General features: G+C 41.9%; 10 protein-coding genes across 20 annotated transcripts in view; 4 read left to right on the top strand and 6 right to left on the bottom strand.

Moving 5' to 3' along the window:
• Window positions 1-24,210: 24,210 nt before the first annotated feature.
• LOC310855068 (uncharacterized protein) lies at window positions 24,211-28,432 on the bottom strand (the record flags this gene model as incomplete). Its single annotated transcript, XM_083759935.1, has 5 exons — window positions 24,211-24,535; window positions 24,934-25,129; window positions 26,034-26,067; window positions 26,836-27,179; window positions 28,205-28,432. The coding sequence occupies 5 exons, from the start codon at window positions 28,430-28,432 to the stop codon at window positions 24,222-24,224; spliced, it is 1,116 nt and encodes a 371-aa protein (XP_083616061.1). The 3' UTR covers window positions 24,211-24,221.
• Window positions 28,433-31,532: 3,100 nt separating this feature from the next.
• On the bottom strand, window positions 31,533-156,857 carry LOC310874532 (ryanodine receptor 1-like). 5 transcript variants are annotated; one of them, XM_083787381.1, is made up of 108 exons: window positions 156,710-156,857; window positions 149,160-149,279; window positions 148,278-148,376; window positions 147,865-147,885; window positions 147,692-147,766; window positions 146,679-146,757; window positions 145,914-146,026; window positions 144,853-144,952; window positions 144,097-144,193; window positions 143,937-144,011; window positions 143,415-143,571; window positions 142,105-142,272; window positions 140,527-140,648; window positions 139,084-139,270; window positions 138,483-138,618; window positions 136,697-136,792; window positions 135,834-135,952; window positions 135,143-135,276; window positions 132,001-132,242; window positions 131,272-131,464; window positions 130,107-130,323; window positions 129,058-129,162; window positions 128,469-128,572; window positions 128,099-128,182; window positions 122,092-122,251; window positions 120,991-121,138; window positions 113,326-113,531; window positions 112,621-112,795; window positions 111,853-112,061; window positions 111,018-111,376; window positions 110,618-110,741; window positions 110,177-110,337; window positions 109,722-109,884; window positions 109,115-109,201; window positions 108,606-108,832; window positions 108,078-108,522; window positions 107,387-107,698; window positions 106,938-107,246; window positions 106,344-106,544; window positions 104,110-104,221; window positions 103,520-103,663; window positions 102,039-102,312; window positions 100,741-100,855; window positions 99,267-99,399; window positions 99,032-99,126; window positions 98,745-98,880; window positions 98,354-98,540; window positions 97,243-97,354; window positions 96,638-96,758; window positions 95,976-96,145; window positions 95,121-95,341; window positions 94,817-94,907; window positions 94,384-94,524; window positions 93,863-94,026; window positions 93,228-93,306; window positions 92,509-92,598; window positions 92,267-92,413; window positions 91,583-91,660; window positions 91,393-91,468; window positions 90,849-90,972; window positions 89,597-89,712; window positions 86,557-86,624; window positions 86,318-86,439; window positions 86,084-86,133; window positions 85,837-85,897; window positions 85,590-85,716; window positions 82,979-83,090; window positions 82,631-82,712; window positions 82,033-82,163; window positions 81,084-81,404; window positions 79,645-79,885; window positions 78,801-78,888; window positions 78,516-78,608; window positions 77,373-77,387; window positions 72,219-72,389; window positions 71,818-71,877; window positions 71,297-71,431; window positions 69,827-69,939; window positions 66,815-66,911; window positions 64,126-64,235; window positions 63,867-63,918; window positions 63,404-63,499; window positions 59,735-59,834; window positions 58,800-58,879; window positions 58,556-58,632; window positions 58,347-58,420; window positions 56,971-56,982; window positions 55,261-55,341; window positions 54,910-54,998; window positions 54,617-54,745; window positions 53,788-53,892; window positions 47,386-47,467; window positions 45,824-47,133; window positions 45,505-45,587; window positions 45,203-45,356; window positions 45,010-45,096; window positions 43,676-43,957; window positions 42,891-43,021; window positions 41,499-41,541; window positions 40,261-40,397; window positions 39,920-39,980; window positions 38,801-38,947; window positions 36,917-37,051; window positions 36,429-36,585; window positions 34,910-34,974; window positions 34,405-34,505; window positions 32,900-32,951; window positions 31,533-32,476 (listed from the first exon to the last, which is right to left on the bottom strand). In XM_083787381.1, exons 1-108 carry the CDS (start codon window positions 156,758-156,760, stop codon window positions 32,381-32,383), a joined length of 15,321 nt encoding a protein of 5,106 aa, XP_083643507.1. In that variant the 5' UTR covers window positions 156,761-156,857; the 3' UTR covers window positions 31,533-32,380. The 5 variants fall into 5 exon arrangements, with proteins under 5 accessions (XP_083643507.1, XP_083643508.1, XP_083643511.1 ...); XM_083787382.1 differs by lacking the exon at window positions 56,971-56,982; XM_083787385.1 differs by lacking the exon at window positions 56,971-56,982 and having other exon boundaries at window positions 63,422-63,499.
• On the top strand, window positions 132,926-134,831 carry LOC310874561 (otoraplin-like). The gene is made up of 4 exons (XM_083787419.1): window positions 132,926-133,144; window positions 133,327-133,466; window positions 133,760-133,870; window positions 134,005-134,831. Exons 1-4 carry the CDS (start codon window positions 133,030-133,032, stop codon window positions 134,026-134,028), a joined length of 390 nt encoding a protein of 129 aa, XP_083643545.1. The 5' UTR covers window positions 132,926-133,029; the 3' UTR covers window positions 134,029-134,831.
• Window positions 156,858-158,694: 1,837 nt separating the features above from the next.
• On the top strand, window positions 158,695-159,214 carry LOC310857330 (ATP synthase F(0) complex subunit C2, mitochondrial-like; the record flags this gene model as incomplete). Its single annotated transcript, XM_083762952.1, has 1 exon — window positions 158,695-159,214. The coding sequence occupies exon 1, from the start codon at window positions 158,729-158,731 to the stop codon at window positions 159,212-159,214; it is 486 nt and encodes a 161-aa protein (XP_083619078.1). The 5' UTR covers window positions 158,695-158,728.
• Window positions 159,215-160,158: 944 nt separating this feature from the next.
• On the bottom strand, window positions 160,159-161,463 carry LOC310864973 (26S proteasome regulatory subunit 7-like; the record flags this gene model as incomplete). Its single annotated transcript, XM_083773886.1, has 1 exon — window positions 160,159-161,463. One exon carries the CDS (start codon window positions 161,461-161,463, stop codon window positions 160,159-160,161), a length of 1,305 nt encoding a protein of 434 aa, XP_083630012.1.
• A 4,892-nt stretch (window positions 161,464-166,355) lies between these two features.
• nfrkb (nuclear factor related to kappaB binding protein) lies at window positions 166,356-185,626 on the top strand. Of its 3 annotated transcripts, none has more exons than XM_083780235.1 (29): window positions 166,356-166,462; window positions 167,128-167,277; window positions 168,222-168,423; window positions 168,667-168,794; window positions 169,300-169,471; window positions 170,153-170,257; window positions 170,585-170,658; window positions 171,089-171,173; window positions 171,287-171,464; window positions 171,866-171,977; window positions 172,602-172,728; window positions 173,589-173,666; window positions 174,154-174,230; window positions 174,685-174,731; window positions 174,955-175,018; window positions 175,556-175,730; window positions 175,977-176,083; window positions 176,477-176,600; window positions 176,881-176,960; window positions 177,456-177,658; window positions 179,925-180,180; window positions 181,159-181,338; window positions 181,443-181,669; window positions 181,797-181,899; window positions 182,415-182,619; window positions 183,348-183,586; window positions 184,411-184,517; window positions 184,701-184,836; window positions 185,349-185,626. In XM_083780235.1, exons 2-29 carry the CDS (start codon window positions 167,152-167,154, stop codon window positions 185,481-185,483), a joined length of 3,852 nt encoding a protein of 1,283 aa, XP_083636361.1. In that variant the 5' UTR covers window positions 166,356-166,462; window positions 167,128-167,151; the 3' UTR covers window positions 185,484-185,626. The 3 variants fall into 3 exon arrangements, with proteins under 3 accessions (XP_083636361.1, XP_083636360.1, XP_083636359.1); XM_083780234.1 differs by having other exon boundaries at window positions 171,272-171,464; window positions 174,958-175,018; XM_083780233.1 differs by having other exon boundaries at window positions 171,272-171,464.
• A 1,252-nt stretch (window positions 185,627-186,878) lies between these two features.
• Window positions 186,879-189,567, bottom strand: LOC310869494 (transmembrane protein 45B-like). The gene is made up of 5 exons (XM_083780260.1): window positions 189,368-189,567; window positions 189,028-189,237; window positions 188,300-188,484; window positions 187,413-187,555; window positions 186,879-187,023 (listed from the first exon to the last, which is right to left on the bottom strand). The coding sequence occupies exons 1-5, from the start codon at window positions 189,558-189,560 to the stop codon at window positions 186,903-186,905; spliced, it is 852 nt and encodes a 283-aa protein (XP_083636386.1). The 5' UTR covers window positions 189,561-189,567; the 3' UTR covers window positions 186,879-186,902.
• A 21,302-nt stretch (window positions 189,568-210,869) lies between these two features.
• tmem45b (transmembrane protein 45B) lies at window positions 210,870-217,044 on the bottom strand. 2 transcript variants are annotated; one of them, XM_083780272.1, is made up of 6 exons: window positions 216,968-217,044; window positions 214,327-214,530; window positions 213,542-213,760; window positions 212,860-213,044; window positions 212,250-212,392; window positions 210,870-211,130 (listed from the first exon to the last, which is right to left on the bottom strand). In XM_083780272.1, exons 2-6 carry the CDS (start codon window positions 214,514-214,516, stop codon window positions 211,019-211,021), a joined length of 849 nt encoding a protein of 282 aa, XP_083636398.1. In that variant the 5' UTR covers window positions 214,517-214,530; window positions 216,968-217,044; the 3' UTR covers window positions 210,870-211,018. The 2 variants fall into 2 exon arrangements, with proteins under 2 accessions (XP_083636398.1, XP_083636399.1); XM_083780273.1 differs by having other exon boundaries at window positions 213,548-213,760.
• A 1,894-nt stretch (window positions 217,045-218,938) lies between these two features.
• Window positions 218,939-219,539, bottom strand: LOC310860594 (guanine nucleotide-binding protein G(I)/G(S)/G(O) subunit gamma-8-like; the record flags this gene model as incomplete). Its single annotated transcript, XM_083767604.1, has 2 exons — window positions 218,939-219,061; window positions 219,456-219,539. The coding sequence occupies 2 exons, from the start codon at window positions 219,537-219,539 to the stop codon at window positions 218,939-218,941; spliced, it is 207 nt and encodes a 68-aa protein (XP_083623730.1).
• Window positions 219,540-229,136: 9,597 nt separating this feature from the next.
• LOC310856755 (bromodomain-containing protein 8-like) overlaps window positions 229,137-236,838 on the top strand; it is a 12,351-nt gene continuing 4,649 nt past the window's right edge. Inside the window, exons 1-12 of one of the 4 annotated variants that reach the window (XM_083762229.1) lie at window positions 229,137-229,503; window positions 230,012-230,048; window positions 230,446-230,515; window positions 230,758-230,807; window positions 231,339-231,461; window positions 231,780-231,860; window positions 231,997-232,061; window positions 232,306-232,547; window positions 232,888-233,079; window positions 233,607-233,697; window positions 234,164-234,304; window positions 235,346-235,506. In XM_083762229.1, coding sequence (XP_083618355.1) covers window positions 229,485-229,503; window positions 230,012-230,048; window positions 230,446-230,515; window positions 230,758-230,807; window positions 231,339-231,461; window positions 231,780-231,860; window positions 231,997-232,061; window positions 232,306-232,547; window positions 232,888-233,079; window positions 233,607-233,697; window positions 234,164-234,304; window positions 235,346-235,506 — 1,272 coding nt within the window. In that variant the 5' untranslated portion in view covers window positions 229,137-229,484. Of the gene's footprint in view, window positions 229,504-230,011; window positions 230,109-230,445; window positions 230,516-230,757; window positions 230,808-231,338; window positions 231,462-231,779; window positions 231,861-231,996; window positions 232,062-232,305; window positions 232,548-232,887; window positions 233,080-233,606; window positions 233,698-234,163; window positions 234,305-235,345; window positions 235,507-236,838 lie in introns of all 4 variants that reach the window. The other 3 variants (XM_083762228.1, XM_083762227.1, XM_083762230.1) reach the window with 3 other exon arrangements.

Raw genomic sequence — 236,838 nt, 5'->3', positions numbered from 1 at the left:
CAAGTATTTGTTCCTCGGAGACTGTAATCACTATAGTTACAAAACTTTTAGGGATAATTCAACATTATCCCTAAAATTATTTAACCCTAAAATTTTATCGGTCGGCCTCATGGTGGCGCTATAACAGCCCACTTTACCTTTTGGCTTATAACTCTTGAACCGTAGGTCGTAAAATAAAAAATATTTTTTCCCTGGATTCCTTGGGTCATGACGCATCTCCCCATATAGGCCCATTTCCGCCATGATAGATTTTCCGCCATTTTGAATTTTGTCCAAAACACACTTTTTGCTTTTCCTCCTACAGATTTTGTCCAAATCTCACAGAAATCGGCACACGTGATCTCTGGACCCATCCAATTAAAACTGAACTGCAGAATTTTGAAAGTGCGTATCGTTCGGCCGTAATCCTCTTCCGAAGTTAGTAGGAGGGGCCTATATCACAAAAAATGCCATAAATCACGAACGGAATGTCCAATCCATCCCACATTTCAATCACATGTCCGGGGTGGTTCAATCAACCAAGTTCGAAAAGCAATTCCATTTTCATCCATAGGGGGCGCCGCAAATGCGAGAAATGTAACCGTTTGTCGCAAAAACATGAATTTTGGGGGTTAAATCCCCTCCGAATTACTTACGCATGATCTAAGGCGTGACTTGAAATTGTAATTGGCTGGCAATACTAGTGGGAGGGGCATATGTAAGCCACTGCGGCAACCACACTCACTCAATTTTTTAAAATTTGTGATGCCTTTGACAGATGTTTGTAGAAGTCGTTCAGTTATTGTTACATCATTTTGTAATTAACCTCTTAAGTCCTACATAATATATACACTTAGTCGCACAACAATGTTCAATTGTAAAAATGGCTGATCTACAAACTCACAACACAGCATTGTGAGGCTGTTTTTGAACATTTGTAAAGGATAATTTCACATGTTTCAAGTGATTAAAGGATGGATGGCTTTGCCGGCATTTAATGTGAATCACCACCAGCCCAGGTGAAATGTATGCATAGTTCTTGTGAGGCTGGAATCTATTTTACAGTATGGCTCTAGATGCGGAACATAGAAATGTTATGTCAGATTTTCACATTCAGAACCGTGTTAATCAGACCAGTGTGTGTCCATGTGGAAACCTCGTATGAATCTGATCTCAGGTCAGAATGGGTTAATCAGACCAGTGTGTGTCCATGTGGAAACCTCGTATGAATCTGATCTCAGGTCAGAATGGGTTAAATACTACTGAAGTTTCACTTGTAAGTTTGGGTAAGAAACTGTTTTTTTTTTGTTTTTTTTTATCAGCTTGCAGAGACTTTTTGTCTAATCACGTGGTCTGGTTCTTTATTTTCTTTAATTTATACGATAAAGCGTCCAGTACAGGAGTTATGTACAATTTGTCAATTTGCAGGTATTTAGAACAAAATTATAGACTCAAAATCTATACATGCTGCAAGTGCTCCGTCTTCCAATAAATAAGGTTTATCAAGTAGAAATACATGTTTGGTTATGGTGACATACATTTTGTGCGTTGTACATTTACATGACATTGGCAGTTATAAATAAAATTGATATAAATTAACATGTTTTGAGTACTGAGTTATTTCACCGAGCTGGTCAGTTCAGGTGAAGAAGTTTAAATGGTTTAATGTTTGAAATTATGTTAATTAATTTATTATTAGCCAAATTTGTTTGATACATATCAAGTAGTGTCTAATGGGGGTCTAATGGGGGCTCAACAAATGTGGATTTGGGAACAACTGCAGACTGCAGTACAGTATTAAGTTATTAACAGATCCCTGATTGATCTAAAACGAATCCACAAATCACCAACAACACAGCAATAAGGCATTAAAACGTTTCCTTTGGAAAGTCAGAAAGTGACGTGCAAAATAAAATCTGCCAATTTATACACACTATGTTACACGTATACCGACGGTAGGATACCGTGTCTTTTAGGGGCGTTTCTGTGGTCAAGATAGGGCTTTTTTTTGGTACTGTAGCCTACCTGTCAGTTCTACTGCTGGAGTCGGGTCTTCATGTAGGCTATAGCCTATGTGGTCTTCAATGTATAGCCTATGTGGCGTGAACACTAAATCCAGGCTAAAATCGCGAGATAGTCAGCAAGTCATTAATTACAGAAGTATTTCACATACCTTTGATTCAAAGGAACTAAAAGGTGATCATGATTCATGAAGCAGAGGGAAACACAAAAGTCAGTTGGCAGCGCCACAGCCCAGCGACACCCACGTTGTGGCCAGAAATGTCACTCCGTTTGTAAGCTAAAGGATCCCACATAATGTAGGTTTGTAATAATGTTGTTTTTTGATGAATTGAACAATGTGGACTTTTGATGAATTGAACAATGTGGACCCTCTAAAACAAGTGTAATGCTTAATTGGGTCGTCCACTCACAGTTAACAGTCTTTGTATTGAGTTTGTGCTTGAAATGTACTGTAATTCTACAAACTATTAATAAAATATTTAAATCAATCAATCAAACCAGAGCTAGACTACACCATGATATATTATTAGGAGTACAATAACTTGGCATTGTGAATAAAAAGGTATTAGCCACAGTGGGGTTGCAGTGTAATGTAATGCTGAAGGTTTAATCACAGGGCTGTCTGCTTTATGTATTATGATTAAACGTGCATTCTGGTATATTGTGAATCAATGATTGAGAAAAACATCAAAGGGGTTTGAACCCGTGAAGTTCTATAAAGTTGTATTAAGAAGTCGGGCGTCTAGACCGCTAGACCACTGAGGACGCTGCCAGGAAAGGGACTCATGTCTGTATTGACTATTTAAGCCGTGACGTAACCCGCTTCCGGGTCTTACTCAAGGAAGCTCCACGTCATACATTTTCTTTGTCGTGGACACTTTACAGTTTACATTAATAATAATTATACTCGAGTTGGAAGCATTAAGACACATTTTAACCCTCAATGGCTTCCTTTCTGAAAAATAACGTTATTGTAAAAAAATAAAAAGATTCACGCGTTCAGAATCATAATAATATGTAGCTATAGAAGCGGACGGGACCCGGATGTAACGTAGGAGGACTACAATAATATATGACTACAAGAAAAAAGACTCTCGGGCGTGGCCTCACGTCACACCCGGAAGGAAGTGACGCCAACCCCTCAAATACGGAAGAGACGCGTGGAGGGGGGTTTTGCTCAGTGTTGTTTTGATTTTGCCACGTCACCATGTCCGCCGTGGCGTCGTCGTGTCCGCAGCAAGCAGGTACGTTAAATGTTATTTAATACTTAACGTTGTTGTTGTTCAAACATCTGTGATCACTTTATGATAACTTTGTTGTGATGTTTATATATTATGTTCGTGCCACTCTGTAAAACCCTGTTCCAGTAGCCTAATGGTTACCGTCGGCGCCTAGTAGACAACGGCCAGGGCCCGGGTTCGAGTCCCCATCGAGGACTGAGAGTTTAGCTTCATTTCTTACCAAACTAACACAATTGTTTTAGCTTTTCTCGTCGAGGTCCATTATTCATTCAGTATTTGAGCCTAAAAATGGTGGTCCCGTGGCTCAGATACCGAATGAATAAAGGACCTCGACTTGATGCAAACAAATAGTTGTGTTTGTTAAGAAGAAAATAAACTCGGTCATCGACTGGGAAGTGAACCCGCCCGGTTGTTCACATACCATCGACGTTATCCATTCGGCTACTGGATCATGGTTTTATAATGTAGTTAGTAACATATATGAACACAACACAGTAGGAACAGAGCATTCTGGTTCACGACGGCAGCACGCTAGCTAGCTAACGAACTAGCGTGTTCGTTAGCAAGCTAGCGTGCTGCCGTCGTGTACGTGCACAATGATAGTCAACGGACCAGCGCGTTCATGTGTTTGGGGCCAGGCTGCAATACCTTCATTCGGCCACTATGTCCATTTGGCCTCAGGGTTTCCTCTGGGTGCCTTTTCTCTATTCATAATATACTCTATGCTCACAATGGTGGTCAGTGGCTCAAATGGGTCTGAGAGGCTAAATGGCCTCAAATGGTGGTCCGTGGCTGAATAAATAATCAGGTGAGGTGAACAGAGTAGTGTTTAGATGGTTCTGTTATGACTGCATGCTGTAGTGTTTAGATGGTTCTGTTATGACTGCATGTTGTAGTATTTAGATGGTTCTGTTATGACTTCTCCTCTGCATGTTGTAGTTGCGAACGCAGTGATTGCGAACGCACTGAGCCACTTAGTATGACAGCAAGGGCTGAATGTCTGTGTGTCACGCTGTTACACCACCCGCCCGCCACCAGAGGGCGCAGCTAGACAGCAAGGGCTGACGCAGCTAGACAGCAAGGGCTGAATGTCTGTGTGTCCCGCTGTTACACCACCCGCCGCTGCTTAACAACGACACTGTCTGTAACTTGCTCGCTGTTACACCACCCGCCGCTGCTTAACAACGACACTGTCTGTAACTTGCTGTACTAGGCCCAACATAAAAATAATACTGTCACAACGACACTGTCTGTAACTAGGCTATGTGTACTAGTGTGTGCATAATTATGGACTAACGTTAGCTAAGCAGTCACAGTCCTGTTTACTGCTGCTCAACAACGACACACCAGAGGGCGCAGCTAGACAGCAAGGGCTGAATGTCTGTGTGTCCCGCTGTTACACCACCCGCCGCTGCTTAACAACGACACTGAATGTCTGTGTCCCGCTGTTACACCACCCGCCGCTGCTTAACAACGACACTGTCTGTAACTTGCTCGCTGTTAACCATATATATATATATATTATGGGGTTAGCGGTGCTGAGCCTTCTCGTGGCGGCCCTGTTTTCACTAATTTCACAGTACCACACACTTCTCACTAATTCGTAATTTATTCTAATTGTTATTGCAATTTACGATCTGCGTTCGCTTCCCGCGTTCTCGCGTCTTACTTGTGTTTAGATGGTTCTGTTATGACTTCCCCTCTGCATGCTGTAGTGTTTAGATGGTTCTGTTATGACTTCTCCTCTGCATGCTGTAGTGTTTAGATGGTTCTGTTATGACTTCTCCTCTGCATGCTGTAGTGTTTAGATAGTTCTGTTATGACTTCCCCTCTGCATGCTGTAGTGATTAGATGGTTCTGTTATGACTTCTCCTCTGCATGCTGTAGTGTTTAGATGGTTCTGTTATGACTTCTCCTCTGCATGCTGTAGTGTTTAGATGGTTCTGTTATGACTTCTCCTCTGCATGCTGTAGTGTTTAGATGGTTCTGTTATGACTTCTCCTCTGCATGTTGTAGTGTTTAGATGGTTCTGTTATGACTTCTCTTCTGCATGCTGTAGTGTTTAGATGGTTCTGTTATGACTTCTCCTCTGCATGTTGTAGTGTTTAGATGGTTCTGTTATGACTTCTCCTCTGCATGTTGTAGTGTTTAGATGGTTCTGTTATGACTTATCCTCTGCATGCTGTAGTGTTTAGATGGTTCTGTTATGACTTCTCCTCTGCATGCTGTAGTGTTTAGATGGTTCTGTTATGACTTCTCCTCTGCATGCTGTAGTGTTTAGATGGTTCTGTTATGACTTCTCCTCTGCATGCTGTAGTGTTTAGATGGTTCTGTTATGACTGCATGTTGTAGTATTTAGATGGTTCTGTTATGACTTCTCCACTGCATGTCGTAGTATTTAGATGGTTCTGTTATGACTTCCCCTCTGCATGTTGTAGTGTTTAGATGGTTCTGTTATGACTTCTCCTCTGCATGCTGTAGTATTTAGATGGTTCTGTTATGACTTCCCCTCTGCATGCTGTAGTGTTTAGATGGTTCTGTTATGACTTCTCCTCTGCATGCTGTAGTATTTTGATGGTTCTGTTATGACTTCTCCTCTGCATGTTGTAGTATTTAGATGGTTCTGTTATGACTTCTCCTCTGCATGCTGTAGTGTTTAGATGGTTCTGTTATGACTTCTCCTCTGCATGCTGTAGTGTTTAGGTGGTTCTGCTATGACTTCTCCTCTGCATGTTGTAGTGTTTAGATGGTTCTGTTATGACTTCTCCTCTGCATGCTGTAGTGTTTAGATGGTTCTGTTATGACTTCTCCTCTGCATGCTGTAGTGTTTAGATGGTTCTGTTATGACTTCTCCTCTGCATGTTGTAGTGTTTAGATGGTTCTGTTATGACTTCTCCTCTGCATGTTGTAGTGTTTAGATGGTTCTGTTATGACTTCTCTTCTGCATGCTGTAGTGTTTAGATGGTTCTGTTATGACTTCTCCTCTGCATGTTGTAGTGTTTAGATGGTTCTGTTATGACTTCTCCTCTGCATGTTGTAGTGTTTAGATGGTTCTGTTATGACTTCTCCTCTGCATGTTGTAGTGTTTAGAATGGGGGTGGGCAACTTTGACGATGGAGACTATATTTCCACTATATTTCCACTCTCACTCCAGAGGGCCACGTTGCATATTGCTGTTGTAGCAAAAATAGCCGATGTACAAGCTCAAAACGGGTCACAGTGCAACACGTTTGGGGCTTATTGATCAGCTATTTTTTTCCCCCCAAGACGGTGGATTGTGGCCCATGCCTTCCTGCTGTTATTTGTCATGTTGGTGTTCTCTATATCTTTTCGTCCTGGGCATGACGTTAAACTGTTCCGTTCGAGAGGACCGGCGACCCTCGAATGTAAACAGCCACGAAAGGAAACTATGTGTGTGTGAGGTGTTCTATCATTTCATTCCAGTACTACTACTTTGGGTAGTGGCTGGACGTTTGTGTAGATATTGAAAAGGAGGGGGCGAGCAGGCTACCTTGTGGTAGGCCGTTCTTTTGGGCTTTCCATTTACTCCTCTGGTCATTTAACTGGACATAGCGCCTGTTGTTGAGGAGGCTTTTCCCGACCATTGTGCGGTGTTGGACAGTGTCATAGGCAGCAGAGAGATCTCTGAATGCTGCTCCAGTTATTTGTTTTCCCTCAAACCCATCCTCCATGTGTTGGGTGAGGTTGAGCTCTGTCCAGCACAGGAGCGGCCAGGACGGAAACCAGCTTGGTCTTTAGTCAGCTTGGTGTCTGTGAGTGGTATGAGGCGTTGGAGTAGCAGCCTCTCTTGTAGGTGATGCAGAGGAGGGAAATGGGTCGGTAGCTCTTTGGGGGTGATGGGTCTTTGCCAGGTTTGGGGATTGCAACCACTTTGGCCTTTCTCCAGACAGAAGGGATGGTTTTCTGTGCCATGCATTTATTCAGTATCCCCACGAGCCAGGTCTTTGCGTTAGGTCCCAGGTGCTGTATCATTTCTGCCAGTATGTCATCAATCCCTGCTGCTTTTCCGGGTTTCAACTTTCCCATTGCAGTTTCGAGTTCTTCTAGGTCGAAGGGTTTGGTTTGAGGGCTGGCTGATTGAGGTTGGTCTGATACCACTGTGTGATGGTATTCTCCTGTGGGTCGGTGGCGGTGTTGGTCACAACTGGTGGCCAACAGTCGTAAACAACACCGCCACCGACCCACATAGAATACCATCGCACAGTGGTATCAGACCAACCACAATCAGCCAGTCCTCAAACCAAACCCTTCGACCTAGAAGAACTTGAAACTGCAATGGGAAAGTTGAAACCCGGAAAAGCAGCAGGGATTGATGACATGCTGGAAGAAATGATACAGCACCTGGGACCTAGCGCAAAGACCTGGCTTGTGGGGATGCTGAACACGTGCATGGCACAGAAAACCATCCCTTCTGTCTGGAGAAAGGCCAAAGTGGTTGCAATCCCTAAACCTGGCAAAGACCCATTATCCCAGAAGAGCTACCGACTCATTTCCTTCCTCTGCATCACCTACAAGCTCTATGAGAGGCACTAACATTTCTGAACAGACTGTATTTACATCAATATGTCTGGGTCCCCACATACTCACTCAGGGTTGACGTGTCACACCTGCAGTGATGGGAGGGGCACCAAAATGTGGTGTTTTGATTGGTTGATGGGGGCACTCCCTTAGTATAAAAGTGTATGTTTTGTGTACACATGACCTGATGAAGATCAAATAGATCGAAATGTTGTCAGTATTTCAATACAGAACGTTTTTTTTACACCTGTGATGTGCGGGCTCCATCCAATACCTACACCAGTTGTGATGCAATAGAGTTTGCTGTGACCGTTGTGAATTATGGGTGGTGTGGTCTTTGCCAAGACGGTGGATTGTGGCCCATGCCTTCCTGCTGTTATTTGTCATGTTGGTGTTCTCTATATCTTTTCGTCCTGGGCATGACGTTAAACTGTTCCGTTCGAGAGGACCGGCGACCCTCGAATGTAAACAGCCACGAAAGGAAACTATGTGTGTGTGAGGTGTTCTATCATTTCATTCCAGTACTACTACTTTGGGTAGTGGCTGGACGTTTGTGTAGATATTGAAAAGGAGGGGGCGAGCAGGCTACCTTGTGGTAGGCCGTTCTTTTGGGCTTTCCATTTACTCCTCTGGTCATTTAACTGGACATAGAAGCGCCTGTTGTTGAGGAGGCTATTCCCGACCATTGTGCGGTGTTGGACAGTGTCATAGGCAGCAGAGAGATCTCTGAATGCTGCTCCAGTTATTTGTTTTCCCTCAAACCCATCCTCCATGTGTTGGGTGAGGTTGAGCTCTGTCCAGCACAGGAGCGGCCAGGACGGAAACCAGCTTGGTCTTTAGTCAGCTTGGTGTCTGTGAGTGGTATGAGGCGTTGGAGTAGCAGCCTCTCTTGTAGGTGATGCAGAGGAGGGAAATGGGTCGGTAGCTCTTTGGGGGTGATGGGTCTTTGCCAGGTTTGGGGATTGCAACCACTTTGGCCTTTCTCCACACAGAAGGGATGGTTTTCTGTGCCATGCATTTATTCAGTATCCCCACGAGCCAGGTCTTTGCGTTAGGTCCCAGGTGCTGTATCATTTCTGCCAGTATGTCATCAATCCCTGCTGCTTTTCCGGGTTTCAACTTTCCCATTGCAGTTTCGAGTTCTTCTAGGTCGAAGGGTTTGGTTTGAGGGCTGGCTGATTGAGGTTGGTCTGATACCACTGTGTGATGGTATTCTCCTGTGGGTCGGTGGCGGTGTTGGTCACAACTGGTGGCCAACAGTCGTAAACAACACCGCCACCGACCCACATAGAATACCATCGCACAGTGGTATCAGACCAACCACAATCAGCCAGTCCTCAAACCAAACCCTTCGACCTAGAAGAACTTGAAACTGCAATGGGAAAGTTGAAACCCGGAAAAGCAGCAGGGATTGATGACATGCTGGAAGAAATGATACAGCACCTGGGACCTAGCGCAAAGACCTGGCTTGTGGGGATGCTGAACACGTGCATGGCACAGAAAACCATCCCTTCTGTCTGGAGAAAGGCCAAAGTGGTTGCAATCCCTAAACCTGGCAAAGACCCATTATCCCAGAAGAGCTACCGACCCATTTCCTTCCTCTGCATCACCTACAAGCTCTATGAGAGGCACTAACATTTCTGAACAGACTGTATTTACATCAATATGTCTGGGTCCCCACATACTCACTCAGGGTTGACGTGTCACACCTGCAGTGATGGGAGGGGCACCAAAATGTGGTGTTTTGATTGGTTGATGGGGGCACTCCCTTAGTATAAAAGTGTATGTTTTGTGTACACATGACCTGATGAAGATCAAATAGATCGAAACGTTGTCAGTATTTCAATACAGAACGTTTTTTTTACACCTGTGATGTGCGGGCTCCATCCAATACCTACACCAGTTGTGATGCAACAGAGTTTGCTGTGACCGTTGTGAATTATGGGTGGTGTGGTCTTTGCCAAGACGGTGGATTGTGGCTCATGCCTTCCTGCTGTTATTTGTCATGTTGGTGTTCTCTATATCTTTTCGTCCTGGGCATGACGTTAAACTGTTCCGTTCGAGAGGACCGGCAACCCTCGAATGTAAACAGGAGTAGCAGCCTCTCTTGTAGGTGATGCAGAGGAGGGAAATGGGTCGGTAGCTCTTTGGGGATGATGGGTCTTTGCCAGGTTTGGGGATTGCAACCACTTTGGCCTTTCTCCAGACAGAAGGGATGGTTTTCTGTGCCATGCATGTATTCAGTATCCCCACGAGCCAGGTCTTTGCGTTAGGTCCCAGGTGCTGTATCATTTCTGCCAGTATGTCATCAATCCCTGCTGCTTTTCCGGGTTTCAACTTTCCCATTGCAGTTTCGAGTTCTTCTAGGTCGAAGGGTTTGGTTTGAGGGCTGGCTGATTGAGGTTGGTCTGATACCACTGTGCGATGGTATTCTCCTGTGGGTCGGTGGCGGTTTTTCGCGTCTCGGTTCCTCAGGTGCAAGCTGCATAGTTGGGTTTGTGTGTGTCTTTCTTTTTCTGTCTTTCTTTCTTAGGACGGAGATCAAGGTAGACGCCGTTGGAAGGCTCAACACAAGCCGATGCCCCTAGAGATACATCCCAAAGCTTCCCTCAGGGAGTTCAGCAAGCCAGCTAGCCAACAAGCCTGCCCAGTCAGCGAACGCAGCCAGTCAGCTCCGCCAGTCAGCCAGTGTAGAAAGTCAGGCTGCCAAGCCAGATCATATCAGCCCTTGCAGTCAGCCACTGCAGCCATACCAGCCTTGCTCAGTCAGCTCAGCCAGGCCTCTCTCGAGGCCTGGCTCTCTGTCTGCCTGGCCCGGTCTGCCCTGCCCTGCCTTGCAGCAACAGAACCAGCCTTTCTGGCAAGCCAGCCAGCTCAGAATGCGAGCTGAGCAAGCCAGTGCAGCAGCAAGCCCAGACTAGGTTACCGCAGCCTTACTGTGCAGCCACAGCCACTCAGCCAAGACCAGCAGGAGCTGGCCAGGCTCCAACCCTTGCAGCGCAGCCTTAGGCCGGATAGTCCCCCTGCCTGCACTTTGTTGCCTTCCTGGCCTGTCTGCCTGCCTAGGCGCCTCGGTCTTCCTGTCTGTCTGCCTTGGCCTGCCTGTCTGAAACTGGTTTAGACTAACTGCGTGCTTGCCAGCTGCGTTGGCTTGCTGAGCTCGTATTCTGAGCTGGCTGGCTTGCTAGCAAGGCTGGTTCTGTTGCTGCAAGGCAGGGCAGGGCAGACCGGGCCAGGCAGACAGAGAGCCAGGCCTCGAGAGAGGCCTGGCTGAGCTGACTGAGCAAGGCTGGTATGGCTGCAATGGCGGACTGCAAGGGCTGATATGCTCTGGCTTGTCAGCCTGACTTTCTACACTGGCTGACTGGCAGAGCTTGCTGGCTGCGTTGGCTGACTGGGCGGGCTTGCTGGCTAGCTGGCTTGCTGGGCTCCCTGAGGGAAGCTTTGGGATGGATCTCTAGGGGCATCGGCTTGTGTTGAGCCTTCCAACGGCGTCTACCTTGATCTTCATCCTAAGAAAGACAGACAGAAAAAGAAAGACACACACAAAGTCAACTATGCAGCTTCCACATGAGGAAGGCAGGCAGGAAGGCAGGCAGGCACGCAGGCAGGCACAAGCTGCCTGCGTGCTTGCTTCGCCCTCCAGTTGCTGCTCCAGTTATTTGTTTTCCCTCAAACCCATCCTCAATGTGTTGGGTGAGGTTGAGCTCTGTCCAGCACAGGACGGGACGGAAACCAGCTTGGTCTTTAGTCAGCTTGGTGTCTATGAGTGGTATGAGGCGTTGGAGTAGCAGCCTCTCTTGTAGGTGATGCAGAGGAGGGAAATGGGTCGGTAGCTCTTTGAGGATGATGGGTCTTTGCCAGGTTTGGGGATTGCAACCATTTTGGCCTTTCTCCAGACAGAAGGGATGGTTTTCTGTGCCATGCATGTGTTCAGCATCCCCACGAGCCAGGTCTTTGCGTTAGGTTCCAGGTGCTGTATAATTTCTGCCAGTATGTCATCAATCCCTGCTGCTTTTCCGGGTTTCAACTTTCCCATTGCAGTTTCGAGTTCTTCTAGGTCGAAGGGTTTGGTTTGAGGGCTGGCTGATTGTGGTTGGTCTGATACCACTGTGCGATGGTATTCTCCTGTGGGTCGGCGGCGGTGTTGGTTACGACTGTTGGCCACCAGTTGTGATGCAACAGAGTTCGCTGTGACCGTTGTGAATTATGGGTGGCTCCCTGAGGTCCTTGATCCCCATGGGGTCCAACAGTGGTCATTGAAGCGTGCACACACACATGCACACATGCACCTACACACGCACAGGCGCACATGCGTATGCACACCTGGACCTTTAAATTAACAACAACACAAAAACTAAGGCACTGGTGTCGGACTTCTGGTTTACCGGAACGGGGTTCAACTCCCTGCAGTGCCCTGCTCAATGTGTTGTATTTCATTCATTGGTCCATGGTCTCAGGTCATTGAGCGGCGCGCTATAGTGCGCGATTCTTCATCATTGTTGAGGATTTTTTAAAGGTGAAAATCAAGGAAAAGCAAAAGGCTATAGTCCATGGTCACGGACCGCATACTGGTCAAGGTCATTTATACTGGTGAATATCATTTACTAGTCTTATAAAGGTCATTTATACTGGTCACGGTCATTTACTAGTCTCATGAAGGTCATGTATACTGGTCACAGTCATATACTGGTCACGGTCATTTCTACTGGTGAAGGTCATTTATACTGGTCACGGTCATTTGTACTTGTCAAGGTCATTTATACTGGTCAAGGTAATTTACTAGTCTTATTGAAGGTAATTTATACTGCTCAAGGTCATTGATATTGGTCAAGGTCATTAAGTGGCACGCTATAGTGCACGATTCTTCATCATTGTTGAGGATTTGAAAAAAGGTTAAATCGCAGAAAAGCGAAAGGCTAAAGTCCATGGTCACGGAGGGCATACTATAGTATGTTGTTTTTCTTTTTTTGGTGGTGTGCGGGCTCCATCCAATAACTACACCAGTTGTGATGCAATAGAGTTTGCTGTGACCGTTGTGAATTATGGGTGGTGTGGTCTTTGCCAAGACGGTGGATTGTGGCCCATGCCTTCCTGCTGTTACATGTCATGTTGGTGTTCTCTATATCTTTTCGTCCTGGGCATGACGTTAAACTGTTCCGTTCGAGAGGACCGGCGACCCTCGAATGTAAACAGCCACGAAAGGAAACTATGTGTGTGTGAGGTGTTCTATCATTTCATTCCAGTACTACTACTTTGGGCTGGACGTTTGTGTAGATATTGAAAAGGAGGGGGCGAGCAGGCTACCTTGTGGTAGGCCGTTCTTTTGGGCTTTCCATTTACTCCTCTGGTCATTTAACTGGACATAGAAGCGCCTGTTGTTGAGGAGGCTTTTCCTGACCATTGTGCGGTGTTGGACAGTGTCGTAGGCAGCAGAGAGATCTCTGAATGCTGCTCCAGTTATTTGTTTTCCCTCAAACCCATCCTCAATGTGTTGGGTGAGGTTGAGCTCTGTCCAGCACAGGACGGGACGGAAACCAGCTTGGTCTTTAGTCAGCTTGGTGTCTATGAGTGGTATGAGGCGTTGGAGTAGCAGCCTCTCTTGTAGGTGATGCAGAGGAGGGAAATGGGTCGGTAGCTCTTTGGGGGTGATGGGTCTTTGCCAGGTTTGGGGATTGCAACCACTTTGGCCTTTCTCCAGACAGAAGGGATGGTTTTCTGTGCCATGCATTTATTCAGTATCCCCACGAGCCAGGTCTTTGCGTTAGGTCCCAGGTGCTGTATCATTTCTGCCAGTATGTCATCAATCCCTGCTGCTTTTCCGGGTTTCAACTTTCCCATTGCAGTTTCGAGTTCTTCTAGGTCGAAGGGTTTGGTTTGAGGGCTGGCTGATTGAGGTTGGTCTGATACCACTGTGTGATGGTATTCTCCTGTGGGTCGGTGGCGGTGTTGGTCACAACTGGTGGCCAACAGTCGTAACCAACACCGCCACCAACCCACATAGAATACCATCGCACAGTGGTATCAGACCAACCACAATCAGCCAGTCCTCAAACCAAACCCTTCGACCTAGAAGAACTTGAAACTGCAATGGGAAAGTTGAAACCCGGAAAAGCAGCAGGGATTGATGACATGCTGGAAGAAATGATACAGCACCTGGGACCTAGCGCAAAGACCTGGCTTGTGGGGATGCTGAACACGTGCATGGCACAGAAAACCATCCCTTCTGTCTGGAGAAAGGCCAAAGTGGTTGCAATCCCTAAACCTGGCAAAGACCCATTATCCCCGAAGAGCTACCGACCCATTTCCTTCCTCTGCATCACCTACAAGCTCTATGAGAGGCACTAACATTTCTGAACAGACTATATTTACATCAATATGTCTGGGTCCCCACATACTCACTCAGGGTTGACGTGTCACACCTGCAGTGGTGGGAGGGGCACCAAAATGTGGTGTTTTGATTGGTTGATGGGGGCACTCCCTTAGTATAAAAGTGTATGTTTTGTGTACACATGACCTGATGAAGATCAAATAGATCGAAATGTTGTCAGTATTTCAATACAGAACGTTTTTTTTACACCTGCAGAGCTACCAACCTGCACACATTTTGTGTACCAACCATGCAATTCTAGGCGTATAGACACCTAGAATTGCGTGGTTGGTACACAAAATGTGTGCAGGTTGGTAGCTCTGCACCTGTGATGTGCGGGCTCCATCCAATACCTACACCAGTTGTGATGCAACAGAGTTTGCTGTGACCGTTGTGAATTATGGGTGGTGTGGTCTTTGCCAAGACGGTGGATTGTGGCTCATGCCTTCCTGCTGTTATTTGTCATGTTGGTGTTCTCTATATCTTTTCGTCCTGGGCATGACGTTAAACTGTTCCATTCGAGAGGACCGGCAACCCTCGAATGTAAACAGGAGTAGCAGCCTCTCTTGTAGGTGATGCAGAGGAGGGAAATGGGTCGGTAGCTCTTTGGGGATGATGGGTCTTTGCCAGGTTTGGGGATTGCAACCACTTTGGCCTTTCTCCAGACAGAAGGGATGGTTTTCTGTGCCATGCATGTATTCAGTATCCCCACGAGCCAGGTCTTTGCGTTAGGTCCCAGGTGCTGTATCATTTCTGCCAGTATGTCATCAATCCCTGCTGCTTTTCCGGGTTTCAACTTTCCCATTGCAGTTTCGAGTTCTTCTAGGTCGAAGGGTTTGGTTTGAGGGCTGGCTGATTGAGGTTGGTCTGATACCACTGTGTGATGGTATTCTCCTGTGGGTCGGTGGCGGTGTTGGTCACAACTGGTGGCCAACAGTCGTAACCAACACCGCCACCGACCCACATAGAATACCATCGCACAGTGGTATCAGACCAACCACAATCAGCCAGTCCTCAAACCAAACCCTTCGACCTAGAAGAACTTGAAACTGCAATGGGAAAGTTGAAACCCGGAAAAGCAGCAGGGATTGATGACATGCTGGAAGAAATGATACAGCACCTGGGACCTAGCGCAAAGACCTGGCTTGTGGGGATGCTGAACACGTGCATGGCACAGAAAACCATCCCTTCTGTCTGGAGAAAGGCCAAAGTGGTTGCAATCCCTAAACCTGGCAAAGACCCATTATCCCCGAAGAGCTACCGACCCATTTCCTTCCTCTGCATCACCTACAAGCTCTATGAGAGGCACTAACATTTCTGAACAGACTATATTTACATCAATATGTCTGGGTCCCCACATACTCACTCAGGGTTGACGTGTCACACCTGCAGTGGTGGGAGGGGCACCAAAATGTGGTGTTTTGATTGGTTGATGGGGGCACTCCCTTAGTATAAAAGTGTATGTTTTGTGTACACATGACCTGATGAAGATCAAATAGATCGAAATGTTGTCAGTATTTCAATACAGAACGTTTTTTTTACACCTGCAGAGCTACCAACCTGCACACATTTTGTGTACCAACCATGCAATTCTAGGCGTATAGACACCTAGAATTGCGTGGTTGGTACACAAAATGTGTGCAGGTTGGTAGCTCTGCACCTGTGATGTGCGGGCTCCATCCAATACCTACACCAGTTGTGATGCAACAGAGTTTGCTGTGACCGTTGTGAATTATGGGTGGTGTGGTCTTTGCCAAGACGGTGGATTGTGGCTCATGCCTTCCTGCTGTTATTTGTCATGTTGGTGTTCTCTATATCTTTTCGTCCTGGGCATGACGTTAAACTGTTCCATTCGAGAGGACCGGCAACCCTCGAATGTAAACAGGAGTAGCAGCCTCTCTTGTAGGTGATGCAGAGGAGGGAAATGGGTCGGTAGCTCTTTGGGGATGATGGGTCTTTGCCAGGTTTGGGGATTGCAACCACTTTGGCCTTTCTCCAGACAGAAGGGATGGTTTTCTGTGCCATGCATGTATTCAGTATCCCCACGAGCCAGGTCTTTGCGTTAGGTCCCAGGTGCTGTATCATTTCTGCCAGTATGTCATCAATCCCTGCTGCTTTTCCGGGTTTCAACTTTCCCATTGCAGTTTCGAGTTCTTCTAGGTCGAAGGGTTTGGTTTGAGGGCTGGCTGATTGAGGTTGGTCTGATACCACTGTGTGATGGTATTCTCCTGTGGGTCGGTGGCGGTGTTGGTCACAACTGGTGGCCAACAGTCGTAACCAACACCGCCACCGACCCACATAGAATACCATCGCACAGTGGTATCAGACCAACCACAATCAGCCAGTCCTCAAACCAAACCCTTCGACCTAGAAGAACTTGAAACTGCAATGGGAAAGTTGAAACCCGGAAAAGCAGCAGGGATTGATGACATGCTGGAAGAAATGATACAGCACCTGGGACCTAGCGCAAAGACCTGGCTTGTGGGGATGCTGAACACGTGCATGGCACAGAAAACCATCCCTTCTGTCTGGAGAAAGGCCAAAGTGGTTGCAATCCCTAAACCTGGCAAAGACCCATTATCCCCGAAGAGCTACCGACCCATTTCCTTCCTCTGCATCACCTACAAGCTCTATGAGAGGCACTAACATTTCTGAACAGACTATATTTACATCAATATGTCTGGGTCCCCACATACTCACTCAGGGTTGACGTGTCACACCTGCAGTGGTGGGAGGGGCACCAAAATGTGGTGTTTTCATTGGTTGATGGGGGCACTCCCTTAGTATAAAAGTGTATGTTTTGTGTACACATGACCTGATGAAGATCAAATAGATCGAAATGTTGTCAGTATTTCAATACAGAACGTTTTTTTTACACCTGTGATGTGCGGGCTCCATCCAATACCTACACCAGTTGTGATGCAACAGAGTTTGCTGTGACCGTTGTGAATTATGGGTGGTGTGGTCTTTGCCAAGACGGTGGATTGTGGCTCATGCCTTCCTGCTGTTATTTGTCATGTTGGTGTTCTCTATATCTTTTCGTCCTGGGCATGACGTTAAACTGTTCCATTCGAGAGGACCGGCAACCCTCGAATGTAAACAGGAGTAGCAGCCTCTCTTGTAGGTGATGCAGAGGAGGGAAATGGGTCGGTAGCTCTTTGGGGATGATGGGTCTTTGCCAGGTTTGGGGATTGCAACCACTTTGGCCTTTCTCCAGACAGAAGGGATGGTTTTCTGTGCCATGCATGTATTCAGTATCCCCACGAGCCAGGTCTTTGCGTTAGGTCCCAGGTGCTGTATCATTTCTGCCAGTATGTCATCAATCCCTGCTGCTTTTCCGGGTTTCAACTTTCCCATTGCAGTTTCGAGTTCTTCTAGGTCGAAGGGTTTGGTTTGAGGGCTGGCTGATTGAGGTTGGTCTGATACCACTGTGCGATGGTATTCTCCTGTGGGTCGGTGGCGGTTTTTCGCGTCTCGGTTCCTCAGGTGCAAGCTGCATAGTTGGGTTTGTGTGTGTCTTTCTTTTTCTGTCTTTCTTTCTTAGGACGGAGATCAAGGTAGACGGCGTTGGAAGGCTCAACACAAGCCGATGCCCCTAGAGATCCATCCCAAAGCTTCCCTCAGGGAGTTCAGCAAGCCAGCTAGCCAGCAACCCTGCCCAGTCAGCGAACGCAGCCAGTCGGCTCCGCCAGTCAGCCAGTGTAGAAAGTCAGGCTGCCAAGCCAGAGCATATCAGCCGTTGCAGTCAGCCACTGCAGCCATACTAGCCTTGCTCAGTCAGCTCAGTCAGGCCTCTCTCGAGGCCTGGCTCTCTGTCTGCCTGGCCCAGTCTGCTCCGCCCTGCCTTGCAGCAACAGAACCAGCCTTTCTGGCAAGCCAGCCAGCTCAGAATGCGAGCTGAGCAAGCCAGAGGTTGGGTGAGGTTGAGCTCTGTCCAGCACAGGAGCGGCCGGGACGGAAACCAGCTTGGTCTTTAGTCAGCTTGGTGTCTATGAGTGGCATGAGGCGTTGGAGTAGCAGCCTCTCTTGTAGGTGATGCAGAGGAGGGAAATGGGTCGGTAGCTCTTTGGGGATGATGGGTCTTTGCCAGGTTTGGGGATTGCAACCACTTTGGCCTTTCTCCAGACAGAAGGGATGGTTTTCTGTGCCATGCATTTATTCAGTATCCCCACGAGCCAGGTCTTTGCGTTAGGTCCCAGGTGCTCAACTTTCCCATTGCAGTTTCGAGTTCTTCTAGGTCGAAGGGTTTGGTTTGAGGGCTGGCTGATTGTGGTTGGTCTGATACCACTGTGCGATGGTATTCTCCTGTGGGTCGGCGGCGGTGTTGGTTATGACTGTTGGCCACCAGTTGTGACGCAACAGAGTTCGCTGTGATCGTTGTGAATTATGGGTGGCTCCCTGAGGTCCTTGATCCCCATGGGGTCCAACAGTGGTCATTGAAGCGTGCACACACGCACACACACACACATGCACCTACACACGCACGGGCGCACATGTGCATGCACACGCTAACCAAATGTAACTCTGAGAGTGTAACACATGTAACCAAATGGACCCTTACAGCTCTAACTCTGAGAGTATATATGGTGGCCGACGGGCACGTACAGGTCTAGTGTAACCAAATGGACCATTTGGTCCATGTCTGTAAGTCTGAGAGTGTAACACATGTAACCAAATGGACCCTTACAGGTCTGTCATTCTGAGAGTGTAACACATGTAACCAAATAGACCCTTACAGGTCTTTAACTCTGAGAGTGTAACACATGTAACCAAATTGACCCTTACAGGTCCAACACTGGTTATCGAAGCATGTACACACGCACGCACGTGTAACCAAATGGATCCTTACAGATCCAACACTGTTTTTTGTTAATCATCGAATGAAATGTGGGAGGTCGGCAAAAGAGAAAGTTTAAAAAATCAAAGCAAAGGTAATTTGAAAATGTTATTTTTGTGCTTTTGTGTTTCTCTTCTTTATATATTACTTTACTGTTTGAAATGTAAAATTTACATTTCAACGAAAGGACCTGTAAAGGACAACACAAAACCTAAGGCACTGGTGTCGTACTTCTGGTTTGCCGGAACGGGGTTCAACTCCCTGCAGTGCCCTGCTCAATGTGTTGTATTTACATGGTTCATTGAACGGGGTTCAACTCCCTGCAGTGCCCTGCTCAATGTGTTGTATTTACATGGTTCATTGAACGGGGTTCAACTCCCTGCAGTGCCCTGCTCAATGTGTTGTATTTACATGGTTCATTGAACGGGGTTCAACTCCCTGCAGTGCCCTGCTCAATGTGTTGTATTTACATGGTTCATTGAACGGGGTTCAACTCCCTGCAGTGCCCTGCTCAATGTGTTGTATTTACATGGTTCATTGAACGGGGTTCAACTCCCTGCAGTGCCCTGCTCAATGTGTTGTATTTACATGGTTCATTGAACGGGGTTCAACTCCCTGCAGTGCCCTGCTCAATGTGTTGTATTTACATGGTTCATTGGTCCATGGTCTCAGAGGTCATTGAGCGGCGCGCTATAGTGCGCGATTCTTCATCATTGTTGAGGATTTTAAAAAAGGTGAAAATCGCGGAAAAGTGAAGGGCTATAGTCCATGGTGTCGGACTGCATACTGGTCAAGGTAATTTATACTGGTCAAGGTAATTTATACTGGTCAAGGTCATTTATACTGATCAAGGTCATTTATACTGGTGAAGGTCATTTATACTGATCAAGGTCATTTATACTGGTGAAGGTCATTTATACATGTCAAGGTCATTAATCCATGGTCTCGGAGGTCATACAATAGTATGTTGTTTTTTTTTCGATTTCGGAGGATTTGAAAAAAAAAAGGTGAAAATCGCGGAAAAGAGAAAGGCTATAGTCCATGGTCACGGACCGCATACTGGTCAAGGTCATTTATACTGGTCAAGGTAATTTATACTGGTCAAGGTCATATATTCTGGTGAAGGTCATATATACTGGTGAAGGTCATTTACTAATCTTATGAAGGTCATTTATACTGCTCAAGGTCAGTGATTGATTGATTGATTGTCGAATTACAGTACATTTCAAGCACAAACTCAATACTAAAAAGTTCCAGCATGTGTCTCCACAGTAAGCTGAATAACAAAGTGTGAATGTAGTTTCTAGGTGAAAGTGATTTTTAAATTTCCCCATTGACATGAATGGGAAAAGGCAAAAATTCACATTCAAGTATTTGTTCCTCTGAGACTGTAATCACTATAGTTACAAAACTTTTAGGGATAATTCAACATTATCCCTAAAATTATTTAACCCTAACATTTTATCGGTCGGCCTCATGGTGGCGCTATAACAGCCCACTTTACCTTTTGGCTTATAACTCTTGAACCGTAGGTCGTAAAATAAAAAATATTTTTTCCCTGGATTCCTTGGGTCATGACGCATCTCCCCATATAGGCCACGCCCATTTCCGCCATGATAGATTTTCCGCCATTTTGAATTTTGTCCAAAACACACTTTTTGCTTTTCCTCCTACAGATTTTGTCCAAATCTCACAGAAATCGGCACACGTGATCTCTGGACCCATCCAATTAAAACTGAACTGCGTATCGTTCGGCCGTAATCCTCTTCCGAAGTTAGTAGGAGGGGCCTATATCACAAAAAATGCCATAAATCACGAACGGAATGTCCAATCCATCCCACATTTCAATCACATGTCCGGGGTGGTTCAATCAACCAAGTTCTAAAAGCAATTCCATTTTCATCCATAGGGGGCGCCGCAAATGCGAGAAATGTAACCGTTTGTCGCAAAAACATGAATTTCGGGGGTTAAATCCCCTCCGAATTACTTACGCATGATCTAAGGGGTGACTTGAAATTGTAATTGGCTGGCAATACTAGTGGGAGGGGCATATGTAAGCCACTGCGGCAACCACACTCTGCAATTTTTTTAAATTGCGAATTTTCTAGTTATGTCATGTTTCAGGGCTAACATTTCGGTGTCCCGTACAAGAGTCGTCTCAGACTCCTGTACAAGACAAGACTAATGTCTTGACTAATTTTTTTCTTACACAAACATTTAATTTCCATTGACAATGAATGGAGAATTTTACATCATGTTGAGCAAATATAGTGTTTATTTAACATCATTATGATGTGTGGTATAAAGAGCGCACCTCACTTCACACGTGTGTGATATCCGCAACAAAACATTAAATGCCATTGACAATGAAGGGAAAACTTATACGTCATCTTGTCCCCACACGTCTCATATTTGCCATCAACAATAATGAAAGGAGAAATTCAGGTCAAATGTCCACAACACAAACATTAACTCCCATTGACAAGGGAAAATTTTGTCATCTTGTCCCCACACGTCTCATATTTGCCATAGACAATGAAAGGAGAAATTAGGTCAAATGTCTGCCAAATATGACGTAAATTCATGGCATTATTTTTTTAATTATTATCTTTTATTTGCTTTTGACATTTCATTTACATACAGTTGTAAAATGCAAGTTATAAATATATAAATACATTTCCTAACTGAACAATTACAAACCCTTCCCCGACCCTTCCTAGTACAAGAAAACTATCAAATGCATGATTTACTTTATGACCATGATTATCTGTGCTACAACATGAATAAAATAATAAACATGACAACAAAAAGAAAGACAAGCAGACAAATATAAAAAAAAAAAAACATCAACAATCTCTGTTATATGCTTCAATTAGCTCTCTCCAGTTCTTGTCCCATATTTGGTATGTAATCCATTGCCCGACCCCAGATCTTCTGAAAGTGTAATATTTTTCCTTTCACATTACATGATCTTTTTCAGGTGTGCAATAGGATAGAAGTTCTGCCCACCATTGTTTAGTCGGGGGAGGGGGTTCAGATTTCCAATGACAAAGAATACATTTTTTTGCAGCAGACATTGCTAACAGGGTAAATTTCTTCTCAAAGATGTCAGCATAGAGACATCACCCAAAATAGCTATTCGTGCGTCAGGAGTCAATTTTTCCAATAATTTTTGAACGTGTGGATTAGGTCTCCTTTAACATGTTGACATCGAAGACAATTGGGTGATGTCTCGTGGCTAAATTGATATAATCTGTGAGGTGTATAATAAATTCTGTGTAGTATATTAAATGTAATTAACCTATGGTTGGTATTTGTTAAAGTTGTTTGGGAGTTCTGGAGCAATGACTGCCATTCTTTCATGGTATATTTGTGTTCAATGTCTTTTTCCCATTTATTTTTTTGTTGTAGCATGCAACAGGCATTCTGATTGGCCAGTATGAGATGATTCATGATGATGTCCGATGATAAGAGCGCCCCTCACTTCACACGGGTGTGATTTTTATAATGTGATCAGCGTGTTCTCGTATCTTTTATACAAAAGCACATCTAGATGACTCGAGAATCAATCCCCTGCCACTGCAGGTGGGCTGGTGTCGGGTGATGCGTGTGCACACAATGCCAATGTTCTGACATCATGTCAGCCTGACACAGAACTTATAGGAATAAAGGGACACAGCCAGACCCGAGCTACAGAAATCTCCATATGAGCATAAAAGGGACACAGACAGATGGGTGGAACGGGTACTCTGACATGGGTGGAACGGGTACTCTGACATGGGTGGAACGGGTACTCTGACATGGGTACAACAGGTATTGCATAGCCAGGTTTGGCATGGATCTCCAACTTCCATCGTTACCCACTTGGTGCTCTACAGCCAGTGTTGGGCAATATTACTCTGTTACTTATTACATATTACTCCTTAAAAAAGTAAAAATTACTTATTACTTGGAATCAAGAGTAATATATTACATATTACGTTTGCAGTATTTTACAGTAATATTACAGTAATATATTACTAGTAACTAGTTACTGCCCAACACTGTCTACAGCCGGGCACCGGTCTAGTTATTCAGATAAATAGTGGACAAAAACAACTCTCCCCATCAGTCAGGGTAAAATAACTTCACCAAACACAATGGAACCTTGTCAGGAATAGGTTGATAAATGTTTTTACTGGAAGAATCAGTCAACTACCGTTATATACATTTTGACATGAGCACATTATAATCACATTTAATTTATACAGATGCATTTATAATACAATAGTAAACAGCACAATTCCAGCTCTATGCTATGCTTTCATGAAGGATTGCTTGCTTCATGGTTAAATACATTTTTGAGGAAAACCTATACAAAAAAAAAACTGGAAAAAACAAACAGGGATCTGATTCTGGCCATCATCACATTCTGCCCAAATCTAATAATATCATCTGACTTGTTCAAACCTAGATGGTTTGAACAAATTTAGTTAAGGATTAAGTGTCTTGCTCATGGACACATCACTGTGGCTGAAAATTCAACTTTTGACCTTTTGCTTCCCAGGCAGCCTTTCTACCCATTCAGCTATGGCCACCCAACTGTCTTCATATAGAGTAGACTCTAATACGAACACAATTGGTTGCATTCGCGGAGGGAAGCCGGGTAAGAAAGGTGATCTTTGTCACGGCGTTAGTGCCTGTCTGTGAAGGATAATGAACAGAGTTGCATGGTGCTAGCTAGGCCCTCCTGGTGGGGCTTCCTTACTGGCAGATGAGCCAGAGTAAAATAGCAGTGGCAACACACATGTGTAGGACTAGGGAGGGTCAATTACATTCATGATTTGTGGCATTTTGTGTAAAACATCAGACTGTCAGATACGTCTTGATCACTAGTACTACAGAGAGTTAATGTATATCGATTTGGGTGAGGTTTATCTGTAGTAGATGAAAAATTTACTAATATCTGTAGTAGGTTTAGCAAATCGGCCTCATGCTGGTGCAATGGTGCCAGGTCAGAAGTTCTGCCATGGCAGACGGAAAGACACACAGACACACAGACACATGGACGGACAGACAGACGGATGTACACGAGCGAAAACATGGTCTCTGACCGTATAGTAGGCCAGCATGGCAAACACAAAAAAGTATTGTTCAAGCAATTCTGGTAATAATACTTATTTTCAGACATATGGACAAAACTATACTTTCTTTTAAACATCCATTCACATCTGTAGCTGTCATAGTACACTTGTTAGAAAGAAAACCCACTACAATCAAAAACATCATAGTCCATGTCTGCCATCTCAAAGTCATAGTCGTGGAAGTGAGGCGAGGCGACCGCATGGCTTTCTGAATGGTGAGCTCCGTCTGAACCACAGAAGTTGGCATCTGTGGGTAGGTCAGAAGCTCTGGCCTCCATGTTTGCCCCAAGATAACCCACTGCGGAGGAGGCAGCGGCCCCTCCCATCAGCAGATACACGGCCCTCACCGCTTCAGCATTTTTGTCAGTTCCATGGCGCAGACAACCCTCTGAAGACACCCTGTTGTTCCGTGGAGATCCTCTGCCTGCAGTTGGGGTGGATTAAAATGTCATTAGGACAACTCAATGGGAGGTTGGATCATTCCCAAGTGAACTGTGTCAAGATGTTTAAGCTAATACAACACAACACAACACCATACAACACATGTTTAGTAAACATATGTTTGGTATGTTGATGTTCAAATGAAATCCTAAACTTGACATTTAATCACTTCTTAAACCCTGTTTCCCCTTCTACATCAAATCTCTTTGTCAAAAGTAGCCGATATAGATCGAGAGATCTGCTATTTTCACCAAATGTTCGCCTATTTTCACTGAATGTTTGCCAATTATAACATGTCCAGAATAGGGATGCTAAATTGTTTCCTTCCTATTCTGCAAATGCAAAGGCAGGCAACAGCACAGCAACTACATCTCAACTCACCTCTGGACTTCAGTGAGCCAACTCTACTTTGAGTTGGGCTCTGAGATGATGCCTCTTCATCGAACACAGGCAGAGGTTTGTCAGTGGTTTGTTTGGGGGCCATATCTGATACCTCATTTCCAGGGTTGAGAGTATTAATACATGGGGCCGATACCCGATGTCGTTGACATGTGCGTGGAGGCACTGAGACATTCGCCTGTAAGATAAAGGAAACACATTTCATTGAGACACTTCATCTCAGGATTAAGCATTTATTTACCATTTATTGCAATGCTATTGCATTTAGTTTGACGGTGTAGCTCTGCTCATGTGATATTACAGATTACCTGCGCAACATACACAATCTGAGATTATAACCCCCCCAGAGCAAAGACATGACATGAACAACATAGCAACTTTCAATTATATGCCATATACCACATATGATACATATCACATTTAGTACAACCTATAAATCACATATAAACACAGAATCACCCATTACAGAACTAAATGCCACAGGGAGGCCAGGGAGGTGAAATGAATTTGAACGCCAACATCTGAACAACTACTCTCTCAGCTAGCATGAGAGAACGCAATAGTGAGCGCCCGATGTACTGCACTTTGGGCAGCGGTGGCCTAAGGGTTAGAGGAGCGCCCTTGTTGCCGAAAGGTTGCCAGTTCGATTCCCCGGCCGGGCAGGAAGAATCTGGGTCGGGAAGTTATTGGTCACCTCATCACTCACCCAACACTGCTGAAGTGCCCTTGAGCAAGGCACTGGACCCCCAACTGGTCCAGTGGAGCTGCTTAGTGGCCAACAGTATAAGACTGGGGTTGTACTGGTCAGCTTTTAATGTGTGTGTGTGTCTGTCTGTGTGTTTCTATGTGCAGGGCGTTGCTGAAAATGAGCACTTGTGCTCAGCTACAGTACTACCCTGGGTAAATAAAGGAGGGGGGAAAAAAAGCTTCAAGCGAATGAGAAACAGACTGATTAGTAGGAATGGGGGGGGGGGGGGCAATTAGAAGTAGCCTCCTGACTTCTGTGGCTCCATAACCTATGCTGTGTTTATGTCAAACAGTAGAATATATCTACATGTTGAATATAGTGGGGCTGCACTCACCTCTTTTGCTTTCTTCAGTATGTTCACCCATTGACTAAACGGCAAGAAAAAACATCTGTTATCATTCTGTTAAAATCCTACAAGCATGCGTACATATCGACGATATCGTATCTATGTTTATTCATTCAAGCACGTTTATCAACCCGTTGTACAGTAGGTATTTATGTATAGGTTTAATTAACGGAACGCCTTTCTTTAAGAGACATGATACCAAAGACAAAACAATTAAGACAAGACAAGAGTCAGATTTGAACTCAGGTCCTCATGTTCACATGAAGGATCACATGGTCTACTCTACTCTATGCACTGACTAACTGGCTGAGTCACCAGGCACCAAGCAAAACTATTGAAATTGGGGTCATTAAAAGCTGACATAGGAGTCATTTTCTGACAGGGGTCATCAATATCTCTTGTAGTGACTTGTCCGTGGGAAAACTGTTTACACACCATCATAATGTTCCTATTTTGATCAACCAAATTACTGAATGTCAAGTTCTCCACGTTTTATTCAGAATAAATAATAATAATAATAATAATAATAATAATAATAATAATAATAATAATAATAATAATAATAATAACAATAATAATAATATGGAGTCCAACTAGTACTAGTCCATTTAAGGACCCCCTTAAATGGAACCAAATGGACCCGTAATTGAACACTCTCATAGTTCCAGACCTGTTATGATATGATCATTCAGGGCTAGCTCTTTATGTGTTTCTGGTAATATAAAGTTTGTATGAACTTGACAAAAATGTCCACCACAAGCCAGCATGACGATGACCCCTGCTTACTGACCTGCAGTCTTGGGGCGTGTCAGCCAGCAGTAGTAGGTACTTATCCTCGGGTAGGAGCAGGGCAAAACAGCAGTCTCGCTGTCCACCAGTGGGTAACTTGGGCAGGTCCAAGATCACCGAGCCTTCCACAATTGTTTCACAGCTGCTTAAGGCCACCAGTTGGTCAGGAAGGGATGACTCGTCGTGGCACACTAGCAGGCTACCATCAGCTGTCAGGAGGAGGAACCTCTTCTTCCACTGTTTGAATATGAACCCCCCTGGAGGACAGGAGGCAATTGGGGAGGAGCAGCGGATAGGCAATAAAGGAGAACATAAAGGAGAAAAGGTTTCAAAATTGGCCTCCCCCTAGTCAGCCTGATAAGGGAAAGGAACTGGTTGGAATATAACGTGTTCCTTCCTACCGGGGAAATTCCCCCTGGTTGGAATAACGTGTTCCTACCCTACCAGGGAAATTCCCCCGTGTCAGGTGATAAGAAGCGGCCTGGTCACTGAGTAATCATGCATTCAAGGAAGCATAAGCATAGTTTGGGGCTCTCCCCCGGTCAGCAGAGGGAGAGTAGCGGCCAGGATTACAGTTTAGGCAATTGGCACTGGGTGAAAAATGGGTTACAAAATCATGGAATAGGCTACATAAAAAGTTTCAAAATTTGGTAGGTTGCAAAAAAAGAGTTGTTTTGATAAATTGATAACATTACAGTATAGTCACGTCTGGTGGCAGAAGCCTATAGTAAAACAGTGGATTTGTGGCCATAAAGTTGATTCAATTCAATGTTCTTGACCAGCAGGGAATATGAGGGTTGAAAAGTGCCCCCAACCTCACTACCTCAGCCTCTGCCCCCGATCTGCCCTTGAGCAAGACATCTAAACTCCAATTGCTCTAGTACAGAAGATATTGGCTGTAATGAACATGCATTTAGCTATGAATGTGACGCAGCACTGTTAAAGAGCCACCAACGCTCCACCTGCATCCATTTTTATGTTCTCAGAGTTAACCACAAGAACCATATAGTGTCCCAAGATTCTGGCCATGAATAGCAGATCTACAAGCCCACAACACTGCTCACTTACTGTGGTACATTACGAGCTTGTAGAAGATTGGCTATTTTTGGTGAAGAGATTTCGAGGGAAGAATCGAGTGTGGGCCAAGGATAGACCCCTGGGGGACCCTGGTCAACGAAGCGTAGAATGCTTAAATTAACACAGGATTTAACTGTGCTGGAAACATACCCGGTCTAAATAAAGGTTAAAGTCAGGTCATGAAATTACCATATCATTGTTGTGCATAAACAATCATCACCCCCGAGCATGTTGTCAGAATGAAGCATCGCCATCACAGTGATTACTGCATGGGAACACATACAGTGCAGTGCCATTGGAAAGCATCTCCAGATTAAAGCATTGGGCATCCTCTCATTCTTGCTGCCACGGTGATTACAGAAAGTCAGATGATTGCAGAAGATCAAGAGTATCAGGGCCGACAGCGGCTCAGGAGGTAGAGCAGCTGTCTGGGAACCAGCTCCTCCTGGCATAGTGTTGATGTGTCCTTGAACAAGACAGCCCTGCTCCCCATAGAAGCAGGGAGGTGGGTAGCTTTGCATGGTTGCCTCTGCCGCCGTCGATGTGTGATAATATTGGAAAACACTTTGGATAAAGGAGCTATGTTTATATTTATTAAAGGATCCCCATTAAAGACAGCCTCTAGTCTTCCTGGGGTCCTGGACAAAGCAAATACAATACAGATATATAACTAAAAATACAAATTAAAAGCACAAATAAATAAAAATAAAAATAAAAATGAATACAAAAAGACAAATTAACATTATAAAATCAAATTCAACACCCCAACACTGTTACTTGGCAAGATATTCTCTTTTCTAGTGGATGACCAGATTACAGGGCAGATAGCAGGGCAGATAGCAAGTATACTAAATTAGACAGAACCAAATAATGAATAACTGATTTAATTGTGGAGGGAGTGATGAAAGCAGAACACTTAAGTCATACCGATTCCTCTTCCCATTTTGATGACAATATTGTTTATATGTTTAGACCAAGACAAAGAGCTATCAATAGTCCCAGAAGTTTTATGGTGTTGAGGATTCTTGCCCAACATGTGTCTTAGAATTAATACCAGCTATAGAAATGCAGACCATTTGCCATATCTCTCTCTGTCGGGTGGAAACAGTGTCCAAAACAGTTACTTCTCAGGATTCAAATGAAAAAACAGCAAAAGTATCAGATCCACAAGCTGAAAACGTTTCGAGCTTGTAGATCTGCTACTTTTGATACTTTCATGTGATGCAAGGATGATCAAGTAGGCCGGTCATTAATTTACGAAAAAACTAAAAAGATAGCAACGATACTATCTACCTACTATACAGTCACGACCCAAATGTATGCACCACGCACACACACACACACACACACACACACACACACACACACACACACACACACACACACACACACACACACACACACATACACACACACACACACACACACACACACACACTGTACCCTACCCACAGACCTGCAAAACAGGTAGGCTAATAATATGCTGTTGAACAGCTTACATCTGAATCCGAATATTGACAAGCAGATGTACAGTAGGCTCAATTACTGTATGTTTACTTACTCTGGTCTGGTCACAATTGCTGCATCCAATCTAGCTGTGCTGATTTACTGGCACCATTCTAGTTGCTGTTACTGTACCAGTGTTGATTTTGACAGCAAATGTAAGTCATCTGAAATGTTTTAGTGTTAGTCTAGTTTTAGTCGACTAAATATCATACGATATTTGGTCGACTTTAGCGGGCCTTGAGGGCATTGTAATGGCAAATTTTACACTTGGTTGCTTGCTGAATATAGCCGTTCTACAAGCTCACAACGCATTGTTAGCTTGTAGATCAGCTATTTTCAGTGAAAACCAAACATAAAATTACTTGTCTTAGTTCTACTGGATCTTTTCTCCACTAGTCCCTCCCTAACAGTTTTGTCTACTTTTTAGTTGTTGACGAAATTGTCATTGATTTTGTGTACTAGTCGACGAACATTTTTCGTCATCGTTTTAGTCTAAATGTCATAATTATACAAGACTGACAGTTGCGATATTGAAACATATTGTTAGAATAGAAACTCATATCGTTTTGCATTGTGATCATTGAATGAATTTAATTGAAGTAAATTTAATCAGTCAAATTCAACTCAAGGTATTGAAAACCATACCTACAGCTACAGTAGCTAGGTCCTAACAAAACTATATACTGTAAACAAGGAACATAAACTATAATTTAGGTGCCTATTCTTTTACAACTGGTACTGTACTGGCTAGAGAGCAATGAAGCAAGATAGCTCACCATACATCCGGAGAGTCCCAAGGTGTATCGTTGCGATGCTCATGCTAGCAGCCAGCCAGTCTCCACATGCAGCGGTGCCCCGAGATGAAACACCAGATGGATGAAAAGTAGAGTATGAGGCTGAATGTGTGTTTTAATACTTAAGATTAATCCCTGGTTAGAGGGGATGTTCCACAGAGCTGCATTTCAGCAGCTTGACGGCCTACTCTGAACGAGAGTGGATAGAGATATCATTTATCCAGTACCATCCATCAACCATTGCATAACCAACAGTAAGACACAGTTCACCTCAATTTCATGATATTATTGTAAGGTTTATTCTTGCACAAAATATAATGCACATTCATGGTGCTCCCAGACTTAAACCAGCACTGATGAACATTAAAGAACCAATAATTTAAACGAAATAAGCACACTTTGTAGTAAATACAAAGGCAAAATTACCTACTGTAATGTTTGTACATAACTACATCTACACTGAGTTGCAGGCACTTCAGGTTTGCATATGCTGTCTATGTCGTGCAATTAATACTTCATGGCATCACATACGGAAAGAAAACAATGTTTCTATCTTTAAAGATGGAGTGCCACCATTTTTTTCCACCCTAAAACATGATCATCAGGTATTATTACAATATAAGGGGGAAGAACTTTTTCCAAAAAGTGTACAGTAATTGTTAAAATCATGCTTTTATGTGGACACGCCCACCAGTTCATTAAGTATGCCTGGTTTGCCTGGTGGGTGGTGATGGGTGGTGATCCACCTGAACTGAAGCCGCACCCACAGCTGTAGTTGTATGATAAAGGGGGAGGGGCTGATAGTGTGGTGTCACTATATTACTGTTTACTTCATTGGCCCGTTTGACTGTCAAGGGTTCAGCCTCCAGGAAGAAACCCTAAATACAAAGTCAATACACAATTGCACATAAAAACAACTCCAGTCTGTCTAATTAAGTACTGTCACCTCATAGACACAAAAATTCAAAAATTGTGGCACTCCATCTTTAAGAGTATAGCTATGTGGAGGGGAAGTCACCACTCCGTCACTTTGCCATGTTTGTATTATATGTTTGTATAAGTCCAATGAGAATGTCTTAATAAAAAAGAAATAATACAGACACCACTGAAACATTCAAATCCGGTAGAGACAATTATTAATCTTAAGGCTGCAGTCTTGGGGCCCTAATTTCGTCGGTGCTAAACCCCTTATCCCTAAACCTCTTTGGCTTTTTTACTATTTTGAAAAACACTTGAATAGTTCAATTGAATAGTTCAAATAGCCGATCTACAAGCACACAACATGTTGATGTAGATAAGCTAGTTGAATTTAAAAAAAAAATGTTTTTCAAAATAGTAAAAAGAAAAAGGCAAAGAAGTTTAGGGATAAGTGGTTTAGCACTGACGAAAATATGGCCCCTTGATCTCATAAATAACAGCGTCTGTATACTGGTGAGCAAGAGCATGTCTTCAGTATAGCTGGCAGGACTCTAGGACTAGGACTTCGTTCAGTCTCTGAATTGTTTCTCAAATCTGATCTTTAGGACTGAAGGTCCACACTGTAATTTGCAAGTGATGGAATTGGATTGGTGTATTTATTTAGACATTGTCGACCTATCTGCATCGGTTGCTATGGTAACAACATAACAAAGGCATAGGTAATGCTTAACTTATTGTCTCTGTCGGGTGGAAATCTCATATTATATCTGTTATTTTGGACATACGAGCTTGCAGATCTGCTACTTTTGATGCTTTTGTGTGACGTTGTAGAATGATCAAGTAGTACAGCATTAATTTGCAAAACAACCCCACAAAAAGTTGGAATATGGGGACAGGAGGTTTCTACCCGACAGCAACGTTAGGCCCAAAACACACCAATGATTCGCCATGCAACTAGAGTAGTTGCAACTAAAGTAGTTGCATGCAGCATGTACTGTAGTTGCAAGCAACCACAGTGCTGGCCCGCCGTATAAGCAAACTACATGACCGCCTAGGGTCCCAGGAGTTGCTAGAGGCCCCCGAACATGTCCTCAAAGTCATGCATCCAACAAGCTTTGAACTGAGCAGATTGGATTTATACTGTTGTACGACGTTGTTACTCGCTAGAAATATTTTTGGTTTTGGGCGGTCAATGTAAACATTCAGTAGCTCAGATATCACGTTCCCTCCTCATGTCTCCGGGAGGGACGGCTAGGACAGCTGGTCTTCATATTGCTTCCTGAAACAGTCTCCAGCTGGGAAGAAATCCCAACATCTCTCCTGGTACATCTTCCACACATATGATTCCTACAGTATGATAGAGCAGGAAATCATGCATAAGGCGAAACATTTTATTTTCTAAAGCTGCTTGCAGATGGAAAGCAATCTTGAATCTTGAAGATGAGGGAACTGGAAGGGAAAATTCTACCTTAAACTAGTAATTATCTTTGCTCTTTAAAGGAACACTTTTGTATCTATCCGTCCTCACTAATGGTCACTAATGGTGATGTTGGTAATGTTTTGTCAGCCTGTCTCTAAAATCGCCTGGGTCTCCTAGGCTGGCCTGTTTGGGACAGGCTGTGGAGAGCTTGAAAATGTGCATGCCGATGACATCTTCAAACTACTTGCTAAACAATAGCAACCATATGGAGATATGGCTGAAAACATGTGAAGTGTTGCTTTAAATGTAAATCATCTGAGCTAGTACTGTAGTTAGTGTAACAGACTGACCTGGCCGGTGTGTTCTGTTTCATCTTTGTTGATTAGGTACATTAAGAAGAACCTGGAAAAGATACACAGGGTTAATACCATGCCAATTATTTATTACTATACGTAACCATATAGATTAGATCAGGGGTCGGCAACCTTTTTGACGTGAAGTTTTATTACCACATCAATATATATGTCTTTTTTATTTTTATTCCCATTTTCATAACCTTTTGCTTCTTCTTTTGAAATATTTTCTTTCACATCAGAACAGTCTAGCAGATTCATTATAGCAATAACCAACCTATCTCCAATCACCCTCCCCTGCCCCAATGTTGGCGCCAGCGTGCCTAAGGTTGCATATCCCTGGGGATTTGATTGTACTTAATTCACTAGTAATCACTACACATAGAAGTTATACTACTGTCTACTAACACTGTCTTCAGTCAGCAGAAAAGAGAAATAACCCGAGAGGGTGTAAAATAGCTGATTGTTTCCCAGTCTTATCCTCTCAGCACAGGAATGTGGAGGAGAGCGATGGAAGGCTCAGGGAGGTGGTGGTCTCAAGGTCCTTCCGCTCATATCTCTGATTAAACGGCTAGGTTGAATGCGTGATCTCAGTGGCAATTTTTCAATAATGACCGCTGCTATCAATAACAGGCCGGAAACAACACCTGAATCAACCAACTAACCCTTAGGGACGGGAACCCCAGTGTCTTGAAAGGTAAATTCAATCTTGCCCTAACCCCGACGACCTTGCAGGTTTACAGTATGCAAAGGCTAAACATGTCATTTAGATTCATATAGTGTTCATATAGTTTCAGATTATTGATATTCTACTGTTAGACTGATGATTCTTGGTTTACTACTTACTACTATGCATTTTATGTATTACCTTGTGTTGTTCTTGCTTACTTACTGTAAGTTGCTCTGGATTCAAAAGCGTCTGATAAATGCCTACGGTAAATTGTAAATCCTTGTTGACATTTTGTGTCTATTGATGAATGCCCAGAACTGTTACTTTTCGGGATTCAAATTCAAAACCAACAAAAGTAGTAGATCCACAAGCTGGATAGCCGAAACGTTGTTGACCTTGTTTATGGTCAATGTTGACCTTGACATTTACCTTTTCAACCTAAAAGGTATGCATCTCTTCTGTCTAGGGTAAAGGTATGCATCTCTCCTGTCTAGGGTAAAGGTATGCATCTCTCCTGTCTAGGGTAAAGGTATGCATCTCTCCTGTCTAGGGTAAAGGTATGCATCTCTCCTGTCTAGGGTAAAGGTATGCATCTCTCCTGTCTAGGGTAAAGGTATGCATCTCTCCTGTCTAGGGTAAAGGTATGCATCTCTCCTGTCTAGGGTAAAGGTATGCATCTCTCCTGTCTAGGGTAAAGGTATGCATCTCTCCTGTCTAGGGCAAAATGTCCCCCCCCCCCCCCCCCCACACACACACACACACACACCAGCCGTGCACTCTATGTATTCATGCGGACAGGGAAAGGAGAGAGTGAGAGAGATGTTATACTGACATGTAATTGGCCAGGTTGTGCTCATCCAGCGTATGGGTCTCGAAGCCATGTGGTGTGGTGTCAAAGTAGTCACTTCCAATCCCACATATGAAGCATTTCGTCTGCACATATGAACACATCATTAATTAAGAGGACTACGCATCATGTCATTCACATTTAGCTTACTGTAGTAGTTAAACCATTGGTTCTCAATGTCCAAATGGACCAACTCTCTGAGGTCCCAGTATAGTTCAGTTCAGAGATTCTCAACCTCTTTATTTTCGAGGACCCCCAGTTTGATATCCATTAGGCCAATGGCCCCATTTGATACCATGTGATACCCCAATTTACACTGTAAAATGGTCTGTGTTAATTCAACTCTGAGAGTGTACATTTGTGCAACACTGACTTACAGACCTATAAGGGTCCATTTGGACCCATAAGGGTCCATTTGGACCCTTGGTGGTCCACAGACCCAGTGTATTAACCTGTAAGACTGATAGAGAAATGTTATGTACGACTATACCTCCATGTCCTCCTTGACTTGCTCTTGTTGGTCTCTGAGTTCTCCAAAGGCATCAATGATCAGACCTTTAAACCACAACCGAACAGAGGTGTTTGAAGGATTCTGTGCACTGTATTATCATTGCTCTCTGGTGGGCTTCTAAGAAAGCAAGACATCTTTACTCTAAATTCACAGGCCCATAGGGCAAACTTATAGAACAAATGAGAAGGTTTCCTACCAACCTGTTTGCTTTGAAAAATCAACCTTGTTTAAAAACAAAGGTCAGAGTATATGACTTGTAACTAAGTAGCCTATACAGGGATTAAAGCAAAAAATATCATGACTGGAAATGTTATATGGCCAAGTGTGATTTGTGAAACAGTGTAAAAGGATCCTAAACACAATATGTAAAATGGTGATGTTTTAGTAATATTGGGACACACATAGCTGCATATAGGAGTGGCTAGCACCACTCAAAAATAGCTTATCTAGCTTGTAGATAGACTATTTTTGGTGCATGGACATGCTTCGGTAGAAGACATGCTGACTTTCATTTATTTATTCATGAAATCCAAATGACTGAAAACTTTAATCCATGAGTATATTATTATTATTATTAATATTTTATTACATAGTATATTGTAGTATTGCAGCAAGCAACACAGTTGAAGTCTGCTGACATATGTGTGACAGGCAGTAAATGTGTCCACGGCACAGACGACAGACACACCCACTCTGGAATCCCACGGTACTTTTTCCCCCTGCATATTTGTTAAACTACCACTACAGTTGAGTCCACACATGCAAGGTCATAGCAAAGAATGTCCCCGAGGGCAAGGCGTTAATTCCTAGAGGCCTGTCTGAAATGTGTCTGCGGGTCAATTGCGTAATACTTGTGAGAAACATGTGAGAAAACAAAGATTGCAGACAAGCACCCTGCCTACCAATGAAGCGCATATCTTCATCCTTATTACGGGAGATTAGCAGCACAGCTGTAATACGCCCGTTGGCCAAAAATATTGCTTTGCTAAAACTAAGAAATTGAAAGGCTGATACCTTAATTAGCTGAAAACCTTCACCTAAAATAAATCTCAATCGTTATGCATTATGTAGTGCAGTGGTTCTCAGACTTTTTTCATTTCAAGGATGCCCAATACACACAAATGGACCACCCAAGGAATTCTAACTAATATATGAGCCAATTAAAACATAATTTAGTCTTAGCCTTAAATAGATATACTTTGCACCTACCCCCGTTGCTGTATTTATGTATTGTACTCTGTTGTCCCTGTGTAATATGTAATGTGCTCTACTGTCTGCCTGTTTTAGTTTTTATGTTATTTTGTGGGGACTGCAGATCTAAATTAGCATCTTTGCTAAATCCGGTGTATTTACATTACATTGATATAAATTGTTCATTAATATCTAATTAAGCATCTAAATAAACAAATAAAGAGTTAAGTAAAATGACGGTCCCTGGACCCCACATTGAAAACCACCCGTGTGTAGTAGCCTACTGTGTGTGTGCATCATGTCTCACCCTGAATGATGGCCAGAAGGATGACAATGACAAAAAAGAAGAAGGTTATATCAAAGCCAACTCGGTAGAGTTCGTATTCATCGCCGGCAGGATCCCCAATCTCATCTCCTATGCCACCACCGGCTCGAACTCCAACGTACATGTGGAACAGGTAGCACTAGTAAAAATAACATGAAACAGAAGACATTAAGAACCTATGCCTTGCTAGAAAATCATGTCGATGCACAGCAAATTCCATAGCAAACCAGCCAGTAATGTTTGAGATATTTTGGTTGGGACTAACGATGGGCCGATAATTGTTATTATCGTTTATCATGATAAAAAACGCTCACAATAATCGCATCGCGGATATTTAAATGTATTGTGAAATTGTCCATCGCAATAATATCGTAAATCGCAATTATTTTGGTCAAATTATTTTGGTTTGTGACATGAACTTGTTTGTCATTTTTGGCAACTTTTTGGGCAATTTTCCTGGCACGACTCACGGTCATCATGTCGTCACACTTCATGTCCGGGACGTCTTCATCCTCGCTTTTGTCGTAAAACTTGCGGAAGAAGTTGAAGGCGATCACGGTGTACAGATAGACCACCACTGCCAGCAGACCCACCGTCATCATCAACTGGCAGCCAGACAGACAGGAGGAACAGTACAGTTACGTTGCATTAATTATTATGCAGAATGATTCCATGCATTTCCAGTTTAGAATTTCCAGAATTCCTCTGACTAAATTTGGCATCCAAGTACAAATAGCGATGTAGATGTAGAATAGATACTTATTATGATGCCAAATAATACTAAGAATATTGTAGATAGGTACAATAGTCTCATACAAATCAATTTACCACTTAAGCATTCTTTATTATACTCCATTGTATGTCTAGAAATGAGAAATTCTTTGAAGATTGTGTAACAATTCTGCCCAAAATAGGACGCCACATTGAAGGTTAACACTAAACCCAAGCATTGCTAAAACAGTGCAATGTTATTTAGAGCTTGTCATGTACATTTTAACTAACTGTATACCAATCAACCCCTACAGTAATAGAAGGGATGCACAATTCACCAGTATACTAGAAAGGAGAAGTACAGTCTACTGCTTTATTGGCTGTTAGATTAGGTAAATCATACTGTAGTTATAAACAGTGCCTAACAAATAACTATAAATAAAGTCACTCCTAAAACGTTTTATGAGTTTTCCCTGTCAAACATCTATGCCCAAAGAGGACAGGAACCAACCAGTTCAGTGCTACCTACTGCACACTCATTGTCTCATAACCTAATGAACAAATATGTTTATTGTCTTTTTCATAAATCAGAACCAAAAATGAATTGAAAAAAGTGTCTCTACAGTCTATTCACTGTGTCCATAGAAATTATACAATGAACGCAACCATACAGGAAAGGATAAGGAAGCTATATTAAAGGTATGGTTTCCTTTTGGCTTGGATCAAGACATAGTCAGAGATTTCCATTATCGATTGCTAAATTTGTGTATCTGTTTGTGTAAAACAGTCTTTGACACTTCCCCAAATCGTGTTTGGAGTTCCACGTTTAAGGCCTGTCAGTATATCGCCATCAGATATGGGAGAAGACCTTAAGAGGCGGCTGTTCCTAGCTACTGTGGAGTCAGTACTGCTGTATGGGGCCGAGACAATGAGAAATGGACCCTCACAGTACAACAGGAAAGAGCCATGGATGGTGTCTACACAAGAATGCTACGAATGGCACTAGGTGTCACATGGACGGACCGCATCAGAAATGTGGACCTCTATGGGGACCTACCATGGGTCACAAAGACAGAGAGAGAAGGATGAGGCAAAGCCAGGAGTGGAAAGAAGCGTACCACCTACGTAGACGTACTGCAGCGTGACAGCTTAGCTAACAACACTACATAGCTCAAGAACCTGATGTTAGATAGGAAATTGTGGAGGGCACTCCACAATTATCTAATATCTCCATAAATGTACAAATTCAAAGTATAAAGTGCTTAAGTTGCTAAACACTTAACAGTATACAGAATCGATAAAAGAAAACTACGACAACAAAAAGACAAGGTTTCTATATAAAATATTTGTTAACTTTTCCGATCTCTGCATGAAATGATAAAACAACTTTAGAATTGTTTGTGATGCTATGTACACGCAATTCTGCAATGCCATGACATTTTAGAGAACAGAATAGGGGCTAATAGTCTTACTCTTTCATTTCTCCATACTTATCCACACTTTCCTTTCCATACTTAGGAGGAACCCTATTCTGAATATTCAGTACAGTAGAAAATACTGGTTTCTAATACAGTAGAAACTGTTGACTTAATGAATAATTTTTTTGTTGTTGAAGGGTTGCATATGTGAACACATTGTTAGACCTGCGTTCCATTGTGGGTGACTGAGGAAAGGATGGTGCGAAGAGTCTTAACGCCCATGGCGATGTCAAGCAAATGACAGGCGTAGAAGAAATGGTTGTAGTGCCCGAGGATAGACATTATCATGTACCAGCACAGATACAGGAACGTCTGCGAAGACAAGAAAAAACAGTACAGTATATTGGTAGAAACAAGGTATTTCATACGTTAGTTATACAACATACAGTACATATAGAGCACAGATGTCACTGCCGTGACTCACTCATCCCTTGGTTCCAGGTAGTATTTTCTCTATGGAGAATAACATTGGGTTTCTTAAAATGTTATCATATAAGCATTGTGGTACAAAAATAAACGAAATGTCTCTGCGATAATTTCGGGGAGGTGTCTCTGTAACGTTTACGATAGTCAGTCAGTCATATATATTTTCATAAGAGTATTTTTCTAGCAAAATTTCTCACAGTCAGTTGATTCTTCATATCCGTATGAGTGAAACCGCCCAGATCATTTGTTTATTTTGGGAACACAGTTCTTATTTGATGCGATATAAGAAAGGTCTATGGAGGGGCACGGTGGCACGCTGTGGGCGTGTTCTCTCCTCCGTGTCATCAGTGCCCATAACCGAGGCGGGGTTGGCGAAAGGGCCTTTCTGTGTGGAGTTTGCATGTTCTCCCCATGTCCCCTAGGGTAGGTACCCTCACGAAAAACATGCAGTAATCCTGGTCTCTAAACTACCTCCCCCTGGCCACTGACTGGCCACTGCAGTTATTACTGCTGTTACCCATCTTTTCTCTCTCTTTCTCTCTCTCTGTTCCCCCTGACACAATATTATATTATATTATAACATACTTGATATTGTGATTTACAAATAATTTCAGTTTACCATGCTGTACGTTAGAGTTTATTGATGAAGATTTTGTTGTTATTGATCACTGTATACATTTTATTGTATAATAGTCATTCAGACAGCTTAATCGCTACAGAGACTAGCCAGCCACTCAATTATGTTATCCATTATTCCCATGTATACTGTAAGTATAACAGGTTATCAATACAAAATCACAGCACTTCATTTCGATTTGAGTACACAACTCTGTGGAAAACAGGCAGTTGTTTTCTTACGCCATCTGTGAACACAACACCAAATTTCCAGATCTGGTACTTGATGTCGATTGCTGTGATCCTGTAAAGACACAACAAAGAATCCCAGTCATCAAATGTTCTCTTCTTTTCCTGAAGGAGCCCTGTGACAAGCCACTTTGCCACTTTAATACATATCGTTGCTGTTAGAAACCTAGTACCTCCTTGTTTTGAAGTTTATTTTGTAAATCGCCCCTCTACGTGTTGTGAACTTGTAGATAAGCTATTTTCACTACTTTTAAACAGTTTTAAACAGACAAATAATAATACATTTAATTTGGACATACAAGGTTTCCACCCGACAGCTATGCCATATACTGTACCAGGCGAACATGGAGTTGTCTGGTTCCTCCTGCTTCTTCTCGTGTGACTGCTGGCTCACATCCAGGGAGGCCAGGTCCACTCCCAGGAGCTCTGCTATCCTCTCCCTACCGTAGATGTCACCATACTTATCCAGAACCTGACACACATTAGATTATGGCCATATCAATCTAGGTTGTGTGGAACTTATCCAATGTGCGTTTGTGTGCATGCGTGTATTTATAATAGAATATTTTAGAAAACACACACACACACACACACACACACACACACACACACACACACACACACACACACACACACACACACACACACACACACACACACACACACACACACACACACACACACACGTAAATGCATTTGTATTGTTGAGTCTTATGTCTCACACGTTCCTCTTGACAATACAACATAGATTCTCTGTGGGGTTCAGGTCAGGCCAGTTGGTTGGTCAGTTAAGCGCAGCAATACCATGGTATTACTGTGGTTCATGAGCTGTATGCCATAATCATCAAAATTAAAACAAATAAAGGTTCTAAAAACTTCACTTTAAGCACAATGAATATATGAAAGTTTCACTTTTTGAATTATATTAGGGAAGAAATTTTACTTTTACAAAATATTAAAAAAAATTGAGAAGGAGCTGTATATTATAGTATATAATGCACAAACTAAACTCATCTTCTATATAGCCCTAAATGACAAAATGTCTCAAGGGGGTTCACAAGTCAAATCAATGACATAGGGCATAGCAGTGGCTGCCATTTTCTGGTTCATGATGATTCATGACCATAACACATTTAATTCCGTGGGAAAGGCTGCTAAGCCAGCCTGACGGCCTGTTGTAGGTTCGACTCCCGATCCCGACAACGACAACCTTTGTCACGTGTCACCCCCACATCTCTCTCCCCATTTCCTGTCACCATACTGTGTGTGTGTACACTATCCAATAAAGGCAGATAAAGCCCAAAAATATATTTTTGGAAATCTCTATGGGAAAAATGAATGGGGTCTGGAACGATGGAACACCCTATAAGCAAGTGCAGCCACAAAGCAACATTTTACGATTTTACGATTGTAAATACATCAAAGATGCAATTATAATCCATCTATAATGGATAAAGCCTTGGCCTGGAAGAGAGGTCATCAGGTGGTCCCCAACCTTCTTCAAGTGTTTCAACCCTCCTCAACCACACAACACACAGATAGAAAAGCCAATTATTTTTCAAAACTATCTTACCTTCCGCTTGACAAACTTGTCCCAGTAGTTGTTTGGAAAAGAGCTGGTAAAAAAAAGAAAAGAAAAGTACATTTCAACTATATTTGTTTAAAAGTGTTTGCTTTGTGTGTGGACTAAATCGTGACAGCAAATATATGCTTGGCAAAGATAAATGTTTCAATGTTTACTGTTTCAACTGAATGTTCTTAGTCTATCAGGGATATATAACCATGCAACTGAAATGTCAAAAACGACACTAAATCACTTTGACTTGTATGTGCTGGGGTCCGCAATGGCCTTATTGGCCTTCACCATTGATTCTTGATCTTTTCTCGATCAGAGCTCACTTGAACATCTCAAAAGCATTCGCAGCGCAGTGTGCATTTTCAAAGCATGTTATGATCATTCAATTGATTGTGTTACAGCATGGATCAAGTTCCTACTTATTGGTATCACAAGGAAAACTAATGTTTTGAAGGTTTTAAAGAAAAATAATAATCAATCAATAGGCCTAATTGAAATCTTTGTGTTTTGCCAATTATTTGGGGGGGGGCACACTTGCAATACCTTCACAGCCCACAGGGTGAAAATCAATGGCCTACACTGTTAGTAGTTTTGGCCCTATCTTGCGTCAGGGGCACTTTATCCGTAATTTGGGGATTTCGCATTGTGTAAGAGGCGTGCCCCCGTACAATTAAGCAATATTACACGAGAGGGTGTGGGTTAACGTGATTATTGCCACGACAGGGATGCGGTCAGGAATGAGACGAAGTCGAGTTCCGCAAGCATCACTGAAGCATCATTCAAGCATCACCATTATCCATTACGAATTATGCACAGTGATATCTTACACTGGGGCCCATGGAAGAGGATGCGTTGCTGTCTTGAAATATATTTATATTTGATACAGAGACTTATTTTGTGGGTCCAGTAGCTCCTCTATCCTCCACTCCGACCAACACAGTCTCAATACAACAATAAACCAGTAAAGGGAAATCGGATTAATTATCATTGTAATCGCGCACAATGCGCCATGGCGTCGCACAAATCACTAGACACGCATTACGGGTGGTTTGAGGAGGCGCTTTCCGTTGTCCTCAACCTGTGTGCATTAGATAGCAATTATAGGGAAAGCGCATCAACATGCCTACAGACACACCTCCACCCGCAAATAAAGGTGTCGGCATAATATATAGTGGGTATAGCGGCCGCAAGATACCATTTATGCATAGTGGAAGCTCCTAAATGCATAATTCACGGATAATAGTTCATGCTTGCGGGTAATGCATGGCATACGTTAGAACCCTCAGTCTCAATAAATCCACAAAACCAAAATCCACAAAACACAGTGCCTCGATAGACTTCTCTTGATATACTGTAGAGGATGTCTTTCATAGTTTCATTGTTACTTACGGTGCGTTCAGGATCAGTCTGTCCCACTGGCCCTTGATGTCATCATCTTCAGGTTGCTCAGTAATGTACAGACCATCGAACTCCAACTTTCTGGCGAGTTCCTTCTCTCTCTTAAAGATCACCAGCGGAATCTGAGGAAAAACAATGCACTCAAACGAGTGTTCTTAAGACTTATGGAAGTATCATAAGTGCATTGTGTACACACTATGACCGTGTTCTGATCATCTAAATGTGATATAATACAATGTAAAAGTTAAAGTGAAGCATTAGCTTCTATACTTACACAAAAATGCAACAATGCATTACAAGTAAATACTTAACTACAGTTGCAGTTGCAAGGCATGTACAGTAAATATAGCATGACATCTTCAGGAACCTTGGCATCATTTTTGTTGATGCACCTCGACACACCTCGACACGCACATCAAGTCGGTGTCTGAGAGTGACATTAGTCTGAGAGGGTACAAATGGGTCCATTTGGTTCTATTTGTACACTCAGAGTTAAGGTGCATGGTTCTTGAAATGAAATAGTTTGGGACCCACAGATATTGTAATTTAATTGCACATCAGACGTAAAGTCCACTTGCCAGCTCTGACAGTGTGATAAAAAACGGATCCAGAAAGTCTCAATTGTGATGGAACCGATTCCAGTACCTCAATGTTGGATCCGGTTCCTCGGGTTAAGGATCCCAACCCTATGTGTACAGTAGGTTCAGTATATTTTTATTTTTACAGTGGACAGTGAGCCGTAAAAACATAACTAAAGCAACCTTATGTTATTCTACCTTGAGACAGTTGTAGCCAATGATACAGATGAAGGAGATGACGGTGTGCAGGATTGAGATGAAGGACATGGTGGGCTTCATGTAGCCAGTGCTCTCTTCCAAGTAGAAGTAAACCGGGCCCTCTTCCTCGTCGTCATCCTCTCCCTCGTCCATCCCGCCAGAGCCCTCAGCCTCCTCTCCCGAGCCCTCAAATAAACCGGAGCCTTCGAACATCCCGCTTCCCTCAAACATCCCGGAACCTTCCATGATCTCCTCCTCTCCCTCAGGCGGGCTGTCAGAAACCTGTTCAGAGCATATTGATGGGCAAATGAGACAGTGTCCCAGCCAGGACTATAGAACCTATGGGTACTGTATAATTATGCTTGGATGAACAACTAATACATACCCTGCATTAATGACCTAGGTCATTGATTCCCAAAGTGGGGTCCAGGAACGCCCACGGGTTCCCAGCGAAATTTGTTAATATAGTGTTACAAATCATATTAACCATAAGACATATTTTAATACGTTGGCTATTACAGCAGATACAAGCTCACAGCGCATCACAGCAGATCCATAGAAGTTTGTAGATCTGCAACTTTTGAATTTGAATCCTGAATAGTAACAGTTTTGGATGAGCCTGAGGTTTCCACTTTCACAATGCCTGCTTATTTTTCTAGGTGACAAAAAAAGGGCATTGTCACAATGCCTCAGTAACGGACACCGAGGGGACCGATACTACCACCGGACTACCACCTCCTCTTCTGCCAAACAAAACTGTAGATTAAACCTACTATTACCTAATACAAATACGTATTTTCTATATATCTATCGTGGGGATGTATTTTGTTAATGGCAGGCCTAATAATGTATTGCAATTAATGATGCGAAGCCCACAGGGCTATAGTTCAGGCAGACAACTCAAAGGAGCACCAATTGACGATCAGCTGATCAGTCACATGCTAACTCCATCTGATTGGGGCAGGCCATTTAAACCTCCCTGCTCACAGCTCATTATTCTTGCTGCTGCTCTTGTGATAAATATACCATACAGTTTCTCTATCTTGATTATTTCCAGTATCAGTCACTCACGCGACTGCCCCTGTCCCCCCTCTTCTTCTTTTCGTGTAATTTTCAGCAACTCTAGACAGAGATTTGTCTTCATAAAAAGCAGACAGTGTTAGACTAGATGCTTGTAACTTTCAGGGGGTGGGAGTGAATATTTTTTTTCTTTGTTTTTTCCTTTTTTTGTTACAAGTCCCCGGTGCCTCAATTATCATTGAAACATACCCTCATTCAGTACAATGTACTGTACAATAAACTAATTCAAATAACGTTCAAAAATAGTTCTTAACCTTGTAGAATAGCAGAACGAAGTTCAGGGCAAATGCGATGAACAGAGCCAGAAAACGGAGGTTGTAGAAGTTTCTTGAGAGGTAGTTCTAAAAAACAAACAAACAATACAAAATGTAATGTCTGTTAGTGAACATTGAGATTGTACTGATGTCACATGAGGGAGTGAGACCAGGAGGAAGAGAAACCACCCACCATTAATTTATTCCTCTGGACATCCAGTTCAGTCCAAATTTGAAATCCTTCATGCTTCTTTGGGTTCTTTTCTTTCTTGGGTGCCACTTTCTTTGGTGCTTCTTCATGTTCTTTGATCAGAGATTCTTTCTCGGATTTCTCTCCAGCTTCAACACTAAAGAAAACAACCTCGTTAGGCTAATGGGTCCAAACTAATTGACCATAATCACACAGTGGCAAACTTAAAATGAAGTCACAGCATACTCATTAAACTGCTGAATCGGATAGCAATCTCAAAACTATGAAAACAACCAGATTCTTACTCTGCCTTCTCTGGTTCTGGAGGTGGTTCCACTACGGCAGGAGGTTCAGGAGGTTTCTGGCTAGCATCAGCATCCTCTGGTTGCTGCAAACAAAGAACAGCATCCAGTTATTACATTCATACAGGACAATGAGGTAGAATGCACATGATGGGGAAATGCACATGATGGTGAAAACTATTCAATGGCAGTGAAGAGAAATCACAACTTCAGGTTTCTTTGAACACAGAAGCTGCAGATAGAGATGATTTGGCAAATATTTTGACATGCTCAAGACAACATAAAGTTCTACCAATGTTTCAACATCACTGCATGCCTGTACCTTTTTCCTCTTTGTTATGGGCGTTCCTTCTGGAGTGGGAGGCTCAATAGTCGCCTCTATTCCCATGTCTCCAAGACCACCTGGAGCATCAAACCCTGTTGCCCTGCCACCCTCCTTCTCTTGCAAGTCTTCCTCCTCCTCCTCTCCGTCAGTCTCACCAGTCTCTGTCACCCCTCCCGCCTCCTGCTCCTCCCCCGTCCTCGGCTCCCCCGGCAAGTCGCCGTGTACGTCGTCCTGCGTGGGGTCCGGCATGCTGGCCAAAATCTCTGTCATGGTGATGTTCTTGGCTCCCTCCACCAGGCCACCCCCAAACAGGGTCTGCCAGATGAGCATGAAGATTCCTTTGCACACGTTGTAGATGAAGTGGAGTATGCCCATCAGGATGGTCCAGAAGAATATGGACAAAGCCACCACGATCTCCTTGATGGTCATCTTCCTCACCCTGCGGTACTGCCTGCGCAGGTTGCGGAAAGTGAAGATGCCGAGGAAGCTCAGCATGCTGTTGATGAAGTCTGCGAAGGCCGAGCTTGATTCGGGCGGCAACTCCTCTCCGTTGCTTTCCTCGTCTCCTCCCCCACCTCCCGGCACTCCCTCCGTTCCACTTTCCACAGGCTCATCGTCTTCCTCCTCTTTCCCTTCTTCTTCTGCCTCAGAGATCTGCGAGGCGATGTTCATCTCGAAGATGGTGTCCTCGCAGAAGTTGACGAACATCTCCATCTTTTCCGACTCACCCCCTTCGTTGACCACGTCGAAGATGAACTGCCGTTTGGACTCTCGGACTTGGGGCATCTCCCACTGTTTGCGGTTCACCTCGGAGATCTCAAAGTAGATGCGCTCAATCTTCCTGCTGGCCCCCATTATCTCGATTCTTCCCAGGAAAGGGCGGAAGTAGTTCATCACATTCTCCGCCTGCGCAACAAAGGCCTGCAGCCTAGTGTCGTGGGGCACGTGCTCAGACAGGTTGGTGAGTAGCACCGCAATGTTGAAGCCGATGTCCTTGGCGGGCTCCTGGAAGCGGTTGGCAAACTCATCGTAGTTGATCATGTCGTTTTCATCTGCCTCTGAGCACGACAACAGAAACTGGATCTCAGAAGTAGAGTATTGTTTCTGACTGTCCATAGCCTTCTGGAAGTCCTTCTTGGAGATTAGTCCCCGAGGGTCTGTGACGTAGTCACGGAACGCATCAGACACCACAATGTCCTTCAGCTTAAGGAACATGTCAAAGAACTTTAGGATCATCTCCACGTTGCTAGAGGACTCCACCAACATGTCCACCATCTGACGGGCAATGGTACCGTTCACAATATTTCCTGTGCAACACACACAGAAAGTTTAGTACAGTACAGCGGTAGGTTGAAAAATCCCCCTCCACGCATTTACACTTCATCTGTATAACTACTGCAGATGATTCTTTGAATTAATATATTTCCACACAGTCTGTTTCGATTATTGCCAAATCAATATAACACAAAGCCTTGATTTATTTTCTTCTAAAAAGCTGTCCTAGGAATGAAGTAAATGTGCGACAAATAGTACATCAGCAGTATCAAATAATACTCTACCCTCCAACAGGGAAAGCAGCATGACAACCATATCTTTCTGAAGGTCAAGAAGCTCCTTCAGCAGACCAATTTGACTCGAGTCCTATAGCAAGTCAAAGAACACACGGGATATTACAATGATAATAGCTAGTCTTTTTTGGGAAAAGGGATGCACAGGGAACGTTTGGCATTGAAAACAGCTGTCAACACTTATCACACAGAGGGATTTTTGAAATCTGAGGAAATCAAATTTTGTATGAGGTGAAGGTTACATACAAAGGTTTTAAATAATTAAATCATGCTTGTGACTTACAGTATAGCCGACCTGAGAAGCCTGGTATTTGTGCATTTATTTAAAGGACAACTTCACACATTTGAAATCCATCTTCATATAATTGTTCCACTAATGCTTTTTAACAGTTTCCCAAACAGTCGAGTAAAAATTCAATTTTCTTTTCCTACATTTTCTTTTACATATTTACATTTTATTCAAAAGATTAAAAAAAAAAAAAAAGTAAAAAACTATGCATTTAAAAAACAACAAACAAGCAAATCAAATTCTTAATCTTAATTATAATAATTAAGTAGTGAAAATAGCTGATGCGCTTGTAGATCTTCTATTTTCACTAGTTTGGGTCCCGGGAAAACGTCTCTCTTTTGGGTCTCGACCTGAAATGGCAGGATTTCTGTGTCTTAGAGTAGCGATGTGGACAGTTCAGAGAACAGCCTACCATTGATGCCATCTATAGGATGGTTTGGTCATTTCAAACAACATTTTCAATGTATTTATTTGGAATGGCTGTAGTTTTTATTAGCTTGGAATCCCCATCTATGATGTCACTGGTAGGCATGTTTCTCCACTGTCCATCCCACAATTGAGACGCATAGTGAGTAGACGGCATCTTATAACAAGCATTAGTGATTACCAATTATATTATGAAGATATGGTTGAAAATAGGTGAAGTGTTCCTTAATAATTACAATATATTATCATGCTAGACGATTCAGACGTTTAACAACCATTCTTCACCCAGTAGGACTTATTTTATTTAACAAATGTAATTAAAAAAACATTATGTATTTTATAATACATAATTAGACCTTATAATCATATGTTATGTATTGTACTGTACATTGTGGTCCTCATGATGTATAGAATGGCATGGCAAGACTGGCATAGATGTTGCAATACAGTTGGCATTAAATACTGTACACTGTATCAGTACACACAATTACTATGACACTTTTCAATAGCAGTACTACAGTATATCAGTGCAATGTGAAGGCACTTTAATCATATTCACCAAAGGATGTGAATGATCGGTATTATTTTGTCTTGAATGCAGTTCAATGGAGTTTGAAGAAATAAAAACGACATCTAATCATTGCCCTCGAGATCAGACAAATCGATGCCGTCGGGCAGAAACCTCCACATTTAATTTGTTTTCGTAAATCAATGCCCTACTTCATCATACAAATGTTGCACAAAAGTAGTGAAAATAGATCTAAAAGCTCAAAACACCTTGCGATGTGAGGCATTGTGAGCTGGTAAATCAGCTATTTCCAATATTCTACAAAATAAATGTATAATAATAAAAAAGTAAAAGGTTTTGGACATACAAGGTTTCCACCCGACAGCAATGACATAATTTAATATTATTCTACACCTTAGAAGTGTTGCAAGGTGCATTGTATCCAACTGTAAATTGGAATTAGTCAGAATTAGTCTGAAAACACACACCACAAATGAAACGTCTTCAAGCATCTTCCCTCAGGTTACTTATTAATGATATGAAAGAGGGAGAGTCAACAACATCAGTCTTACAACTGTTAAATATGGGCACGCTGAATGAGTGTAACATTAAAACATATATTCCAACACTGGAGATTAAAGGTAAGGCAACAGATAAGCGACAACTTCTGATATTTGCATACTAGTCCATATCTAAACAACAATATCCGTTCCTTTTTCGGATAATTATATGGAAATTATTAAAAATGTGTTAAATTATGTGCAAAAATGCAATTGTACAGTGATGACATCACAAGTGGAGGAAGTAGCTATATTGTCAGTACTTTGAGTACAACATTTGCCTAAAAATGTACACTACACTGTACATTTATAGCGTTAGAAAACCAGATATACTGAATTTGCAATGCTCTGTAGGCCTTTCTCGACTGTAAAAGGTTACATTAAATGTATATGGAATGGATGATATAAGTATCCTTGTATTTGTTAATTTTGTTTATAGATGAATTTGCAGACTATTAAGCGATAATTAAGAGCCATTTGACACTGCAGTTATGATTGCGCTCAGGGCAGCGCTCTGCGGATTCGTCTTATAGGGAGTGTGAGAGTGAGTTTACCAGTGTGGACTGTTTCCACTTGTGACATCATAAAGTACTTTTCTTCCCACATTATTTGAATATCCAGATTTATTTTATTATCTGTTGCCCTGCCTTTAAAGAGCAGATCCTTTTCTCAGAAGATCTTGTAATCGCATGTATGCATAAGGAATTGGTTCATATGGTGATATGGTACTGTAACAGTGGTCAATGTAGGAATGTCCTGATATAACCTTTTATATGTGAAAAATGTTTTCTGTTGTTCACTGAACCCTATCCATACTGTATGTAAATATGTATAGATTTGTGATTGTTCAAGCATTCTCATTACAACTTAAAAAGGCAAATGAGTAACAAAACAAACTGAGAAAAGAATCTGAAGTTGAAGTACAGCCAGTAAACAGTAACACCATATCACGTCAATAGATAAATAAAATGAATACCTACTTTACCCTTCATTGACCATGTGAAAGACAGTTTAAATAAATATGTAAATATATATCATAAGATTTTGTGAACAGGTCAAAAATAAAACACTATTACATTTCAAAATATGTTTTATCTTCTTTCTTCCAGTATTGCATTCGTTTTCTTACATCATCTAATAATATTGTAATTCCATTTAATATACAACACACCAGAACATCACATTTTACTATTCAGAATAAAGGCTTACTTTAAAATACAGGGAGAATGTGGTAAGAGTGGTATTATTCAAATTATATTATAACTTAGGAGCAAAGAAGAAGAAGACGCAGGGACAACTGCTTCAACATGGTGATAACACCATGTTCAGTTTTCCTAATAATGTGGGACATAGTGTGTGATGTCCCTCATTATCACTTTTATAAATACAATTAGCCTACTTTTTCTGAGGACGTGTACTGTACTCAAATGTACTCAATTTGTTTATTCGTCTATTTTTAGTATTTTCATCTTACTATGCTACAATTACATTTTTACTCCAATACAGTACATTGGCAATCTAATCCAGTAAAAAAAATCCCATTGAAAAGAAAATAGTGCCCAAGTTATTAATGCCGTCAGCATAGACAGGGATCAATTTGCTTTGCAGATTGCAGATACAGTCTAGAGCCTACCTAGTCCAAACATTCGGTTTCCAGTCTGTGACGCAGTGCTATTGTTCCAAGCAAAATGTAACCTGGGAACCTGGGAAGTACTCCTTGGAATACTTTGTTTGGTAGGTAAATGTTTTATTTCAACTCGTAGCAACCGGTGAAACTAAGCTACTCAATTTGACATTCATGTGGGCGAACAACAATAACACTGCTGCACAAACCGGACACAGACTTTTTAGAGTAAGCAGGCTCTAGGCCGGATCACACTGGTTAATTCAGAATAGAAACCAGCCTTTCCAAAGGTACTGCCAGAAAGCCTGGTGACGTGGCAAGGTTACTGTCAGCGCGTTCAGCCTGGCCAGTCAGTATGTTACCAAGCTACCAAGGAAGATGACAGCAGCAGATGCAACAATCATCACCCATGGCCATATCTAAGATATACCGTACCGTATGGTCAGACTCATTGAAGGGAGGAGGATTTCTTGCGGGCTGACATGTTCCCTTTGTCTGCCATGAGGGAATGACATTTAAAATATTCTCAAATTTGCCCTCAAATTTGACATTTTCATCTGTACGACGGTACTATACAGAATAAAGTTAATTTAACAGCATTTACTTTTACTTTTGATACTTTGCCGGTTGAATTAATTATTTAGATACTAAAGCGGTAATTTCAGATAATTTAAGTTACTTTTTAAGGTCATTAAAGTTACTCAAGTAGTATTCTACTCCACCACTGTATTTGGTGAATTTAGTCCTATTTTATTTGTCCCATACACACCTATAGTGCTTGAATTCACAGATAATATTAGCTCCAAAGTCAGCCGAAAGGTTGAAATAATGAGTTCACGTTTACAGTGTTTATTAACAATTCTAAACAGGGTATGTCAAATTGCTAAAAGAAAAGAGAAAAAGAGCCATGTAGGTTCCACAGGGTAGTTGAGAGATTACGTACATTACATTCATTCAAATGAGATGTAATTCATGACATGTTGGCCACAGCCACACACACTTTCTCTAATCAGGAAATCACTATTATAAATCCTTATTATTTTTTTAATATAGTAAATCTGAAAAACTGTTTTTAAGTCTTCCATCCGACAGCGACGATTTGCTCAGGTCTCAGACTGGCACTTTTGGATCTATTTTGACATACCCTGTTTGGAATGTGTTAGCAGCTGGTTATCTGCAGGTACAGCTACTGTATATACCGTAAGGCAATGGTTCGCAAACCTTGTTTAATCGCTGGACCACTAGCATATTTAGAACAATCAAGGACCACCCCACTTCCCCACCACCGTAAGAGACATACTGTATATAGGCTATAGCGTAGGCCTAAAATCACCAAACCTACCCTAACCTATATAATACGCAATCCTTTTTAATTGGTGTACCACAGTAGTTGAAGGGGTACACTTACTGTACAAACCAGATAATAATTGTATGAATGTGCATGATGTCCGTGTGCACATGCTGAATATTGAGTGGGTAAATTATTGATTTCTCCACATTTCCATGACCTCATACTCATAGCACATACCGGTAACAAGAGGTGTTTATGCATCAAACGTGATTTCCTCAGTCATTCCAGACTACAAACTACTACTACTACAGTATTACTACTGTACATGGTCAAACGTGACTTGTTTGACACATGTCTCGTTTATGAGTTAATATTACGTTTACACAACACAACTGTTGCACATATCATTTTTAATGCAAAATCAATATTTTCTAAAAGATGCACAACATATCCTATAGAGTGGAGAAGTCACATGGTGGCCCCGGAAGCATTTTGTCCATTTTGTTTATACAGTGCAGTATGTAACATACAGATTTTAATATTTACTGGGATAAACATGGTTCCACACATTTGATCCATCCTGTAATTTAAGTGATACATAAATTGGAAAAACTAAGTATATCAGAAGTTAAAAATATTAAAAATATAATTATAATTTATATATTTTACTTAGCAGATACTGCCCTTATTTAATCGTTTCTATTGATTTGTAAATCCAGGACCAACTGAATGTGTAAAACCACATTGAAACCAGCCCATAATAAAATCTGTGAAAAATGAATTGTCAAAACACCTGTGAGCACAGGAAGAAACCATGTGTCTTAGCTCTATGCACAAACGTTTGCAACTGCAGGCTGGTGAGTATTTTGTGATCAGTGTGCGTGCATATTGGCAGCCACTAAGACAAAATGTTTGAGCATGTTCAATGGACTTATGGCTAGCAAAAATACACATGAAATTTCCTCATGCATGTGTAATAAAACATATATCTATTATTTACAGTATGGTGTGAATGCTGTATATATATTTAATTAACCAGATAAACCTTACAGTATATACACTTCATTGACCAGACTCCACCGGCCAATACTAGGCCCCCTCCGTTCCCTCCAAACACCCAAATCTCTGTATCTGCAAATTTCGGGCGAATGCTCTACATATTAAGGAAACACCAACATTAACACTTTCCTGTGGTCTCGCTTTACTCATTCCACAGAAGCAAATGCAGAATCTCCCACAAAAGTTCAGAAAAAGGCCTCACAAGTATGTTATGGCAAGGATTCTCAGATTATAAATTAGGGGTTCCCGCCCCTTGCTAAATAGCTTAAACAAAAAAAGGAAAATAATTAATATGGCCAACCTACAAGTTCACGACGCATCATGTTGTGAGCTGTTAATTGGCTATTTTTGTTATTTATGATTTATTTATTTGTTTTTGACAATTATGATAATGTTACCAGATAGAAACGGTTAAACTGCCACAATAATCGAAGAATGCAAATTAAATTAAGCATTTAAATCAAAGAAATTAAACATACATACTGTATACTGTACATGATTGGTTATTATAAATAACTAATAATCATTCAGTCATTAACTAAGGCATGTCATGATGATGTTTGTGTTTCCTTAATATTGTTCACAGCAGTCAGTCAGTTGACATTTGAGAAAGGGTGTGGTTTAATGAGCTCGTACCTGTGCCAGCTTCATCATCATGTGAGCAAAGACGTGGAGGAAGCCCACCACAGCGTCCCACAGCCTGCTGTGGGTCAGAGACTGCTGGTTCCCTGTGCACGGGCCCTGGGCACAAGTGTTACAATTTAGGCATTTATCAAATGCTCTGAATCCAGAGCGATTTAAAGTAAGCATTAGATTTACAATAAACACTATAGGAAGATAGATCAATAATGAGCTGACATCTGTATCTCTACTATCAAAATTACACATTATAGCCTTTTCATGCGCCTGCAAAGTTGTCAAGGCTAGTGCAAGTGCTGCAGCAAGTGCTACAGGCAAAAAGTAGAGTCTGAACAGGTGAGTTTTCAGACGGCGGATTAGAGCAGTGATTGTGCTCTAATCCATCCGACAGGACCCCCAGTTTGATTAGGCCAGTGGTTCTTCAAAATATTTCATATCAAGGACCTCAATAACTCAGAGAGTTTACAAAATGGACCCGTAACGGTCCATTTGGTTCCATTCCATTCCATTTTGCACTCTGAGTTACAGATCTGTATATAAGGGTCCATTTGGACCCTGAGGCACAATGCAGAGAACCACTGCATTGGGCCGTGGACCACCATTTTATTATTATTATTATTTTCTTCTTCTTCTGTACAAAGTCCTCAGCATTAATGTTACTCTGAGAGTATTCAGTAGTCGGGGCTATCAATCAATAAATACCATGCATATTATATTGCAGTGCAGACAGTGGTGCACCAGCTTTTGTGGCTCAACCAAAAAAATCCCAAATATATATTTTTTTATACATTTTTAAAATCAGATTTATTTTTCAAACTCAATTTACCTGAATGTACTCAGTCAGACTGTTAAAAATCTGTTTTGCCACCGTCATTGCTTTAGAGAAATTCTTCTTCCCTGGGTCATCGATGATGTCTTTGCCAGAGTAGTACCAGTAAAAATCACTGATGGACTCCTGTTGCACGCACAAAACAAGGAGCCGTATGAAAGTGACATGAGGTTGTGGCATATTTTACACTGCCAAAAGATGCACATAACATAATGCAAACTGGACTTTCATGCACATATATAAATGTACAGTGTGCCTACTGTAATAACCAGTGTCAGAGTTTACAGCACCTGTAATCGAAGCAGGTAGTCTACTGTGCAGATGATGACGTTGATGGTAGTGGTACAGGCAGTCTGTGTGCGAAGGTAGTTCTGAAAATCTACAATAGAGACCAATGTGAAGGGTTGCGAACAGTAAACATTTGATTACTGCACATTTTTCTAATGCGAACACTGAATAGCGACATTTGATCACATATGATTCCTGCATGCTTTTTAATTTCTACTGTAAGAGGCAACATTTGACTCCTGTACGCTTTCTACCTTGTAAAGCGACATTTGACTCATCTACAGTATGTTTTATACCATACCAAGCTCGGTTTGAAGCTCATTCCTCAGGTTGGAGGTGTGATTGACTCTCACCGTTATTGTGTCCCTCACAAAGCAGCTGCAGGAACCGGAAGAGGTCACACGTGAACTCATCGTCCGCCATGACCTTCTCACCTAAACGGAATGGAAAGGAAAACATCAAAGTACCTTGCCAAAACGACTGTACGGTCAAAATTAGAAGCATACACTGTGAAATCTTTAGTGTTAATTTAACCCTGAGAGTGTACAAATATAGCCAAATGGTGATTTGGTTAAATTCGTACAAATGGTAAATTAACACAGAATTTGACTGTGTGCATCCAACGATGGAACAGGCAATTGCAAGTTTAGGGTTCCTAAGTGTTGGCTTGCAGCAAGGTATAAAACACAATGCATTCTCACAACAGGCAAAACAGACTCAAAACAGAGAATACTAACAAGACATTTAAGACACATGAAACACTGAAACAGGGCAGCTCATCTATGTGTAAACTGTAAACGTACACATTTGCGGCAGGTTTATTTATTAATCATCAATAGAGTGAACATAATGGTAAACACACATCCATACTACATACCTGTACCTTTTATGACATCATTCATGGTTTTGCTCTGAATAAATAACAATTGTGTGCTGTTGCTATTCCTCTGTACTATGGTGTTAAGATGGTCCTCAGAGTGGAGTAGAAGTAAAAGTATTGAAAATTGGAAATACTCCACTAAAGTAAAAATACCTCTAAATTGTACTTACTGTAGTTACACGCTTCATACCATTCACTCCGATTTGAAACTTTGAATTTGCTCTGGATAATAAGAGCATTTGCTAAATGCCTAGAATAGATTGTCTTTGTAATTTGTAAATACAATTTGCAAAGAAAGTTGTTAATCAAGTAGAAACAGTACTGTATTAAAACAGACATAATACACCGATATCAACAAGTACAAATACAAGGGACAATACTACAAGACAGGAGGTGACAAAACAACAGTTATAACAGACACACGGACAAGCCATGCAGGCAGCACAGACCTCCACTCCTCTAGTGAGACACAATGAAGAGGCAGACGGGTTGGGGCAATGTCCAAGGAGGCATTCATTGGAAGTTAAAGAATGAGATTATGTGTGCTACACCCAAAGGAAATATGACAATGGATCCCTGGAATTGATTCTTCATTGATCCTTCATCAATTGTTGAGATGAGGTTATTATGGTGATATGAGCGGAGGACACAAATCACAATGCGTGATTGTGCAGCAAAACACACGTTGCCAACATACTGATGTTGGCAACCATGTTTAGTGATGATGAGAATGGATGGAGGACTGGAAATACGTTTAAAGTTATTTTAAATATGTTTGTCAGATGAATGAATGCAGAAATGTATCATTTGTCATAATAGAGTCAAAAGTTAGTGGTGTTGGCAGCTATCTTTAATATATTTTGTAACATTACAGTGGAACTACTTGCAGGTGCAGTAGTTTGTGAGTGCAAATTTTTAAATCATTAATAAACAGTGACACCTATGTTTTCCCCCTCCGATTACAGCTGACAACATACATGGGGCTGCCTTGAAGACTTTTTGTATATTTCAAATTGTCTATAAAATACATTATTTTTAACATGGACAGTGGCAACCAATCCCCTCTTGGTGGAATCTCAGCATAAGAAAAAAAGGAGATGAAATGACAGGGGGGACAGTGGAGAGAAAGAGGAAGAAAAAGAAGAGAAAGGTAAATAAACAGATGGACAGAAATGTAATTTACCCCGATCTTTGTCTGATGGCCATGATAGGAAAGACAAGGGAAGAGGAGGAGTAGGAGGAAGAGGAGGAGGAGGCAGTGATCGTGGGGAGGGGAGAGAGGGTGGTCAGTGTGTTGACAACAGTAGAGGACTAGGACATGGGAAGGGTGAAGATTAACCACGGTGAATGAGTGTAAATTCAACTCCGAACAGGGTACATTTTTGTCAACTTTCGGAGTTCAATTAATGCTCCGGATTTCACCGTGCAGGTACAAAATAAAAAATGCACTATGGGTCAAATGCCGATCTGGAAAAGACCAATTAGAAATTCAACTAGCAACACGCAAATTATAAAACAAACATATACTGTAAAAATGGAATTCCCTGAAACGCCAATTCAAGGTGTTAGAGTGGTGCGGCAGACAGGGGACGTGGACAAAAGTTCATTGGAAGGGTTAAGGACAGTGGCATTTAAGTTGCTAGGGCTGGACAATAACCAAAAATAATATATCAAACTGACATTTAGAACCAATAACCAACTTAATCCTGCATATGTAGGTAATCAAATAATCAAGTCACGTTTTATTTTATTTAACAAATCGACACAACATTTTTGTTGTATAATGGATCATGGCGTACAAAAATAGTGAACATAGCCAATCTACAAGCTCACAACCAGTCGCATGTTGCCGATGTTCGCGTTGATTTTATCGTAATCGAGGCAAAAGTTTTTATATATTTTATATATTATATATTTATATTGCCCAGCCACATATTATTGCCCACTTGTCCCCTTCAATTATATCCTGAATACTGTGTGATCCCCACCCTCTGTCTGCCTGCAATTCATAAACCTTCAGGTTAGGACATGACTCATTCAATTCAAATTAACAACTATTAAAAGTCACAACGGAACAACACTTCCAGGGAGATGAATGGAATTAATTGCAGAGCCTTTCCATATTATTCTGTCAATTTGATTAATTAATTAGCTCAGTTGTGTCAATGACAATGTAACAAAAATCCTCCAATTTGCATAATCATCGCTGGATCAGCCTTCAGCATTACATATAGATTCCGTGTTGATACATGTGTTCATGGCTTAAAGTGAAATTTGTTTTGTTATTGTATGTTTAAAGAGCTGGAGAGATGTGGAGACCCCAGTTACTAAACAAACACTCTTTTCGTATCATTGTGATACTACTATAAGTGTAGGAAACAGTCGATCTACAGTACAAGCTCTCAATGTGTCACATTCACAACGTGTTGTGAGACTGTAGACCGACTACTTCTCATAACATCATTTATGCTCTATTAATTGGGCTTAACCATTTTAGCCAAATTTAAAAACTTTTGGATAGGATTTAGAACAAACTTCGCCTGTCTGGTGGTGACTTACTTGTGCCTTCCTCTGACACCATGCCCAGGCCTTCTGCCTTGTTCTGCCTCTCAAAGGCATTTAGATCCAGGACACTGTGCGTCACAAATATACAACAAGTCACACATATATTATATATACAGTACATGTACTGTACATGACCAGTGATTTTCATGTAGATCAGCCATTATGTGAAGTATAAAATCATCTTTTAGAGAATGGAAGCTGACCTGCATGTCTGCATCAAAGCCTGAACGCTGAGAAAGAATCCCACATCTTTCTTATCCTTCAGGTATTCCAGCATTTTCTGCAAAGAAACGACATCCATAATTGGTATTGGATCATATGAAATTCAACATTGCATGTGAAGAAACTCTTGCAGGCTGTCTCTTATCTGGCAAACCGATCATCAATAACAAGCAAAGGCTAAAACTTTTTGTGCTCCATTGATGTTGTTCACTAGAGTGTACATACCCGTTGCACCTCAGTGTTGCCACCATTCAGGATGGAAATGCCTAACTTGAGGGTGGCAGACACCATCATCCCAGTCTCACCTATATACAACATAAAAAGTGACAGATAGGATTATGTAAAGCACTAAATACCACAAGTACACTTTTCTTTTGCTGACGAATTGCAGAGGAAATTCAGCACTTGCAAAACAGGCCGCCAACTTCCTGAGACACAAGTATAAAGTGATTGATACCAGGAAAAGACAACATCTTGCAGTATCACATGGTGTAAAGTAACACAACAAAGTACTTAAATAAGTACTGTACTTAAATAGAATTTTGAGGTATTTATACTACTTGAATATTTACAATTTACAATACTTTACTTATACACCACTACATCTTGCATCTAAATGTTGTATTTTTACTCTACATTTATCTGAAAACTTAGTTACAATAGTTACTTTGTAGAGTTTGAATGATTTATTAACTAGTTATAACGGATAGTTATTCTATATATAAGTGTTACAGATTATTATTACAAAAGATACATTAACTACTTCAGCCCAAAATACATTTTGGCCATTAGAAAATAGCCGATCTACAAGCTCACAATCTGTTTTGTGATGCAACACATTGTGAGCTTGTAGATCTGCTATTTTCACAATATTTTTTATACATTTGAAAACTTGTTTAACGGACAGTCTGCATAATGAGTACTTTTATGTTTGGTACTTTGTACATTATGATGCCAATACTTTTGTACTTTTGTACATTTTCAATTCCAGACTTTTACTTGTAACAGAGTATTTCTATATTGCAGTATTGATAGTATTGACTTAAGTAAAAAAATGTGAGTACCCTTTCCACCAATGTTCACATCATTACAATGAAGTCTCAGTCAACATCATACCAATGTAATATTGACATATTGCACAGCCGTACTAGTGTACCTACCTTTGCAGGCGCTGATCATCTGCAGGACCATCTCTGCAGCGCCACGGTTATGCAGTCTGGACTGCTGGTACAGGAGTCTTTGCTTCTCCATTTCCTTTTCCTATGTTAAGCATAACCACTGTGTAAGTGTCCCTGCAGTTTGCATGTACATCTCCACATGAATGGATAGAACAGAACCTCCTATATCATCTTGGACTTGCTGCTTGCATAAAAAAGCTGCATTTCGTTTCATCCCATCAGTTTTTAGTAGTTCTTGGTTCAATGTTCAATCACTGAAGTCATACAGTTCTTAAATATTTGTAATTCACTTTAAAAAAAGAAATTTGAACACAGGTTTTCGTTCTGCTGTCATTATATCGTTTTTTTGAGGAAGAGAAAGAACATCCGCACACTAGTTTCTATAGAGCTCCGAGACATACTTTATTTAGAGGCAACAAATTCCAACGTTTCGACCTACAAGGTCTTCATCAGGCAAATATGCCTATGCCCATATTTGCCTGATGAAAACCGTGTAGGTCGAAACGTTGCAATTTGTTGTCTCTAAATAAAGTAAGTCTCGGAGCTCTAGAAACGTCTTTCTCTTCCTTGAAGTTTGCCTTGATGCCTGACTTCCAGCACCTGGCCTAAATATAGGCATTGAGATGTGCACAATTATATCGTCTTTTACTTTTTTTTTTATCATACATGAATGACTTCAGGACACTTGTGTTTTCCCAATGCTGTTGTAGGTATAATGTTTGAGATGAATCAAGCAAATTAAATAGTCCACCAGTGTCAGGATTCTTCTGGACCAATCTGTCGGCAATCTGATCCTACAGTACAGGTGCCGATTTGAAAAATGCTGCCCGTTCTATCCATTCATGTTCAGTAATTCCACAATCACACTTCGCTCACTCATACTCTGACTGGGTACCATCAAATCAATACACTGTAAAATCCGGAGTGTTACTTTAACTCTCTAAGTGTACATGTAACCATATGGACCTATATGGTTATATTTGTACGCACTCAGAGTTAAATTAACACGCAGGATTGTACAGGGTACCAACATCATTTTACTTTGTAAGGACATTGTTAATTTATGACTCATGACAAATATTCTGGTAGGGTGGTTTATGGTTAATTTATGGCTTAGTTCACTTTTTCCTCTATGCTAGCCAAAGCTCTTTCTACAGTTACAGTAAGTATTTGTTTGTTGCGCTATTATTATTATTGGTGCTATCTACCTGTCACTCACACACATTCTCTCATTCCAGTTTATTAGTCTTCAGAATCGTTAACAACTACTACTTCTTTACGTTTGCTGGTTGGGAGCAAACGTATTGACTACAGCAAATAGCCCTGAATGGCCTTCGCTCGGTAGAAGACCTTGCAAAGGACCATACAGCTTACCAAGGTGTCTTCGTTGACGCTACATTGACTTACACTGAGTCAAAGTCATTTCACCAGCACTTCGGCTTAAAGAAATGGTTTGACGGATTCATGCGCTGGAGACCATTTTCTCTCCAGCACTATTTTCTTGAGCACTATCAAATCAACTTTCCTTTTAATTTGTACTTATAGTATTCGACCTACTGTAGGAGGAAGACAGTTGACCCACTGTCACATTGCAAAATCATGAGTATTGAGAGTAAAATGAACACTAAGGATTTTGCAACAGGGAATTCCACTGTCGGTGTCCAACATCAATACAGACCCAACTGTCACATTTACACCCTCCTAAGCACCAACGCCCACCCACCCACCCACCCACCCCACCCCACCCCACCACCCCCCACCCCCCACCCACGTATGCCTGGCCAAGGACAACCCGCTATGTGTTAATGCGGTTGGACCTCATATTTGGAATCCAGCACAAATGGCTCTGACTGATGTCTCTGTCGTCACTATGTGAGTTTTGCAGATTGTCGAGTTCCAAAGCATCCCTCTATGTGAATGAAGACTAAGGAAGCTTTCACTGTGGTGTATTCTATGCTGGCTTTCACTGTAGTCTGTCAGTAACCTAGGTGAGTTAGGAGAGGGGACATTCGTTAGTAGCATTCGGTTAATATAAATGAATATGTTATGATTATGAAACAGTGAGGGGAGGATGTAAACAGAGGGAGAGACAGAGAGACAGACAGAACAGGGAGGTGTGTCGTGATTATTCAGTAGACGTGGTGTCAATGTTAAATTACATTTTAAGAAACAGCAAGGGTTAATCTTGTTCAGAGACTTTTATGTTTTGAATGGAGTTTGATGGGACCCGTAATGGCATTTTCAGAGTTCTGCCTCGACTCATGTAAATATAATAACGTTTAGGCGAATTATTTTCTGCAAAATGTCCTTTGAAGATGCACATTCAGGGTGCCAAAACCATTCCTATATTCACACACAATTATGCTAGGAAGACGATGGAAAGTATATAAAAAAATGTACTGTCAACAGTGAAACTAACTTGCCTCACAATTAAATCAATATTAAAACACCACACTGTAACATTGTAGCCTGTCTAATCTTTAGCTATTGATAGTGTGAACGAAGCTACACAAATCTGACATGCCTAGACTCAAATACTAAAGAGTTTTATTTAATTTTACTTATTTTGTCACAAGGATCCATGATGACAAAAGTTGACGTTAGTCAACAGCCTGTCTCGATAACAACTACTGTATTTGACTGAGCTATTAGTCAGACACTTTAGAGGTTAATGTAATGAAGGACAGATCATCATAGTGGAGGCAATAAAAGGGAGTATTGTAGCATTATTGCCCCCCCAACAGCCTGGGATTTTCCAATGATGACCAAATGAGCACTGTGTGATGATTATGGTCAATAGTATAATTTAAACACCCTATCACCACACAGAAATGAAGTGACAGTCTTACATAGTAGAAGCTCAAAATCATAATATTACAATATTTCATTTAAGCCTGAGTTATACTTAATGGTGCACACATTTTGCGCAGGGGTCATCGCCATGTTGGCATGTGGTGGACATTTTTGTAAATTTTCTTTTTTGCCACAGACATACAAAATTAGTGGACAATAATATTACCAGAAACAATGACCATAACGGGTCTGTAACTCTGAGAGTCTACAAATGTGCCTACAATATTTTACACTCTCAGAGTTAAGGGAGTCCTTAAATAAAATAAAACATTTGAAAACCAGTTCTAATGTGCCATATTAAGTGTGATACATATTCTGAAGAAAACCTGGAGACTTGACAGTCAGTAATTGGGTATTTATGACCAAATAATACAAAATCAAATAAAACATTTGTCTTTGCTGCGGACACATTTGTCTGTGTACGGACATATTGATGACCCCTGAGTTGCGTGTTTTTGGTGTGTGACACAAATATAAATCAGGCTTTACTCATGGTGGCGTTCCCTTCCTCACTGTGTCGGCGATATAACACAGCACGCCTGCGTTCCAACACATCACATGCATGAGGCACAGCACGCCTGCGTTCCAACACATCACATGCATGAGGCACAGCATGCAGGCACAGAGGACAGGACACGCAGACCAACAAGACACGGACAGGAGCGACGGGGGAAAGAGATAAGAAAGAGATCGTTATGGAAAGAGATAATGGTTGGTGGATAATGAGGTCACTCGATGCGTAGAGAGCTACCACTCCAGTGTGTGTTCCCGGTTCCCTGCCCCTTCCACGCCCATTACCAGTTCTGACTGTCGCACCTCAAAGGACATCTCATCCTCAGCTTTTTCCAAATCATTTTCCTCCTCCCCTTCGTCCTCCTCACCCATATGGCAACTCTAAAACACACACACACACACACACACACACACACACACACACACACACACACACACACGTCATAATAGAATAGGTGAACACAAAATAGAAGATTTATACGGCAAAGAGATTTGGTGTCGTTGTAAAAAAGGAATGAGCCAAGTATAAACCCCTGTGGGACATCGGTCAATGAAATAATATAGGGTGTAAGTGGTAAACAGAAACACAAAGAAAGTGGGAACCCATAGGGGAGGTAGCTTCCAGGTTGGACACCAGACATTATCCCTGGAGCATTCTATAGAATAAATCAGTTCATATTTTCGTGCATAGGTAAATATATGGAGATGCATCTGAACTTCCAATTGAACTGATGTGATGAAGACTCACCTTTGCCATAATATCTGAGTATGCCATATAAAGGTGATCCGTATCAAGTTTGCTGTAACAAGGGCGAAAACAAATGTCAACAAAGGGAAGTTTAGCTGTGCATGTGGGTCTTAAATCTGTTAAAACTCTTTCTAAAACATTATGATTATTATATAACAAAGCAATGAAACAGTTTCTCATTTTTGTTTGTTTTTAGTTCGCTATAATGCCCTGCCACACAGTTACGCTACTACATTGTGAGAGTCTGAACTAGTTGAACCTCTTTTCCGTTAAAGCGGTACGGCTGAAATGCAAAATGAGTTGGTGAAGGGGATCTGGTTTGGTTTCTGTCTTTTCCTCTTCTTCTCCTTCCTCTTGATCCATGGCTTTCTGAGATACAAGGATAAAGACAACAGCAGCACAGTCAAATCCTGAGTGTTTATTTCACTCTGAGAGGGTACATAATGGAGCCGTACATTTTTATCCTCTCGTACCAGTGGCGGAACAACATTGGCCCGGGCCGGGGTGTGAGACGGCACGACCGGGCCTCACCGAACCTGACTCTCAACAGCACCCCCCCCCCACCACCCCCCCCCCGACGGGAAAAAAAAAAAACATTTACGCAAACAGTTGCTGCTAATTTGAGCAGGCGTGCATGAACGAGAGTCGAGAGAGGAGTTGAGTGTGAGGAGCTGATCACAGTCACAGATAGAGGGAAAGTGCTATATTTTGCCTATTATTTATGCTATATATTATTGATCGCGCCTGTGTCTGTGACATTGCGCAGCAGTGCACACACGAGAGAGAGAGAGAGAGAGAGAGAGGGAGAGAGAGAGAGAGAGAGACGTAGAGAGAGAGAGAGAGACGTAGAGACAGAGAGAGAGACGTAGAGAGAGAGAGAGAGAGAGAGAGAGAGAGAGAGAGAGAGAGAGAGACGTAGAGAGAGAGAGAGGTGCGTGCGTACTCATCTTTGTGTTCTGTTTCACCTTCTGAGTGATCGCACACAGGGAAAAGAAACAAGAAGGGGTTTAGAATCTAAACAGTCCGTTGTGGAGAAAAGGAAGTTATCCACACATATGCACTCCTAAATCCTCACAGAGTGATTAGCCTACTAATGAGTGACAGGTGCTGCACTTTTGGAGCGTGGCTGAGAAGTGAGGATGTTTGTTGGAGAGAGTGTGAAGCCGACACACACCGTCTGCGACCGTCTGCGCGGCGCGTTGCCGCGCGGCGCCGCCTGGAAAATAGAACTGGGTTCTATCGGCGCGCCAGGCGCCGCGGCGCGACGCGGCGGACGGAGCCGGTGTGCGTTAGGTTCATTGAAAATAATGGAGGCGGCTGTGTCCAGCGCAGTACATTCTCATCAGACATGATATTTTGCTAAAGTGTAGGCTATTATATAGGCTATATAAGCTCTGTATCTGGTTAATTGCGGGATTCGCGGGGGCCCGCTGGTTTTATCAGTCGTGAGTGACTGTGTAAAAAATCGTCAATCGGTCAGCTGACAGCCCGGGCCCTCAGGAGGTCCGGGCCGGGGTGTGACCACCCCCCCTACACCCCCGTTAGCTCCGCCCCTGTCTCGTACTATAGTTACAAATCGATGAACGAACACTGATATTTGACTTTGAGGGTTAATCTGGGCAGGACAGTGAATGAGACACAGTACTGACCAGTTGCACATGAGCAGGGCACTTTCATTCAATGGGTCAAGTGGAGTTGGTCAGGAGCCAACAGACCGACTTTATAATACTGGGAAGATCCCAGACTTGAATTTGAAATTTGAATTTGAAATTTGAAAAGATGCAATGCGTAAGATTCATTTTCTTACAGGTGTAAGAGTCCGAAATATATGTGATGTGATATGATGTGAATAAATGATCAATGAAATCTCAATAGAATACATGTTTTCAATGAGACTGTCCTGACGTACCTCGAGCGACAACACGCCGTGCAACGACATCGTCCACCCCTCCTACGGTATATTCACTTTTATTGGTTGAGAGATCAAAATGCTCCTATTTATTGGTTATTTGATTGGTTCAGGCTACGTCGCAACGCAATGGCTGACACTCCATATCAGGACAGTTTTTCGTGCGATATTGCCGTCGGAATGCTCGATCCTTGCCTGTGCAGATAAGGTGTTATTAAGTAACGTCTCTCTCTAGTCCAGATTATACCCCCTTTTTAAATAAATCTGTATTAAAATGTTCAGAGTTATTTTCTCCGCACATAACTATATATTGTATTGTATTATATATATATATATATATATACATACATACACAGTATATATATATCCTGTCCAATCCTATATAATAATTTTACTGTATACAGTATAAGGGTATAATCTGGACTAGAGAGTTACTTAATAATGCATAAATAATAAACTAATGATGATGTTAAATAATAATAATAATAATAATAATAATAATAATACATTTTATTTATAACACACTTTACATTTGAAGCAAATCTCAAAGTGCTACAGGCAGAAAAATGTAAAAGAAAAATAAGAATAAAACAGTTAAAAGAAATACAAAATAAGAATAAAACAATTACAAGGGGGAGTATAACCTGGGCTAGAGGGGTATCAAAAAATATTTGGGGCTGGTTTTGTTGTGTTTCACCCTCTCCTGTGCGACCACTGGAATTGCACGAGCACCACAGCTGTGTTATGTTATAATGTATTAGCAAGCATAGTCTATAGTACCATACAGATTGGTTCAAATTAAATTTGATCCACAATTGTTTTTGTTATGGATTACAGTCCTAAAAGCAATCACGACTAGAGATTAACTTTCAAGGACCGTAGCAGTACCAGCAGACTGCAGCTTTGACTTCCATCATCAATGTAAAGCATTGCTGGGGCATTGTTAAGCTAAAGATTCCATCATCAATGTAAAGCATTGCTGGGGCATTGTTAAGCTAAAGATTCCAGATGAAGGGAAAATGACACAACGTAAACTCACAGATAAATCATCTATCATTCGGTCCTCAAATGAGTATCCCTCTGTGTGGATCCAGTTACGTTTGTATCCCTCCAGGAACATGTTGGAAGCTCTGTGCCTGTGATCAAAATGTACGAGCATAAATTATAATCAATATACAAAATTATCTTCGAGTCTTTCATGCATTTGTAAATGTATAAGTATAATGCTTTGGTATTCAGTGCTTCTGTGAGAGAGAAACAATACAGCTAGTTGTTGAGTTGCAGTGCATTGATTTATATTCCTAAAAGTAATCCAATGTATTCTTAATACCCTGCACGTGTTCTCTGACAAGTAATACAATTTAGTTCTTATGCAGAGGACAAATATGCCAAAATAATGTCTATTGATTTCTCACTTTTTATTTGTTTATAAAAAATCACACACGTATGAACTGAGTGGTGCAACTCACCTCTCCCCTCTCTCTGTCTCTCTGTCTCTCTCTGTCTCTCTCTCTCTCTCTCTCTGTAATTAGCAGGCAACAGTCCAACACTATCTCTCTCTCTCTGTTTCTCACTTTTTCCCCTACTGGTACTCGGGACATAGTCCCACAGGGACATTGCTGTTCCTTGGAGTGGTTGCACCACCAAATAATTATTAAAAGTACTTTTAGTACTTTTACTTCTACTCCACTACATCTCTGAGGCAAATATCGTACCTTTACTACAGTTATTTGAAAACTTTAGTTATTAGTTACTTTCATTATTATTACAAAACACACTAACCCCTTCAGCCCTATATAAATATACTAGAATTTCGCGGCCGCTCATCCCAGAGTTACGTTGCCGCGCACTATGGGAAGAAGGAAATTGCGGGAGTAGACTCCACATGTAGTAACGGATGGGTTATTAGTTATTATTATGTGTCCTTATTAGTGTAGTGTAGTGTAGTCAACACGTTATGGCTCATACACACTGCCCGGTATTTGCTCCGATTATGCTGTCGGGGAGCATTTTTGGCGCTGGCCGACAAAACCCCTGATCTGACGTTAAGCGGTGCCCAAAAGTTATAGATCACAAAGGCTTTGCAGGTAGAGCACATGACATGGCCCTAAAAATATATATAATTTTAATATAAAAAACTTTTTGCATCTGCCGCTTGAGATGACCTGAGATGACTTGATTGATTGACATAAAAAAGGGCCTGTCAGCTCAGACACACAATGCAATAGTTGTTGTTGCGTACAATCATCAGTAGCAAAGTCAAATACCAAAAATAAAAACCCTACCATTTCCATTTTCCTCCCTCTATTTCCCATTCCATGTGCGTTTGTCTTATAGTTTCTCTGGCCTCTGTACTACTGCCACCTACCGTCCATTCATTGTATTACACAGTGGGTGAAAAAAACACACCCCTTAAGACTAAACCCGACCAATCAGAGGTGTGGCTTCCAGAGGTACCTTTGACATGACATTTTGTGTGTGTGTGTGTGTGTGTGTGTGTGTGTGTGTGTGTGTGTGTGTGTGTGTGTGTGTTTCGATGTGCAGGGCGTTGCTGAAAATGAGCACCTGTGCTCAGCTACTTCCCTGGGTAAATTAAATAAAAAAAAAAAAAAAAAAAGTACCTTTCAAAACCTATAGAAGTCAGCCTGGTACAGACGAAGGGGACACCACTGTATGTAGCCTCAATTACATTTTGTAACTATTTTCTGCAATGGGATGATAGTTTTATTTGGTGGGTATATGAGCTGGTTGTTTTGAAAGTAGCTCTGAAGTTAAAAAAAGTGTGGGCAGCCCTGGTATAGATGAATATATATATATATATATATATTATATATATATTCATTCCGTGGGTAAAAGCCTGTAGGCTACCCACATATTGGTAGCCTATATTAGCCCAATATTGGCGTTATGCATTTCACTTGAATAATGTTGTGTGCGCACGTGCGCGTCTGGAGAAAGACAGTTATTTAATGAAAGTGAAGATTATAACGTCCTGTATTGGTAGCCTATATTAGCCCAATATTGCCGTTACGCATTTCACTTGAATAATGTTGTGTGCGCGCGTGCGGAGAAAGACAGTTATTTAATGAAACTCAAGATTATAACGTCCTGTCTCGCTGCCGCGGCGCCGCCGTGCGTGTATAGCCTGTGTGTGTGTGTGGGGCGTGGCGAGAGAGAGAGATAGGCGTGGCGAGAGAGAGAGAGATCGTGGCTTCCAGGCGTGCGTGTGTGTGTGCAAGCCAGGCGTGCGTGTGCGTGTGTGTGCAGGCGTGTGTACTCGGCAGTTGGCTGGCAGGCGAAAATAGCCAAAGCGTTCCGTGTAATCGTAATATGTAGGCGCAAACAAACTACAGACAAAGTACAATGTTGATGGAACTAAGAGATTCGCTGAGAGAGCGATATGAGGCTACAATTCCTCTCCCCTTCCTCGTTTCTCTTCTCCTGTGGGAGATCAGAATGAGATTCTGAGAGCTAGTGTGGGCCTATTAGAAGACAGGGCAGTGTTGCCAGGTTTGCGAATTGTAAGCGAGTCGTAGTGTGTGTTGAATGGCATTTGTGGGCTTGTGAATTAATTTTCTCACATGTAATTTGTGCTCACTTGCATAGACCTGGCGAATTTAGCGTGGTGAAAGGGCAACAGTGTTCCGGGGGTGTGGGTGCTTCGGGCGATAATGTTTGTAGTAAACAAATGCATTGCCGCCGTGAGTGTGGACGGGAGGCATCTTTGGTGGCACTGCAATGATCATTTTTTGGCGGGTGGTGTCGAGTGTTGGCGTTGGGTGCGATAGGAGGAGATAGGTCCCGGACACTGCGAAGGTAAGTGTGTGACGTCACTGCCGTGTGAGTGTGTGTGGGTGTAGTGTGTAAGATGGTGTTGTGGGTGTTGCAATAGCGACGTAGCTGTTGTGGCTTTGGGTTTCTTGCCATGTGTTGGGTACAAGTTCTCTAATATTATAATAGATTTCGGCCATTTGAAAATAGCAGATCTACAAGCTCACAATGTGCCGCGATGCGGCAGTAAAACATGTGAGTAGTTGTTCCATCAGTGTACCTTGGTATGTTGTAGAGTGGTGTCATCCTGAAGCAGGCCACTACTGCCCTGCGTCTCTGCTTGGACAGCAGCTTGTGCCACACCATCATCTTGGACTTAAAGGGCCGCTCCGTCTAGACCAGCAGAGTTTTATAATATTATGTTTTATTGCTTTTTTGAGAGAGAGAGAGAGAGAGAGAGAGAGAGAGAGAGAGAGACACTGGTGGCAAAATAAAGAAATGAACTTGTGTTAATTAAGTGAGGGGCGCCTCACTCCTTTAAACACGTCACATGACGTTTACGGCTGTAAACAAACTTTAAAAGGTTATATCTATAGTCTTGGCTGCCACTCTACTGTATGTATGTTTGTTAAACCAGGGGTAGGTAGGCAACCTTAGGCACGGGTGACAACATTGGCACAAAGGAGGGTGATCACAGGCACACTGGCATCAGTGTGAGAGAGAGGACTTTTGGTTTACAATAAACTATTTATAAAATTGTAGTCACATTTGTATGTACATTACATCCTGCACATACTACATTCATTAAAACTCTGACTGGGGAGGGAGTCTGGGATATAGGTGGGTTATTGCTCTGAGTCTAATGATCGTTATAACAATGTGAAAGAAAATATTTAAAAAGAAGGAAAAAGATTATATTCATGGACAATCAAAATATACTGGAATGTTTCGATGTGGTGTCATTAAGTGGTTAAGAAAATGTCTATTTTTGAACTAACCCAGAAACAGTCTAATATGGTAGCATTTGCCACACTGATAGCAAGACGTAGAATATTGTTGGGATGGAAATCCCCAACTTCCCCTTCTATAGCTATGTGGCTTAAGGATATTATGGGATTTTTAAAATTGGAAAAAATAAAGTTTACAATTAGAGGTTCAACAGAAAGGTTCTTTTCTAGCTGGCAACCATTTATTACCTACTTTGAGAATCTGAGAGTACTTCCGACAGACTAATTGAATCAATACTATGTGTGTTTTTTGCATTCTCATAATGATAGAACTGTGTATAGAGGGTGATATATGACAACGTTCCGAACACAATCTTTTCCGACATAACTTGTGACTGACTATCTCTTGAACTCGAATAACCCAACTCATAATTGTATTTATTTTGTTTTATTTTATTTTATTTTTTGTTATTTATATTGTTTTTGTTATCTGTGCTTAAATTATTATTTTTGTATCCTACTGTTTATATCATATGTCTGTATGTATGTTTGTTTTTGTATGTCTGTACTAAATTATTAATGTTATTTTTTATATTGTTTTGATGATGACGATAACTGGGGGGAGGGATGGGGTGAAAAAAAGGGAGAAAAAAAAAAAGGTATGTTCAAACTGTACTAAATTGTTGAAACCTATTGCCAATAAACATATATTTAAAAAAAGAAGAAGAAAATGTCTATTTTCCACAAATCCAACCCTGTTGGGTGTTGCTGCTTCAGTGTTGGGTGACATGTTGGCTACTCACCACTTCAATATGGTAAAGGACAGCAGACACCTCCTGCACTCTCTTCACAACCTTCTGCGGGGCGTCAGCATCCTCAGCCTTCCCTGCCATCTCTTTGTACAGAGCCATTTGCCAGCGCATGGATGGGTTGTCAACCTATGCACAACAATCAGGGACACTGACCAGCGCTGCCTAAAAAGTGTGGCACAATTAAAGGCCCAACCTCTGGAAATGTCAAATTCCAGGGTCTGTACACACTACACACACTACATGTGAGTAGACTACTACTGCCAAAGAGACAGATCGAAGCTCAAAAATGTGAATACAAACTATGACAAAAGCAGAAGTAATCTCCTGGTTCTTTAAAGATGCCATGAAATGAAAAATATGCCACCATCGTTGTGATTGGCTGAGACACATACATCTTCTGTTTCACTAGAACATATGTAATCTTTAAACATAGTACTTTCCATCTGTAATTATTATTGAACAGTCAAACAACTTACTGTAAATAGCTGTAACTTACAGAACCACCCCATTACCTTGCCCTGAAGATGAAGGTTGTTCTGCAAGAATTCGCGCACTTCTTCATCAGTGTCTCTCTGTGAGTAAAACAACCTTTCGGTGATCATCACAACTTAAACTGTTAAGACTAGAATCTGAGCGTGCTGGCTATTATGAATACATTTTTAAGTTAATCATTTTAAGAAGTCATTCTTACAGCTTTGAATTCACTAACAATTGCTTGTTCACAGCATCCAATAATAATACAGTAATACAGTACACATGCAACCACTGGAGAAGTCACTTTTTTCTTTCTTCATTTTCTTTTTTTTACATCATACCAATCAGCATTTTTATGTCAAGTCATTAGTGTGACGCATGCCATTCTCTTCAGAAACAACTACTTGGTGTAGTTTATTCAAAGGCAGAAAAAGGCTACCAAAGAGTATCGGATCTTGGCCAAGTTGATCAGCTCCTGGTCGGCAGGCGAGCACATGTTGAGCCCGATGGGAAGCATCTTTTTCAAGGCGGCCACAATTAGCGACGTCTGCACAGAGTAACGATCTCCCCGTTTCTTCTTCTTGGTACGTTCTGCATCTGAGCCCCCACCCTGGGAGAGAGAGAATAAAGGACCAAGAGGCATTCACGCTTTCTTATGAAGCGCCAGGGCACAATCCACCGTGTGCGAGGTGAACATATACCAAAAGCAAACACTGCGTTGCATTGAACACACGACAGTCTCGATTCAATGCCAGGCAAGGTAATTTCTACAGACAAAAGGCCTTGTCAATAAAACCAACCAACGCTACTACTGTATACCATAATGCTCAGCATTGCTACCTATGACACTTCCATGGCACAAAGTGCAATTCAAATTGAAAAAAGAGGCTGCAAAACAACCAAAAGACACGCACATCTAAAGCCTACTAGGTTGGGTGCTGGACGGACCAAAAACAGTGACAGTGTAAGAATAAAAAGAGTCTGCACACCAATTAATGTTCCCAAGAGCACGTTAATCGCTACCACTGTAAACCTACACTTGGGGGCATTAATTGGTGTGTGGACACTTTTTATTCTTACAGAGTGCAACTCATTCTATTTTCCACATCACACAAAATAATGCTGGATGAAGAATGTCGACAAAATACCTCTCCACTCGACTTCTGTATAAGAATGGAAAACAGCAAACATTAACATGGTCAAAAAAAGCCTGCAATAATATCACAAATAAGGATTCTTTGCTATTCATGACAAAAGATTATACTCAGCGATGTTCTTCTCCAAGCACTTGTGACTTGCTGTACTATTAACATCGTCCTACCTTTTGGTAAAGGAAGGATAAACACATACGCACACAAAAGTCAGAAACTCCTTCATAACACCGGCAGACTTGTGTATGAAGAAATATCTAGCTGCAACTCACTATGAGACACGCATGAACAAAAAGCTAAACGACTGAAAGTGAAGCAGATCTGCTTATTCTGTCTACGGCCCCAGATCTGCTCAAGTAGGATCATCTCCCACCACAGCCTTCCATCACATACCTCCCCTTATAGATCGTCTTCATCTCAGCTTTCCGGAGGGGAGCATTCTGCTTCCCCGCAAAACCAACCAGCAGTAACCAGCAGGAGCAGCATAGGGAGTGGGTCTGCAACTGTTGACTATTTTTCCACGGTCATATCGGCCGATACCGATTCCGATATATTACATTATATTCATATTGAACTCATTGCTGATTTTTTTAAACGTTTTTTTAACTTAAAAAAGCCCACCTTCCCACTAACAGTCGACGCTCCTAAAAAGACAGAGACCGGCAGACTGAAGTCCATCACACACCGGGTGCGCAGCGACGCGGCAACGCCTGGATAATAGAACAGTGGCCGAGTGGCGTATCGGAGCGTCAGGCGAGGCGTGAACGTGCGTCGGACGCCGGTGTGCGATAGGTTAATTGAAAATAACGGAGGCGGCTGTTTTGACGCGCGGCGTTCGCAGACGGTGTGTGTAGCCCTTGGCTGCTCTGCGAGTACAAAGCCATTGACGGTCACATTATTATTGCGTCATCAATATCAGTGAAGATAATCAGGATTATTTTGAGACAGATTCGATACATATGGCATTTTTATGGCTGAAATGGCCGATTTCGATATGCTACTGATTATATCCTGCATCTCTACAAACTATTAGTATTTTTAGAAGTTTAAAAGTCAACCAGAATCAGAGTTACTGTATAACAGTCATTGGAAAGTGTAATATTGGTATCGATCGATTTGACCATGTAATTAATGGGTCATCGGATATCGCTCATACATTTCAATATTGTGCATCCCTAATTATTTCTTAGTGATCATTCTATCAATGGCTTTTTGGTTAGAAATGTACACCTAACATGTATAATGATGATATCTCAAGCAAGTAAACGGTCATACAGAACACACACACACACACACACACACACACACACACACACACACACACACACACACACACACACACACACACACACACACACACACACACACACACAGGTATATATATTGTGAGTTTAACTTTGTGGCAAAGTCTGGTCAACACACACAACTGGAGGTTACTGCTGGTTGTCTTTGTAGGGCAGAGTGGACTGCAAACATCATTATCCCTCTGAGCTCTGGCTAGTAAGGAGTGGGTATACAGCAGAAATGGTGAGGGCGAAACTGGGAAATGTATGGCTTTGGTCAAGGGGAGGTTGGAAGGGATCATTCTTTTAGCTGCAGAATAGGAAATCAGCGCAATTTGAATTGATATAAACAAAACAAAAAGAAACATGCTGGTACAATCCATTGAAGTAAGCATCCATGCACTCAGCATTCCACATAAAAAGCCAATCAGGTAAAAAGAAAAAAAAAAAGACAACCCTCTATGAATGTGCATACTGGCAGGTGTGAGTTATCAAAGCAGCAGCTGGTGAGAAGTTAAACATGTCATGCATGCAGCATTGGGGAGTGACAGAGCTACATTGCCAACGACACATGTTTAGATTCACCCCGATGGGAAGCGGTTACTGTAACATTACAGAATGAGCAGATAAACACACAGCTAATCTCTAGAGTGTGTGCGTCCCTGTGCTCGCCTCCCTGTGCTCCTGACCTGTTCCTGTGAGGGTACAATTCTGCTCCGTGGCCTTGTGCATGAGTCCATACATCAGTGATTCTCAAATATCTTTCATTTCAAGGACGCCCAATTTACTATGCTTAATAATAGGCCACATAACTCCATTTGCACACTCTCAGAGTTACCAATGATTTAGCCCCTCAAAGTGGTTCTCAAAGTACATTAACACTTTTCAACCAGGCATCCCTATTCTGTGATTATCTAGGCCAAAAATACATAATGAAATTGTATTTTTAATAGTTTCTAAAATAGAAGAACTACAAGCTCAAACAAGCTTTCGAGCTTGTAGATGGGATAGTTTTGCTATGACTACAGGTGTACCTTGATATTTTGGCTTGTCTGTTGGTGTGCCTTGGGCACAAAATATTTGAAAACCACTGCGCATTCACAATGCACTTGGAGACAGTTGACATTGTGCGGGTGTGTGCATACTGTAGTTCTCTGTATGGGTCATGCTGATCAAGCGTTAAGATATGGGCCAGAGAGTGGAGATAACAAGAGAGATAACACAGTGACAGCAGCCTCACAATAACAGGAGAGGAGCAGCTTCAAATCCTTTGGCAGATATATGAGGTGGGGGATTTAAACGTTCAGCTCTGCATCTAAATGTGTGTTTGCCTTTTTTGTAAACAACATAATGTTGTGTGCATGTGCTGTGAATATGAGATATAACTCCAAGCAGTGTCAGCGTATAAACTGCACACCAGTTCCGGTGTGTTATGAAAAGCTATAGCTTAGAGGAAAGAGGGCGCAAAAAGCATTTTCTCCTCCTGTAATTCATTCTGAAGTAATATTATTGAATACATGTCAAGGAAGTATTGTCTGCATCAAAACCCGCTGACAGTTAAGTTTCAGCACCAGGTCATGTGTTAGCTCGGTGTGGGTGAGAAGGCAGGGGGGGGCGTTGCAAAGGAATCTGAACCATGGCAATGGTTCCACGCAATTTCCAGGGGAGGTAGCCTACTGTATGAAGACATGAGCACAGTGAGGTAGCCTACTGTATGAAGACATGAGCACAGTGAGGATTGGAAGACTAATGTTATCCTCTAGTAGAGGCAAAATAAAAACAAAAAGCTGCAATACAGTAAAAAGAAGCTACGTATCAATCAACCTTCCACAAGAACAACCCAAAATGAAACCAACAACATGGCAAAAGACAAGACGACTCCAATCCAACTATTGATCAAACTAAAGAGCAAACTCCAGTGGCAGGATGATGGCACTGCGCTCTCACCACAGACCTGAGGCCCAGTGGAAGATCCCAGTGCGCTCTCACCACAGACCTGAGGCCCAGTGGAAGATCCCACTGTGCTCTCACCACAGACCTGAGGCCCAGTGGAAGATCCCACTGTGCTCTCACCACAGACCTGAGGCCCAGTGGAAGATCCCAGTGCCATGAGCCCGCCTTTCTACAGCAGAGTTCTTTCATCAAGCGTCCATCCAGACTCCCCCCCTCACACACTGGCAGGACGTGAGGGGCACCACCCACAGGCTGCCCTGTCGTCCGGTGTTTGATCTTGTACGGGAAAGGTGTCTCTCCCTTTTTGGTGTCACAGTTGTAGTCAATGCAGAAGTCTTTTTTTTTTTTACTGTAAAGTTACAGAGCTCTTACCACACCAGGAAGAGTTGATGGTAAAATATATTTTTGTGTTTCTGTCATAATAAAATATGAGATTCTTAATGCAGGACAGATGTATGAATATGGCTTCTACATTGGCTACAGCTGTATCAATCCACTTATATGTATCCTTTTGTAGAATGTTAGTTTAAGCAAAAACGTGTGTATATTGAATTGATATGATGTGTGTATTTGCTTGCTTTTACCCTGTTCTTATTTCAATATTATGACTGTGTTGTGCTAAGCTTTTTGTTATCTCTGCATCATTGAAAATGAGGGTACTTCCCTCAATGTATTTTGGAGAAAATAAATGAAGGTTGAATGAATATGTACTATAACTACACTATTTTGTTGTTGTTGTTGTTAACATAGTCACCCACAATCCAAGATTGTGCATAACCGTCCATGTATGCAAGCGTTATGAATGTGTAACGAGTCACTGGTACCAATGTAACTGGATACAAACGACATGTCGGTGGCTCCTGTGAAAGTAAAATTCAGGCCAGGATTTTCATCCCCTATTCCTGGAAGTAAGTGTATATTTATAGCGATGACAAACTCTGGACTGAGTTCTTTTTCCGCTGGTGACGGATTGCAAGGTATTAGCCGATAAGCAGATACAGCTGCTTGTACAAAGAAAGTATTTGTCACCAGTGCTGGATTTGGTTTGCCGCGTCATGCTTTTCTGAGTGGAACGCGCTGATGCACTATAGTGTGTGTGTGTGTGGATCTGATGTGCCAGTGTGCTGGAGGGGTTGATGAAAAGCTCCCCCCAGGGTGAGGTGCCATGCGGACAGCACAGCGGGCGTGCAGGGAACAAAGTCTAACCTCTGAGTCCCCGCCCTGGAAAACCCAGCATCAATGCAACAGAGGAGAGACAAGGGGGGACAAGTCAAAATAAAGAATCATGTTAAAACAGCTGCCATTGCTCTAACAAAATCAATTACAAAATATTATAATGGACACGTTTACTTTACATTAATCCCATTCTGGTGCATTAACTGGTGCGTTACCGTAGCATTGTACAGCATTGCAAGTACACACATTAATACTGTGTTGGTATATGTTGAAAATCGCTGCTTACATACGGTCAGTGTGTGAATATACCGTTTTTTATTCCATCTAGTTTGTACTTAGTTACTGTACACAATATCAAGACATACCTACAACACTTTACCGGAATGAGACCATTGTAATGTAAATTGTGAGCTGGAATACAAATCTGAACAATTTACACTATTCTAAGTCAGTATTGTTCTCAACTGTGGTCCCAGAGACTCAGACTATTCAATGTGTTCTATTCTAGCAGTGTTCAATTGCATTCCCCTGGTGTTTGGCCCAAATACGTCCCTGGTCAGGCTGCCTAGTATACAAACCAGTCCTTTGTCAGTCCTGTGTGTCCACAGGGCCAGAGTTGAGAACCACGGGAACAAAGTAATAATGGCCTAAAAGGTGTACAGATGCCAACGGTACCTGGTAAAGATGGAGCCTTTCTGTCTTGGCTTGCATAGTTGGATTAATATCAAAAGGTGCAAAACTATAAAGCTTGTGTTGCATACAGAAATGCTAGCATTGTGTGAATTAATACAACTACATATCACACCTGACATGGTTCAAATAATTAAGCAAAATAAAACATTGTGGGGGGAAATGGCAGAGAGAAATGGTAAAATCCACGACACAAAATACAAGATAATGTCATGTAATCTGGAGATGCACAAATGTGGCATCTAAAGACAGAAGAATATATTAAAGCCACACAGCTAAATCGTGAGTGAGGATATTTCATTTTCAACATAAAAACGGATGGAATGGAAAAATCACAGCCCCCTTGTGCATTAGATTAGAATGTCCCTCTAATGCGTTTTGTTTATTATTTATTAAATATTTTGTAATGTTTATTTTATTTTAAAGTGAAATATCCCTTTAGCTCATGAGAAGGCGCTTACATCTTTCCTTTGATTCGCTCACCTTGCTCATCTTGCTCTTGCTGTCAGCGGTGAGGAATGACATGTTATTGATCTCATTCATCACCACAAAGTTCTGCTCCTCTCGCTTGAAATTCTGAGAAAACACGAGAAGTACAGAGAGAGAAAGAGAGAGAGAGAGCATGGGGTCAACCACACGGCTGTGGGGCCAAAAGGAAATATATTTATTGAATTCAGTCTGACCAGTACTCAGTCTTTACCCACCAACCATGACCCAGAAAATGTAACCCTTAGTATAGATGCCACCTTCTCAGCCAAGTATACTCACATGGGACTTGGACCAGAATATGAAGACTTCTCCCACCATTCGAAACAGCTCTTCAGCATCTGGGTCTGGGCACGTCAACCACCTTGCCCTGTCATTGGACAATTCTTTTTATAATAATAATATAGCTGCAAGCAGCGATAAGGCGGGACCAAGAAAGAAGTTAATAAGAACAATATGCACAAATAAGAATCACAGGCTGAGTTGTCGTTACCCGGATTTGAACACACAACCTTGTGGTCTGAAGGCGAGAGCTCTACTGATTGAGCTACACAGAGACAGTGACTACAAGTTTGATAACAATCATGTGTATCCTCATTTTGGGCATGTCATTATCCATTTCTACAGTTTGTTCGATCATGTTTTCACGTACAAACTTCTCTTCAACCTGGATTTCAGTTAATGGTCCATAGATTGTGTGTAGAACGTTTCATGCAAGTTGCTCAAAAATCAGGGCAGAAAATCAGGTATAAGCATTTTTCAAACTGCTCAAAATGGCGGAACGTCTGAGGGCGGAGCTTACTTGTCAAAGGGACAGATGTGTTCCCCATGAGTCAAGGAACATGTGAAAACAAGTGCCATGACTTTTGGCCAAACGAGGCATGAGTTAAAGGAGAATTCCATGCTACAAGGCTTTCTTACCTTTATTTGTAGTTGTTAGGTCCCCACCAAAGAGGTCCAAGTGATATTCTGTGCAAAAGCTCCTTATTGGCTATTTCCCCTACCATAAGCCCTAAATGAATGGAATTCTCCTTTAAGCCTGTTCAAAGGTTTCATTTAAAAAACACACACACACACACACACACACACACACACACACACACACACACACACACACACACGGTACCTGTTGTTGTCTACATAGCGGATGAGCAGAGGGTACAGAGCGTACAGGTCTCTGCAGAGCACGGCGAACTCGTCCCGTATGGTGCCGTCCTCCTCGTCACACTCAGACTTGCCCTCCAAGCGCAGGTGCTCCTCCTCGGCCACCACTTTGCCCGTGCGCTTCTTCAGCTTCTCCATGGTGGGGATGAAGTGGGACTTGAGCATCTCCGGCTTCGCCCTGCTCACGATGGGCTGCGAGAAGACTGGGGCGAAAGAGAGTGTTGTGGAGTTCTTGAACAATCGACAATCGATGAGGGCAAATAGGAGCCAAGACAATATTCTAGGTGGTGGTGATGGTTATGATTCATGTAACATGATATCCAATAACACTCATTCAGCGGTATGGTAGTTCTGCCAACAGCACAGGGCAGAAATCATAGTTACTGTATACTGTGGCTGCTTCAAGGACAACTGAACCATATCGATAGGCTGTAACATAAACAATGGCTATTAGACCGACTGGGGACATGTAGGCTCTTACAAGCTACCAAATATCACAATGTAAGTATAATAAGTGACGGTAAAATATAAAGGTTAGATATAAGCAACCATATAATTTCTTCCTAGACGAAAGAGAGGAAGGGAAGTCGTTGGGAGGACAACACACTCGCGTACTTGTGAACTGGTGTATGCTACAGTCAGTGGTGGAAGAAGGATTTATTTTATTTAAAGTACAAAACTATTGGTATCAAAATAGATTTCAAGTACCAAAGGTAAAAGATGAATGTGATTATGCAGAATGTCCCGTTTATCTTTTTTATAATTTTTTATTATATCAAAATCTTTCAAAAATAGCAGATCTACAAGCTCACAACATGTCACATTGCGATTCGTTCTGAGCTGGTAGATTGTGCTTTTTTTAATAGAAAATTGGGCTCAATTGTATGCATGTTTTGTAATAATCTAAATCTAAATAAAGTAAATTGTATAGTTTTACCCAAGTAAAGTAAAAGCACCTCAAAACTTTACACAAAGAAAAGTACAGGACTTGATAGTAAAAGACGTCCCACCACTGACGCTACGACACACAGAGGGCATTAAAGGTGGTCCCTCACCAGCCAACCTCTACGACACACAGAGGGCATAAAAGGTGGACCCTCACCAGCCAACCTCTACGACACACAGAGGGCATTAAAGGTGGTCCCTCACCAGCCAACCTCTACGACACACAGAGGGCATTAAAGGTGGTCCCTCACCAGCCAACCTCTACGACACACAGAGGGCATTAAAGGTGGTCCCTCATTAAAGGTGGTCCCTCACCAGCCAACCTCTACGACACACAGAGGGCATAAAAGGTGGTCCCTCACCAGCCAACCTCTACGACACACAGAGGGCATTAAAGGTGGTCCCTCACCAGCCAACCTCTACGACACACAGAGGGCATTAAAGGTGGTCCCTCACCAGCCAACCTCTTCATCCAGGAGGCCTCGTCGATGCCCAGGTTATTGACCACGATCTTCATGATGCTGCCCAGCAGCTGGTTGAGGTGTTCCGAGGTGACGTCGGTGCAGATGCGGCCCTCCTGCTCGGGGAAGCACTCGACGCCCCTCTCCCACCAGCGGGGCAGGTAGTTGCACAGCATGGGCAGGGTGATCTCGATGACGTGGGGCATCTCCGTGTAGCGAGCCCCCGACTCCGCCAGGTCTCCGATCTCCTTCAGCAGGGTGTCCAGCTCCGGGATGTCCGGACACAGCTCCTGGACCTCGCTAGGAAGGCCCAAGACTTTAGGGACCATCAACGGGGAGAAAGAGAGATTTTGTAGAGGCAATGATTGAATGACTAAAAATACTGTCTTACTCATGTGTCCTTATTTTAATTTAAAATTTCATTAATACTCACAACTTCATGTACTCGCTCATGTCTTCTTATGAGTATTATATTTTTAGGTACACACTTTTTATCTCTCTCAATCAATTTACAAATTAGTTATTTGTCGTTTTGTAAATATATAAAAACCTTTGGAGAACCGAAGAAATGTCATTTAAAAAATGATGTAACATGATTGTAGATGTCCTTAAATAAAGAATATAAATAAATCACACCCGTGTGAAGTGAGGGGCGCTCTTATCATCATACATCATCATACACTTCTCTTTCTGGCCAAAATAGCCGATCTGCTCGTCTACATATGACGCAAATTTTCCTTTCATTGTCAATGGCAAATGTGACAGGAGTTCAGGACAAAAAAAGGCTAGCACCCCTCAAAAAGGAGACAACGAGTAGAAGAAAACCACATTTATGAGCAAGATAGAAAATGCGTGCATATAGTTTTATTTTTATATTAATTTTTTAATGTGCTATTGTATTGTGTTTTCCAGCACAGGATAGGAATGCTAAGATAAGAACTCACTGGCTCGTTCCCTGGGAGTCTTGGTGGTGTACACAGAGAAGGCGTTGAACTCATTCAGATGGGGCTCCAGGAAGGCCACAGGCATGGCGGCTGCAAGGTGAGCAAGACATTCTCCCACAGCCGGCCTCTGTCTAGGAAGTCAAGTTACACAACTAGTTCAAAGTGAGGTCAAAAAAGAATCACACACGTGTGAAGTGAGTGTAAGAGGTGCCTTTTTTTAGGGGGGGGGGCATAAATAAGACAAACATTAAAAGTCCATAGACTTGGCTGCCACATGACATCATGTCCGAAAGCCAGAAGTTGAAGGGGATAGCGCCCATAAAAAAAATAAGAAATAAACATAACACAATGAAAGTCTCCCTGATGCATAAATCTGTACACCATACAGTATAGAAGCTGCAACCATACAATAATCAGTAAGATTTTAAACTTACAAACGTGGGTAAAAGAGGGTTTTGGAATGGCAAGCGTAGTACTAGTATGTGTACGGACGGTACAGCAACTAAAGTCCATACCTTCACATTCTCAGCAACCCGGGTTGCCATGGCAAGATAAAAATAATGGCGCAACACATTTTCACGTGCAACTTGAGACTCACCTCTCGACATGTGGATTTTTGACCGTTCCCAGGGAGTAGATGCTACACATGATGCGATAGCATGACATCTGCAGATCATCCACTGTATACATGCAACAAAGACAGCTTCTGTTAGCCATACCAGAATAAACAGTAAATGGTCGGTCATGGCATCAAGAACTTAAACCATTTCAATCTCAATCTGGCAACCCATGTTTAGGGCAGTGGTGCTGTGTCTTGAGAGATTACTTGAACTAGCTGATCTACAAGCATACAATGAGTTGGAGCGGACCAAGTACATGCTGCCCCTGGTCAAGTTAGTATTAGTTCACTGAGAGTTTAAGTGGCAAACACAGTGACTGGACTCACGCATGACATCGTCTCCAAACAGGTGCTGAGCAATGTGGTCGAAGAGGGAGGTGAGAACCGGGAGCAGGGCAATGGTGGTGTAGTTAATGTTCTGGGACACACCTTTCACTTGCTTTAAAAAGAAAAAGAATATCATTCAAATTACTCTTATAGTTGCCCTAAAGGAGAGACTTGATTACAAAGTTACAAAACAAAGCATATATACACAATACAAAAACTTGCCCCAGACTATTCATACTGTATAAGTACTGCCTTGGGTCTAGGCTTATTATTCCGCCCTCAATGTCTTCACATATTGCAGTTAATATAAAACACATTATTCAGGCACATTTCAGCCACCTCTTTTGCCCATTAGGACCACTCTACGCAACGTCATCATCCAGCGACGCACAGCACAGCACAGCGACTGTGCAGCGCAGGTGCATGATTGGTGCTAGAGCGTGGAGCTTCTAGTTACATTAACTGAAAACATTAAAACAAGACTTCATCTCTTGAACCTCAACTATTCTGGGTTGAACATTTGCCATAAATAGTAGACCTACAAACTCACAACGTGAGCTGATATGTAAGGACTTTTAGGTAAGTAACTATGGTTCTATGATCTATGATTTATTTATTTAATGACTACTGCTCATACCTGCATTTACTACTGTACTTATTAATGTATTACTTACTGACTCTGGTGAGATGCAAAAATACTGTACTTGTACTGTACATTGACAATAAATTGAATCTCATCTCATCTCATGATTTCTGAAGGTTTGGCCTGCGTTTGGGAAATGATTGCGAACGCAGTGAGCCACTTACTATGACAGCAAGGGCTGAATGTCTGTGCGAGCTGCGTTCGCTTCCCGCGTTTGCGCGTCTTACTTGTTAACCAGTCTTCTATAGTGCGGAAGGATTTTCATACCACTGGCTTGAAATAATGCCTACTTGTAAATATCTGAGTGGCTAGGGACCCAAATGGGAGAATGCTGAATCGAAACACTTTGCCCATAAACACTACTGCAATAGCTAAGGGCTATTCTGGCCCAACTAAACTCCACTAAACACACAGTACAGTAGAAGAGATACCCTAGCTACTACTAGACCGCACTGGCGTTCAGGAAGAATGAATTAGAACACAATTATCTGTCATGTAAAAGAAGCATGTGTGCATTGGGTGGACATTGAGTAGTAGTGAGCCAGTTATACCGAGGTGTGTCAGCAAAAGCAAAACATCACAGACCAAGGAGATTCCAGGTACAACAATGAAATGTTAAGAATTTAAATAACAAGCCTAGTGCAAGTGGGGCCCCAAATCATATGGCTGGGGGTGCTGATGGCCTAGTGGTTAAGGCGCATATAATGACAAGCGAACCTGGGTCCGATGACAGCGAGCGTGAGCCCGATGACCTTTGCTGCCAGTCTCTCTCCCTGTTTGATTGATTCATTGAATATTATCAGTTTGCAAAAAAACAGACCCATTGCAAGATGCTGTACTCTGTCGTCAACCCTAAGCCATTACAGCTTGTCAAAGTGGGCAGGGGTGAGGTGGGTTCGGGGGGTGAGGCCTAGTAGAAGCCTGACTAGTTTGTTTTGGTAAGTCTGGAGCCTTGTTTTAACAGCCGTTGAGGTGCTGTGGTACCAAGAGGTGCACGCATAGTTGAAGAAAACTTGTACGAGGGCTCCTGTTAGGGTCTTCCAAGGTGTTTTTGTTGACCAGTGAGGAGATCCTGTATAGGAATCTTGTTCTTTGGTTGACTTACGTTGGTGGCCATTTTATCACCGGAAGGATTTGCCTCCAGGATGGAACCTAGGTAGGTAATTTCATCTTTTCGTGTGATAATATAGTCACCCACTCTAACCAAGAAGCCATCTGCCTTGCTGAGATTACTATTTGATCCAAAAAGAATGTATTCAGCTTTTCCCAGGTGTAAAGATAGTTTGCTATCAGCGAGCCAGGTGCAGATTCTACCGAGTTCAGAGCTGAGGGCCTTTTCAACCTGCAGTTTGTTCCTGTCCGAGACCAGCAGTGCTGAGTCATCTGCGAACAGGAACAAGTTGCAGTCACAAGCTGATGTCATGTCGTTAACATATATTAGGAACAATAAAGGCCCTAGTATGCTTCCTTGTGGAACGCCACAGCTCACTGGGGGCGGGGGGACAGTGTTTCGTTCACCTCCACCAAAAAAATAATAAAAAAATCATTTATTTTTTTAAACTTTATCCAGAATTCCTCTAAGCTGGTGTTCAGGTGATGATATTCACATTACATGCACAATTTTATTACAAATTCTTTCTTTAATGGACTTCGGTGGCAACGAGGGACAAAACTGGTATCCACCTGTGGCACTGGATGAGTTAAGGCCAAGCTTGTTTTGGGATGTCTGAAGCCTTACTTTTAACTAAGGCATTTATGGTGCTATGATAGCATGTATGGTACCATGTCACTATGACTATGCATGCGCCATGCATCACAGTGACATCGATGAGTGCTCCTGCTAGAGTCTGAAGAAAAGCCCCCAAAAATATCTTTAAAGAATAGCCATTATAGCTTTCCAGCCATGGATAAGGAAGACACCAGTAGATTCCAACCGAGTCAGCTGTAAAATACTTCAAAGTACTGTACCTGATTGCCTTTAGACACTTTGCCCAGTTTGAGGTTTTCCACCATTTTCTCAATGTCATCAGCAGCACTCTCAAAGAATGACCGCAGCCCTGCCTTCACAATCTCAGGCCCCGATTTCATCACTGTCCTATAATCATGAATAATACAAAAAAAGAAAAATCCAATTCAAATTATATCTACACATTATGCATGTATCTTAAATTGCCATTATTATCTGCTATAGATATCTATAGCAAAATTACTTTACCTGGCATCCAATGATCGTGCAAGAATGTGAAGACAATTAACAATAACTGAAGCATCCGTTCCTGCAAAGATCACATCGATCGTAGACCGTAAACAAGTGCATATCAGTGTAGTTTTGTAGAGGTGTGAGCCACCTCTTATCGTTCAATAGGCTATCATAGACAAGAGGACAAACATTCTGTGTGAGAGCAGATGTCTTACCAAAGAGACAAAAGGACAAACATTCTGTGTGAGAGCAGATGTCTTACCAAAGAGAGAAACTCTGTGTCTCACCAGAGCAGACATTTTAACGAAGATACTATAGAAGGAAAGGAAAGGAAAGGAAAGGAAAGGAAAGGAAAGGAAAGGAAAGGAAAGGAAAGGAAAGGAAAGGAAAGGAAAGGAAAGGAAAGTTTAAGGACATCAAAGGTAACAAAAAAGGCCAAAGTAAAATGAGGAAAATGTTTCAGTTTACAACTTCTGTGTATGATGTTTTGTAATACCTAGCAATCATCTCCTTTTCCTTATTGGAGGAATGGCCTCCACTCCCCAGAACTTTGGCAGGCGTGGACAGGAAGTAGAGACAGTGGTTCTTAAAGTACTGGATGATCAGAGGCAACAGGATCTGAAAGACAAATACTTGGACGTCAGATGGCATGTCGAGAATAGCCGACGTAGCGTGCGTGGCCTGCGTGCATCGGTACATCATTTTGCCTTTATTATCATGGGAATGAACTTTCACCTTGGCAAAGAACTTGATTTCCTGCTCATGGGGAGATTTCTCCACCCGTCCACTGCTTACAACAGCCTCTGAAAAACACATGAGAAAGAATTACCGGTAGAACATTATGGTCCTCATTCACAACGGAAATATACTGTACGACCAGGTGTAAATGAAATGCGTAATGATCGCGTATTTATCCGTCCGATCAAACTGCGACAAGCTCACGTTTCATGCAGCGAAGGTTTTGTAATGACTGCATTTGTGCGGATCGTGTATCTCATTTCGCCTCTTTCCCAAGCGTTTCGCCTGGTGTCACCTGTTATGATTGAACATCCACGCCCCTCCCACGCCATATAAGGCAACAGGAAATATCTTTCCTCAGGTGATGCGATGCACCGCACTGCGTGCGTGAACTGGTAGATCCAGGGAAGGATTATCCAACGGACCTGTTGGGCCCAGGGGCCTCTGAGCTAAGGGGTTCTCTGAGCTTCAGCCTCTGACTCAAGCTTAGGGGCCCCCAAAAAGTGCAAAGTTAATAACAGTTATTACCTTCGAACTTTTTGCCAGTAATGGACTACTTATGTCAATAAAATAACCCCAAATGTCCTAAACCAGTGGTTTTCAACTGATTGTGAATGAGGGACCGCCACCCTGACTTAGAATCAACCTGGTGACCACTGTTGTGTTGGGTGGGGGATATGGGCTAAGATTAGTGCTCTTGTATCAATTGCTATGCATCCCATGTGTATACAACATCCCACTGTGTCTCAACTCTCAACCAATGGTCCATTGACCAATAAGTTCCTAATAATAATGACTCATCCAGACATTCCAGTGAACTTTTAACTTTTAACTTTTCTGTTGAATTTCTTGACCTCCCACTTGTCAGTAAACGACTGCATGGACAGTCATCAATGTCACCAGGTCATTCAGTTCACTGTTTCTCAACCAGAAAGAAAATTAAAAAAAATCTACAAATCCTACATTACTAAATGCATGGTCAGGGACCACATGCAGTACCCCCACGGACGACCTGTTGAAAACCCCTGTCTTAAACCATCATATGATACATGCTACTGAAGTGTTTAAACCAGTTTATCCATAAGGCTTCCAGAGGGAGGTCTCCAAAAACAAGGGGGGGCCCTTTGCATGTTGGTGGCCCAGGGGCTGCTCCCCGTCCTCATTATTTCAACCTATAAAACAACGTTTCGCCCCCTCCTCCGGGCTTGAAATAAAGAGGAATTATTTTTCTTCAAGCTATTTCATACGGTATGCTTCTGATGTATATTTTGTGCACCAAGTGACCCTTGTGTCTTGTAGCGGCGATGGTTGAGTGGGAAGAAACGGACCCAGGCAACAGGTTCCAGTCTACGAATCTGATCAGTTTTACCCCGTGCCTCAGGGGTCACATCGTAGCCAATCTCATGTGAACACAACTCAGTCGTCACCAACATTGCAGTATAGTTAACTTCAAAGTCCCTCCTCCGTGGACAACCTCCGCTTGTGGTAGCCAATCAGAATGTTGCCTTCACAGGATCTTTCTGTGAGAGTAGGCGAGACACCTGTATAAGTTAGTGTGACACATGAGCTACATAGCTCATGTGTCACACTAACTTATACATTTTATACCAGTAGGACTAATTAAATATCTATACTATATATGAAGTATGCATAACATTGTTTAACACATGAACTGAAAGCATTATAACAAAGACTTGTAGGCCCGAATGTAAATAACTCTACTACTCTTTCTATGCAGTCACCACCTAAACTTACACCTTCTGTGTCAGCCAGTGTACTCTAGCTGACAATATTCATCACTTCCTAATCAGAGGTATTAAAGTTGGACTCATGAATGGTTCATAATTAATTTGATGATGTCGTCATATTAAAATGGGACATTTGACGTTAGTTGGCGCTTGGCATGGCCTAATGGAAGTTTGATGCTGAGCTGTACAGCAGTAGCTGTAGTACAGCTACAGTTTCCGATTATAATTAATTAATGGCAGTGCTGCCAGCACAGCCACATTAAAATAATCCTACCTCTGGAGTAGAGCGCTGGAGGAGTGGAGGTGAGCTGGCTTAAAACTATGATATGACTGGCCGACTTTCAAACACGCTGATGCCATTCAGTAATGTGGTCTTCAATTTTTTAGCCGATGGCCGCAGTAACCCTCGATTTTGCTTGGTTCTCCCCCCTCTGAGGGGACAGGGGGGAGATGCCCAGCACCTCCAGGAAGCCAGGGGGCGCAGCGCCGCCCCGTCAGCCCGCCGACTGTCCACCTTCTCCGATCGGTACTTGACTGTCAGTCTGCTGTCTGTCTGCCAAACCGTCATGGTTGTGAACCATAGAATGCAACCATAGAATGCATACAAGCGCAAGCTGAGCGATACTCAGCTATATATAGGCTATAATTGTTTTATGTGCTGACCAATGTTGGGGACACATGTCTACATATTTTATTTGAGGTTTGGGGACTATTAATTGATTCAGCATGAAGACTAAAGCCTTCTAAATAAATATACGCATGCCTTGAGCACGGGTACACCACCCTCTGAGCTGACGTGGAAATGATCGGATTTTAAGACCAACGGCCGTCAACGTCATGGCCAAGTTCAAGGTCATGAATTCCCACGTAACGTGGTAATCCTCGTAAATGCCTTACTGTATATCTTGTAAAATACACATGCACACACAGACATGCACACAGACACATAGTCCATTCTGTGGCCTACTGGCAGTGTGCATACAAAGTTTGGGCGATGCCGCTGACTCCCCTATTTGACCCCTGCTATTGTATTGTACATCAAAAATTCAATCGCGCACACGCGCACACACACACACACACACACACACACACACACACACACACAAACACACACACACACACACACACACACACACACACACACACACACACACACACACAGCTCTGCCTCTTGCAGAGTCATGAACGTAAAAACATATTAAATACATTTAAATACATACATTGCAAATACATCTCAGTTGCATGTAGCCTACTGTACACAAATATGCTTCTGTAAGTTGTTAGAATACCGAGATGAGCGATGAACTCCTGAGCGATCTCCATCCACTTCAACAGCTTCTGCAGGAAACCATACGCAAACCTCTTTTCAATGGATGAGATGTCAGACTCCATATCTTTCAGGCCCCTGAAATTAAATGGAGAATATGTTTGTTTTAACCACATTGAACCCCAGCATTCAATGAAAAATATAGCAAAACAAAGCAAAGAAAGAAAAAACATTCTGCTCTTACTGTGCCTTACATAATTTTAGGTACAGCATAAGAAAGAATAATGTGTAATAAATAAAAGTGCACAATATCACAAAAGAGAGAGAAATACAAAGTAAACCAACCGCAATTGTGGCCCAATTAAAAAACACCAAGTCAGGCAATTGATATTCGCAAAGAAAGAATGAAAGAACTGCAGGGAACGACATTTTGAGTTTTTAATTGATGGCTTGTGGAACAGAATGAACAACATGTCACCTGATGTTTAGAAACGATGAGGTTGATCTATGGCTTTTGATACATATACTGTAGGAGACACGATGACATAACCACTTTCATTCAATCAGCCAGAGCTGCAATTTTGCAGTTGAATTTGTATTGTTTTTCAAAAAAATAATCAGCTTACATAATATGCAACTCACTCTAATCATATGTGGATTATGTTAATAGCAGGAATAGTGTCGTCATCCACGACTGCTAAATTGTCTTGGTGAATATTGATTTTCTAAAATAATACAGTATGTGATCAAGCCTGTTTTATAACAAATTTTGATTTGATTCCCTATGAATTGATATGACATTCCCATCACTTTAATGATCTCAATCTACCATAATTAATCAATGCGGGTGCGTTGATGATATAAGCATGTTCGTCCAATCCACCAGGCACGCAAGAGCTGATTTGAATTACTTCCAACATTATCAGCTTAAATGTAACTCATTCGAATCACACTTTGATCATTTGAACAGCGGGACTGCTACCATCTGCTGGATGAAAAATATGATGAACCTGCTCAGTGGTTTTGTACTAGTGGTGTAAAGTAAAGTAACTAAGTGCATATACACACAAGCACTGTATTTAGGTATATTTGAGGTACTTTTACTTTACTTGAGTACTGTAATATGTCCATTTATCAATACTTTATACTGATATACTAGATATGCTATTTCCGCTACTTTTGCGCAACACATCAAGATACAAGGTTTCTGCCTGACATCAATGACACCCAGGTTGGCAGAAGCATGGCATCATCATTATCATCATCATAATCACCTGGTGACAGCGTATCCATTCATCTGAAGGAATTTGAGCAGCTCGTGGGATTTCTCTCGATCTCGTGCCTTTTCTTTTGCAGTCAGCGTGTCATAGGGCACCAGCAAGGGGTGAGTGCCTCCTCCTACACACAGTGAACAGGAAACACATTCAGCAAGACCACAATACTCCATAAAGGTATATGGGAACACGGGTGCTGTAAATCAGTGGTTCTCAAAGATTTTCATTGCAAGGACCCCCAAATTGATATGTATTTGGCTGTGGTTCCACTTCTGAAAAGAAATTGGAGCCCCAGATGAGAAGATGCTGTTAAAAAAACATTATTCCGAATCCGAACACATCGTGATGCGATGAGTTTGTGAAGTTGTAAAGGTGGTCAAACTTTCTTCATTTTGCTGGGACCCACCCTAGGGACTCAATGGGGGTCCCCGGACCTCACTTTGAGAACCACTGCTGTAAATATTACATATCCAAGTCCTTTAATTTAACTTTCAATTTTTATCAATCCTTTTTCTCAATGCTTCTTTTATCATTGAATCAAAACCTTTTGATTGCAGCTCCATTTTCTTCTTCCTTCCCCAGGTATTGTGATAATTCTCTGCCAGCTGCTCAGCCATAGACTGGGAACCCAGACAAAAATAGCACCAAATGTTCAAGTTCAACATAAGGGATCCAAAAGCATTAAACACCAAATAGTACAGTAATGACCAAACTACAAATTATAAACATATCACCTGCAGGTCTCTTGACAGAGCCATGTGGGAGATTTCAATGGGCTGGGGACTGTAGCCATGGCTGGGGTCATACGTCGCCTGAAAACACAGGACAAGCAATACAGAACAGATAAAACACAGAACAATCAATACAAAACAGATACCTGAAAACACAGGACAATCAATACAAAACAGATACCTGAAAACACAGGACAATCAATACAAAACAGATACCTGAAAACACAGGACAATCAATACAAAACAGATACCTGAAAACACAGGACAATCAATACAAAACAGATACCAACGCATAATCTGGTAGATTATCGTTTGTACATTCTAACATCTACTGTACATTATAGTGGAATCCGGACTGCTGATTAAACCACATGAACCCTGGCTGGGCAATCTGGTCATAATAGGTGAACATTCAGCGGACATAGGCGAACATTTGGCAAAAATAACCAAACTACAAGCTCACGTCGATTTGAAACGCACCGTGAGCTTGTACAGTAGATGGGCTATTTTCGGCGAAGGGATTTTGTATAGAGTGAAAAAAGGAGGGGAGCAACAAGTACAGACCCCTGGAGGACCCCGGTCAATGAAGCATATATTGGGTTTAAGTGAAAGTGTAAAAAGTGATCACTGCGGTTAAATCGATCAAGTTAAATCAACACTCCAGATCGTGCTGTGCAAGTACCGTACCTGTGCAGTTTGTGAGATCTTCCGAGTAGAAGTTGGCTGCTTCTTCTTCTCTGTGTCATCATCCTCCCTCGCTTTGTCAATAGTCCACTCCCATGCGAGCATGGCTTTGATGGATTCTTTGATGGGCCAGCGGTAGATCTCTTTGTCCTACCGCAGGAAAAGACGCTAAGATCAGACACCAACACAGAATGGAGTGATGATGGGGCAGAAATCGCCAATGGACACCATTGCTGCAACCTCACCTTCTCAGAGAAGGTTTTATACGGTCGAAGCATGGGGTGCGTTTTCGCATTTTCATCCAGCACCTCTCCATAGGACCAGTTATTCTGAATCTGAAATGATGCGACATGTTTGGTATTTTAATGATTTTATACATCTATACATACAAAATCAGCTTCAAAAAATAAAGCATATACAAAAAAATCACACCTGTGTGAACCGAGTGGTGCAACTCCCCTCTCTCTCTCTCTCTCTCTCTGCTCGTCAGATTAGCTTTATTATGGATATCAATGAACCTAGACAGTCAGTAGTTGGATTTGCGTCCAGCAGGTGGCAGCCATGTCACATACTTCTCTCTTTCCAATTTCACGCATGCGCACACAGTGGTTGCACCACTCAAAAATGTATATACTGTGCGTGCGTGCGTGCGTGCGTGTGTGTGTGTGTATATAAAATAAAATGTAAGTGGATAAAAACAAGCTACGACAGAAACACCACATCTGAGTCGGTATCACTAAGAATGTTTTGTGCTGTTAAAGGGGGTACTCCGCTGGAAAATATTGTAGCGGGGGTACAACTGTTAACAGTCTGATTTCTATATTATCAAGACCATGAAAGAAGAACATCTTAAATCAAGATATGTTACACAGACCAACTTATATTTCCATTGTTAAAGCCACTATTGTTACTGTATGTTGTCAACGTATCACTGCAAACAAGCCGGAAACATCCTAAGACCAACCTTTTCAAAGGCCCACTTGTCATGTGTGTATTCAGCATATTTGTTGATAAAGGGGTCCAACCTCTCAGGGATGATGGTACTGCAATTTGGGAGCAGAATGACAATGTGTAGATCATCTTGTGTTGTGTATATGTAAGTTAGATGTAGGGAAGGGATGTAGAGATCTACGCTGAAGAAGGCCTCTGGGCCGAAACGTCCGCATTGTTGTTTGCTGCTGGGGGAAACTGAATAAACAAGAATCCTATCGGATACAACGTGAGTGCTGGGATTCTTTTCTATAGACTGTATCTTCCAGGACCGTGCACCCGATACTATTACGTAGAATTACTCAACTGAGTGCTTGCTTCTCCTTCAGATGTACAGTAGGGCTGGGCAATATACTGATATTGTAATATGAGACTAGACTGGGATTTGAGGTTTGGTAGGGACATAATTTAAATCACATAATTATGTATCACAGTTATATCAAATATACTTAATAGTAAATATCTTGTAGATCTACAATGTTCTCTATAAAAAAAAATATATATATATATATATATATATATATATATATCCCTAGTGCCTACTAGTCAATTGTACCGAACAAAAGCATGTCTTCACAGTTCTAAACCTTTATGACAGGAAGATCTCACTTTGTGGTTTCTACTGGTTTAGGGTCAAAGTTCCCCTCTGCGTCAACCGAGGCCTTCTTCTCCGTCTTGGATGAGTAGCTGGCATCAACGTAGTCCGGAGGTATCGCTCCAGCTATGGAGCAGATGCACGGCATGGCGATTTTGAATATTTCCGCATCGAATTTCTGAAATCACATCAGCCACAAGTTACAGGTCATATTTAAAAAATATATGATAGGTAAAAAAGTTCAGGCTCTATATTCTGATAGTAATGATTGTAGAGCGTTTGTTCAGTAACAGAGCTCTCCCTATCTTTCCAGCTCATTAGTAAATAAATAAAATCATTTTCAGGTTTCATTTTTACTGAACACTAGTCGTCTATACTTACTATCAGAATATACAGCTATTTAACAGTGACTTTAACAAAACAAAAGCCAAGTCACTTACTGCACTTTTACAGATGATATTACAATTATGCTGAGCTACTATATTATGATCATTAATAAAAACAAGGTTTGGCATAATAAAAATGAGGTTCACACCTTGTGTCCCAGCGACTCAAAGATTCCCCAGAACAGCTTGCGAGTCAAATGCAGCTCCTCCTCTGATGAGACCCCGAAGTTACCCCAGCCGTTGGGCAGGCAGTAATACTTCCAACAGCGCTCATAGTGATTGGTCAACAGCTACATGGTATGAAGAAACCACCAATCATCTACATTTAACACTTTAACCCTGGCATTGTAGTTTGGGGCATATCATTAATCATTATAGGCCAATATGCAAATATAAAATTTGAACAATTTTGTAGATGATCTAAAACCATTTTCAGAATATTTTGTGACTCAGTGGTTAGTGATCTTGCAGACAAATTAATTATTTTGATAAGCATTGTAACAAATGTAAATTAAATTATTCTTACAATGGCTAAAGGCTACAACTGAAAAAATAACAACCACACAACAAAAGTCATCCTACCTTCAGTGGCATTTTTGCGTACTCGTTGAGAATTGGCACATCAAATACAAGCCGCCTCAGCAGGTGCTGGAGCATTGATGGTCGCAGGTGTCTAAGAAAAAGATACTTCATTCATTATTAAATCCATGTTTTTGGGAGCATGTCATGTGGGGTCTGGGGGGTCCCCAGCAGTTAATAAAGCATCAACATCAGTTTAACCACTTTAAACCTGTATATTGGCTATTTGAAAGTAGCCGATTTACAAGCTCTCCAAAATCGGGCATCGATCAGGCTCTAGTGAGGTCTGACATGAGATCTCACTCACTTGCACAAAGCCATGAGGCACTCCTCAATGATGTCTCTCTGGGCCTTGGTGAACGCTCGTCCACGAGACAGCCGGTAGATGGTGTGTAACATGGAATCTATCATGATGGCTCGGTGGTCGCTGCCAGCAAAGAGCGGGGCGCACTTGGTGATGAGCGGCAACACAGCAGAGCACAGGTAGCGGTTCAGGGCCAGGGCCATCTCTGTCGTACTGAAGGCAACCTGTTACAAAGATGTTCTGTATTTAATTTCTTGTCATTAGTTACTCATTATTAATTATAGTGCCATACTGAACACCTTACACACGCGATCCTCCCCTTCGATCCAAAAGCCGCCAGCTGGAAACGCCCCTGCGGTGCCCCCCTGCACATGTTTGATTGATGCCAGCACCAGGGACCTACACTGCCAGTGGCTGAAGCTGAGCCCCTAGCACTAGACCGACCCAAGTGGAGAAGATTTGTGAATCTGATTGACTCTGCACCGAGCAGGAGACCCGATGATGATGATACTGAACTCACTTTTGTCTAAGAAAATATGAACTTATTAGCTGTATTATTTTGCCGTCATTGGCATTCGAAAAGATTTTATATACCCGGTAATAGAATATTTTCTATATCATCTACTTTTTTTAAAGAATAACATTATTTCAAATCACAATTTAAAAACAAAAACACACATTTACTTCTTATTTCTTTCCTTCCAGTAGGGAAAAAAGCAGATCTACAAGCTCACAACAGGTCGCAATGTGACGTGTTGTGACTATATACTGCTTGTGAGCTATATTCTGCTATTAAAGGGAGACATCAAATTTCCCTTTCGGGTCTCGAGCTAAAAGGTTTGGGAAGCCCTGTCTCACCGTGTCCAGAGAGGCAGCGGCCCTCATGTCCGGCAGGAAGCCCACTTCCAACACGTGCAGCAGGAAATCCTGGTTCTCGATCCCGTACACTCTGTCCAGGAACAGCACCATGGGAGCCTTGTGGTCCGGCACAAAACTGGCTGACATTTTTGGCTCTATGATGCTGTTGTCTACACGTCATCACCACACAGGGAAGATAGAAATAAATACTGAGCACAATGCAGGTTGATTGTCAAAGTAGTGTCTGAAAATCTGAAAGCAATATCTCTCCTGAGTAAACGGGCATGCTCTATGAGCTCAGTGGTGAAACGTTCAGCACTTGTGCGGGTCACCTGGTCATGAATCTTGGGCTAGGACATGAACGTTACAGAGTGCACTGCAGGTCTATACTAGGCGCCCTCCTGTTTTCCCTATACACTAAATATCTTTGCCTGGAATTTCCGTCCAATGTTTGCCCCAGAATAGGGACGCTATTGATTGATTCATTGATTTTTTTTGGTGATAATAAAAGAGCCCAGAGCAATCTCCCAAAACATACAAGTCAGCATTACCAAGGATCAAAACGGCGTATTTCCTTTGCAGTCCTAGGGTTCATTTGGTTAAGTATATACACAGTGTTATTATTAGTATTATTAGTTTTATTCAAGTGGTTCCCGGCTTACCTTTTCCAAAAGCAGGAATCTGAACAGAGAGGCTGATGACACCCACCAGGTCCTCAATGGGAACCAGAGAGCGCAGGATGGCTCTGATCCTCAGAGCCTCACCCTTACCGGCCTGGATCAACTGCAACACCAAACACCAAAACATTTAATGGTCAGCAAAAGATTTACAAAATCAAATATCCACACTTTGCCTTCTAGAATGATCACTGGTATAATTACATGCCCAAAATAGGGACAACAGGTTGAAAGTGCTAAAGTCTGTCTGTGTGTTTTAGAAACTTTGACTTGGACTTTGACCTGTAGTTGTTTCTGTACTGTACAGTATATAGCATTAATGTTTGTAATTTATTTTGAACAAAAAAAAAGTTTTTCAGAAAACCTACGACGGGATTTAGAAAGCGTTTTTAGAATCAGCCTCAGGTCTAAATGGATTAACCAATGAAAATAAATAACTAAACTAAACAATAACTACATTGGCTAGATTGGAACACAGGTTCTTTTGTCCATTTCCTGAAAAGTAACGATTTTGGACATACAAGGTTTCCACCAGACAAACACAATAGTATCTTACAGTGACACCGCTCTTACTACAGGAAGTTACCCACATGCGTCTCTGGAGCACAGCGTCCCAGCAGGTCAATAAGGGCGGAGTAGAAGGACATGATGGCGTTCCCCAGGTGAACCTTGTTCTCCTCATGCTGCTCCTCTCCTGAAAACCTACCGGGGACACATACAGCAGTGGTTCCCAAACCTTTTCATTTCAAGTTTGATATGCATTAGGTGATGGACCCTGATTTTATATATATCTTTTTTTTAATCTCTGAGACCCCAATCTTACTGTAAAATCTTCAGTGTTAATTTAACTCTGAGAAGATTCGAACCCCCGTTCCTGGCACGAGAGGCCAAGCACCTACCACTCAGGTACCTACCACTCAGGCATGAGGCAATCTCTCCCTGTTCACAGCTGGAAGAAACTCCAGTCACTCAATGTTAATAGTATTTGTAGTAGATAACAGTAGCACAATTTGAAATTAGCAGTTTAGACTCTATGGCCAGAAAAATAATGTAGTCTGTACTCTGTTGTGTGTTTGACTAGGGTTTGACTGGATTGCTTGATTACTACAGTGACCATAATGCTTTGGTGCACTCACCCCACCATGGCGTCTTACAGACGACATGTAGTCCAGGAAGGAAGTGAGACCAGTGTTTCTTGTCTCCCAAACACAATTAAAATAAGATCTGGTTGCAAAAGGGTTGAAGTGGCCGTTTAATATAAGGTGTGAATGTGCTTGAGGCAGTACTACTTGTCAGCCAGTAGGTGTCCTAGGCCAAGGTCTACACTCATTTCTCAATAGAAGAGTAGGAATCCCACCTCCAACCACTGCAGAAGTGCTACTCTAGTTTAGTTTATTTGATCATCTTCACAACACCAACACAATTATACCATGATACCATATATCAACATAAGGAAACTATTACATCGTTAAAGGTGATCAAAAGGAAATAGGCTGAAGCTGAAAGCTTATAAGTGCCAATCCTTACTAAAAATTGTTTCAATAATCGAAAATTCTGCAATGATCCATCCAAGCATAATAATTGCCAGATTCAGAATACATACTCTACTATTAAAGATGGTTAAAATAACGTTTTATTGGCCCTAGCCCTGATGATCTGAGCAAACGGTCAAAGCAAAGCTGTGGTGAGTGTGGTCCTTACATGGGGAAGCGTCTGTCTTTCTTCACACTGGGTCCATCTCTGGCAGGATCCTCTGATATCTTGATGGCCTCTTCGATTGCAGCCAGCAGACCGTTCCCGCCCTCTCCTCTCAGCGCGGGGCCAAAGCACTCAGGCCGGCGAATCAGCAGGCGCACCACTACGTTGGCATTCTCCTCTACGCTCTCTCCTACAGGGGGCAAAGAACCAAGCCTTTATCATGGTTTTAGATGGGAAAAGCACTCACACTGTCACATCATTCTGACAGAAGAAGAAGATATTAACCACTTGAACCTAGCATCACTATTCTGGGAAGAACATTAGGAAAAGTGGACCAAGTGGAGAGCCGACCCTCGTCAAATTGAGTTGGTCTAAGCAGGACATCAAAACTGACCGTTGACAAATACAGCAAAACGAAGGAAGTCCAGATACTTCTCTCCACCACAAGGGTTCCAGCCAATGTCGGGATAGCCCTTAGACAGCAGCATTGGGCAGCTCTGAAGACCACACCCCGCTAGATACTTCACCACCTGGAAAATCAGTGAACAGATGACCAAGCTATACTGTATGTGCATCTAGGACTATGAATAATTACCAGTTTAAACTGCCTTTGTGTAATATGATAATAATGTAATATTCATCTTAATTTGAATCAATCAATAGAGATGCATTGTGTTTTACCATCTCTAGGTCCTGCTCTTGCAGGGCCAATGCAAGCTCGTTGTTGTCAATGCAAGATGCTGCAGCCACATCCAGTGGGGTAGAGCCACGCATTCCTGAAAACAGTATAAATAGTTACACTTCACAGTTCACACTCATTCACAAATACATTCGCATCTACAAGAGAAGAGCTTGTATATTGGCTATTTGTCATACAAATATAATATAGGGCTTAAGTGGTTAAGAAAATGCTCACCGAGACCAATGCCACTGTTTTGCAGAAGGTAGCTGAGGTGGTCAAACATAGAGCGCTGGTTCTGGCGACTGATGCGACAGAAGTAGCACAGAAAACGACAGCAGTTGGTCACCATGCGAGGGAACCTGATCTCCTGCAGAAGGACAAATTGTATTACTGACCTTTTGGAGTTAATACCTGAAAAATGTCATTATGTGCCACATATTATTTATAACTAGACCGGTGCCTGGCTGGAGAGCACCGAGCCGGTAACGATGGAAGTTTGAGATCCCCCACCCGGCCTTGCAATACCCGTTGTACCCGTGTCAGGGTACCCATTCCACCCATCTGTCTGTGTTGAATTTGAAGTCGGTGGGGTGAACGGTTCTCGAGTTACGTACATTACAGCCGTACAGGCGTACTGTGCACACAATGTACATACGTACGTACAGACAGACAGACAGATGTACAGAGACATGGTGCATTTATAGATAGATTATTATTATTATATGTACCTCTAGCACTGAGCTTAAGTAAAAATGTAACCAAATGAACCTACTGTATAAGGGTTACAGATAAACTAACACTGTGGATTTGACTTTGTGTTCATTATAGGGTCTTGACTTAGTATTTTTTCGATAATGTTTGGTGATGAAGTTTACTCTATTATCAATACTTTAGAGCAACATCTGAACAGTTAAAATGTCCTAGGGCCAAATGACCTCCCTTTTACCTGGTGGATACATACAGTACTGCACAGTATAGTCACTATACTGTGCAGTGTGTGCATTGAATAAGCACACTTGCGAGTATAATTAATTATTATTAATTATTAATAATTCATTACTAACTATGTATTTATAATTAATTATTAATTATTACTTATTAATTATAAGTTCTGCCCACACCAAAAATGATGAGTATAATGATAATGATGATGTGAGCATTCAATAATGAATAACATTCTATAAACATGTTAAACACAAATATATATTTTTGGGGCTTTGATGCCTTTGATAGTACTCCACTGTAGTAGATAGACAGTAAATGGGGAGAGAGTCGGGGAGTGACATGCAGCAATGATCTGCTGGGCTTAAGAATCGAACCCCGGACCCGCTGTCAGGCTGCATCAGAGCCAATGGTACAAGCCTTAAAGCGGCTATAAGTAATAATATGTCAACGTTTTAATTATTATTATTATAATTTTTTTGCAATGAGTCTCTGTGACTCATCTAGGGGCCGCAATTTGCATTCAACGATTTTCCTAGAAGCTTTGTCATTGGTCGATTTGCCTGTCTACTTCCTGATTGGTTAGTCTTTTCGACTGGGTTTTTTTCCGACCAATGACAAAGCTTCTACGAACATCTTTGAATGCAGATTGTGGCCCCTAGATGTGTTCACCCCAAAAATGACATATTTGTTGTCAATTGCACATCCCATGAAGCCTTGAATTGAATTGATGCACTCGAGTAAGTCGAGTTAGAAAGACGAGTACCTTGGAATCTCCGCCACCCAACACATTGACCATCACCTCCATGACAGTCTCATGCATGCCCAGAGCTCGCATCAGGTTGGGGTGCTGGTAGAACACTTTGTTACTCATGATGTTCCTATAGTGAATACAAGATGAATATGATTGTGTTAAAGTTATACTATGCAACTTATTTTTTGTTTTTGTATTTATAACTTTTATTTCAAAATGGCACTAGGATCCTGCAGCATTATTTTTTGGCTGTAATTCCGTATATAAACAAACACTGTAATGACGGAGCTACAGACAAAAGATTATGTTACACAGTATGAATTGAATGCACGTTAACTGCGTCATTTTGACATGACTATGCGACAAAAAATATACTGTTTATAGAGAAGAAAGAAACATGCCTGGTTATTATGAAAAATATAGTGAAAGATTATATTTTCTCCTTTATTTACCCAGGGTAGTAATTGAGTACAATACCCTGCACACATAGACACACATTAAAAACGGACAGCTGACCAGTACAACCACAGCTCTATACTGCAGCCACTGAACAGTTCCACTGGAGCAGTTGGGGGGTTCAGTGTCTTGCTCAAGGGCACTTTAGCAGTGCTGGGAGAGGGGTTAGCGGTGACCATTCACCTCCAAACCCAGAGTCCGGGGAATCGAACCAGGAACCTTCCAGCAACAAGTGTGCTCCTCCAACCTTTAGGCAACCGCTGCCCCCATGGAAAACATTTATTTTGTTTCATTGAAAAGGTTACACAGTATGGCTATATTCAGTTGCACCCATTTATACCATATGGATTTGAAGCCAAACAATATATTCAGTTGCACCCATTTATACCATATGGATTTGAAGCCAAACTAAATGATAAATTGAGTGTCTGAAGGCAGTGATGTAGTATGTGGGTTATGCCTCTATCCCTGGAGCAATGTATTATGTTGCATGCCTCATAACATACAGGGACATTAATACCCTTCCTTGTACTAGGATTAAACATAAGTATAGCCTTTACTGCTGTTCCTCTGCTGTGGTGTTTCAACTTCCATACTGCCATCAATTCACGTTATGTCTAGTCAAAGCTTTGGCCATATGTAATACACCCCTTGAATTCATGGAAACCTTTTTGTTTTTGTCACATTCCTAAGCAAATAATTTGATGAAAGAGATCAATACATTTTTTGTAAGTTTGGGTCCCTGGGAGACGCAATGGGTCTCGAGCAGAAGGGGTTTAGGAACTCCCAATAGAGGAATTGGAATTGGAAAGAAAAGTAGGTTATAAAACTACAGAAAATGTTTGAATACCAACCCAATGCTTTGAATCATAAGCCTTTCCTCCTCTGGACCCATTTGGACAATGAGCAGAGAGCGGATTTGTGCCAGACACTCCAGCAGCTCCATGGTGTCCACGATGGAAACGGCATTGATGGTGTAGGCCTTGGGAAGGGCCCGGATGAGTTCCCCCAGCCCGTCATACTGCCTGTGGAGCAAGCTGAACATCATCCGGACCAGCTCTGGGTTCTGGATGAATGACTCCTGGGCCCAGTGTATCATAGTGTGGGAAATCAGCTCTTGTAATGTGCCTGGTAGACAAGAAAAGTGGACATTTCCACTAAGGTAAATTTAACGGCAGTGTTAAGTGACCAGTTACTACACTGTAATCTCTATCCCCTTTTCCACCAGGGTTGAACTGGTTTGGTTATTTTTCGGTTATTTAACCAGTTTTTCCACTCAAAATGAAATGGTTCAGATTCAGAACCCTAAAAGCTGGTTCGGAACTGGAACCAAAAAATGGCCGGCGGTTCTGTGAGAGCACCAAGGTTCCAAGAATCTAGGACGGAACCAGTTCTAGAACTAAAGTTATTTTGGTGGTAAAATCTGAGTGTTAATTAGTGGCTTTGCTGGGACTGAGTGTAACACTAAAGGCAAACATCTTAACCACCAGCCTGAAGGGGAATTCCAAGTTTGATGAGAGGTATTCAGACAGGTATTTAGACAGGTATTTAGGTATTTAGACAGGTATTTAGATTCCTTTACAGGATCTCCTCACTGGTCAACAAAAAAATATTTACAACCCAGATTCGGCACAAACAAGGGACTAAATTATTTTCGCTCCTATGCCACCAAAATGTGGAACACCCTACCAACAGTCATTAAGACATGTGAATCCCTTGACTCCTTCAAAACCGCTCTCAAAGGGCACCTACGGACGGCTGCAATTCGAAACTGGCCCCCGTAAAATCTGAATCCCCCCCCACCCCCCCCCCCATTGTTCCCCTCACTGTATATGTTTCTTTCCCTTTTTGCTTCCTTTATGATGAATTCCTGTTCTGTTCTTTAACTATATACAGTACAGTAGAAGGGTCTATTTGTACGTCTCTAAATGTTTTGATGAATTGAACATGGTGGATCCTCTTGTAAACAAGTGTAATGCTTAATTGGGTCGTCCACTCACAGTTAACAGTCTTTGTATTGAGTTTGTGCTTGAGTTGAAATGTACTGTAATTCTGCAAACTGTTAATAAATATTTCAATCAATCAATCAATCAATCAGATAGACTAAGGCATGAGGAGCAAACTCATAATGTTTCCATTATTTCATGATAATTTCTTCAAAACTTCAACAACTTTCAAATCTGATTCAAACTTCTTTCGTTATCATAAACTGCATTTATTAACATTCGGCATATTTTCCCAATGTATGTGTCAGTAAAGTTGTGTACTCGTAGGGAGATAGCGAGCGACAGGGTATGTACTAGTACTGTGGGATCACACAGGAAGGCAAACTCACTGGGTTTCTTCTCTTCCTCTGGCTCCGGCTCCACCTCCACCTTCTTCTGTCGGAACTTCTTCACCTTGTCCAGCAGGCGGACCATTCGTCCTCGAAGAGAGTTGTCCACCACTTCCTCGTGCTCCGCTTCCTCGATGTGTACACCTGAGAGAGGGAGAACTGATCAGATCCCACCTCAACTCCACCATTGGAGAGGTCACAGACTTCACTGCATACTTGAACCATTGCACTTTGGCTCAGGTTTGTTTCCATTCACTTTAATCAACACTTTGGTAACTACTTGTCAAAGACACACTCAGGTTTTTTCTTGCAGTGTATTTATTCACTTTTGTTCTGTGCAGTGGTTCTGTGCAGTGGGGTCTAGGGACGCTCTGGGTTCGTTGAGGGGGTTCCAAATGTACCCTTACAGGTCTGTAACTCTGAGAGTTGTGGTGATCCTTGAAAGTAAACAGTCCGAGGGTGTAACTCTTCTAGGGTGTAATGTTCAAGAATCTGTAGTCAAGCCAGCCATGCAATTGCAAGATAATACATTTAGATGCATGCAGTATCACAAAAATAAAATAAAATACAATGAAAAATAACTAACTAACCGCAGTGGGCCAAAAGGTCATTGTGAAACACGATCATAGCATCACGGACTTCATCAGGCACTGCACATTCCTCGTCCTCAGCACAGTTCTTGAAATTCATGAGCATATTCACCTGCACACAAAATGGTAATTTTACATACACCATTGATTGATTGATTGAAATCTTTATTAACAGTTTGTAGAATTTACAGTACATTTTAAGCACAAACTCAATACAAAGACTGTCAACTGTGAGTGGACGACCCAATTAAGCATTACACTTGTTTACAACAGGGTCCACATTGTTCAATTCATCAAAACATTTAAAGACATACAAACATTTAGAGACATACAAATAGACATTTCTCTGTAGGTAAAGAACAGAACAGGAATTCATCATATGGGAAGCAAAAAAGGGAAAAGATACTATATACAGTGAGGGAAAATGGGGTGGGGGGGTGGGGGGGATTCAGATTTTACAGAGGCCAGTTTCGAATTGCAGCCATCCGTAGGTGCCCTTTGAGAGCGGTTTTGAAGGAGTCAAGGGATTCACATGTCTTAATGACTGTTGGTAGGGCGTTCCACATTTTGGTGGCATAGGAGCGAAAAGAATTTAGTCCCTTGTACATGGTTTGTTGCACTCCCTCTGGTGTTGTGGGTGTGGACTTCGTTTACATTAAGGAAGTATTTAGACAGGTACATGGGTATCTTGGTGGTGTATCGAATCTTGTGGACCAGACCCATTGCAAGATGCTGTACTCTGTCGTCGACCCTAAGCCATCCCAGCCTGTCAAAGTGGGCAGGGGTGAGGTGGGTTCGGGGGGTGAGGCCAAGTAGGAGCCTGACCAGTTTGTTTTGAGAGGTCTGGAGCCTTGTTTTAAGGGCCTTTGAGGTGCTGTGGTACCAAGAGGTGGATGCATAGTCAAAGAAACCTTGTACGAGGGCTCCTGTTAAGGTCTTCAAGGTGTTTTTGCTGACCAGTGAGGAGATCCTGTAAAGGAATCTTGTTCTTTGATTGACTTTTTTGATTACGTTGGTGGCCATTTTATCACCGGAAAGATTGGCCTCCAGGATGGAACCTAGGTAGGTAATTTCATCTTTTCGTGTGATAATATTGTCACCCACTCTAACCAAGAAGCCATCTGCCTTGCTGAGTTTACTATTTGATCCAAAGAGGATGGATTCAGTTTTTCCCAGGTGTAAGGATAGTTTGTTATCAGCGAGCCAGGTGCAGATTCTACCGAGTTCAGAGCTGAGGGTCTTTTCAACCTGCAGTTTGTTCCTGTCCGAGACCAGCAGTGCTGAGTCATCTGCGAACAGGAACAAGTTGCAGTCACAAGCTGAAGTCATGTCGTTAACATAAATTAGGAACAGTAAAGGCCCTAGTATGCTTCCTTGTGGGACGCCACAGCTCACTGGGAGGGGAGGGGACAGTGTTCCGTTCACCTCCACCATCTGTTCTCTCCCCTCCAGGTAGGATTGCATCCAGCTCACTGACGTGCTATCAAAACCAATAGCTTTAAGCTTGTTAACCAGTATGGAGTGGTTCACGGTGTCAAAAGCCTTTTGGAGGTCCAGCATGACCATGCCGCAGTATTTTCCAGCATCCACCTCGTGTTTGATGTGGTCGCTCAAATAGAGGAGGCATGTGTCAGTGGAGTGGGATGTTCTGAAACCAGATTGGAACTCGTACAGCAATTTATTAGTGGCAAGATACTTTTCAACCTGTTCATAGACTATTTTTTCCATCACTTTCGAGATGGAGCTTAGAATAGAAATAGGGCGGTAGTTGCCGGGTTCTAATTTACTCCCTTTTTTGTACAAGGGGGTTACTTTGGCCAGTTTAAAATCTTGGGGGACCTGTCCCTGTTTGATGGAGAGGTTAACTATATGGGTGATGACTGGAGCTATGGAAAAGGCTGAGTCTCTGAGAAATTTGGAGGGAATATTGTCATGGCCAGTGGCCTTGTGGGGTTGGAGGGCACTCAGTTTTTTAAGTACCTCCTCGGTTGTTACCATTGCCATTTTAAAATCATCTTTACCACCACACATTACTAACAACATAGTATAGTACACTACAGCAAAATGACAGAAAAAGGTACAGTATCTATAAGCAAAGCTAAACAAAGTAGGTTTTGTATATATATATACATTTAACTATATATAAAGAAATAAACAACTAAAAAACATGAGAACTTTAAAAAGGGAAAGAAAAGGGTTAGCTGTGTTGCACACGGCAGGAGAGAGTACAGTACCTGTTCCTGTGGTGGGGAGCGGAACTCTCTGGTTTTGCGGGCAGTCTCTGCCGCGGACATGGTGAATGCCATCATGAGCTCATTGTAACGCAGCCTCTGGTTCGCCTGAATCTTACTGACAAACTTTTCAGAGAAGGCGATGATTGCTTCCACTCTGTGCCGTAGTTCGCAGTCGCAGAAATACTGCAGAAGTGTGCACATCTAATAACCAGAGGGAGTTAAGATATATTATTATTATTCAATGGGCACTTCATCCAAAGAATATTGTAGTGAGTTGACTCAAATGAATGGTTTGAATTTGTAGATTAATTTCAATTAAATTTGTCTTTGATATAATCAATACACTTGATCCCTTTTTTCACTCTAAACCAAAATCTCTTCACCATAACTTGCCACGCATCGCAATACGTAGTGAGAGCTTGTAGATCTGCTACTTTCACCAAATGTTTGCCTATTTTCTTTATACTGTTTTTATTAGGCATTTTGTATATGACATAACTTCAGAATATCATTGACAAATAATGAGTAATTAAGTGATATGAAATGAAAAAAATAATAGTGAAGGGGAACGCTATTTGATCACATCTTCCACACCTGCAGCTTGACGGACTCCGGCAGCTTCATCTGAAAGAGCCCTTCCTCGACCACTTCCTTCTTGGCCTCGCCGCCCGTCGCCTCCCCCGACTTGGCCTCTTTCTCCGTCTCCTCCGCACCTTTCTCTCCGTTCACCTTGTCCTCCTCCATCTCCTCCTCGTCCTCCTCCAGCTCCGTGGCGTCTGCCTCCTCCAGCTCTTCATCCTCAAACTCCTCCTCGTCTACCTCGCCCACGCCTTCATCCTCTACGTCCTCTTCATACTCGTCCTCCGACGCCTCCGTCCTCCTCCCAGCTTCCTTCGAGGTGCTCTAAAGTGATGTGTTGGTAAAAAGAAACAAAGACAAAGTTTTGTTAAAAACATTCTGAGCACTGTAACACTCTAGCAGTGATTGTTATCAGAATATCTATAGCTATTTAACAACAATGTTAACAAATATCTATCACTTACACGGCCTTTCACTTGCGTTCCTTTTAGGGCTAAAGGCTTTGGGCCTTTCTCGGCTCCCTTGGCCTCCGGCTCCGGCAAGGCGAGGTGGGTCTGCTCTTCCTCCTCTCCGGTGGTGAAGACGCGGGGCTCGATCAGCTTCAGGATGTGCTTGACGTCGTCGTCGTCGAACACGCCCATGATGAGCAGGGTGCTGCAGAGCTTGAGGATGGGCACGAAGTGGAACTCCACGCTGCCTCCGACGGGGTCCCGCATGGCCTGGCCCCCGTCCTGCACCGCCTCCGTCAGCATGATCAGGGCCTTGAACTTCAGCACCTAGAAGAAAGAAATGAAAGGAGCATTTACTGGCCTGGAGGGGGATGACCTATATCTGTGTTTGGCTGCTCAGATGGCTCCGATGACCGCGAAAAGGAGTGATACAGGGTTCTTGCACCCGAGGATATTTTGGAAAGCAACAAGTTGTTTATTTTCTGGTACAAGTTTCTGCGTAATTTTGGCACGAGTGTCAAGGGCATACACTCACAACTGAAAGTAGTGTTTTTTTAACACCCCCCTTTTCTCCCCAATTAGTCTCCCCCAAGGGGATGAATAAAGTACCTTCATTCCCTCCCACACACTTTTGCTGATTGTTGTTGTTGTCACAGCTGCTGTATCCTACTGGCCAGGGGGAAAAAATCACACTGTCCTGAATTACCTCCAAGGGGATGACGGGACTCAAGGTGTAGATGTCGAGGTTGGTTCCCACAAAGCCTGTGGAGGAGAAATGGAGCTTGGGACGCAGGCAGGTGGTGAGCCCCACCCCGGGCAACGCATGAGCTTTGGCCTCGTCGGAATACAGGCTGATGCTGCGCGTCTGGTCCGTCATTGGCACGATGAACTCCTTGTTGGTCCCCAGACGCCCCCTCTTGGCGGACTCCAGGTGCATGCTGATGAGCAGGTCGTAGAAGCCGCTCCTCATCGGCCCGGGCAGATAGGTGTCCTCGATGGCGTAGAAGAGCTGCGACTCGTCCACGTGGCTGCAGAGCGCGTGCGCCACGCGGTTGTTTCCCAGAGCGCACACCGAGCCGTACAGCTTCAGAGTGTGGTAGTGGAACTTCAGCAGGTCCATGCGCTCCGACAGCTCCAGGATGTCAATGCAGCTGAGAAGAGAGGCGCAAAAAGGTTGGCGATTTTAGACAGCAAAAAAAGAAAATATGTTTTCGTTAAAAGGTAGAATGCTGACCGGTTCTCCTCCGGGATGTGCAGGGCCATCATCGTGAGGGGCTCCTGACACTCCACCATCCAGCCAAGTCTCTCGTTGATGCGCGCCATCTCCGGCTTCAGGAAGTGGTTGGGCATTCGGCTCCAGATGACCGGCGTTAACATCTGGACGTCGAGGCGCGGCGGACACTGCGGTATGGGGTTCCTCCGTTCGCTCCTGAACATGGCCGCTGAGATAGGCATGATGTTCTGGTGGGACGTGAAGAAGAAAATGAGAAAAGGCGTACAATCGTACCACCATGGCAAGCGCCGTCACGTTGTGTTACATTGGATTTAGCATTGTCAGGTCTCAGTTGTTTAATCAAACAAGCTAAATAATAACACACGCATACCATGTCACAAAATCCAAGGAATCTCAGGAATGTTTTTAACAGACACAATTTGTGAATAATTTTGGGAATAAGATACAGTATGTTTTTACATCAGACTTCAGTACTCTATTGTAGAGTTGAGAAAAGCTTTGCGACAGACCTTGAGCTTGCCTAGATCTACTTGAATCATGTTCTGACTGGAGGGCTGGACAAACACAGCTGGGAACAGTTTGGTGTGGGGATCCACCTGCAAGGAGAAATCATTGCATGTTCAAGTTATGTATGTTCAGCACATCGTAGTAAAAAACACTCCTTTGGACCACAAGGTTCTGGTTTCGATCCCGGACACTGCCAACTCAACGTACAGTATGAGTAGCACGGCTTGGGTAAGTTAGTAAGGACTGGGAGCTGATCATGGTACAGTAGGTGTATCCATCTCCCGTGGGTCTAGCGTATTGAAAAGGGGACAGGCCCTCGTTCTCAGCCGATACCGACAATAAGCCCCTTCAACCTACTTACTTAAACCCTATACACTGTGTGGGCCATGGTCCCCCACGTGTCTATCCATGGCCCCATCATTTTCTCCCTCTACACCAGATATACTTGCCGACAAACTTTGGTAAATGTTTGCCTATTTTCACCAAATGTTTGGCTACTATATGACATGCCCAGAATAGGGACGCTTTAGTGTGTATGTGGTTCAATGTCTGTGGTACAGTTCATATAAGTTGTATGTCTCACAGAGATTTACAAACAGCTCTCCTGACCTGGTAGAATGCGTTGATCTCTTTCCCGTTGGCGGTGAATGTCATGAGTCCTGTGTCCAGGTCAATGAGACAGCCAATCACAAAGTCCTCCTGGCTGACCCGGGTCTGCTGGGAGCTACTGAACTCGCCTCCCCACACCATGTAGCAGTTACTGCGCTTTATGCTAGACAGAGAAAGGAGCCCATGATATTTAATCGTTAGGAATCATCTATATGAGCGTTTTTAATACGACTAACCACTACACGAGAAATGCATAACTAAATAGTTTGCCTATATCTTTAAAATATTTGTAAGGCAGGTTTTGAAATACCTACAAAGTGCTATAGTTTTTACACGTTGATATCTTTTACACATGAAACTTAATAATGCTAACAGGCAGGACTTGTTCTGAGTAACTGATAATCTGTCTTTCTTAGCTTACCATCCCATATAATAATAATATTTTGTAAACCTACCTGTCATGAATGTTGCCCTTGTCGTCACCGACAGTGACGGTGACATTTCTAACTTTGTGGAGGTCAAAGTGGCTGTCAAACTGGTGGTAGTCAGGTGTTATCCAACCCACCCACACGCCACCCAGCTCTTGTCCCGCAACGATCCTCACCGAGTAATAGTACTGGCAACAGAGGAGGTGAGTAATCATTAAACAAATTGACTGTACAAATATATAGAAAACACTGGTGGTTTTCAAAGTGTGTGTGTGTGTGTGTGTGTGTGTGTGTGTGTGTGCGTGCATGCTCAATAAAAATAATGCTGTAAGTGATGTGTGGGATCCCTTTTTATCCTGCTTTTCCAGTTACAGTTATCCAACGCACCTGTCCAGTGCGCACCCTGTAGGTGTGCATAAGGACTTTCTTCTTCCAACATCATCACACATCAAACCATGAGAGACCTACTGTAGTGGTGTTGAGGATTATGTCAACATCATCACGGTCATCTGGCACCACATCATCCATCAAGCGGGGCATCAGGATAGCAGGGGGTGGTGTTATCACAGCCTTCTTAGCCTTGAACAGGAACCTGGACAACAAAAGGACAGACACAAATAGGCCACCCAAGAAGCTCTGTGCGGATGATGCTATTTTAGAGGTCTCAGATTTGATCTTTATCAAATAGCTACAGTGGCTTCTTTGCACCTCATTTTGTTTGAAGTAAACATTTTCGATTTATAGCAGTGAAGTAACAAAACAGTCAAAACTAGATTCTTAAAGGCCCACTTAGTGTGGCTGTGCTGCTCCAAAAGCTTTATTTGAACCAACCGACATTGCCATTCTTGATGTACAGATCCATACGAACCCTTTCTTCTTGCTCTTCTCCGTTGAGGCGTCCTTTTCGTTCTCTCCGTTTTTGAGCGCCTGAACCTCCTTGGGCACGGAGGGTTCCTTCTTGTCTTCTTCCTGCTCCCTGCGATTGGCCGCCGACTTGAGCACCTCGAAGTCCGAGTTGGGGTCCATCTCCAGCACCTCGTCCTCGGGGACCGTCAGGGTGCGGGTGAGCGGGGTGGCACCCGCCGTCACCTTGAAGGTTTCATGGAACTCCACGGGCATGCTGAGCCTGAGGAACAGCAGGTCCGTGTTGGCGTTCTGAGAGCCAAAGGTCTTGTGGGTCACTTTCAGACAGGGGGCGCTGTCCACCGTGCCGTCCATGCGAGTCACCTTGGGGACACAGAGGAAACGTGGAACGGTGGGATCGGTGGGGAAAACGACGTCTCGCTATTGGACTGGTGAAGTGTTCTACAACATGCTGTCGGTTAATCACTTGAACCTTAGTATCCCTTTTCTGGGGCGAAAATTCAGAGAAAATAGCCAGTCTACAAGCTCAGAATTTAATTTCAAACTAAATTTGAACTAATTCAGTTCAATCCAGTTCTTCCAAAATGATTGCTGACATTAAAACAAAATAACATTGCTATTATTGCTGGCATTTAAAACAAAAGAACACAAAAGAATCATTAAGATGAAATGTAAGGAAAATATCATCTGTGATTTACAATGCACATAAACTATACATCATGAAAACGTGATGTGACAATAAAGTTGAGCTGGGGTGAGTTGAGAACAGATGGATTTCATGTAGGAATATTATTTTTGCTTCGTTGTGGAATTAAACCATTCACTCTATTACATTGTACCTCGATGTGTGAATGGTCTGCGGGCACAGGGATGAACTGGGGCAGGCTCTTGCTGAACCACATGGTGATGTCCCTCTTCATGTTGATGGCGAAGGGTTCGAATCCCTCCTGCAGGCCACATATGGTGAAGTAACGCAGGCTGCTGACGTTCTGGCCCAGGTTGATTCTGCCAATCTGAGACATACCCAGACTGCACACAGGAATGAAGCCTGGGGGATTCAACAGCACGTGCACGCAAGCACACACATACGCACACGCACACATTGAAGAAATCATTACAGGAATTAGAACTATAACTATCAATTAGTAGAGTTGTAGCAGGTTTCATACTGTATATTCCTGCTTTTTGCTAGTTCCGTTTTCTAGTACATTGGAAAGTGTCAAATAGTCGATCTACAAGTAAATCTACAGTATTGTCACTAGTTTTTAAATTGTTTAAGTGAAAGTGGTTGGTTAAGTCTGTCTGTGTAGTCTGTCCTTAAACCAATAAGACCTGAGACCCATTCTACAAAAGTCTTCTAAATCTCATACTTTCAAGATTTTTCAAAAATGTTGCAGTACTGCAAGCTTATACACTGCAAGCTTACATCTGCTATTTTTGAATAGAGGACGCAAAAATCTAAAATGACACATATGCTATCCTAGTTTTAATGGGTTCAAAAGTAACAGTTTTGGAGAGACAATGTTTCCGCCCCCGCCCGACAGATATATATACTGAACAGATCATCATGACATAGCAGAGTACGGTGTCCTCGCTGAGTCGCTCACCCTCTCCTATCTCGATGTCCTTAAAGGCCATCTCTGAGCCGGAGTCACTGATCAGCATCTCGCCGTTGAGGGTGAACATGATGTTCATCTCTGTGAGGTCGATCATGCAGCCAACCACGTCCCCAGACAGCCACTGACGACCAAACGACTCGTTGCCCACATGCCAGCGCTGAGCCTAAAGCACACGTGAATAAAACTTTAGTTAACAATATATATCAAAAAGAGAGGACTCCTGTCCTGCACTTCCAAAGCCATTTTATTTTGTGAAAATGTTTAATGGTGTTCACCTACAGTATAATAATGACATGGATGATAATAACAAAGACAAAATAGAGATGCCAAATCAAAGTTATCCCCCCCCTACTATTGATCAGTAACAAATATATAAGATGGAATATATGACAGCCCAGTTACAAATTAAGCTCCCCAACTTCAAAAGGAGATTAGTGGCAGAATATCTGGAAGCAGATTCTACAAATGGGTAGAGACGCTGCCCAGATACCCTACATTAAAACCTCCCATATCACAGTGAAAAGTTCAAGTTCATCCCCAAGGCACTCACAAGGCAAATCATATTACTATGTATTATTACTATGTCTTTTTCTTTTTTTCTTTCTTGTAATGTCACTTATTTTACTTTTACACTTTTTATAATATGAAACAAATTGCCTGTAAATGACCTTATAAAAAAATAAATTCTCCTACCTTGTAGCCGTTGAAGACATAGGCCAGCTCGTCTGCGCCCAGTTCAGTGTCGGCGCGGACGGAGGGCCGGGCCCAGCCCACTCTCATCTCCCCGACTGTCACCGCCTCAAACTCAAAGTACCACTTCCCCTGGGTCACAGCGTAAGACTTCTCCGCCCGGAACACTCGGATCTTGTCATCGCGGCCATTTCCTGGACCGTGGCCACCTGCGGGTTGCACACAAGTGGGAGCATTAAAGGTAATTAAAGTATATTCAGTGATTTCACTTAATTCAAATATCACTTATTTTTTGTTTTGTTGTGATAATCCTCCCTGACCATATAAGGAGTTCCTCCCTGTCCCCAGTTAACCCCTGTGGTATAAAAAAAAAAATCACACCCGTGTGAACTGAGTGGTGCAACTCCCCTCCCCCCCCCCCCTCTCTCTCATTAGCAGGCAACAGTGCAGCACTCTCTCTCTCTGTTTTTGGCACAACAGCGCCCCTACTGGTACTAATAGTCATACTGGTGCTCATTAACGTCACATAGGCGGACACATAGGTGAACAACACATAGACACGGACATTGCTGTTCCTTGGAGTGGTTGCACCACTCCAAAAAACGTAGGTTTCGTTTTTGGCTAGGTGGCCCAGCCGTCATCAATCACCAATCATGATCGAGCGGGGGCGGGCCTTGGGGTGCGTGCTGTTGGCCTGTTGCGTGTCCCCACTGTAGTGCGCGCATGTGCACAGCTTGTTACCGGGGCGGACTGGAGGTTTTTCCAAATCACCCAAATCACTGAATACTAATATAAAAGACAAAAGGAAAAGGCTTAATTATAGGGCAGTGGCCTATATTTTTTTAATGTCAAGAACGCCCAAAACGACTGGCCTTCGGACCTTTGTCTTATTGAAAACTTTCTTTGTGAATCTTTAAGATTAGTGCCCCTGCAATATACAGTATGTGCTTATTGGCATTTATTTTTCAAATGGCAGGAGGATACATTTTCAAATGAGCTTCAGGGTGAATACAGAGTGACCACCTCGATGTCATTTTTCCCCCAAAATGTTAAAACATAAAATATTTGGAAAATGTCTTCAAGTATATACATGATTAGAACAAGCTCGAACATTTGACAATTTAGGTCTAATATTTCTACAATTGATGGGAATTGCTACAAAACCTGTATACCTGTCATTTTGAGGCATAAACAATAAGTTAAGTATAAGGATAAAAACAATCACACCCGTGTGCTCATAGTATCATACATCATCTCATTCCGGCTAATCACAATTTCAGTCCTCACTTTTGTTTGTGTTTACACAAACCCAGAAAGCTGGGCATAGGAGGGGCTAGCGCCCCTCAAAAAAGCCTGTATACCACAGGCAGACGACATACCGACAAAGATGTCCAGGTCATTCATACGGGTACAAAGGATACTCAATGACAATGGGTACAACATGTATTGCATAAGCAGTTGGGACATACATTTTTCACAGTAGTACTGACAGCACAAATAGACACCTTTGATTTTGTTCACACGCTACGGAGAAAGAGGGGGAGAGAGAGTGAGAGGGAGGATGGAGAGAGAGAAGAGTAACCACCCTATGTTGCATACAGAAATCTGAACACACTTATAGAGCGTCGCAGTCCCGCCCCCTTTCAGAACGACGAGTGGCCCAGGAAATTATTCTCCATTCATTTTCTCCATAGGCTTTTCAAAAAGTATTTATATAAAGACGGTTACGCCGCGGACAAAGCCAACTCGGATCGTGACAAATCATGACAATAATTACAATGTTTTGGGCCGATCAAATAATTAGTAAGAAGAAAAACAAAATAAATAGTGTTGTATCCTGCCTTTATTTTCTTCTTTCAAATTATTTGATCGGCACAAAATATTGTGTTTGTTGTCATGATTTGTCACGATCAGAGTTGGCTTTGTCCGCGGCGTAACCGTCTTTATATAAATACTTTTTGAAAAGTCTGTCTGTCTGTTGGTTGGTTGATTGGAACAGACTGTGAAGACAAATGTCCCTTCGGGAGCAATATGGGCTCTTATCGTACATCTTTATTCCCGGGCCCGTTTTCCTGCTGGGCTGTGACGTCATGTGGGTCAACCAATAGGAAGACAGAGGGAGGGGGGCTGTGACGTCATGTCGAGCAGGGAGCTGCTCGAGCCCACACTGTTTCTTCAGGAGCATTATTTTATAGTTATTATTATTATTATGCCTAAATATTGACAAGCCAGACGTCAATGCAAATCAGCGCTGCTAGGCAACCGTTTCTGTTGTGTCTGAAGTTAACTCACATGCCTATATATAGAGATCCCTGATATCTGCACTAATCGGTGGACAGGAGACAGCCCATATATGGTTTCAGTTGTGTGTGTGATGTCAGACTGGAGCTTGATCAACAAGAGACAGAGCACAAGGCTGTATGCAGTAGATGATCACAGAATCCTGCAGTTGGTAAGTGTTATGAGTTTACAGACATGGACGAAGGAATAGCCGAGCTTCACCACACTCGATGCGACAGAAAAGAAGAGATGGATAAAATAAATAGAATAGCTGGTTCTGAACACAATCAAAGCGAGCTTAACGAAGAGATGGATGAAGGAAATGAAAGAGCCGGGCATAAAAATCAACTGTATAATTTAATCTACGAATGCATGGATGGAACAAGTGAAAGAATAGCCAAACTTGAAGACTCTCTAAGTGAGCTTAAAGAAGAGTTGGTTTTAAGAAATGACAAAATATCTGAGCTTGAACACACTCAAAGAAAACTTAAGACGGACAATCAACATCTGAAGAGCTTAATCGAAGTGATAGGTGATAATGTTAATGATAATGTGGATTCAAGAAATGACAGAATAGCCGAGATTGAACACACTCAAAGAAAACTTAAGAAAGACACTGAACATCTGACGAGCTTAATCGAAGTGACAGGTGATAATGTTAATGATAAAGTCAGTCATCTGCAGTCAGAGCACTCAACCCTCTCACGCCAAGTGAAAAGTCTGGAGCAGTCGAGCAGAGATGCCGTTCCGGCTGAAGAGGAGCTGCTTTGCAGGGCCAGCAACCTTCCGACCGAGCACCTGGATATTAAAAGCAGTACAGAAACGCTAATTAAAAAATTTCTGAAAGAACAGATGGAGACAATGATGACAGCGGAGAAACTGAGAAGCCTTCAGATAGCCAAGAATGAAGTTAATATCGGCAACCCCAGTGCTGAACCACAAACCCTTCAGTGCCAAGTGGATGAGGCTCAGATTGAGCTGACGGATAAGAATAAGATTATCCATATGCAAAAGGAGCAGGTAGTGGTCCTCAGAGAGAAGATCCAGGACCTTAAGAGTCAATTGGAGAGCAAGGAGGAAGAGGCTGCATGTGGTACATTTTGCAGCCTTTTAGCGGGAGACAATGAATTAGCTCGAACCCCCATGTCCTTTAAAGAAGAGGTCGAACTCCTGGCCTCTTCAAAAGTGGAAGTGGATTGTCCTTCAAATAAAAATAACTCGAAGGTCCAGGAGGAACAAGACGAGCAAAAACTTGAGAGTCCAGTTCAGAGTAGATCACTTCAGGCTGAGGTCAAAAGGTCGCATAACAATAGTATGTGGCGCAGGGTGATTTGGACCCTTTTCACTGGAATCGTCATCGTGGCTATCATTGTATTTCTGGTTGTCATGTGTTTTGTATTCGCCGTGTTCTCCATTTCCTCTACGAGCTACTGTTATAACTCTAACACCGTCTGGACCCCAGTCCACTCTCTGATACCATTACCATCTTGTAAAGTCATCTACACTAGCCCGCCACCTGTGTAGCCAATATGAGGCATGCTTATTCGGCTACATTTGTCAGCCTTTCCTACCTGCTTTCCTCTTGGATTCCTCCATTCACTACCTACTACATGCATGTTCCATGGCCTGGACTAGCTACCCACACGTTTAGCAGTATGGCTCATCCCACAATCCTTACAATTATACCTCGTTTTAAAGGTGACTAATTATTAACAATAACAACGATATATAAAAATATAATACCAATTGGAATTATTGAAGGGGACAAATAAGCAACCAAAGTTGCGCTTTCAAACATTTAGAATAAAGCAAATGTAAGCAGGCAATATAGGACAGATATTGTTTAAAAACAAGAGGATATTATAACGGCATGGTTTTCATGGATTTTGGACTTAATTTTGGCAACTCCCACTGAAGTTGCACAACTATTATTCTAATACAAATTTAAGTTACGTAAAATACTTCAAAGAAGTATGACTGGCTCACACTAAAGGTCCCCAAAGTAAACACCAAACTGGGGAAAACAGCCTTTTGTTTGAATGCCCCAACCACTTGGAATGACCTACAACTTAACTTTGATTGCAGAGTCTGCAGACCTACCCACAAGTGTCTGCAACTGATTTTAAACTTGTGTGTATCACACGATAGGGATGTTTTGTAGTGTTTTATCACTGTGAATATTGATGTGAAAATGAAATTGTACTGTGATGTATCTCGACGACATTGCAAATGAGGGCAACCTCAATGTGAATAAATAAAGGAATGAATGAATAAATGAATTAATGAATGAATAATAATTGAGAAAGGGCAGGGGTTTAAGCCCCATCTGAGCTCCTTGCAAAAATATATATGAATGACACCAAAACATAAAACGTGGAGAAAAGAATGCCGGTCGATCGAACCATGATGTCACCTGGGGGAGGAAGGGAGGGTGGGAACTGCTAAAAAAGGAAAGAGAGAGAGAGGGAGAGAGAGTATACCTGTAGGTTATATGTCTTTTGATATGGGGAATGACAACGCCTGCATTCTTGTTTGGATGGGAAAACAAAGCTCAACATATTTAATTCCTGTTGTGCGTGTGCGTGAAACAGCTTTGCGGGACTGCGCCAGCTTGTCCGTATGCCAGATTTCCCACGCATCCCTACCAGTGCCTGCTCACCTCCCAATGACAATGAAGTAGCCAGGGAAGCATTCCTTTTCGGGTTTATGATCGGATCGGGAGTGGATGATATCGTTACGTCATGTTGTAGTCATTGTTTTGTAGTCATCAGGCCGGAGGCCCGGAACCCTCAAACCAGAACTTCCTTTCCCTCAAACCGGAAGAAATTATACCTTCCCAATGGGATAACAAAGATATACATAATATGTTAAATAGTCTGGAAAGTACACTTGCATTCATATTTTAGAAATCAGCGAAACTATGCAGCATCAAGGCTTTTATTGGGAAGGTATTATTCTTCCGGATTGAGGGAAAGGAAGTTCTGTTTTGAGGCTTCCGGCTTGATGACTACAAAACAATGACTACAGCATGATGTAACGATATCATCCGCTCCCGACTGGATCACACAGCAATTTATTAACACAGACCAAGGTGGAAATAAATTACAAGGCAGGCCTCTTTCTTATAAGATTCACCCAAAAACTCAAGTACCGACCAATACTGCTGGATCATTGACACATCACTTTGCGTTGCCAGTCAGCCTGATAGTTTTCTGCTTGTCATTATCCTATGAGTTACGCAAATCTCTGCTTGCTTGTGTGTGCGACTGTGCATGTACATTTGGGTGTGTATCTGTCCGATTGACATCAAACAGTGCGTGTACCGCTGTGTCCGACACTTGAATGTACAGTAGGCATACATATTGGCTGTCGAGTGGAAACCTTGTACTTTTCAGGAAATGGAAAAAAGAACCCGTGTTCCAATGCAGTTATTATTGAGTCACAAGCCCTTGTTAATACTTTTCATTTTTCAATATTTATAAAAATACTTTTTCAACGTACAACTGTTTCTCACTAATGACTATTATAATATGGTGGTGTTTCTACTCAATCTGTGTCTCAAAGGAGGGCTCTGGACATTTCCGAAACCCACCTACCAGTGATATCATTGATTGGGATTCAAAGCTTTCAGGTCCCGGCCTTTCAGGCGTTCTCCTCCTGTAAAGTTAGCGTGCTATTTAGAAGTCATTGTTCTCACATTAATACAATCTAAATATGAATTAAAAATGTAAAATCTTGTTTGAAATTACTAAACTTGCCTATCGCTCTACAAGAAAATACGTTGTGATGCAACACATTGTGAGCTATTTAAGAAACAATTTAGATCCAAGGTTTCTATCCAACAATGACAATCCGATTGGCCTGAATCCCCATCCATATGACCAACATACCCAATATATGGGCATAATATTGCATGCCATCAGGCATACATTTTTGTCCCTCTGGGACCCCATCCTCTGTGTTTATTTAACTCGGACAGAGTAAAAATTGTAAGAATGTAAAATTGGTTACATTTGTACACACCCATAAGGGTTTAATTTGGACCCATCGTGGTAACCTGCCATTAGCAAAACTGATCTGTCTCTCGTTGCCAGGACTGTTGCCTCTCACAATTTCCAAATGCTTCTATCATACAGATTGTGGAATAGCTGTCTGGCTTTGCGAGACTACCAGACTGATTCACTTGAATCCACGTTATCAATCAAGCTAATGCCACAGGCTACCCTAGTGGTCCCCCAGACCTGATGTTGTCATAGTACATTGTAGTACCTGCTTGACAACGTGTACTGCACTAGGTACCAGTAAACAGAACAGTATTTGTCATTTCACCTATAAGACAGGCAGCCACTGTAAACAGCTTTAAAGCACAACTCAAGACCTATTTCTTCACTCTTGCTTTTAGTTAAATTATTAGGGGTGCTAGCCCCTCCTATACAGCTTTTGTCCCCACAAAATGTCCGCAACACAAACATTAAATGCCATTGACAATGACGGGAAAGTTTACGTCATCTTGTCCGTCTCATATTTATATTATATTATAACAGGCAAGAGGCATTCTGATTGGCCAGTATGAGATGATGCATGATGATGTACGATGATAAGAGCTCACCTCACTTCACACGGGTGTGATTTTTAAATAGATGGATGTATGGATGGATTTTATTTTGAAATCAGAAATCGGCTAAGATATCACATAAATTCAGTTGTCATGTTGTCAAAAGATGAGTTTTTGAGTGGTGGAACAGGAACAGCAATGTCTGTCCGTCTTCACTTATGTGACTATGAGTACCAGTAGGGGCAAAAGTGGCGCTGTTGTGTCAGAAACAGAGAGAGAGATAGTGTTGCACTGTTGCCTGCTAATTACAGAGAGATAGAGAGAGGCAGGGGGAGAGGGGAGTTGCACCACTCAGTTCACACAGGTGTGATTTTTTTAAAACATTGTATCATGGTTAAAAGATACATAGGCCAGCTCCATATATGGACCCTGGGCTGGGGCCTGTCCAGACCCGGACAGAGGCCTTTTTGTGGCGGTTCTGGACAACCGTGGGTCCAACCGACTTAACACCGGCCACTGCACTCCCTGTGGGGGTGTGGAATGTGTGTGTCGAATTTGAAGTCGGTGGGGCGAACGGTTCTCGAGTTATGTGGATTACACACAGACAAACAGACAGACAGACAGACAGACAGACAGACAGACAGACAGACAGACAGACAGACAGACAGACAGACAGACAGACAGACAGACAGACAGACGTGTCGTACAGACAGACGTACCGAGACAGAGGTGCATTTATACATAGATAGATTAGATAGATAGATAGATAGATAGATAGATAGATAGATAGATAGATATTATTATTAAACTTGGCGGAAGTGAGATAAACGTACTGCTCTCTTGGTCGGGTGGTTCTATGTTGTAGCCATAGCCGAGGAGTGTGCGGACGGCAGCGCACACGGTCTCTCTGTTGGTCTTTTTTGTCTTCTCATCCAGCAGGTTGTACGGGACCAGACGTGGATTACGCTTGTTCAATATGTCCTGTATGAGAAGAATACACATGATTGTGTCATTAATAATGATTAATGAATAATATTCATGACCAGGGAAGGGAAGCAACGGTTCATCAAACTAATCGATTTAAAATCAATCCCTGTGTTGGGCATGTCATTATAGACGTTTTAAAAAAATGTAAAAAAAATATATATATATATATATATTTGTCAGAAATTGTTGTCTGACAAAATAACACGTAATCGTACGTATTATGTATATTATATAGCTGTGTATATATATAAATATAAAGAAAACATTATTATTCGATTAATAAAAAACATAACCGAATAATTGCTAAGATAATAAATAATTGCTGTGTAGATACTATACACGGCAAACAGTGTTAATTAATGTTAATTAATTAATTAATTAATAAAATAAAATGCATACGTTTTTATATAATTTAGTTGTATACACTATACTATACAATATATTGCAATAACCCAAAGACACACATTATTACTCATCCCACAGCATAGCACTGTTACTCGGAATCGTCACACTGTTTGGGAACCACTAACTATACCACTATACACTAACACGAGCCCATGATGAACCAAAATAGAAATTTGATGTGGGGACCCAAACTAGCCTACTAGTGAAAATAGCAGATTTACAAGCTCACAACGCGTCGCTTCACGCCGCATAGTGAGCTAGTAGATCTGCTATTTTCACTTCCACTTAAAAGTTACATTTGTGGAATTTATTTTGATTGATTTAATTTTATTCATTCAATTCTTTGGACCAATGGTTTGGATTTCTTTTTAATGTTTGGAAAAGGAGGGACCTATTCACTCTAAAATCGGTATGCGACCCGCAATTGGGTCCCGACCCACTGTTTGGGAAACTGTTTGATGCACTTATAGACTATATCATTAGATAAAATGTTTTTTTTTAATAAATATTCTAGAACCAGAGAAAGTGTAACCAGGAGTTACCTGCACAATACTGTAGGTCCAGCCCTGTCGAACCCGGTCCCTTGCCCAGACGTTGTGTCCATTTTCTGCCAGTCTCTCCACCAGAGTGTTCTGATTAGGGGTCAGCTTGACGTGGTTGAGATCCAGAGGGGCAGGCTTATACCCGCTGCTCTGCATGTAACTATAATGATAACACAATTCTTATAGCCACTGCTCTGCATGTAACTATGATGATAACACAATTCTTATAGCCACTGCTCTGCATGTAACTATGATGATAACACAATTCTTATACCCGCTGCTCAGCTGCATGTAACAATGATGATAACACAATTCTTATACCCGCTGCTCTGCATGTAACTATGATGATAACACAATTCTTATAGCCACTGCTCTGCATGTAACTATGATGATAACACAATTCTTATAGCCACTGCTCTCATGTAACTATGATGATAACACAATTCTTATACCCGCTGCTCTGCATGTAACTATGATAACACAATTCTTATACCCGCTGCTCTGCATGCAACTATGATGATAACACAATTCTTATAGCCACTGCTCTGCATGTAACTATGATGATAAAACAATTCTTATACCCACTGCTCTGCATGTAACTATGATGATAAAACAATTCTTATACCCACTGCTCTGCATGTAACTATGAGCACAAAACAATTCTTATACCCACTGCTCTGCATGTAACTATGCGCACAAAACAATTATTATACCCGCTGCTCTGCATGTAACTATGAGGATAAAACAATTCTTATTCCTGCTGCTTTGCATGTAACTATGAGGATAAAACAATTCTTATACCCGCTTCTCTGCTGTTAACTGACCAATTGGGCAGGGTAGCCTATTTAAGCTCACCTAGACTCAGTATGCATTCTTCCTGCATTCCTTCTGCATATGTTTTGTGGTGGTTGTTATGCAATGTTTTCTCCCAGCACCACCGGTGGGTTCTGATATTTCTGTTCCCCATAGTGGAAGATTTAAGGCCGAAATTTTCGCCGTTAACTTCAAGTCATGATACAGAGAACTGCTTTGGCATGGAAGTACCTTAGGGTCATAGGAAAAGATTTATCCAAAGAGACAAGCTGCATCACCTTTCATTTCTGAATTATACACCTTTTTCAAAATGGCCGCCACCATTTACAGCAATACAGCATAGCCCGTATCTTTGCTTCTGTTAGAGCTATAATAATAATATTGGTGCCAAAGTATACATTTTTAGGGTCAAGGAATCCAATTAAATAGATTTCAAGACTAAAAAATCCAATAGTTTTCTCGTTACCATGACAACGGTGGTCAAATATGCACATTTCATTCGAAAACATATGTTTTAACAGGGTAACTTTACCCCCCCTCATCCACTAAAACTTTCATTTAGTTTCCTCTTTGGCATGGAAGTACCGTAGGGTCATAGGAAAAGATTTATCCAAAGAGACAAGCTGCATCACCTTTCATTTCTGAAATATACACCTTTTTCAAAATGGCCAGCACCATTTACAGCAATACAGCATAGCCCGTATCTTTTCTTCTGTTAGAGCTATAATAATAATATTGGTGCCAAAGTATAAATTTTTAGGGTCAAGGAATCCAATTAAATTTCAAGAATAAAAAACCCAATAGTTTTCTCGTTACCATGACAATAGGGGTCAAATATGCTAATTTAAATCGTAAAATACGTTTTAACAGGGTAACTTTCCACCCCTCACCCCTAAAACTTTTATTTAGTTTTCCCTTTGGCATGGAAGGGCCTTAGGGCAATTGGAAAAGATTTATCCAAAGAGACGAGTTGCATCATCCTTCATTTACGAAATATACACATTTTCAAAATGGCCGCCACCATTTACAATAATACAGCAGATCTAATATTTTTGCTTCTGTTATAAAATTTTGCTAATTTTCACTCATATCATTATACATCATCAGCCAATCAGCTGAGCACATTCCGTGCTCATGCACACACGTACACACAAAGCTGTGCATATAGGAGCACCGCTAAAAGAAAACAATGTTTTTCTCATTACAATCACAATTGTGGTAAAATATGCATATGTAATTAATCAAATAAGTCTCAACAAGGTGACATTAAATTTCCCCCAGCATTGCACAATACAGCGGTTTCCTGCTGAGTACCATGGCCTCAGATTTGGAGATGCTGATCCTCTTCCTATGGCCACCAAACACTCGACAACATAATCTGCAAAAAGCAGTGAAGCAACCCTTAGCTCCTTGAAGCGTATACCCTCTCCTCCACGACTGCGTCTCGAGATCCTTCCATGAATATCACAAACAGGATAGGTGACAATGTGCAGCCCTGGTGGAGGCCAACCCCAACCACAAACAAATCTGACTTACTGCCCAACACACGGACACAGCTCTCGCTTTGGGTGTACAGAGTTTGAATGGCCCTCAACAAGGACCCCCTCACCCCATATTCCTGCACGCTGCATCCACAAAACACAAGTAGACTGGATATACATACTCCCAGGCCTTTTCCAGGATCTGTGCAAGAGTGAAGAGCTGGTCAGTTATTCCACGACAAGGACGGAATCCACTTAGCTCCTCTTGAATCTGAGGTTTGACTATCGGCCGGACCCTCCTTTCCAGTACCTTGGTGTAAACCAGGGAGACTGAGCAATGAGATACCTCTAAAATTGGCACACACCCTCTGGTCCCCTTTCTTAAAGAATGGCACAACTACCCCAGTCTGCCACTCTTTAGGCACTGTACCAGACTTCCACGCAATATTGAAAAGATCCATCTTCAACCGCTTATCCTTAGTCATGCAGGTCACAGGGGCAACAGCTCCACCAGAGCTACAGACTTCCCTCTCCAGAGCAACATTAGTAACTTCCCCCTGGGGGATCCAGAGGCGTTCCAAGGCCAATGAATGGTTGTAATCCCTCCATCTCATCCTTGGTCTTCCCAGGATTCTCCTCCCAGTGGGACGTGCATCGAGGACCTCCCTATAGGGATATGCCCGATAAGCATCCTAACCAGATGCCCGAACCACCTAAGATGACTCCTTTCCAAGCGAATAAGCAGCGACTCTACTCTGAGTCTCTCTCACATGACTGAACTTCTCACCCTATCTGTCCCTATGTTGAAAATATGTGTCAAGTGTCAACCAATCCCCTCAACACCCAGAACCTTCAGCATTTCTCGACGGACCTCACCAACCTTTGGGGCTTTTCCACTGTGGAGTTTCTTAACTGGCTGTCCCGAGTCTCCTGGGATAACATATACTGACCATAACTGTTATGGTCAGCCCATGATTGGCACAGAAGTCCAATAACAAGCCACCACTCGGGTTCAGATCAGGGAGACCGTTCCTCCCAAACACGCCACTCCCAAGTGTCTGTCATTGCCCATGTGCATTGAAGACCCCCAGTAAGACGGAATCCCCCACAACAGGTGCCCCATACAGGGCCCCATGTAAGGCACCTTGAGAATGCTGCAGAGCATACATGGCTCTCTGCCGATACTTGTCTGCAGATACATTATGTGAATAGGATTTGCAACCCCATTGTCATGGTATTGACCCTATGTACACTCTGAAGTTTAGCATTATAGCTTTAACAGAAGCAAAGGTCCCATACCTTTGCTTCTGGTAAAAGGTAAAAGTAAATATAAGTGTGGGAGGGTGTAAGTTACCCTGTTTTTGAATGAAATTTGCACATTTGTCCATTTGTCATGGTAATTAGTGATTTTATTTGTATTTATTTTTTGCATTGAAAACTACTCAATTGAATTCCTTTGAGACCAATATTATAGCTCTAACAGAATGATATGAGCTATGTTGTATTGCTGTAAATGGCGGCGGACATTTAACAAAAGGAATATATTTCAGAAATGAAGAGTGATCTCATTTTGTCTCTTTGAATAATTTCTTTGCAATGTTACTTCCATGCCAAATGGAAAACTAAGTTTTAGGGGGGTGGGGAGGGGGTGGAAAGTTACCCTGTTAAAACCATAGACTGTAAAAAACGTTTTTTGGTACCAGCTGGCCATTGGCTGGCTCCGTTTTGTACCAGCTGGTCATTGGCTGCCCAGACAACGAGGCGGGACTTCCCCCCTTCTTCTCCGTTGGTTTTTATTTTGACTCGAGTGGGAGGAGAAGACTCTTGAGTGGGAGGGGAATCCCGATCATAGACTGTAACGGTAGCCACGCCCCTCAGAACATACGCAACTTTATGGTAATTTTTTTAATTAATGGGACCATAATTTTCCAAAAAGAATATTATGACATTAGAAATGAGACTTTAAACTAGTGACTGGAAGAAGAAAGTATTCATGATCATGTTTATTAAGGTAATACAGTCTAGGTGAAGTTGGGCCAAAATACATGGGCCTCTATGGAGCTATGGGGCTTTTTGGGTCCAGTCCAGCGCCACAACAGGCCATTATATGAACTACCGATTTCAAATGAGGCTTCACGAAATATCTGGCTGACTGCCCCCCTGTTTAAAACATGTTTATTTTAATGAAATGATCATATTTTACACCTGTTGTCATGATAATGAGAAAACTAATTGGATTTTTTTCTTGAAACCTATTTAATTGGATTCCTTGACCCCATAAATGTACACTTTGACACCAATTTCATCATTTTAGTTCCAACAGAAACAAAGACATGGGCTATGCTGTATTGCTGTAAATGGTGGTGGCCATTTTGAAAAACGTGTATATTTCAGAAATGAAAGGTGATGCAGCTTGTCTCTTTGGATAAATCTTTTGTATGACCCTAAGGTACTTCCATGCCAAAGAGGAAACTAAATGAAAGTTTTAGTGGGTGAGGGGGGTTAAAGCTACCCTGTTAAAACATATTTTTTGAATGAAATTTGCACATTTTACCCCTGTTGTCATGGTAACGAGAAAACTATTGGGGTTTTTAGACTTGAAATTGATTTTATTGGATTCCTTGACCCCAAAAATGTACACTTTGACATACATCTTTTTATTATAGCTTTAATAGAGGCAAAGATACGGGCTATGCTGTATTGCTGTAAATGGTGGTGGCCATTTCGAAAAATGTGTATATTTCACAAATGAAAGGTGATGCAGCTTGTCTCTTTGTATAAATCTTTTCCTATGACCCTAAGGTACTTCCATGCCAAAGAGGAAACTAAATGAAAGCTTTAGAGGGTGAGGGGGGGTAAAGTTAACGTGTTCTTTTGAATAAAATTAGCATATTTTACCCCTGTTGTCATGGTAACGAGAAAACGATTGGGTTTTTTATTCTTGAAATCTATTTAATTGGATTCCTTGACCCTAAAAATTTAAACTTTGACACCAATATTATTATTATAGCTCTAACCAAAGCAAAGATATGGGCTCTGGTGTAATAGTGGTTCATTGTCGGCGGCCATTTTGAAAAACGTGCATATTTCAGTAATGAAGGGTGATGCAGCTCGTCTCTTTGGATAAATCTTTTCATATGACCCTAAGGTACTTCCATGCCAAAGGGTTTCTCTGTATCATGACTTGAAGTCAAATGTGCCTTAAATCTTCCACTACCATGGGGGTTTGTTATTGTATATAGTATGGTTTTGGTCAATATTAAGTAGTTCCGGTCATTTTGTGGGGGGCACTGGGGCCACGCAGTAAAAGTAAATTAATTCACTAAACTAAAGTAATTTGTATTGTTGACCTATTTCTAAAATATTAGCACAACTTTCGTTCAACTTTGACCCCTCTATCACATGGAACTATTTTTTGGGAAACAAAACAAAACACATAGTTTCGTGTGATACAGGGGTAAAACAGTTTTATGTGATTTTATGTCTTGCAGGAATTTGCAAAATATGCGAGAAGTTTGTGCGATTATGCGCCCTTTTTGAAAATAATCTGATTCATTTGGCTGATTATGCGGTAAATGATGCGATCGCATAATCGCATTTTTCGGGAGGGTCTAAATAAAACAATTCTCATACCCACTGCTCTACATGTAACTGAGGATAAACAGACAGCCAATTTGTGTCTGTCTGTTGTATACATGTGTTCAGGGACTCACGTTTTGGGGAGTTTGATCTTTTTCAGATTCTCTTCCGCTTTCTCGTCTCCCATTCCTACATGACAGCCCAGTGCCAGAAGCGTCCTTCACATACATACACAAGAGGAAATAGATATTCTAGAGTTTAGGGTCAAATTAATTAACTAATTGAAATAATAATAATATTTAGAGAAAGAAAATGTTACCAATAAATTCCAGCATTTATAGTACCGTAACATTTTTGATAAGAACTCATAAAAGAAAAATCTTTTTTCGGACGTTCATTGAGGATTATGATTATGATTTATAGTTAGCTGCAACAAAACGTTGAAGACAGAAAAATAAATGCAAAAAGAAACACGTTTACGTGGAAATGAAGGCTTTGGCTTACTTGAGTGTCTCTCCTGACATTGCTAAGTTATAATTCTTCTCAGGGTCAGGCAGACTCTGAAAGTCCACCAGGCACGGGTGCAGCTTCTTGTTGTCATCACGGAACTTGATATGAAAATGACAAGATTAGATTCAAATCTGATTTATATACTGCAATGTGCGCCGAAAATAGGCAATCTTTAGGCTTTCTTGGGTTATCTTTTTAGGATTATTTTGTACAAAACTATATTATTTTTATTTTTTCAAACAGTTAATAAAGTATTCAATCAATCAATCAAAGTTTGTAGATTGGATATTTTCAGTAACGAGTCTCCTGTCTCTCCAACACTTTAATACACAGAAAATACAATTTCAGATAGGACACCAATTTTACCCAATCAGACAAGAGAACCCATTTAATTAGCTTCCATTTTATAGTGTTGCAATTCCAATAGTTTTTGTTTAATCACTTCCAATTTAACTTGTTTATCCTGTATCCTGTATGTGTAGGCTATAGGTTCTCTCTTCTGATTGGATAAAATTGGTATCCTGACCTGAACATTTATTTTCTGTTTACTGATGACGCAAGATGAACAATGTTGAAAACTCACCGCTCCGTACGTCCATCCTTGTTCAATACGAGTCACAGCCCATAGCTCGTGGCTATTTTCTGCCAGCTTCTCTCGAATGCGTTCCAGATGGGGAGGAAGGACAATCTGGAAGTACAAATCGTTAAAGCTTTTTTTGGCATCCGCCACTTGAGGTGACTTGATTGATTGACATCAAAAAGGGCATGTCAGCCACAATGCAATACTTTGTACAGGTTTTAGTTTTACCTGCATTGTGTCCACAGGGCATGGAGTGAAGGTTTTAGTTTTACCTGCACTGTGTCCACGGGGCATGGAGTGAAGGTTTAGTTTTACCTGCACTGTGTCCACGGGGCATGGAGTGAAGGTATAGTTTTACCTGCACTGTGTCCACAGGGCATGGAGTGAAGGTATAGTTTTACCTGCACTGTGTCCACGGGGCATGGAGTGAAGGTATAGTTTTACCTGCACTGTGTCCACAGGGCATGGAGTGAAGGGTTTAGTTTTACCTGCACTGTGTCCACGGGGCATGGAGTGAAGGTATAGTTTTACCTGCACTGTGTCCACAGGGCATGGAGTGAAGGGTTTAGTTTTACCTGCACTGTGTCCACGGGGCATGGAGTGAAGGGTTTAGTTTTACCTGCACTGTGTCCACGGGGCATGGAGTGAAGGGTTTAGTTTTACCTGCACTGTGTCCACAGGGCATGGAGTGAAGGTTTTAGTTTTACCTGCACTGTGTCCACAGGGCATGGAGTGAAGGTTTTAGTTTTACCTGCACTGTGTCCACGGGGCATGGAGTGAAGGTATAGTTTTACCTGCATTGTGTCCACGGGGCATGGAGTGAAGGTATAGTTTTACCTGCACTGTGTCCACGGGGCATGGAGTGAAGGTAGAGTTTTACCTGCATTGTGTCCACGGGGCATGGAGTGAAGGTAGAGTTTTACCTGCATTGTGTCCACGGGGCATGGAGTGAAGGTATAGTTTTACCTGCACTGTGGCCACGGGGCATGGAGTGAAGGTACAGTTTTACCTGCATTGTGTCCACGGGGCATGGAGTGAAGGTATAGTTTTACCTGCACTGTGTCCACGGGGCATGGAGTGAAGGCAGTATGTGACAGGGACTGAGTGGGTCCTAAAAGGTTCCGCACGCCCTCAGAGTCGTGCTTGTATTCCTTGATGGGCTCGATCCGCAAGCGATCCCTGGGCAGCACCGCTTCATAAGCCGGCGCATAACCTGGTGGCGGGAGGAATTTAAAATCTCCGTGTCGACCTCCGAGAAGAAAGCGGAGCCTGAGGGATTAGAGAGTAGACATGTGGAACTACAGACAGTACAAGATACACGTTTACATTGTCAATGGAGGTCACAAGGAATGTCCAGATTGCTAGCTGTCTGAAAGCCACCGCAATTGATTTAAGACATATTTGTCAGGCTGAATGATTTAAGAGGGATTCATTATGTTGTCTGTTTTTATTGGACCCCGAGTCTGAACAAATAAAGTTGATTGATAGTTATCAAAACAAAAGGTTAACTATAAATAGTGAATATCGTCACTGTCGAGTGGAAATCTTGGTTTGCCCGAAACCGTTTCTTTTTCAGGAAATAGAAATACGAACCAGTCTTCCAAAAGGGCGGAGCAGGGAGTCTACTGAAGGAACAATTGGCCCGGTTTCCCAAAGGACACCTCTTACACCATGGTGTAAGAGGTATGTTGTTGCACATGCTCAGTTGCCCTCTAGGCCTGCCCACATGAAGCCTGTGTGCAGCCTAATTGGCTGCATGGCAGCCAATCAAACACTATGTCCTTTTTTGGGAAATTTCAGAATGGTAGACCTGAGGCCTACCATACCAGGCCTCAGGCATGAGGCCTACCATTGCGTGGCACATCTATGCACGGAATGTCTATGTTCACAGGCTTCATGTGCGGCCTAGAGGGCAACTGAGCATGTGCAACAACATACCTCTTACACCATGGTGTAAGAGGTGTCCTTTGGGAAACCGGGCCAATACCTTTCCTTCAGCTATAACGTCGTAACAATCCAATCCTATTTTGAGCATGCCAAATACATCTAAATTGTAAATAAGATTCTGAAAAAACTATAGCGCGTAGGAGCGTAGCGAGCTATAGTAGGGCACTGATTTATTACAAAACATGAATAAATGAAACATGGCGATATGAGGTTTCTGCCCGACAGCGATGGGATCAGCTCAAAAAATATTTCTCGTTCATTAGGTCGTACCTCACGCCTGCGGAGAAGCTGACCGCGGGGAAGAAAAGGCTGTCCAGGTTGAAGTTCTCGAACATGCCCTGCACGGGGTGTCCGTTGATGCGGAAGGAGATGCTGGGAACACTCAGGTCCAGGCAGCAGCTTACCACATCCTCTGCAGCCAGGATGTGCTGGTTCGGCGTGGAGACGTGGCGTGGAACACGCCCTGCGGAGGACACAAGTGTGTTACAAAGTAAGTGCACGACAGTTGACTGAACAATATTATCGTCAAAATTATGCTTAAAACTTAAAATGTCACTTTGTTAACACTTGAACACCCAGCATCCCTATTCCGGGTGGGAACGTTTGCCAAAAATAGCCGAGCTACATGCTTACAACGCGTTGCGTTGTAATATGTTTTGAGCTTTTAGATCTGCTATTTTTGGCAAATTGATTTGTGTAGAGTGAAATAAGAGCGTACTCTTTGCAGGTCCAATTAATTAAGTAGACTATAGAGGGTTTAAGTGGTACCGAATATGTGTCCTATAGTGACGGAGGACAATTGCACGATAATTTGAAATCTCTGCATTACGATTATTGTGAACGGTTTTTCAATCACGATAATACAGATTATCGTCTCATCCCTACATTGAACCAAACAATTTAATCGATTATAAGAAAATTAAATAAACCAACAATCATGAATAATCATCAATAATCCTTCAAACAAAAACCAAAACGGTTGATGAACCAGTGCTTCACCTGTCCACAGGTGGAGACCATCGAAGCCGTAGGAGTACAGGTCGTCACCGACCCCGTTGCATCCCCAGCCTTCCCCTCCTCCAGGGTAGGGGCTGTAGCCCTCGGTCAGAGCCCAGCCCACACGCAGGTGGAAGGGCTGAGCAGTCAGGAAGGGCTCCACATGGTCCACCATCACCTCAAAATACCACTTCTTATATTGGGTGGAGCCTTCGCATGTTCCAAGGAAGATGTTGGGCCTCATGCTGAAGGGAAAATCAATAGTATATATATATATATATATATATATATATATATATATATATATATATATATATATATATATATATATATATATAAATAATGTGGCTTTCGCCTTTATTTTTATTTTTTTATAGAGGGTCCAGACAGTAGGCTGACAGGAAATTGGGGAGAGAGATGGGGGAGTGACATGCAGTAAAGGCCGTCGGGATCGGGGGTCGAACACGTGGCACACTGCCAGGCTCTGGCTACCGGCCAAGGTGCCTGAACCGCTGAGCCACGGCCAGGGCCAAAAAACAATAGTATTTTGATAGTACTAGTATTTGTTTTTGTTTTTATTTTGGTTATTAAAGTAATATATATTTTTGAATAGAATATGTTATTTTGACCAACTCGTGCAGTACAGCATGTTAATACAAAATGCATAACACAATTATTGTATTTAGTCCCCCTGCTCTTCCATTGAGAAAACCTTTGGCTGTTTTGGCCATTAAAATCTAAACTGGGGATAAAAACTAAACTATATGTCAGTGAAGGAGACCTGTACCAGTTCCAGACCACTCCCCTGTGGACAAGGAATAGTTTCAGAAGAACATGGCTTTAGTACAGCTCAAATCTGATTGGACAGAGTGCCTGTGATGTAGGGGCTCTGCCCATCCGGTCCTGGCTGAGAGAAGTGTTGGGAATTTTACAGCCTGGAGTCACCAGCTCACACAATGCTCTGCTCTGCAGTTTGTACACACACTAAAACATCCACTGAAATATCTGTGTCTCTCTTTATTTCTGCTCAAAATGAAGTGTCCAGTGATTATTCTGCTGTATGTGGGACTAATCTACCAGATCTCGAGTGCTGTCTTCATGGATAAACTGGCAGACAGCAAACTTTGTGGAGATGCAGAGTGTTCATGTAAGTCAAAAGATGAAGATGTAGGGGCAGGGGGGGTATGTGCAATTTACATAGTTCTGAGAACTATTGTGAATGAGGATCAAATTAAGAGGCGTTATTCACCTCTGATGTATATTATTATGGTGTTGTCAGAGTGTACTGGTACATCTAAATTGTCTTTAATGTTTTGTGTGCTTTCTCAGATGTCATCTCCATCGCCACGGCTTTAGATGACTTCACGGCTCCTGACTGCAGATTTATAAACATCAAGAGGGGACAAATGGTGTATGTGTATTCTAAACTAACACCAGAGGATGGCGCTGGAGTCTTTTGGTCTGGAAGTGTAGGTGCCAATTTATTTATTTAACAATGTATCCAGCCATAAAGACAAAGATATTTTCTTCCAGTATACAAGGCTGGATATAGACTTAGTTGCACACCGGTCCCGGTGTTGTGCAACAAAGATAGCCAATCTACAAGCTCACAACGCCTCACAGTGCAACACATTGTAAACTTGTAGCTCGGCGATTCCCGGTGCACGACACCACGCAACAACAAAGTATATCAAGCCCTTCAGGGCTTACATAAGCCACTCTCTGGGAACCTGTTGAAAGGCCATGTTATTTTCACTGGCAGGTATACAGTGAGCGTTATGTGGACCAGATGGGCATCGTTGGGTACTTCCCTTCCACAGTGGTGAATGAGACGCAAACATTCACCAAGGACACAGTTACAGTCCCCACCACCGTGAGTAGAGTCTCTATTACAGACTGTCAATGTTTGTTTTTATATCACCAATGGTGGGACAGCACAGTAGGCAGTCATTTCAGATTTTTATATCATATGTTGTTGTTTTAATGTTTGTATTGCCTTTCTTGCAGAAAATGGACTTCTACTGTGACTGAATTTAAGGAAGACTGAATGCTTACTTCTTCACTTCTCTCAAACCTATCACAGATATTTGATGATTATGTTACATTACTGTCAGAATTGGATGTCATATTTCTTATATTCACATCTGTTTTGTATTTGCATATTAAAGTAGTCATTTTTAGTTTAATAAAGCCTCAATAAAGCCCTTTTCATCTCACCAAAAATGATAATCACTGTTTGACAGAAGAGTTGGAACATTCTCAAAATTTGCCTTGCACATCCACCAGAAAACTGAACACGAATGACAATTATGACATGACTTTAAATGTAACACCACTTCCGAAATCCTTTTTGACCTGCTCAATCACCTGCTGTCGTGTCGTGTGTGTCCTGGGGTCATGCACACACGCTCCCCGTGGTGCGCTCGCCCAACTGCACCACATTCCACAGGACTGGAATGTTCTTGTTGACTTATTTTAACCAAGTAGCTTCACTCTTCTGTGAACGATCCTGTTTCCAACTGACCCACAGTCATTGGTGGAAGAGGTACTCTTCCAGGTAGTTTAAGTAGGTAAATGTAAAAGTAGCACCACCACAATATCAAAATACCCTGTACTGTAAAAATGTAACATGAGGAAAATACAAAATATTGCAGATGTATGTCGCATCGCGACACGTTGTTGAGCTTGGGGGACTGCCCTTATGTCAGACCTCCATCTTCATACCCGGCTATTTAAACTGGAAGTTTGCACTGCTCAACCTGCTTGCTTGCTGCTGCACACTGATACTGCTGCGCTGCTGTCTGCATTAAACTTTTGCTGCTCACCCTCCTCCACCCCAGCTACTACCTGTCGTTTTGGATCTGCTGTTTAGGTACGGGGGATTCAGATGCGCTTGATCTGAGTACCTAAAAAGCAGATCAAATTCATCGCCAAACCATAATACCTGTATATACAGTATTGCTAATTTTATATTCAATAAATATATATATTCCTTCCATTCATGAGTTGTCCTGACTGAACAATATTTGAATTGGATACAGTATGTAGTGGAGTGGAGTGGAGTGAAGTAGAAAGTATTGAAAGAGGATATACTGTGCCCAAGTAAAGTAAAAGTACTTGAGTACACCTGCACTGCCCGCAGTACCTGGTGACATAATTTATGATGTTGGTTTGAAGCAGGAGGTCTCGACCCGGAAGCAGATTCTCTGTGATGAGGTTCTGATTGGATCGCACGGCCACTCCGTTACACACACAGAGGGAGCACAACACATCCAGCACCTGCACAGCACAGAGAGAGACAAGTTCAATATTTAGAAAAGCCACACATGCTGTACATCTAACCACTTTCAACCTGGCAGTTAATTGGACATGTCATTATAGGTGAAAATATTATTTAAAAAAGAAGAAAAAAAAAGAAATCTGGGGGGAAAGAGCTAAATTATATAACAGGTCATTAGAAAGAAGCAATCTGATTGGTTGAAATAGCCATCTAGCCGTGCTTAAACGAGCATGATGGAACATCATGAGCATTATGATGGAGCATTAAATGGACAATCTACAAGCTCTGTAGATCGACTATTATGCTACTTTGCAATTTAATACCATTTAATACCAAGTATAAAATAGGGCATTTATTTATGAACACAAAGATGAGACATGGAGATAAAAGGTTTATGCACGACAGCAAACGATATACAGACATGGTGTTATTTTATTGCTATTTTACTTTTTTGCAGAATTAATATTTGATGTATGATGCATTTAACGAACACATATGGTTTTAATAATATAATATAATATTTCATATTATGATGATCTACTATAAAAGTATCAACCTTGTGATTGCGTCCATGCTTATCAAGGAGAGAGATGATCGACTTGATGTGGTTCTCCTGAATAATGTTCAGGACTTCTGGACTCTCAATGAGAACACAATAAAGCACCTCCAGGATGCCTGCGGGAAGAAAGATATGCCCGCAAGTGTATTTACATCACAAGTCATGATTAAAACACATAACTTAACATTCTGACAGTGTACAAATGGAAATGGACCCATAAGGTCTTCTACAATATGCTGTTTATGACACTATTTAGGATCTTCTTCTTTTCCTTTCGGCTTTTCCCTTCAGGGGTCGCCACAGCGAATCATCTGCCTCCATTTCACCCTGTCCTCTGCCTCCTCTTCTCTCACACCAACTAACTGTACATCCATAAAAGTCCTGCCTGGCAGTTTCAACCTCAACATCCTTCTACCGATATACTCACTATCCCTCCTCTGCATGTCCAAACCATCTCAGTCTGCGCTCTCTGATTTAAACATCTGACATGCGCTGTCCCTCTGATGTACTCGTTCCTGATCCTATCCATCCTTGTGTCTCCCAAACAGAACCTCAACATTTTTGTCTCTGCTACCTCCAGCTCTGCTTCCTGTCCTCAGTGCGACTCTAAACCATACAACATAGCTGGTCTCACCACCGTCTTGTACAATGTACACCATCCCTTTCATTCTTGCTGTATAGTGCTGACAATATTTAGGATAGATGCACAAATAATCCAAGAATATGGGACTTGGTTGTCAGTTGTCACTGTGAATCTTAGACTATAAAATCCGAGATGTTTTTTATTTATTTTTTTGTCATATGACCACAGTGCATTTGAAGGTGTAGATGGCCAGTGGGCAGGGAAAATAACTGTGTACCTGAAGACGCCTCCAGTCGGTCCAACTTGCTGACCAGCCAGTCGAGGTTATCACAAAACAGAGCACAGTTGGCACGGTTCCCTCTGATCAAAGAAGCTTAACATGGAGACACAAACAACTGTTTAGCAACTTTAGTGCATCAAATACAAACAAAACCTGATGCAGCATCTACAGACGGTGCGGTTCATTTGCTTGTCATCTTGTTGCTGTTGTACCTTCTTTTGTTTGCATTGAGGGGAGATATTTTTTATCATCTCCTTGTGTTTTCATTTTACCCGCTTATGTTCTTAAAGGACAACTTTTTCTTTCTTTTTTCAACCAAGGTTCATGTTTTAGGCTGTTATTAGATAAAGTAAAAGATGAGTGTTAGTATTTTTACATTTTCTGCTCTCTTTCGTTTTAGCGATTTTAGCTATTTTTGACAGGGGACAGGGGCATTCAAACATGGACATTTTATAGCTATTTATTTTATTTATTATTTACTATAGTCCCACTAGACCCCAGAAATTTTGATCTGGCCACAAAAGATCACGGGATCTATTGAATGTGAAAGGGGAGGTGACAGACTGACATATTGAGCCAACGACACACAGTATGGCACCTTGGTTGAAAAAAAACTAAATTTGTCCTTTAAGGCTTAAAGGACAAATTTAGTTTAAATTTATTTAAGCATTTATTTAAGCATATTATTACTGTTTGTATCATAGTAAGTACATACAACTTTACCATTGTTTTGTTTAATCATTGTGAAAATAAACTCAACAAAACAATACAGTAGGGCTGGGACTTTAACTGATTCATTTCGATTACGGTAATTAATTACAGAAACCACAGAACCTTTCTCACTGGACGAATTTCAGGCAATGGGAGAGGAAGCCGATCAGACCATGACAAAATATAGATGACTTATTGGTCGCTGCACTTTCGTTGGAGACCGAGTGGAATAGTAAGAGAGTGGCGACACACTTTGATCTCGCCGCAAAGCAGGTGCCTATGAGCTATAGTTCCAAACATTAGAACTATCCCATTGAGATAGAATGAGCACTTCCGCATTCCATTATTACAATGGGAGTCAATGCTAGCGTCGCCACTCTCTTACTAGATTACTCTGGTTGGAGAGACCTGTCTCCAACGGGAGGATGAAGTCAAGCGGAATCTCGGAAGGCAAGTGCTGCTGGGAAAGAGAGAGTCGCGCATGCATCTGATTGGCCTGCCGAACGTCCCCTTCCGTTCTTCCGTTTTGTTTCTGCTATGTTTCGCATGGAATCTCGGGAAAGCTTGCCAATGCAATCCAATCACGCATTGCCATCGCCTCCCGTTGGCTCCATGTTGCCTTCTGTTGAGATACAGACGCCTCAGAGAGGCTTTATATGTCTATGGATCAGATGCGACATTCCAAATCCAAGCCAGGTTGTGCTTATAACCACTCCCCCGGGCAGGCATAGTTTTACTGAGGTTAGGTTTAGGGTTAGGATTAAGTTTAGGCATAGTTTTACTGAGGTTAGGGTTAGGTTTAGGCTGTCAATCACAGTGACTGGCCAATCACAGCACGTCCTTGCACAACCCGGATAGGTTTTGGAATGAAGCCGATCAGACAAAATCCATTTTAATTTAAAGAAATGTTTCTCAGGTCAAATATCGATGTGATTAAAATGCGATTAATTACAATGCCTCGATTTGATGTCTATTTTTTTTAATCGCGTCCCAGCCCTACAATACAGTACTTTTACACGTAAAAAAGAATCATCACTGAAAAGAATACGTCATGAAAAGGACAAGAACATACCCAACAACTCATACAGTAGATTCACTATTTCCTTCCAGGACTCTGCGGCCTCCTCCCCTACAAATTCTGAGAAGTGTGCTGCTGTGTTGTAGACGTTGAGCCGATCAACAGAGTCCAGTACAAGAGTGATCATTCCCTGTTTAGAGGACAAAACAACATTGGAAATATGTTGGAGAGATGAGCGGGATTTCTCAAAAAAATGTCCTACTACAGTGTCATACAAAAGTAGCAGATCTACAAGCTCAGTCAAGTTTTGAGCTTGAAGCTCTGCTATTTTTGCTACTTTTTTTATTTGAATCCTGAAAAGTAGCCGTTTTGGACATAATATGAAGAATATATTGAAGAATATAACATTTGAAATAAGAAAAGGAGTTAAAGACTTGAAATTAGACCACCCTGAGCACATTTACTTTAAACTGTGTTTCCCATTTTCCACTGTAGTACCTCTGTGTACTACAGGGGGTACACATTGGGGGTACACCCCCATTTGAGAACCACTGGTTAAGGATCCCCCATGAAATCGGCTATAGGCTACACATTCAATGCTCTCCAGAGGAGGACACCTGTTGACTCTGCAGGTGACCCAGTGATAGTGACCAACCTCCTCTTGGAAGAGGTTCTGTCTGTTCTTGAGAGATCGCAGCTTGGACTGTTTCTCCTCGTGCTCGAGCTCCTCCTCAGGCGGTCGGAAGTAGAAGATGAGGTCCTGCAGGGAGAGAACAATGGCGTCCATGGGCAGAGACGGAGAGCTGGACGACTTGTTCTTCCCGCTCAGAGCATCCAAAGATCTAGACAACACAACAGGGGAGAAGAACAACTCCATCAGCATCACATGTTGGGGTTATTACTTCTTAATTTATAATACATACATACAGTTGAAGTAAAGATAACAATGGAAAAACTAATATCATAGAAAGGAATTTGTGCAGGGTATAACATCTTTAGAAGAAGGCCGATGCACACCTCAAAAGGTTGGTGACAGGTGCAAATAATTCAGAAGGGGAATTTGATCTAAGAAAGATGTCCCGCACACTGTCTGGAACTGGAGCAAATGTTTTGCTCTTTATTAAGTCGACGTTTCGGCAGTTAGACCTTCATCAGCACAGACATGTCTTTTTGCAAGTTCCAGACAGTGTGCGGGAAACTCTTTCTTTGATTTTATTATCAGAGACCCCCTTCTGAAAATGTGCAGGATATAAAGAAAAAATAAGCGTATAGTTAGAAAATAAAACTACAGAACTAGTCTTTATTTTTGGGTCATGTGGGTTGCTAAATTTCCAATAATAGCAGAACCAGCAGTTCTACAAGCTCACAATGTGTCATGATGCACTGCATTTTGAGCTTGTAGATCAGCAAATTTCACTATACTGTGAAACGCAGCAAAGGTTGTCGGGATCAGGTTTTATAACCCGTGACACGCTGTGGTGCCCAGCTCGCTAGGCCTATTTTCTTAAGCTGATTGTGGTTAAACATGACCCGATTTGAACTCCTGGCATAGTCACAGTTAAGGGCCGTTCACATCAATCACGATAACTATAACGATAGTTATGTCTTATGTGAGTGTCTGCACTGAATGAACCGCCATAACGTTCTGTAAAAAGTGGCACCAAGAGAGAACGAGAGAAAGATCTCCACCTCTGCGGTGCTGAAAGATAAAATAGGCTATATGGATATATTATAAGGAGGCGAGATATTTGAAGGCTACCTGAGGTAATGCCAGTTAGTCTACCAGCTACCACTAGCTATGCATAATGTCTCCTCATCTTCCCAGATGCCCATTTAATGGATTTTGATTGGCAGCCAAAGTTTCTATGATTCTTAAAATCGCCTTGAAAGTGATCCAAACAATATAGTTTACCGCTGTCATTATAGTTGTGCTGTGGACCACTTCAGTTAGAACGATTTTTAAATGACATATATATTCAGAGTTATCATTATAGTTGTCTTTCTTAGTGTGAGTGGACGGCCCTTTAGTCAACACAAGGCAGCTGTAATGCAAGACAGATAAAGGTAATGTCTGTGGGCTGTGGGCGTAGGTAGGTACTTGATGAACTGGTTGAAGAGGCCAAAGGTGCTGTAGATCATTCTAGCAGCTTGCTGCTCTTCTGTCTGAGAGCGAGCCACTGTGAGGGCATCATCCATGTGACCCTCTTTATGAAGGATGGCCTGAGAAGAAATAAACACATACAGTATGCACACACAGTGTATACTGTAGCTACGAGCGAAGCTTGTCAGTGGCCGGGAGTGTAGGACTGTGGTTGTATTGGGTAGCTCCCATGCTGCCAATGTGTGTCACTGTGTGAGTGTAAAGCGGGGCTTTTCAGAAGAATTTCCCAGGGCCCACTTGAAAAGGAGACGAAAACCTCAATGTGACAAAGTCCATTTTGCAAGTCCAAGTCAAGTCGGTCAAATCTCAAGTAAAGCCAAAGTCCTAAACTTTGTTTTGCGTCCCAAACAAGTCCTAAAACTTTTGTTTAGAGTCCTAAACAAGTCATAATGCCAGTTAATAATATGTAAAGATTTAGATAAATAATGAGCATTTTTCACAATTTGTATTTCTTTTTAAACAAGGTTTATTCCAGTCCAACAGAACGTAGTGCTGATACTGTACTTTTAATGTCTTCCTCGAGGACAGGGTTTAACCCAACCTGCTGAAATGTACAGTATGACAATCGTGGGTCTGAGCGTAAATCATTGCGGTGTGTTTATTAGCAGAGTTCAACCTAGAGGTATTTAGGGCACGTATTTAAAGACCTCCATGTAAGTTATGTGAAGTCCACAAGATGGTCACATATTTCAGCAGGTCACCAATTTCACCGTAACACAGTCATGCTGGAGTGTAACACAGTAGCACAGTAACACAGTCATGCTGTGAGTGGCCAATATTTTGGGTATTAGAATCTGGTTTAAGTGTCACTAATGTGATTTCTATAATACGGTAAATCTAATCTAATCTAAAACCAAGCTAGGAACCCATCGGCAAAAAATTGGGAAAAAACATTGCCCCCCTGCTGTTTGTTTTCTTTGAATTCGAATGTGTTCTTGAGAGATGAATCTAATATTATTAGTTGATGAAGATAGATATATCAATTTAATTAATTAACACATAATTAATTATTGATTATAATTAAAAAAAATAGCCGATTCAGTTGTGCTATTCCAATATTCCAATATTCGTTATAGTTGATTATATAATATCAATTAGAATTGCGTTGATTGACTGATATATACTTGTACTTGTGCTTAATATATTAAAAATTTAAAGTTTTAATACAGGTTTAATGTTTGTCTTTAGTTAAAATAATGTTTGTTAAACCCCATTGACAATGAAGGGGAAACTTACGTCATTTTGTAACTCATTACGTCATATTGTCTCTTTATTGTTAATGGCATTTAATGTTTGTGTTGGCACCGTTTGTTTTACATCACTATTACCATCACCTAATCAACATGAGTTAGACTTTAATACATTAGCGCCCCTCACTTCACACACGTGTGATTTTTTTAAACACGCTTCTTGATTTTTCAATGAATCAAAAAGTAATCAAATGACAATGAATAATCACTAAGAAAATAATCTGTAGTAGCATCCCTAAAGGTAGGTGAGATTACACATATTTACCTTCCTCTTTAGAGGACCCAGGCGTGCTGCCTTTGCATCCGCAGCTGCGTAGGTTAACCAGAGGCCAGTAGAAACGTGCTGTACAAAGCACATGGACTCCCCGTACTTGATCTCAGGTGTTCCCATACCTTCCACATCTCGCTTCACTCGAGCCACTTCAATCTTCTCCTGCATTTGGGGGAAAAAACATACAAACAATGAGTGACTTAATTGTTTAAATTATTAAAGTTATAGTTATCGTATAATAACAGCGTGGCTACCATGAGAATCTCTGACGTGCATGTGGCCAGCCTGTGATGTCATCTATGATATCACTGTAGTATGACAAATACTCTTCCCTTTTTTGCAATAATATTTTGTTACCCATCTGTACCAAAGAGCACCTTGTTGGGGATTTTTACAAACAGATTTCATTTTTTTACATAGATATATCGATAATTTCGTTCGCCCAGAGGCGAAGAGTTGCAAAGTTACAGAAACAGAGTAAGGGAAGTACTGTCAGAAAGGTAAGCAATGCCCAGGCCGTAGCGTAACGGTCTGGGCACCGGACTGGTGATCCAGTCGCGGTGTGCCGCGGGTTCGACTCCCGGACCCGACACGGCCTTTACCGCATGTCATCCCCCCATCTCTCTCCCGTTTCCTGTCAGCCTACTTTCTATCCCTTAAAAAATCAATAAAGGCGTAAGCCGCAAAAAAATATCTTAAAAAAAAAAAAAAAAAAGGTAAGCAATAACAATAAGAAGCACGATCAACAATAGTAGACAAAAGTGTACACCTATACAACTAACCTGCACTATGCAGAAAACGTAACATAATGGCAGGGTGCACAAGAAATCTGGTGCTGATCGGTCCAGTGAGGTTTGCAAGATTAGGTCTGGACCAATCTGCGAACCCATCGGAAAAATAAAAAGGAAAAATAGCGCCCTCTCGAACTGTTCTTGAGAGATTAGGTCCCGACTAATCTGGGTCCGGACAAGCACACTGTAAAAAGTTGAGAATACCCCAATCACACTTCTACAGCAACTTATGAATTGTACACAAGGTACAACTTTGGTACATTTGTAATGGAATAAATGTATGAAGCTTAACCCGGCACTGTCACGCGTCAAAAATAGCTCAAAATGCGTCGGGGTGGGATGCGTTGTGAAAGCATCAGCTAAAAAAAGTGTAAATGCAGATGACATCATGAGAAAGTGTCTTCATTGTCATAGGTGGTGAGAAAATCTTTCCGCACTACTGCAGATTGTGAACTCTTTTTCCTATGATGTTTTACTTTCTTTAAATTGAACTGGTGCTGTTGTGGCATTGACCTTTGAAATCCTGAAGCAGAAAGCAGCCATCTTGGAGTTGGCCTTCTCCGGGTCAACCACCAGCAGACCTTTCTCCTCGTCCAGACAGATGTACCTGCCTGTTGTTATGTGACGTATCCTGAAAGACTGGCCCCACTTAATGTGACTGCTGCTCCACCTGCACAGTAAGTAACACACATTTCAGCAAAAGGGGGAAAATAAAGATAAAATACTTTTTCATACAGGAGGCCACTGACACATATAGTAATCTATTTTCAATAAGAGGCGAACACTCAGGTAGGGAGGCCCAAGCAATCTGACAGCGATCCCGTGGAATTGTCTAACAGTAAGTGTGATCCCCTCACGCACACCCGCATCAACAGTTGAATTGTGCTGGACCTTTTTCTATGCAATGTGTAGAAAGAAATTACTTCAAATATGGAGCGCTGTGCGACCCCCTGGATCCGTAATGTTGCTCCCCACGTCAAAGCTCACTAATGAATCAAAAGTATCGTAAGTGGCTTTAAATGAGTCTATACTCACGCAATACGAAGTGGTTCAAGTCTCCACAGCGACCGGGCCTGACTGCACACAGCACCTCCCTCATAATGAGCAACTCTGAAAAGAAAACAACATATTGTACGTTATGTAGCTTTGACCCTTCCCCTGTGGTGTATGTTCTGTGTGTATGACAAGCTGTCACCTCCGCTGGTCATCTCCTTGGTCGGCTGATGGGATGGCCAAACATTCATCCATGTGACCGTGGAACAGTCGTAGCACATAACCTCCGATCAGAAAACCTGGACAGTGCAGATGATTAAGGAAGAAAGTGGATTAAAAGTCACGATGCCAGGTCTGCCATGTTGATTAGCCCATTGACTGAGTCACTGTATATCTGACATTACTGGAGACCATTTTTCCAAAGCATATCGTGGTTTGTAAAAAAAATTAGCAAGCCATTGGATTCTATTCATTTCAGTATGATATGAAAATCTTTGCTTAAAATAGGTAATCCAACACGGTGAACTTCATGGCCCCGTAATTTTTGAGAGGTGCCTAACCGCTCCATTACGTAGCAATGTGTGTATGTATGTCCCTGTGTCTGTCCGAGCACGGAAAGCTGCAAGACAGTAACTCTGTAATTTCTCGACCGTTTCGGACGCGAGAAGGCTCGCCGGAACCGGGCTGCCCTCCTGGGTGAGTTCGTGGGGGTCTGGATGTTCCCGGGACCCCCACACGGTACAGTTGCACCGCTCACTTCACACAGGTGTAATTTTGTTTTTTTTATGCATTGAAATGAAAATTGTCCGGTACAAGGAACCAACTTTAAGCCTGTATGGCCCACGCAGTATCCCGGTGATTTTATGATATAAAATATACTATTTATGTATGTACAGTATATTATTTGCCATGAAAATAACTGAATGCAAAGGGGAGTAAAGGGGAATCATGTGTGTACCTTCAGCCACCTCACAGCCAGACATCACAGGGCTCATAGTCCACAGTGTCTGCATGAAGGATGCGTCCACCATGAGGTCCCCGCTGGCATAGGAAAGATGCTGGACAATGGAGAATCAATCAATCACAATCTGTATCCAACATGCACTCTGTATTATATCAGCCTACAGCGTGAAGGGTTTTCCAGGACGCATTTCCTCTTCGGTACCAGGAGTTCACTTGGTACTTGGTTTTTAACTGTCCGAGTTGATAACCACATTCACTCCAGCAACCCTATTTAAATTGGGACATATATGCTCATATATGCTCCTACAACATTTTAGGGATGCACCGATCCGATACTCGTATCGGAGATCGGCGCCGATCCAGGCTAAAATTCTAGATCGGGTATCGGATCGGTGGCCGATCCATTATCCGATCCGATCCGATCCGATAATTATGTGTAATTACAGTATGAAAACAACTCTATCTCCTCTGTGACACAGCAGTGTAGTATTGACAGAATAACATGTGGAATGCAGCCAGGCTAGCCTGCGCACACATTAACCTGGTCTAATTGTTGCACAGTTATTTAATAAATAATTCAGTGCATTTATATCTGTGTTTGTTACATTTTGTTTTACAAAGTTGGGAAAGTAATGTTTAAGTCAAGCCTTGATGTTGCCTTACACAAAATAATGATTCCAGACTCCACACAGTGAGGCATACAGCTTAATAGGTTATTACGTTTCTTTGTGGGGGGTATCGGATCGGTACTCTGTATCGGCAGATACTGGACCCCCATGTATCGAAATCGGTATCGAATGCCAAAAAGCCGGATCGGTGCATCCCTACAACATTTTACATTTTTAAAAAATTCAAAAACCTAGAATTCTTTTAACACTTTTTGGAAAACTAGATGTTCAGGCCGCCTGAACTCAGCAAAAGATCGAACTTGAAACCAACTTGACACCTGTACTAACGCTGTACTAAATAAAAGTTACATTTCCAGCATCAACACATCTGCAAGACACAACAGGTGAACTGTGTTTCGTTTTGGTGAAATATCCAGCTTGAAGTTACCAGATATCTCTCGGAGGACACGCTGACGAGAATGAGGTCATCTCCCACCCTGACCTTCTCTCCCTCCGACCTCTGCTTGGAAGCTGGATGGATGGTCCACCAACATGCCTCCCCTGAAGAAGACGCATACTATTACAATGCCTACAGCACCTTGTTTATGTTTCACTTAGAATAGGCAGTAAATACTATTTGTCCTCCACTATCAACAGCAATAGACAGCTTATTCTTTCTCAGATATTGTAGACAAGGCTGAATAGGCTCTACACCAGGGTTCCCCAATTCATTTTCCTCAAGGGCCATATTTTGACTAGGGTACCAGGCTGGGGGCCGAGTCGGCATGCGCAAGGTCGAGGTCTTGCCCTGAAAATTAATTTCCAGTTTGACATGCAGAGGCTACTGACCCCCATTTAATGCCATTTATATCTGGGACCCCCACCCAAAAAAAAGGGGGCACTCCGCTGGCCGCAGATGGCCCGCGGGCCGCTAATTGGGGGACCCTGCTCTACACAGTACATATACAGACTCTTTGTATCTCGCAATACAAACTATTAAAGAAATACAGCTACGACATACATTCTTCTGACTGAATGTCGGATGTGGTGCAACAGACCTGCGGTTTTGCAGCGGCCTTGCAAAATAGTTGATCTATAAGCTCACAACGTCATGTCACATCACAACATGTTGTGAGCTTGTACGTAGATATTTTTAGCATTTATGCGTGCAACGCTGTTGAGGGACAGATTCTGCAGTGCATACTGTACTGACCTGTAGAGTCTTCCTGCAAGCCCACATCAAAAGCCAACTTGTCTGTCAGTGAGCGTGAGGTGGTCAGACAGCACAGATACTGTAGTAGAATGAGAGCACATACTGTACTGTAGTGACAATGGCATCAACTGAACCACTGGTAATATTAAAGGGATATTTCATTTAAAAAAAAACTTTGGTAATTTCATCGTCTACTCAGGCTTATGTGAACACCCCAGACATGTTTTAAGTTGTTCGATTCAGTATTTAGATACTCGATATTCATTTGAGCTGCCCCGCCCCCTTCCTATACGAACCCATTGTAACTTCATTCTCCATTTTAACCATGTTAGCTTCATCAAAAACACCAAAACAGTCATTTTTTTCTGGTGACTCATACTTTAATTACTTTTTCCATTAATTTTTTTATAATTATTTTGGATGTTTAGCATCACGGAAAGAACAAGGCTCCATAAAAAGAATTATTTCAAATAAATGAAAGAATTAACAAAAAAACACCTCACGTATCAGGAGGGAAGTATCAGTCACCAGAAAAAAAGGATGGATGTTTTTGATGAATCTAATCTAACATGGTTAAAAAGGAGTTTGATTAATCTAATCTAACATGGTTAAAAAGGAGTTTGATTAATCTAATCTAACATGGTTAAAAAGGAGTGATGAACCTAATCTAACATGGTTAAAAAGGAGTTTGATTAATCTAATCTAACATGGTTAAAAAGGAGTGATGAATCTAATCTAACATGGTTAAAAAGGAGTTTGAAGGTACAATGGGTTTGGATAGGAAGGGGGCGAGGCAGCTAAAATGAATATCTAAATCAAAATATTGAATCGAGGTCTAGTGATGAATGTCCTTATTATTACATAAATAAAGACAGATTTGAGGTCTATTATCACCCATGGTCAATGGGGGTGTAGGAGCCATAATGTGGATGATGTGTACTCCACTCTACGGGCTGGGGCAGCACCAGTGAGCAGGGAGTGTTGGGCACTCAATAAATACGATGTGCGCTTACCATGCTGGAGTGGGTATGTTTCAGCAGGATGGCATGGCCATACAGCAGCGTGCGACTGCCTCCTCCCTGTGATGACTGGCAGAGCAGGAGAGAGAGTTATATTGAATAATAATCAATTCATGTTTTGCTGTTGCGATGACACAGTGTGTCCCAGTAAGAGTGAGAACACATACCCATTTGTCCAAATCAACAGCCTGTCAGCAGGTGGAAGAGTGAGGGCGTGTTGTGTGTGGAGTCATGGAGGAAACAAGGGAAAGTTAAGTTGAAGAATAAGAAGAAATAATGGCATTTCATCTCTTATTTGGTTAATACTACATTAATACAGATGCCTGTACAAAGACAAACAGTATTAGCCACAATTTCAATAAAGGCCATGAATAAGGTTAAAATTCCAAACAAACAAATCAAAACAAAACAAAAAAACAGCATATGATCTACTTTGGTTGGATGGGAGATATACTTTGAAGCCAGTTTTCTGAAAGTAAAATCTACACAGTAAAATCCTTAGTTATAGTTAATCCATTTGTAACTGAGAGTCAAATGAACACTGATGATTCCCCAGGGTACCTTTTTGCCTGTCTCTTACCTCATCCACGGACGTGTTGGACAGCATCTCCTGTAACGCCCGCACGGACAGAGACTGCTCCAGGATGAAGCAACAGATAGCCAAGTCTGGAGGAACATTCTACAATGCACCCAAATGACAAATTAAATAAAAACAATAATGAACTATTTTAGTTTTGTGGAACAATAATACTGGTTATTTCTAGGGCTAAGACTTGATTAAAAGAAAATCGAAATATTTAGAGTTTTGTAATTAATTCATCCGAATTAATCACATTTTTAATCGTATAGAAATATTTGACCTTTTTTATTATTGAAACAGATGGTTTTATACGAGAGAATCAATGAGTGATTTTTTTAAATCAAAATGTCTCACCCACTGGGCCAAGCAAAGCGGTCTGCTCGGCTCCTTATTCCATTACATGCACTGGGGTTTGTTGTCTGTTGATTGGTGCACCGGTATGATCGGTACACCTGAATCTCATCCAGTGAGATTTGTTTTGATCGTGTTAGTAGTGTGGTTGCTGTAGGCAACACACTATTGTTCTAGGTCTTTTATGTCACCTAAAGTAAAACTGTTTTGTATCTGTGACCCCAAAGGTCAATTTTCTGTTTGGACAATATAATGTCCAATCAGACAGGAGTGACATCACAATATTATGTAATACAAATGGACAGACAGAATTAATCAAGAACAGTGCAATTTCCCAGAATTGCACCTTTCTAGTATCCTTTGTAATTAATTAATCAAAATGAATCAGTTAAAGTCCCAGCTCTAGTTATTTCTATCCACAATGTTTGGATCGGGTAGCCTGCAGGGGTACAGTAGTTACTGTAGTAGTGTGGAATAGCAGTAGCAGTATTAAGGCTCCTGTACCAGTCCTGTATGGTATCATTGCCGTACCTGAGCATTGGAGGTTGTCTCCAGGAAACAGAGGCGATTCCCAAAGCCCTCGCAGGACAGACATAGCTTGATCTGTTCTTTTAAAATGGACGCAGTGCATTGGAGCACAACCTGGTCATTCTACAAATAGAACAATAAAAAGAGTTCATGTGAATGGGTTTATTTTCAACACAGAAAACAGAAATAAATAATCTAAGTACAGTATATTTACATATAGTATGTAAAGGACATGGACTTGTTGATATTGGGGCAAACCTCAGTTTGTAAATTATAATGAGGAACAAACACAGGTTTTCTGCATTTTCATGCAGAGACTTGCATTTAAGAACAGAGCAATATCTAACAGCAATATCTAAAAACTGTATTAGCCTGCATGTTTTGTTTTGGGGGTATTTGGCACTGTATGCAATACTGTACATTGCATAAGAAAATATCTGAACACCTGCGGAGAAAAACAGCATACTGTTTACTGTGTATATGAAAATAAAAGGGTACCCAGCTTGGGTTATTGTACTTGCATGTGTATGATTTAAGTTACAAAATGTAAAATGTAAAACATTTCAAAATGTTGCATAGAAAGTTTAGGTTTCAGCCCAGTCCAGCCTGGGGTGTGGTGTGGTGTGGTGTGTGCACAAAAGACGACTTCAAGTTCATCAACTTCATTATGAGGAGACAACAATCAGAGATTCCATAGGCAGCACTGTGCTGCAGTGCAGCGTTGCATGGAGTCAGTGTCTTGATACATTTCCATGGACATTGTATGAGAACAAGCAGCTGCTCCTTCTCGCTTAACAGCTCTCATTCCTCCATCTATTCTTTGTTGCATCTCTGTGCCACTCACTACCCTCACAGTAATCTCTCACCCCTCTGCCCCTGACTAACCAGCCACCCCCTATTTCAGGCCTCTGCACCTGCTGTTCACACATTCCCCTCCGGAAAGCACCAGATATTTGAGATCAAGGCGGCCTAGAAACACTGGGCGTCGTTGCCAGCTTCCATAATGCAATTACTCAGATTGCTGATGTAGGGAATTTAGTTCTCAAATCTCTTGTTGAATAGACTTCACTCATCTTCATCAACTGAGTGCAGTGGCGCCGTATTCAGTGAGTTTACTTCTGAAACATATTTGAGGACCCGGCTTAAAATTCTCACGGGGTAGGTACTGTTATAAATGTAAGCAGGGTGCTACTTCATAAAATAATCGAATGTGCATTACGGGTACTACTTCACATCGTTGGCTCGTACTCGGGTGTCACGGATGTGTATATGAAGCTGCCCTCGTAGTTGGAGCTTTGTGAAAATATACGGTAAAATCCTCAGAGATTGTGTGCCAAATCTGTACAATTGGACAGTGAAGGGTGCCTGCTAATGTTTGTTTCAAGTGCTCTAAACAAACATTAAAAGTCCATAGACTTGGCTGCTACTGTATATTTGTTAAATGTGCTCTAAACAAACATTAAAAGTCCGTAAACTTGGCTGCAATATGACGTAATTCCGAAAGCTAGCACCCCTCAAAAATAAACCACAATAATAACTGTATAATAATAGTCCACTTATTTATGCAAAAATCTATGACCTCATGAAAAGTTGGCAAGTGGTACAGTATGAATGTGTGGAGAGACACGGCAGTGGGACAGGAACAGGACAATTGCCAGCTATATTTCTTTACAAGCAGGAGTGGGAATCACTTTTCAAGGTCAACTGGTGGAGGACAGCCAGCAGTGGTGGAAAGTAACTAAGTACATTTACTAAAGTACTGTACCTAAGTACAGGTATTTGTACTTTAGTCGAGTATTTACAATTTCCAATACTTTTATTTCTATTCCACTATATCTCGGATCCAAATATTGTACTTTTAATCTACTACATTTATGTGAAAACTTTAGTTACTATAGTTACTTTATAGATTTTGATTATTATTACAAAACATACACTAAACCCTTCAACCCTATACCCTATCTGTCGTGATGTGACTCATTATGAGCTGGTAGATGTGATATCTTCTAAGAATCTTCTAAGAATGGGACATTCTGCATCCAACTATGAATGCACCAAGTCTCTGTGTGTGTGTCTGTCTGTGTGCGTGTGTGTACGGTTGTCAAATTCGAAACACGCGTTCCACATCCCCGCAGGGAGTGCAGTGCCGGGTATCGAGTTGGTCGGACCCACGGTTCTCCAGAAGACCAGAACCACCACAAAAGGCTCTGGTCAGGCTCTGCCAGTGGGCCTAATGAGGCCAAGTCCCCTCACCTGTGCAATTTCCAGCCTCTGTCTCAGCCAATTGATTGCCATGGCAACCCCACACCTGCCAACCTGATTACTTAACCAGTTTGCCCTCTTCAGACACAGGCAGACAGGCAGATACAGAGATCTCCATGTGGGACACAGACAGACGGGTGCTATGACAAGTTGACAACGGGTATTATTATGTTCCCAAGTTGCATCGTTCTCAAGTAGGCCGGTGGCCGACGGGCACGTACAGGTTTTGATGCCAATACTTTGTAGTTTGTACATTCACAAATTTTGAATTCCGGACTTTTACTTGTAACAGAGTATTTCTTGCAGTATTGATACTTTTACTTAAGTAAAGAATGCGAGTAGGCCTGGGCCGTGGCTCAGTGCAGTCCAGGCACCTTGGCTGCTAAGCCAGCTTTACAGCGTGTCGTGGGTTCGAGATCAGAATAAGGGAGCTTGGGTTAAATTCCGACGAACTTTGCTGTGGGCCGTCCCCCATCTCTCTCCCCCTTTCCTGTCTACCTACTATCATCTGTCAAATAAAGGCAAAAAAAGCCCAAAAAATTTATCTTTGAAAGAAAATGAAAAAAAAGAATGGGAGTACTTTTTTCCACCAACGAGAACTCATTTAGGTCCTGGCAGATAAATAAAGAGTTGTTGGGATGCAGAATACAGGGTGTTGATTGGGCCAAAAGAGTGCCTGGTTGTGCCAAGTCATTGGTGAGACCATCCCATCCCATTAAGGAAACATTACAGAATAGATTCAAGTCAATTCAAGTCAGCTGCTATATCCTGCCTTAAGAGTCCTTGAACAAAACACTGAACCCTTGACCATTTGAACCCAAGCTCCCCTATTCTGGGCACGTCATAATAGGTTAACATTTCACAAAAATAGACGATCTACAAGCTCACGAGTCCCATTGCAACGTGGTGTGAGCTTGCAGCTCGCCTATTTTCGGTGAAGAGATTTGGAGCTGAGGGGAAATAAGGAGGGAGCCAAGTATAGACCCCTGGGGGACCCCATGCCGTCAAAGAAGGATTAAGGATTAAGTGAGTGTTTGAGTGTGCACTCTGTGTGGTTAGCAACTAGCAATGCTAAATACTCCATAACCACATGCCATACCAAAACCTTTACAATGATCGTGTCAATGGAAAATCTTACAAAAACATGCATGTCATTGTGAATCTCTTAAACTATATATTTTTATAGTCCGACTCTAAATGAGTTCCATCATGGACTGAAGTAAACAGGTGTTTCAAATGGGCAGAGCATAAAACGTGCTAATCCCCGTCCTGCAAATAAATATAGAACGCAGTACCAGGTTCAGGGTGAACTGGTCAGTCTTGACCACATCTTGACATTACAACTTTCCTTCTGGGTGAGAAAGTAATACATGTTCATTCTGCATTAGTTGTACTTTCTTAAAAAGCTGCACTATGTAACGTTCCTCTTATACCCAGTGAATTGAACCCGGTTCAAGTGCTGAAATGTTAACCATTGAGCTAATAGAGCCTGCCTGCTTGCTCAGGGGATAAATGTAATCTTGACCGTCAGGTCAACATTTGTGTCAGATCCAATGTCTAGGTGAGACATGACCTTTGACACGATATAAATGTCTCAATAGAAGAGCAGGGAGAGAAAATACAACCACTCCAATTGTATAAGTTATATTGTATTAACCTACTACCACACAGATTGGACAAAATTATATGTTATTCATACAAAGTGGCATAGTGTATCATTGTATCATTTTACAGTGTGCCTTTGCATTTATTAAACCAAGTCAACTTAAGTCAATTAAAATATGAAAGGTACTGTAGGATTCCGAAATGCTATATAATGACAATGTTAGTTGATTTTCATTTAATAGTCTTATCCTATAGTAAATAATAGTAACTATTTTACTTACAAACCCAGCTTTTTTGCCAAAAGGTAACTTAAAAAAAGAAAATTGCCATATCTTGTATAAATGTGAAAAGGTCTTGACATATTTCTTGGATTGGATATACATCTCTGCTGGACTGATAATGATACAGTAATTCACTCACAACATTCCATTCACCCTATGATTAGGGAGAATTGGCAGTGAGTGAGTGTGTGTGTGTGTGTGTGTGTGTGTGTGTGTGTGTGTGTGTGTGTGTGTGTGTGTGTGTGTGTGTGTGTGTGTGTGCATGCACGTGTGTGCATGTGTGTGTGCGCGTGCATGCATGTATGCGTGTGGTAACGGTCTTAGATTTGTGACATGGGGCTATAAACAGACACAATCTCGGACGTCTCAGTGGTGAGTGATACATATACACAGTACACACATGTATATCAAATGTTTCACACTCCACATGCATGTGTAATGCTGCTTGATAACGCTTGACATACTGTACAAGCTTATTCTAGCTCGCCTCTCAGGGTTAGACTACAGTACGTAATGTTTTTGAATCATAGATTTGCTGTGAGCCAATGCATCATGACAGGCAAGTTATATTGAGCGGATTAAACTTTATCTTCACTTTGTATTTGTAACCTTGTTTGCAAAAGCGCTATACAAATAAAACTATAAAAGAAAATATAATTCTGTACTACTACTGTACAGCTGTGCCATTCATATGATTAAAGCAGTAAATATCTTAAATGTGGTCAGACTGTATCATACTGTAACAACTTGCACATTTACAGGTAAAGTTATACAGACTAATGTTTGACCTATATGTGGAAATAGCCACAGAAGAAGCCAGAGCCAGCTAGCATACATTGCTTGCATATGTGCGCTTCTAGATTTAGAGTCAACTAATGTCCCTTTGAGGATTAATAAAGTATTTCTATTCTATTCTAAACTCCTGTACAATACAAATACAATACCAACTGAGCATTAAAAGAGATAGTGATGGGGTGCAGGAAAGATATTGCATGAACTATGTGTGAACCTTGTGGATAGTGCAGGTTTTTTAAGGGAAATATTTATTATTATGGATATATAAATAGTTATCTGATTAGATTCTCTGGCAGTATGGACAAACCCATGCCTTGATATGACCACAGAGAATACATACATTTACATTTATACAAAGTCAAACGATACGATGCGATATTTCTCTTTACATATAGATATACTTACAGTTACTATATCGTTAGACCCCTACTAATCTATAGATAAGAGCCTTCTTTCTTATATTAATTACTGTATAACCATAATTATGACAATCATGACAAAACCAGGACATGTTGAAGAACTTCAATGCAGTAGCATACCAACAAAGGCAGAATCGTCCCAAAATTAGCTAACAATCATATGAAAGCAGTAGCGTGCAAATCTAACAATGACTCATGACGAAATCAATATGATCTAGATTCAACTGTCTCAGATTAATAGGTCTTGGAGTACGGTATGTTACACTGTTACAGAAATGTTACAGCACTCTTTTCTGTACCCACTTCTGCTCTGCTGGCATCTATAGTATGTGTGTGTATGTGTGTGTATGTGTGTGTGTGTGTGTGTGTGTGTGTGTGTGTGTGTGTGTGTGTGTGTGTGTGTGTGTGTGTGTGTGTGTGTGTGTGTGTGTGTGTGTGTGTCACACATACAGAGACTGGCCTCCATGTACTCTGACACCAGGTACTGATGTCATAGCACATAGTATTATGGTATTATGACCACTCTGACAACGGGTGTGACACCATGCAGGATGAAACATGATACAACCTTTTTATGCCTTGGCTCCTCAGAGGCAGGCAGTGCAGAGAGGTCTGACCATAGACTGTAAAAAAATATGGACAAAGCGTTCCCCGGGTCTAACATGGACGTAAAATGAAGCCTTATGGTCATTTTTTTAATAAATGGGACCATAATTTTCCAAAAAGAATATTATGACATTAGAAATGAGACTTTAAACTAGTGACTGGAAGCAGAAAGTATTCATGACCATGTTTATTAAGGTAATACAGTCTAGGTGAAGTTGGGCCCAAATACATGGACTTCTATGGGGCTATGGGTTTTTCTGGGTCCAATGACAGCGCCACAACAGGCCATTATATGAACTTTCAGGAGTTTCAGGCTTCACAAAATATCTGTCTGACTGCCCCCCTGGGTCTGACTCACTGTCTGTGTCCAGGACTAATCTCACAAACCACCGGACCAATCAGTGTCAAATCTCTTGTGCACGCTGACAGCCCGAGGACATCCCTCCATTTTTAAGCAGTGCCAACTGCTCCAACATGTTTTTTTGATGATTTGATTGGCCAGCTTTGTGTGTTTGTGTGTACCAAATTTGAGATGATTTGATTGGCTGAGCACGGAATGTGATGTATGATGTATGATGGATAAGAGCCTCCCCCTCACTTCACACGAGTGGGATTTATACATAGGCTACTCACTGTGAATTTAATTAAAGAAATCACACCCATGTGAAGAGAGGTGCACTCTTATCATATCATAACTATCATGACGTAAAATAGACAATATGTCAATTTGCTCAGACACTATGACGTAACATTTTCCATTCTTTATCAATATCAATGGGACTTTAATGTTTGTGTTGGACAAAGTTTGTGAACATACAGATAAACTAAAAGCTGGATATAAGAGGGGCTAGCGCCCCTCAAAAATATATTAATGCAAAATATCAATGCAAAGTTGACTGCACATGTACAGACTTCTCTGGCAACACTTGAGAGAGATGGTTTGTGCTTGTCTCAGTGGAGGGAAGACCAATCATTCCCCACATAGATTCCTTTGGTTTGTTTGGGATTCAAACTGGCAACCATCCAGCAAGTTCCTATCACAACAAAACCCTGCATGATAATTTAACTCAGTGTCCAATAAAGTACACTCAGGATTTTACTCACCCATGAGGGCCATACATGATACATACATGTCATACAAACTATGTTGATGTAAAATCAACACAGTCATGTGTCATATTTAAGTATATTCACAATAAAACAAGTGTTCCCAGTGTCTTGGCACTACAGTAATAGTAGTCTTCTCAACAACCAAACAGTAACATGAAATATACACTCCAGTCGGTGTATAAATAGGTAACAATGGTGACAAACCAGCCAGCTGTCCATGTCTATCACTATTCTTCATAGTCTATCTGACAAATGCAAAAGGGTCCGCCTATTCTCCAGGCATAGGCTGCAATTCAATATTATAAAAACTATTCTCGTACTCTGTGACATGGACAAGTTTACCACAATATAACATCACAAGAAAAAAAGTACCCCCTGTGGGAGGACATTAATCGTTCATCCGACAATGTGATTCATTCATTTAATTGCAACAATCGCCATCATGTTAGGAAAAAGTTAATTCTGCATTGCTTACCGTGCGCAAGAACTGAATCTCTTGATCATCCCCATCTGCACCTTCAGCCATGCTGGCATTAGAGGCATTAGACACTAAACACCCTGAGAGAGATGGGGACAACGTCTAGCTGTGTCTCAACCCGTCCCAGTGGCCGTGTGCAGGCTGAGTGACATTGAAGGACAATGTTGTTGTGAGGGGTGAGGGGTTGGCTGCCCTGAAGGGCAATATGAGTCCAGCAAGTGAGTGCCTCTCTGTCTGGCAGACTATGTGTTATGACACACAGAGAGGAGTGACACTTCACTTCTGTTCATCACAGCATATAAAAAGAAAAGGAAGCATGTCAATCATGTGGCACAGCATGGCACTAACGAGGATCTATGACGTCAGTCATCTATGACGTCAGTCATTTGTGACATCTATGACATGTGACTTCAAACCTGGGCAAGGTTCCAGCCCGACCAGAGCCCCATTGAATTAAATCAAAAGGTTAAACATTGCTAAAATACTTCTGTGACCAACTGGCTGGGTGCACAAGAAATGTGGTTTGGTGCAGGATCTCTTAAGCACGCCAACGCTCCCACTTCCATGCTCAGCATCTCTGGGCTCGATACCTCTACTGCCAGTTTGTCAGTGATTAAACTCCTACATCAGGAGGCGTGTCTGAAGCCTGTCCTGGACAGGGTATCTGGACATAAAAACAAATCCATCCCCAGCCTCTTCCTGTAGTAGCAGTGGTGGTGGAAAGTAACTAAGTACATTTACTTAAGTACTGTGCCTATAGTATTTTAAATTTCCAATACTTTTACTTCTACTTCACTACATCTCGGATCTAAATATTGTAGGGGAGAGCCGCCACAGTTGTAACGCGTCATGGTTGTAACTTGCACATTATCTCTTGATTGATCAATGCCATCATGATGTCATCACGTCAGCATTATATGTACAGCAACGTACTCTACGTTCCCAGGAAGTTTCAAGTGTTTTCCTTCAACCTACTGGGAATTATTGATGGAAAACTGGCTTTTCTCAAAATGCGTAAACATTTTCACCTCGAGTATCTGCGGTCTACAAATATTTTCTTTGATGTTGATGAGCTAAAATCGACATGGATGTCTGCATGCTTATGTTGCATGCATTGCATTGTTTTCAGACACTATGCACGTTAATTCTGGTCTGTAAGCAACGCCAAAGAAGGACTTGCAAAGTGGTTCAATTGTAACACACGCCATGTCATATCATAACATTATATGGAATATTTACATATTTGACATATTGGCCAATATTATGTTCAGTCAGCTATCTTTCAATTACAGAGTGTATTCTAAATCAGTTTAGGGTTGTATAACATTGTACAACTCAATCAATCAAACGTTTTATCTTTTTTGTGTAATCAATGTATTTTCCCATTGAACTGACTCAAATGCCCAAACTGGTACACCCGGTAATATTTAATAATTCCCTTATGTTTGATACATTTTCTTATCACCTCCATGGTATGAAAACAATGTTAAAGAGTTGCTTCAATGAAATATAATTGATTTAAGCTGAAAACGATATGTTTAATGGCATTTTTTTGCATTCATGGCGCATGCCGTTACAATTAATCCCATATGCGCAGCAAATGTAACACGGGAACAGCGTCCACTTTCGGTTTAATAACTCCCGACCTGTCTGTCTGTTTGCGGTTTAATAACTCCCGACCTGTCTGTCTTGTCTTGTCTGTTAAATCGGGTGGATGGAACCACCGATCTGATCGTTATGCCCATATATAGAGATCTGGTTGTCCAGAACCACATATGGGCAATTTGGGCATATACCGATGACATCAGGGACTCTATGTGAGCATAAAATGAACAAACGCATTTATTGGTTGAATTCTTCCTGTGCCGTACCGTCTCTCAGGTTCCAGTCATGTATGCCTGCACCAGGTTCATCAGCTCTCCTGCTGTGCTCCGTGGGGGGTCCAGAGTTCTGGCCCAGCCCGTCTCATTCTCCACCCACAACAGTCCTCACACCACGGTGGAAAGGAAGGCCTCAATGCCAGTCAGCCGGTCTGTGCTGATGAGTCCTTCTTCCATCCAGAACAGTTCAGTCTGTAGAGACATCAACACAGCCGCCAAGTCCATCAGTTCCCCTACGGTGCTCCGTGGCGGCCTGGGTTCCAGAGTTCTGGCCCGGCCAACTTCCGTCTTCAAGAGACCTGAACCCACAGTGGGAACGCAGGCCCCGCTGCCAGTCAGCCAGTGCCAGTCTGTGGTGCAGAGTCGTTCCATCCAGACCAGTTCGGCGTGCAGAGACATCGACACGGCCGCCAAGTTCATCGGCGCCGGTGCGGCCACAGTGGGCGTGGCCGGATCTGGAGCCGGGATCGGAACAGTGTTTGGAAGTCTCATCGTCGGCTACGCCAGGAACCCGTCGCTGAAACAGCAGCTGTTCTCGTACGCAATCCTGGGGTTCGCCCTGTCAGAGGCCATGGGGCTCTTCTGTCTGATGGTGGCCTTCTTGATCCTGTTCGCCATGTAGACAACAACAGCACCGCCCACACCCTGTCTGACTCCCCCACCCTACGGTACAGAATGGGAAATTGAACTAAAATAAAAATAAATAAATCACAAAAAAAAGAATGTGAATTGTGAATAGCTATTAAAAGAAAATTGAAGTGGACAAGTTAGGCTTTCTTTTGATGTATGCGGTGTGATTCTCGCTATAAGAGAACATTTTGCTGTGGGCCCTGAAATCTTTTTTCCTTCAATGTAAAGTCCCTAGCACCAGCAAGCTCAGCCTGAGAGAATATCCCAGCACACAATGTGTTAAGAGAGATCAGTTATGTTATTGTCACTTATTTACTATTTTACACTATTTTCTTAATGGATTGCCAAGCTCTAGCTCTGGCATAACTTCTCTTAGTACCGTCATAAAATGTTAATCTCCTTCAGGAATAGCTTAGAGACCTAGAGATGTTTTGAATCTTTTTGTTAAATATTCAATACGTTGATACTTTGGGAATAGATGATCTCATCTACAATACAGCTCAATTGTAACATGTCTCAAACATAAAAGAGCAGCAGAAAAAAAAATCAAAGTTGTCAGGAGAGGACTAAACCATTGTGGTGGTGTCTACCATGTCACTGTATCCAGTCATCAGGTTGAATACTAAAAATGTACTCCGTCAAATCTACTGCTGACACAATGTGACACTGTCCTGCTTCAGTAGTGCTTGTCAAGAAGATCGCACAAAATCCTAAATGTGACTTTTTATTTATTCTTTATGTGCTGTAAACGTATAACCTATAACACAATTTTATAATATACCTAATATACCTGAGCAACATCAAAATTATACAACCCTATTTGATGTGAAGAACGATAACATAACATATTCTTTTTGAGTTATCAAGAATTACCAAAAAAAGACAGTCATTGTTCTTCATCTAAATTGACCTAAATACAAAGCCTAGCGGAGGATCTTAGTTGTAGGTCATGTACAGAGACGTGGCACTGAACTTGGCATATGATTTGATGACCTTGTTCACAGCCTCCAGGAAGTCCTTCTCCGTGGCGATCTTCCTGCGAGCGCGGATGGCAAACATGCCGGCCTCTGTGCACACACTGCGGATCTCTGCGCCGGTGCTGTTGGGGCAGAGACGACCCAGCAGCTCAAAGCGGATGTCTCTGTCCACGCTCATGGAGCGAGCGTGAATCTTGAAGATGTGCGTGCGCCCCTCCAGGTCCGGCAGGCCGAACTCAATCTTTCGGTCCAGACGGCCGGGCCTAACGAGGGCCGGGTCCAGGGTGTCCGGTCTGTTGGTGGCCATCAGCACCTTGATGTTGCCGCGCGGGTCGAAGCCGTCCAGCTGGTTGATGAGCTCCAGCATGGTGCGCTGGACCTCGTTGTCCCCGCCGGCACCGTCGTCGAAGCGAGCGCCTCCGATGGCGTCGATTTCGTCGAAGAAGATGAGGCAGGCCTTCTTGGTCCTGGCCATCTCAAAGAGCTCGCGGACCATTCTGGCTCCCTCCCCCACATACTTCTGCACCAGCTCGGAACCGATGACTCGGATGAAGCAGGCGTCGGTGCGGTTGGCCACAGCTCGGGCACAGAGGGTCTTCCCCGTGCCGGGGGGTCCGAAGAGCAGCACGCCCTTAGGGGGCTCGATGCCCAGACTCACAAATCTCTCAGGGTGGAGCAACGGAGTCTCTACCACCTCTCTGAGCTTCTCGATCTGCTCTTTACATCCGCCCACGTCGCTATAGGTCACGTCGGGTTTTTCCTCCACCTGCATCATTGTTACAGTTGGGTCAATCTTGGGAGGAAGGGGAATGTGGATCTGGTACTTGTTTCTGTCGACGCCAACTCTCATGCCTTCCTCGATGTCGTTAGGGGCGACATGGTCACTCAGGCTCACCACAAACTTGGCAAACTGTCTAACACTGATCATGTACTTTGCATCCTCCGTGTCTGGATTGATAATCATCGTGCATCTTGCCACATGCAGAGGCTGCTCACTCTGAAGTGTCTGTTTGTCGGCCGGCAGGTCCCACAGTGCTGGAGGAGCCAGGCCCGTGTCTGATTCCTTGATGCCTTGGATCTCGTTGATGTTTTTGAGCAACAGTTGAATGTCATCTTCCACTTGTTTAATCTGTCTGAAGTATGTGCTTTGGCCATAGGTTTTCAACAAGGCAATTTCTCCTTCATCCAAAGTTCTGATAGGTCCATCATCTGTTTTCTTTTCTTCTTTGACCTTCCTCTGATCACTGCCCAAATGATCTGGCATATTTGATGTGTATTTAGGAATAAACTATTTGCTTTCAATGAAAATCTGGTGCTTCTCTGCAGAATTAGACGACAGGTCTTCAGTATGTCTCGCAATGCTGTATTTAAATATCTCCCAAATTGCTACACACAGGGGCTGTTAACTGGCATTGAGATCTCCGGACTACCTCTGCCTGGCCCATCTTAAACTGTAACATCTATATATGCTCTAGTCTGACATAAAACACAAACCATACATGCCTAACAATGCCTATTTGTGCAGGCATTCTAATCTGTACATGTCACATGGACAGTGCCACACTCGTGTGAAGTGAGGGGCGCCCACTGTGGCTGTCACATGACATCAATGTTTGTTTAACTGCTAAACTTTAAAATTCCATAGACTTGACTGCCATATGACGTAATTTCAAAAGTCAGACATTGGACGGGTAGCTCCCCCTCTCTCACTCGATCTCCCCCCGATCCGACTGATATGGCCATAAATTGAGATCTCCTTGGCTTGCCCCTTTTATGGGCATAATTCGAGATGCCTGATGTCATTAGTATATGGCCATATGTGCCCCTTTAGTACCAATACCGGTCCGTAAATTGAGCCGAGTGATTTGTTTGTGATTGATGCCATGATGACATTGATGTTAGACAACACACCCCATGTTTGGGCATAGCTGCTTTGGGAACTCCTTAGTATGGTTATGACTGAATCCCCTTTTTGGTAGCATGATTTAGTAGTCAACAACACAGCAAGGACCGCTTCAGCGCGAGTCCTGTGCATCTGTGGCTGCTGACATGGTACTGTGTAGTCTGTTATGGTTAGTCATCTGATTGTGTGACCTGCCTACCTTATGCATCGCGGGACACGTCACATTGGATAGGCAACCAAATGTAACCCGCTTTTGACAAATTATTTGTATGTGGCTTGCGCGTGCGTGTGCACACAAACACAAACACACAGAGACACGCACACAAGTAATAGTAAGAGAGCTAGGTAGTGGGTTGAATGTTTTTCGTTGGAACAGAACAGTGTGTCTGTCCGTGTCACTGACCAAATGTGACGTATATTGGTCGGAGCGTAAATACATTGTTGTGCAGTGCAGCGGTATCACTCCTTTCATTTATTTCTAAAACCATTGAACGTGTCGTCTCCAACCAGCTCTCTCTCCATCTCTCACAGAACAACCTGCTGGATCCCAACCAGTCCGGATTCAAGAAGGCCCACTCCACAGAAACTGCCCTGCTGGCAGTCACAGAAGCACTACATGCTGCCCAAGCTGCTTCCCACTCTGCAGTACTGATTCACCTAGACCTATCAGCAGCATTTGACACAGTGAACCACCAGCTGCTCCTAGACACCCTAGCGGAGCTAGGCATCGGTGGAACGGCACTAAAGTGGTTCTCCTCCTACCTCACTGACCGGACCTACCGGGTTTCCTGGAAAGGTCTGTTATCATCCCCCCGAACCCTCCAAACTGGGGTCCCACAGGGATCTGTACTTGGTCCCCTCCTTTTCTCACTGTACACTAAATCCCTTGGCACTATCATCTCTGCTCACAATATATCCTATCACTGCTACGCCGATGACACACAACTGTTCCTATCCTTCCCCCCCTCTGCCACTCAGGTGGAAGAGCGCATCACTGCATGCCTGGCTGACATCTCACAGTGGATGTCCTCCAACCACCTCAAGCTGAACCCAGATAAGACTGAGCTTCTCTTCTTCCCAGCTAAGTCCTGCCCTATGCGGGAGCTAACTATTTCCGTAGACAACGCCCTGGTAACGTCTGTCCCAACAGCCAGGAATCTTGGTGTTGTCCTGGACAGTCAGCTCTCGTTCAAAGCTCACATCACAGCTGTCACTCGATCATGTAGGTTCACACTCTATAACATACGACGAATTAGACCGTTCCTCACCCAGGAATCAGCCCAGCTCCTAATCCAGACAACAGTCTTGTCAAAACTTGACTATTGTAACTCCCTCCTTACTGGCCTACCAGCATGTGCACTTAAGCCTCTCCAGCTGATCCAAAATGCAGCAGCTCGCTTGGTCTTCAACCAGCCAAAATTCTCACATGTCTCCCCCCTGCTCCGCTCCCTCCACTGGCTCCCGGTCGCTGCCCGCACAGAATACAAAACTCTGATGCTGGCATTCAAAGCAACCAAAGGTATGGCTCCCCCATATCTTGCAAGTATGATTGAACCCTACAAACCCTCCCGCGCACTCAGATCAGCCAACGCAGGGAAACTGGAAGTCCCCTCACTAAAAACGCCGGGACAACGCTCCACACGTCCCAAACTCTTCTCCCTTCTGGCTCCAAAATTGTGGAATGCACTTCCCATTGCAGTCAGAACTGCCGCATCCCTCCCAATCTTCCGCCGTAGCCTGAAAACCCACCTTTTCAGACTCCATCATGGCCCATAGCACTTACCCTAACCCCCTAGATAGCATTTCTGTTGGCTTAGATAGCATTTGACACAGACTTATAGCATGTTATGTAGACAGCACAATAATTGTATTGTATATACTATATAGTCATAGCACGCCATAGTACATATGTATAGCATAGTAGTAAATATGTATAGTTTATATGTATAGTGTATGTATAGTTTCATTATATAGATATTCCACTGTTACTTTCTTAGCTTATGCATGTTTCATGATAAATGCTTTTATGTGATGTATTCCCATGCTTTTGTTCTTGCTTAAATGTAAGTCGCTCTGGATTAAGAGCGTCTGCTAAATGCCTAAATTGTAAATTGTAAATTGTGCAATACTTGTTGAACAATAATGTAGTTTCATACAAGTGTAGAGTACATATGTTAGTTGAAAGTTGCAAAAATCTAATGTACTTTCCCCAAAGTTAATTCTCTGTGGTGTTTTTGATTAAAGACAAATAAAAACAAAAGAATAGCAGAGCTGCTCCTAACCTTGTCGCTGCCCCTCTCTCCACAGTGATGGCCTTGTGTGTTTACAAAGGTTGAGCCAGGACAGCATGGCCGTTCCACAGCACCTTTCGGACAAGCTCTCCAATCCAAAGATCGGTTACTTTGAAGATACCAAACTGGAACCAATGTGGACCTCTGTCTTCCTCTGGCCAGCCTGTGAAGTGAAATAATCAGAAATATTGATGACAATGTCAGTCTATTGAAGTAAGACATATTATGACCCTGACACAATGTAATAGCCTGAAGACTGAGATGTAAAATGATTGTCAGAAGAGTGTTAGCAAAATGTTTCACTTGGCCATTTTCAACCTAGTGTCCCTATTTTGGAATGTCATTTTGGGTCTTTCAAAACAATTCAAATATAGAAGAAATTGCCAATCTATAAGCTCACAACACGTGTTGAGTAATGTAATGTACTATAGCGTGAAATATTTCACACAGTCAGAAATACTCCACACGAGTTCTATGGCCTTAAAAAGGAAAGAGAGATGTTATGTGAAAGGGTTAACTTGTAGGGTGGAGCATCTCAGCAACCTGTTTAGTAAAGTGAAAGTACCGGTAAATGAAAACTCTTTTAGCACTGTCTACAACTAAGCAAACTTGCAACAGGCTCATAACATTTGACCTGAGATCAGATTCTAAAAATGTCTTCTACATCCTGCCAGTTTTATGAAAAAGCTATGTTTCTATGTCAGTCATTCTTCGATTTAAAAACAATAGCAGACCTACAAGCTCGTAGCGCGCCACTCAGTGGCGCGCTATGAGCTTGTAGATCTGCTATTTTTCAATAGCTAAAAAATAAAAAATATAATAAAACGGAATGTCTAATATCCACCGCGGTGGCTGAGACCAGAGCCATTGAGTAATGGTTGAGACGAAGCAGTGAAAGATACATAACGCCAGTGTACTTTATACCTCATACTTTAAATGCTTAGTATGAGGTATAAAATACAGCAGCCTTGTGTTCATAAAACAGAAAGATTTGGTATTGGGTAAGACTGGCGATAGGCCTATGTATCTTTCCCTGCTTCGTCTCAACCATTACTCAATGGCTCTGGTCTCAGCCACCGTGGATATTAGACATTCCGTTTTATTTTATTTTTTATGTTGCCACTACTGTTGGAGGAGCAGCCATAAACTACACAGGTTCATCTCGATGTTCTGGGCATCTTTGTAAATTTGTTAGTGTTAGTAAAAAAGCAGGTAAAGGAGTAAAGTTTGAGGCAAACTAACATCAGTCACTCTGCCGTTCACTGTAGTGGAAGAGGTGCGCCTGGTGAGGGTTTTATCCCCGCAGCTACGTCGAGTCCGCCTACAGAAAATACGTAGGCTGCGACCATGAAACCGGTACGGAATCGGTCTATACACAAGAGAGAGGGCAGTCATGAGGTTCAACCAAAGTCAAATAATTTGCCTTCTCACCAAAAACAATTGCAAATTGTTGTTTGTTTCAAGTTGTTGATTTTTTTTAATATAAACTGCAGACTGCTTAAAATGAGGAGTTGCGTCACCTTTTCTCATTTTCTAGTTGGTGGTCTATAAAACACCCTCGAAAAAACATTGTGTTTGTTTGTTTTTACTTTTTATTTGTATTTTTACGACAGCTTACCTTCACCTGAAGTTTGGTCGCGTGTACACTGACTGGAGTAGAGAGGCATTTGGTTCCTTCAGCAAAGTTCAGCGCCTCACGCTGGGTTATTATTGACCTTATTTGGTCAATAATTTAGCTGGGACCTCAAGGACTCCCTCAAGGACCCTTGGTGGGGACTGGGGACTGGGGAGTCGGGACAGTGGGGGGTCCCCGTCCCCCGGAGGAGACGAAACACCGTGTGTAATGTATCCCACTTCACTGGTGCCCATCTCCTCTGCAGTGTGCAGCGCTGAGGCTTTCAACCTGTAGAGGGCCCCCTACACTCTGCCCAAGTGGTGTCTGCGAGGCACTCAATCGAAGAAGAAAACGGTCCATCAGCCAAAGCATTCCGACCTTTTCCCCAAATATTGTTTATGGCCACTTACAGACAGTTACTTACAACCTTTATGGTACAACCCAGCACTTTCGGGTAAATTATTTTTTATTTAATGGATTTGACTCTGTTTGCAAAATGCGTATTATGTACAGCTATTATGTGCACTGCGCGAAAGAGCTCTTTGTTAGCTCTATAAACAATGCTACATTGGTTTGTTTTGCAGTTAAATACCTAGCTACGCTAATGCTAATGCTAACTACCTATTTGCCATTCATTTATTAGTAGTACTAGCAAACTTACAAATAATATTAACTAACTATTAACTGGGCTGAATGAATGTGTAGTGCAAAGCTGTATTCGTCCTCGTTCTCTTGTATCTAAATTGCCGTGGCTCAGTGTTGATGTGTTGTTAAGCAAGTATTTTTGTAACATTGGATTGAGGACAGATTTGATGCAATTTGACGTTTTTTCAAGTGGTTCTCAACCTGGTCCCCCTCCATGGGGGGTTTCCAAGGGGTCCCCCAGCTTAGGGTTAAGTAAATACTCCAATAACTCAAATTCCCCGTCTAATTCTGGACCAAATGACACCATATCAGACTAAAGCATGTCCAACAATACCAATGTTTTAGATTGGGATCCCAGAGGTGATATAATAATAATATCATCAAAGTGAGTGTCCTTGAAATTAAACAGTTTCAGAATCACTGGTGTAAGCTACAGTAATCTCCTGTATAATCACACACACCATGTCTCCTTAGGGTTGATACAACAAAGAAGAACCAATGGAAGCCCTTACCCACATGCTAACAGACCCACTTGATCCGAGGGGAGAAAACGATGGCCCGATAACGGAAGACTGCATGTTGGGTGACTGTCGAGTGAGCCTGCCAGAGGACCTGCTGGAGGACGTGAGTCAAATGCTAGCCTTTGTTGGTTCGTGCATGGCATTCTTGGCCAAATACAAGAACGCTCACCCCAAAACACGCTCGCGCTGGGTCAAATCCGGCGACCTCGGAACGGTTGCCACCAGGTATTCCTAAACGTAACCTCAGTAAAACTATGCCTACACCTAACCTTGTTCCTAAACGTAACCTCAGTAAAACTATGCCTAAACCTAACCTTGTTCCAAAAGGTAACCTCAGTAAAACTATGCCTAAACCTAACCTTGTTCCTAAAGGGACACCTCAGTAAAACTATGCCTAAACCTAACCTCATTGCTAAACGTAACATCTGTAAAACTATGCCTAAACCTAACCTTATTGCTAAACGTAATCTCGGTAAAACTATACCTAAACCTAAGCGTAACCTCAGTAAAACTTTGCCTAAACCTTAAAAATACCAAAGGCTTGACTGATTATCTAAACCTGAGCCAACAAGACCTGCTGCAATGGTGTCCAAGCAGGTTGTTCAACCCAAGGTGAAGTAGTACTAACTAGAGGGTCTTTACACTAACCTTATTCCTAATCTTAACCTCAGTAAAATAAATCTCTCCAACTCTAAGAAATTACCGCTCTGGACAAGCGGTCGGATCCACAGAAAAAGTGTTTTTTTGGGGCGATGTGAACTGGGAGTGCGTTGTTCCTTAGGGAGTGTGCGGCCACTGTGAAGACCCCATCACTCCAGGTTCGGGTCATATTTAGGGTCTCAGCAGCTTGGACTCCACATGCATAGAAGGAAGCATGAGGTCAGTCCGCTGCCCTCCCCAGGTTGTCAGAGGAAGTGTAGCGCCCAGGATTACATAATTGACACTGTGTAAAAAAAAAAGGGTTGCAAAATCATGGTTCTCGTGGGTCTCTGTTTGGTTACACATATCAGTGGTTGTATAGTAACATCTGCTTACTTCTGCCATCAGCCTGAAATCTTCTTCTCTGTGCTGAGTGAAAGCACATGGACTGAAGCCCTGTCAGAGGCCCAGAGGCAGCACCTTCGTCAGTTTCTGCCACAGTTCCCCGACAACAGCGCCACTGAACAGAACGCTACCATCAGCGGCCTGTTCAACGACAAGAACTTTGCCTTCGGAAATCCTCTCCACCTTGCACAAAAACTATTCCGAGGTCTCTCTTCTGCTCTTTTTATTTGTATTCATAATTATTTGCAGCAATGTTAATATCATCCCAGTGTCCCACCATAATACAAATAAAGTGGAAATGTTTGAAAATAGCCAATATACAAGCTCACAACGTGGTGCGATGCGACATGTTGTGCGCTTGTACAAAATAGTGGTTAAAATTTATGCATAAATGCATATTTAGAGCATGCATGCCTTGAATATAACAAATCTTTTCTATTCAACTCAGATGGCCACTTCAACCCCGAGGTGGTCAGGTACAGACAGCTGTGTACCAAGTCCCAGAAGAAACGCCAGTTGTATTCACTGCAGCAGTATTACCACAGACTGCTGAAGCAGATCCTTGTCTCGAGAAAGGTACCGTATGTCTGGACTACCTTCACTTCAGTGGGGTAATTTTTCATTGATCCTCAGACTACAGTCGTAAACCAATTAGAAAGACAGAAGTGTCACGTTTGAGGGAAGTTTGACGCAAAGTAGCGGAATCGGTACTGCTTCTGCTAAAAGGACTACAATGGTGGGCCTAATGAAAAGGCACAACCCACGACTCGCTTGTATTGCATTTTATTTATCTAAATGTCTGTATCCTATCCAGTCGTTGTGGTTCTCCAAATAAAGGGGACGTAATGAAGTCTATATGTTCCGGATAGAAGCTGGAGACAGACAATGTTGCACCTCTACAGCTTAGAGAAACGTTAACGATCACTCATATATTTTTGTATCAAGGCAAGTGGCCTTCTACACTGTAACATCCTTAGTGTTCATTTTACTGTACTAGTGTACAAACGGGTGTACATTTGGTCTATTTGTCTGAGTCAAATGATAGATTTTTACTTGATCTTGTTATGTCTTTACATTGCAGGATCTTTTGGAGGTAGCCGTTCACAATGGACTGGATGCTCCACTGAAACGTAAATTGCCAACTCGGACTCACGCTGAGATGCAGGAACCAAGAGTCAGAAGAAGAACAAGTAGGATACTGAGAGAAGTCAAAATCGAGTGTGGGGACAGTAATGTTTCATCTGACGATGATGGTGAGCTCTTCAGCTTTACATTCTGCTAGCTTTACTTAACATAATGTCTGTGTACACATTTCTCTATACATCAAGACTTTATGTACTGATTGGAAATTGTATTCACAGTATGCAAAATAATAACACAATAACATGGTGGCTACAACACGTGGTTAGTCAGGGATTCGGTTTTCACACATTCTTCTGGCACTGGCACCACGTTCTGGCCTGGGGTGGTAGCACGGATTGTGTTAATTAAGGGGTCCAGTTTTGAATTGCAGCCATCCGTTGGTTCCCTTTGAGAGTGGTTTTGAAGGAGTCAAGGTATTCACATGTCTTAACTTAATGGCTAAAACAGTCTGAGTGGTCATGGTAAAACTGTGAATAACACATTTGCAGTTACGCAACTGCTGTGTCAATCTCATGTTTATCATAATCAAATGTGAGTTTCAGAACATTGAATGATAAAATAAATGTAACAACCTTTTTTGGGATGTGTATCTTGAGCTTCATGTGGACAGTCTGTGTCAGTCGCATTGTGACTAAATACCATTGTTGTGATGTGAGGAGATCAATAACACTGTAAATTTCCATTTATTTTGCCACACTATCATTGTTCTCCTCATACTGGAACAATTGGATTTAGGTTGGAAATCTGTAAAGCTTTCCTTTCATTTCAAACATTTTTGCGTGTATTTTCAGACTCTTCGTCGTGGCCTCCAGCTCCCCCGTCACCTTCATCCCCCACAGCCACCATCTCTCTCAGGGTTCACCCCAGCCTCTGTACCCAGGACATGAAGAGTACTGGTCAGTAGCACTTAAGCACTTAATTATAGGTGTTACATTTAGTTTCACTCTGTTCCCCAGATAAATATTGTGTTGGCTTGTAGATCAGCTATTTCCATGATGTTTATCTCTTTCGTATGTAATATTTTGCCAATTTGGTATTAAAAAGATCTGCAAATTATCCATATACACTATATTGATTTGTTTACTGTTGAATGAGAAAATAATGTTTCACATTAAACTAATCATAATCTAATCTAATAATTTGGGAACCACTGCTCTATATGCTGTCATCATACTGCAGCTCATGGTTGAAGAGAAGACACATCTTTTATTTTTTCTTTCCAGAAAGGATGGAGCTCGGAGAGCGTGACTTGAAAACGATGCTGCAGAACCACAAGGAGAAGAGGAAGAGACAGCCAGTGAGTGGCCTCCTTGTGCATAATTTATAGATCTGTGTTCTTAACCCAGGTGTCGTTACAATGTTGTTTCCTACCTATTAGGATCATGCACTGCACAACCTCACAGATATATTTGGAGGGCCTGAGCCCCTCCGATGTCTGGCTTATGGAATTTGAATGTTTGTCTTATTCATGCACCACAGAAATCAGCCTAGTCTATGGACAAAAAAAAAAAACAGGCCCCCACTCGTGACGTCATGTGGCAGTCAAGTTTATGGACTTTTTATGTTTGCTTTAAGTTTAAGCAGTGACGCATGTGGCACCCACAGTGAGCGCCCCTCACTTCACACGAGTGTGATTCTTTTGTATTGAGCGCACTGCTTCTCACTGGGTTTAAAGGGGCAGTTCAACCAAAAATGCGTTTTCCACATTTTTGGATTTGTTCTCTTAGGACCATCCAGACCTGATGACGTCTGATATCCAACTTGGGGACATGATTTCAAGAGTAAATATTGGCCGGAAAGGCTCTGCTATGAGTGAGTAAATTACCTTGCATTTTCACATCGCTCTGGGTTTCCTTTTTGTGTGTTAAGACAATCGTTTAATGTCCGTCCGTCATTTATTCACCGTCCAGCACTGTTTGATCTAGCGCTGCCTAAGAAAAGGATTAAAGAGGAGAGGAGGAAGAAGAAGATGAGAACAATCAAAGTGGAAGCTGAGGATCCCTGTGAACCTCTTGGGTCTTCAGAGATGCCCACGCCATCTGCAAACCTCGTCCCTGCTCCCCCTGACGCCCCGTCCACTCCACTGGCCAACATCAAGGAAGAGTGAGTGTACTGTAGAAAGGCGGTCATTCCAACTGGGATTGTTCAAGTTCATATACTAAAAACAATATACAGCAACAGTCCTGTAAAATAAACGGTGATTAAGAAAAACAGGTGGTCATGTCCTAATAGCTATGTACGGTATGGACCTGCACTAATTAACACACTGCCCAGAACGGAGATCGCCGTCTTTTGAAGCTTGATGTACAAAACATGTGATTTTACTGTCTGCTCAGAGTTCCCATAAAGGACAGCCAGAGAGGGTTTAGTGGTCCCTGTGCCAATGACGGATCTAGTATATCTTTATTTCTGTATATAAAAGCTATAATACTGGTTGAGGAACGCCTTGACCTTTCTGTTTGTTAATTTTAATATTTTTTTGTGTTCTTGCTGTGTCATGACAGGGTGATGGATGAGTCTCAGAACAGCCCTGCGGCTGTGGAGGAGATAGCCATCAGTTTCTTCAACTTGTTGGAGAGCGTCTTGAAATCAGAAATCCTGGCTAGCACGTCAATGGTATTAACCAAATTTCAGCCATGAAGCAATCTGACTGGTCAATTTATTATTATGCTTATAATTCCTACTAGTGCACTGGTTCTCAGAGTGGGGGTCTGAGGACCCTCTGTGATCCTTGAGGGGTAGCAGAAGCAGTTTAGAACTCTAAAGCCCCATTTTATTTTCCAGCTATTCGAAAATATTCGATTTATAGTAAATGCTCATTGCATATTTTTGAAATATATTGCTAAATCTTCTCATGGGGTCCCTGGCACCAAATATTTTCAAATGACGGTCCACCGTCAAATACATCAGTTTGACATGAAACCTAATGTACTAGTGAGGTTTAGTAGCACTCATTGCTGTTTGAAAGCCATAAAGGTGGGTAGAGAGAGAGGACGTCTGGGAGGTCCCTGGTTTGACCCTTGACTCGTCCAGTCTACATGTAGAAATGTCCCTGACACTGAACAGCTCCTGCCATGAATGTAGAAACGTTTATTATCGCCTTCCGCAAAGGGCCAGTAAATATGGGTGTTGCAATCATGGCAGACAAGCAATATATTATGTGCTTGGCGTGTCATACGAAATCAGCTCACAGTAGGTTATAGCTACAAACTGACCTTTTGAACTGTGTCTGTGTCCCAGTTAGAGGAGAGAGTTCAAGTATGGCAGTCCTCTCCGGCCAGTTCACTCAACCCCTGGTTTTCATCCGCCTCCTGCTGGTCAGAGATGGTACTGCCCGCCCTGCAGTTCCTTGCAGGTGAAGCTAAAGGTGAGTTGTGTGATTCCACTGCCTTTTAAGATGAGATGAACCTCATTGATACCCTTCATTGGACTGGCACACCATGTTGATGTGGATTCACAGTTCACTAATGGAGAATAGCAGACTTTTTTTTTTTTTTTAAGATATTTTTTTGCGGCTTACGCCTTTTATTGATTTTGTAAGGGACAGATAGTAGGCTGACAGGAAACGGGAGAGAGATGGGGGGATGACATGCGGTAAAGGCCGTGTCGGGTCCGGGAGTCGAACCCGCGGCACACCGCGACTGGATCACCAGTCCGGTGCCCAGACCGTTACGCTACGGCCTGGGCCAAGAATAGCAGACTTTTCATGTAGTCTGCTGCATGTTATTAAAAACAGCCAAGATGTTAAGATGGGAATGTAACGATTGTCAAGATTGACAATAAATATGCACTTAGGCCCTCATTTATCAATTGTTTTGATAAATGAGGCGTACGCCGGAATCACCACAACTTTCAGCATTTATCATTACAGAACTTTGGTGTACGCCACGCCAAATGTCAGGTTGGGAGCTGTCGTAGGCTTTGTCCTACACCTGTTTTCTGTCATATATAGATAGACAAGTGGGGCAGCATTGACTGACAGGCTGTCACAGGCATCTAAACAGATGTATTCACTCCTAAAATGTATATAAAACTATTTTCAGAAAATAGCAGATCTACAAACTCACAACGCACTGTGATGCAATGTATTGACTCGTGAGCTTGTGATGTGTCTACTTTCACATCACAAAACCTTGTCTGACTAAGTATAATAAGGGCATACATGATTAAAACCCTGAGAAGTTTAACTTTGTATATGTATTCATTGCTTGTGTGTTTGTGGTTCAGATGGTATGATGGCTCTCCCCACCGGGTTCACTCCATATGTGGAGTTTGGGGACCAGTCTCAGCAGTGGAAGTGGATAGGTAAGAAGTTTTGCAATAGCTGTCTATCTTCTTTTTTTCTCCAAACCATATTTTAATTGATTTTTATTAACTTGGGAACAATGTCTTTCATTATAGCATGTTAACTTTCCAGGAATCGAAAGCCTGAAGTTTCTATTGCTGTAGCTTGGATCTCCCATCGATGATATCACTGGTAGACACGTTTCTGAAATGTCCACAACCCTTCTCTGAGACACAGACCGAGTAGAAAATAATTGTACCATTTTAACATGAGCATTAGTGAGGACCAATTATATGAAGATACATTGAAAATGGGTGAAGTCGTCTTTTAAGCTCTGCAGTAGAAAGGTTGCTCGTTGCAGGAGACCTGGGTTTTAATCCTGGGTAGGACATGCTATTGTAGCTTTAGGAGGCTTTGCTGTACAACAGGTGTGTTGACGCAAGGAAACGTTTGAGTGGTTTTCTCTGATTTTGCATTTTGTAATGAAAGGTTGTTAACATCCTGCAGGTCCCAGCCTGGACTCGGAGAAGGATCTTAATGCACTGTGTCAGCTGTGGCTGGACTCCAAAGATCTGGTTATTAAGGTATGATTACCGGTGGGGCCCTAATGTAGGCGAAACCACACCAATGCAACTAGTCGCAACAAAACGGTTTTACTTTTATGGCCGTCCACACCAAGGCAACTCCTTGCACATTATAGAGAAAAGTCCTTTATGCACACCCACTGGGACAGGTGCGTCCTTATGCACACCCACTGTGACAGGTGCGTCGGAGCAGGCAACCAGTGCAACAATGAGAAAAAAGGAAGTCCTGCACACTGTCTTCACTTATAGCAGTAGTTTATTAGGCTACTCTGTTAACGTTTCGGTCTATTACGACCTTCATCAGGTATCGAAGGTGATATTCTCTGTATATAATGTTCCTCAGAAATTAAAATTGCACGGCTTACTTTCTGCCATTTTGAAACTAAATATTTCATAATGACTAATTGTTTTTGTAATCCAAACATCTCTGCTAATATTATAATGTCTTCCACAGACAGAAAGTGAAGAACTGTCGGAGATAACGTCCCCCACAACCAGAGTGTAAGTCATCTATAAATTCACTTTACTTGACCTTGTAATACACAAATGCATAAATTAACAACACTTAAGATTTGACTGTGTGTACACTGCAGTGGCCAAGTGCCTAAAGAAAATTCCACTAAGTTTATACACTTGTATTGTATAGACCAGCATAGTTTCCTTTTGTAGTTGTATTACATTCAGTGTCAATATTTGTCATGTGTGTTATATTTGACTAATAAAGCAGTTGGACTGACTATGTGGTGAGACCCAGCACTGGAGATGAGAGACACGTCTTTCAAATCCAGGTTAGTAAAGTTTTGATTACAATCTACCGGTACTTATTTCATTTACAATACATTGTTCGTGATTGGTTCAGACATGGTACAGACCCCTACTAATTACAGTACTGTATGTGACAAATACAGTTTTACTGTAAAACTAACCATACTACTGTTAGGTAACGTAGCACATCTCCCATGGCTGTCCCCTCATAGTCGTATAATAGATGAATCGCTTGGTTTGGTTTTGGTCGATCAAGACTTTGTCCATGCTGAATGAATTGTTCTTTTAAAAATAATGAGTAACCCTTTAATCTTACCAGTCTGTATTCCAATTAATAATAACCAGTAGTCATTGTGAAATCAACATTAGAATGTTCAGTTCTCAACCTCACCAACCTGTATGATTGTATACAGCAACATAATTTTATGTGATCATTAAGTCAACTAATCAATTAGTCGACAAATTACTGTGACTAAGAATCTATTTATTTATTTATGTTGTCAGTCCTCCTACAATCTATGTTCTCCCTCTCTCTCTGTCTCTCTTGTCTTGTCTATTAGGAGCAACAGAGGTACGACCAGCCACACAAAGCCTTCCGGTTCAGGATGCACGGCTTCGAGTCAGTGGTGGGGCCTGTTAAAGGGGTGTTTGACAAGGAGATGTCTCTCAACAAAGCCAGGGAACACACTCTGCTACGTTCGGACCGTCCGGCCTACGTCACCATTCTCTCTCTGGGTTAGATCACCTTTTCCTGCTGTACAAATAATCTTTATCGCCCCGGATGTACAGTAGTACCTACCAGAACTGCACTAACCATAACTATTGCTGATATGAAATCAAATCTCTAGCCCTCACCTTTTGACTATAAAAATAAAAAGTGACAATAGTGACCACATTGCAGCAAAGCTGTAAGTATTACCATTCAGTTAACCATTATTCTCAGTGCGTGTGGCTGAAATGACCTTTCATTCTTTACTGCAGTGCGGGATGCAGCAGCCAGATTGCCAAATGGAGAAGGAACCAGAGCCGAGATATGCGAGCTATTGAAGGACTCCCAGTTTCTAGCACCAGATGTCACCAGTGCTCAGGTATGGCAGTGGCTCGTACTGTACAAAGTTTATATGGTTAAAAACCAATGAGATTATTTTGATCACAATTATAAATTATTGAAAGTCAGCAGACATTAAAAAAAAACACCAAACGCCCTGGGGGTATACATTGTATACCATTCTTTGAAAATGGCAGATCTACAAATCAAATCAAATGGCCGAAATATTTATAGGGCTGAAGTGGTTACTGTATTTTGTAATAATAATCTAAATCTACAAAGTAACTTGTTCTAAAGTTTTCAAATAAATGTAGTGGAGTAAAAGTACTATATTTGGATCCGAGATGTAGTGGAGTAGAAGTAAAAGTTTTGGAAATACTCAAGTAATGTACAAATAGCTCAAAATTTTACTTGTTTCTACCACTGTTTACAGGTGAACACAGTGGTCAGTGGGGCTCTGGACCGACTTCACTACGAGAAAGACCCCTGTGTGAAGTACGACATCGGACGCAAGCTGTGGATCTACCTGCACCGAGATCGCAGTCAGGAGGAGTTCGGTGAGTTTAGTGATATCACAATGACTTTTCTTTTTTTGCCAAAGTGTGTCAAATTACACACTAAAATGTCGTGTGGCATGGCTCCGCAAGACTGTTCCAACAATACTCAATGTTTTCATAGGTCCTGTGATCCTGTAAGTTTTTCTGTGCAGTGCCTCTGTAGCCAACTCCAACAATACTCAATGTTTTCATAGGTCCTGTAATCCTGTAAGTTGTTCTGTGCAGTGCCTCTGTAGCTAACTCCAACACTGATCAATGTTGCCTCTTTCCCTCAATCCAGAGAGGATCCATCAGGCTCAGGCTGCTGCAGCCAAAGCCAGAAAAGCCCTACAGCAAAAACCTAAACCTGCATCTAAGCCTGTGAGTCCTACCTAGGTTTTAATCTTTCTACATCAATGACACCTTTCACAGCACATTTGTTAACATAAACCTATGTAAGTACAGTATACTGTAATATAGATATCATACTGTATGTGATTTTGTAATAACATTATATTACATAGTTATTTAAAGTCAAAGAGCAGTAACTGAGTTGCAACACTAAGGGGGGCAAATACTTAAGTCTCTCTCTTGTCCAGACACAAGTATTGGCAGTAAGGAAGTCAATAGTACTTTGTTCTAAGTATTTATTATGAGGATATAATTTAAATTTGAAATCCAAACTCTATGAAGGTTGCACAAGAGATAGTTTATGCCTGTTATACTATTTTCTTTTAGACAGTAACTCAGTGTGTAGAAATTGTAAATGTTTTACATTCTCTGAGTTGAAAAAAAACACTTATTATTAATATTTTATTATTTTACTGTTTTATTCATATAATAATAGTGGTTCTCAAGCTTTGCTTTTCCTTGTAGAAGTCTGGCAGCAAGGAAGGAGGCGGTGGCAAAACCCCTGGCTCGCTGGAGGCCGGACTGGATGTTTTGGGAACCAACCCCATGTCCCCGGCCCCCGCCACGCCCACACCAAGCACACCTGGCACCCCCAAGTCACCGATGGCCTCCACAATCGGCACGCCCACAAAGAGTGGAGTCCCAGACACAGTCAAGTCCAGCCCAGGGTCTGTAGAAGGCAACAGTAGTCTTGGTCCACTCCATATTTCTATCTCATACAGCAGTGGTTTTCAACCCTTTTCATATAAAGGCCCATTATTGTCTCCACCAGGCTGAAGGCATGGGAGAAAGTATGTTTTGTCAGTCTGTCTGTTAGTCTGTTACCAGCTAATGTCCGGCACCGCCAACCCGGTCTGTGCCAAATTTGGCACGCACACTCCCTGGATGCCAACGATGAGCCTCACATTTTCCAGAACAGCCTGTTATAGCATACCAGGAGGTCGACATTTGAAAAACATTTTTTTTTATATTACTCCTCCAGATTCTGTCCAAAGACCCCACAAAACGTTACACACTATCTCTATAGTCATGTGTTCAAGAGGGATCTGTCCGATATTTCATATTCCATCCTAATTGGCTAACATTGGCTTTCAAAGTTTGCAGGATTGGCCCGTTTCAAATCATGAACGCAGCGTGCAATTTACGTGAAATCTTTCACAGACTTTCCTACTAGGCTGAGGAATATATCCCACCCTTTTCACACTGGCCTGTTATAGCGGTGGATTTGTGGTACAGGTGGATTTTTGCAAAACACATTTTTGGAACAAAATGCCTCAAATCATCCAATTGCCATCCAAGGCGTAAGAAGAAATGGCACCCTTTTCACATTGGCCTATTATAGCGCCACCAGGAGGCCACAACCTGACCTGCCCTGGTGGAGACATGTGCCCCGAGGGGCACTTTATCTAGTTTATTCTGCATTTGAGCCATGGACCACCATGAGATGTAGCTTTGCAGACCCAAAAACTAAAGAATATGTCCACATTTCCATGCTGTATTGACTTTGGTACCATAGGAGAGATAACAGGCAAATGTTCATCAAAATAAGAATTATTCTACATTCTCTAATTGTGTAGACTTCTTGTAAATTATTTTTAACTTGGGTAATTGTTTATTCCCCGAAATCACAGACGCTAATTTGATCTTTGGTATACACAAATATGTCCTGTCCAAAAACGTAGAACTGCACTTTGGCTTTGTAGGGCAGTGTAGTTTTGAGTGATATTGTAAGAGATTTCTTCTGAATATTGATATTGCAACTTTGCAAGATCAGTTGTTATACAGTACATTTGGACACAGACTTATTTGATATAGTTATTTCCTATGAGATTCCATTGCTTGTTAAGAATCACTCCGTTAAAAGGAAACCCATTCGACTATGGCTTATGTTTTACATTTTCCAAAGCATACCATAAGTTTAGGAAGCCATTTGATTCCAGTAATTTCAGTAGGAGTCTTGAACGTAGTGGTGACCTTTTAGTTTTTAAAGGTATTATGATGGTATTATGGTATTTATAACATAATTTTAAAAACATTAAAAGTCTTGGCCATGGTCCTTCAAACGTGTCTAAAAAGTTTGAACACTCAACTCCACTCCAGTATTTCTTGACACGAGTTTTTGTGCATGTGTAAAGTTCATCCTGAGTAGCCATGGAAAAACACATTATTTTAGCCTGTAGATGTCGGTAATTCCCCCTTTCCTGTCAACCCAAGATGCGCTACTTTGACAACTTGGTAGGAACGTCGTCAAAAATAAAAGAGTCATCTAGGCCAGTTGGTATCCAGTGTAAGGACTTGTGTTGATTGACACAGCCAACAACAGAGCAGATTGATTTTTCTCTAGAAGCCATTATTAGTAAGTATTACAAAGAAACAAAGTCGCGGTCACAATGAGGAAGCGGAGAAGAGAGGGTAGGCACTAGGCAGGGAGCAGAGGGGAGGGGGCGGAGGTTTAGCGGAGATCTACGTATATCTCTGCCGTCCAACCAGATGAGACATTTTTGCATAATTATTCACAAAAGTCCAGACAGCAGAGAATACACTGAATGTTCAAACTTCGGGTTTTTTTTGGTGAAATTGATGTCAAGAAAAGCCAAAAAAATCTACAAAAATGTGTTTTAAATGTCACAATCCCTTTAATGGGTTTATTACCAGAAAGTAAATGAAAATAATAATAAATAGTTAAATCAATGGGGTGATTCTAAAATGAAAATGTACAGTATGCTTTGGAAAGTGGTTGGCAGTAATATAAAGTATAAAAGTGCCAGACTACCTGTATGGTCTACAGTTGCTTTTGTCCATAGCACAGCTTGGTTTCAGAGGGCAGGGATTCTACACGTCATCACAGCCCCAGACACCGTTTTCACAGCTCTGATGTGTGATGAGGATTAAAGATCCAACCCTGTTCTCTTTCCTTTATGTCCCCTGGCCCAGGGTTCTCCTCGTGTCCCCTCCCTCCATGCCCCAGCTGGGCACCATCTTGCCCAGCAGCCAGGCGGCACCGCAGCCAGCCACGTCCCAGCAGCACGCGGCTCGCATAGTGAGCCACCTGGGAGGACACGGCGCTCTGCCTCAGGTGCGCGTGGTGTCGGCTCAGACCAACGTGGCGGCTCAGCAGGCCACGCTGGTGCACCAGTCCCCTCACCAGATCAGGGTGCCGGTGTCAGTGGGCACCAAGGGGATTTCACAGGTAAGCAAATGTGGAAGAATGTTGTTTTCAGTGGTGGAATAAGCATGCCAGGGGCGTGAACAGATAGACACAAGGTATAGTAGTGCTAGCCTAGGGCACCTGCCCCTTTGCCCTCTGGACAGCCCTGTGGCCTTTTGAAAGTTTGTTTGTTCATTTTATTTTTGCTTTGCTTTGTACAGTGGCACATGGTGACCAATTCTGGATTAAAAGCTGTTAATATATTATTTATGCCCATGGGCGGAGCTTGAGGGGGTTCAGGGGGTGCACTGCACCCCCCTGGCAAAAAAAAAACTTAACTTCTGGCTTCTGACTGTAGTTTGTAATCATCTCTATTATCATGATATGATGACTCGCTGTATGGTTGTAGTGCATGTGTGTATGTGTGTGAGCTGCTGTACTACCTAAATAACTCATTTTTAGGGGTTAGGGCATTGTAAAAACGCAAAATAATAAAATAAAGGTCGTTGGCCAAGCAGTCGCACCCCCAGGCGTCAAGTTCAAGCTCCGCCTATGTTTATGCCCCAACATGTATAAATCTCCTACACTATTAAGGCAGCCGGCAGTTCCACAAGCCGCACACGTTGCCCTTTTGTCACTTCCATTTCACACAGTTGTCTTCTATAAAAGAAGGTGTCACCTTTGTGACACCTTCTTCTTGTGAAGTTATTGCCCAAAATGATGTTCCCAGACAAATATATACTGGAATATATACAGAGTGACCATCTTGGAAGTGGCATGTACATTTGACCAGTCTGGAAGAGGCATTCCTTAGCAAAGTTGCTAAAGTACCAACGTCTAAGGATGCTGGTCCTGAAATCAGTTGTGAGAGGCCTGCAGATTGCAGGAATGCCCAAGCCGAGAGCTAAGGCATTGCCAAAAATGTCCAAGTTTGTTCTGCGCATCTCCTATTGTTTGGGTTCAAGAATTTCTTGTTAAATGTGAACGCAAATAATGATCTGTGTGTGTGTGTGTGTGCAGACAGTGGTATCCCTGCCTCTGAGGACTCAGTCTGGCAGCAGTCCAGTCCAGGTCTCGACCAGCCTGTCGCTATCAGCTGTGTCTGTGGCTAAACCTCAGGCCGGTTCCCCTGGCAGCCCGGCCAAAAAACCCTTATCCCCCGCCGTCCTGCAGGGAGTCACCGGCCAGAACATCAAACAGGTGCACAGCTTTCTGTGCACGCAAATTTATTTTTGCCCCGTAAAATCTTTTTAAAACTGAAAATCTGTCTGACTCTGAACTCTATCCTTGTGCACGTGTATAAGGTTTCCATCACAGGCCAGCTGGGGATGAAGACCCCGGGGGCTGCGGGCATCCCGATAACTGCCACCAACCTGCGCATCCAGGGCAAAGATGTGCTCCGCCTACCCCCGTCCTCCATCACCACGGACGCCAAGGGCCAGACGGTGCTGCGCATCACCCCGGACATGATGGCCACCCTCGCCAAGTCCCCAGTCACCACGGTCAAGCTCAGCCCCGACTTCCTCACGAGGTCATTATAGTTAACTAAAAGAAATAACGAAAACTAACATTTAAAAAACTTTTTTGTTAACTGAACTAAATAAACACTAGAATAAAAATATAAACTATAACTAACTGGAACTGTATTGTATCAACAGCGCGACGAGCGGAGGCAAGAGCATCTCGGCCACGCTACACGTCTCAACCCCGCCCCCGCCGCTGCCGCGCCACTCCTCCCCCTCCTCCTTCTCCACCACGACGGTAGGCCTGTTACAATTAATACATACTCGCCTATAATCGCATTAGGCTCTATGCACACAGAACTAACTCTTCCCACTAAGATATATTCTGTGTGCATAGAGACTATTGTTTGGGATAATAGTAATTATTTTTGGTCATAATCGTCATATTCGTTTGAAACATTTACATACATTCTCAAGCGTTTTCCATACATAGCGGAATTAGCTTTATCTACAAGCTCACTACACGTAACAAAGTGACGTAATTTTGTGTAGTGTTGTAAGCTTGTAAATCCGCATTTACGCAATTTTTACATTTCCTTCTTTGAAAGTATTCATTAAATGTGTCAGTCATTTCTTTGTATATTTATATTTATTTATCTGACATATTTGCCCTGTACAATTTGTGATCATTCATGAAGCCTAAAAACCAAAACGGAAATTAAAATAATATTCATCATTTGTTCCAATGTTCGACACCAAGAACACAATGAAATCGTTAATCGCAATTATTTGTGTGCCGATTTACCGCGACAGCCCTACACGACAGTGGCCACGATCTGTGGCGGCGGGGACCCCTCGGCCGGCGGCAAGGCATCGGGGGTGGTGGTCCCGCTGAAGACAGCGGGGGACGGCGGGGGCATCCGCCTCATGCCCACGCTGGCCGTGACACTGGCCGACCAGAAGAACAGGACCTTCACGGTGTCGTCCTCGGACTCGGGCAAGGGCGGCAATCCCGGCGGTAAGGCCCGTAAAAAACAATATTACGTAATCGCCTGATCGCAATTATTTGAGATTATTTTTGCATAATCGTCAATTGTTTCCATGTGTGCCTGTCACAATTATTTTTTTTTGTTTTTCAACAATATATTTATAGTTTTTTTTCTTTTTCAAACAACATTGAGTACATTACATTAGAGAGAACAAAAAAGGACCGTTACAATAAGCATTACAAGACGATCACACAGCACTAATCCTCTCCAGGTGTGCGACTTATTATTTTCAATATATTGTATAAAACTACGAATGTTTTTCAGAGGTAAACATAGACAGTTCCTTGAACCACTGTGCAATATTAGGTTTGTCGAGCCTCTTCCGGGTTAATGCTATTACTCTTTTAGCTTGTAAAAGACATCTATAAACATTCGTTCTTTGCGCTTTATATTTTGTCTGGGTAGAGGCCGAGCAGAAAGAATTTTGGTTCCTGTCACGGTTTTTGCATAATTGCCTGATTGCAGTTATTTGGGATAATCACGTTATGATGCATTTTCCATTCATCTGAATACATTTGTCTGTTGAACAATATCGTAAATACCGGTAATAAGTTAGTAATAAGTATATTTTGGCCATATTGCATGATTGTTTTTGATTGTTGGTAACGGTCATTGTCAGTCATTTCTGTGTATATTTAAGTCATTTGTCATGTCTTCCCTGTACAATTTTCGTTAAAAAAAACACAATAAACGGCAGGAGGCACGACCATCCGCATCATGCCGGGCCTGGGTATGATCCCGCAGGGAAAGCAGGGCCACACCATCACGGTGACCACCGCCGGCAGCAAGCAGCCCACCCTCTCGGCCGGCGTGGTGGCCATGGGAGGAGGCAAAGGGCTGACGGTGGCGGCTTCGTGTGCCACGCTGACGCTGGGGACCGCCACGGCCACCGTCCGGCAGGTGCCTGTCACCGCTACGGTAGTGACCACGCAAGCGGTAAGACAACGGTGGTTCACAACCTTTTTCATTTCATGAACCCTCAGAACCCTGTTTGATCTTTTTTCTTTTCTTTTTCCTTATCTCTTGGACCCCAAATCTACACTTTAAAATACTTAGAGTTAACTGTGAACTACCGGTAACTTGTAAATAAATTGAACAGATTCCATTAGTACACCCTCAGGCCCCTTTTCCACCGGGGTTGAACCGCTTCAGTTGTTTTCCCGCCTAATATTGAACCAGTTCCACTGAAAATGAATTTGTTCAGATTCAGAACCCTAAAAGTTGGTATGATGATACAGAGAAGAGAGAGATATGATGAGAGAAGAGAGGTATGATGATACAGAGAATTTGATGCATCAGCTTTTGTTCTTTTTTTTGTTCTTTTTTTGGCAAATTAAAGTTACTCTGTACAGATCAGTAATGCTAGTGTCCTTATTATCTGTCCTACATTCAGCAAAATATTTAGAGTAGAGAGAAAAGGGGTGGCCTGTAGCATAGAACCATGAAGGACTCCGCTTAACAAAGGTCTGATCTTAGTGCAGATCTTTTCCCTTTAAATTGTGTTAATTTCATTCTTGGTATCCTCTTACTCTTATAAGCGAATTGCACTATACTTGTATCAGGACTGTGACAAGATACTTCACAGAAAAGCATTGTTCAGAATCGTATCATATGCTAATGTCATAACTGAGCACAGTAAGTACAGTGCCTTACGGTGACTTCATGTGTGGGGAGAAATGTAACAAATGTGTGTGAGGAACATGCAGTAGGCCTATGTCATAATATATAATATAAGTTCTGCGTTGTCACCCCGTCAACAGGGGAAGTTACCTGCCCGGATCACACTGCCGTTGTCTGTCCTCAACCAGCCACTGAAGAGCAAGAGTGTCGTGACCTCTCCTATCATGAAAGGAAGCCTCAACACCAAGTGAGTTTCCATGACTTAACGTCTTTTTCTTTCTTTTTTTTATACCTCCCACCAAATCAGACCCCCAGTTCCACACATGTGTGGGGGGTGCACTGTAGACATTGTAGCTTATTTCACAGTTTAAGTCATATTAAAAAAGAATTATGACACTTTTTGACTGTTGTTTTGCTTTTCTCCAAACAGCATCAGCAGTCTGGGGAGAAACATCATCCTGACCACCATGCCCGCCGGCACCAAGCTGATCGCTGGGAACAAGCCGGTGAGCTTCGTCACGGCCCAACAACTACAGCAACTGCAGCAGCAAGGACAGGCCACACAGGTTGGCACGCACACACACACAAACACGTGTACACATACACACCACATATGCTCATATCTAGTTCCAACGCTCTTGTAGCAGATGGAAAACAATGCTGGCGCTGCACAAGTACACGCCAAATAAGAAATAACGATTCATTACTGAATATACGTTTTACAAAGCATTATAAAATGTTGGCACGTGAGCAATATTGAATTAGTGGATTCATTTTAGATTGCTGGAAATAGTTCATTTAATAGTTTTTTAGGCTTTTCTGCCTTTGTTGATTGATACAAGTAAAGATTGACAGGAAAGAGAGAGAGAGACAGGGGAGAGACATGCAGCAAAGGTTGTCATGAATGGGACTCGAACACGCAACGCACTCAGGCCAGAGCCTATATCTGGCATGCGCCTGGACCGCTTGATCCACAATGTTGATCTGTTTGTGTGGAATTGTGTGAATATGGACTGGACGGATATATCTGTGCAGCTTATATAATGATCTCTGTCCTGTTTGCTCCCCCTCATCATAGGTGCGGATCCAGACCGTACAAGCACAGCAGCTCCAGCAGCATGTGGCCACGGGCTCCCCCAAGTCTGTTTCTACCGTCGTGGTCACAACAGCATCCAAGAGCACCGCGGATACCCCCCCTGCACCTCCGCAGTGATGATCTTCGCCTGCTCCTCCACAGTAATGACACCCAGTCAACTAGCGTCGAAGCCTACCATAGTGCCCATTTCCAACGTGCATTGTAGTGTTCATTTCACTTTGAGAGTGTACAAACGGAGCCAAATGCATTCCACTCCAATTCTTCACCGACGATGACGGAGATCTCCGTCATGTGGTATTTTCAGTGGTTTATGATAGATCACGATCTTTGCAAATATGAATGGTTCTAGGTTGCCAATCAACGCATACAACCGGAAATTATTTTCTCAGATTACATTTTTGGTCAAAACAAGCTTTATTCAGCGGCCCATAACTAAAGAACCGATGATTGCGGGTTTGTCAATACTCACATCCACAAAACACCATGATGCTATTTGTGTCTACGTGCATTGAACTCTGCTACGATAAATGCTAGCAAAGGACATCCGTCATAATATACTACACAGGGTGTAAATTCACTTCATTCCCAAAATATTTGTGTGCTTTGTCTTGCTAAATTGTCCCCTCCAAAGACAGACGTTTGTCTTTCTGCATTTCTAGGAAGTGTTTGCTGTTATTATGGTATTTCGGAACATAAAGTATGTGGTAATGCATGGAAAACTGTGTATAGGTCGTATTATACAGCTACTATTGATAACCGGACTCATAATCAATAGTTTGCACTTTGCACTGCTACCAAATTAATTATACAATTAATCAATCTACAAATCCTTTTGATAATGCTCTTAATGTCTCAAAGATAAGTTATAACTGAAATAATTTTAAGACTACTGTAACAATTGAACCGTTCAGTACTGGAACAGGTCAGACAGTGTTAGAAGTTATTTATATTAATATGTAAAATATTTCATATGTAAATGACTGGAAATGTGATCAGTGTCACTCATTTTTGCCTTTGATTTGTTAAAGATACTGACCCACTTGACAAGAGCTTCACTTACTTTGCTCTCATAGCAACACCTGCAGGTGACACGTTGTATTACAGGGTGCATTGAAACAGTCACAACAACAGATAGTCTCCATACACTTTATGTGCTTTTATTAATCAAATATTCATTCATTCACGTTTTGTTCATTCTCGAAATTAAACTAATTTTCTGTGTCGAGTAATACAATATCATAGAAAAACATCACAATACATCAGAAGATCAGGAAAAGGAAAAAAAGGTATATACACGTATGTGAATTACATAGGTTACAAATAAAAGGCTGAGACAAATTTCAAAATGATCTAAAAACAGTTACATATTGTGGGGGTCTGTATGCTCATCAAGGTTTTAAAACGACTCAAGTATTGCAAATACATTACAATTAAATGTGTAATGTGCTTATGATTACATTATATCAAATAGACAGTCCTTCATATGTCAACGTACAGTAGCAAATTAAAAAATAATATAGAACTTTAATGGAGCGTTTACGATTCATCCCAATCATCCGTTTCTTCGAGTAGAGCTAATTGTGAGCTTGAATTGCTAGATGTTTTTCTCATTCCAATCTCAATGTCTCTCCCCCGTCCAGAACATCTTTTCACAGTGCTGTGGAAAAATGGTCACGTTAATATTCTCAGTATAAATGCAGTATATCGTTACTGTCGGGAGACAGTATATATTTCAACGTTTTATGTTCACAAATATTTTTAAATATTAAAAAGTAACGTTATGGTGGATATCGTTTGGAAAATACGTTTCACAGTGAAGTATTATGAAACAAACGTGGTTGTGATTTTACAGTTACTCATACCCCTGAATCAATTTTGTAGAAATAATATGATTAACTCAGGGATACTACAATTTAAATAAACCCGAATGTCCGTTACACTGTACACCAAAATTGGCCTAAGCTTGCTATACAGTATTTAAATGGAAAAAGTACTGCCATGTTCTTTTCACTAACCAAATGTTGATTTGAGGGAAAGGATACTTACAGCCAAACTGAAAAAGCAGTGACGCCAGTTAGAAGTATTGCCATGGCTACATGCCAGCAGAAGCACATTGTGACAAACATGATGTTGCCCATCTCGTCTTGGTCCCACTGCGGTCCACTTAATGGGTAGAGCACGAATCCAATCTAAAACAACACATTGTATGGTTCAAGGGGACACATTATTCTTGGGCCTCATACATGAGCAAATTTTAAAGTATCCCAAAATATACCCGTATCTGATTAAATTAGTTCTAAAAACTAACTTAAAAGCCTGCCCATATCTACAGAATATTGGTTCTCTTCCAGATTTCTGTTTTGAAAAGCTTGACTATTTTTGGCAAGCTATACTGTTGTTGGTATTCAGCTATACTGAATACCTGACTCGACCCTTTACCAACTCGCCCCGGGCGTACATCCGGCGGAACTGCGCGGCCTGATATTCCTAAAGTAACCTAAGTAAATTATGCTGAAACGGTTAAACGTAACCTTAACCTCAAAACTATGCCTAAACCTAACCCTATACCTAAACTTAACCCCAGTAAAACTATGCCTCACCCTAAACTTATTTCTAACCTTATTCTCAGTAAAACAAAATGAAGAATACAAGAACTGTCGGACCGAGTGGTCGGTGTGAGGTCGGTGGAAAAATCGAGGGGCGAAATGGTTTAGGGGCGACCGTACCTAATATACCTAATAACTAATATAAACACTTTGTCTCCCTGGATGGTTGCAAGTTTATGACACTCCATGAAAATGCTAAGGACAGTTATATATACTTATATTTTGTGTATAAAACATTTCTCCAATCAATTTGGGATATTTTTCAGGGCCTCAAATTCACACGGAGGATCATTTTCAAACATCATGATGTTATAGAGTTCTAATTACCTGATAGAACCAGGAGCCTTGCAGGATGAAAAGAGAGGCTTTGAGCAGCTCCAGAACAAAGTTGTCTCTCACGAACGCCTCCAACAATGTAAAGGCCGATCCACCAAACACAGCCACCAGCAGCAAGGAGTGGATGTGGGTGTCCAGGTGGGGGCGATGGTTCACATGGAAATAGAACAGAAACCCTACAGTGTGTAGAGGGTTGATAGTGAGTACAGTAAAAAAAACACCCATGGATGGAAAAGCACCAATAAATATTGGTTGTTTGATCAGGGGTCATCAATGTGTCCTTACACAGACAAATGAGTCTGTGGCAAGACTTGGCCTTGTCCGTGGCAGATTTTAGATTGTTTATTATAATGTTCTTATTTTGATCATAAGATCATACTGTGTCATACAGTCTCCAGGTTTTCCTCTGAATGTGTATGACACACTGATTTACTATGACACGCGTGAGACGGTCTGAGACCACTAGGACAGTGGTTCTCATTTCAAGGAACCCCATAACTCTGAGAATGCACAAAACGGGTCCATTTGGTTCCATTTGTGCACTCGAATACAGACATGTAAAGGTCATTTAAATAAGGCTAATGGCTTTGTGTTTCTGGTAATATTATTGTCAACTCGTTTATTCTCATTACAAAAATAGAACTTTGACAAAAGAATGTCCACCACAAGCCAGCATGGCGATGACCCCTGCTTTTGATGCATTGATACTGTACCTTTACCTTCTATAAAGAGCGCCAAGGAGAGGGCAAGACGGTCAAAACCAGCCGGCACAGATTTGTATTTGGTGCTGAGAACGCACGCGATTCCATAGATTCCAAAGAACAAATACATGGTAGAGTGCTGCCAGTTCATCAGCTCGACCCAGGAGCTGGTGCTTCTGTCATAGAGTTGGCCGTGAGGTCCCCGCGCAAACTGCTCAACCATAATACCTGCCAGATGACAACAAGAGAGATTATTCAGGTATGGTGTTTATTCAGGTATTATGTTTTTGAGAGGCTAATTCATGCATATGCATTTAGGCTGCACTTGTCTCAGTCTGAATCAGTCTTTTATACTCACCGACAAATGCAGCAAATATTTTGTATCCTCCTTCAAAGTACTCCATTCTGTTGAAGGAGGGTGGTAGCTTATTGTGTCTGCCTTTAGGCTGGTTGCTCCTCCAGTGGTGTTGGAGTGTGTGTTTCACTGTCAGCCACAAACCATACATCAGGAAAAAGCTGCCAGGAAGCGCATGTCCTCCAAAGCTGCCCATCTTTATTTGCAGGCCTGAAACCAGTGAGAAAACCTCTGTCATAATCCATATTCAATGATGTTATAGGTAATAAGATAGCTTTAAGCTTGTAGATAATTTGAGCTAAAAACACCCCAAAATGGGTTCCCGGCCTGAAGGGGTAAAACACCAAAAGGGGTTCCCAACTTCCCGCCCAGGATCACTTCACCCATTTTCAACCGTCATAAAATTGTTCACCACTACTTATTGAATGGTACCATTTATATCTTCTCATTCTGTCTCAGAGAAGTGCTGTGGAGTGTGGACAATTCAGTTCCTTTTTTCCTATTTTATATACTATAAATGTGCCATGTCTCTGTCTGCGTGCTTGTGTGTGTGTGTGTGTGTACGGTTGTAATGCATGTAACTCGAGAACCGTTGCCCCACCGACTTCACATTCGACACACACGTTCCACACCACAAAAGGCTCTGGTCAGGCTCTGCCAGTAGGCCTAATGAGGCCAACTCCTTTCACCTGGGCCAGGCTCTGCCAGTGGGCCTAATGAGGCCAACTCCTTTCACCTGGGCCAGGCCTGTCTGCCTCAGCCAATTGACTCTCAACCAATCAGGCTCTGCCAGTGGGCTGATTGTCAAGTACACTTTTCAGTTTGCAGTCTTCACACACAGGCACAGATCTCCATGTGGGACACCGGCTGACAGTTAAAACGGGTGCGTATATGGCATGTCAGCATGCTAACTATTTAGATTCCTAAATAGTCACTGTGTACAAGGACATGGACACGTTGACTGATGCTTCTTTGTTGCTTTTACTTTAAATATAAGATGACACAACCCTGATGCTGAACATGAAGATTCAAGACTAGTTTGACAAGTTTAGTTAGACCCAAGACTATAAGACCTCAATGAGTCTTAATCATGAAGCCGAGCTGCCTGGGATAAATGGCACCTTGAAAGTTGGGTAAAGGTAGTAGTGTTATTAGTTTTATCTATTACTTACTGTGAGAGCCATATTTAGAACAGAAAATGTTTATGAGTGCATTTTAGTTATTTAATTGTGTATTTATATATTGAAGGACATTTCTTGATTACACATTTTGTGCAGCCTGAGTCTTAACTGAGTTAATAGAGCCAATTAAGAATTCAGCCTATTGGAGCAGAAGCCAGCAAGCCAGTTAATTCAGTGTGCATTATCAGCAGCTGGGTCCAGCAGGTTTTTAGTTAGTTCAGAGCTGGAAGCCTGAGAGCAGCTACAGTTTTTTGACCCACTTTGGAAATACTAAACCACGTTGGAAAATATTAAGACACTTCAGAAACCGTACTAGACCATTTCAGAATAGTTTTTGAACACCTTTTTTGTATCACATTTTGTTTTGTTGTTCTGTACACTTTTTGTCAACTAAAAAGTTAAACTACAGTGGACGTGGATTATTTTTTGGAGTCAAGCTTACTGCTTCACGGGCTTTGGAACCTACACTTACTATATCTTCTTATCTACTCTGATTTCTGGCCCTCCAACTCAGGATTTCATAGTCATGGCGATGTCACTGCCATGACATTGCGTTGCTTCCCGTTGTCGTGGCAACACCTATGCTCACCAGACCATATGTGCTACATACCGTATTGGCCTCTCTGGGGTAACATTAACCACTTCCAAATTGTGACAGATAACTGCCCCCTTCTGTATATCTCAGTACAGTATCTTTACTAATCTATTCCACAGACTTACTGATACAAGGACTAAAATAAATACTGCTGCTGTAATACAAGAGAGAAAATACCTGTGGATATCTGTGGCTGGACTGAATGATTAACTACCCCAAAAACATAGTCTACATTAAAACTTCATAATGAAATCGTCATATAATTCTTAATATTGTAAGCATATGATATTCATCGTGATATTTGTCCATAACTCCCTCCTCTGAGGGAGCTAACTTTGGTGAAGGGGGTTGTTGCCCAGACTGGTGAACTGTGGGTCATGGGTTCAATTCTGGCTTGGGGTGATGCACTAGTGGTCATTGGTGTGTGAAATGTTAACAATGGTAATATTGTATAAGAAAATACAATGAGTAATGGTAATATTTAGTAATTTTTTAATTTAAAAATACATAAATAAATAATGCACCACAGCAAACCTATTCTGGGGAAACATTCACCAAAAGTAGCTGATCTACAAGCTGACAAGCTGTCATGAGGTTGTGCAGCCTACAGTATATTTTGGTTCTTTGATTTTGTATATATAGGGCTTAAATTAGTCCTTTAATGGCAATGTGTACCAATATGATGTTTTAATGCAGATGATAAAAATAAGGCAACATTAAACCCATAATAATTGAATAAGTGTGGAAAAAAGCATTGGTTTGTGATCAGATTGACTGCTTAAATACATCAGGATTAGGTTAAACCTGGCTGTTAGCCTGGTCCGGAGCAGGCTATGTCCACACTCACAGCATTAGTTTCAAGTTTTGTGAAACAGGCCCCTGGTTTCAAAGTGCCCTTGAGCAAGACAATGAACCCCTACTGCTCCCTGGGAGCTGTTCAATATTTGCCCACTGCTCCTAACAACATAAACCATCCAGTCCCTATCCACACTTTTCCTGGGCTGTGTGTGCTCCAGTTCCTGTTGATTTCATTGGATATCATTGGTCATCTGACCAGTTTCATTGGCTTTCATTGGATCAAATCGATAGGAACTGGAGCACACACAGCCCAGGAAATGTGTGGATAGAGGGTATGCACATGACATCATCATACCTGGAAGTTACGTGGGAACGCCCACTGACTACTTTCTGCCTTGACAGCCCATTCATCCAAACAGAAAAGTCCTGTCTGATTGCATTAAAGGTATATTCAGTGATTTCACTTAATTCAAATATCACTTTTTTTGTTTTGTTGTGATAATCCTCCCTACTATAGAGTGTGCTGGCCATATAAGGAGTTCCTCCCTGTCCCCAGTTAACCCCCTGGGGGTCAACAAACCTTAGGTTTCGTTTTTGACTCTCTATCCTGATTGGACGAAAGGCTGGGTCCCACAGCCAAAAACGAAACCTACGGTTTTTTGAGTGAAATCACTGAATATACCTTTAAACAATGTTAAACTCGCCAACATTGCAGCTGTACGAAAAGCTCGAGTTTTTGTTTCATAAAAATCCACCATAGAAATGTTATGAGCTACTTTCTGTCAAGAAATGCCCTGCATTTGATTAGTAGTTGTTTGAGTAGTAGTGGAAGTGCTTCTTTTCAATAACACAACATTTTGCTGCCTCCTGCATTATGTGACATTTAGAAACAGGTGTTACGCAGGACGGTTGAGTGATTTCCAACGAGCGCTTCCAAACTCCAACACTCCATGCTGCTCAATGTTTTGCCACTCAGTCTAGATGAGGGGGGCGTGTCCTGATGGGAAAATCATGCATGTGCAATGCATACTCTCTATTCTGGGCATGTCAGAATAGATTTACATTCAGTTGGCTTATTTACGGCAGTTCCGTGACCATAGCATAGGTATGTTTCTCAATGGATTTGTCATCTAGGAGGGTTATTAACAAATTGAGCTCCCATTCATGAGTGCCCCAAATCCATATGGCCACTGTCCGGTTTTTGGTGAGATTTGCCGGGATCCGAATTCCCAAGAGATACAGCAGATAAGCTACGTTCAATACGCACAATTGATTTATTTAATGCTTCAATAATTTCCTTGTTTTACGAATCAAACATGCTTTTTATAGGGTTTTATTAGTTCATTCCTTAAACATAAACACATATAACATTCACACGTTTGTTCAAACTTCCCCAATGCAGACTGACAAATAGTACCCTGGAACTTGTGCATTTGGCACGGCCTTAAAGTCTAATGCCTAACCTACTCTCATTTGGTGAAGTGTGGTTAATATTGAACATATTAGTTTGTGTGTGGCGTGTGCCACTTCCAACTATGTGGTACTTCCACCTATGTGGTTTTAAATCTACCATTCAAGATTATTGATTTGGAGACAAGAACACATATAAACATTTGGTTACAATCTAATTATCATTACACATTTATAACATATTTATGGAATAATGCACATATCATATGATTATATTTACCGCTGGCCTCATGCTGATCTCTATCTTGTCACGGTGGTGTGGTGTAGAATCTAACTTCAACTTTCCATCAACAGTGTACATAGACCAAAGAGAATGCCTTTGCAGCCAATCAAATGACAGGGTCAGTTTTTCTGCCCCCGTCCTTTAGCCAATGAGAAGCCACAGACACCTTTGCCTGTGGATTCTGACATCAGCCCCTCGCAACAGCCCCACCACTTCCGGTCATGCGAGCTGTTGCTTACCTAGATCAAATGTCTAGATTAACTGTAAGATCATTACATTCTTCTATTATCTAGGCTTTACTAACCCAGTATAATAATGGTTACATTTAGAACACATTTTACAATGAAAGGAAGAATTACCAGATTATGGCATCTCCCTCCTACACATTTGCTCAGTGACTCAGAGGTCTCTCCTGCCAACCTGTGGCCAGGTCATAAATCCCTTTGTTTTCACAATCAAGATTAGATCACAACCCCCTACCATGGTGGCTGCTTCCTTGGAATGCGCTGTGAGAGCCTGCAGTTCTTACTTGCAGTCTCATCAGGGTGAAAATAGCTGATCAACAATTATGACCTACTCTATATTTACCACACTTCTGATAACACATCCTCGCACATCCATATATAACACAACACCCCCTACGCAGATATGAAAAATTGATATGGTTTTGATCAACTTTCCATATCTGAGCGATTTTTTCTATTCGGGCGTCTAACATGGTTTTAAGTTATAACGTTTCTACAACTTTTAAAACACACTAAATAACACAACACATCAACTCATTAGAAATCAATGCTACTTAATGTTTGTAATAATGTGTGATGGCTGGAAGTGAACTATATTTGGTTAGTTCCTCCTCTTATAACACTCCTCCACTTTTTGGGAGAAGCAGAGTGCCATGTCAGTTAGAGTGCCATGGCACTCATTTCACCTTCTGTCCGTTTTTATGGCTTCCTGCCTGGACAAAAGGTTAATTCTTTATCTACACAACCTCCTTTAAATTGGTCAAGCTGGTAAACAGTTATTTTCACAAGAGCCGCGTCTGTTAATTCTTATCTTTAACACATGCGGTTCTTGTTCACCCCCATCTGTCTGTTCACAGAATGTGGACATTGGATAAACACAGTTTACACAAATGCAGTTTATTACCTAACTAATCACAAACTTTTTGGCTTTGTTACTTTGTTAGGGAATTCCAAATTGTAATTGAACAAATAACCTATTTTGTATTTCAATCAACTTGGTTTCTTTAACCTTTTGGATTTTTTAACTTTAAAAACAACCCAATTGAAAATTGCAAGTTTGCAACATTTTCACCACACTATGTGTTTTCCACACATGTGGTTGTTTGTGCGTGTGTGTGGGTGTGTGCCTGTGTGTGCGCGCGCGCGCGCTCAAGCACCACCTCTTCACATGTGCACTAAACTTCTCTCCCCTCATTGAAGAGAAGTAAATCATTATTCAGCATTCTTCAACACAATTACACACCACATTTTTAATGCACAGTTCAGTCACACATTTGTCCGTGTGAGTGTGTGTGTGTGTGTGTGTGTGCTGATTGCAGATTGTGACACCTGATTGTCACTGCATCCCCACTTCCCGCTGTGTGCAGAACAATGGGGGGGGGGGGGGGGGAGAGCAAATCACTTGCTCTCCTCTTTGGCTGCGTCAGCCCCTGATCTCGCTGACTCAGAACTGGCAAAAACGTTTTTCCATTTCCACCTCACTTTCATTTTCTCTATCTTAGGGTCGGAAAACAAAGCTTTTTTCTTAGCTTTGTCAGCCGCTCGACAGGTTTTGCAATGACAAACAAGCCCACAGGCGCATACCTGTGTTGGCACTGTGGTCAGCTTCTTCGTCTGCTGCACAGATGGCCCAGATTGTACCACACTGGACTTCGCCACCCCTGGTCTGTGAGGTGACTTACCCCCTACGGTGGTGAATCCCCGGGCTCCATCATCACACTCGTTTAAGACCGGTCTGGCCTCTTTCCCCTTGGGCCCACCCCCTACGATGGTCAATCCCCGGGCTGTGAGTGTGTGTGTTTTGGATGTCTGCACCTCTGACTGAACGCGAAGACTGGCACCGATAATGCCATCCATCGAACCATTCAGCGTCTTTGTGATGAGGTGCTTTGACTCCTTGGCCCCGCCTTCGATCTCCATCGCTGGCACGGCGTTGATGGGCAAGGTGGTGTCAGTTGGTTCTGACCCCCCCGCTCCTGTTGAAGAAGTGATGTGATGCTCCAGGGTCTCGATCCCTGGCCAGCTTCTCACCTCTGCTCCTTTTGACAACTGCACTGTGGCGGTTGTCTCCCCTGTGTCACCCACAGGAAGTCCCACGCCAGCGACGTCCGTCACTGGCTGGACTTTGATGGACGAGCAAGTGACATCCTCCAGGTTCTGGACCCCTGGCAGGCTCACCTGACTCGCCCTTGTAGTCAGCTGCGCTGCCTCTTCTGCGATGTCCACAGGCAGTCCCACGCCAGCGATGCTTGTCGCCGACGTGGGTACGATGAACGACTGCTCTGCTGCTTCCGCTGCTGCCGCCGTCCCTTCTGTGTTGCCCACAGGAATTTGCCCCTTGCCAGCGGCGTCCGCCTCTGGCATGGCTTCGATCCCCAGCTCTCCCGCTGGGCCCGTGGATTTGCCCACGGTGGAGGGCTCCGTGGTGACAGGCTGCATCGGTGGCCCGTCTTCCCGCCCCTCTGGCGTCCACGTGGCTTCCCGCCCCTCTGGCGTCCACGTGGCTTCCGGAATGTCACATCCGGTCATCTCCGTCACTTCTCCCCTGGGATAGAGAAGGATCATGTTTTCCGGCCTCGGCCGGCTTTCCCTGCATTCTGCAGGCTTATCACAGGGGCCTATCTGGCTCCCTGCTGTGTTCCTAACACTTCTCAACTCTAGAGCTTCCATTATTTTTTCGAAGCTAAATACAGAGCATATTTTTAAACAAGATACTAAGTCCTGCTTCTCTTTTTCAACAATATCAAACCTGCCCACGCTTTCTAATCTTTTGATATAGAATGCGGAGAGATCTTTCATGTCTCCTCTTTCAATTTGCAGTTCAATTACCTGATCTGGAATACTGCTTAATGAGCCCCATTTGAGGCTCTCTCCCAAACTAAGCGCCATATTACAGCAAATAAGTTTGGACTCTTTACAGCTATCCTGTAGCTGCTTAAGCCAATTTTCTGTAAAAGCCATCTTACCCCCTCCTCCCCCACTGTTAACAATTTGTTAATAGGGTTAGTAGACAGAGGTTAGTGGTTAATTGACTTCACAACTCATTCACACAATTGCAAATGGTTAGTTTTCGCCCAGTTAATAATAGTTATATTAACTTGGACTCTAGGACACTCACTGTGCCCTCTTTTTACCGGGCGTTTCACGATTCGTATTTACGTATTTCGTGATCTCCACACAGTCTTTTATCCTCCCGAGACCTCAGTCTACGAGCAAAATAAGCATGCAACTTTTCCGAGCTGTCGCGTTGGCCTTTGACAAGGCAACAGCTTCTAACGGGTCCAACGATTTTATGCTTTTTACCAGGAAGGCCGTCCTTTTGACGGGTCCACAATAAATGCCTCACTGGTTACCGTGTTAGTCGCGTTTATAGTTATGATTAACATTCACCATGCTAATTTAACATGCATAACTATTTGTATGAATTAAAAGGACCCCATAAATCCTCTAATCAATACCTTAGCTAATAAATCTTTTATTAGTAGTCTACTACCAGATGTATATTAGCCGCGGACTGTCTACTCTATAGCATTATTAAATCTCCCAGATTTTACTATAGCACTATTCATAATAGTGGATGCTTACGGCACCAGGTTATATATTGACACGTCCTTAGATGCGATTTACCTACTTTGAAAGCACGCTTTTGCAGTGTTAAACATTATTTGATTGTAACTATTTAATTACATCACGTTTACCACGGCTTATTAAACCAGTCCCCTGTCACTCTCGTGTCAGACGAGACTTTCAAAGTCCCTTGCACTGTTTTAGTGCAGGGCACATTTACATGACAAAAGTCACTTGCGCAGTGAGAAAAGGAATTTCCTCCTCACATGCACTCAAACTGGTGCGTAGTGAGAAATAGGGGTTTCCCTCCTCCCCCACACGCAACAAACTGCTGTCCTCTGTGCTGCCTGAGCACCCAGCTAAAATAGCCTATCTTTATTGTGTTGTTCACAGATAAAAGCACTATTATTATTTTAAACGGTCGGTTCCTAATCCGGCACAATTAAAACTTTATGTTTGGTTCAAATAGTCTCAAAATCAGTTCCTACCGACCGCCGATACAGAGTCATCTGCTCTAATCGATCAAATGACTAATGCCAAACTTTTGTTTAAACCACAGTCACTCATTTGGGGTGGCTGTGTTTAACTCCGTTTTCCATAGACCCATATCTATATGACAACGGGTTTTTACGATGTCGCATTTAGTTAGCCCAAATCAGACGCATTTCGCGTTTGATATGTAGACACTAAACCTGCGCATCGATCGCCATGCGCTTTTACGCACGGCTTCACATTCGTCTGAATTTAACCACATCAAACAATCCACAAACAGTGTGTCGCTACCTGAACGATCTGAATTGAGGGTTGTTAGTGGGGCACGATCCAAACTATATGTGTGCCGCGGTCTCCACTCACGGCTTTATCTGTTTAGATTGTGATTACTTTAGTAACTCCACCGACGCTGTTTCTAGTTTCAACAGCCCAGCCACAACATAAACTGTCTTTAAATCGTGCTCACTGTAGTGAACACTGATTTAAAGCCCTTTACAACACGGTAGCAATTTAAACTGCAATATCATGCCCAAACGGTTTTCAGTCTGGACTGGTATTATGTCTCAAATTGCCCGGACATGAATCCGACTGTGCGCTCCTAGCGCACGGCACCACATTGCTCGCTCGGCGGCGACATATACTCGCACGGCGGCGAGTCCAAACTGCACGAACGGACGGTTCTTTTAACCGCACCCGCTCCAAAACTGTACAGCCTGATTTAACCTGGTATTAATTGGGCGCTTTAGCAGCCCCACCAAGTATAAAACTGTGCGCTTCACTAGCGCACGGCATCGGATTGAAACTGGAATATGTTTATTCTGTTTGACTGTTTCAATTCGAGTTGCTGCTGTAGCAGCGGTTTAAACGGTGCGCCTCTAACAGCGCAACGATTCGCAACAGCGCACTGTGGTTTCAGTGCGCGGCAGCGCTTCTAAATCTATGCACTTTAGCTGCACTACGATTTAGAACTGTGTGCTCTGATAGAGCCACGATTTACGGTGCGCATTAGTGCGCAACGATTTAAGACTGTGCGCTTCACTAGCGCAACGATTTAAAACTGTATATTTATACTGTTTTAATTTGTGCGCTCTGATAGCGCATCAAATCGCACCTGTGCACTGATTAAGTGCACGGCCGCGATTTAAAACTGTGCGCTCTAATAGCGCATCAAATCGTAACTGTGCACTGATTAAGTGCACGGCAACGATTTAAAACTGTCCGGTTTTTGGTGAGATTTGCCGGGATCCGAATTCCCAAGAGATACAGCAGATAAGCTACGTTCAATACGCACAATTGATTTATTTAATGCTTCAATAATTTCCTTGTTTTACGAATCAAACATGCTTTTTATAGGGTTTTATTAGTTCATTCCTTAAACATAAACACATATAACATTCACACGTTTGTTCAAACTTCCCCAATGCAGACTGACAAATAGTACCCTGGAACTTGTGCATTTGGCACGGCCTTAAAGTCTAATGCCTAACCTACTCTCATTTGGTGAAGTGTGGTTAATATTGAACATATTAGTTTGTGTGTGGCGTGTGCCACTTCCAACTATGTGGTACTTCCACCTATGTGGTTTTAAATCTACCATTCAAGATTATTGATTTGGAGACAAGAACACATATAAACATTTGGTTACAATCTAATTATCATTACACATTTATAACATATTTATGGAATAATGCACATATCATATGATTATATTTACCGCTGGCCTCATGCTGATCTCTATCTTGTCACGGTGGTGTGGTGTAGAATCTAACTTCAACTTTCCATCAACAGTGTACATAGACCAAAGAGAATGCCTTTGCAGCCAATCAAATGACAGGGTCAGTTTTTCTGCCCCCGTCCTTTAGCCAATGAGAAGCCACAGACACCTTTGCCTGTGGATTCTGACATCAGCCCCTCGCAACAGCCCCACCACTTCCGGTCATGCGAGCTGTTGCTTACCTAGATCAAATGTCTAGATTAACTGTAAGATCATTACATTCTTCTATTATCTAGGCTTTACTAACCCAGTATAATAATGGTTACATTTAGAACACATTTTACAATGAAAGGAAGAATTACCAGATTATGGCATCTCCCTCCTACACATTTGCTCAGTGACTCAGAGGTCTCTCCTGCCAACCTGTGGCCAGGTCATAAATCCCTTTGTTTTCACAATCAAGATTAGATCACAACCCCCTACCATGGTGGCTGCTTCCTTGGAATGCGCTGTGAGAGCCTGCAGTTCTTACTTGCAGTCTCATCAGGGTGAAAATAGCTGATCAACAATTATGACCTACTCTATATTTACCACACTTCTGATAACACATCCTCGCACATCCATATATAACACAACAGCCACCATCAAAAACCTGTTAAGGCACAATAAGGCAAAATTACCTCAAATTCATTAACAGGTTTTTGATGGTGGCCATATGGATTGGGGGCTCTCATGAATTTCCCCCGCATTTTTACGAGGTACAGGGCTCAATTTGTTTAATAACCCTCCTAGATGACAAATCCATTGAGAAACGGACCTTTGCTCTCCGCGGTCACGGAACTAAACGACCCTCGCCAAAAATAGCAGATCTACATGATCATAACATCAACATGTTATGATTATGTTGTTAGCTTGTAAATTGCCTATTTTTGGCGAAGAGATTGGGTGTAGATGGAAAGACCATGTGCCCAAATATCTACTCAAAGTTTATAAGGTTTAAGTGCCTGATAGTTAGGATTGGTTGAATGCAGAGGACAAATTCCAGGTGCAAATGTGACCTAGGCTACTTGGCCATGTGCAATGCCTGGCTGACATCTCACAGTGGATGTCCTCCAATCACCTCAAGCTGAACCCAGACAAGACTGAGCTTCTCTTCTTCCCAGCTAAGTCCTGCTGTATGCGGGAGCTAACTATCTCCGTAGACAACGCCCTGGTAACGTCTGTCCAAACAGCCAGGAACCTCGGTGTTGTCCTGGACAGTCAGCTCTCGTTCAAAGCTCACATCACAGCTGTCACTCGATCCTGTAGGTTCACACTCTATAATATACGACGAATTAGACCGTTCCTCACCCAGGAATCAGCCCAGCTCCTAATCCAGACAACAGTCTTGTCAAAACTCGACTATTGTAACTCCCTCCTTACTGGCCTACCAGCATGTGCACTTAAGCCTCTCCAGCTGATCAAAAATGCCGCAGCTCGCTTGGTCTTCAACCAGCCAAAATTCTCACATGTCTCCCCCCTGCTCCGCTCCCTCCACTGGCTCCCGGTCGCTGCCCGCACAGAATACAAAACTCTGATGCTGGCATTCAAGGCAACCAAAGGTATGGCTCCCCCATATCTTGCAAGTATGATTGAACCCTACAAACCCTCCCGCGCACTCAGATCAGCCAACGCAGGGAAGCTGGAAGTACCCTCACTAAGAACGCCGGGACAACGCTCCACACGTCCCAAACTCTTCTCCCTTCTGGCTCCAAAACTGTGGAATGCACTTCCCATTGCAGTCAGAACTGCAGCATCACTCCCAATCTTCCGCCGTAGTCTGAAAACCCACCTTTTTAGACTCCATCATGGCCCATAGCACTTACCCTACCCCCTTAGATAGCATTTCTGTAGACTTAGATAGCATCTGATACAGACTTATAGCATGTTATGTAGACGGCACTATAATTGCATTGTATATAGTCATAGCACGCCATAGTACATATGTACTGTATAGCATAGTAGTATATATATATAGCTTATATGTATAGTCTCATAATATAGATATTCCACTGTTACTTTCTTAGCTTACGCATGTTTTATGATAAATGCTTTTGTGATGTATTCCCATGCTTTTGTTCCTGATTATTGTAAGTCGCTCTGGATTAAGAGCGTCTGCTAAATGCCTAAATTGTAAATTGTAAATTGGCTCATTTGCAAGGCTAAATTCAAATGCGAATGAGCCAGAGTTGTGTAGAAAACGGCCAGAAAACTGGCCACACAAGTTTGTAAAAGGTGTAAAGGGCGGCTACTACAATGGGCTATACTACAATAGTATGCTGAGTATCGGGAAGAATGAAAGATTCTGGCCCAGGCCGTAGCGTAACGGTCTGGGCACCGGACTGGTAATCCAGTCGCAGTGTGCCGCGGGTTCGACTCCCGGACCCGACACGGCCTTTACTGCATGTCATCCCCCCATCTCTCTCCCGTTTCCTGTCAGCCTACTGTCTGTCCCTTCAAAAATCAATAAAAGGCGTAAGCCGCAAAAAAATATCTTAAAAAAAAAGTGAGTGATTTAGTTTGTTTTTATCCATTTGCAAATAATTACATTACAGTATCAGAAACATTGTAAGTGGTCACTGGTACTTTTCATCAAAGGAAAGGTACTATGTTTACCCAGGGTAACTGGACTAAGCTCAAGAATTTGTTTACAGCCAGGCCCTGCTCATAGAACATTTCATGGTAGAGGTTCAATGCCTTGTCCAAGGGCACTTCAGCGGTGGTAATTTTTAACGTGCCGGTCCGGGGATACGAACTAGCGACCTTCCGATATCAAGACCGCTCCGCAAACCGTTCGGCCACCGCTGCCTCACTGGGTTATCTTATTTGTTTATATGTAAAAAATTGTTTATATGTAAAATGAGTGGTGATGAGTTAAAAGTAGACTTAATTGTACTGCACTTTGTGAATTTCGTGCCTCAAGTGTGTGAGAGGTGTCCAGGTATGTTTACAGAATTAAGGCATTAGTGGTATGTTCAGTTACAGTTAGACTAGTTTTTCTTGACTCCTAGCTGGCTTGCTGTACCTATTTATTTCTATGCGATATTACTTTTACTTTGTGTTTTACTTTATTTGTTAGCACATATTAATGAGCACTGCATACAAAAATACAATACAATACAATACAATAGTGTAGAGTTGAGGATCCAATGTAAATATGTTAAGAGTTAGTAAGAATGAAATCCATAGTGTAAATATCAAGATATATTACATTATATACTATATAGAGTATATTAGTAGGCATACTAAATAAATCAGCCTTTAAGTAGAAAAAAGTGCCTTTACTGGAATGCAGATGAAGTGCCCTTGAGCAAGACATTGGGCCTGGCTGTAAACAAGTTATTGAGCTTAGTCCAGTTACCCTGTGTAAACATGGTAACTTAACTAGTATAGTATAGTATAGTATATATGTATAGTTTCATTATATAGATAATCCACTGTTACATTCTTAGTTTACGCATGTTTCATGATACTGTAACAACCTTTTTATGTATGTATTGTCATGCTTTTCTTCTTGCTTAATGTAAATCGCTCTGGATTAAGAGCATCTGCTAAATGCCTAAATTGTAAAATTGGATGAAATCAAGAGTGTTAATTTAACTCAAATGGACCCTCATGGGTCAATTTGGTTACATTTTAGTTAAATTACAGTACACTCAATACACTCTTAGTTGCAAATACTTTTGTCGTTAACTTCCTGAAAGGTTTTAATTAATAAGATAAGCTTGGTAAGTTTGGTAAGTTTGGTAAGCTACATACCAAACAGCATATTATAATATAACCCTCAATTATATGGTAAATTAGGTCAAATGTGTCTGTAACATGAAATACACCGGTATTCAAATATGCAATAGTGCAGACTGGAAAACCAAAAATGTCCATACCTTATTTGGTGGTGTAGCTTCTTAGATGGCAGTGCTGCAGTTCAACTTCAAAGTGTGTGTATGTGTGGGTGTTTGTCTTCCTATAGTGGTGAGGTGACTGACAGCTCCTGGGTCTGTGCTTACACACACCTGTTGTCAATCTGTGCTGATGTCATCATGTAAGCTCCACCCATAATTGTCAGGGCTTTTCAAGCTGTCCTCTTGGGAGCAACTAAGCATGAGAATGAAGACAAACAAATCACACCTGTGTGAAGTTAGGGGCGCTGATATATTAAAGTCTAACTCATGTTGATTAGGTGATGTAAAACAAACGGTGCCAACACAAACATTAAACGCCATTAACAATAAAGAGAATATGACGTAAATGATGACACATGAGTACATTTCCCCTTCATTGTCAATGCGTTGACAAACATTGAACTAAAGACAATCATTAAACCTGTGCATAGGAGGGGCTAGCGACAAATGGGTATGGGGTTGCACCTGGTTTAATGGTTTTCCTTTACTTTAAAGTGACTATTATGTACTTGTTATTAAAAAAACACACACCACATCTTGTTCTCACAGTCATCTTGTACAAAAAATGTAGATGGATAGAATTGTCCCCACTCCTTTGGGGTGTTTTTAGTTTGTTTATTTGGTCACATACTGTATGTAACTATGTAAATATGCATGTGAAATATGTCCTCTGCATTTACCTATATCCTATAACAACTATAGAAGCAGTGAGCAGCCATTCTACCGTGCTGACAGGGAGCATGGGGATAAGAGTCTCAAGGACACACATGGTCATGGACACAATGGCCTCAGTTACTGTTACTGTTACATGCACAAAATTAATTCCGAACTGAGATTCACTTACAGCTATTATCTGATAAAATAAAATAAATATATATTTTGAAGCGCAGTCCCTGCAACCACACACAACCTCCACCCAAAACAACCCAGAACTAAAAAACACATTATCCATACACCCATACACTGCAATTGGCAATGGCACTGTAATTCGCCGATGGGTTTGTAAATAGCGCATATTATTATGGGGGAAAAAAAACTGGTGTATTTGTATTTTTCGAATGGGTAAAAAATTTCTCCAAATGGCCATCCCTGCTTGGACATGGGCATAAAGCACTATAGTCTACTAAGGGCATGTGTAAAATAATACATGTATTCCAAACTCCCAGTAGCATTCGGAATAAAATGTTTATATGGTGATCTATACCGATTCAAAGGGTATCGGTATATAGGGCCAGTGCATAGGGAGGAGTTTCACTTAGAACGGGTTATTCTGGTTGCCATTTTCCTGCCTACCAGGTACGGTCATACCTGACGAAGACCCACAAGGGTCGAAACGTTGTTCTAACAATTTTTTCTAAAGTTTGTTCCTGGGAGCAGTGAATCAGTGTGCGGACATCCCTTCCTTTTCATTCTTTAATTTGTAATCAAAATAATAATGGTCAGATCGCATACAGACAGATTATTATTTATTTACTGCAGAGAGAACACATGTTTGACTGATCACTCGTCACTCTCGTGGTGTTTTCCCCCTCTCCCTGGTTCCAATCCACATGTCTTCTCGTCAAGTAAGATGTAAACATTAAGAACTCTTTTGACATGAGGAGAGGGGAGGCGGCTATCAGATCAGAACACCCGAACATTTTCTAACGACAAAATAATAATACCACCATCGATCCAGAGCCATGTGTTGTGCCAAGTGTTGTGACAAGTCAAAGATAGTAGAGACTGACAAGCAAACTTACGAACTACAGACTGGCAAGCCAAGTAGCCTAGCATCCTACTAGCCTACATGTAGGCAGGAAGATGGCGCCCAAATAAGCCAAAATCCTACTGAACTATGCCCTCCCCCTATACCACCCCTCCAGACCGGAATGAAAATTCATTTGGAATGGGATATTCTATTCCAATTGAGGTGTTTACATGAGCATTGTTATTCTGATGACTGGAATGAACCATTAATTCCGAATGAATTTCTGCATGTAAATGGGGCCATTGCAGACCTGGCCTGGAATGGGGACAATCAGGTATAAGGCCTCTGCATTTACCTATATCCTATAACGACTAGAAGCAGTGAGCAGCCATTATACTGTGCTGACAGGGAGCATGGGGATAAGAGTCTTGCTCAGGGACACACATGGTCATGGACACATTGCTGACCTGGCCTGGAATGGGGACAATCAGGTCTAGGCTCTGGCTCCCCAGGTGGGCTCACTCATGTTGTGAGAGATGTTGACTGAAATTAGGAATATTATTCATTACGGAATCTGAAAGCTTTTTAACCACCAGCCAGTTTAGTCCAGTTACCCTGGGTAAACATAGTACATTTCTTTTCCTTTTTCCATATATATATATTTTTTTAATCTAGCAGATCTACAAGCTTATACAGTGAGCTTGTAGATCAGCAGTGTTTGGAAATGTTTGGACATGTTAATGTTTGCTTATACTGACTGACATACCTGTAAGGTCACCAAGTTTAAAGTGGTTCAACTGGATCGACATTTATGTCATCCATTAGGCCTATAATAACTTCCTCTTGTTGTTGTATATCCTACATGTTACTATTACAGATGTATAATAGTAATGTAATAGTATATATAGGCCTATATATAAGCATTTCAACTTCCTTGAAAAATTGGAAGCGGCTGACTAAACAAGATAGTGTATGAGTGTGTTCGGAAATGCGCACCGGGAGCGCACTCGCCTATTAGTTTGCATTGCACAGTGCGCTCAGTGCGCTGTTTCCGAACGCGCCCGATGTAAACGCTCGCTTAAACTTGGATTTTCTTTTGCCGTTCCGAAATTCAAATTAGTTTAAACCATAGCGGACCTTCACTTTTTGGATAGGCTAATGTGCAGAAAAGGCTAAGCAGCGTTCTTTTTCTGAACCACAGTAGGACAGGAGGGGGAATGGGGATCTATAGACTGGCTGTGGGTGAAGTCCACACAAGCAGGAAGCAAAGCAGCTGAACGTGGAGAAAGTTACAAAGCACACCATTTGCTCCAAGGTAAGTTGTTTGTTGTTTATTAGACGATTGATTTAACCATTGTTGTTGTAGGCTAAAAAAAAGTTGACATTAATAGTATGATTTAGTAGCAGCCAGGGAGTGAAAGTGACCGCCGCATCCTCCACGGTCCACCGCCACCACATTATAAACATTGACGTGTGCGCATGTGCCATGTGCGCACCACCCACGGGAAAAGGAATAAAAAAAAAATGCCCGAAACGTTCTGCATGGTACCAGCAGTATTGCAGGACGCCCAACAGCAACATCCTGTTTTATGGATGTTGTTGATGTTGTTGTTCTATTCCTCTTCGGAAAACGCCTACATAACACGGTCCTCAGTGGAGGAGTAGCAGAAGTAGGACATGTTTGTCCTGCATACTATGCATAGCAACGGTATCGGGGGTGGGGCGGGGGAGGTGCGCAGTGCTTACCGTATTGTCTCCACCAGGCCGAAGGCATGGGGAAAGAGTATGTTTTTTTGCACTCCGTCCATGTGTGTGACTGTGTCTGTCCGTCCGTCCGTCTGTGTACAGCTAATCTCTGGCACCGTTAACCCGGTCGATGCCAAATTTTGCACACACACTCCCTGGGTGCCAAGATGAACCTGTGCCCCATTCAGAACGGCCTGTTATAGCGCGACCAGGAGACCGACTTTTGTAAAACATTTTTTATATATTACTCCTCCAGATTCTGTCCAAAAATCCCACACATCGTTACACACTATCGTCATGTGTTCAAGCCAGATCTGTCAGATATTTCATATTCCATCGTAATTGGCTAACATTGGCTTTCAAAGTTGGCAGGATTGGCCCGTTTTGAACAAAAAGCCTCAAATCAAATCATGAATGCAGCATGCAATTTACATGAAATCTTTCACAGACTTTCCTACTAGGCTGAGGAATATATCCCACCCTTTTCACATTGGCCTGTTATAGCGCCACTAGGGCTGTAAAAAAAAATCGATTCGAGTTAGAATCGTGATTCTCATTTTCCAAAAATCATTTTTTTTCTTCTTTTTTTCCCCTTTTTTTTCTTGCACAAATGTACCTGTACCTGACAGGTACATTTGTGCAAAAAAAACAAAAAAAACATGCACAGGTACTACCTGTGCATGCAATGCATTATGGCCTGGGTTTCTGCATAGTGCATTTACTACCAGCTAAGCTAAGCCTGCCAATTGTATTTATTTTACACCTGTTTTAATACTAATGTATTGTTCTGGTATTGAGTGAGAAGAGATTTTGTAACTTTTGTACTGGTTCAAATTTGTGCAAGCTAAATAAATTAGACATGTTCTTACTCTTGGATTTAACCTTTGTGTGTTTAAATCATTCAGTTGATAAAACCTTTACAATTATACAAGCTTTTGACTAAATGTACTCTGCTTTCATGCCAGAAGACTGGAGTAGATCATGCTAAAATTCTATTTAATTGTTTTTAATAAAAATAAAAAACTGCTTTAGAATCGGAAAAAAATCTTTTTTGAATCGAGAATCGGAAAAATCGAAAAGATCGTTTGTGAATCGAATCGTCACCCCAAGAATCGGAATCGAATCGTGGGACACCTAAAGATTCGCAGCCCTAAGCGCCACCAACAGGTGGATTTTTGGAAGAAAATGCCTCAAATCATCCAATTGCCATCCAAGGCGTAAGAAGATTTTTGAGCTATGGAAATAAGCGCATTAGCACAACACCCCATAGCCCCATTCAATTAAATTAAATTCATTGAGGGCTTATGGTAGGGGAAATAGCCAATAATGTGCTTTTGCACAAAATAACAGCTGGACCTCTTTGGTGGCTGGTGGGGACGTAACAACTACAAATAAATGTAAGAAAGCCTTCAAGTATGAAATTCTCCTTTAATAAATATGATATATTTTGGCCATATTACACAATTGTTTTTTATTATTGTTTGGTAACGGTCTTTGTCAGTCATTTCTGTGTATATTTAAGGCATTTTTCATGTCTTCCCTGTACAATTTTTGTAATAATAATAATTTGTTCGATTAAATCGTCAAAACTAAAATGACCTGATTGTGACAGGTGGCGCAGGAGGCACGACCATCCGCATCATGCCGGGCCTGGGTATGATTCCGCAGGGAAAGCAGGGCCACACCATCACGGTGACCACCGCCGGCAGCAAGCAGCCCGCCCTCTCGGCCGGCGTGGTGGCCATGGGAGGAGGCAAAGGGCTGACGGTGACCGCCACGGCCACCGTCCGGCAGGTGCCTGTCACCGCTACGGTAGTGACCACGCAAGCGGTAAGACAACGGTGGTTCACAACCTTTTTCATTCATGAACCCTCCGTTTGATATGCACTGCAATGGAACCCTCATTTCTGGGACCCCAAATGTACACTTTCTACACTTTAAAATGCTCTGTGAACTAACTAAATTGAACCGATTCCATTAGTACACCCCCAGGCCCCTTTTCCACCGGGTTTGAACCGGTTCAGTTATTTCTTCCTGCCTAATATTGAACCAGTTCCACTGAAAATGAATTGGTTCAGATTCAGAACCCTAAAAGTTGGTATGGTATTTTGGTATGGTATGATGGGTAATAGTAATACAGAGAATTTGATGCATCAGTGCTTTTCTTTCTTTCCTTTTTTTCTTCTTTTTTTTTGCAAATTAAAATCACTCTGTACAGATCAGTAATCATAGTGTCCTTATTATCTGGAATGAACATTCACCAAAATATTTAGGGTAGAGGGAAAAAAGCATAGACCCCTGAGGACTCCGCTTAACAAATGATATAGTGAAGTGTTTGAAATTTCTGGCCGTGCGTCATTGTATGAAAAGGTCTGATCTTAGTGCAGATCTTTTCCCTTTAAATTACAATGTTAGTTTGATTCTTGGTATCCTCTTACTCTTTTTTTTAAATGTTTTTTGTCTGGCTTTCGCCTTTATTTAATATATTTTATTAGGGACAGACAGTAGGCTGACAGGAAATGGGGAGAGAGATGGGTGGTTGACAAGCAGTGGGGTCTGTCCGGATCGGGAGTCGAACCCGCGGCACACTGCCAGACTGGATTACCAGCCAAAGTGCCTGGACCGCTGAGCCACGGCCCAGGCCCCTCTTACTCTTATAAGCGAATTGCACTATTATGCTTTTATCAGATTCAGGACTGACAAATTACTTTACAGAAAAGCATTGTTTAGCGGGCATTGTTTAACGGGCTCCCCCAAGTCTGTTTCTACCGTCGTGGTCACAACAGCATCCAAGAGCACCGTGGATACCCCCCCTGCACCTCCGCAGTGATGATCTTCGCCTGCTCCTCCACTGTAATGACACCCAGTCAACTAGCGTCGAAGCCTACCATAGTGCCCATTTCCAACGTGCATTGTAGTGTTCATTTCACTTTGAGAGTGTACAAACGGAGCCAAATGCATTCCAATCCAATTCTTCACCGACGATGACGGAGATCTCCGTCATGTGGTATTTTCAGTGGTTTATGATAGATCACGATCTTCGCAAATATGAATGGTTCTAGGTTGCCAATCAACGCATACAACCGGAAATTATTTTCTCAGATTACATTTTTGGTCAAAACAAGCTTTATTCAGCGGCCCATAACTAAAGAACCGATGATTGCAGTTTGTCAATACTCACATCCACAAAACACCATGATGCTATTTGTGTCTGCGTGCATTGAACTCTACCACGATAAATGCTAGCAAAGGATATGCAACCGTCATAATATACTACACAGGGTGTAAATTCACTTAATTCCCTATTCCCTAAATATATATTTATGTGCTTTGTCTTGCTAAATTGTCCCCTCCAAAGACGTTTGTCTTTCCGCATTTCTAGGAAGTGTTATTATGTTATTATGCTGTTATTATAGTATTTCGGAACATAAAGTTTGTGGTAATATCATGGAAAACTGTGTCGTATTATACAGCTACTATTGATAACCGGACTCATAATCAATAGTTTGCACTGCTACCAAATTAATTATACAATTAATCAATCTACAAATCCTTTTGATAATGCTCTTAATGTCTCAAAGATAAGACTACAGTAACAATTGAACCGTTCAGTATTGGAAAAGCTCAGACAGTGTTTCACAAGTTATTTATATTAATATGTAAAATATTTCATATGTAAATGACTGGAAATGTGATCAGCGTCACTAATTTTTGCCTTTGATTTGTTAAAGATACTGACCCACTTGACAAGAGCTTCACTTACTTTGCTCTCATAGCAACACCTGCAGGTGACACGTTGTATTACAGGGTGCATTGAAACAGTCACAACAATAGATATTATCTCCATACATTGTATGTGCTTTTATTAATCAAATATATTACAATTAAATGTGTAATGTGCTTATGATTACATTATATAAAATAGACAGTCCTTCATATATCAACGTACAGTAGCAAATTAAAAAAAAATACATAGAACTTTAATGGAGCGTTTACTCTTCATCCGTTTCTTCGAGTAGAGCTTTCTGTGAGCTTGAATTGCTGGATGTTTTTCTCATTCCAATCTCAATGTCTCTCCCCCGTCCAGAACATCTTTTCACAGTGCTGTGGAAAAATGTTCACGTTAATATTCTCAGTATAAATGCAGTATATCGTTAGATTCGTTACTGTCGGGCAGAAAGCTTGTATCTATATATTTCAACTTTTTATGTTCACAAGCTTGTAGATCAGCTATCTTTTTTTAAATATTCTACGTTTTTGGACACCGACAATAACGCACCGACAGTAACGTCTCAATGGAAATACCTTTAATTTGTTCAACATAACAAAATGTAAACATACTCGAGTGACTATCCCCCTCAATTTCACGTCACACAAAAGAGAGTTGTAATTTGCTACGACCCCCATTTCCATTTACTAGAAAGTGCCAGTTAATGTTCAATTATAAAATGGATACTTCCAGTGAAGCAGTTATAAAATAGTCTATAAACAGTAAGACACACACACCGTGCCTAACAATCTCCCTCAGCTGTCCAAAACGCACTGTAAACCACAGCCTCTGGGGACTTATTGCTCTATAAATGTTTGATAGTGAGAGATCCTTGTTTCACGTAAATCATACAGCCCCAGCTTGATACAAAAGGTGAAGAAGGCAGTTGTTTTCAACATGTATACACAGTAAAAACCCAGAGCGGATTTACCATCAGGGGTCCATTTATACACTCAATAGTAAAATTTCCGGACCAGCACTTTTTTTTAACGGAATCTGATCTTATTATAATATCCAATAACAAGTGGTGAAAAATGTCATAACACCCTGAGTGCAGCGCAGCTTTGTCGTGTGTGTGTGTCTTCGGGTAAATCGCTAATTTTGATCTGATCTACACTATTGAACTACCAATCATTAGCCAACTTACCACATTACTGTTATCATTTCCTGACCCTTAAATAATTGCAAAGGACAAACCACCTTACAAGTGGATAGTTTGGAAAATATGTTGCACAGTGAAGTATTATAAAACAAACATGGTTCTGTAATTTTACAGTTACACATACCCCTGAATCAATTTAGTAGAAATAATATGATTAACTCAGGATACTACAAGTTACACTGTACACCAAAATTGGCCTAAGCTTGCTATACAGTATTTCAATGGGAAAAAGTACTGCAATGTTCTTTTCACTAACCACATTTTTTGTTGATTTGAGGGAAAGGATACTTACAGCCAAACTGAGAAAGCAGTGACGCCAGTTAGAAGTATTGCCATGACTACATGCCAGCAGAAGCACATTGTGACAAACATGACGTTGCCCATCTCGTCTTGGTCCCACTGCGGTCCACTTAATGGGTAGAGCACGAATCCAATCTAAAACAACACATTGTATGGTTCAAGCCTTCAAGGGGACACATTGTCATGCATGAGCAAATTATCCCAAAATATACCCATATCTGATTAAATTAGTTCTAAAAACAAACTAGCAAACTAACAAAAAAGCCTGCCCATATCTACAGAATGTTGGTTCTCTTCATGATTTCTATACATCTGTTTGAAAAGCTTGACTATTTTTTGCAAGCTATACTGTTGTACAACAACATTTAAATTAGGCTTTCAGACAATGTCCTTCCCTGTGGCCAGAGTAACTAATAATATAAACACTTTGTCTCCCTGGATGGTTGCAGGTTTATGACACTCCATTAAAATGCTAAGCGCAGTTATATACTTATATTTTGTGTATAAAACATTTCTCCAATCAATTTGGAATATTTTTCAGGGCCTCAAATTCACACAGAGGATCATTTTCAAACATCAGGATGTTATATAGTTCTAATTACCTGGTAGAACCAGGAGCCTTGCAGGATGAAAAGAGAGGCTTTGAGCAGCTCCAGAACAATGTTGTCTCTCATGAACGCCTCCAACAATGTAAAGGCCGATCCACCAAACACAGCCACCAGCAGCAAGGAGTGGATGTGGGCGTCCAGGTGGGGGCGATGGTTCACATGGAAATAGAACAGAAACCCTACAGTGTGTAGAGGGTTGATAGTTGATAAAAAAAAACACCCATGGATGGAAAAGCACCAATAAATATTGGTTGTTTGATCAGGGGTCATCAATGTGTCCTTACACAGACAAATGTGTCCGTGGCAAGACTTGGCCTTGTCTGTGGCAGATTTTAGATTGTTTATTATAATGTTCTTATTTTGATCATAAGATCATACTGTGTCATACAGTCTCCAGGTTTTCCTCTGAATGTGTATGACACACTGATTTACTATGACACGCGTGAGACGGTCTGAGACCACTAGGACAGTGGTTCTCATTTCAAGGAACCCCATAACTCTGAGAATGCACAAAATGGGTCCATTTGGTTCCATTTGTGCACTCAGAGTTACAGACATGTAAAGGTCATTTAAGGCTAATAGCTCTTTGTGTTTCTGGTAATATTATGACAAAAACATGTCTACCATATAAGCCAGCATGGCGATGACCCCTGCTTTTGATGCATTGATACTGTACCTTTACCTTCTATAAAGAGCGCCAAGGAGAGGGCGAGACGGTCAAAACCAGCCGGCGCAGATTTGCATTTGGTGCTGAGAATGCACGCGATTCCATAGATTCCAAAGAACAAATACATGGTAGCGTGCTGCCAGTTCATCAGTTTGACCCAGGAGCTGGTGCTTCTGTCATAGAGTCGGGCGTGAGGTCCGTCTACCACAAACTGCTCAACCATAATACCTGTCAGATGACAACAGGAGAGATTATTCAGGTGTGGCATTATGTTTTTGAGAGGCTAATTCATGCATATTTGCATTCTGCCTTACAATGGTTTAAAAGAAAAATAAATATTTGTATTGATATTTCCTTTATGGCAAGATAGTTAACCATTATTTTCCCTCTCCATCTCTAAATTCCAAATTTAAATATCGGTATGTAAATAAGCAGAAACCAAAAATAGGTCAGACTTGACTTGGCTGGCGGTTTCTATTGTGTTAGAGATGGGGCCTGCTGTCCACCTTCAGCAAATAAACCGCATTACCTGACAAAAGACCATGGTCACTGTCAGTATATGATTTCATGTGATCTTTAGTGATGACTTAATGGAGAAAAATGTACTGTGCTACTACATTGCTTTCTGGCATTAGCTTGACTAGTATAATACTAGTCAAGCTACTGACGACAAGCAATCTTTCACAATTATTTGGCACGCCTGGCTGCCTTTACATTTTAGGCTGCACTTGTGTTGTATTCTCTAAGGCTTGTGTTCAGTCTGAAATTGAATCCCTGTTCAATTTCATACTCACCGACAAATGCAGCAAATATTGTGATTCCTCCTTCAACGTACTCCATTCTGTTGAAGGAGGAGGGTAGTTTGTGTCTGCCTTTAGGCTGGTTGCTCCTCCAGTGGTGTTGGAGCGTGTGTTTCACTGTCAGCCACAAACCATACAGCAGGAAAAAGCTGCCAGGAATAGCATGTCCTCCAAAGTTGGCCATCTTTATTTACAGACCTGAAACCAGTGAGAAAACCTCTGTCATAATCCAGATTCAACCCCTTTCAACCCGGTGTTCCTTATTTATTTATTTATGCATGATGTTATAGGTAATAAGCAATCTTTAAGCTTGTAGATCATATATTTGAGCTACTTTTACGGCATATTGTAATATGATGGACATAAAATTGGACTTAAAGGATCACTTCACCCATTTTCAACCTTCCTCCGTCATAAAATGGTTCCCCACTACTTATTGAATGGTACCATTTCTATCTTCTCATTCTGTCTCAGAGAAGTGCTGTGGACAGGATGGTTCAGTTCATATTTTATTATTATTAATGCAAGAACAATGGCTTCTATGTCAGCATGCTAACTTTCCAGGAAGAGAAAGGCTGTTAGTTGGAATCCCCATTGTGCTATTATGTGTGATGATACAGTATCCTTGGTAGACAGGTTCCTGAACGGTCTATAGCCCACAAATGAGATGCAGAGTGAGTAGACGGAAATGGTTGTTCAAGGACAGGGACACGTTGACTGATGTTTTACTTCTTTGTTGCTTTTACTTTAAATATAAGATGATGACACAACCCGGATGCTGAACATGAAGATTCAAGACTAGTTTGACAAGTTAGACCCCTATGCTCACCAGACCAACTATGTGCTACATCACAGTATTGGCCTCTCTGGGGTAACATTAACCAATTCCAAATTGTGACAGAGATGTACATTAAAAAGTAGAGTTCTTGTTTTGTTTTTGTTCAATTAGATTAATTATTCAGAAGCACTGAAGTGTACACATTTATTATATTGATAGTTTCCTCAGTCAACAAAGGAACCAGCTCTTCCTGGTTTCAAAGTGCCCTTGAGCAAGACAATGAACCCTTAGCTACTGCTCCCTGGGTGCTCTTCAATACTTGCCCACTGCTCCTAACCACATGAACCATCCAGTCCCTATTCTGGGCATGTCAGAATAGATTAACATTCAGCGAATATAAGCCAAAAATCGCCAAAAACAGCAGATCTACATGTTCATAACATGTTGCATTGTTAGCTTGTAAATTGCCTATTTTTGCCGAAGAGAGTGGGTGTAGATGGAAAGACCATGGGCCCAAATATAGACTCTGTTCAACAAAGTTTATAAGGTTTAAGTGCCTAATAGTTAGGATTGGTTGAATGCAGAGGACAAATTCCAGGTATGTGCAAATTATGTAGCCTACATGTGCAATTGTACTTGGCTCATTTGCCAGGCTAAATTTAAATGCAAATGAGCCAGAGTTGCATATATAGGGGGCGATACTGGCCACACAAGTTGAAAACAATAGCAAAGGTGTAAAGGCTATAGTATGTTCAGTATCGGGAAGACTGAAAAAGAGTGATTTGGTTTGTTTTCATCCATGGTTTTATCCATTTGCAAATAATTACATTACAGTATCAGAAACATTGTAGTAGCCCCATGGTCACTAGCGGTACTTTATCACTGGGTTATATCTGTTTATATGTAAAATGAGTGGTGATGATTGTACTGCACTTTGTGAATTTCGTGCCTCACAAGAGTGTTGATATAAAATCAGGTGCTCAAAATTGTGAGCTTCTGTAGTCAGGTGTCATGAACATCCAGGTAGCCTATGTTTACAGAAGGCAGTGTGGTATATTCAGTTAGACTAGTTTTTCTTGACTAGTCACAGCTGGCTTGTTGTACCTATATACAATTCGTTTCTATGCAATATTACTTTTACTTTATTTGTTTACGTTTATTTGTTAGCACATATTGATGAGCACTGCATACAAAAACAATAGTGTAGAGTTGAGGATCCAATGTAAATATGTTAAGAGTTAGTAAGAATAAAATCCATAGTGTAACATATGTAACAATCAAGATATATTACATTATATAGAGTATATTAGTACTAGGCATACAAAAATAAATCAGCCTTTAAGAAGAAAAAAGTGCCTTTACTGGAATTGAGATGACCAGTTGAAGGAATAACTTTAGGCTAAATTAATATGTGTTTGTTTTAAGCTGTTTTAACTGTAATGTGAAATTAATGCAATATAATATATATAGTTTTTGTGTTTTGTAATATGTTTTATGTGAACCCCAGTAAGACAGCTGATTGCCATGGCTTCAGCTAATGGATCATTTTCAAATAAAACATTAGTGTAGGATGAAATCAAGAGTGTTAATTTAACTCAAATGAAACCAAATGGACTCTCATGGGTCAATTTGGTAAAATGTTAGTTAAATTACAGTACATTCAATACACTCTTAGTTGCAAATACTTTTGTCGTTAACTTCCTGAAAGACAGGTTTTAAGATAAGCTACATACAAAACAGCATAGAATATAACCCTCAATTATATGGTAAATTAGGTCAAATGTGTCTGTAACATGAAATATACCGATATTCAAATATGCAGTCTAGTGCAGACTGGCAAACCAAAAATGTCCATACCTTATTTGGTGGTGCAGCTTCTTAGATGGCAGTGCTGCTGTTCAAAGTGTGTGTATGTGTGGGTGTGTGTCTTCCTATAGTGGTGAGGTGACTGACAACTCCTGGGTCTGTGCTTGCACACACCTGTGCTGATGTCATCATGTAAGCTCTGCCCATAATTATCAGGGCTTTTCAAGCCGTCCTCTTGGGAGCAACTAAGCATGAGAATGAAGACAAACAAATGGGTATGGGGTTGCACATGGTTTAATTTTGTATTCGATAGGATTAAAATTAAAATGGTGTGACTATTATGTCCTTGTTATTAAAAAAAAACAACAATAAAACATACAGCACTACATCTTTTTTCTCGCAATCATCTTGTAGATGACATCAAAATGTAGATGGATAGAATCTTTTTTTGTCACATACTGTATGTATGCATGTGAAATGTGTCCTCTGCATTTACCTATATCCTATAACAACTATAGAAGCAGTGAGCAGCCATTCTACTGTGTTGACAGGGAGCATGGGGATAAGAGTCTTGCTCAGGGACACATGGTGTGAATGGGGACAATCAGGTATAAGGCTCTGGCTCCCCACTCATGTGAGAGATGTTGACTGAAATTGGGGAGATTATTCATTACGGAATCTGAAACCAGCCATATTTTACAATATATATTTAAAATCTAGCAGATCTACAAGCTTACAAGGGAGCTTGTAGTTCAGCAGTGTTTAGAAATGTTTGGACATTTTCGCTTATACTGACATACCTGTATAAGGTCACCAAGTTGAAAGTGGTTCAACTGGACCCATCATTTATGTCATCCTTTAAAATAACTTCCAATTACATGCCTTAATTATGTTGTTGTATATCCTACAACCTACATGTTACTATTACAGATTGTGCACAACGTCAAGCGGTATGGAGCAGATATGTGACTGACACTAAGGCACTAGGGTGCAACTGAGTTAATATATAAACGCACACTGTGTGTTCAGGGAGAGGCAAATGAACTTTGCACTCGCTTTAAAAAAAATGTTTTTATTGCAGCTATTATCAAGTTCAATCAACAATCACTCATCAGATAGTTCCCAATGTTTAAATTAATTCATGTATTTGGTATTGGTTACAATACAAATGAGTAAAATGAATGTTATATAAAACAAAGTTGAAATGATAGGCCCTTTTTTAACAATACAACTGATAGAATTCTACGGTCTCTAAAATGTCAAAGATGGTTAGCAGTATGTTTTTAAAGGCCCAATCTAACGTCTCTTACCCTGCAGTTTGAAACTGTATTATTACCACATCATAAGTCAAAATGTAACTGTCTAACGTTAGTCCTTCTATCAAGAGCTGAATCAATCGAGCAGTGTTCTTCAATGTTTTTCAGGCCAAGGACCCCGAGCACAAAGCAGAGACCCCCACTGCATATACCAGTATTGTATAAAATGATGAAGCATAAAACCTACGTTAACGTATTCCTAATATATTAGATTCATGTTAATGTGTATTTTCATACATTTAAATTGTTTTGGGTTGAGGGGAGCTCCCTATGGCACAATCGCACAACATTTGGTTGCCCTTTAGTAAATTTGACCCCACTGGACCACCTCTTGATGGCCTATAGCACTGATTCCCAAACAGTGGGTCGGTACCCTGCATCTTTGGGACACGGACCAATTTTTATGGGTCGTGAGTAAACATAATCCCCCCCCCCCCCCCCCCAAAGATCAAAACTTTTCATCAATTTATAACAATAAAAATCATAAATCATCATCATAAATACCGGTATCACACATTGTGAGCTGTAGATCTGCTATTTTCACTAGTTTGGGTCCCGGGCAAACTTCTAATTTCTCTTCTGGGTCCTGAGCTAAAAAGTTTGAGAACCCCTGACTGAGAGAATACAAATAAGGAACATGTCTCCACTTCTTAATTTTTCAATTTAAAGTTTGTATCACTGATTATGGGCCTTTAAAATCACTTTTTTATAATATCACACAGAATAACTTCTTTTCTCTAAAGGGGTTTGGCATCGCCGATGTCACCAGAGGGTCCTCTTTGGCTTGTTCTTCACAATAGGCCATCAAATCTTCTGCCGCTTTAGAAACCTGCACAAAAGTGTGTGTACACATGCAGTTACATTTAATTAAAGATGTACTATGTAACTTTCCTCTTCTACCCTGGGTTTTTGAACATTAGCCTCCTTTACTCTACCATACAGATATAACATTACATTTTAGTCATTAAAAAAGGTTGGGGTTACATAGTTCCGCTTTAACACTGGATTTGACTGTGTGTGGGCTGGTTTAGCTATAGGCCTACTTTGTTGCATGACTGCCCCGCTCAATGAGAATGACTTTTCATTGAGCAGCATACGATCTAAACTTTCATGACACCAGAGTGTCACCAGAGTTTCTGTACTATGCAGGTGTAAATGGTGCTACCCGAAGGACAGACTGACTTGATTTATCAAAACAGATACATTCTCTGACCATCTCTCACCATCATCCTCTCTATGTTCACCTCCAGTTTCAGTTGTTCCACGGTCTTCCGGGCTTCTGCAATCTTGGCCATATTGTTAGACATGCTGACTCTTTACCCCGGGTCAGTGAACCTGTATCAGAAGACAAGATTGAAGTGATCATAAAAGTGTGTTACTATGTCTGGTGATTGTATTTTGAATTGTTTATTTATTTATTTTTGTTTTGTCTGCATGTTGCCCCTCAATCAGCAGCAGAACAGCACTTGGTGTGATTCATTTGTTATGCTTTATTACATAGATTGTAGGAAATACAGGAAACCAAGAGCAGAGACATCTGAGGGTTAGATTTAAACTCCCGTCCTAATCATAATTGTAGCACATAACAGGCTGAGACATAATTTTCAGGAGAACACTTCTGATAGGAAGATATACCTGAATTATAATGTATAGGCCTATCTTTAATTCAGAACACACAAATAAAAGTGTTTGATATTCTAATGCCTGCACCTAGTATTCGTATTGGAAAATAAGGTTCAAGTCCCCTCAGTAGGGCAGTAAGGCCTTATTCGGCTCACCCAGGCACTCCAACCAACACAGTTTTTGTTTGCATTTGTGGAGCGTTCATTGTGTCTTTATTGCTGCACTAGCAACCCCTGCTGGTTGCTCTGGTGCATATATGCAGCACCTTCACGCTCCCCCACTGACACTCTGGTGAAAATAAACAGCTGGTGGTGACTCATGTGTATGGGAGCCTTGGGAGGAGATCACGTGCCTCCACTGTTGGTCTCTGGAGGTGTAGACTATAGTCTACTCTACAGTCTACACTACAGTGTTGGCAGTGACAGGGGCCACAGTACACATGGGGAAACTGACAACAGAGTTGCTGGGGGAATGGTCCAGTGAAGAAAAATAAATGTAAAATTCCATTGTGGGTATATGGGATTTTTTCTTTATCACACTATCACTAAACACCCAAACACCTGCATGTAGAAAAAACCCTATGGAAAAAACCAGGGATGTGGGCAGGGACACAAATTACCTTCTATGATATCACTAAGCATCATGAAGGTACTGAAAGAACCACCCACCTCAGACATCAGCAACATTATGAAAATTGCAAAAATATAATCATCTAGTGTTAAAGTAGGTGATAAATATATAGCTCTATTCTCATATCATTGCTATAGTGTGATTGTTCAGTAACAGGAGTATAAAATGTAAGCTTATGAATGGGTTCTCCCTCCTGATAGGATGAAATAGGTACCCCACCTGAAATTTATTTTCTGTTTATTGAAGAGCTGAGGAGTCCCCTGTTACTGAACTACTAGGAACCTATAGATACCATATTGAGTGCATGTATAGCCCAGACACTTTGCTATATATTTTTTTATTGCTGCCATAAAAATGTCTTGTTAGAATTTTGTTTTGCGTAACTTGTCTGTGTTTCATTGCTGTGATGAAACTTTGTTTCAATATTCTTGTTATTACTCCTCAGTCCTCACTGGGTCTCAGCTGGCACAGGGTGTGTCTCGGAGGAGGTGATGGGAGGGAGGGTGTTTCCCCAGGGTCATCTATCCACTTAGCCTATAATGTAAATACATCTAAGTAATATGACTGCCAGTCCAACACTTTGAATCTGTTCAATAAATGTTGTTTTGTTTGTTGTTATGCTCTACGTTTCGCACACTGTGCTGAGGTCACTTAAACTACAATATCTTATTTTAGGAATAACTTTTATACATTAAATAACACGCTTAAACACTTGGGAAACTACAATTTAAAACATACACACTGCTCTAACCCACCTATTCTGTTGATCAATCACTCAGACAGCACAGACACTCATTTCGTATAGCCTCGCCTCAGTCTTCACTTAAATTAAAAATATTGGCTTTTATATATTTTAGCCATCCTTTGCAACATAAAAAAACACTATTCTGTTCTTTATGTATACATTCATAATATATGATCTGGCAAAACAGCATTTATGTATGCACAAGTATCAATATCTCAACGATTCTCAACGAAGAGATTGATAAAAATAAATATCTGTCCTTTGTGAAAGCTCGTAATTAATTTCACTTACCACAAGAACTGACAGCTACAGGAGTTCCTTAGAATGTCTGTGTGTAGCTGAACCTGCAGGTACCCCACATGCACTTGCACTTTCCAATGAAGTGAGATTAATTGCAGAGATGAGGAGGGGAGGGCGTGAATAGGTTACCTCCTCAAATAATTAGCTGTGGTTCTGCCCCATGTTGGGCTCTTGTGCAGGCAACATGTGGTGTGACCTTCCTCTCTCCACTCAGTCTATCACTTCTATTTAACTTTGAGTCCATGACAAGCTTGTGTTTTGAAACAGAGCATTTACAACAGTTCTTAACTGTCCACTTTAAATTATATTTTCAATAGTAAATATGAAATTATTTTTTGTTGTTATAAACCTAGAAATGTTATACATATAACAAAAAAAAGTATTGCAAAATGGTTGGTTTGAGCTATTTAGCTATACCTTTTTAACATATTTGTCACAATATGGTGAGATAGAAAGGCTTTATTAATGTAGGTAGGACATAGATACTGTACAATGCAGCACAGTGCTGATCATGAGAGCTCACAGCACCATGGAACCAGGGAGCCTCGGGCTGTGAGAGGGGAGATCTCCAGAGAATGAAACTCTATTCCATTTCACTTTAATTAATTTCCCCTTGAACGCTCACTCATTTCGGCTTTGAATGAGATAGTTACAGATAGAGGCTCATAGGATGTCTGTGAATAACATACAACACAACAGATCAAGATCAAAGTGCCTCCTCAACCACACACACATGTGCCTGTATATCATCATATATCATCATCATCTTTTGCATAACATTCTAATATTCATCTGACAGTAATACCACTGGGCCCATATAGGACAATAATAGCACCATGACCTTTGGTTCAGTGCAACATATCCAATACCATATGGTTCAGCAGTTTGGGGTTATTCAGTCAGGTGTTCATTACATGCATGACGTTTTCTCAGAACATAAAGTATTGTGCTGTGGTAGCAAGTTCACCGTGCATTTATCCTATTATTACACTGTATTTAGCCTAACATGTGAACCCTATAGCATCCCTATTCTGGGCAAGCCGTGGAAATAGTAGATCTACAAAGCTCACAACGCGCTCCATTGCGAGGCATTGTGAGATCTGATATTTTCAGTGAAGGGACTTGTTGAAGAGGGAACACAAGGGGTCGAGTACAGACCCCTGGGTGATTCCATGCAAACAGTCAATGTATATAATCAAGTATAGTATATACAATTCCATACAGTATACAAATCTTTATAATGCTACTAGGTCAGGTATACAATAAATGAACGTGGTGCTGTTTTGTATTAACAGGAAATGACAAGGCATTGTGCAGACAGACATCATGCTGGCAGTCATCTTCTATCAGGCTGCTGGGTCATCACATGTCACTCAAAGTATAGCCCTGTGGACTCGTGTGGAGTTAAAGGTCAAATGCCTCATTAGCATTTGTTTCCTGCATTAACTGTCTACCTGCTTAAACCCTATACTGTACTATGTAAACTGGAGTACCCCTGGGGTCTATATTAGACCCCTCCTTTTTTCCCTCCACCTACACCAAATCTCTGATGATGAGATTATATTATCTGTATAAGCTCACAACTTGTCACATTGCGATGCATTGTGAGCTTGTAGGTTGGCTATTTTCGCAGAATGTTCGCCCCAATCACCCCCCAGAGTATAGGGATGATTTAGACAGGTTTCTACCAATGCATACCTTGGACCTTAGCTTGTTTTGCCAAATAGATGATGAATTCCACTGCATAAGGATAAAGTAGTTGCCAAGGATTTCTCCCTCATTCTCAGCAATGAGAATGACTGAGTCATTGTCACCATGAGGTTTGGTGCATTATGAAGTGTTCACTGCAGGAAGTAGCCTTTATCACATAATTCATCCTCATCGCTGACATCAGGGCCTTCAGTCCCAGCTGTACCCGCACATTGTTTAAATATTGAATGATTTAAGCCTGGCTGCAGTGTAAATTTTGTTGACTAAGGCTAAAGAAAGACTAAATGGTGCGTTATTCAAAAGACTAAGACTAAATCTTTTCTGGCAAAATTAAGATTGCATTAAGACTAAGACTAAAGACTAAAGGTCATTACACACTGGCGAATTAGCGACGCGATTTATTCGTGTGAATAATTCGCCAGTGTGTAATGACCTTTAGACACAGACACTGACCTCATCTAACCCTGGATAACCAACCATACATGGAGAAGACTGGATCATCACCTAGATCTGTATACATGTATATGGAGCTGGCCAACAACTCTACATCTGACCTCAAACCCTTAGATCTCCATATATGGAGCTGACCTGTTCTGACATTCCATTTGTAGTATAGGCAATCTAAGAAGAAAAAGGGGTCAACCTCAAACAAATTGCAACAACGCTTTCAACTTTTTTTGTTTCATAAATATGTTTATAACATATCAAAAGTCCTAAGAAATCCAAGTAGGGGAACATATTGAAAAATGCTGAAATAGGTGATGTCACAATTTCCCATTGACGCCCATGTTAAACAATGATTTAAACATGTTTTCTTGATGATATCCTTGGGTCTCCTCCGATACCCAGCCCATCAAGCCACCATCTTCTTTTCACCTGACAGTGAAGGGTCTCACAAGGGGGGCGTAACGCATGTGGAGGTAGACGATATCCCCCCCCCATTTCCTCCCCCCCCTGAACAGGCGCTCTGACCATTTTATGGGGGTCATCATCACTGCATTATAGGACTACTTCACCACTTTTCAACCTATCTTCATATAATAGGTCCTCACTAATAATCATGAAAAAAATGGTCTGTGTCTCATAGGAGGGCTGTGGGCAGTTCAGAAACCGTCCTCCAGTGACATCATCGATGGAGAATACAAGCTAATAGAAACTGCAGGCTTTCTAGTCCTGAAAAGTTGCAATGCGAAAATGGAAGCCATCGTTCTCACGATAATGAAAATCTAAACATTTTTGTACATTTTCAAAATCTGACATGATGATGTCACTGGAGGACGGTTTCTAAACTGCCCACAGCCCTCCTATGAAACACAGACTGAGTAGAAAAAAATCTTGTTTATTAGTGATTATGATTATCATGATTATTAGTGAGGACCTTATATGAAGATAGGTTGAAAAGTGGTGAAGTGGTCCTTTAATATTATATTTTACCATTACATTTTTATAATAGGCTAAGCCCCAAAATAGTATCCTTTATTAATTAACTGTCAAGTAAAAATGTATTGTGGACCACATCCAAGTCGATGTTGGACTACGACACCGTCTGGCACCATGGAATCCACCTGAAGTTGCTCCCTCCACACCTAGCTGTGTTCAACCTGCCAGTCCTCATGGGTTGACACCAGCCATCGACGGGAGGCTGCTACCCTATAAGGCAGCACAAGCAGTGTTGGGGAAGTTACTTTGAAAGCGTAGCTTGTAAAGCTACAAGTAGCTCACCATGGCAGTAGCTTGATCAAGCTACATAGCTACCCCTGGAGAGATGTAGCTTGTAAAGCTACAGCTACATGGAAAAAGTAGCTCAAAGTAGCTCAGCTACTTATTTTTCAGCGTTAAATTGAGAATGTACATGCGGGAGACCCCTCCTCCCCTCTGGGAGACCCCTCCCCTCTGGGAGACCCCTCCTCCCCTCTGGGAGACCCCTGGTCCCCTCTGGGAGACCCCTCCCACCCTGCTCCCCTCTGGGAGACCCCTCCTCACCCTGCTCCCCTCTGGGAGACCCCCCCACCCTGCTCCCCTCTGGGAGACCCCTCCTCCCCTCTGGGAGACCCCTGCTCCCCTCTGGGAGACCCCTCCCACCCTGTGATACCAGGGCCAATCAGAGGCAGCTGTTGGCTTGTCAAGTGCTGATATGCCCTCAAAGCAATCAGAAAAAGGAACAGTCCTTGATTTTTCAAAGGGGGTTCTAGTACAAGAATTAACACAGCAACCAATGGTCAAAATTAATATATTTCTTTCATGTTATTGCCCAAAATTGTAGCTTGTAACTTGAGTAGCTAAGCTACAAAAAATTACCCAAAAAGTAGCTGAGCTACTTGACGAGGTACACAAATATGAATGTAGCTAAAATACCACAAGCTACAGCAAAATGTAGCTAAGCTACGTAGCTCAGCTACATGTAGCTTAATACTCCCCAACACTGAGCACAAGAGATGCTCCGTTGTATCCTTAAGAACCTGTCTAACAATGCATGGCTGACGAGATCTTTAAGCAGGAGTGATAGACTGCCGGACCCACACAAATCCATCAGTACATCCGGTATAACCAGGGGATGCCATCACAGTTGAAGGCAATGGACCCTCCTGAACCACTATACCCACTGGGGATGAATGCTTCAAATCATCAATGAAGTGGGGCTTGGCAAACACTTGCATAAGGCTGTCTCTTCTATAGGGATGGAGGTCGTTAATTTTTATTGATAACGAGCACCTTATCCATCAGGCTTATCGAGCTGGGTTCTTATCGAGCCCACTATCGATTATTTTGTGGAAAGATGTTAGACGACAACTTCTGAACAGAACAAGTATATTTGAATGCAGTACTTTTCTAACAGACAGAAGGCAATTGACCTTTTTACTTTTGGAAAATAATATTGAAGAAACTGTTAACTGGTTAATATGTATACTGTCACTTTAAAAGCGTAATTTTGTTTACCTGATTGGCAGGTATCGATAGACTTTTAGACCGACATGTTTGTGTTGACACAAACAACATCTCATTTATTTCTTGATTGCATCTTGTCTTGATTGTTTAAACATGACATCATGGGCAGCTATGCTCAATAAAAGGTTTGATAAGCCCAAAGCTTATTGATACCAGGTAATAAGCTTGTTATCGGATTTTATCGGGTATCGGTTATCGAGCTCCATCCCTACTCTTTAACTATAGGACCAGATACGAGAGTATGGCTATGTGATGTTAACGTCTACATTTATATTTTAATTAATTACATATTACATTAGTTTAATTTGTCTTACCTGCTGTATCCTAATAAAGTATTGGGACTCTGGCTATTGGCATGTGCGGCCACTTTCTGATTTTTTCAAGATATTTGCACATAAATACCCCCCACTCAGAGGAAGAAATTGACACTTCAACTTAAAAATCTCTGGACTGGAATTTTTTACGTTTAACCTTTATAACCTTTAACCCTGAAAAAAGTAAGTAAAATGCCTGTAATATATATTTTTGAGGGTCCTATACACAGGTTTAATGTTTGTCTTTAGTTCAATGTTTGTTTTGTAAACGCCATTAACAATGAAGGGAAAATTTACGTCATAATGTGACATTTACGTCATATTGTCTCTTTATTGTAAATGGCGTTTAATGTTTGTGTTTGCACCGTTTGTTTTACATGTTAATGGCGTTTAATATTTGTGTTTGCACTGTTTGTTTTACATGTTAATGGAGTTTAATATTTGTGTTTGTTTTACGTCACCATTATCACCTAATCAACATGAGTTAGACTTTAATATATTAGCGCCCCTCACTTCACACGGTTGTGATTTTTTGTGATCATTAGAATGTCTAGAACATTACATTAATTATTGTGAAAGATATCCCCAAATGTAAATTATGAATTTATTATATAAATATATACATATACACATATAAATATGCATGACATTTGCATAAATGTTTTTTTTCTTTAGTTTTTTTAACAGAATTTGCTCTGCAAATCCTAGTAGTACAAAGTAGTAGTAAGGTTGAAATCTCTTTTTTACAAGTATAAATATATCGGGGTCTTGTAGGGCTGGACATCTGACAATCCATCAGATCCGCTTGAGTATCTTGAATAGCTTGAGTATCCTCTTGAATAGCTATTGGACATATTGGATGTGGTTCACAGTACATTTATACCACACAGTTAAAGTTAAGTTCCTATTTCGGGTTTAGAAATACAAAAATCACACCCATGTGAAGTGAAGGGCGCTCTTATATCACCTTACAACATCAATTACAACATAATGTTTGTTTATCAACAGGTGCTAATGTTTGTTTTAGTCCTCAAAACATTAAACGCCATTAACAATAAAGATACAATATGATGTAATGAGGCACATTATGACGTAAATTTCCCCTTCATTGTCAATGGCGTTTACAAAACAAACATTGAACTAAAGGGCGCGTTCGGCTATGCGCACCGGGAATGTGGTCAGTTTGTTGAGTGTGGTGGGCGGTGACGTCACAGAGTGCGTTCAGTGTGCCTTATTTACGAACGACCAGTTACAACACACCATTCACACTGAGCAACCCTACCCTCAGGGTAGGGTTGCTCAGTGCGTGCACTCGGCACACCCGGTGCGCTGCGCACTGGATTTTCGAACGACAACGCACTGAGTGCACTGAATAAACGAACGACAAGAGAGCACACCAGTGCGTTCAGGGCGCATTTCCGAACGCGCCCAAAGACAAACATTAAACCTGCAGGAGTGACTGGCGCCCCTCAAAAATCACACTTGTTTGAAGTGAGGGGCACTCTTATCCAGTGTTGTACCCGAACGTGTTCAAAGAACGATCGTTCACGAACGCGTTCATATTTCGGGTGAACGTGAACTGAACGTAGGCCTACTGTATTTCTGCTTGGTGAATTGTGAACGCGTTCATTTCTGGCGTGTGTGAACGTCACTTTCTCACGTTCAACTTCGTTCAAGAGTGAGTGTTTCCATAGAGACTTAACCCTACTTTCATCTATCCCTCTATCAAGAAAAAAGAAAAAAGGCGAAAGCAAAAAAACTAAAATTCTTAAAATAATTGGGGTGAAATGTTGAATGTTGACCCCTCCCACCTCTCTCTCCCTCTCCATGTATTCTTCTGTCTCTTCCTCTCAAAAACATATCCACCCCCCTTCTTTCATACTATTAATAATTTATGACAGAGACCATGTCACACTGTCACAGCATGTAGTAAGAGAAAAGAAGAGGGACTGTCATGCTGACTTACTTGTTACCATGGTTAGTCTATATATGGGAAGCCTCATTATTTTCATTATTAGGCCTACACACAGTCTCATTCAATCACAATGCTGTCCATTTTCACTCAATTGCTGTCCTTATACCAATTGTAATTTCCCCACAAATTCCTTCCCAGATGTCAATATGACAATCATGAAACATTTATTCTGCTTATGGATATTGAGCATAAACTTTGATGAAATGAAATTCACAGGACCAATGTAAACAAGCCAGGCGCTTTCCCTTTAGAATCCTTTTGTATGAAATGTAGCCTACCTCTGTGCTTTTTTGCAAACTGTATAGAGTAGCCTATATTCAACCAATCAACAATCAACCAATATGATGATGATGATGATGATGATGATTATAGTGACTCTGTAGTATCATAATATATATAACTATATAACATAACAATTAATTTGAAGACATCCTTCTTTTAGGCTACTTCGAGTTCACACCCCCTTTATCCTTCTTCAAATAAACTTCACAAAATATTCAACAGCATTCAGGGATGTACCATCATTACTGAATGTGGGCGTGTACGAACACAAATCTACTTACCCCCAAAATGAAATGACAGTGTGCAACGTCAATGCAAACTCAAAATTCTTATGCTCTAATTGACATTGTTCGCCTTTAATTTAATAATAAAACGAAACCCTTCATGACTGCTGGAATTGCCCTGGCGATGTTTTTCCCCTCCAGGGGCATCCTCGCATTTGAGCTGAAACCCTTCAAGTTAAACCAGTTACAACAAGACTGAATTACAGGCAGAACAGATTCAACAGAACGGTATTTCCATGTTCCTCATCAAAAAGAAGAACCAGCGTGCACTTGTCTGAAGTCTGCCGCCGAGAGAAAGCTTTTTACATAACGTATACGGATTTGTGCCATGTTACATAATTTCATTCTGGGCACCATTTTCGAATTGTTGATGATAATGCTGGCAATTGTAGGCTTTCGATCTGCGAGAAGAATGAGTGGGAGGTTGGAATGATAATACGAAGATGGCGAGCGGGGTTGGAAGTGAGTAACATTGTTAGTTCGCTTGGAAAAAAGAGAATGCAGTCGTTAACACAATTCTACCTGGCTGGTATTGGCAACGTTGTGTCGCTATAGTACCAAGTTCCTGCATGACTGACTGCCATTCATACAGTAAAGTGAATGGAAGAACGTTCGGCGTGTCATCGGGACTCATGCCTGACAGCTCGATACGCAGCAACGCAATAATAATGCATGCTGCCTGCTATGTGCTTCACTGATACAATGAAAACCAATGCCATTCTGTAGCTATCACTGTACCAAATGCTAGTAGCATAACACTAACTGTCAGCTGACCTTAAAACATCAGTTGACAGACACACAATGTATTCAAACTTTCATAATGACAAAGGCCGGAAACCCTGGGAATGGATATGAATGGACGAACATGTGGTGTCGTCGTGTCGATGATGCTTGTCAGTTTCCCAGTTCGTCTCCTGTTGCAGGGATGGATTTGAGCTAACGTTTTGTTCCTTTTTCCCCCCATCCCCAGAACACAAGTTGCTTGCCATTGGACCAACTGAACCATGGTCAGTGAGGGAGAAACTGTGTCTGGCCACATCTGTCATGAAAAGTGGAGACCAAAACTGGTATTGAATCAGCTGTCAACTGTTGTAGCATAAAGACAAGTTAATGAATAAATAAATACATTATATATACCGGTAATGAGACACAAAAAGAACAATATACATTGTGTGTGTGCAATGGCATTGTTCAATTAAAAAATATCGTCCCCAAGCACAGATATTTGATTAGCTGTTGGGGCACATACATATTAATGAAATAGGACGAAACACACAATCCTTGTGCACAGTAAATTTCTCAGTGTTCATTTATTCATAATTATTTCATTTAGGCATACTATTTAATTTGTATACTCTCAGACAGCCTACTGCACTCTTAATGAACATGTGTTCAATTCAACAGGGTGTCTGTCAGTCGAGCTATCAAACCATTTGCAGAACCTGGGCGACCACCTGATTGGTTCTCTCAAAAGGTATGTTCGATTTGGATACAAACAGGAAACCAATGACAGTCAGACAAAAATAGACTACACACACAAACAGCAATACAATAGGCTACAAAGGCTGTTAATAAAACTACAGAAATGCAAACAGTTTTGAGTGTATGTGGGGCTTGATGGGTTAAGCAAATGTTTACATCAGGTTGTTGAATTGCGTTTTGTGATAAAACTATATTGAATGTTGAATTCTTGTTGTTTTCCTCCCCTTGTCGTAGCACTGTGCCTCGCAGTACTCTGAGCTGCTGGAAGTGACCGAAGCACCAAAGTGAGCTCATTCTCAGGCCTGATCTAAATCATCTTATGACCATGTTGTTGCCAACCCAATAATGATAGGCTATAATAGACTATACTGCAGACAGTACTTTTTGGAATATTATAGTATTTAATAAATCCGTATTGTAGATGTAGACTGATATGTTTGATGTTTATGTTTGATAATGTCACTATTTAATTGTGTGTGTGTGTGTGTGTGTGTGTGTGTGTGTGTGTGTCTCTCTGTGTCTGTGTTCGTGTGTTAACCACATTAACCCTGGTCCCCCGATTTTGGGCAAATATTCAAAGATTTTCTACATTAGTTTTTTTTTTAATTTAAGTAGCACAAGTAATAGATCTACAGGTCCACAATGCATCACATTATGACACGTAGTGACTATGTATTTCAGCTATTTGTTGTACGACAAATTATAAGGCTCAAGTGGTTAAGAAAATGTACCCCTCTATTAAGGGACTTCAACAACTGTACATGCTGGCAGTGAATTCACTACTAATTAATAACCACTGCATCTGTTGTCGCCAGACGTAAACGCGGGGAGAAGGGTGAAGTCGTGGAGACGGTGGAGGATGTGATCGTACGCAGGCTGACAGCCGAGAGGATCGACGAGCTGAAGAAGTTGATCAGAGAAACGCAGGAGAAGCACAGGTTCAGACAAATCCATAATCTTTAACCATCTTAAAACCCTCTAGACTTGGTAAAGTGGAACTCTGGCACAGTATCTTCTCAAGTAGAGGTCTGCAGTGTGTATCAATGTGAGGGTCCTTGACACCAAAGTGTTTGAGAACCACTTGCTTTAGGTCATACAGATGCTCATTTTCAGTCTCTTCTCCTGAGCAGAAAGCTAGACTCACTGACCCTCAAACCAGTTTGGTAACAGTTTTATGACCTAACTGTATGAGCCGAGGTTTGAAAGGGATTGACATGACTAATGATGGATGATGAACTTATGATATTTACTTACAGAAAGCTGAAGAGAGAGGCAGAATTGACCCAAGCAGGTCATTTAGATTCCACACTACAGGGGTTGTGGGACGATATTGTACAGTAAGAGACAACAATAAGTTAATTATGCCATTCATGTTTGTTTTATTAATATTGATACATACAACCATCCATTTGATGATTTTGTCGTTCGCTCTGTACAATTATATGAATCCTACTTACCGTATATATCTGTTAGGAAGAGGAAACAGGAGGAAGCGGAAGCGGAATTGAAAAGAAAGACCACCGATGCTGCCTATCAGGGTATTTTTTTATTGATAACTGTTGAATTAAAAATATATATTTTTATATTTTCTCAACCAATTTTTCAACTAATCTTTCAATTAATGTCTTTCTCTTTTTTGTAGTATTTATCTTTTTCAGTATAATTCTATGTTGTAACATTGTGAAAATAACTAAATTGAAGCAGCTGAGGCAGGGTAAAGTAAATAAAGCTGTACATTGTAAGACAACACCACTGAGCACATTTTCCTTGTCGCCCATCCAGCCAGACAGATGTTAAAGAACATGCCAAAGCGACTGCCCAACGTTACCATACATTCACCTGCAGAGTGCCACTCGCCAGGCCTGGACTCATCCCCAGGGGACACACTACAGAGCCTGGACTTGTCCCCAGGGGACACACTGCAGGGCCTGGACTTGTCCCCAGGGGACACACTACAGGGCCTGGACTTGTCCCCAGGGGACACACTGCAGGGCCTGGCCGACGAGCCTGTCACCACCAAGAACGTGAGTCCCCACCGCTCACTAAACAGAAGGCTGAGGGTTTTATTTTAAGCTTATCGTATTGGTTGAAAGGAAGAATGAAAGCTATGAAATTTGTTGTAGAGGGGAAAATGAAAGGACCATAAACTACTGGGGAACACCGGGAAACAAAGTATACAGGTTTTAAGTGGTTAATACTTCCTTGCTGATATCATCTTGTAAATTGTTACTGTAAAATTTCATATGGTACCTTTGAACAGAGACAATCCCTGTATGCCCTTCATGCTGAAAATATAGTGCGTCTGAGTTCTGACTGTAATATCAGCTGCTAGCATGCTACAAAGGGCTCCCTCTTTCTGCACAGGCCTCAGGATCAGCAAGATTCATGGCTTTGGCTGAGCCTTCTGGAAATGGAGAGGTCGACCACGGCTCTCTACTACTGGATGACTGCTTCCAGAAGAAGCTGATGGTTCAGAAATCCACACCGCCACCATCTCCCCTGCTGTCGGAGCTACTGAAGAAGAGCAGTCTCCTACCGGCAAGTTCCTCTAGACTGGTATGACCGAGAGGGACTTGTTCACGTCTAGTGCCGCGTCTGCCGACTGCGTGCAGAGTACTTCTCCTGTTTCATTCTCACTGCTGTTCCTCTACAGTCTACAGTATGACAGATTAAGATTTATCTGATGCCAGAGATGTCCGGTTTATATCACAGTAATTACTTTCATCTAGGCGTGGGCGAAAAAAACTTTCACTCAAATATTGTGGTTTCTAATGCCACAATGTTTTTAATCAATTAAAAATGTAAATTTCTTATTTATTTGATTTTTTCATGTCAGAAAGACTGACTGACGTTATCTGGCTCAATCGCAATATAATTAAGAATCACAATATAAATGGTATCGCCACCCTAGGTATCGAGATCTTATCAAATCAGGAGGTAAGTGAATTGTCCCACCCCCACCTTCATCATTGTCTCACGTAGCCGGACGGTCAGCGATCTCCGGCCACTGTTTTTTGGGGGATTGGGAAATTGGGATGGCGGATCTTCTTAAATAATTGAATATCTTTGGTTGTACTTCCCAGATTGGGGAAGCTGATGTTCCCCCTGGTCATGTGACTGGAGCACATGACTTGCAGCTGACTCTGTCGAGTCCCCCTGTCTCCCAGGCAACAGGTACACATACGCAAATGTGCACGCAAACACACACATGCACATATGCACAAAAGCTTCCACGTACAGAGAAACAAGCATGCACGAATGCACGTAGTGTAGGGATGCACTTGCACACACACACATACACACAGACACATGCACAAACACTCGCACACATAAGTTCACATGGCACTGTATACACAAGGCTGTGCTTGAGTCATACTGCAGGACTGTGTGTGTGTGTGTGTGTGTGTGCATTAGTGCCTGTGTGTGCTATCAGTATAGATAGGTGGTGGTATGTATAGTATCATTGATTTGTGTACATCCTTGCTAGTTGTGTGTGTGTGTGTGTGTGTGTGTGTGTGTGTGTGTGTGTGTGTGTGCGCGTGTGTGTGTGTGTGTGTGTGTGTGTGTGTGTGTGTGTGCGTGTGTGTGTGCGTGCGTGCGTGCGTGCGTGCGTGCATCTGTATGAATGTTGGCCTGGCAGGTGCCCCCACGTTGTCCCGACTCCTGGAGGCTGGTCCCAGCCAGTTTTCTGTCCCGCTAGGTTTCTTGAACAGTCCAGACAACAGCTCCAGTGCCCCCCTCTCTGGTGCCACTTCTCAGCCTGTAGACCCCCAAGCATCAGGTCTGTCCCATACCTCTGTTGTTGGTTTGTTTTCGTTTTTTAACCACTTTTCTATGTTTCTTTGTGGCTTTCGTCTTTATTTTATATTTTTTATGGAGGGACAGACGGTAGGCTGACAGGAAATGGGGAGAGAGATGGGGTGAGATGCAGTAAAGGCCGTCGGGATCGGGAGTCGAACCCACGGCACACTGCCAGACTGGATTACCAGCCAAGGTGCCTGGACCGCTGAGGCACGGCCCAGGCCTCAGTCTCTGGACTTTTAATGTTTGTTTATAGCGTAATAATAAATGTCTAGTACCAGCTAAGTCTATGGACTTTAATGTTTGTTTAGAGTAAATTAAGTAAGAGGTCATCTCACTGATATAAATACATCTTGTAATAAATATTAACCTATTAACCTTTTCACCGACATGAGAACATCAACATGCTCCCAAAAATAAGGCCGCCCCTCACTTCACACGAGTGTGATTTTTCTTTTCTTTCTTTTCACCTGAGTGGTGCAACCACTCCAAGGAACAGCTTTGTCCCTATGTCCCAATCTGTGTGACTATGTCCCTGTGTCCCGATGTTTAGAGTACCAATAGGGGATGCTGTTGCACCACTCGCTTCAGGCTGATCAGAGTTTTTGACTAATGTTTGACAGAATATGCTTTGCCTTGCTTTGCTGGGATGCAAGTTGTTAAGATGATTGTTTTCAGCATTTCTGCTTTATTTTTGATGGGTGCCAGCCCCTATATAATACTGTAATATGCCCATCTTTGTGTGTTTGTGTGAATCATAGCAGTGATTTGATTGGCTGAGCACGCAATTGAGATGATTTGATTGGCTGAGCAGTGAGCAAAGTATGTATAGTACTTGTTCAGAATACAGGACGAAACCTATTCTTGTGCACAGTAAAATCCTTTGTTAAATCCATACAGGTCCATTTGGTTGTATTTGTATACTCACAGAGTTAAGTTAACACTCACTGTGTGTGCGTGCGCGTGCGTGTGTGCGTGTGTGTGTGTGTGTGTGTGTGTGTGTGTGCGTGCGTGCGTGCAGAAGGGGGTGAGATGTCATCGCTGCCCTCTGGGTGTCAGCCTGTGCCTGGTGGGGAGAAGACTTGTGAACTGAGTGAAGATGATGTCTCAGCGTCCTACATGATGGGAGATGAGCTGGACCTGAAGACTGTGGGGGACATCATCGCCATCATCGAGGACAAGGTACGACACCAGACTATTTGAGATAATCACAATTATTTTTGACATAATTGTCATAATTATAACCTTGTTGAATTAATATATTTTCAAACATTTTCAAAAGTGGAAATTGACGGTCATTTTCCAAGCTCAAGCTTGAGCTTGTAGATCTGCTATTTCCACTATGGTTTTTTGTAAGTATAAAGTTATGTCATATGATCTTCCCTGTGCACCTTGAAGCCAACTTGAAGACTTGAAACTTACTTACGATAAGTAATGCAACACGATAATTTCAATGCACCGTCTTTTTAACTGCCGCCCTGGGCAATCTGCCACCCTAGGCCATGGCCTATGTGGCCTATATATAGGAGCCAGCCCTCTCTCTCTACGTCGTCCTCAGACGAGCCCTCCATCGGCGTCTCCAGTCATCTCGGTTCTCCATACATCTGGCCAGCTCCTTTGTGCTTTCTGCACCGGTATCTTTCTTTAGTACGTCCACATAGGTCGGTGTGGGACGTCCTCTCGATCGATGCCCGTGTGTTGGTTCCCACAGTACAAGCTTTTTGGCCGGGAGTTCTTGATGTCGGTGGCAGTGGCCAGCTAGTCTCATCCTCCTTACTGCTATCTTCTCTGTTACACTTGGTAATGCCCCGTACAGAAGCTTGTTGGTGATGTGCTCATCCTGGTTGATGTTAAGTACCACACGTAACATTCTGGTGTAGCACCCATCCAGGGATTTCTGTAGGGCTTGTTTAAGTGTCCAGCATTCACAGCCATAGAGGAGGACGGACTCCACGGTAGCAGAGAAGAAACTGATCTTGATGTGTCGGGGAAGGTTGTATTTCCACACACTGGTCATACCGTTAAGAGCTCGCCAGGCAAGTGCCTTCCTCACTTTAAGGTCCTTCTCTGTGGAGTCGACCCATGCGCCCAGGTATTTGAAGTCACTGACCTCCTTTAGGACAATACCCTCTATTGTCGTTAGGGGCAGATGTTCCTGGGGGATGTTATAGAGCAGTGGTTCTCAACCTGTGGTACGCGTACCACCAGTGGTACTTGAGCCCCCCCCAGGTGGTACGCGGAAAATCTTCCCAAAAGATCAGGGATGCCGTGATCTGATCCACAGATCGGATATCAGGTCGATATGAGCCAAAAAACGTGATCTGGATCGGATCGGACTACAGCGAAAATGACTGATCCCAAGCACTGCAAGCACTCCACTCCAGTCCATTCCAGTACTCCACTCCAGGCCATTATTCCTCCAGCAGTGTTCATAGACTGCTACAGACACAGTCATATGGACAGTAGCACTGTGCAGGCTGCTAGGCTAACCACTAGCCAGCACTGCTGCTGCTC

This window comes from Protomyctophum parallelum, assembly GCF_964188405.1.
Source record: "Protomyctophum parallelum genome assembly, chromosome: 1".
Classification (NCBI taxonomy): Eukaryota; Metazoa; Chordata; class Actinopteri; order Myctophiformes; family Myctophidae; genus Protomyctophum; species Protomyctophum parallelum.
Note: the sequence above shows the minus strand (reverse complement) of the source record. Positions and strands in the feature narration are given on the sequence as shown.

Bases quoted from the DNA above. Each gene is read 5' to 3' on its own strand.
- nfrkb (XM_083780233.1), top strand. From the start codon at position 167,152: ATGGAAGCCCTTACCCACATGCTAACAGACCCACTTGATCCGAGGGGA. The intron at 172,729-173,588 runs GTGAGTTGTGTG...TTTGTGGTTCAG, and splicing joins CCTTGCAGGTGAAGCTAAAG to ATGGTATGATGGCTCTCCCC. The intron at 173,667-174,153 runs GTAAGAAGTTTT...AACATCCTGCAG, and splicing joins TCAGCAGTGGAAGTGGATAG to GTCCCAGCCTGGACTCGGAG.
- LOC310874561 (XM_083787419.1), top strand. From the start codon at position 133,030: ATGAAGTGTCCAGTGATTATTCTGCTGTATGTGGGACTAATCTACCAG. The intron at 133,467-133,759 runs GTAGGTGCCAAT...TTTCACTGGCAG, and splicing joins GAGTCTTTTGGTCTGGAAGT to GTATACAGTGAGCGTTATGT. The intron at 133,871-134,004 runs GTGAGTAGAGTC...CCTTTCTTGCAG, and splicing joins CAGTTACAGTCCCCACCACC to AAAATGGACTTCTACTGTGA.
- LOC310874532 (XM_083787381.1), bottom strand. From the start codon at position 156,760: ATGGCTGAAGGTGCAGATGGGGATGATCAAGAGATTCAGTTCTTGCGC. The intron at 135,277-135,833 runs GTTGATACTTTT...TGTGCTGTGCAG, and splicing joins AGCATGGACGCAATCACAAG to GTGCTGGATGTGTTGTGCTC. The intron at 93,307-93,862 runs GTGAGATCTTCC...CCCAAATTGCAG, and splicing joins AAACCAGTAGAAACCACAAA to TACCATCATCCCTGAGAGGT.
- tmem45b (XM_083780272.1), bottom strand. From the start codon at position 214,516: ATGGCCAACTTTGGAGGACATGCTATTCCTGGCAGCTTTTTCCTGCTG. The intron at 213,761-214,326 runs GTGAGTATGAAA...GTCATCTGACAG, and splicing joins AATATTTGCTGCATTTGTCG to GTATTATGGTTGAGCAGTTT. The intron at 211,131-212,249 runs GTAAGTATCCTT...ATTTTTCCACAG, and splicing joins ACTGCTTTCTCAGTTTGGCT to CACTGTGAAAAGATGTTCTG.
- LOC310869494 (XM_083780260.1), bottom strand. From the start codon at position 189,560: ATGGGCAGCTTTGGAGGACATGCGCTTCCTGGCAGCTTTTTCCTGATG. The intron at 188,485-189,027 runs GTAAAGGTACAG...TACACACTGTAG, and splicing joins CTTGGCGCTCTTTATAGAAG to GGTTTCTGTTCTATTTCCAT. The intron at 187,556-188,299 runs GTAATTAGAACT...GTGTTGTTTTAG, and splicing joins AAGGCTCCTGGTTCTATCAG to ATTGGATTCGTGCTCTACCC.